The sequence below is a fragment of the Thamnophis sirtalis genome, unplaced genomic scaffold, assembly GCF_051295495.1.
Source record: "Thamnophis sirtalis isolate CommonGarterSnake01/CBP01778 unplaced genomic scaffold, rThaSir2_p1.2 scaffold_2, whole genome shotgun sequence".
NCBI lineage: Eukaryota > Metazoa > Chordata > Lepidosauria > Squamata > Natricidae > Thamnophis > Thamnophis sirtalis.
This window is the reverse complement of record NW_028261382.1, coordinates 23,032,636-23,307,695: the sequence shown is the minus strand read 5'-3', so window position 1 is coordinate 23,307,695 and position 275,060 is coordinate 23,032,636. Positions and strand designations below refer to the sequence as shown.

Sequence of the window (275,060 nt, the reverse complement as noted above, 5' to 3'; positions counted from 1 at the left end):
CGAGATATGTCTCGCCTTTCCAACAGAAGCATTGGGCATGACAGAATAGCACTTCCAGTACTTGAGGGGCTGTCACAGAGAAGGCCTTGACTTATTCTCTAAAGCACCTGAAGGCAGGACAAGAAGTAATGGATGAAAGCTTACAAAGAAAGATCCTACCTAGAAGTAAAGAGGAATTTCCTGACTGAGAGGACAATGAGCAACTGGAAGAGCTTGCCATCTGGAGTTATGGGTGTTCTATTGTAGGAGTTTTCAAGAAAAGATTGGACGATCATTTCTCCAGGATGATATAAGGACTCCTGCCTTTGACTAGAAAACCTCCAAGGTCCTTTCCAGCCCTATTGTTCTGTTCTGTTCTACTCCATTCTCATCTATTTGGTCCTTCTTAATCAGCCATGCCTTTTGATCATTCTTCTTGGTGAATAGTGAATGAAGGGAGAATCTCAGCTTTAGCTCTCCTAACAACCCTATGGATGGAGTAACCAAGCTTTCTACACACATTTCTTCAATCATTCATTATTCTGCCTATCCCACCTTCCCAGAGCCCACCTGCAAGATCCAAAGTGGATTCTTCCACTTCTCTTGTGCCTCCCAACATGCCTAGTTCTAACCAAGAACCCCAGGGTTGTGACATTTATGAAGAAGATTAATGCTGGCTGTGGGATTGACACTATGTTTAATTTCACACAAAGTCTCCAAATCCAAATCTCAGAGTCGAGAGAGCACTTTATATTAAGTGACTAATTATGAGTCATCAAGTCCTTTTCGATTCCTAACAATAGCATAAGATTTTCTCTAAGACAATCAACCCTGTTATTTCAAGTCTCCCAGTTATTGCCACCCAAACAGTCTGTCCACCTTGCATCCTCTTCTCTTTCCTCTTGGCCAAGATGAAGGTAGCAGTGTAGACTGTAGCTTACATCTCAATAAGATACAAAAATGTGGGATAGACAACATCACCACCAGATGGATTTATAACTGGCTGACCAACCACACTCAACATTTAGCCCTCAATGGAACTACATATACATGGAGGAAAGTATGCAGCAGGGTGTCCAGGTTCTGTCTTAGCTCTTCAACATCTTCATAGATGACAGATGAGGGAACAGAAGGGGAACTCATCAGATTTGCAGATGACAAAAAGATGGCGGGAACAGATTACACTCCAGAAGATTGGATCAGGATCCAGAAGGAACTTGGCAGACTTGAACACTGAGTCCTATATATAAGATGCAGTTCAATGGTGAGATACATTAAGGTCCTGTACTTAGGTAGGACAAACCAAATGCATAGGTATAGAATAGGAGGTACATTGCTCCACAATGTGTCAGAAGAATGTTAGTATCCTAATAGATCACCCCATAAATATGAGCCAGCATGGTGCTGCAGCTGCCCAAAAAGTCAATACAATACTAGGCTGTATCAACAGATAACAGATAGTCAAGATCATGAGAAGCGATAGTAGCAGTTTTATACTGCACTAGTGAGGCCACACTTGGGATACTGCGTAGTTTTCTGATCATGATACAAAAACAATGTCGAGAGTTTGGAAAGTGCATAAAGAATTAAAAGAACAAGTCCAACCCCCTGCCCAAGCAGGAGATCCTACTTCAGACAAATGGCTGTGGTCTCTTTTTTAAAACCTTCAGTGGATGGAGCCTCCCCAACTTCAGAAGATTCATTGTTCTCATTGAAAAGAAATTTCTCCTTAGTTCTAGGTTAGTTTTTTTGATTAGCTTCCATCCATTACTTCTTGTCCTGCCCTCAGGTACTTTGAAGGAGAATTTAAGGGACTGCTCCCACTTCTTTGTGGCAGTCCCTCAAATATGACAATACTGTCACCCCCAGTCCTTCTTTTCAGTACACCAGACGTACCCAATTCCTGCAACCGTTCTGTTTTAGCCTCCAGTCCCCTAATCTTTGTTGCTTTTCTCTGCACTCTAGAAAAAGTTTCAGTGTTTTTTTTAATACCATGGTGACCAACACTGAATGCAATATTCCAACTGTGGTCTTACCAAGGAAAGCAGCAAAGATGATTAGGAGGCATGAGGCTAAATCGTATGATGAACAGTCGAGGGAGCTGCGTGTGTCTAACTGATCAAAGGGAAGGAATTGGGGGGGTGTCATGATAACTGTCTTCCAGTTCTCTCCACCTGCCACAGAGAGGAGCTGATTGACTTATTCTCCAAAGCACGGGGGGGGGGGAGGACAAGGAAGTGAGAGGAAGCTGGTTAAGGAAAGATCCAACCTAAAAGTAAAAAAAATGCTGTCAGTGAGAACAATCAAGGAAATAGATTTTCAGTAGACCAGACAGCCCTTTGATCGGCATAAGGCCCCTACCTTGAACAGGGAGATGGACTAGAAGACCTCTTCCAGCCCTATGATTCTAAGTTGCTCTGCTGGGCTGGGAAAGTCAGTTTCTATGATCAATTCCTGTTTTATTGTTTCCAACTTGTTCCAAAGAACATTCAGTCCCTCACAAGCTGAAAAAGAATGGAAGAATTTAGGTTGGGATGACACTGGGGGGGGGGATGTGCTGGTGGAGGTGCTGGACACCCCCCCCCGCTGGGTGGGGACCTGGGACCATGGAACTACTTTAACCAACTGGGACATGAAGATGATTGCAGCATCTGAACCCATGAAATGGGAGGGGGCTCGCCTGGTTCCTCCTGTCCACTGATGCTCTCAGTGCCTGACCACCAGAGCCGCCTCACTGGGCAGGGTCCCAGCTGCAGCCCAGGAGGGTCCCCAGTGCTGCCTTTTGTCTACCTGCTTCATAATGTTACACCACCCAGAACACAAGAGTGCAACACCAGAACTGCGTCACTAAAAAGAAGGCAAACCTGCAGAAGCCGCTGGGAAAGGGCTGGCTGAGCAGAAGGCCCAAATGGCCATAATCTTGGGGAAGGATGAAAACTGGACTCCACCAATGGTCTCTGAAGAATGCACACACAAGGAAGACCCTGTCCTTATACAGAATATTCTCTTTGTCTAAATTTGTGGCAGATGCAGAGTTTGATCTCCTGAAGGCTCCTCTGGCTGAACTGGCCGCTATGTTTATGGTACTGTTTGAATCTTTCTTCCACACAGGCACAGCCTCTTCAGGACTCCACCTCTCCAAGCACAGACCCTGAAAGGTCACGGCATCACTTTGCCAAGAAAACGGCAGACTCGGCAGCCCCTTTGTTAAGCAAGCTCACGCAGGGCAGGGCAGGGCGATCTGGTTGCTTCTGTTGGCTCCCTCTCCAGTGCTTGGCTCAGCTGGAAGAGAAGCAGCCGCCCCAGGTGAGGAGGGGCACTCATGGCCATCCTTGGCAGAAGCAGCTGCACAACACAACCACTTCATACAACCCTTTTTCCCCTCCTGTTTTTTTAGTTAAAAAGCAATAAAAAAAAACAAGAGCAACCTTTGATCTTGAGGCACCAGAAAAACAGCCCAATGCGAGCTTTGCAAGCCAACCTCCTTTCCTCCCATGGGAGGGCCTGGAACAGGAAGGCAGGTGCCTCGGCAGGTGGCAGGTAGGCCAGCTCCAGGATTGGCTTTATCTGCTGAATCTTCTCAATGCCACCCAGGTCAAGAGGACTTCTGGGGAAGCTTTAAAGGCACGTGGTGAGCTTTGTCAGGAGGCGACATAGAAATGTAAGGGGGGTGGGGGTGGAATCCTCTATTCAGTTCTGCTTGCCCCATACAGAAAAGTTGCCGAGGAACTGGGAGGGGGGCAGGGAAGAGCAGCAACGGTGGTCAGGAGGCTGGAAGGTAGCTACGAATAGTAGTTACAGGAACACAGGGAGATAGGAGAGCAGTTTCCCAGGGATGCCCCAGGAAGAAAGTATGGATACGTTCCCCACGAGGGGACAAGAACCAAGAGGTGGAAGCTTTATAGAGGGAGGGCCAAACCTGAACTGTGGAGAAATTTCCTGGCTGTCAAAGCTACCAAGTAATGGACAACCTGCCTCCTGGTGCTGTGGGAGGTTTTTAAGAAAATACTGGGCAACCATTTCTCCAGAGTGGTAGGTGGGATTCCTGCCCTGGGACCACCTCCAAGGCACCTCCCAATTCTTATCCCAAAGGTGCTTTCTTCAAAAGGCAATTGGACCAGGTTCCTTCCTTGAAAAAAGCACTGGAGACAACGATGGCCTGGATGACCCAGAATCTCCATAGGCATCCATACCAATTCTTCTCATGCCTAGAAAGGCCAGCTCTCCACATGTGCTCAGGAACTGCAGAGGGGTCAAGGCTGCAGGAGCCGGAATGCCATAGGTGGAGAAAGCAAACGTCTTACTGGACCTCTGACCCGGCTGCCTTCGGAGTGGCATGTGCTCTTCTTCTTCCTCAGCGTCAGGTTCTTCTAGAAGGGGTTCTTTAGGTCTGAGCAGGAGTCAGAGGGGACCAAACAGCCTGGATGCTGACGGGACTTGGGAGTCAGGAGCATCCTTTGGCCCTGGCCAGGCAAGGTGCCCCCGAGCATCTCTGCCTCTCCAGCAAATGCCGTGGCCACCACGCTTCTGCAGGACAGCTGGAGGCCCTGTGGCTCCTTGTGCCAGACTCCCACTTCCACCCACAAGGCCTGAGGCTGCTCAACTGTTCACTCTTCCGGGTGTCTGGCGGGCAGTCTGGGGCTCCCACGAGGTCCAGCAGCTCTGAGGGGGAGTAAAGGGGGGGCAGAGGGAGGCAGAGTGCCAGCCTTGGTCTCGGCTGCCCAGATGGGCAGAGAGCAGTAGAGTCCGGGCCTGGCAGCCACCTTATGCAGATCCACCCGGCATCACTGGTGTGGGTGGAGGCTGCCTCTCCTCTGCAGCTGGAGGCTGAAGGGGGCCTGGCAGTGGGGGTGGGGAGAACCCAAAGCAGCCTTGTCCCACGCTGGCCAAGGAAGCTGGAAGTGTCTGATGCTGCCTCCGGCTATGGGAAGCAACCCCAAGCAGGGCTGGGCAAGGGGTCAAAGGCTCCCAGCCGAGGGTAGTGGGAAAGAGAGCCCCATTTGCAAAGGTGTGACTTTCACCACTCCGTGCCTTAATTGTCATCACTCCGGCCTTGGGAAGTGTGCAGGCAGCAATTCACACAGCACTGAGAGCTGCTAATGCTCTGGGATCAGCTTCTCTGGAGCAGCCCCTCCTGAGATGCCCCCCAGCCCCAGGCCAGGTGGACTATGATGGATTCAGCATGCCTCCCTCTCTTTCGCCCAGCAGTCAAAAATCCAATGTGGGAAACCGAAGAAAGGCCCTTCTCAATGGAGACCCTCTGGGAGGGGCCTCTCCCTGGCCCCCCGTCCTCCCGAGGCACAGGAGCCTTTGCCCCGCCAGTTGCCGGGAGGGGGGGTTCTTCATGACACTGCCTTCCCAAGCCTTTATAGTTGGATTCTCCCGCAATTCATCACCTTCACAAGCCCTTCTTTTCATTAAGTTGGGCGGGGCATCTTCGATTAGTCACAGACCCCACCAGAGACAAGAACATGAGGACTGAATGTGTTTTTTTTTTCATAATTCTTTCTCCTTTCAGCTTGTATCTTGCCTTACTTGGCGTCTCTTTTACCAAGAGTTTTCCTCTTCCATCTCTGTCCCTCATGTGACAAATGCGTCCCAGGAACTCAGTGGAAGCCCCACAAATGTTTTCCAGGGGATCCAGGGATCATGACAGCCACACACCTCCACCTGCCTCTTCCTCTGCTCCACCAGCTCTTCTCCATCCCTTCTGCCCTCTCCTGTTTGCCTGAACTCAGTTGGTGGTCCCTCGGCAGGGTCTGCAGGTGGCCTGGGTGCTTTGGCTCTTCTGGATCTCTCTCACTCGCAGCCCCCCATTGGCTCGCCTCTTTCCCCAAGAGTTTTCTGCCCCTTTCTTTGACCTGGTCAAGCTCCCTTGGCCAAACTCCCTGCTCCAATTCTTTGAGTGCTTCAGGCAGGCCTGCAATCCAGCCAGCCTCCTCCGCTGAGGGCCTGGGCCACCACTGCCAAGCCTGCCTGTTCAGAGAGGGATCCTTGCCTTTCTCTGGTGTCCCACCAGATTCACCAAGAGGAGCTGCTCCCCAGGCAGAAGAGAAGGGGCCAGGGGCCCCTCTGACTCCTGCCCCCATCATCCCACTGGGAATTCCTCTTCTCCGTTAGCTTCCTAACACAGGCAACAAGAATAACATTCCAGACCTCAGGAGTGCAAGGGGAGCCTCTCAGCCTCTGCACTCTCACCAAGGTTGCCCCCTTGCAGCCCTGCTGTCCCTGCGGTTTCAGGCCTGCAACCAGGAAGGACAGCTTCTCTGCGGTCCACCTCTTAATACCCTGAAGGGCTCCATCGGTGGAAGACCCTCAGTGGCAACTTCAGAAGCTGTGAGGAAGAGAAGAGGCTGCATTTCACTGTCCCTCCTCTCTTCCCCAAGGCTGGGAAATGTGTGGAGGGGCAGATTTCCCTGGGTCGGGTGTCAAAAAAGCCCCACCCTTGTCTAAACACTGGGCGCCTGGTGTGGAGACCTCATCTCAAGTCTGCAGTCCATGAGGCAGGCCAGGTGTGAAGAGAAGCTGGCGGGCGGCAGCAGCCTCCAGGCAGCCCATGGGGTGTTCCTGCTTCCGTGGGCTGAGGGAGCACAAGCCTTGTGCCCCTCTCCCCAGGGCAGCAAGTCCTCCTGGGATTCTCCTGCGGAGACCACCTACCCTCGCTGGAGCTCACCTCATCGTCACCCCTCAAACATGGCAGCCCCTTCAAAGCCCCAGAGCTCCCCCCATAAGCCCAACACTTCATCCCAGAGCTTTCAATGGGGTGAGGCCCCTTCAGAGTGGGGTGTCCCACACATTCAGCAGTGGGATCCCTCAGAGGACAACCAATGCCCTGCCATGGAGTTCTCTCTCAATTGACCACTAGCTCAGCTAGCTCAGAGCAGCTGGGAATGTAAGAAGGTAGTAAAAGGTTGAGGGTTCCTCTTATCTAACCCACCAAGGAAGAGACCTCCATATTTGCTATTTTTACAACATACATGTAGAAAACAGCACACCAGCTAATCCTGGGGCAAATTCCACGACAACATCAGGCATTCTCCCACAACCCCATCCAGTTTTCATCCACACCCTTTCCAGGTGGCTGGAATGGGGGGATCCCGGGGTCCCGAAGTGGGACGGGGGAGCCAAAGGCCAGGAGAGCTTCCGGCATGAGCTGAGAATTGGAGAGTGGCCTTTCCCTTGGGATCAGCAGAGCAAGGGGGCTGCCAGGGCCCTACGGGCAACGCTCCCGGCCTGGCCAAGCCACCCGCAGAGCTTCCCAGGCGACCCACCTCGGCCAGGCCAAGCGGGGGCAGCTGCCTATGCCGGGCCTCCCAAAGCAAAGACGCCCCCCCCCTCCGAGGACCCCCCGCCCGCCCGCCCGCCCGCCCGCGCTTTCCCACCGCCGCTGAAAGCGCCCGGCCCCCCTCCCCGCTCTGGAGGGCGAAGGCCCGGCCGAGGTGCCAACTTCACACCTGTCCGGCATAAAGCGCTCCCCGCGCGGCCCGACCCTCACAAGCGCCCCAGCCATGGCCCGCAGCACCCGCGCCGGCTGCCCCTCTCCGGACCTCGGCCCCGCTTTTCATCGGCCCTCCTGCTGCCTATGCCCGGCCGAGGACGGCCCAGGCTCCAGCAGCGCCTCGCCGGCCTCCTCCCCGGACTCCTGCGGCTCCTTGCCGGCCTCCCGGGCTTGGCGGGCGGGCGGGCGGGCGCGGCTGGGCGGCGGGCAGCGGCAGAGCGCCAGCCAGCGGGAGAAGCTCCGCATGCGGCGCTTGGCCCAGGCCCTGCACGCGCTGCGCCGCTACCTGCCCGCCTCGGTGGCGCCGGCCGGGCAGAGCCTGACCAAGATCGAGACGCTGCGCCTCGCCATCCGCTACATCGGCCACCTCTCCCAGCTGCTAGGCCAGGAAAGCCGCCCGCCCGCCCCGCCGGAGCCCGAGTGGTGGCGCAGCGCTCCCGCCTCCAGCTGCGAACAAGGCGGCCGAGCCGACCCCGCGCTCCTCCCGGCGGAGCTGCCCGCTGCGCCTCCGTCGCCCGCCTGTCAGGTAGGTGCCCGCCCCGCCCGGCCTTCTTCTGCCGCCGCCGCCGCCGCCGCCGCTCCTCCTGCGGGGTCCGCGAGTGGTGGCGCAGCGGGAGGCTCACCGGCTCCCGTCTCTCCCTGCAGAGTCTCCCTGACGAGCTGCTCTCCTTCCTGGAGGACTTCTTCCCGCTGGCGGCTCCCGGCCGGGACTGAGCGCCCTCGCCGCGCCTCGCAGGACCAAACCCCGCGGCCGCCGGCCGGCCCCATCGGCAGCAGCAGCAGAGCATCGCGCGCCCGCCGGACGGAGCGCCGCGCTCTCTGGGCCGACCTAGCGGCGCCCGCCAGCCGAAGGACCCCGCGGCCAAACGGCTTCCGAGCAGGCGCCGAGCGGATCACGGGTAGCGGCGGCGCCTCCCCCGGCTGCGGGCGCTGGAGACCCGTTTCGGCTCCTCCGGGTCCATCGCGCTTCGTGGAGCGGCCCGGCCCGGCCGGGCGAGGACAGAAAACGGCCGCCGGACGTTTCTCCGGCCGTTCAGCAGCCGCGCTCCCTGCCAAGGTCGGCGCCCCGAATTCGGACTTTCCGGCGCTCCGGGAGGCCGTGAGGGGCAGGCGCCCCCTGGTGGCGGTTTCTGCCCTGATTTCTCAGGCGCCGGTGGCCGCGGGGCCCTTGCGATCAGTTTGCCTCTGAAACCTCTGGACTCTTGTGACTCTTTGGCGAATTCTGATGGTATTTATTGTTATGGAGAAAAATGGGGCAGAAATGATTGGGGAAAATAAATGATTTTTAATAATTGAGAGCCTAATGTAATGGTGTTTGCTTAGAAAACCTTTGACCCTCCGAAGCAAAGTACAAGCACAGCGAAAGGAGACAAATGCTGGTGAGGAGGGGAGGGTCCCCTTCTCGGACTTTGGCCACAAACAGCCACGCAAAGGCCGGATTAGGCGTTGCAGGAGCCTCGAGGGCTACCGGTGGCTGTCGAGCTCCCTTCACCATAGCAGCCACCTAGAAGCTGCTCCAAAGGAGAAGACATGGAGCCCCAACCGGGCTGGCTCTTTTGGGGGAGGAGCTGCCCTGATGAACACAGAGAAGGGGGCACCCCAAGCCCAGTGGGGACTCTCCCTCTTTCCCCAGGCACCTCCAGGAAGAGGCTGCAGCCAGGCCATCCACCCCGCGGCCCCCAGCGACTCTCTGGGAAAGGCGCAATAATGGCTCCTTTATTGAAACGATTGGATTCCAACCTGGCTGGCTGCCTTCCAAAACATTTGCCTCTCTTTTAAGGGTGTTTCGTAGAAGAAGCCATTGGGCCCTTTTCCAGACCAAAGCCATTCCTAGCGCAACACACGGCTAAAGTGGGTTGGGTCAAGGTGTGAAAATCCTGGTTTGGAATCCCCTCCCCCACAGTCGCCCAGCAGCTGCACGAGAGCCACCTGGCTGCCTTGTCGGCTGGGGCTGAGCAGATGTGACCCTGGGCAGAATTCGAGGGATGCCCGTCCAAGGGCATCTCTCAGAGTAACCAGCCCTGACTGCCTGCAGGCCCCCTCGGGCTGCTTTCCCAGGGCTGGCGAGGCAGAGAGGCAGGCAGGCTCCGGCTCCTGGGCAGGTAGGTTGCTGAGACCCCCTGGGGGCAACAGGGGAGGGGGAGGGGGCTGCTGGGGAGTTGCCCTGGCTCCAGTGACCAGCCTTGCTTCCCTTTTCTCCCTTCCAGGGAGGCAGATTCATCCCTAACCCTAACCCATGGAGCACAACAGGAGTGGGCTGTGGGGCAGGGGATCCTCTTTCAAAGGCCTGGAGGAGTCGGTGGTGCTGCCCATCTTCTCGGTGGCTGCTCAGGTCCGGGTGGGGCTGACGCTGCTGTTGTGCGTGATCTCGGCCACCTGCAACATGGCCATGCTGTGGACCGGCTGGAGCAGGCCAGCAGCCAAGGGCTCTCACGCACGTCTGCTGCTGCTGCACCTGGCAGTGGCAGACCTGCTGGTGGCCTTGGTGGTGATGCCACTAGACGCCGCCTGGAACATCACGCTGCAGTGGCAGGCTGGGGATGTGGCCTGCCGGCTTCTCATGTTCCTCAAGCTGCTGGCCATGTATGCCTCGGCCTTTATCACCACTCTGATCAGCCTGGACTGCCAAGCGGCCATCTTGCAGCCCCTGGCCACTGCCCGGGCTTGGCGCAAGAACCAGATCCTGCTCTACGCGGCCTGGCTGATGAGCGCCAGCCTCTCCGCTCCTCAGGTACCTGAGCCGGCTCATCCTGGCAAAGTAGCTCCCCCAACCTGGGCTGGGGGTCTGTGGCCTTGGGGTGGGGTGGGGGATGAGGAGGGGCTTGCACAACATCAGGCTCTGCTCCGAAACCTTTCTCGCTCCCCCCAATTCCTGCATTGTCCCTGCAGTTGTTCCTGTTCCACACAGTCACCATCAGCTCCCCCCAGAACTTCACCCAGTGCACAACCCACGGCTCCTTTGCCCAGCACTGGCACGAGGTGGCCTACAACATGTTCGGCTTCCTAGGCCTTTTCCTGCTCCCACTGCTGGTCATGAGCGCTTGCTACACCCGAGTGCTGCTGGAGATTTCAAGGCACCTCAGCTCCTGCAACAGCTGTGAGTTTGGCGGGGTGGGGGGGGGGCACAATGGGGCAGCCAATTGCTTTCCTTCACCTGGGAGTTAAACTTGAATGATTCTTCAACGTCGCCATCTGCTGGAGATTTTGCATAGGGTTTTTTTGAACGAGACTTTGAAAACACAAGCCGTGTCCCTGACTTACGACAGTTCATTTAATGACCGTTTGAAGTTACAATAGACTGAAAAAATTGCTTTATGATCATTTTTCATGCATGACTATTGCAGCATCCGCATGGTCACGTGATCAAAATCCAGCTGTTTAGCCCGATATTGATGACGATCGCAGCATTTCATGCCATTCCCCTTTCGCAACCTTTTGACAAACAAAATCACTTGGAAAGCCAGGTTACAACCGTGTTACTAGCTTAACAACTGTGGCAAGATAGGTCGTAAGATGGGACAAAATTCATTTAACAACTGTCTTACTTGCCACAAAAATTTTAGGCTCCGTTGTGGCTGTAGGTTGAGGCCAGCTGGGCTGTTATTCATTCAGCCAGAGTTTTGTGGGAGGTTCTGGAAAAGCCGAAGTCTGAATGGGATAGGGGAAATTGATCCTCTCTTGGCCAAAGGAGCTTCATGCTTGACCCAAAGCAAAATGTGGGATATTTTTCCTTAACAAAGGAAATTAACAGAAAATGCACCTATTGGGGGAAAAAGTCTGCCCAGGAAGTTCATAGTGGACAAACACAAAACAGAAACGTTTTAGGAAAAACTAAGCAATGAATGTAGCAGAGCTCCGGGCGAAAGAGCAGCTGAAGTGGGGCTCCAAGCCCCCCCGGCTGACCGGGCTGCCCTCTTTGTTTCAGGGTCTGCACAAGAGACGCCCCTGCGCCGCTCGCGCAACCCCATCCCGAGGGCGCGTCTCCGCCTGCTGCACCTCAGCCTGGCCATCGTCGGCTCCTTCGTCCTCTGCTGGACCCCTTACTACTTGCTGGGCCTGTGGTACTGGTTCTGGCCAGTGGACATGGAAGGGACAGTGAGTCCCTCACTGGCACACATCCTCTTCCTCTTTGGTTTGCTCAACGCCTGCCTGGACCCCATCACTTACCGCCTCTTTGCTGGGGGCTGGCAGGGCGGGTGCTGCAGGGCAGCTGGGCGAGGGAAGCAGCTGCCCTCCCCCGTCACCGGCTCCTTCCAGGGCTCCGTGTCTTCTGCTCGCCCCCAGAGAGAGGGCCGGCTGCTCTTCTCTGACACAGCAGAGGTGGCCTTGGGCCCAGGCTCAAGGGCCCCTCCCCTGAGGGCTGTTGCATGCCCCACTGGCAGCCCTTCCAGCCAGTTGAGTGGGAAGGCTGCGAGGCCAAACCTCCTTCAGAACCTGGAGCTGCCAGCTGCCTTGCCTGGGCCAGAGGGGGAAGGGGCTCCGGCAGAGAAGGCCCCCACAGGGCCCCTTCCTTGCCTGGGATGGCCCTGAGTTAGGCTCCTTCTGAAGTAGCTGGGAGGGGTTGTCCATGAAAGACACGTCCAGCGGTTCCCGACTCTTGCTTAAGCCCTAAGGAGCTTCTGGCACCTTCTGTCTAGGCTTGCTTTTATGGTGCTGTGGCTTGTTCAAGAAACGGTGGCTCAAGCCTCTCAGCCTCTGGGTCTCCTTGGGTAGACTGAAGAGCTTCCCAACAGCAGTAATAAGGAGTGGGGTCTCTGCCCATCTTCTCTTCCCCAGAAAGCCCAAGCAGGGTCTCCCGAGGGGCGCTCTGGGAGGGAGGGAGGGAGGGAGGGGGCACAGGCCAAAGAGTTTGGCTGTTCTTTGGCAAGTGGGCAGCCATGCTCCCCTCTCGATCCTGGGCTTCCTGCGCATCGGCTGAGCCAGGAGGCTTCGGAGGGGTGAAACTGACTTGCGCCCTGATGGGGGATGGTTGGCTGAGCAGTTCTTGCCCCTGGGGGATTCTCCCAGTTTCCCCCACAACTAAAAGGTGAGCTTATCTGATACAGCATCTCCCAGGGGTTTCCACAGAAGAAGACAACCTGGAAAGGTGCCCAAGGAGGCAGTTTGGAGAGCAGCCCCTCCAAGCAGCCCCTCCAGGAGGCAGCTGGGGATGCTGAGTGTCAGAGTGCAGTGCTGCCCCCCGTTGCCCCCAGGAGAAAATGCTCACAGGCTCCTGGTGGTGCCCAGAGGAAGCAGGCTCTGCCCCCAAGGTCAGCCCGGGCCCCTTCCAGTGGGCGAGGCACTGCCTGGAGGCCGGACAGGAAGAGACCAGGGCCCTGTGGCTCTGGGAGAAGGAAGGGGACCCCAGCAGACCTTGCCTGGAAGCAAGAAAAGTGGCAGGGTTGCCGCCGGCCTCCACATTGGGACTGAGAGTGGCACGGGCAGTCCTGCAGAGAGGAATCGTCCCCTGCTGGGAGATCCTGGGCAAGAAAGCCGGGCGCACTGGAGCAGCCACAGGGACGGTCTCTGCACAGCTGGATGGGCTTCTGCCTCCCTCCCGCCCGCCCAGCCCAGAGATTTCCTCCAGGCACTTCCTTGAGGAAATGGGACAACACGGCCCATTCGTGCTGCTTGCCCATCCCTGCCCTGAGTTGATTGGAGCCCCGCAGGGGTGGGGCAGCAAGAAGAGGGCCTTGCCATGCAGAGGCCAATCCACTCCAAAGCAAACAGGGGAAAGGGAAAAAAAGTGCTCCTGCGATGCCAGCCAGAAAGCAAGGCACCAAAGAGCAAGATCTGGAGTGGCAGCCAAGCCCCTCCAGATGAGGCTCTGTCTTTCCTGGGGCCCAAACACTGTCTGGCTCAGGGCAACTGGGCACCCTGCTTGCCCTTGTCACGGGTGGGTAAGGAGCCAGAGCCAGGATGCACAAATCAGTTAGAATCCTAGAGAGGACGCTCCCTGGAGGCCATCACCTCGTCTGGAGGAGACAAAAATGTGCTGCTTCCATCTCTCTTGAAAACCATAAGCCCAGCATGTCATGGTCCTGTCGGAGCCCGGGTGTGAGGGGGAGGACGAGATGAAGCCAGGTCCAATGGAGGAGGATGGTGCAGCCTCACTGGCCCCAGTGGAATGCCCGGGGGAGCAGGACGAGGAGGTCCCAGGTCCCTCAGGCCTTGGGAGGGTTGCCAGCGAAGGAGAGAGGGGGCAGTGAGGGGGCAGGAGAGGGGAAGAGGAGGCCGTGGAGCAGAGGAGTGAGGGAGCTCCCGAGAAGAACAATTGCCTCCCCCACCCGACTCTCCAGAGTGGAGAATGGAGAGAAGGTGGGATCAGCACAGGGCAAAAAACAGGGGCTCACCTGGGGAATAAGATTTAAAGAGATGCGGGGGGAGGGGGCTTGTCAGGAACAAGCATTGCCTTTTTCCAGCCACACTTGCAGTTACCAACAGCTGGCCACTCTGCCTAGCCTTCTTTTGCCTGGGTTGCCAACCTGGTCATGGGCAAGGAGTCAGCAACACAGCTCTGCTTCGGGTTGTGCTGCAGCCCCAGCGACCCCTCCGTGCCACAAAGACACTCTGGAACCCAGTTCCCTGAATTCTTGTCTGCTCCTCTGGACTCACAGCAGCTTGTGGAGGGGTGTGTGTGTGTTTGGAGCATTGCTCTTGGATTTACAGTCAACTGTGGGAACTTTGGAGGTGAAATTTGGAGCAATAAAAGGGAGTTAAGCCTTCACTCTGGCTGTGTTGCTTTTGTGCCTAGCCCTGGATCGTCACACAGCATGACATGGACCTCACCATGGTTCCTTCTTCTTGTGTTGTCGTCCTGCCATTTAATTAATTGAAGCTGGATTAAATTGGAGGGGAGCAGAGAGTTGGCTCTTGCCTAAGGGGTCAGGAGAGTTTGGCACCCGCCAAGAACTGGGAAAGGTCATTAGATAAGTGAGAACGTGAGATAAATGTGCCTCTTGCTGGCATCGTCAAGAAAGGCCCAATCCAGATGTGGGCAGAGAATGTAGTAGGAGGAAAAGCAACACTGCTTTTGGTGTTAAGTTAAGGCACTAGGGGTAGAAACCAGGAAACTGAATTCTAGTCCTGCCTTAGGCATGAAAGGTGACTGGGTGACTTTGTACCATTCCTTATCTCTCCGTCAGCCCACCTCTCAGGACTGTTGTTGTGGGAAAAATAGGAAGAGGGAAGAAGAATCTTTGCTGCCTTGAGTTACTTATAAAGTAAAAGAGGTGGGATACAAATCAAATCAATAAATATAAATACAGGCATCAAATAACAGGGTTTAACACAACAGCAAGAGACAAAATACTCAAGAATTCATTCTTTGACAGAGAATAAGGAGGATTTGTTTTAGAATAATTACAGAGCTGAAAAGATGTGACAGCAGATGGAAAAAATATAATTGTTTTGGTTAGGAAAAATTGCATTCCTTAAAACAAACACTTTTTCAATACTTATTTTTTTCTTCTAAAGAAGTGTGATATATATTAAATAGGGGTATAAACACATAAAGTATCTAGGGTGGCCTCAGGCATTTTTTTTGGGGGGGGATTACAGAGCAGTGGCTGGGCGGTACAACTGAGTAGCTCCACCAAGCATGCCCCCAAAAGAGAGGGCTTGGTTATAGGAGCCCTTGGAACAATACCCATGTCAGCGTTCCAAATACCATGCAGAATTAAATCAGAGTCGAAGGCAAAACTATGCTTAAAGTTCCAATTTAATAAGACAGGCATGTTGGCATCGTGCTGTGGGATTCCAACTCTGGAAGTTACATCAGAATCCCACCCAGTTAAAAGTTCATGATCTTGTCCCCACACCCACAATCCTTCTCCTCAGAAGAAAAACGTTTCCTAAAAAGAGAATAACATAAAAGTTAACATATCAAAATTTAACCACCTACTTCCCCCTCTAGGGAACCTTTTGGCTTATTGGGAAACTTCTCGTGGAATTGTTCTAGTAACTTTTCCACTTTTAAGTTCCAACTTTTCACCGAAGTGGCTTCAGACAAAGGGTAGCCCTTCCATTGCACTAAATACTGTAAGTGACCCCTATTCAACCTAGAGTCTACAATCTTTTCCACCTCAGATTGTGTTTCCCCTTCTATCACTATAGGAGGAGAGAAAGTTTGGGTGGATGCTCTTATGCTAGACCCATTTACTGGTTTCAACAAGCTACAATGAAATTCCAGGCCAAATTTCCCTAGACTTCTGGGTAGACTGAGCTGAACTGTAAATGGGTTAACTATCTTCACTATAGGGAATGAACCTAGAAATTTTGGACCAAATTCCTTGCTAGGCATTCCTAATCTTAAGTATTTGGTAGACACAAAAGCTTTGTCCCCCACAAGGAAGGGGTTCTGGAGCGAGCAGTGTTTATCAGCTTGCTTCTGGTAGGCTTCTGCTGCATCTGCTAGAGCCTTCTTCGTATTCTCCCATCCTTTCTTTAGCATGTCCATCAATTCATTCAAAGACATGGAGGAGGGAGCTTGTCTAGGCAGCTCAGGCATGGGAACAAATTCCATGCCACTGGTAATTCGGAAAGGAGTAAATCCAGTGCTGCTGTGAACTGCATTGTTGTATGCCACTTCGGCGAAGGGTAGCAAGTCTGACCAGTTGTCTTGCTGATAGTCCACAAAACACCGAATGTATTGTTGCACTACTGCATTGTCTCTCTCTGCTGCACGATTCATGCTGGGATGAACCTCTGAGCTCAGTTCTTGTGTGGACCCGATAGATCTCAGGACCTGGCTCCAGAACTTGGCTGTGAACTGGACTCCGTGATCTGAAATGATCCTCTTGGGCAATCCATGCAGGTGATAAATGTATTTCACAAACATTTTCGCTAATTTCTTTGCGGGGGGCAACTCTGAGCAAGCGATGAAGTGTGTCTCCTTAGAAACCAAGTCCATAACTGTCCAGATTACTCTGTTTCCACTGCTGTCTGGGAGTTGCACGATGAAGTCCATTGCGACTTCTTCCCATGGCCTGTTAGGGCTGGCCACTCATTGTAGCAGTCCAGACTGGTCTGTTGGGAGCACCAATTTCATAGCTGTCATCAGCTTATCCTGGCTTCCATTACTGTCATGCTGCGGTTTTCTCGACAAAACATTCCCCAACAAGTTTTTTGATTCTTGTTGGACAGCTGGGATTTTTGTCTCTGCTGCAGGTTCTGGGCTCTTGGATTCAATCATCCCTGGCTGGCCCTTTTTCTCCATCGGTGGTATTGGCTCATCCACAATAATCAATTTCCTACCACCATCTTCCCACTTTATCATAGGTTTCCACTTGTCAAGCCATGCAAGCCCCAAGATTATTTTCTCCGGCATCTCCAGAGCCACAATGAATCTGAGAAGCTCGCAGTGGCGGCCCACTTGCAACTTCACCAGGTCAGTTACTAGAATGGTTTGGACCCCTCCAATTAGCGTTCCATCTACCTGCTCACCCCGAATGGGACAGGCTAGAGGTCTTGTGCTTATGCCTAGTTGCTTGACAATCGATGTGCTGATTAAGCATAGAGCGCAACTGATGCTCGCAACTGCTTCAACTTCCCCCTCCAACCCCGTCTTAGGCACTTGGAGGTTGACTTGGAAGGAGAAGGGGTGGATGGGTGCATTCACCATTGGGTCATCTTCAGCATTTTCCTCCTCCGAGGCCTCCCCCTTGGCAGGACTCTTCATCACCTTAAGTGGGGGATCCTCTTCCAGAGGTTGGTTGCCCTTTTCCTCCTCTGAGGCCCCCCCTTGGTAGGACTCTTCATCACCTTAAGTTGGGGATCCTCTTCTAGAGGTCGTTGGCCCAGATGACTCTTTTGTGGTGGCATCTGGGGCCTTCAGTTTTCTGCTGTGGCGGTTGGTGTGCATGTTTGTGGCAATGGGGTTGGAGCCAAGCACTCTGACGCTTTGTGGCCAAGTTGACAGCAAAGGTGGCATTTTAATTGCCCCCATGAGGAAAGGGACCTAGTTACATCTCTAAACTTAGGAACCACCTCATCACATTTTTCCACCATCCATTCTGTAGTTTGCCCCTTGGTAATCCCTTCTTCCATTGTTGAGAACCTTTCTCTGTAGGAAGATTGCAGGGGAGACTGGAACCAGTGGGGAGGTCAATCCCTCTGTTGGCCACTGCCCAGTTGTGTGCCAGGGTGCAATCTGCTGAGGAAGGCCAGGTATCAACTGGAAACCCTTCCATCCATGACTTGGGATTAAGACCCATCCCGAGGGTGCCTGATTCACAGGTTGCAGTTCACCCAATGATGGCTGGTTAGTGGGGGTTTATGTGCCAAGGGCCGCTCTGCTGGCTTGGAAGATTTCTGGCCCAAGAGCCCCTCTGCTGGCTTGGAGGATTTCTGGCCCAAGGGCCCCTCTGCTGGCTTGGGGGACTTTCTCATGTTGATGGTCCAGGAGGTGCCCACTGGAATCTTAACCATCCATACTCTGGGAAGAAAGCCCAATTTAGTGGTGCTTCATCCACTAGCTGCAGCCCAATTTCTGGTGGCTGGTAAGTGGAAGATGCTTGCCAAATCCCTTCTTGCTGGCTGGGTTGAAATCCCATCTTGCTAGGGATTCTGTCTCCAACTCAGTTGCAGGGCATTGGCTCATTTCAAATATCCCCGTTTGGAAGGAGTCAAAATCTCTACTCCAGGGTTTTTTCCAAGCCTTGGCTGGGGGGAAGGAGGGGGAGCATGCACTCACGTTTAGTTGTCCGAAATGGTCTGGGATCTCCATTCATCAGATCTTCTGGCCATCTCCTAGACGCATTGAGATTAAGCTCCTTCATTCCTTTGCCTTCCATCCCCCACAGGCTGGGCTTCTTGTCAGAGGCCATAAATTTTAAAAGTGAAACTGCTTCACCTTTGAAGATTTGTAGAGAGACATCTCATCTCAGCTTATCTCAAAAGGCATTCTCATAATTGTTTGCTGATATTTTACGCGGACCGGTGTGGCGAAGCATTGGAGAAACAGCAACCCTCACCAGCCCGCCCTCGCGAGGGAGGGGTGCTGGTGATTTATTTTGAAGGGAGAGTTGGAATTATGTCAGCGTTCCAAATACCATGCAGAATTAAATCAGAGTCGAAGGCAAAACTATGCTTAAAGTTCCAATTTAATAAGACAGGCATGTTGGCATCATGCTGTGGGATTCCAACTCTGGAAGTTACATCAGAATCCCACCCAGTTAAAAGTTCATGATCTTGTCCCCACACCCACAATCCATCACATGGTCCAATCTTCTTCTTCCACGCTGGCGTCTACGCCCAACTGCTTCCGGTCAGGTGTACTGGTGCGGAGACAAAGGATGACCTTGCTTCTAGTAAAGAATGAAAAACAATACATTCCACAATCCTACTCTTTCTATTCCCCCCTCCCATTGACTAGAAACAGCATAATGAAATAAGAGAAAGTGTGGCAGGCCAAAATTTTAAAAGGAATATAAACGCAGGCCTGACAATCCAAAGGGTTACATAGATACATGGAAATTCTGAACGTATCAGACCTGAATCTTCTGACTTTGCAAAAAACCACCTTATTTGGAACTGCCTATATACTCAGATGTTACTTTAATGGCACTTACGGTAAGTCCTTGAGTAGGACTTGAACTGTTCAGTTTTTTCCAGTCGCAGACTGTGAATCAAATTAAATCAACAATAATAACATCACCTCCCACACCTGCATCTCTTTTATTCCTTTGTTCTTTTCTTCTTGCCCTGAAACTTCTATTTTCTGAAACCTGAATTTCTGTAGATTCCTGTTATCTTCACATACAAGGCAACCCCTCCCCACTTTTGGTTGAGCTGATTTCTTTTTTATACATTGTCGCCTTTCATCACTGGGAGGAATCATCCAACATATTACAGTAACATTTATGGTATCATATTGATGCTCCCATGCTGGGTTTTCTAGCTTTGCTGGTTTGCTTCCTATACTTGTGCCTTGATCAATCACTGATGTCAAGATCACCTGAAGCTTTATGCTGCAGTGGGAAGACCCCACTTGGAACACCATGTCCAGTTCTGGTCACCACGATACAAAAAAAGAAGAGTGTAAGGAGCAAGAAAGATGGTAAGGGATCTGGAGGCTAAACTCTAGGACGAGCGATGGACAGGAGGCGGTCTTTCTGTCTAATCTAATGAGGAGAAGGACTACAGGGGAGATGATGAGAGTCTTTGAGAGGCTGTCACAGAGAAGAGGGAGGCAACCTGGGGGCAAGACAAGACAAGATAGTTCATGAAAGAGAGATCCATCCTAGAACTAAGGAGGACTTTTCTGCCAGGGAGAACAAAACCAATGGAACAGAAGTTGCCTTCAGAAACTGTTGTTGCTCCATTACTGGAGGCTTTCTAGAAGAGACTGGCCAGCCATTTTTTCAGAATGGTCTAGGGTCTCCTGCTTGAGCAAGAGGTTGGACCTTTAAGATCCCTTCCAAACCCCTTGTTCCATGTTCTATGATTCCCACAGGGCGTTTTCCCCTCAGTTGCCACTTGTTACTGGCCTGCCTCTTGGAGTTTTGCCCACTTCTTTGCTTATGTCTCTCCCTTTTCTTTGTGCCTATATGACCAGTTGCCCCATCCTCAAGTGTTAGCTTAATACAGAGCTCTGGTGCTTTACTACTCTTCCATCTTGACCAGCATTGCAAGGTGCTGTCAGACTTGCCCCTGTCTGATCTCCTAGGAAAGTAAAATGCCCGACTCCATTTGGTTGACGTGAAAAGGCACTTTTACAGATTGCAGTGAAGTTGAACAGAATCTAAAATTCCTGCTCGCCGATACAGAACTGAACCCCTGGCTTCCTCTAGCCCTCTACCCAGAGTCCGCCCATGTGTAGCCAATCTAGCACCACCAAGGTGTTTTGGGAAACACTGAGGTGTTTGTGCGGATGAAATTCCACTCTCAGGGTAGATGGCCTTGAAGATGCCAGCACTAGCACCAACTGGATCCCAGATGGCTTTTTTTTGTCTGCCTGTTTTTGTACGATGCAACCATCTCTTCCCAGCAGATCTTCTCATAAGTAAATCAATCCATCCATGGTCCAGGAAAGCAAATCCTTAACAACATTATCTATGTAGTGAAATGTTCACCTCAAGGATCTCATTCTCTGTTCTTAAACTATGGCCTTTCACAGTGGTGAAATTCAAATTTTTTCCCTACCAGTTCTGTGGGCGTGGCTTGGTTGGTGTAGCTTGGTGGTGTGACCATGGCCGTGGCTTAGTGATCATGTGCCTGGGTGGGCGTGGTTGCACAACTGACTCACACACAATGTAAAAGCAGCTGGCTGTCACACAAAATGTCCCCTGCAACAAGCAGGAATCTCAGTCACAGAGAGCTCAAAAGCCAAGTATCACACTTTACACAATAATAACACAAAAGCTGCACAACTGACACACACAATGTAAAGGCAGCAGGACTTCACACAAAATGTCCCCTGCAACAAGCAGGAACCTCACAGACAATCAGTCACAGCTGATTGTTGCACAGCTGATCATCAGAACTTTTAAAATTATTTTTAAAAGCATTTTTTTACAATCAGTTCTGGTGGTAGTAAATGCAGTCGGTGAACCTGGCCCTACCAGTAGCATTTCACCCCTGGCTTTTCACTGGAAGGATAGCTGAAAAACCACCTGTGCTCCCAGGCCTATCACCTTCCAGCTGATGCTAATCTTATAAATAATGGAATGCTGCAGATATAATATATCTTGATTTCAGCAAAGCAGTTAACAAAGCATCCCGTCACCTTTTGTTTAGCAAACCAGTTGAGTGTGAGGTAGATGACTTCCTCTTGGTCGCATGAGAAGTTGTATCCACCCAAGTTGTGATGACTTCCTGATGTGGTGACCCAGTCTTGTTCCCTCGATTATCTTGATGTTCTGTTTCTCCCTTTTGGGGAGAAATAATACTCGTCCAGCAGCTTCACAGTAATAGCAGTTGCTGCCAGTTTAGCCCTCCAGAAAATCCATCTGCAATTCTAGGTGCAACTGTGAAGATCACAGTTGGGCGGCCAATGGACTTAAAGAGAAAGTAATAAACTATCCAGGTTTTATGAGTAACAATGAAAGCAGGATGACGTGAAGTGCTGATGTTTGTAGAGTGTGAAAAAGCAACAAAGCGGTAGAGACAAAAGAGTGCAAGGAGACCTTCGCTTGGACAAAGCTACCCAATGGGTGTGAGGCTGGCATTGTGCAAGTGGAAATGCCAAGCAGCCTTCTTGGTCCCCGAATTTCTCCAGAAGGCTGTTTATTCAGTTTAAGAACGTGCCACCTGGGAGACGGGGCTACAAGATACGGTTTTAAAAAGTCAAGATGGCAGCCACAAGGGCATTATGGAAGCTCCACCTGTTTGCATCAGATGTGCTGACACCCCTTCAACGTGCCACATTTTGGGATGCAGAGGGGAAAGAATGCTAATGTAAAGTGATCACTGAATATTAATTGCAAGATGGAAACAAAACAGACTCTGGAAAGCTAGTTGGTAGAGAACCAGCCTCTCTAGCCGATTGCAGAGTCTAAGTATTCCTACCTGCTCTATGAAAAGATGTTCACAGCCACAGCAGAATGTTCGCTGTCGCAGCTGACTTCGTCCACGGGGCCTCCTTCTTTTCAAAGACAACTTTGGTTCCCTGGGTTTTCCACATTGCTGGGATTGTGGATGCTGTTGGAGAGCAATCTGTGCCCCATCTGGCCGGCCAGGCCAGCCAATAAACAGAAGACGTTCTTACTTGGTTTTCCTTCAGGGCATGGAGGATGACCTTGGCAGGTTCACGAGCGAAAGCTTTGTCTTCTAAAGTCTGTCATCATGCCAAGCCACAGATGCTGAGGTATTTGTGCTTGGCAACCCACAATCACATTTGGAGGGCAGATCCTGCCCCTAATTGAGCATGTGAGGATGGCGCTATGTAAGCAGGTCTTCAGTTGAGGTGAGGGTGTCATCAGGCACAGCTTTCAGGAGCAGAGGGAAACAATGCCTCCACCTTCTGTAACATTGGTAAGAACAGATACCACAGATAGAAGCAAGGTGTGGCCAGTTATTCAAATCTTGTGTCTACACAAGTGGGCAGTGGAGAGCAACTGCAGCCAAAACTCTCCTGCAGTCGCTTCCAGTTCTCAGCCTCCCATTCCAGAAAGTGACAACTGGCTCCTTGGGGCGTAGCCAAGCAGAGGTACATTGAGGAAATCAGCTTGATTTATTTATTTTTCTGGGATTAAGATTTACATATCTCTGGATAACTCAGTGATACACATTAAAGCAACAATGGAATGGAATAGGAATAGAGCTGGAAGGGACCTTGGAGGTCTTCTAGTCCAGCCCTCTGCTCAAGCAGGACAATCTATACCAGGGATGGCTAACCTTTTTGCCATCGCGTGCCAAAAGCAGGAGGAGCACGGGTTTGTGTGTGGTATGTGCACGTGTGCCCATACACATAATTCTATGCGCCCGTGACCCTCTGCTCTACCCCCCACTTTTGGCTCGCGATGGCACGGTGGACGTGTTTTTCACCCTCCCGGGCTGCTAGAAAGCCTCTGGAGGGCAAAAACGGCCTCCCCTGTCCCACCGCAGGCCCTCTGGAGGGCCAGACTGGAAGTTGGGCGGTTTGCGTGTTGGGCTGTTTTTCTCCCTCCTGAGGCTTCAGGGGAAATGGCCCAACAGGCAGATGAGAGGTTTGGGGATGGACTTCTGGTTGCCTGTAGGGCTGCTTTTCTTCTTCCCTGAAGCCTCCGGAGGGAGAAAAAAGGCCCTGCGCACACCCAGAAGTCCCTTCTCCAACTTCCAGTTTGCGCTTTGGGTTGTTTTTCGCCCTCTGGAGACTTCAGGGAAAAACAGCTGAAAATGAAGGCCGAAATCAGCTGGCCAGCATGCGCATGCACACTGCAGCTGACAGGGCAACCCCTTGTGTGCCCTAAGAAATGGCTCCGTGTGCCCCATGTGCCACCTGTGCCACGCGTGCCATAGATTCGCCATCACGGACCTATACTATTTCAGATAAATGGCTGTGTAGTTTCTTCTTAAAAACCTCCAGTGACGGAGCGCCCACGATTTCTGAAGGCAACTTTTGTTCCACTGGTTAATTGTGCTCACTGTCAGGAAGTTTCTCCTTAATTCCAGGTGGCTTCTCTCTTTGACCAGTTTCCAACCATTGCCTCTCATCCTGCTCTCTGGTGCTTTGGAGAAAAAATTGACCCCCTCTTCTCTGTGGCAGCCCCTCAAATACTGAAATGCTCCTATCAGTATTTCTTCTTTTCTTTAGACTAGCCAAACCCAAATCCTGCAGTTGTTCTTCCTAAGCTTTAGTCTCCAGGCCTTTGATCCAGGTCTATAGATTGGATTATAAAATATGCTAACACACAACATAGCCCAAAATGGTAACTAGAACATCTGACATAGAAATAATCTGTCAGGGTTGACCTCAGTCAACAGAGAAGACTTTCCATCCTTCTAGCAGTGGGAGCTGCTCCTTGTTTCAAGCAGCAGGCCAACCCACCTTGCCCTCTCTGCCTCCTCAGAGGCAACAATGCTGGCAGGGCGGCAGGAGGGCACAGGGGTGGCTGCTTCCAGCTGATGTGCTTTTGAGCCCCAATATTTTCAGCCCATTTTCCAGATGTTTCAGCGTGTGAGTGGGAAGGAAGGCTCCCCTCATCCCAACTACAATACACTTAAATCAGCAAAAGTGGCCCAAAGTGCTTGGCTGCAATTTGACCAGGGAATTTCTGCAGCACAATCAGGATGCTGGTCAGTTCCCAAGTTCTAGTACTGGGCAAAATCTGACCTCACACTGCCTTCTGCCGAAAGGACAGGTCCCTTCGCTGGCTGATGGAAGTGTATGGGGTCCAGAAATTAATTTATTGCTTCAATTTTAAGACTGTCTGACTCCACCACGATTGGATGCCTTGCAAAAAAGAAAAAGTGAAAAAGAAGCAAGGTGCCCTGTATCCCAGAGAGTCCTGAAATGCCCCCATGAAGACTGGGGAGGCAGCTGCAATTCTTGATGGGATGGCACCGGAGCAGCCCCTCCCTTTGCCCCAGCCCAGAAGACATCCCTCCAACTGGGGGAGAGGGAGGAGGAGGAGGCCAGGAAGGATGCTCGCCCTCCTGCCTCTTTCCACCCACCTGGAGATTCTGAGGAAGGGGCGTCCCCCACCCGCTCCTGCGGGCCGCCAGGCCTCCTTCTCCGGCACCTTCTGACAACCTCCTTCCTGGCCTCCGCCTTCCGGTGGCTCAGCGCGTCTCCCAGCGGGCCGAGGACCGCTTCGGAGCCCCTCCGCCCCGCCCCCCCCCCGCCAGGGCAGAGCAGGTGTCAGCCGCCTCCACGCAGCTCCTGCCGCGGAGGCTCCCCCCCCCCGCTCTTCCCCAGCGAGGGAGCGGGCGGGGCGGGGCAGGGCGGCCCCGAGGGAGACGGCCGGGCTCTCGGCCAGGGCGGCGGCGGCAGCTCCCCCCTCCCGCCGGCTCCGCGTGCCTGGCCGACTCAGCACTTTCCCGCCTTGAACTGAGCCGCCCTCGCAGGCTGACAAAACAGCCGCCGGGCACGGAGCGCTCGGCACGCAGAGGCCGGCGCCGGGCGGGGGGCAAGCGGGGAAGGGGAGACGAGCCAAAGGCCAAGGCCCCGAAAAGCCGGTCTTGCGTTGTGGGGCAGTTTGGGGCCCCGATCCACCTGGGCTGCCTCCCCGTTTCTCAGGGCCCCCCTCTCCTCCCCCTCCATTGGAGGCTGCTGGCTGGGCCTCTTCCCAGGCTGGACATGCTGCGGGGCTCTGGGCTTCACAGGGAGGGGAGGCCTCCCAGGACCCTTAGCCCTCCCCAAGTCCAATGTGGACCCCCTGGTCAGGTGGCAGATCGGTTGTTGGGTGCGGCATGGAGGTGCTTTGCTGTTAGGGTTGAGTTGCTGCTTTCCTGGTGAGCAGAAGTGGCCCTGCACCAGGCAAAGCTGCCCTGGGCCCAAGAGGTGCCAAATGACCAGGCTGCCCAGAGTGAATGATCCAGCCTCACTTTCCCCGCTGCCTTTTTTGCGCTTTGCAGAAGAAACAAAGAATTCCCAGCTCCACTGTATCCTAGGTTAATCTTGGACAATGTTGCCAAGGGCTATGGTGGAAATTATCCTGCAGGAAGGCAATCACCTCCATGCTGTCTCTAGACAGTTGTGTAGACATTTTGCAGTTGTGCAGTGTCTACCGGGAATAAGCTTTCCTTGAGAGGCTCTTTGCCTGCCCCCCCCCCCCAAGGTAGTGGGATAAACATAAAAGGAAGATGTGAGTCTCAGGAATCTCTACTTAGCAGCCCTTGAGTGCAAGGGATCTTCCAAGGTAAAGCTTCCCTTCTAGGTTGGCTGCCTGGTGGGTTTCTCCAGTGCTCATCTCCTACCCTCCAGCTGAACTTTTAAAAGGATTGGGAGAAGTTGGAACAGGTGCCGAGAGGGCAGGCATGTGATCAGGGATGAAGGAGGCGAGTCCCAGGAAGAGACAAGGCAACCAGCCCTTTCCCTCACCTCTCAAGGGGCAGCCGGGCACTGAATGACGGATTAAGGTCCAGGCAGCTGAATGTTAAGGACCCCAACCACAGCAAAAGCACGGGGGTGGTGGGGTGGGGAGGTCTTTAGAAAAGGTGCTTTCATTTGGAAATGCCTGATGGGATGGCCTCAGAACGACAGGGACTTTGATTGTTATTGGTCAATCCTGATTGTGTGCTGAGAATGTTTTGTGATTTGAAATAACACTTTCAGTTTACTTATAAACATTAGATCAAACTATTACAGGTTTCTCTTCTGGAGGTGCCAGTCATTTCAATTTTGAAATGACTAAGCAGAAACTTTCCTTGGATGAAATGCACATCCTTCCCACCCAACTCCCCCCTCCCTACTTTCCCCTACACACACATGAGGCCCCCTGAGCCTCCCACCTTCCATGTCCTTTCTCCTTATTTCCCTGTTCGTCAGAAAATGAATATTTGGGGAATATTTATTTGTTCAATTTCACAGATCAGAAATTGCACTCCTGATGTTCACTGGTCTGTGACAAATTGTTTCCATCTTTATTGAGTACTAACCAATACATTTTTTTCCTAGCCATGTTTATCTTCTGAATACTTTTTCAGTTAAAAGCCGGCATGTAAGTATTGAAATAAAGAGCCAAGTCAGCCTGGTCTTATTAACCTGATTACTGAATTAACCCACCTGCATGTTGTGGGTCTGCACATGTCATACCAATCCTTGAAGAAATGCTCTTTGGCATTCTTTCTTTCTCCAGCCTGAGGGACAAGAATGCCACTTCTTGAACAGGAGTTTCCTGCACAACACGCACTTGGGTGCAAATAAAACTCGGAGAGCTTGCAGGTATCTAACCTTTCAAAGAAGTGCAGGAATTTGAATCTTCGGCTGTGGCTGTTGTATCTTCGGCAGTGCAATCTATGCTGCCCTCACAGGTTTTCTCCATGCCCACAGCTGGTTCCTCACATCATGCACTTGCCCTAAGAGGCTCACAGTAACCCTGTGTACCCTGCAGCAAATAAAAGCCTCCATCCTTCCGGCAGCTGCTGTCACTGAGAATTATTGTGGAATTAAATGGAGGAAAGAGCATGGTGCTCGGAACATCTGGCCACACAGCAGACATTGATGCTGTTGTGGATACAATTAAAATAGAAATGAAAAGTTTTATGAACTACTAAGCCTGCTGCATGAAGTAATTGTATATTCCCTTTGGCATTTATTGCAGGGAACATTGTTTTGCAGAAGCAATGGTCACATCCTGCAGAAGACTTGTGCATGAATTCAACAGAATGGAAATCCACTTTCATTTGTCCTCCATCCAGGGATGCTTCTTTGCCGGTCAACCATCTGCAGCAGGCAAGGAATACAGTCATCATCTCGAACTGTTTTTCTACCTCTGCTACTTGGGAGATTTCTCAGTGTCTTGCCATTCTTTTCTTTTAGAGAAAAGTTAGTAAATGTTAAAATGTTTTCTTCAACTCAAATGGTGCATTTGAATTAGGATCCTGTATCAAAACCACCTGAGCCTCCTGGAAAAAATAAATAGCATCAGGAAATTGCAATGTTTATAATATAATGATTTTTTAAAATTCCTGACAGCAAATGTAGATTGTACTTGACAAAAAGGTTAGAGTCCGATTGTTGCTCAGAAGTTAGAGGACGTATTCAATAATCTCCAAAACAAGGAGTATAGTCTCACCTTTCCAACTGTGTTCAAATTCAGCGGGAAAGCTAATCAACTTGCTAAAATTGATATTTGGCTAGACTCCCTCAAAGGTTTTGTTTAAATATCTCTGGCTGCTCAGACATCCAATTTGATGAGCTACTCAAAAGAAGGCAAAGTGGGTATTTCTTCATGTGACTCCAACCCCCCATTAGTGCTGGCCTCCAGGCAGCCTCTGGAGTGGGTCCCGGTCGTGTGGGTCACCCACATTCCCTTATCAGTTCTCCGTCCAACACTTGCGAGAAGAAAGCTGGCTGGAAGAATGATAAGGAAATGTGGGGGACTTCAGGGATTCTCACGAGACCTGCAAAATAGAGCAAAGAGGAGAAGATGGAGGAAAAGGGGTTGACATCACCCATCACCTCTGGAGGCATCAGGAGGCTGTGTTCGGCAGCAGCTGCCTGCGTGTGCCTGGGTCCTCCTGGGAAGAGATCTTGTCCTCTGGGAGAGACCAGGGAAGGGCTGCCTCTGCCCATCCTGTGCCTTCAGTTGAAGAGCCCAGCCCATTCATACATTTCATAAACATCGGGTTCCCTCCTCACATTCTTGGGATTGGACCATCCACTTCCCCAAGTCTTTGTTTTCTACAAAACCTGACCTGATTGGCTATATGGAGCCACGGCTTTGCCATAATTAGGATTGCTAAAAGGTCAAGATCCCGCCCTCTTTCTAGCCCTCAGCAGCCCTTAAAACCAAACTCTGCTTCCAGCAGCTCAAATCCTGCCAGTATTCTGAGGGCTTTGCAAAACCGCTGCCTCCCCCAGGCAAGGGGAGATCAGAGCAATCCAGCACTAGAGAGTTGGGTCCCTTCTTAAGGGAGATAAGTTCAGACCCTGCCCCAAGTGCAAGGAGACAATCCTGGCAGGCCCGTCTGTCCAGCAGGCCCTTTCTTGGGGTTGGGGCTGCCTTCTCTCCTCCCCAGGCCCCTGGGCTCCCCACCAGAGCCAGGGAGGAGCAGCTGCATTCAGTTGCTGACATAATGTAGTGGGACAGAAACCAGGTGCATCCTGAGAGCTGTGCCCACCTGGCCGGTGCCTTTGAGGAATGCGAGTGGGGCTGCCATGGCTGTGGGACTGTCCTCCCTCTGCCCCCATTGTTTTCCTGAGTTGCTGAGCTAAGGAATGTTCTCTTTGCATCGTTTCATGTTTGTTTAAGCCCTTTCCAGTCCCTCCTAGGGAGGCACGGCATGACTCAGTGGCCAGCAATGGATTCCCCCCAGGGCAGATTGCAAGAGCCGCCCATTTGGCCAGGGCCTCTTGTCTTCTCTTCTCTCCTCTCCCCTCTCCCTTTCTCCCTCCCTTCCCCCTTCTCCCTCCCTTTTCTGTCATCCTCTCCTCTTCCCTTTATTCAGGTGCTGGGGGGCTTTTCGAAGTTGATTCCACATCAATTAACCAATTAACAAAGTAATCAACTATCATTTCAATCAACCTCTGGTCTGTATTTTGTTCAGATCTTGGCATTACCAAAGGCCAATCCTGCTTCTTGAGGCTCCGGGAAGGCTTAAGAAATGGACTAGAAGGTGAGATTTGGCTGGCTGGAGAGAGACAGCAGTGCCTTATGTTGTGTCCAGCCAAGTTTAATGCAGCAAGTTCCATTCACCCTCCCTGCAAAAGCCGGGGTGGGCCCAGGCCTGTTGCTTTGGCAGCTTTTCTGAACTGGTTGAAGGAGCAGCAGGAGGCCTTCTGGGGTTTGGCCCTGGGATGGATGGCGTTTCCATGTTTGGAAGCTCTCTGCAGTGCAAAACAACAAAAAGTATCAAGGGATCTTAATGTTAGCATTTTGGATAAATTTTGAACTTTCTCCTTGGACTTTTCTCATCAAACTGATCTGAAGAGTCAGTTGAATTTTGCTTATGAGACAAAAGATGGATGAGTGTGGAAGTGGCTGGGCTCCTCAACCGGCCCAGAGACCCACCACCCTTTTCCCACTCTGGAGAAGCTAGGAGAATGAGCTCCTTGTCAACCGTTTTGCAGATTCCCTCATGGCCAGTGAAGTCCTCCAGCCACGTCTCTTCCCTCTTCATGCCTTTTGGGAGCCCCACTTTCCCTCCTTGCTTGTGGCTCATTTCCCCCCTAAGGCCTCCCCCCTGCCCCCATCCAGCCCTTCCCCAAAGGCTCAGCTGGCTTCTGATCCTGGCCCCCTCCTCCGAAACGAACTCTTTTCTCTGTGAAGTCCGAGAGGTAGAAACGGGTGCCAGAGCCCTCCTGCTCCCTGGGCTTACTGGATGATCCAACACCCTCCCCCCTCACAGTCTGAGAAGAACAAGCAAGGCACACAGCTGATGGTTTCTCCAGCACAAATGAAGAATCTGGACTTACCTTCAACCCCTCCTTCTTTTGCCTGGAGGAAGCCAGAATCCTTCAGGGATCAAGAGGAAATTGCAAATATCTTCTGGGTCCTGGGCCTCCCCCAGTCTTTCCATTTCTCTTTGCAAGGGAAATTCAGAGGGTTGCAAGTGGCTGCTGCTTTGACAAAAGGAAGTGTCAATAAAAATGCATCCCTTCTGGGGTGGCATGGAGAGATTTGTTTGATGAGATGGGCCCTGGGCACATGCCCACTCATGGCTGCTGAGGCAAATCCTTTCACTTAGTTCCTGTGGGGATACAGGTGGAAACATGGTGGCAGCTGTGATTAGACACAATCACTTAATTTCATTCAATTTATTTGATTTAATGTAGCCATGGACTCTGGTCTTACAAACTGCATAAAAAGTAAACAAGTAGAACAAAGAGCAACAGCACAAGGAATAAGCGAGGAAGTAATTTCCTCCAGTTGGGCAGGACTGAAACCACCAGATGTTCCCCCAGAATCACTGCTCCCCAGGAAATCTCTGGGTCTTGAAGTGTGCAGCATTCACCCATTCATGACTGGTGTTTTGGCTGCAGATCTATTCAATCAACTTGATTAAACAAATCATTCCTTATGATACCAGGCAAACCTAAGACACACCAAAATTCACCCCTTTCACTTGAAGATTTCAGAATATCAGGTAAATAATACCTGAATTAATACTTTCTTCTCATCCGGTCTGTGTGAAATATTTTATTAAAATCATCAAGACAGGCCTTCCAAAGCAATCTAAATTAAGGGGTGACCAAGTCCAACCTTTTCAGGCCAGGTGTGCAAATCAAGGGGCTGAAGGGTTCTCTTGCATTCACCAAGAGGCTGCCTTCCTCTAACTTGAATCTTTTCTCCCAACTCTTGCACTCAGGAAAGAGCGAAAACTTCTAGGAGGCATGGAAGTTAAATCCATAGAGATAGGCCAGTGTTTGAGCATGACCGTAGAGTTGATGAGCATGATTGATAGGCAGCCTCTGGGCATTTGGCATCATAAGCTGAGCTGAGGTGCAGAACCTGTGGCAATGCAAAAAGGCATTTTGATGTCTGGCAAGAGTTATTTTAATATACAAACAAGCCTAAGTCTCTGTTAGATGCTGCACCTTATAGATGAAGGACAGCCGAGTTGCTTCTCTTCTGAAGTCTTAACTATTTTGCTGCAGCTGCATTGAGGCTTTGGAAGTTGTCCTGGCACCCAGTCGGCTCTTCTGGCCATGCTGCTTGCCCCTCCTGCTCAGGAGATCCTTGCTGAATCCAAGCAGATTTCTGGAATAGCTACAAAAAAGGTGACCTTTTGAACAACAGCGTGGAAGTCTGTGGGCAGAAAGGATGTTTGGGCCATGAAACCTTGTGCCCAATTTTCTAAAAGTGGCCCCGAAGCAGCGTCTTTGTATTTTCTTCCTTTCTATCTATAATCTTGAAGAAGCTCTTTGGATGAAAGACAGCCTGCTGCCCAGGTTGGGCAAATGCTCCCTCCTCTGGCTGCATCATTTTGGAAGAGCACAAAAAGCTACAACCCAGTGGTGGCTGCAGTGGCTGAGGCAGAATGGCTTGTCAGCCAGGTTGGTGTTTCCCCCCCCTCAAACTGCCTCTCCTCTGCCCTGGGACAAAGAACCCCACATCCAAACAAAAAGATTATTTCTGGAAGGCCGCCCTGTTGCGTTGGGGTGGAAATGCCATCTTTTCTGTCTGTTGATGTACTCAAAATAACCACTTCCACCCACACAAGCAGCACAGAAGTTGCTTTCCAGATGGGCTGGAAATTCATGAAGGTGTTTCCCTTCCTAGAAACATTGCTTTCAAAGTGGTTATTTCTGTTACAACTTCTGGAAAAATAATGGGAGGCAGAGCTAGAAATAAGCATGATCTCAGTCTTTGGTTTCATCTGGAAACTTATGACACACTAGAGGCCTCTAGAGGGTAGCACTCACCAGCCTTCCTAGGCAGAGGAGCCTCCAGCTGAAGAGCCGCAGATCAAAGGGCCGGCAGAGGAGGCTCTCTTTGCATTGGCCATTTTCTTTGGAGGCTGACCTGCCTTGGAATCCCAGGGCGGGAGCCCCACATGGGCAGAGATCTGATTTTAGGACAAGCGACTGACCTGGTGTATCCGAGCAAAAGTCTCCAGCATTCCAGCTTTTAGATAATCAAATCTGTCAATTCCCAGAAAGAATCTCCACACAACAAATATTATACAAAAGTCAGGTTCTTTATGTCTGACTTCAATAGCCTCCTGTAATGTATAAAATAACTCTTACCTTCAGAATCAACTTATTTAAGAAGCATCTTCAGGGTGAGTCAGTTATACCTATCAGATAATGAGAAATGGGTACAGTATGCTGGCTTGCAAGGTAGTCTTTAGATTGGAGATCATGGCTTGAGGAGAAGAGTGAGCAGCTTGGGCTCGGGTCTAGTAGTCAAATGGTCCAGTGTTGGCTGCATTATGAAGGAGAGGAGAATGTATTATATGTTCTTTCCATTGGCATGAAATGCTGCAGGTGTGGCTGCAACTAAGGCAGGTGACGTAGGCTTCTTTTATTCCTCTGACTGAAAAAGTATTATGTGAAAGACTTAAGGAACCAAACCTGTGATGGATGATAGGTCAGTCTGGTGATAATAGGGAAGACTGCAGCTTGGAAGGTAAGAGGTCAAGGACACGAATTAATAAATGAGATAAAAATGGATGCATTGTGTATCTTAGGAGACAAGGAGAAAAAGGAAGGATCTAATAGCTAGGACTAATGGTGAAATGGTTTGATCAAAGCGGGGTTAAGATATTTGGATGTTTGAAAGTGTAGTCTTCATTATGAATGAACAGGCTAAATTGTATGTCAGAAAGTATGAAGTGATGACATCCAGTTCATTATGAGGGGGCAGCAAGGTGGAATCCATAATTTGGTAAGAGCCCTGAATAACAGTCCACAGAATGATGATAATGGAAGAGTCAGATATGGATTCTGGGGAACATTCTGAATGAAGGAACTTGTTATTTTATCAGAGCACAGAATAGTAAATGTGGAAGGGACCTTGGAGTCTATTTCTGAAAATCTCCAGTGATGTGGAATGACTTCCCTTCTGAAGCTGTGGGTGCTCTGTCACTGAAGGTTTTTAAGAGATGGGACAACCATTTGTCTGAAATGCTATAGGGTCTCCTGCTTGAGCAGAGGGTTGGACTAGAAGACCTCCAACTCCCTTATTCTGTTAAGTACCAGAAGTCTGCTACTATATCACCTCTACTACTTCTCTTCATTAACTGGACATACGTAGTTCTCTCAGTCTACAGTTTAGCCTTCATCTAACCCATAACCTAGTATCTTTTTTTAAAAAGTTTTTTATGTTTCATTTTTTCTACAAACACATCGTTATGTGAAAAGTGAGGAACCAGAGTTACATTTTAGTACAAATAAAACTACCCTTCATATTCAACACAATTAACAATCTTATAGACTGAGTACTTGCACATATTTTGTTGAATTATAAGCTTCCCTTAATTATTCAATATTTCAATATATTAATTTTTTGCCAATCTCCATATTCTTAATATCACTCCTTTTATTACAGATAGAATACCAATAATCATATTTGTTATGCTTAATAAACATATAATTCTAATAGTAATACACTTATTTATATTGGATTATAATCTTCCATTGTTCCCCTTTCTAATTTTTAATTATGCCAGTTATATTTTTAAAAATATTCCCTTTCTAATCCCATTTTAAAACAAATAAAACAATGTTCATCTTAGATATATTTGACAAGTTATATAATTCTAATAATAGTAATAATACACATTTTGTTGAAATAATCTTTCATTATAATCTTGTTCAACAATTCAATATGTTGTTTTCATGACAATCAAATTCTACATATCATTCTTTTTACTACAAATAAAATATTGTCAGCCTCCGCTTTGCTACTGCTTCGGCTGCCATTGAAATGGGGAGGGGGGCATGGTATTTGGGAGGGGACTCATTGTTGTGCTGGAGGAAGATTCTAGATTTGACCGGACCACCTTACTGCGCATGTGGAGGAAGAGTGTTTCCCGCCAAGGCCAACGGACCAGCATTCCATCCTTGTGATGCCTTTCGAAGTTATCTCACACCTGACATTTGGGAGAATTATGATTGGACTATGCTCGGGATGCCAAGGGGAGGGGAATGAATTATGCAATATATTATTCGCTTTCGCGCCTAAATAACCAGTCTTAGCTTTGTCACGCTTCTATTCATTTATAATTAGTAAAAGTACACTTGATTTCAACAAATGGAGTCTGGTGGTTTTCTTTCCTGATTTGTGAATGAAGAAGGGCTGACAGATAGTTATATTTGTTACACTTTAACAAATGTATAAGGTTAAATTAATAATACATTTATATTAAGTTATATTCTTTAATCTTCTGCTTATTCAATATTTCTATATGTTATTTTTAAAGTCATCACCATTTTAATCAAACATATTCAAAATTGTCAGCGGTCACAGGCAGATTGTTTTGCAAGATTTAGAAAACAAATTTCAAATTTCGACTAAAAAGCCTAGAGGAAGTAAAGAATTATCTAGGTGTACAGATAAGTAAAACACAACATGGGGGATATGTAATGAGACAAACGAAGAAAATAAAACAATCACTGGAGACATACAATATGTAAGACTGCAACAGTGTGTCAACCCCCTAAGTTGTTAAGCTTTCCGAACACTCTGGTAACAGACATCGACCCAGAATGTGATAAAGAAATGAACCAGTCTGTGATAGGCTGTGATATTATATCTATCCCAGTGGTCAAGGCCTGATATCACCAATGCTGTATGTATATTAAGTCGGCACACAGCAGCACCAAGACAACATCCCTGGTTGGCAGGAACAATACATTTTGGTTTGTGGATAAAGCCATCTGATGATCTCAGCTTGAAATGCTATGTGGACAGTGACTGGGCAAATAATATGCAGGATAGAAAATCAACCACAGGATTTGTAGTGCTGTTTCGCTAATACCATAATTGGATGGAAATCCAGAAAACAACAATCAGTAGCACTCTCTATCCCTGAGGTGGAATTCATAGCTTTATCTGAAGTTTGTTCAGAGATAACATGGTATGTGCAATTGCGAAAAGATGTAAATTTTAATGTAAAAGATGCTGTACCAGTAGTTGAAGACAATGCTGCATGTACGACAATGGTGACAGGAGATGGCATCGGAAATAGACGTAAACATGTAGATATTAAATTCTGTAACGTGAGATAAGCTGTAAAGAAGAAATTGATCAGATTACAACATTGTTCTAGCAAATGTAATATAGCTGATATGTTAACAAAACCTGTATCTGTAGAAAAGTATAAAGTGTTTGGATTATCAGATGTATAGTTTTAAATGGGAGGAATGTCAGGTACTGAGGATTTAATAGCTGCCTGGTGATGTAAGGTTGTAAACTGTCATTTGTAAGCTGATGCAATGAGTTTATATGTAGGTGGCCATTAGAAGCCCCCCCCCCTCTCTCTCCTTGTGTCAGTAGCTGTGTGGTAAGGGATTTATCTTCATGTGCATGCCTGTATATATTTGTAGATGAACCACTATTAATTGTATAAAACTTCTGTGTGCTGTGTGCTCTGTTTTGCTCCTGGGTTTATCTCAGAATCCTAGTCAAACTGCCAAAACTCTGACATGTGGTATTAGCTTTTTATATAAATAGTTTCAGCATTTTAAAATGCCTATCCAATGCCCAATTTAAAAATCCAATCTTCTGTATTTTAGCAATTTTTAAAATTTTCTTCCTTTCATTCTTTTCTGTTTCAAAGTTCTAAGATTTTAATCAAACTAGCTAGGTCGCAGCTACTTTAAAAGTCATTATGAGTCTCTCTTTCCTGAATATTCTTTTGGGTTTTCACTTTCAATTAAAAAGGATTCCTCTCACCCAGTTCCAAACATTGTTCACTAAATCCACCACAGCATTCTTCTTGGATGTTAAGCTATCTCCAGCCATCTTAGCTGTCACTTCTCTCCACTTGGCATAGAAGAAAAATACCCCAAAAGAGAAGGAGAGAGGATAGGAAGGGGAAGAGAGAGGGTAAGAGTAGGGGGAGAGGTAAGGGAAGAAAGAAGGGGAAGGAGAGGAGGAAGGAAGGAAGTAGAGAAGGAAGGGAGAGAGAAAAGAAAAGAAAGAGAAAATAAGGTGGTGTCATAACAGATGCTTGGGATGGTAAACAATACAATCCAAACTGTACTCTATAATCTCTTAAATGGAATAACAATAGTATAAGATTGGCAAAGAAAAAGAATAACCATGTGATTGTATACCTAGAATTGTATGTAAGAGAATAAATGATACTAAGAATATATAGCACATTATAGATAAACAATATTTGGTTATAAATAGCTAAGTATAAATATATAATTATACATAAAAATGGATAACGAATAAAGAGACCATGAATGTAAGATAGAAAGGTGTTGTGACTCAGTAGCAGTCTTCTGTGAGTCTTTTCGGGATGCAAGATTAACTATGCAGCTGGGGCTTGTTAGGGGCATCTTCTGGGGATAAAAGGACGGATGGTGCCACGCCCTGGTTGCAGGAGTCAACGCTTCGTTTGTTCAACATTCATTGATCATCGTGGTTTATTTGAGAGCCCTTGGAGAAGTGATTTGCTTTCTGTAATCCTGATTCAAGGAGGCACTTGGAGAAGTGCATTGCTTTGTGAGAGTTTTTGTTTTGTATTCTGTTATCTTCTTGAAAGAGACTTTATTTCTGTTTATTTTTGGGCTCGCAGCCAGTCTGAGCCGAGAACTGAAAAGAGCAGCTAAGCAAAGCAAGGTCTGAGGCAAAAGCGCACGAAATCATAGATATCAATATGTGTCCAACCCCCCCCCCCCGTAACCCCCATCCCATTGTCCAATCTGCACATCCCTCAGGTGTCGTGGGTTTCATCTCCAATGAGAATCATCAGGTTGGTATGCAGGACAGTTGGCCTTGAGCAACTCTAAACACCAGTCTTCAGCATGCGCAGTAGATGGTGAGAACAAAAGTCCCTTTTAACAATCTCAGAAACTACCAAGAGACTATTGTAATCTCATGGCATCAGCATAGCGTACAAACCAATTAAAATCCTTCGAAACATCCTAAGTAAACCAAACGATCAAGCAGCCCAAGAAACAGGAGTAATCTACAACATAGAGTGTAATGTCTGCAACAACCACTACTAGGACAAACAGGCCAAACATTAGCAGAACATGCACAAACACCAATTAGTAGTCAAAAGACAGGATGATTTCACAACTAGCAATAGTTTCAACTGGGAAACTGACCATTTTAGACCAAAGTCCAAAAATGCTAGACAATTTCTAGAAGCTGGCAACTCTGACAAATCAACCATCAATAGACACATCAGTCATAAACAATTTCTGCATATTGTGCAAAAGAGATAATCAACAAGCCAAAGAGGGAACAAAAAGAAAAACACCTCCCCACCATCAATGAACTCCTAGATGAGCATAGATTAACACCAAGATTAATATCAGACTAACAATCAAGAAATAAACAATACCCCAACCAAGGAACTGCCAAACAAGCAAAGAGTAAACAGCCCAACCAAAGAACCACCAAAACCACTATCACCAACACTGACAGAAGCCACCAGAATATAAACTGAGGGCAGTTTAGTGTCATCTGCAAATTTAATAAGTTCCTCCTCTATTCCCTGATCTAAATCATTTATGAAGTTATTGTACTGGGCCTACCACACTGCTTACTTCTCTCCATATGGATGTAGTACCATTAAGGATTACTCATTGAGTACAGTTTGTCAGCCAGTTACAAATGATGTTAACTGTTCCACATTTTTCTAGCTTGCCAAGAAGTACTGTATGCTTTGGTCTACTTTGTCAAATGCCTTACTGAAATCTAAGTATACTATGTCCACAGCATTTCATTGGTAGTCTAATTTAGTCACTTTATCAAATAATGAAATAAGATTGGTTTAGCATGATCTGTTTTTAACAAATCCATGCTGGCTACTAATTATAACTATTTGTTTCTAGTTGTTCACAGAACTGTTTCTTGATTATGTTTTCCAGTATCTTCCTGGGTATTGATGTCAGGCTGATTGGTCTGTAGTTTCCTGGGTCTGTTTTTCCCCCATTTCTTGAAGATGGGAACCACATCAGCACTTTCCCAATCCTCAGGTACTTTCCCGTTGTTCCAGGATTTTTGAAAGATTTGGTACAATGGTTCTGAGATATTCAATATTCAATTGGGCAGCCAATTCAGAAACGTTGAGCTCAGGTGGAGCTTGTGCTGGGCTGCAGCTATATACATCTGATCTCCCAAGTGCTGTACAATTCCCTCTTTGGTGGAATATTTTAAGGGCAGCTCATTGAGATGTTCTTTTAACTGGGCTGATTCTGTTATCTGAGAAGTCCAGGGCACTCATTTGCTTTTTGGTGTCTACAATTATTGCAGTAACTTTGCTCTCCAGGGGCACCCCAACTGCTAACAGCTCTCCACCCATCAGGCCCACAAAGGGATCATGTACATATCCCCAGGTGTGATGAAATGTCTGGATTCCCAGGAGGGAGGGGGAGCATTCCAGAGACCTAAGAGGCAACTCAGCTTGGATACTTTGTGTGGCTGGAAGAGGAGGAAGACTGGGGATGCAGATGCTCCGTCTGCCTAGATTTTGTTTACAGGCATGGAACAATAAAGAAGCTCGGCATTTTGGCAAGCAAGTGAAAGGAGCAGTAGAGGGGCTGGGCTTTGACCAGGCAGGCCATTACACTGAATGCAGGGACCTGAGCCTGTCCTGAGCTCAGTGAAGGAGCTGGGATGCTCAGTCGGAAGAAAAGAAAGGAGGGAAGAAACGGCATCAGGTGCATGAGGGAAGGTAGTTTGGAGCCAGCTGCATCACCCTCCTGGATCACGCTCCACATGTGACCTCCTAGAACATCTGGATCCTTTCCAGGTTGACTATTGCCAAACCATCCTGATCTTATGCCTTACATTTCCAGTTTCTCCCTAAAAGACACCATCCAATTCATTTAAGCCCAGGATGCCTTTGAACCCCCTCTCAAGGATTTATGTCCCCTGCAATCTCAGTTCTGTCCCTGAAGCCATTATAATTCCCTGGAAGAGCCCACGCCTGGCAGCTCTTCCTCCCAAGCTGGAGCCCAGCTTTCCTAAGCACCCTTTGTCCCATTCAGCCCTCTCTGAGCCTCTCTATGAGATGCATCGTCAGCCCACCTTCTCTCCTTTCGGGAGGAGGAAAGCCAGAGAAATCCCGCTGTTCTGAGGATTCCCGGAGGGACTCTAAGCCCACCAAGGCAGGAGAGAAGCATTGTGTCTCCTAAGCTCTCCTCTTCCCCATGGCCGCTTATCCAGGGGCTGCCAGACACGCCCAGGACAAAATGACAGGTCCTGGGAAGAAAGGAGACCACTCGGAAAACTCCCAAGCCAGGCTTTCCTATTATGGAGAGCCCTCCGGGTTGCTCCTCGGCCGAGTTCAGGGACAGCTGCGAAGGGGAGGCGATTGTGGACAAATCCCGGGCTCCTCCTCACCTGGCCGTTTTCAGGGGCCTTTTTGGGACCGAGTGATTCGGTGTCTTTTGCGCGCGGCCTCGGGGCGGCAGTTAGGCGCCCCCTTCCCCTGCAAGAAGCAGCCAACGGAGCAGGCCGGGCGGAGGAGCAGCGAGCGGGTCCGGGAGTCCCGGCGGCTGACAGGGCCGGATTGGGGCGCCCCGCCACTCCCCCCGCCCGCCCCGGCGTCTCTGGGGCGCCTGGCGCGCGAGAGGAGGAGGCGCAGCGCCCGCCCGAGTGCTAATGAGGCATTTCCACAGTGAATCAGCGGGCCGGAATCGCGGGGCCGCTAACTCGATCAGCAGTGCCGTCTCTCCGAGGCAGCCACTCGGCTAATCCTGCCAGACAGGCAGAAAAGCCCCGGAGCGGCTAGGCGGTCGCCCCGCCTGGTTCGCCGCCCCCGCCCGGCCACAGAGCGGAGCACTCCAGGCAGGCGCCCCGCTGCCCCCACCCCGCCCGCCCGCCCGCCGGAGCCTTTGACGGGGAAAACGGTGACCCCCCCCCTTTGCCAGAGTCGCCCTGCTGTGGCGCCGGTTTTCCTCCCCCGAAGGAAATTCCCCCCCACACACCCGGCGCCCTCGGATGCCCCTCCCGCTCTGAGCCGTGTCCCCTGCCCCAAAAGAGACGCGGGCGCACCGGGCGCTCTTCCCGGAGGACCCGGTTTGTAAGCCGTGGCTTATGTATTGATTCTGGGGCTCATTTTAGGGAGCAGGCCCTTCCCACCAGTGTAACTAATAGGCTCCCAGAATCCAAGCCAACCCCCTGGAGTGGAGGGAAGAGGCAGGCTGGCTCTTCTGCAGGGTCGTTCCTTCCTGCAGCTGGGAGACTTGATGAATCTGAGCATGGTTCATCTTGCAAGTAATTTGAATCCTAAATGCCTTTTCACAACCCTCGGTTCCAAGAGAATGACCCTTCCTCTGTACCTGTGGACCCCCAGGGCTTCCGTGAGAGTCCAGAGGAAGAAACATTCCAGAGGGTGGCACTGGCCAAGCCTCTCCTGCTACCTGCCCTGTCCATGAATAAAGCAGGATGATAAAAATTAGCTAATTTTTGATGATTAATAAGTAGGGATTTTAGTATTTTGTAGACTCTTATAGATTATCATTGAATGTTTATTCGCTAACATATAATTTATCATAATTAAGGATAACCTTAATTAGAATAAATAACCAGGCCGCAAATTGCAACTGAGATTTGGTGAAATGATAAAGCTTATAAATTTGTATTTCAGACCTTGTTATGAAGCTATAAATAATTTGGATTAGAATAAGTGGCGATGTGACATAAATAGCAAACAATTATTTTCTTTTTTTCTTCTCTGTCTTTTTCTAATTACAATAATAAAAGGGAATGTTAATGCATACCTTGGAGATTATCAACTAGAAATTTTAATTTGGATTAGAAATGGCAAACAATTGTTTCCCCCCCCCCTGTTTTTTAACTATAAAAATAAAAGGGAAGGTTAACATATACTTTGGTGATTATCAACTAGAAATGTCAACATTTTTCCTTTCATCTTTAGATTGTCTTAGATTTTAAATGGTTATTTTATTAACACATATTAATAGTTTGTTGTTTAGAGATTGTTGCTTTTTGTGTCTGTGGAGAGAAGAGGAGAGAAAAATGTAAATAACCCCTAGTTAACTATAATAATAATAAAGATATATTAGAGAGAGGAAATGTTAGATGTCCTACTAATTGACTTTTTTTTCTTAGAATATATTACAAAGATATAAAGATATGGCAGATTGACTGGAACTGGGGGAAGAGGAAAAAAAAATGCCAGCAGGTGGTTGTGTTTTTGAAATCTTAACTAAATGAAAATTGTGGCATGGTGATAGTAAAATATATAAATTTTTAACATATACAATTTAAACTGAATGGAATATGTGTGATTGTGGATAGAATGCACGAAATGTACCTGTGACCAATGGATACGCCTTCTACAAGATGTAATGAAAGATGATGCTTTTCTTTTTGTGTTTTTTCTGTAATAAAACTAATAAAATTTAAAATAAAAATAAAAAAATAAAGCAGGAGTTGAGCTCATTTCCAAAGAATAACAATTGGAAAGGAACTCAGAGGACTTCTAGTGCAGGGAGCCCCAAGTCCCAGGTTGCAGCCCACTATTGGGCCTTGAGCCTTTTGGAACAAGGCCGTGGAAGTGGCAGGAGAGCACACGGATCCCCATTTGCACCAGCAGTGGGTGAGTGTGTGTGTGTGTGTGTGCGCGCGCGCACACACATGCACTTCATTTGCGCAGTGGTAGAACCATCCCCTCTTGCCTGCTGTTGGTCTGCAAAGCCACAAAGGTTAGGGGCAGGAAACCCTCTACCAGTTCAGACAAATGGTTATCCAATCTCTTCTTAAAAACTTCCAGTGTTGGGGCACCCACAACTTCTGAAGACAAGTCATTCCACTGATCAACTGTTCTCACCGACAGGAAATTTCTCTTTAGTCCCAGGTTACTTCTCTCCTTGATTAATTTCCATCCACTGCTTCTTGTCTACCTTCTGGTGCTTTGGAGAATAGGCTGACCCCCTTTTTGTGGCTTCCCCTCAAATATTGGAAGACTATCATGTCACCCCAGTTCTCCCCCCCCCCCCGCATTAGACTAGACCTACCCAATACTTCATATGTTTTATCCTCCAGTCTCCTAATCATGTTTGTTACTTTTCTCTGCACTATAGAGTCTCTACGTCTCTTTCATAGTGTTGCGACCAAAACTAGTTGCAGTATGCCAAGTGTGGTCTTACCAAGGTATTTTAAAGTGGATTAAAGGTGTGACTGGAGGGTTTATTAAAACAATTTATCCCACAGATTATTATCCCTTTCTGCTCTTTCATATGGGGGGGGCAAATGATGCAATAAAGACCCTGAAAACAATATCAAGAGACAATGAGCAGCTAGGCATGAAAGCCAAAGAGAGGGGGGCACAGGTGGTGTTTTTCTCTGCACTCCCAACGAGAGGTAAGCATCCCATAGGGGAATGCAGAACTTTTGAAATAAACCACTGTTTTAGGGGATGGTGTCGAGAACTTGGATTTTCAGACCATGGTCTACAATGCTGCATGGGGGTCTTTTGGTAAGGGATGAGCTACAAGAACTGGGAAGAGTGTCTTTGGAAACCAATTGACTCAACTTATCCAAAGAGATTTAATTAAAACTGGAGGGGAGGAAGACAAATTTTTAGGAGCTAATTCCAAACATAAATCTTAGGTCAATCAAACAAGGAGTAAGAAAGAAGAGGAATTCAGAGACAAAACAGATAATGTAGAAAGCAAACACAGTCAAAAAGGATTCAGATGGCTGGACACTTAACACTCAAATATGAGGAACAAACAGGCTGAACTTGAAATCCTAGCACATGAGGGCAGATAAGATATCATTGTCATTACCAAAACATGATGGGGCAAAACCCATGAATGGAATGTGCAACTAAAGGAATTTAAATGGTTTAAAAGAAACAGACCTAATAAGTGGAATTGCATTATATGTTAAAGAGATCACTGGATATCTGCAGAAATGTATAAGACCAAAGACGAAATCCCCCTAAAATCCATATGGGTCAATATAAATGGAAAAAAGAGTGACATTGCCATAGGTGTATACTACAGATCACCCAGCTATTCAATTAACTAAAGTATATAGGAAGCGCATATAACAATGGGGACTTTCACTACCCTGATATCAATTGGGAGACAAACGTTACAGCTAGTGGAAGATCAAACTGGTTCCCGATGAACCTGGCAGACAACCTTTTCTCCCAAAAGATAGAGAAGGGAACTAAAGGGTCAGTCATACTGGACTTAATTCTCACTAACAGGATTAAAGTTACAGGAATCTAGGGAGAGAATGACCATACACTATTGGAATTCAACATAATGCAAGCTCAAGCAATAGAACAAAGTCAAATGAGACTTTAAGAGACCTGATTTTAACTAACTTAGAGCTTGGGAAGAATTCCATGGATGGAAATGCTCAAAGGGAAAACAACTCAAGAAGCTTGAGAAACTTTGAAAAGTTAAATTATAAAAGACCAGTCTAGTACACCACTGAAGAAATAAAATAAATCCCAGAAGAAACCAACATGGCTGCACGAAGAACTCTCTCAAACTGAAAGACAAAACAGGACAAGTATTAAAAAATGGAAGGAGGGACCCATCACTAAGGCAGAATACTGGCATGTAGCCCAAACCTGCAAATATTAAGTCAGGAAGCTAAGGTTTAGAACAAACTAAGACTTGCAACAAATGTGAAAAATAATTAAAATTATTTAATTCTTTCAACATGTAAAAAACAAGAAAAACATCAAGGAAATTGTTGGTTCACTAATGGAAGAAGATGACAAGGAGGTAATGGGCAGTAGGAAGAAAGTGGAAATGCTTAATTCATTCTTTGCATCTGTCTCTGTGGAAAAGGAAAAAAACAACAGACCAACCTATCAAAAGCAGTTATATGGGAGCCAGATCAGGAAATTGTAAGAGAACATCTATCCGCTGGAGAAGAGTTCAAATCCCCAGCCCCAGATGAATTACATCCCAGATTGATCTCAGACCCATTGAATCTTTTCTTTCAAAGATCCTCCTGCTCCACCAGGGAACTACCAGAGGACTGGAAAAGAGTTGATGTGGTTCTCCTCTTCAAAAAAGGGAGAAAAGTGGATCCAGGAAACTATGGAGCAATCAGGCTGACATCAATACCTGGGAACATCCTGGAAAACACAAATAAGGAACCTGCAAACGCCTAGAAGCAAGCAAAGCTATTACTAGAAGCTGGCTTTTGAAAAACAGATCATGCCAGACAAAGCTTCATTTCATTCTTTGACAAAGGGACTAAAGTTGTGGAGTAGGGAAATGCTTCAGCCCATACTAAACTAGCTTGGTCATCCAAAGATCAGAGGACCTACTGGCTTCTCCTTCAGCATCTTCCAGATACTCCTCTTTCCCTGGATTTGCAGATTTAAGATTTTCATCAGGTGATCAAGACTTCTGGCCCTGAAGCCTTAGAGGGGCTTTCCCAACCGGCCAGAAGGAAGGAATCTCTTTGGTTTGGGTCTGCCACCTGGTGGCAGAAGGAAGAAACACTTCTGGCATGAGTTCCTTTTACTCTTTCAAGGCTGTCCCAAAGGTGCTTTTTCAAGGAGGCAACTGGACTTCCATGTTTTTTTTCTTTTGAAGACATTTCGCTTCTCATCCAAGGAGCTTCTTCAGCTCTGACAGGATAGTGAGGAATGGAAGGATTTATATTCCTTCATAAATCCTTCCGTTCCCCACTATCCTGTCAGAGCTGAAGAAGCTCCTTGGATGAGAAGTGAAACATCTTCAAAAAAACCCAAGAAATTTGCCCCTTTGGGACAACCTGGGTAACTGAGAATCTCTACAGACTCTAAGGCTGTATGACCTTGCATCCTAGCACAATGCTGGAGGAGATCTTAGAAGTCATCTAGTCCAACCTCCTGTTCAGTGCAAGGCCCCTTAAAATGCTCCAGAGATGGTTCCAGCCTTGGTCTGAGAAGTGCCAGGGCAAGGGAGTCTTGCCTGTTTCATTGGCTGGCAGGCTTTCCTTCTGATGTCTCTAATTCCATTTCCCTGCACTTTCAACCCACTGGCTCTGCTCTTCTGCCAGGTGGCAGTGGAAGTTCCCACCAAGAGAAGAGGATGGGAGAAGTGGAGGGTAAAGTGTATGTTAGTTAAGGAAACTAGCTGTGTCTAGCGTAGGTTGAGGGTGAGAGGATAGCTGTCTTCTGGTACTTGAGGGGCTGTCACAGAGAAGTGGGAATCGGTTTATTCCCCCAAGAGCTCAGAGGGAAGGCCAAGAAGTGAGAGGCAGAAGTTTGTTAAACAGAGATCCAACCTCGATCTAAGGAGAAATTTCTTGACAGTGGCAACATTTAATCCACAGAACAGCTTTCCTCCTGGAGTCGTGGGTGTTCCATCACTGGGGGTTTTCGAGAATAGAACGAACAACCATTTGACCAGGAGGGTAAAATGTTTCAGGGGGTTGGACTAGAAGACCTCAGAGGTCCCTTCCAGCTCCATGATTCTATTCAATTTCAATTCAATTTATTGAGTTTGTATGCCGCCCTATTCCCAAGAGACTCAGGGTGGCTCACAATAAAAAAGGGAGGGGATACAAAAAATAAAATAAAAACAACAATTTAAAATTCTACAACAGCCATAACCTCGGATGGGGCTGGATAGTTCAACAGCCCCAGGCCTGCCGGAACAGCCAGGTCCTAACCGCTTTGCGGAAGGCCAGAAGGGTAGTAAGGGTCCGGATCTCCACGGGGAGATCGTTCCAGAGGGCCGGAGCAGCCACAGAGAAGGCCCTCCCCCGAGGAGTTGCCAGCTGACATTGGCCGGCAGATGGAATTCGGAGGAGGCCTAATCTGTGGGATCTAATAGGTCTTTGGGAGGTAACTGGCAGGAGGCGGTTTCTCAAGTACCCAGGTCCAATACCATATAGGGCTTTAAAAGTAACGACTAGCACCTTGAAGCGTGTCCGGAGACCAATAGGCAGCCAGTACAGCCCCCGGAGGATAGGTGTAACGTGGGTGTACCGAGGTGCACCGACAATCGCTCACGCGGCTGCGTTCTGGACAAGCTGAAGTCTTCGAACACTCTTCAAGGGCAGCCCCATGTAGAGCGCGTTACAGTAATCCAGTCTTGAGGTGACGAGGGCGTGAGTGACTATCTGAAGGGCCTCCCGGTCCAGGTAGGGCTGCAATTGGTGCACCAGGCGAACCTGGGCAAAGGTCCCCCTGGTCACAGCCGACAGATGATGTTCTAGAGTCAGCTGGGGATCCAGGAGGACTCCCAAATTGCAAGCCCTCTCTGAGGGGCGTATAATTTCACCCCCCAGGCTGAGAGCTGGAAGAGCTGGACCATCTTTGGGAGGGAGCATCAATAGCCACTCGGTCTTGTCGGGATTGAGCGCAAGCTTGTTCGTTCCCATCCAGACCCTAACCGCCTCCAGGCACTGGCCCATCACATCTACCACTTCACTGAGTTGGCACGGGGCGGACAGATACAGGTGAGTATTGTCCGCATATTGATGGTATTTAATCCCATGCCGGCGTATGATCTCACCCAGCGGCTTCATGTAGATGTTAAATAGGAGGGGGGGGCAGGACCGAACCCTGTGGCACCTCATAGTTGAGGGGCCTAGGGGTCGATCTCTGTCCTCCGACCAACACTGACTGCGACCTGTCTGAGAGGTAGGAGGAGAACCACCGAAGGACGGTGCCTCCCACTCCCACCTCCCGCAACCGTCGCAGAAGGATACCATGGTCGATGGTATCGAAGGCTGCTGAGAGGTCAAGAAGCACCAGGATAGAGGAATGACCCCTATCCCTGGCTCGCCAGAGATCATCGATCAGCGCAACCAAAGCAGTTTCCGTGCTGTAGCCAGGCCTGAAACCGGACTGAAAGGGATCCAGATAATCGGTTTCATCCAAGGACCGTCCGAGTTGAAAGGCCACCACTTTCTCAACAACCTTCCCAACAAAGGGGAGGTTGGAGACTGGACGATAGTTACTCAAGATGGCTGGATCCAGAGAAGGTTTCTTCAGGAGGGGTCTCACCACCGCATCCTTTAGGAGGTGCGGGAAGGACCCCTCCCGGAGAGAGGTGTTAACTATCGTCTGGATCCAGCCACATGTCACCTCCCTGCTGGTCGAAACTAGCCAGGAAGGGCACGGGTCCAGTATACAAGTGGAGGCACTCACCGCTCCCATGGCCTTGTCCACTTCCTCAGGAGCGACAAGTTGAAACTCGCTCCATAAAATTCGCTCAAGACCTTCCCCCATTACCTCGGCTGGTACCGTGCAATTGGAGTCCAGATCTGTCCGAATCCGAGCGACTTCATCCGTTAGAAATTGAACAAATTCCTCAGCCCTACCTTGTAAAGGATCGTCCGCATCCCTCCCTTTCAAGAGGGAGCGGGCTATTCTAAACAAGGCAGCTGGGCGCGATTCAGCGGATGCAATAAGAGCGGCAAAATGTGCAGATTTCGCCGCCTGTATTGCCACGAGATAGGTCCTGATAAAGGCTCTCATCAGTGCTCAGTCTGACTCGGAGTTACTGGCCCTCCAGTGGCGCTCTAGGCGTCTCTTTTGGTGCTTCATCTCCCAGAGTTCCTCAGTAAACCAAGGAGCTCTCCTGGATCCACTACCTCGGAGAGGCCGTAAAGGCGCAATCCGGTTTAGGGCCCCTGCCGCCGCTGTATTCCAAGCAGCAACTAAGGCCTCTACCGGATTGTGGACAAGCATGTCGGGTATTTTTCCAAGCACCATCTGAAATCCCATAGGGTCCATCAGGCGCCTGGGGCGGAACCACCTAATCGGTTCCTCCTCCCTACAGTGGGGGATTGGTCTCCGAAAGTCAAGCCTCAGTAGGAAGTGATCAGACCATGACAAGGGCAACGTCTTAATGCCCCTCAACTCTAGATCACGTCTCCACTGCTCCGAGAGGAATACGAGGTTGAGTGTGTGCCCCGCCGAGTGAGTCAGACCCCGGATTACTTGGGTCAAGTCCATGGTGTATGTGGATTCCTCCAAGGGACCCACCTGCCCAAGGTGAGGATGATCTCTGGGAGGCTCCTGGTTCTTCTGCTAGGCCTTTGGGAAAGATTGCAGAGCCTCTGATACTGGGATTATTTATTAGTTATTGCACTATATTTTGTTATTTTTAGACTGATATCGTTGCATTTTTATTATACACATTTACAGACTGCTTAACATCTGAGACGTAACTAGATTCCAATAGGTGAATAAAATCTCTCTTCTGTCAGCTGAAGACACCCCAACACTTTAGACTTGTTTTCCAGATCCCTTCCATTGTGGCAGCTTCCTCTAATTGGCTCCACATTGTTCATCTGATTTTTAGATGGATGCCTTGAACTGAACATAGTTGCCAAGGGTGGGGGGTGGGGGAGACACCTGCCCACATCCAGGGAGAAATTACTTCCTGGCATCTGAACACAGTCAACAGCCTCCCAAATAGCATTTGCCCTTTTAGCGTTTGCTCATTTTCGTATGATTTTCTACATCATCAGCCAGTCTCACATATTTATGTCTCTCATTTTTCCTCCACAGTTGCAAATTTTTCCTTTCTCTATTAAATTCTACCCTGTTCATGTCACCTCAATGCTCAACACTGTCAAGTCTCTCCCTTTCCTCCTAAAGTATGACCCATACTGGATCCAGGAGAGAATCATGTGGTGCTCCCCTTATTTTTACATGCATCTTCAACATCTTCATGCATGATGTAGACAAGGGATGGAAAAGGAACTCACAGATGGCACCAAGCTGGGGGGATTAGCCAACACTTTAGAAGATAGGCTCAAGATCCAGAAGGATCTCTACAGACTTGAATGCTGGGTCCTGTGCAACAAAATGAAATTCAGCAAGTTCAGCAAGAAGAAGCTAAGGTCAATGTAGAATGTTATTAATTTCTTTATTTCTTTTTTTCTCAATAGATTTTAGACTGTGTTTGTTAGAAATCCATACCGTGTACGGGTTCTGGGAAGTCGGGGTGGGGGGAAGGTGGAGGGGGGTTGGGGGAGAGGGTGGAGGGAGGGAGGGGTATATATTAGACTAGACAAGAATTTGGTGATAAACTAGAATTATTTTGACATACAAAAAATTGTACTTTGATGTCTTACTGATTGAGGAATGATGAAATGTTTGTCTTAAAAGAAATAAAACTTTTGAATCACAAAAAAAGAAAAGAAATTCAGTGGTGAAAAAAGTAAAGTTTAACACTTAGCAAGAAAAGCGAATACGTTAACTGATATGTTAAGTATCTATTAAATTAAAATAAAACATGATTTATATTTATTTGGATTTTTATGCTGAGTAAGCAGTTGGACTGGGTGTCCTAAAGCTGTGATGGTGAACCTATGGCACACATGCCACAGGTGGCACACAGAGCCATTTGTTAGGGCACAAGAGGCGTTGCCCTGTCAGGTCCAGCGTGCATGTGTGTGCTGGCCAGCTGACTTCGGTTTTCTCTTTAGTCCGTTTTTCACCCTCCGGAGGCTTCCCTGAGGGCAAAAAACCACCCAAAGCGCAAATCGGAAGTTCGGGAATGGACTTCCAGTTTGTCCATGGGGTCGTTTTTCGCCCTCCAGAGCCTTGAGGGAAGCCTCCTGAAGGCTCCAGAGAGTGAAAAACGGCCCTATGGAGAAACTGGAAGTCACAATTCCTGAACTTCCGGTTTGGCTATACGGCTGTTTTTTGTCCTCTGGAGCCTTCAGGGAAGCCTCCTGAAACCTCCAGAGGGCTTCCGGGGTGGGGGTGGGGAAGGATTTTTTTCTCCCTCCCCAGACTCCTAGAAAACCTCTGGAGCCTATGGATGGTAAAAATGGGTCCATATCGGGCCAAAAGCAGGGTGGGGGTCACATGTACATGCACATGGGAGGTCGCACACATAGCATTATGGGTGTGGGCATGCCCACGTACAACCCCCATGCGCTCCCCCCGCTTTTGGCACGAGGTTCGAAAAAGGTTAGCCATCACTGTCCTAAAGGGTCTTGTTCAATTCTAGGATTCTATTAACTCTGTTCATTGCTAGATGCTCCCAGGATCTTGAGCTCACCAGTTTTAGACTCTTCCTGGCATGTTCTGCTGTGGGTGGCCTGAGCATGGCATTCGTCAAGGACTCCCCTGCTCCCCTCCCCCACTGGAGGATCGTCTTCTGCTCCTGCTGCTGGGGAGGTTGCCAGAAATAGCAGCCAATCACTGGCAGCCTGAAAGCGATCACAGAAGACCTGCGAGGAAGCTATGCAAAATTATTCCAGCAGCCCTTTGAACTGCTAAAGTACTTTTGGGGAGTGTCAGCACTTGGGCTGACAAGGTGACAATTTATGCCAAGGAGGCGCTTCTGCCTGCTCTGCTCCAAGTGAATAACTGAATTACGACCACAAGTGAGCTCAAGCTTTCTATTGCAAAGCAAATGGCTGTTAAGTGAACCATGCCTCACTTTGTGTCCTTTTTGCCATAGTTGTTAACTGATCCACTGCAGTTGTTAAGTGAGTTATGTGGTTGTTAAGCAAATCCAGCTTTCCTCATCGACTTGCTTGTTGGAAGCCAGCTGGGAAAGTCACCACTGGTGATCACATGACCCTGGGAGGCTGCAGCCATCATAAATACATGCCAGTTGCCAAGCATCCAAATGTGGAGCATGTAAGTGTGAAAAACAGTCCTAAGGCACTTTTTTCAATACTGTTGTAAGTTCAAATGGTCACTAAACAAATATTGTAAATCAAGGACCACCTGTAAAAATTGTGGAGCTGGAAGGGCCAAGAACATCTAGTCCAATATTCTGATTGTACAAAAACCACATTAAACTAGAGAATGTCTGTGCGGTATACATGAGAGGACCGGGAGTGCGGCCTGGAGCTCCCTCCACTGAGTGAAGAAGCAGAAGTGGATGGGGGCCCAGATCCGCCTCTCGTCCTAGAATGAATGGTACAAATGGCCTGTCGGGAAGAATGGGGGCCGTGGGAGGAGAGGAGGGGTCTATGGGGATGGGGGCGGGCCGGAGCATCTCGGTTACGACTGGGAGGGGCAGGTATGATGGGAGCTACAGGGCTAGCCATTACCGGGGAAGGAGGGTTCGCTACATCACAGCGATCCCTTGTTCTGGCCGTGTAAGCTCAACTCAAGGACCTGGTGACAAGAGTAGTCAGGGCCCTGGTCTCAGGTTGCTGCTGCTAAATGCCAGGTCTGTGATTCATAAAGCTCCCCTCGTCCGGGACTTAATATTAGACGAGGGGGCAGACCTGGCATGTATTACTTAAACCTGGCTGAGCCATGAGGGAGGAGTCCCCCTCTCGGAAATGTGCCCAGAAGGGTTTCAGGTGCTCCACCAACCACAACATCAGAGAAGGGGTGGGGGAGTGGCAGCTATTATCCGAGGGTCATTAGTTCCTCGCAGGATCCCTGCTCCAGCGACTGTCAGGTGTGAGTCTCTTCTCTTGAAGTTGGACCTAGGGGTTCAAGTGGGCTTGTTTTTGACGTACCTACCTCCCAGCTGCGTCACAACAGCCCTGCCTGCGCTCCTAGAGTCAGTAGCCGGATTGGCGGTTGAGTTCCCCAGTACTGGGGGACTTCAACCTGCCATCTCTAGGCGAACGCTCTGATGGGGCTCAGGAGTTCATGGCTTCCATGACAACCATGGACTTGACCCAGGTAATTCAGGGTCCGACTCATAGAGTGGGACACACGCTCGACCTCGTATTTCTCTCAGGGCAGTGGAGACGTGATCTTGAACTAAGAAGAATAGAGATCTCGCCCTTGTCATGGTCATATCACTCCCTGCTGAGGCTTGACTTTCAGAAGCTAGTCCCCCACCGCAGGGAGGTGGAACCGATTAAATGGTTCCACCCCAGGTGCCTGATGGACCCGCTGGGATTTCAGAAGGAGCTTGGAGAGATACCTGACTTCCTTGCCCACAATCCGACAGAATCCTTGGTCGCTGCCTGGAATATAGCGGCGACTGAGGCACTGGATCGGATTGCGCCTTTGCGGCCTCTCCGCGGCAGTGGATCCAGGAGGGCACCTTGGTTTACTGAGGAACTCCAGGAGATGAAGCGCCAAAAGAGCCACCTAGAGCGACGTTGGAGGGCTAGCAACTCCGAATCCGACCGAACACTATTAAGAGCCTTCATTAGGAGTTATTTAGTGGCAATACAGGGGGCAAAATGTGCACATTTTCCCGCTCTTATTGCATCCGCAGAATCCCTCCCAGCCGCCCTGTTTAGGATAACCCGCTGCCTCCTGAAAGGGAGGATGCGGGGGAACCCTTACAGGGAAGGGTTTCTGTCGGACAAAATCACTCAGATTCGGACAGACCTTGACTCCACTTGGACAGTACCAGCGGAGATGCCGAGGGTGGGTCTTGATCAGATTTCCTGGAATGAGTTCCAGCTTGTCACCCCTGAGGAAGTGGACAAGGCCATGGGAGCGATGAGTGCCTCCACCTGTTTACTGGACCCATGTCCCTCCTGGTTGGTCTCGACCAGCAGGGAGGTAACACGAGGCTTGCTCCAGTTGATTACAAACACGTCTTTGCAGGAGGGATCTTTCCTGCAACCTTTGAAGGAAGCGGTGGTAAGACCCCTCCTCAAGAAGCCTTCTCTGGACCCAGCTATCCTTAAAAACTATCGTCCGGTCTCCAACCTCCCTTTTTTTGGGAAGGTTGTTGAGAAGGTGGTGGCCCTTCAACTCCGACGGACCTTGGATGAAGCAGATTATCTAGACTCCTTTCAGTCTAGTTTCAGGCCTGGATACTGCACCGAAACCGCCTTGGTCGCGCTGACCCATGATCTCTGGCAGGCCAGGGATAGAGGACATTCCTCTATCCTGGTGCTCCTTGACCTCTCAGCGGCCTTCAATACCATCGACATGGTATCCTTCTGCGATGGCTGGAAGAGGTGGGAGTGGGAGGCACTGTTTTACGGTGGTTCTCCTCTTACCTCTCCGGCAGGTCGCAGTCGATGTTGGTTGGAGGGCAAAGGTCAACCCCCAGGCCCCTTAATATGGGGTGCCGCATCGCTCGGTCTTGTCCTCCCTCCTATTCAATATCTACGTGAAGCCACTGGATGAGATCATTCGTTGGCACGGGATTAAATACCATCAATACACAGATGATACACAGCTATATCTCTCCACCCCATGCCAGCTCAGCGTAGCGGTGGAAGTGATGTGCCAGTGCCTGGAAGCTGTCAGGGTCTGGATGGGAGTGAACAAACTTGCACTCAATCCTGACAAGACCGAGTGGCTGTGGATGTTGCCCCCCAAGGACAGCCCAGATAGTCCATCCCTAAGCCTGGGGGGTGAAAATTTACACCCCTCAGAGAGGGTCCGCAACTTGGGGGTCCTCCTGGATCCACAGCTGACATTAGAACATCACTTGTCAGCAGTGACCAGGGGGGCCTTTGCCCAGGTTCGCCTGGTGCCCCAGTTGCGGCCCTATTTGGATCGGGAGGCACTTCAAATGGTCACGCACGCCCTTGTCACCTCAAGACTTGACTACTGTAACGTGCTCTACATGAGGCTGCCCCTGAAAAGTGTTCGAAGACTACAACTGGTCCAGAATGCAGCCGCGTGAGCGATACTGGGTGTACCAAGATACACCCATGTTACACCTATCCTCCGTGAGCTGCACTGGCTTCCTATCGGTCTCCGAACGCGATTCAAGGTGCTGGTTATTACCTTTAAAGCCCTACATGGCCTAGGACCCGGATATCTGTGAGACCGTCTTCTGCCGCATACCTCCCAACGGCCGATAAGATCACACAGGGTGGGCCTTCTCCAGGTGCCGTCAGCCAGACAATGTCGGCTGGCGGCTCCCCGGGGGAGGGCCTTCTCTGTAGCCGCTCCGACCCTATGGAATGAACTACTCCCAGAGATCCGGACCCTCCCCACCCTCATGGCCTTCCGAAAGGCCATCAAAACCTGGCTATTCTGGCAGACCTGGGGCTGTTGTCCTCATGACTGAGGTCCAGCCCCGACCAGATTGAGTGCATGATGTGGTTTTTAATCTGTTTTTCTCTGTCTTCTTAATTCTTTATTTTTAAAAAAAATGTATTTTCTGTAAGCCGCCCGGAGTCCTTCGGGATTGGGCGGCCTATAAATTTATTAAATACTAATACTAATACTATCTCCAAGTACTGGCTATCCAACCTCTTCTTAGAAATCTCCACAGCATGACCTCCGGAGGTCAAGAGTTCCATGGTTCTCACTGTTGGGAAGTTTTTCTTGATGTTCAATTGATATTAAGGGAGCTGCAATTTTTCCTCATAGGACCTGCCTCAAGTCCCTATCATCATCTTTGCACCCTTCTCCAAACTCTGTCCAACGTGTCAGTCACCTTCTGGAAATGGGGCACCCAGGAATTGCACAGGTGTATATTCTCACTAGTGTGGAGTGAAAGGAGAGCCAGGAGTTCGCCCACCTTGCATACTCCATCAGAAGATGGGTAGAGTCCACTTTCCCTTTGGCTTTCAGAGAAAAGAGACACAACAACAAAGACCCATTGGTGGTTATAGAGTGAGAGAAGAGTCTACATAGTGTGTGGTGCTGCTTATTAAAAGTAACCAAAATAATGAAAACAAAAGGGGAAAACTAGTTAATAAAAATAAAATGTTCCTTATTCTCTTTGTGTCATAACAATGTAGAATTAATTCTTTTTAATAAGCTTTTTATTCAATCCGGACCATATGGAAGCTTATTGCCTCCTCTTCTCATTTTTAGAATAGAAAGATGTTTTGTAAAACGGGTGACAGACTCGGCTGCTCTTGATCGCCTTCCGTTTCCCTCTTCCGTTTCCCTTCTGGCACCTTCACTGACTGCTCCGTCCACAGCAGCTTTTTCACTGGGCCTGAGTTTTCTTCCTGGTTGGAAACTCTACGACGTTTTCAAGGAGGCCCAGCCGATTCGAGGCTTTTCCCCTGCAGGACTTTTCTGTCTCTTTGCTATTTCTTTTAGCTATTTAAAATTGGCCGTTCAATTTATGAAAATATTTGATTGGACTTGTTTGTTTTTAACCAAGAGTTTTGTAAAAATTAAGAATTATAAGAATTTATGTTCTTTTGCACCAACGTTTCCACTTTTTAAAAATATGGATGGATCTTGACAGACTTGAACCCTGGGACCTATCTAACAAAATGAAATTCAATGTAGAGAAAAGTAAAGTTCTGCACTTAGGCAAGAAAAACCAAAGGACACATATAGACTGGGTGAAACCAGGCTTAATAGCAGGAACTGTGAGAGGGGTCTTGGCGTCTTAGTGGACAACCAGCTAAATATGATCTAGCAGTGTGTGGTGGCAGCCAAAAAAGCCAACATTGCCTTAAAAAAGCAAACATTGCATTAACAGAGGCATACAATCAAGATCAAGTGTGATACTAATACCATTCTTTAAAGCCTTAGTAAGACCACACCTAGAGTTCTGCATCCAGTTTTGGTTACCACACTATAAAGAAGATGTTGAGACTCTAGAAAGAGTGCAGAGAAGAAGAACAAATATGATGAGGGGACTGGAGGTTAAAACATACGATGAATGGTTACAGGAACTGGGCCTGGCTAGTCTAGGGAAGAGAAGGATCAGGAGAGACATGATAGCAGGGTTCCAATATTTTAGGGGTTGTCACAGAGAGGAGAGGGTCAAGCTATTTTCCAAAGCATCATTGAAGGCCAGACAAGGAATAATGGATGGAAACTGATCAAGGAGAGATTCAACCTGGAAATAAGGAGGGATTTTCTGACAGTGAGAACAATCAACTAATGGAACAGAAGCTGCCTTCGGAAGTTGTGGGAGCTTCATCACTGGAGGCTTTCAAGAAGAAATTGGACTGCCAATTGTCAGAAATGGTGTAGGGTCTCCTGCTTGGGTGGTGGGTTGGATTAGATGACCTACAAGGTCCCTTCCAACTCTGTTAATTTGTAATCTAATATCTGGAATTAGTTTTCCCATTGAGTAAGGACCAGATTCAAAGCGGCAGATCCTGTGATGCCCCTATCAACCTTTTGAAAGAAACTCATAACCAGTAGTAGGTCATGCAAAATTTTTCAACTTTCAATTTCCAAACATTAGGGGTGCTCAAACGTTGTGACATGCCTTGGGGATTGTAAAGATACTTTGGTTATTTTAATATAACTTAGATGTGCTTAGTAAGTAACTACATAAATATCATAACTGTTAAACATTTTGTTTGTTTCATACATAGCAATTTGATATTTGGCAGGAAATATCTTTCAAGAGATGTCTGGAAGATTAACATCTCCCATCCTGATGACTTCATGTTTTTTGAGACTTTGGAAATGTAACCTGCCTCTCTGGTGATCTGCAGCGGATTTCCCAGCAACGTATCTTTTGCAAGGTGGCGGAGTGGTTAGAGTGCAGCACTGCAGGCTACTTCAGCTGACTGTTAGCTGCAGTTCGGCGGTTCAAATCTCACCGGCTCAAGGTTGACTCAGCCTTTCATCCTTCCGAGGTGGGTAAAATGAGGACCCAGATTGTTGGGGGCAATATGCTGACTCTGTAAACTGCTTAGAAAGGGCTGAAAGCCCTATGAAGCGGTATATAAGTCTAACTGCTATTGCTATTGCTATTGCTATTGCTATTGCATTGGCTTGCCCGCTTGGACTTAGACTTCCACACACCTGTTATTGTCAATCCAGGGGATCTCTGTACAGGTATCCCCATTCCTGGTATTCAACACTGCGCCACTTCTCTCCTGCATGGCCTGTTTCCCTGAAACCAGTATCCCCACCGCTGGAAGCTCCACTGTTTCTGTAGTCCCTTTTATATTACACCTGCATTTCTGCTTCCTGCCCTCCATCTGCCCAGCTTATTGTCTGACCATAGACACTAATGTGCATCAGCATTGACGATAATGGAAGGAACTCTCTGTACCTGCCTCCCAACAGTGTTGCAGCAGTCCTCCCCTCGCTCCTCGAGTTGGTAGCCGAGCTGGCAATTGAGTTCCCCAGGCTTATGGTTCTGGGGGATTTCAATTTGCCTTCGCTCGGTGAACACTCTGATGGAGCGCAGGAGTTCATGGCTTCCATGACAGCCATGGGCTTGACCCAAGTAATCCGGGGCCCAACTCACTCGGCGGGTCACATGCTCGACCTCGTATTTCTCTCGGAGCAGTGGAGTTGTGACCTTGGTCTGAGGGGTAGTGAGATCTTACCCCTGTCATGGTCGGACCACTACCTACTGAGGCTTGACTTTCGGAGACCAAACCCCCACTGTAGGGAGGAGGAACCAACCAGGTGGTTCTGCCCCAGGCGACTTATGGACCCTTCGGGTTTTCAGACGGAGCTTGGGGTTATTCCTGATACTCTCGCCCGCAGTCCGGCGGAGACTCTGGCTGCTGCTTGGAATTCAGCAGCGACAGAGGCTCTTAACCGGATTGCGCCTTTACGGCCGCTCCGAGGCAGTGAATCCAGGAGGGCCCCTTGGTTTACTGAGGAACTCCGGGAGATGAAGCGCCGAAAGAGACGCCTAGAGCACCGATGGAGATCCAGTAAGTCTGAGTCGGACCGAGCACTTTTAACATCCAGCATCAGAGTCTACATCCGGGCAATGAGGACGTCAAAAAGAACACACATTGCCTCTCTGATTGCTTCCGCTGAGTCGTGCCCAGCCGCCTTGTTCAGGATAACCCGTTCCCTCCTAAATAGGAGGGATACGAGCGATCCTTTGCAGGGCAGAGCTGAGGACTACGTCCAATTCCTCGCGGATAAAGTTGCTCGGTTTCGGGTGGACCTGGACTCCAATTCCGCAGAACCAGCCGAGGCACCAAGGGATAATCTGGTAGGACATCACTGGATTGATTTTCAAGCTGTTACCCCTGAGGACGTGGACAAGGCCATGAGAGCTGTAAGTGCCTCCACATGTGTACTGGACCCGTGCCCCTCCTGGCTGGTTGTTAACAGCAAGGAGGTGACACGGGGCTGGATCCAGGCGGTTGTTACCGCCTCCCTTCGGGAGGGGGTCTTTCCCCCCGCATTAAAGGCGGTGGTGGTGAGACCCCTCCTGAAGAAACCATCTTTGGATCCAGCCGTCCTAAACAACTATCATCCAGTCTCCAACCTCCCCTTTGTGGGGAAAGTTGTTGAGAAGGTGGTGGCCTTTCAGCTCCAGCGGTCCTTGGAGGAAACCAGCTATCTAGATCCCTTCCAGTCGGGTTTCAGGCCTGGCTACAGCACGGAAACCGCTTTGGTCGCATTGATCGATGATCTCTGGAGAGCCAGGGATGGAGGTCATGCCTCCATCCTAGTACTCCTTGACCTCTCTGCGGCTTTCGATACCATCGACCATGGTATCCTTCTGCGACGACTGCGGGAGGTGGGGGTGGGAGGCACTGTCTTACAGTGGTTCTCCTCTTACCTCTCGGACAGGTCGCAGTCGGTGTTGGTCGGAGGGCAGAGATCGACCCCTAGGCCCCTAACGTATGGGGTGCCGCAGGGTTCGGTCCTGTCCCCCCTCCTCTTTAATATCTACATGAAACCGCTGGATGAGATCATTCGACGGCACGGGATAAAATACCACCAGTATGCAGACGATACACAGCTGTATCTGTCCGCCCCGTGCCAACTCAATGAAGCGATGGACGTGATGTGCCAAGGCCTCAAGGCTGTTAGGGACTGGATGGCGGTTAACAAGCTTGTACTCAATCCAGATAAGACCGAGTGGCTGCTGTGCTTCCCTCCTACTAATTGGCCAAGTGTTCCACCTCTCAGGCTGGGGGGTCAAACAGTACACCCCTCAGATAGGGTCCGCAACTTGGGAGTCCTCCTGGACCCACAGCTGACTTTTGAACACCATTTGTCGGCTGTGACCAGGGGGGCATTTGCCCAGGTTCGCCTGGTGCACCAGTTGCGTCCCTACCTGAACCGGGAGGCTCTCACAACAGTCACTCGTGCCCTTGTGACCTCTAGGCTGGATTACTGCAACGTGCTCTACATGGGGCTGCCCTTGAAGAGTATTCGGCAACTTCAGCTTGTCCAGAATGCAGCCACGCGAGCGATCGTGGGTGCGCCTCGGTTCACCCACGTAACACCTATCCTCCACGAGCTGCACTGGCTGCCTGTTGATCTCCGGGTACGCTTCAAGGTGCTAGTCGTCACCTACAAAGCCCTTCATGGTATTGGATCTGGGTACTTGAGAGACCGCCTACTGCCAATTACCTCCACTAGACCAATTAGATCCCACAGACTAGGCCTCCTCCGAATTCCATCAGCCGGCCAGTGTCCACTGGGGACTACCCGGAGGAGGGCCTTCTCTGTGGCTGCTCTGACCCTCTGGAACGAACTCCCCGTGGGGATTCGTACCCTCACCACCCTCCAGGCCTTCCGCATAGCCCTTAAAACCTGGCTGTTCCGACAGGCCTGGGGCTAAAGACTCGCTGCCCCACTTCGAATGGTATGATTGTTGTGTTTTTTTAACTCTGTATGGTTTTATGTTTTGTAACTTTGTTTGTTTTCCCCTCCCTTTGAGTTGTGAGCCGCCCTGAGTCCCTTCGGGGAAAAGGGCGGCATACAAATAAATTAAAATGAAATGAAATGAAATGAAAGGTTCACATCACCCTTTCCCATTATTTCATTTCTTTCTTTGTTCAATAATGATTTCCATACGTGTACTTTTTCTTCTGAGAGATGAATTTCATCTTCACCAAGCACACCTTTTCCTTTTCCTTGCTCAGTGTTTGCTTCTATTGCTAAGACCTTCTGGGGCCCCAAGTTCTTCAGGCTCTTCCCAAAACCCAAAAAATACTTCTTGACATACTGAAGGACACCAAGGCAATGTGAACATGGACAAAGAGAATGGATTTAGGCACTGGGGTACAACATAGAGCCTGAGATGAATGACCTGGACAATAAATGTGAGTTTCTGTGATCCTCAGGAGGGAGGTTGCCTACAATCACAACCTTCCTTTTCTTCTTAGTGATTTGGGATGTATCACTTCCACTTGGATCAATGAGAGAGCTACAAGTCTGAGGTCTTCTGGAGTTGACCCTTGTTGGTGGCATCTTCCTCAAAAGCTAGAATTGGTTGGGGAGGGTGGTTTATTTTGTGATGATTTTGTTGCTGATGACAAGGTGTTGCCACCATCTTTATTCTCATTCTCTGGAGAAATTGTAAAGTTCACATTGTTCTGATGCCTACAGAGAATAACAGCATCCAAACTACTGTTCAAGAAGATTTCATATTAACTAATGAGATGTAGTTAGATGCTCTGGTCTCTAGTTTATCAACCTTTGACTTAAGACCTCCTCACTAAATAGTAGTTTTCACAGATGTCCACTTTTTTTCTGGAAAAAGCTGATCTACAACTATGATATGTATTGCAGTTGCACTTGATACCCAGGAGGCAAACCAAGCTGAGGTTAGACATTTGGAGGCAAGATATGTGAATACTTCCAGCAAAAACAGTGAAATTGGTCCATCTAGTGACCAGCTCTCCCCACTGGGCCACAGGCGCAAGAAGACAAGCCCTGCAGCTGAGGGAGAAAGGAAAAGAGATGTTCCCGCCTGGGAAGACTCTTGCGTGCCTGGCCTCTCTACCCACAGTTGTTCAGTGGCAACAATACATGCCAATACATGTGGCATGTATTGTGCAGGACTGGCAATGAAACCGCAGTGTAGCAAACCTCAAGGTCAGATGAGAGGAAACATCTATCAGCAGAAACCGTTTGACAGTTTGGCAGAAGGATGGAAAGAGGGAAGATCAATCATCAGCAATCCTGCAAACGCAGATCATGCACTTAGCCAGGTGTGGACTAATTTGATGCCCCAGGCCAGTCTATCGAGAAGTCCACAGTAGCACCTCTCATAATCTAAAGGCAGGGACATTTCCTTCACCTGCTCCAACATTATACTAGCAATCTGCCATCCCCTTTCTGGTCTCTCAATTTTGGCCCAGAAGAGAATCGTGGGCAGGAAGCTTCTTGGTGTGACACAACACGAAGTCTCTTATTCAGGGAGAAATGGAGCCTCTTCGTGCCAAGACGCCTTTATGGTGCAGTCTACTGAGCTCCATAAATATGGTCTGTGCAAGGACAGAATAAGGATCTTGGCTTCTACTTTGTTTGTGATTTGCACAACAGAATAGGTAACAATGGACTTTATCATCCTGACTGTTAACCATACTTGTCAAGGAGAAACCTCTTACCTGCCCTCATTCCTAACAAGGCCCCTTTTGAACTATCAACATGAGGAATGTACAGACACCATTTCCATCTCTGAATAAAAGTAATCTTCATGTTTTAGTATATAAAACAGGTCCATCAACTTAACTAGAAAAGCTACAGAATACACAGGAACGGCACACAGGAAGTTGGCATTAGCAGCAAATCATAGTGGGAGAATATTTATAGCAGTTTTGCATATGCAAGAGAAAGTCAAGCTGCTCTCCTCCCAAAATCACATTATCCTCCCAAAATCACATTATCTAAGTTTAAATATAACATCTCTACTCCAGAGCCTGCTATGCAGCACTTTTGAAAGGAAGAGCAACGAAGGAAAGGAGGCTAGAGGAAAGCCCCCCTCTTTCCTATGTTGAAGTGTGCAGCAAACATATTCAAAGGATAATTAGACTGAAAGAAATGACAGCTGGAATCAAAATTAGAGCCCAGATCGTTAACAATTTGCCACATGGAGACAACCCTACGTTGTTAGCATAAATTAAAGGAGACCTGGAATCACTCATTGAAAAATGGAAAGTGGACTATTAAATACTAAAAGGCAAAGATGTTAACTGGCCTGGCCCATGAATATATTGAGGTGGGTGGAGAAGTAAGAAGATTGGTCTTAAAGAGGAAGGCAATGACAGGCTCGATCCTGAAGAAGGTTTCAACCAGAACAATAATTGGAATAGCTTAAACCATGGTCCATCCAGTAAAACCTATGGCTCTGAAAAGTGGAGGCTGAGGGGAAAATGATAAAAAGAAGACAGAATTATGAGCTTTGGAGAAGGTTATTCTGAGTGCAGCACAACCCAATACTGTAAATCATTCCTGGACCAAATGGAGGTTGATCAGTGCTTCCTTGATTAACAAGCAGAAGATAAACTGCTATAGGCATGTGATGGAAGAGAGGGACAGTGATGTTTGGCAAGAGTGCAGAGAGTTCAATAAAGGGGAAGACAACAAGTATCTGAATGGACATATCAGGGATTATGGTCCTTGGCCAATTGAGACGGCTTTTGGCTGTATAATCACCATCCAGGAGCCAAGCCCAATTTGTTAACATTAATTAACTGACTAAACACAAAGACAAAAGTCACACAATGGATAAACCTCTGGCACAGCCACAAAAAATATTCAACTTCTGGAAATCCTTTCTATGCTATATTCAGGCAACTCCGTATAAAGCAGATTTGCAGCAGTACCGGACCTTTCTGATCTCATGATAGGAGCAAGATTCAGGAGCTGTCAGCTTATTTCTGGTTCCATGATTTGAAACTGGGGCAATGCCTGTTTGGGAACTCTGGCCTCATGACCACGACGATGTGGCTCCTAAAACAAGATTGCTAGTGTTGCAATTCATTTTACTTTGCCTCTGTACAAATTGTAAATGAGAAAATTGCCTTGGATCTGCAGTAGCTGGGGGCTGGACACTGATTGGATGACATTTTCTAGCACTCCTATTGGTCAACTAGAGGGGAGAATTGATTGGCTCATGGTGTTCCTGGGCATTCTCATTGTTTCTAAGTCTTTAGAAGTGAAGATGATTACAAATCAGAATAACAAATAACAGAGTTGGAAGGGGCATTGGAGGTCTTTTATTGAAGTCCAATGCCCTGCACAAGCAGGAAACCTGCACCATTCCAGACAAATAGTTGTCCATCTCTGCTTAAAACCCTCCAGTGATGGAGCATCCACAAATTCTGAAGGCAAACCATTCCTATTTCTCCCTAGAGCCTTGCGAACGTGGTCAGGCAAGGTCCTGCTTCGGTCTTCATGTGTCCCAAAGCCCCCCTTTCCCTCTGAATCTTCCTCTTGAGAATCGTCTTCTCTGTGGCTGCTCTGACCCTCTGGAACGAACTCCCCGTGGAGATTCGTACCCTCACCACCCTCCAGGCCTTCCGCATAGCCCTTAAAACCTGGCTGCTCCGACAGGCCTGGGGCTAAAGACTCGCTGCCCCACTTCGAATGGTATGATTGTTGTGTTTTTTTTAACTATGTATGGTTTTTATGGTTTTTATAATTTTATTTGTTTTTCCCCTCCCTTTGAGTTGTGAGCTGCCCTGAGTCCCTTTCAGGGAAAAGGGCGGCATACAAATAAATTAAAATGAAATGAAATGAAATGAAATGAGTTTTTGCTTTAAGGCAACCTTAGCTTGATTATAATCCAGATTGCTCAAAACACTGAAGAAAATTCCCATTTTCGTTTTGATCACATACACTAAGTGGTTGCAAAAGCCTCACTTAAGTACTTGATCTTGTGGCAAGCAGATAATCTTCCTCCAAAAATTGAATATAGTGATTCAGATTGTAATCAGACAGCTACATGGGGGAAGCTCCTGGGTGCCTGAACTGAGCTTCTCAAAGAATTTGACTCAGTCAGTCAGTCATAAACCTGGGAGGTCTCAGCTGGCCCAGAAGCAACGTTTGGGCAGCAACCCCATGGCTCCGTGAGCTGCTCTGGCTGCCGGTGGGATTCAAGGGGCTGCTTATCTCCCCTAAAGCCAGCCAGGCTGTTGCAGGACTGCCCCTCCCATCACTTCTGCTCTGCCCCCCCAGAGCTGCTGGGAGGGCATACTGTGGGTCCCTTTCAGCAGACAATTTGTTGCCATGCTTTCCCTCTGCCTGTGCCTGCCCCATCTGTGTGGTCCTGATGCTGGCATCCTCCCATAAGGCACCAAAGGCCTGCCTGTGCCTCTATTCAAGGCCTCAGGGGAAGCGTGCTGGCTAAATGTTGCTCTCCCAGTTTGGGACTACTGTTTTAACCTGGGATTTTGGGGGTTGGAGTATGAAATTGTTGGTTCTTCAATCCGCCCAGAGTTGCTGGAGTGGGACTGGCTGTCATAGAACGATGTTTGTGCAGTGCAGTGGCGCATGGCTGCAGAGGTAAAAGAAGCTCTTCTAATGCACAAACATTGCCTGAACACGACAATATTCTTTGGGGTTAGTGGTCTGGAGTACACCTCATTTGCTCCCCTGGCTGCCTGTTTCACAGTTATTTCTAGGAGAGAAGGACAAGGGAGAGGGTTCTAGTCAGGTTTTCGGATTTATTCATGATATATGTATTCAAACTTGTTCTGTTTTAATCATTATTTATTTTTGTTTAATGAAGTAGGAAACATTAGTGATTAGCTGCTCTGACAGATATATTAAAGAGTTGTTCTGTAATCATTAGCTGATATTTTTTATCATATTGTTTATTTATTTGCTAATCTTATTGTTCATTCATATTTATCACTGCATACTATATACCAGTGTTTTTCAACCTTTTTTGTGCAAAGGCACACTTTTTTCATGAAAAAAATCACGAGGCACACCACCATTAGAAAATGTTAAAAAAATTTAACTCTGTGCCTATATTGACTATATATAAAGTGTTTTTCCCACGGCACACCTTACACTATGTCACGGCTATATACAATGCTTATTTATGTATTTTCAGGAATTTCATTTATTTATGTAGCAATTTTCCAGAGTTCAATTTTTTTTACTGTTTTCTGTATCATGGTTTACTAAATATTCAATTTTAGAAAGATTATCAAGAGTTCTTCACTGTTTAACGATGAGAATTAGGAGGAAAGAAACTATTTAAAAAAAAAAATGTTATTTCATACTGTAAGCCTGGAATAGCAGAGTGAGAAAACCTGAAAGCTTCTGATCAGTTCTGGATCTTTTCCCTACAAGGGTGTTTGAGAGATCTGTTGGGTCCAGAGAAGTCCTTTCTTTTCCAGGCCTTCTGTGATCATGGTCCTTCCACTCCTCCTGCTAACATGCTTCCAGTTCCAGCAACCTTCCTGGTTTCTAGACAATTCCTGGATGTTACCATGGTGATTCATGACCTAATTTAAAGTCACTGGAGTGGTACCCACATTTTCCCATCAAATTCACATCATCTCTCCAACATTCTTCCAGTCTATTTAAAGAAGTCACAATCTGGGTCAATGGTAAGAAATGGGAGGCGCGCGCGCACACACACGCACACACACACACACCAAATAGACCAAGGGCTAAGAGGTCACAACTCAGTTTGATATTCAGTTATCTTGCTTAGATAGTTTACTATCAAGACATCAATATAAAGTGGAATTCCATCCCCATTTTCGATCTGGCTGCCTTACCATTCCCAAGAATGCCCTCATGACCTCTGGGGTTCTTTTGAGGTAATTCTTCACTGCACAGTTCCACAGTACCAAGACGCCTAAAACAGGGATACATTGTCTGTGTAGCCTTGTTAAAACCATGTTTCATTCCTCCATGAAATCTAAACAGTGTATTTAATGGTGCACAGGAGCTTTCTAGTCCTTGGACATTATTCTCTATGCAGAACAGAAATAAAGGATTGTGTTGTGTGTAGGATAATGTACCATAGAGATGAGCGGATCTGGCAATTTTGTTAAGATGTTTAATTTAATACCTGGAACAGTAAAGTGGATAATTGGCCAGAATACAGACTGGCAGTTGATTGTTTGGAGAGTGCAGACTCCTGCATGACGCAATCTAAGTTATGATTGGATGCTGGGTGTGAAGGGGGAGTTTCCCTTTTTCCCACCTTTTTCTTCTTCTGTGTATGCTCTGAATGCTGTTCTGTGATTTACCTCATGATTTACCTCATGATGTAGCCATGTGCCTGACTATCTTATCTAATGTAAATAGAGAGGTTAAATATATCTATTTATGTAAAACTAAAAGTTTGTGTCAGTGTCTCTGACTTCATTTGGACACCTGCTGTGCAATTCCCTGACAAATTTTTATGTAGTCCTGCTGAGCTGATGCGCCTTTTCCTTGGTGCCTAGCAGGACAGGCTGCCTCAAGAGACGACGGGCTCTTTTTTGCTGGAGGTGTTTCCAATGAATCTAATGGCTCTTTCTCGGGGTTAACAATATTGTGGATTTCTGTACTGCGTAGAGAGGTAGGACTAGATGGTCTCCAAGGTCCCATCCGACACTTACATTCTGTGTTTTATTTTCAAAAATCACCTCATCCCAACTCTTGGATGGTCAGAAAGCATCTGTGGTGAATCCTTTTGCAATTTCATTCAACAAGTTAAATCTGTTTTCTACAGTAAAGCCCCCATTAAGAAACAAACTGCAATTGAAGCCCCCTCTGTATTATTGTTTAGGAATTAGCCAAAACATACTAGCCTTTTAATGTGTTCATGGTTTAATGGTAGATGTGCAGGTGCTAAGATTGCATATAATTTTGAAATGATGTTATAATGATGTTATAATTGTATTTTTATAATCCAGACAACCTATTAATGGACTGGGAATACACAATTCTCCTGGGCTTCTCCAGAGCAGCTGCTGTGATTATTTTCATGGTCTCTATGATGTCTGAAGAGGGTCTCACAATCTACCCAACTTGGCTCTTGAATTAATCCTTCTGAAGTCTGGGACAATGCAAATAAACTGGCCAGGCTGAATTTCTCAAACTCCCATAACTCTCCTTTCCCATTTGCACCCAATTTTGCCAGCATCACACAAACCAAGTTGAGCACATTGTCCAAAGGTAACCACCTGGATCTTTAAGAGATCTAGAGAAGCCGATCCTGTTGGGGGAACCTGGCTAGTGTTCTGGGTAGAGAATTTACTGCTTCCACGTCCTCTTGCCCAACTGGGCATCCCATCCGACTCAGATCCCCTTGCTGCAAGAAGGGCCAAAAGCGAAGGCAGCCCTCTTTATGATCAGAGGTGGAAGAAAGGAGTCGATTGGGGAAAGAGACGCCTCTCTCGGACAGGACATTCGGCGTTTCCCAGGTTCTGCCAATGGGTCAGTCGTGAGGCTGCCTGCCTTCTGCTTTGTCAGTGGCCATGCTAGAAAGTGGGGGCCCTAAAGCGGCTGCCTAGGAGGCCATGGAGACTTTCTAAAAGAGGTTGGAGGGAGCCTGCATAGTTGAGTCAGATGTGAGTCTGGGAATTTGGCTGACTAAAATGGGAGTCGGGGATGGACTTTAGGAATGCAACTTCCTCAGAAGTGGCCTTGATGCCGGCGGGAAGGAAAGGACGCCGCTTTTCCCGTCCTGGGAGGCTGAACTGGAATGAGCTTAGCGGCTCTTCCTGCGGATCTTGTCTGACCCTTGGATAAGAGATCCGGACTCTTAGCCGCCCCGGCCCGGCATATGCACGGCTCTTTACTCCCCGGACCCTTCCTTTGACGCACGGGGCGCCCGCTGGGCTGGGACGGCCTGCCGGCCACGAGATGACCCAGGGCTTCGGGGGACCGAGGCGAGGATGGCGAACTTCCCCTGCTGGGGGCATCGGCATTCCCGGCAGCCGCGGCTGATCGAAAAGTCCCGCCCCGCAAAAGGCGCGGGGAAGGGCAGGGTCCTCCCGACCGGCTCCTTGGCTTTGGGAGGCGCCAGAGGGAAGCTAAAAATAAACCTCGGCTCAGGCGCGCCGCCGCGGTTGCCAGGACGGGCTTCGTGCGCCGGCCCCGGTCGGGAGAGCGCCGGTCTCCGGTCTCCGGTCTGCTCGGCTGCCACCATCCCGCTCCGCCCGGGACCGCCGAGCCCCTCTGGCGGCGGCGCAGGCCGGGAGTCGGGAGGGCAGCGGCGGCGCTCCTTCTCCGCCGGGCTGGCCGGCGGGGCACGCGCAGCCTCCCGGCGCTGCGGCGCTGCCGCAGTTTGCCGCTGTCCGCGGTGCTGAGGGCTGGTCGGAGCGCGGCGGCGGTGCTGGCCGCGGTGCTGTCCGTCCAACCTGCCGCTCAGGTGCCCGCGCTGAGCCTGGCGGCGGCGGGCATGCAAGAGGCGGGCCGACGGCGCGAGGGGCTCCGGCCTGCTGGGGCTCCGCTGAGCCGAACGACGTTGCAGTTGCTGCGGCTGTGAGCTCCCCTGTGCCCACACTATGCAGAAAGCACTGCGCCTGAACGACGGGCACGCCGTCTACCTGGGGCTGCTGGCCAAGAAGGACGGGGCCCGACGGGGCTATCTCAGCAAGAGGAGCTCTGACAACACCAAATGGCACCCCAAGTGGTTCGCCCTCCTCCAGAACATGCTTTTCTACTTCGAGAACGACTCCAGTTCGCGGCCGGCTGGCCTCTACCTGTTGGAAGGGTGCCTGTGCGACAGAGCACCTTCACCCAAGCCCAAGGATGCACTGGAGAAGCAGGTGGGATGGGATCATCTTGGGGGGGAGGGGGGCACACGGATGGAGAAGCAGAGAGAGGCTGGGAAACTCTGAGCCCAGGCAGCCTCTTTGGGGTCCTCCTCTGCATAGGGGCGATCATGTTGGAGAGTCTCTCAGCAGCTGCCAGGTGCATTTGCCCCTCCCCCACCTCCCTCTGCCTAATAAGCAGCATCAGAAGCTGGTCCTCCCCCCCTTCAGCACCGCAGACTCCATGGGCGGGAGCTTCCCTTTCCACCCAGAAAATAAATTACTGTAAATGAAACTGCATGTTCCTTTATAAAATTAAGTATCAACCTATCCAGTTAATTAGTCAGCATACTAAAATACAAGGCTCCAAGTGGAGGGTGTTGCAGGAGGAGAGCTCAGCTAGTCTTTGTGATATAAAAATTAATGAAAGAAAGAGTCTAGTAACATCTTTTCAGATTAAAAGCTTCAATGAAAGCTTATGACTTTTAATAAAATTGGTTAACTGGAGAAAGTGCACCAAACTCCTCTTGATTTTCTGGAGGGAGGAAAGGGGGAAATTGTGCTCATCTGCAGCCATTCACACTCACCTTCCTTCACATCAGCCTCCCTTGGGCCAGTTTCTGGCCCAAGTGGCCAGTTGCCAAACCACAGGGCAGGAGATGTCTAGGCCAGTGAGGTTCTCAAGAAAGCTCAGTGCTTTCTTGGCACCTTCTTTCTCAGGGGTACTTTGAGTAAACCAACTCAACTGTGAAGTCCTAGATCATCCTTTGCTGCAGATTATTACAATGGACTACCTGTTACTCAGGATTTTTATGGACACAATAGTGTTCCACATCTTGGTTATTTAAAGCACTTTTCCTGTCTCAGTTCAATACCAAAATTTACTGTTACAGGATCTTATTCCAATCAGCCTTATTTCTGTTCCATGTATATGCACATGTTCTGGGGGACCATTTCTGAGTTTTCATGATGGGTCATCATCTCAGTTCTGCTTAAGTGAATAGGAAAGCATTGTTTTTTAAAAAATGGAAGTTTTAAAGAAAATATTGGACAACCCATTTTTCTGAAATGGTATAGGGTCTCCTGGCTTGATAGGTAGGTTTGACTAGAAGACCTCTGAGGTCCCTTCCAACTTTGTTATTCTGTTAAAAGCCAAAGAGCTCCTGCCAGCTGAATAGGCAGGAAGGACTCAGCAACCCCTGCCCCTCCGTTTTCTTGCTGCAGAGGCAAACCAGATGCAGAGAAAAACACTCCAGGTGACTTCTAATTCCCTGAAAATGCATTACAGTTTCTTTCTATCTCTTATTCTTCAAAAAACCTCCCTCTCACCTCATTTTGGCTCTTCTGATGTGGGTACCCTATCCATACATGCAGCCATGCATTTGTGTGCATGTCTCTGCCAATCTATTAGGTGGTAGCACCAGAGGGAGGGGCTGGGGGGCTGGGAGGGAGCTCTGTTCAATTGCCAGACACCCTGAGCTGTGTAGTCGTGCACCAAGAAGAAGGCTGGGAAGCTTGAAATAGCCTCATGGCTTGTCCAGTCTACATGATGGACTCATGAGACATTCCTGGAGTCAGAGCTTTGTTTTCCACTGTTTTCATTCCAGAAGCAGGAACACATTCAGATATTTCATTGTATTTATTTTGTACAATGACAATAAAGGCTATATATAGCACACATTTTGCCTCACAGTAGCCACCAACCAAATGGGGTTTCTGCAGCACCACAAATTCAATCATTTCACTTCCACTCCCAGTTTGAAAGCAAAACCTCCAAACAGAAAAGGGGCTTTGCTTTCTCTTGGTGGGAAGAATTGCAGGCTTTCAAAGGATCAGGAACACCAGGCAATCCACTGGCTGCTCAGAGCAGGGATTCCGCCTGAAGCCTCCTGGATGAAAAGCCACCCAGCTTGCTGGGTTATGCCTGCCACTTTCAAATGTCTTCGAGGTGATTGTGGCTAACATCCCTTGGAATTTGCCTTAAATCCCAGACCCTGGAACAGGAGTGGGCAGGCTTTGGCCTATCTGACCTCCTCAGGTGCTTCTGACCTTTCTCCCCTAGGCTGGACAGTCCTTGTGGCTCCACTTAGTTTCCAGCTCCACTCTACCTTGCTGCCCTCCCCTTTCTTTGCCTGCCAGCTATTTGCCCCTCTCGTCAGAGGAGGAGGAGGGCCCTCTGAAATCCATACAATCAAGTGGGGCGGGGGGTGTTCACCTGTCTATAGTGGTCTTTTTATTTGCAGAAGATTGGAAATTATATTTTTGTTGATGCAGATTAACATTTTATTTTTGCCAGCCATGTCATTATGATCAGTATAATTACATCTTTTTTATGTGAACAATATTTGTCTATCCTATTCCTGCACCTTTGATCTCTGTCTTCATCCATCAAGCTATTTGCAAATTTCCCAATAAACATTCTACAGTAGTCTACAACTTATAATCATTCATTTGGTGACCATTTAAAGTTACAACATCAATTTAAAAAATAACTTACCATTTTTTTTACATTTATGACTGTTGCAGCATCCCCATGATCATATGATCAAAAGTTGGATGCTTGGCAACTGGCATGCATTCTCTAAAATTCTGGATCTTTCTGCTGTACTTGTGATTGTTTCTCCAGAACATGTCCTTTTCTATTCTGCTCCTTTGGCTGCCTTCCCTTTGTTCTCATTTGGATAGTCTGTACTTTTAGCATCTCCTTTTTAAATAATTTCTGTCCACCTTGTGCTCATCTTCTCATTTACATCTCATTGTTCCATATGGATGAAAACGCACTTTCTTGGTAGATATACTTTCAAGATGAGTTTGATTTCCTTGGTTCCACACCCCACTATTACTGCTGCATCCATTGGGCTTAGTAAGATTTCCTGATTGATCCATTAAACAAGGGTAGTTGAAGTTCGTGTGCTTTCTTCTACCTTCTGAAAGAGAAAAGTGCCAGAAAAATAGTAAATTGGGGATTTCCTCAAAGGGCCATACTTGGCAGAGTTTGCCTGCTAACATACAGTATGTCAGGGCAGTTAAAGTCTCCCATCATTACCACTTCGTGTCTGGAAAGATCTTTGCTTTGGTAATCACTTCCAACTTTTTCCATAGTTGAATTGTCAGCAAGAGGTAACATTTATAAGCACTGATTTTATTCACCATTCTGCATACTTTAAACAATGTACTCTCAACAGCACCAGCAAATGCTTTTCCTTGAAATGTACTGTAGATTTTATAGTTCAACTCCTCCTCCTCTCTTTCTAAAACTTCTTTTGAAGTTTCATCTTCCTTCTCAGTCATGAGAGCCATCCTACCAGCTCTCCAAATATGATCTCATTTGATCATATTTCCTATATGGTGTTGGATAATGCCATGAGTTGAGCAAATATTCTTGATTTTCATTGTGTAATACGAAGATATAGTTATATAATTATTCTGTCTCCTTTATTTCTGCAGGATACAAATCCTTATTTCAAATTCTTCTGCCGTTTTATCTCCAATCTTAATAGGACAACCTTGGAAGTTTTGGATACTCCATCACTGGAAGTTTTCAAAAAGAGGCTGGACAGACATTTGTCCAAAATGATATAGGGTCTCCTGCTTGAGTAGGGGGTTGTACTAGAAGATTTCCAAGGTCCCTCCCAGGCGTATGTTCTAGGATTCAGTATAAAAGCTTCTTTATTGCCATGCTTTGGTGGAAAAGCTTCTTTGTTCCTTTGCCTTATCCTTTCTCCCCAGCCCTCCACTCCTCCTCTTCTTCCTCTTTCTACAGCCCATAAGTATTTATCCAAGGTTTTTAGTTGGAGTTGTATCTCAAAAGATGCAATTGAAAGTTATCCTGATTAGGATAGCCACACTTCACCACACATTTTAACTACTCTTTGTGCCATGCAGCCTATCATTCAGGACAGTGGCTCCTGAAAACCAATCTCTCCATGTCCATAGCATTTGTCTAAGTGGTCGGTTTAACTGGCAGTTACCCTTGTCCTTTCCAGGCCTTGATGAATGAATGAGAAACCACCTGAAACTCCAGAATATTGATTTCCTTCCAGAATCCACAATGGATTCTGCACAATGATGCAGTTATAGCTCTTATTGCAGTATCATCTGTCCCCATACAGAATAGCAGAAAGAGAAAATTGACAGTTTGATAAATCTTGGAAATTGTTCTGTCACAATGCTAATCTGGGCTCCTGAGAGACAAACTTGTTTCATGAGATGTTGGATTTATTGTCATCTCTCATTTTTATTCCACATTGAAGGGAATCAGTGACTTCCAAGTCTGTCTTTTTGCAGGATGAAGCTGGACTCCCTCTGCCCTTCAGAGGCCCACTCACCTGACTCCCTTTCTGGGGTCTCTTTCCTCAACTGAAGATTGAGAGCCTCTTTTTTGGGGGGTGAGAGTTGGAATTTGATTCTGAATTCCAAGGTACAAAATACTTTCCCCCTTTCTCATTTCTGGCTGTCCTTCTTGTCTCTTTCTTACAGGCACTCTCACACACACATCCCAGATACGCGCATACAGACACACATATCAGTTCCTGTTATTATACCTCTTTTCGTTCTTCCAGCATGCCTTTGCTCTCTATTATGACCTGACAGATGGTCACTCATTGTTCCCAGCTGTCCTCCTTCAGACACCAGAGCCTGCATTTGCTGCAAAAGTCTCCTTAGTTGTACTTAGTGGTTGGATATGCACACCATCAGTCTTGCAAGTCTCCATGGAGAGTGTCCTCCCTCTATTTTCTCTTGGGCTGAAGAAATAAGGTTTTCTCAAGGCTATTCCTTCTCTAGGAATGCAAGAGGAACATCATTTCCTCCCTCTGGCTCTAGCTCATGCTTCCCACAGCCCACCCACCCCCAAGGATCTATGCAGTATCCTGATGTATCCTCCAGTACAGGAACGACTGCTGGGCTGAAGTTTTACCAAGTAGGTTAAGGTGCTAGTCCTGTGGATCCTTGCTTGAGAAGTGGTCCCCTATGCAAGCATGGAGATATTTGGAAGTGAGCAGAAACACGCAGTCCTTTGTAATGATCCACATTCCATCATTTTGGAAATCAGTTCTGATTTAAGATCAGAAAGAAGGGCAGATCTTTTGCAGGATAAGGCTCTGCACACATTGGCATAGATGCATGCTGTGATTTGCTTCCCTTCACATAATCAGCAGTACCAGTGAGAAGAGCTATATTTAGATGAGAAAACCTTCATTTGCTTGGCCTCATCCGCAATGTTTCCAGGGTGCTGCTGAAACTGTATCCAGCAGGATGCCCTTGAAGAAGGCAAGACAGGTGGGGGAGGGGAATAGAGGGGATTAGAAACTCCCCAGTGCAAAAGCCTGGCCAGAATCAGGCTGGCTGATCAGCTTCATGAGAGCCATTGCCATGACTTGGCACACTTTCAGATAGTTCTGCCATCCTTTGGCATAGCTCTACCCCTTGGTTACCCCCAAACTGCTCAGTGCTGTCTGATAGCAGGCAGGGTCGGTGAAAACAGGCCACCTAAAGCTTTGGCCTCCCTTGGGTTGATCTAGGCAGCACTTCTAGGCTCAGCAAAGGGAGCCACGACCTGCTCTTCCCTTTCTCTCTTGCACCTCCTTCCTCAGCACAGAACACAAAGACCTGGGAGGGGAAAAGCAGAGACATATCAGGACCTGTAGGGGATCCAAGCATTATGGAAAAGGAAAGTGGTCTCAAGCCATTAATCAGGCAGAGCAAAGCCCAGGTAAATTGGGTGGAAATCCCACTCTGGGATGCCTCTGTGATGTCAGCAAGGCAAGAGCTGTGGGCTGTGCTCAGTTAGAACGCGGCCATCATCCTTCCAAGCAGCCCCCTGACCTCTTTTGGCAAAGATGCCAAAACCCCTATTCTGTGTATATAGGAGCTCAGGAACATGGGGTGAACAGTGCCAGGTGAGCAATTGCCCAGAGCAGCCACAGCATGGCAAGAGAGGCCCTTGTGCTCAACACCCAGCAGCCTTGACCACCGTGGGAGTCCGGGGTCAATCTCTGCCTGTCAAGATCTCCTCCCAGGTTACATTTTGGGGTCTCCTCTGATTAGAGCAGTGGAAGCAGAAGGGGGCAGCTAAGTGCTTCCTTACTTGTTTCCCCACTTAATCGATTGGATCTGTGGCCATGCAGAATATTCCGTTTCCTAGGAGACTGCAGAAAGGAGAGCAAATGAACTGCAAGAACTCTTTTGCTGGGCTAGAAGCTTCCCTGATGAAAATTAACACAACAAGAATAAATGCCAAAGAAAGCTAAAAATAGCCTGTCCTGAGTCTGCTCAGCTCTTCAACACGGCAGCCTGAAACAAACTGGGGCCTCCCCCTCCGTTTGGCTGAGACCGAACACTGGGGCTTATTCAACAGGCTGACACGTCCATGAAGTCTAGAATTAAAACAGTAATTAATATCCAATCAAAGCTATTTATTCAAAACTATCAAAGGCTCAGAGCATGCAGTAGAATCTCGTAATCATTTGGTATTCCATGGCAGAACAGGGCAATAGCTCTTCAACTGCATTTTAGTGGCACTGGGCATTACCCAGTCATACATGGAAGGCTAAAAGGCGTCCCGGAGATCCAAAGCAGCCACCACTAAGTTCCCTTCCAGACCTTCCATTCTGTGTTCCCTGATGCCCAGGCAGGAACCCTCTGTGCACCGCAGAGACTCCACGCCTCTCAGGGCAGCCTCTTCCGTGGTGCAAAAGCTCTTTAACATCAGGATATTCTGGCTTGGGCCACCACAATCTCTTTCCTTGTATTTTCTGGTCCTCTCACTGGGAACAGCTTTTGTGCTCCATCTGGGGTCCTTCGCATCAGATCCCTTCAGATACATCTCTGCCCGAAGTCCTCCATCCTGCAAGCGAGCCCTTCAGCCATTCCGCCTTCCAAATCCCTGCTCATCTTGGTTGCTTTAACTCAACCTGTGTCAGTTTTTCAGTAAAAATTCTCTATGACCAATGTAGCCTGTGGAGAAAAATTATGACATTCTCTTGATTGGCATGCCCTGCTTTTGTTGATGCAGCTCCGGATTGCTTTTGGCGGTTGGTTGTGCCGTTTTCCCAACTACATCAAACTGTTAGCTCATATTCAGCTTAGGATTCAGCAAGGCACAAGATCTTTTCTTTATATATTGTTGCCTACTGTGATTTCCCCTAACCTATCCCCAGAGCCCCACTTTTTTTCCATTTCCTGATGAGGGCTCTGAGCTAAAGGTGAGGGTGGGGATACGATTAGGAAGGCTTAGAAAATCATAAAAGCCACCTGGCACCTCAGGCTGAAAGCCTTCAGGATCCAAGGGATGGTATTGGAGGCTGCTTCGGGTTCAGAAGACCTGGCAGAGTGACAAACACTCCCAGCGCCTTCCTCGGGTACCCCTCTCCGCCTCAGAGCCAGGCAAAGGGCATGTTGCTGCTGGAAGAAACCCCGTCAGACTTTCTACCCTTTAGACTTCCAGGTGTTCACTGCCAGGCCTGGGCCCCAAAATGAGATCCAATGGAGCCTGATCCTTTCTTCGCTTACACCTAATGGACAGATCCTTCCACATCAAAGCTATAACCCTCTGTCCTGGTGGAGATATCCTGAGAGATTCTAAGGGATGGTTTCCTGAGCCTCCTCCTCCTCCCTACCCCATCTAGCTTGAGACTGTGCAATGTTTTGCCTCTGGTCTGGGAAGCTGCAGCCGAGAGTCCCCACTCTTTTCCCAGGGGCAGATGCCATCGCCTTCAGTGGTGATTGTTTTCTCACCTCCAACGGCCACACGACTCCTCCTTAAGAGGAAAAGCAATTTGGTAGAAGCCATCATAATTTCAGAAGAGGCCTGGCTTCCTTTACCCCCAAAGCCAGAGAAGCTAGAGAAGAGAAGGACCAGGGGAGACCAGATAGCGGGTTCCTAGATTTGAGGGGCTGCCGCAGAGACGAGGGGCTCAAGCTGTTCTCCAAAGCTCCTGAAGATGTTTTTCTAGCTTTATCCATTAATCTTAAAATAAAAAAATCTAGCCTCAATTGAATTTTTATTTTTAAAATCCTCTGTATCAAAATATGTATTTGAATTCAAATCTTTTTAGTTTTTTTACATGGCATGATAAAAATGTCCCTTCGTGTTTGCATTCCAAAACCTACATTTGAAGCCCCTTTATACATTCTACATCATTTCCTTGGCATTGTGTACTTACGATACATTATTTTATTAAAAAATAAATTTAAATCCTTTTAATTACATATTTTCCTATTCATCCGGCTGTATCTTTCAGATAATAATAATAATAAATGGGGATATCACTGCCAATAGCTCCCTTGGCAGACCAAAGATGACCTCGGGATGCCTGGTGGCTCCAGTTGAGGGAGCTGGTGGGCCTGAGACCAAAGGCCAGTCTTGTATATTCCATTGAAACATTTTGAGTATGTTGATTTTAATGTTATGTTCTATACATTTTATTATTTTAAGCCATCTTGAGTTTTTATGAAGAAAAAGATGGGGCAGTATAAACGTAATAATAGAGCTGCAGTGGCACAGTGGTTAGAATGCACTACAGGAGGCGATCTCTGCTAACTGATGGCTGCCAGCAGTTTGGCAGTTCAATTTTCACCAGCTCAAGCTTGACTCAGCCTTTCATATTTCTGAGGTTGGTAAAATGAGGACCCAGATTGTTGGGTACAATACGCTGACTCTGTATACTGCTTAGAGAGGGCTGTAAAAAGCATTGTGAAGTAGTATGTAAGTCTAAGTGCTATTGCTACTGCTAATAAATAAATAAGAATAAGACTGTTTCTCTTTATTTTTATAGCATTATTTTACGGTTAACTTCAATCATGAGAACCAGAAAACTCTGGAGCTGAGAACCGAGGATGCCAAGGACTGTGACGAATGGGTAGCAGCTATCAGTCATGCCAGGTAAGGTCCTCTGGAAGAAATGCCCCCCCAGGTTGAGCCTGAGGGAGGGAGAATAGCTGGAGGGAAAGGCTGCCTTGCTGTTTCCCGTTATCTGAGGGCTCCTGAATGGTCCGCAACTCAGTACCAGGCCTCGGCCAGGCCTTGGGTACCCCTGACTTAGAGTGTCTTTCTTGGGTTTTGGAGCTGGACTCTTGAGAAGGCCAGGCAGGCTTCCCTTGGGAAGGGGAAGCAGGAGCTACCCTTGCCTTCTTCAGATACTGGAGTGACCCGGGCACAATCGGGAGATCTCCTCCAACTTCTCAAAGGGCAGACATCTGAATGGTGGGCAGCTTATTGGCAAGGAGAAGCTGGATACAAATGCTTTAATCTTTTGTCAGGACTAGGCGGTTGCACTCAGCCTGTAAATGGCTGCTAAACTCTGGGATCCTGTGGGGAGCCTCTGCCTGCCCATTATGCCTGTGCGCTTCCACTTCAAAAATGCACAACAAAAGTGCAGAAGATTATTTTCAGAGACTTCCACATTTGTTCCTGTTTCCAAAAGCCATATTCATGGCTACAAATGCAGTGTTTAAAATTTCTTCCTCCATTGCTTCTTTGTATACCCTTTTAGCTGATGAAGAATTGGGAAACTTAAAAGCTTTGTGGCATGCATCTCACTTGATGTAAATGAGGGTCCTGGAAGTTGAAAAGAGACAGTCAAACCGATTTAGAAACAATTTAAAGAATTCAGGAAGGAAGATTCCATTTCTATACAAAGATTTCCCACTTTACCATCAGAAATAAAAACAACATAAAAACATTGGTGCATTTTTCTTTGTCACAGGAGCTGTATGCTGCCTGGAATTGGTGCAGGGTGTGGAGCAGTGGTGGGGTTCAGCCAGTTCTCACCACTTTGGGAGAACTGGTTGTTAACTTTCTGAGCAGTTTGGTGAACTGGTTGTTGGGAGAAATCATTAGGGCAGAGAAGCAGTTGTTAAATTATTTGAATCCCACCACTGATGTGGAGTTATTTTTTGTAGCTAATTCCCAGAAGTTTCCAAATTTGCAGGGGGGGGGGTTGGACTGCTGTTTGGTCCTGATTGGAACTGATGTTTCCCCTCTGTCCTTGTATTGTGACCTTGGGCAGCTGTGAGTTGCTGCAATCAAAGATAAAATCTCATCTTTGACATTTGCATATTGATTTTATTGTCTTCCCTTAAATATGCTGTTTGTTTTCCTGGACTTTTAATTAACAATTAAAATAGAGAGAGAATAATGCCACTTCTGTCTCACAAATAAAGTTTGATGCTGTGGAATCTTTGACTATTACAATGAACAACTTGCCTCCTTCGACAAATATCCTGAAAATTCCTTTGACCTCAGATTAAAGTTGATCCTGCCCATGAAAAGTATATTCTGCCTTAATCTCTTTTAAAATGTAAGAAAAAAGAATGTTCCTCCTAAAGTTCACCTTTTTCTGGAAAATTGTAATTATAAAAAGCAGCATCAAAGAACAGGACTGAAGCCAGATAAAAATATTGTCTGGGAATAACTATTTACTTTAAATTTTGGGGCCAGTTAAATAGCTCCCCAGTGCAGCTGAAGGAGCCATCTGATGGTTTGGCTGAACACGTTTTCTTTGAAAAATCCTGGAGAGCTGAGGAGGAGCCAGGCAACTGAAGGAGACTTCAAAATGGGGAAATCAGAGGAACCAGGGAGCTACAAATCGGGAAAGCTGCCCAGCTCACCATTTATGAACCTGAACAGCATAGATCAATAAAAAGCAAAAACATTCCAAATCAAGGAAAAATAATAAGGCAATATTTGGCCTCCTCAGGCAAAATAGGGTATTAATAGTCCCTATTTTGGCCATAGATTATTTCTGGCACCAGATGGTGTGTAAGTGCCATGCTCCCACCGGAAACTGGCTGTCCAGTGGGGGAACAGAGTGAGGCAGCACCTGGATAGACCTGCCGTCAGATCAACCCTCGAGGTTCAGTTTCTTAGTTCGCTGTAATGCAGCTTTAATCACTTCACTTTCTAGTGAGCTTGTGAATTGCGCTATACTGTGGTTTCCTTGGTTATGGTTAACTGAATAAGTCACATCCTGGCTGAATGCATACAACCACACAAAGTCAAGCCATCCCTGTACTGGCTTTGTGTGATGCATAAACCAGCCTTATTTGTGTCAGATTAGCTGAGCCAATCACCTCTGGGGCACATGCCTATTACCGAGGGACATGCAGTCACTAGAGGCGGGGAGGTGTGGCCTCACCAGTCATGAGGAAAAGGAAAGAATTTTAAAGATTTTTTTAAAAAATAATTAAAGCCAAGGTAGTTGCTGCCAGATTCCAAGTCACAGTGGCTTGGAGTCTGCTTAGTGTTAACTATAGGAGGAGGCGAGAGAACTAAGGGCCTCCTTTGCATAAGGAATTTTTTGCCTTTTAAGAGTTAAGCAAGGGTTAAAAATCAAAAAAATTCATATGCAAAGGAGGCACGTGATTCTCCTGCCTCCTGATCTGGGAGCAGCGAATCATGCCTTGCACTTGAGCGACTGCACAATCTAGCAGCAGGAGCCTTGCTTGTAAAACGCGCCTGTATTGGAAAAGTTCCTGCTCCGAGCAAGTTCAACTCTCCACTTTGCATCGCGGGAGCCGCCAAGAGCAGAATCATCAGAAGACTTAGAGGTCTCTTATTTCAAAATCTCTCCCTTAAGAATGATTAAGTCTGCATTAAGGCCTTATTGTTATTATCTTCCCCGACATGGGAAATTAATCTGCATATGGAAGCCACTTGGGAATTTATGGCCAACAAACATGGTAAGCGAATATGGGGCTACTGAGAAGTAAAGCCTACAGACTTAACTGCTGGGCTAGCTGGAGGCCGGGGCAGCGGGCGGGCGGCGGCCTCGGCGGCGGCGGGGCATTTTGCATTGCGGGAGCCGCCAAGCGCCTTTGCTGCAGATCCAGCAGCAATCGTGGGAACTTCATCGGCCGCTGCTGCTGCTTCCTCCGCTGCTGCCGCTTTCCCCTCTGCCCTGGCCACGGCTTATGCCGCGTTCGGAGTGCTGCCCTTTTGGAAAGCCCTGCCGAAGCCCCAGCACTGTGTCCGCTATAGAGCGGGATGCATCCTGCCTGTATGACAGACACAGCGCCGGGGCTTTAAAGCCCTGCCGCTGTGTCCACCATACAGGCGGGACGCATCCTGTCTGTATGGCGGACACAGCGGCGGGGCTTCAGTGGGGCTTTTGGAAAGCTGCACCAAGTCTTTGGCGGGGCTTTCCGAAAGCCCCGGCGAAGCCCCGGTGCTGGCAGACATAGGGCGGTAGACATATGGTGGCTTTTGCACGCTTGCCTCACCAGCCATAAAGCTCACCGCACGTCACTGCTATTACCCCACAATAGTCCTGTGCTTTGCTGAGCCCTCAGCGTCCTCAGTGACAGGAATTCAGTGCCAAAATACCAAATAAAATTAATGTGACTTTGAATATTTAAATCAGTAACAAGCATAATTAACATCCAGTTTGAAAATGATGAAATACAGATACACCAAAGAGGGAACTAGGCCAGAATCTATTCTGCATCCCCTTCTGTGATGTTGCTGCACAGTAGCCATGGAGGCAGAAGAAAAGAATCAAAAGGCATCACACAATGCAGCTCTGCATGCAGGAGGGCCAAGGTCCCAGCAGATGGAACCAAAGCGAAAAGTCCGATCAAGTAGATCAACCTCGGTGAAAGAAGTTGCCATCTGGACCTCGTCCCAATCTTTGTTTCTTGAGGTTTCACAGAACTTCCTGTTTGTTTTGTTCACCAGAAGGTTGAGCCTTGACATCAAAACCGCCAAAGAAGAGAGAAAATGGGAGAGAACCACAAGTTCCCCTGCAAGGCAACTAACCGGTTCCTCCTTCTTGAAGCCAAATCAATGATTTATTTCAATCAAACTAGACCTGGGAAAGACCTTGGAGGGCCTCTAGTCCAACCTCCTGCTCAAGCAGGAGACCTTACCACTTCAGATAGATGGCTATCCAGTCTCTTCTTAAAAACCTCCAGTGATGAAGCACCCACAATTTCTGAAGGCAACTTCTGTTCCACTGGTTGATTGTCCTCACTGTTAGGAAGTTTCTCCTTAATTCCAGGTTGCTTCTCTCTCTGGTTAGTTTCCATCCATTGTCTCTTGTCCTGCCCTCTGGTGCTTTGGAAAATAAATTGCTCCCCTCTTCTTTGAGGCAGCCCCTCAGATACCCTGGAATACTGCTATCATGTCACCCCATCATCCTTCTTTTCTCTAGACTGGCCGTACCCAATTCCTACAACTATTCTTCATATGTTTTTGTCTCCAGGCTCTTCATTATTTTAGTTGCTCTTCTTTGCACTTTTCCCAAATTCTCAACATCTGGATGCAGTATTCCAGGTGTGGTCTTATTAAGGCTTTATAAAGCAGTACTTGTTCTCACCAAGGCTTCCCAAGAGTATGAAGCAAATTCCTGGTCCCGGCAAAAAACCCTTTTATTAATTGACTGTGAATTCTGCTCATTCATATACAACAAAATCTTTCAAGGAAGGATTTATAGTCACAGACCTTATCTGGCGTAGAGAGCTGCCAGGCCGATATCTGCAAAACTTGGCAAGGAGTTTTGCAGAGTCATAGGCCAATTGTCTCCTGCAAACTCCACTCCCCTTTCGCTCCTCTTTTACTTCCTCTGGGAGGGACCATTCATCATCCACCTCTGGCCTTACTCCCAAGTTGACCCCTGTTCTTTAGCTGTTCCCTTCTTCTAGCAAATCTGCACATGAGCACACTGGGAACAGGCTCCAGCTGTTCATCTGCCTCACTGACGTCTGACTCTGAAAGCAGCTGATAACTGTCAGATGGACAGCTCTGGCCTCCTGTCTACCTCTGACACAGAGCCCTCATCCGAGCCTTCCCCAGACTCCAGGACTGGCCCATGTTCCTCCCCAAACTCCTCACTGTCCAAATCTGCTGCCAGCTCTACTGGCTGCTGGTGGGCCACAACAGTACTAATGCTTCACATGATTTTGATTCTATGCCTCTATTTATACAACCCAGGATTGTATTAGCTTTTTGGGCTGCCGCCGCACACTGATAACTCATGTTTAAGTGATCATCCACCAGGACTCAAAGGTCTCTTTCACAGTTACAGTTTCTGAGCCAGGTTTCGCCCAATCTGTACTTGTACCTTTGGTTTTTCTGGCTAGGTGTAAAACCTTGATTTTCTCCACATTAAATTTCATGTTGTTGGATAGAGCCCATTGTTTACGTCCAGTGGTGGGTTTCAAAAATTGTTCGAACCTACTCTGTGGGTGTGGCCTCCTTTGTGTGAGTGGCTTGCCGCCCATGTGACCAGATGGTAGTGGCTTGCCGCCCATGTGACCGGATAGGAAGATGCCGACGACACTTGTCAGAACCACCTTAAATTACCTCACACACAGCACTGGCATGCATAAGAATATGATGTAAACTTGTTTTTTAAAAGGCATCTTTGGTTTGCGTTAAAACAACTTCAACACACACAATGTTCTGATTGCACCACAAACGCAGTAGTCATCCTTACCTTTCACAGAGGCACTGCGTTTTATAAATATGAGCATGATAGTGTAGAATAATCATATCAAAGGACCAGTGGTGGGTTTCAAAAAAATTTGGAACCTCTTCTGTAGGTGTGGCCTGCTTTCCGGGTCCACTGGTGGAACCTCTTCTAACCGGTTCGGTAGATTTGATGAACCGGTTCTACCGAATAGGTACGAACTGGTAGGAACCCACCTCTGTTTACATCTGTCAAGACTTTTTTGGATCTCGAGCTTGTCTTCTGGGGTGTTGGCTATTCCTGCAGTGTCATCTGCAAATTTGATGTGTTTCCCTTCTATTCCCTCATCCAAATGATTTATGAAGAATATTGGGCCTAAGACAGAACCTTGTGGTACCCTACTGCTTACTTCCCTCCATGTAGTTGTAGTACCATTAAGGATACTCATTGAGTACAGTGTGTCAGCCAATTACAAATCCATCTGGTGGTGATGCTGTCTATCCCACATTTTTCTAGCTTACCAAGAAGTAGGTTATGGTCTACTTTGTCGAATGCTTTGTGCAAGTCTAAGTATACTATGTCCACAGCATTTTGTTAAGTCACTTTGTCAAAAAATGAAATAAGATTGGTTTGGCATGATCTGTTTTTAACAAACCTATGCTGGCTATTAGTTATAACTTTATTTGTTTCTAGATGTTTATAGATTTGTTTTTTAATGGGTTTTTCCAGTATCTTCTCAGGTATTGATGTCAGACTGATATGTCTGTAGTTTCCTGAGTCTGTTTTTCCCCCCTTTTGATTTCTTAGCCAGGGGAGCCAGCATTGTCTGAAGACCCTTCTGTGGTCATGTGGCTGGCATGTGGCTGGGGCCCATGGAATGCTGTTACCGTCCCACAGAAGTGGTACCTATTTATCTACTTGTATTTGCATGCTTTTGAACTGCTAGGTGGGCAGGAGTTGGGACAAAGAACAGGAGCTCACCCCATCTCACAGTACTCGGGTCTCGAACCCTGGCTGTCAGTTGACAAGCTCAGCTTCGTTAATCGCTGAGCCATCACACCTTGGATAGGAGTAAAGTATTTCTCCGTTTCCCCTTACCTGCTATCATTTTTCTATCATATAGTTCTTGTCAGCCTCTGCTTTGTTGCTGCTTCGGCTGCCATTGAAATGGGGAGGGGGACATGGTATTTGGGAGGGGAATCATTGATGTGCTGGAGGAAGTTTCTAGATGCTGAACTGACCACCTTACTGAGCATGTGGAGGAGGGGTGTTTCCTGCCAAGGCCAACGGTCCAGCATTCCATCCTGGTGATGCCTTTCGAAGTTATCTCACACCTGACATTTGGGGGAATATATGATTGGACTGTGCACAGGGATGCCAAGGGGAGGGGAATGAATTATACATTATATTATTAGCTTTCGCGCCTAATTAACCAGACTCAGCTTAGCTTTGCAACTGTTCATTTATAATTAGTAAAAGTACACTTGATTTCAATACAAATGGAGTCCAGTGGTTTTCTTTCCTGATTACTGAATGAAGTGATGCTGACAGTTCTTTCTTCTGATTATATCTTAAAAAGAACTTTTCCCATCATTTCATTCTGAGCTTTCACAATCTCTCCACTTTTCGACTGTCTGAATTTTCTGTTCCTTGGCAATTTCTGGAAAGCCTGATATGCTAATAGATTTGGTCTGCCTCTGTTTGTCTCTATTCCAAGTCGTAGCAATGGTCCAGCAAGCATCAGGCTCTTGTCTCCTGGCAGGGCAAAGCTACTTCCTTTCTGTCCTTCAGGGATCCATTCTTTGCTCTCTTGTTTAGCAGTTCAATGCCTATTTCCTCCATTCTTTCATCTAATAAATCTTCTGCTCTGAGCTTAAGGATGATCGCCCATTGCTCCAATCCCCCATTTTTCTTCAACTACTGCCATCAGCAAGGCTCCCAAATCAGATGCCTCAAAGGAGCAGAGCTTGTGGCCAATAGCAGAACAGTGTGTACAATGGTACAACAATTTTTGTAGAATGATAAGTTATTGTTCACGCTGTCGATACTGCTACAATTTTATACATGCTTCAAAATATGCCAGAATATGCCTAGATTAACTAAGAATATATTATCACTTGAAAGTAGTGGGTTAGGGGTCCATCATGGAAACCTGCCAGTTAATTGCATGGGTCTCTCAGTTTTCCTCCGTTTCTGCTTGCTGGATTATCATGGTTTGCAGCGGCATCTGCTTATTTACTGTGCCATTCTGCTCTTAGGACACATTTTGCAAACAGCATCTACTTTAGAATGACTTGTTCACCTCATCTAGCTGAGCAATGGCTCAAAATATTCAGCTTTTCTGGTTGTTCCTCTCTTCCTCCGCTTGTTGCTCTCCCCATCAGAGCTTTCTGACTGTAATAATCTATAAGCAGCCCACAGGCAGATTGTCTTGGACAACTGGAACGTAGCTGGACCACACCTGTGCTCAGCCTCTAGGTGTTATGAAAGAGAAATGTAGTAGAGCACAAAGGGTCACCTGCACCTTCAGATCCCTGTGGGGCTTCAGTAATGACTGCAATTCTTGAATGATAATTAACATATAAAGCTGCCTTATACTGAGGCTCACCGCTATCCCCCCTCCCTCTCTTTCCCTGATCTCTGAGATCCTTTTAACAAGGCTTTCCCCTTCCTTGTGATGAGGTTGAGAAAATAGTTGTATATTGGATGAGAAATTCCAGAGGAACACTGGCTGGTGGCAGCAAGTTCTCGGCCACAGCAGAAGCCGCTCCTGATGTGTATCCCAGATGGGCCAGACCAGCTGGCCTCCCTTAGCCCAAAGGCCTTTGAAACAAAACACCAGAAATGTCATTATTCCAGACCAGCCCTTCCCTCCTGAGCCCAGCATTGCTGACCCAAGCAGGTCTCAGGCTTGTCTAGACAGACTTGCAGGAGAAAAATGGGACCCCAACAGAGGACCTTCACTCTGGGGGTGGTTGATGGATCAGAAGTGGACTCCATATAAATGTATTGCTTTTAACCTTGTAAGATGCCCCAACTAACTTTGAGGTGAGATGGGCAGCAATGAAATGTAATAAATTAATATACATAAATAAACAAATAAATAAATAAATTATGTTCCTGCTTGATAGTTACCTCTAAGAATCACGTATCGAAGACTGTGCCAAAGAAAGGCTAAAGAGCCATTCAGCAGAGTTACTTTCATTTGGATTCCTGCAGAAAACAGGGGTCTGCATACGATGGCCTCAAAAGCTGCTTTCAATCCAATTGTCCCAACATTCTATGATTCCATAAAACTTCTTAGTGGCAGCAGTTCATCAGTAAAGATGCTGGAAGTGAACTAGCACATTGAAAATAATTTGCTTTGCAGGAACAAGCTGACCCCAGGAGCCCACTGTTGCTGTGCAGTGAGGCTGGGGGCATCATGAATGCCAGGCCTGAAGGGGTTTCAGAGCTGGCAGGAAGGAGAGCAACTTTTAATAGCTCCTCTATCTCTGCTGTCTCTGTTACAGTTATGGGACTCTTGCCACAGAGCACGAAGGCTTAATGCAGAAGTACCTCCATTTACTTCAGATTGTGGAGACCGAAAAAACAGTTGCCAAGCAACTCAGGCAACAAATTGAAGATGGAGAAATAGAGACAGAGCGCCTGAAATCAGAGGTATGGAGCCCAGCTTCAAAATGTGCGACCAGCCGTTTGAAGTGCCAGGGAATTGGGTACTTTGCTATTTTGGGCACCATTCCGTCATCCCTCCTGCTTCACGTGCAGGGAGGAGCCTTGGCCAAACTCCTGCCATCACGTGGGTTCCTGATGCAGATGATGCAAATGGAGAGCAGATTCTGAACAGGCACCTCGGGAGGCATTTAGAGGATCACTGGACTCCATGACGTGGGCATGCAGGTCACTTCCTGGGTTTAAAGCCATTGTGGCCCAATTGGCTTTGATTAAAAAGACCCTCTCGCTGGAGCTCCTGAGTGGTACTGTGGATAGCAAAAACACTGCAGTATTTGTCTAGAAGAGAATAGAGTAAACTCTGGCAGAAGGACAAAAATTGTGCATCAAGGTATTTTGGAAAAATCTGGCTCCATAATATCTGGAAATGTCCTTTGCCTTAGCTTTGATTGTAAAGCCACTTTAAACCCAGAAGTCCATAGTAGGAGACTCTAGGAAAATGTGACAGTTATTTAAAAAGGCCAAGCAAACCATAATCTCAACCTTCTTGGTTGATTAGGGAGCTTTGCATTCAAATGTTTGTTGAGCTTCCCTTTGTGCTCTTTGAAGAACAGATCAAATGGCCCTTTGTATGCATATGCAAATACTGATGATTGCATTGATTGCATAAGGAGTTGGGATGTTTTGTTCCCAAGACTATTTGTTAAGACAGCTCTAAATAGACTGCCCTGTGTGCTCCCCAAAAGGCCCCTCTTGCTCTTTCCTGAGGCTGAGCAGAAGGCCAGGCGAGGGGGCATTCCAGGGGCCAAGCTGGGAAGCTCTGGGCAAGGTTGGCCTGGGCAGTCTGTCTCATCCCTGGGATGGGGGCATTGTGGGCAATCAGAGGCACCCAAGACAAAATGGAGGCGACCTCTGCAGGTTTAGCTGTTTAAGCTCTCTCTCTGTCTGTGTGTCTGTGTCTGTGTCTCTGTGTGTGAGTGTGAGTGTGAGTGTGAGTGTGTGTGTGTGTGTGTGTGTGTGTGTGTGTGTGTGTGTGTGTGAGCAAGGGAGTGAGCCCATATCCCAACTGGAACACCAGGCCATGGAGAGGTTTATGGAAGCTATTCTGTGCACTTGGGTTTTTCCTTCTTCAGCAGCAGATCTGAGCATTTGCTGCTGGGCAGAAGAAGCAGGGAAGTCAAAGCACAGAATTGCCTCAGTCCTGAGGGTCGGTGGCAGCACTAGATCAACTTCCTTACCCCATTACTTCCTGCTACTGATTTTATTCAGTTTGTTTGAGTGCTGGGCTGCTTTCACGTTTTCAGATTTTGTGTCTAGGTTTACTTTTTACATTTAACTTTCTGGGTAGCCTTTCTAGGAGAACCAGAACTGTTAACAGTAAATAAATTCTACGCAGATGCTCTGTTTCCTTTCCCTGCCCAGTCCAGGTTACAAGAGCAATAAGGAGCCTCTTCCCGTCATGAAAGTCCCTTAGCTCAACTTGTGCAACTTTGTGCTGCACCCTAGGAGAAGCCACGGTTTCTTGCAACCTTCCCCAGACTGGTTTTTCGGCCTGGCCACTGACTACCCAGTGAAGACCGGGATTGGGAATCTAATCCTGATGACCCTTATTTCCTCTCCCAGAATTCATGAGCTGAATGGCAGCAGCTGAACTAGCAGTTCCTCTGCTTTGCTCTGGCTCTAATTTTGCCCTGAACCAATATTTCCCTCGCTGCTTCAAGGATTCTAACTCTTTGGTATCTGATGCACAGAGAAATGGAACCTTTGGCATCTTGTAAGCAGCACTCTTTATTGCTATAGTAGTTATTAGTTATTTGAGTTAGTAGTTATTGAAAGGTGATGCAGTGATTGGGATGCAGTATAGCAGGCTAATTCTGCTGACTGGCAGGAGTTTGAATCTCACCTGCTCAAGGTTGACTCAGCCTTCCATCCTTCCGAGGTGGGTAAAATGAGGACTCAGATTGTTGGGGGCAAGAGGCTGACTCTAAACAGCTTAGGGAGGGCTGCAAAGCACTGTGAAGCAATATATAAGTCTAAGGCAGTGTTTCTCAACCTTGTCAACTTGACAATGTCTGGACTTCAACTCCCAGAATTCCCCAGCCAGAGAATGTTAGCTGGGGAATTCTGGGAGTTGAAGTCCAGACATTGTGAAGTTGACATGGTAGAGAAACACTGGTCTAAGGGCTAGTGCTAATTATCCCTCCCCCCTTTCTGGTTTGGGGCTAACAATTCCTCATGTACTGTATCATTAAATCACCCCCACCCCTATGTTACTAATACCCCTTTTAATAGGTGATTGGAGGGAAACCATTCTTTCAAAACTATTTTATAAATTAAAATATAAAGCCTGTTTCTGCTTTTCTCTGTCTTGCCAGATTGCTGCCTTACTTAAGGACCACGAGCGCATCCAGTCCAACCAGGCCAACGTGCCAAATGATGATGACATTGATATCAAGAAGATCAAGAAGGTGAGGAGCCACCACAAAATGATGAGGGTGGTGGTGGAGGAAAAGCCCATGTTCAGACCTGTGAGAAGAAATCTCCTTGCCCACTCCAAAAGGCCTATTTCCTCCTCAGGGCTGGAGGGAACCCCCAGCAAATTACTAGAAGACTCGAGTGCTCATTGAGTAAGACATGAGCTCCTCCCCCACCAGCCTCTTCTGGTCAATCACACTATTTTCCAAGTCACATCTTCAGTCCAGGGACTGAGCCACCAGGCACACAGCCCCCCAATGAACCTCAAGAGCATTTGTTGGCTTCAGCAGTTCACATTGTTCTGCATCCATTCACCAGCAGTCCACCTTTAGCCATCTTCTCTACTAGAATATCATCTTTGAGGAATGTTTTCCCCCAGCCCTTTCAAGACATGGTCCTCCGGTACAACTCTTGATTGGGCTGGCCTGCTTCAGACCGTTATCCCTCTCGTTATCGGAACCTTGTGAGCTGTGGCCATCAGCATTTCCCCTGGGTGAGCACCAGATTTACTGTGCCACCTGCTGTGCTACTTAAGGCCTTTCTATTAAGTAAACAGAAACTGGCCTGCTGTGCAGCCAAACTAAGTGCTGGCCTCTGATATTATTTTGATTTGCAAAAATGTTTCATATCATATCAACCAAACAGGTTATTTTCTAGAGAAGAATGTAAGAGGAACATTAAGGACAGCAGCAGGTTTGTAATTAATACAGCAGATTATTAATTAATATTAATATTAATTAATATCATAGTAATATTAGCAAGTAATAGTACTATTAACAACAACAACAACAACAACAACAAAGACAGCACAAATTTTCTTAGATAAAGAAAAAGCTTTTGATAACCTGCAGTGGCCCTTTTTACTGTCGTATCCAAGAAAATAAATCCTGGGCAGTTCATAGCCTGGATTGAAAGTCTGTCTCAATGGCAAATGGCAAAAATTCTGGTTAGTAACAGAATCTTTTCCACAGACTTTCCAATAAGGAAAGGTGTCAGGCAAGGGGTCCCACTCTCTCTCTTATTATTGATCATTGCCTTAGAAATATTGGCAGAAAAAAATTGGAGGCAACAAATTCTATGGAGAGGAATACAGGTAATCCTTGACTTACCACCACAATTGAGCTCAAAAATTCTGTTGCTAAGTGAGACCTTTGTTAGGTGTGTTTTGCCCCATTTTACAATTTTTGTTGACACAGTTGTTAAGAGTCACTGCAGTTGTTAAATTAGTAACAAGGTTGTTAAGTGAATCTGGCTTCCCCACTGACTTATCAGAAGATTGTAAAGGGGGATCACGTGAGTGTCATAAATATGAGCCAGTTGCCACGCATCTGAATTTTGATCATGTGACCATGGGGATGCAGCAGTGATTGTAAGTGTGAAAAATGGTCATAAATCACTTTTTTTCAGTGCCCTTGTCATCTTGAATGATCACTAAATGAATTGTTGAGGACTCCCTGTATAAGCTTAATTGTGCTTCAGATGATGGAGCATTAACCATCACAGAAACATAAACTGCATTAAGACAGTTGATGAAAATAATGCAAGGCTTGGGAGAATCAATGTCCAAAAGCCAAAAATAATTTCAAGACACTGAACACGAGAAGATTTTCCAGTGGAAGGATCTGTCTGCCACACGATAGATTCAGGGAAGGATCTGGATTGCACTTGACAGGCAATAACCTGGACTCCCCTCTCTGGAAACAGGTCCAGAGTTTTCTCCGGGGATGGCTGTGCAGAAGGAAGTGGAAGACCATCATCCAGGATTACATCCGCTCCCCTCACGCGGACAGCATGCGGAAGAGGAACCAGGTGGTCTTCAGCATGTTGGAAGCCGAAGCTGAGTATGTGCAGCAGCTGCACATCCTCGTCAACAACTTCCTGCGCCCACTGAGGATGGCGGCCAGTTCTAAAAAGCCCCCCATCACCCATGATGATGTCAGCAGCATCTTCCTGAACAGGTGAGTCGGAAGGAATCTGGCTAAAGAAAGCCACCACTTTCACTGTGGCTTATAAAAGTCACCAGACCATTGGGTGCCTGCCTTCCGGTCATGCCCTGCCTTGTGATGTGACCTTCAAGGCATGTAAGGGAACCTGGGGAATGGGAGGGCTTGGCCAGATATGAACCACTCCTGTGTAGCTGCGGTCAGGGATTAAGGGAAACAGTGTCTTTCTTAGGAATCTGGGAGCAGGGAATCAAGATTGAGCAGAAAAGGGGTGGAATACAACTGGTGTCTTCCAAGTTCCTTTAGAGACCACAGCAGAGCTTTTGGGGGAGACAAAGAGGGAGGGAGGGAGGGAGAAGTAGCCACACAATTCCCTTCTGAGGATCTCCAAGGAATTCTCTCTTAAGAAGGTCTGGGCTTCTACTGTCTCATTCCCAAGGTGAAAGTATGTGAAATCATGGATTTGGGTTCAGGAAAGGCAGATTCCAGTTGTGCTTCCTAAACAAACAAGCAATTTGATAGTGGAATCCATGATGGAGGGGGTGTACTTAAAGCGAGCATTGGCTACTTCTGAAATTGATCATTTATCTGGATTCCTGCACAAAGTTGGACCAATGGCTTTGATTGTTCCTTCCAAACTACAATTCTGTGATCCTATGGGGGATTGTAATTGGGGTGGAAAAGGATCAGCTAACTCTCCCAAATCACATGTGGGAGGTGCTCCCCCATGATTGGCTGCCCTCCTAAACTTAAAGATTTGGGAGACAATGCACAGAGTGAGGAAAACACGCATCTTATCCTCCTCTGCTATGCATAGCAGCCTGGAGGCAAGTAACATTTTCTTCCCAGCAAAATGAGTTTCCATAGGTGATAAGCCAACCACCAATCCCCCCTCCAGTGCCAGGTTTTTAGTTCCTAACTTCTGCCCCACATTTCTTTCTTTTTTTTAGTGAAACCATCATGTTTTTACACCAGATCTTTTACCAGGGCTTAAAAGCACGGATCTCTAGCTGGCCAACCTTGGTGCTTGGTGAGTGTAAAGAAATATGCTTTTTACCCTGTTTGAGATTAAACCAAATGTGTAGGACCGTTAGCAAAGTGCAAGGGGTCTGGTTTCCAGGCATCCGGAGGGATGGGTGGGATTCACCATCCCATTTTGTCTCCCTACCTCATGGCCAGGCTGCCAATCCAGGCAAACTGAGTATTCTAAGTATCCTCTGATTTGGGAAGGGAGATTCTTCTGCAGCCAAGATCTGCTGTACTTTTCAGTTTTTGGATTTCCCCCCAAATGTGGGGCTTCCTGCCCCTGTTATGAAGATGGTGCCACTTGGACTATAAGAATCTACACACAAACACACATTTTGCACTACCGAGTTGAGTCCATCCACCCTGGCATGTTCACTGCTCTTCTGGCTGAGCTCCATGGCTCTGCCTGGACTGTGCCTGAGCTGGCCCCTGCCAAACGGCACATCCAGATTTTGAATAGGTTGCACGTGATAAGCGAAGTGGCTGCCCCCTCCTCACAATTTTCCTGCCCATCACACTATTTCAGCAGGAGTGTATGTGTGGGGGCAGGGGAGCCCAGGGGAGTGCCACAAGGCTCCTTTGCAGGTCTCCCCCCCCACCCCCACCTGCTGTAACAGGGCTCAAAAAAGGCTTCAGAAAGAGATGGGATTCCTATTCCCAGGACCCCTTTTCTTTCAGACTTCTCTCCCTCCCTTTCCATCCTTCGCTGCTTCCAAATTCAGCGTGGCTGGCTGGGAAAGGAGCATTATTCAGTGGTCCATTATTGGTGCCAAAATAGGAAGGGGCACCGTGGTTGCCCCAAGAAAGAGGGATCTGGATTGGGACATGTCTGGAGTGGAGCTTCACTTTCTGCACCCAAATTCTGATCCCCGGGAAAACCAGCCCAGAGGGCAGCTGGGAGGGGATGAGACCTTTGATTGACACCCCCACCCCATTTGACATTTAAAATATGTGAAAGGATGCAAATGGGATGTGGCATCACCCAGCACTCTCAGTCAGAGTCTGCCCCTACCCCACCCCGAAATGTAACCTCTGCCCTGCCAAGGGGTTTCCCCCAGGAGGGAGAGACTCTTCTGGCCAGCCTGGCCTGCCTCCCCCCATTCCTCCCGCAGCCGCTCACTGCCTGCCTGCCTTTGCCCGCAGCGGACCTCTTCGACATCCTCCTGCCGATGCTCAACATCTACCAGGAGTTTGTTCGGAACCACCAGTACAGCCTGCAGATCTTGGCCCACTGCAAACAGAACCGGGATTTCGATAAGCTCTTGAAGCATTACGAGGCCAAGCCTGACTGTGAGGAGCGGACGCTGGAGACTTTCCTGACCTACCCCATGTTTCAGGTGAGGCTGTGGAGCACCAGGTGAGCTTGGGCACTGACATGATGCAACCCTGGAGAAAGCCCCATTCGGGGTCCTTGTATGGTGTCCCTGAAATGCCACACTGAAGGAAGGATACAGGTGCCTCAGCAGAGTCTGCTGAAGCCTGGGGGGTGGGGTGAATTCCCTGGGAAAGCCAAAGCACCAACCCAGTCCCTGGTTCTCTTCTCTCTTGTGCCTTCACCAGATCCCCAGGTACATCCTGACCCTGCATGAGCTGCTGGCCCACACACCCCATGAGCATGTCGAGAGGAACAGCCTGGACTATGCCAAGTCCAAGTTGGAGGAACTCTCCAGGTCAGAGGGGCTGAGGGCTGCCTTGCGGGGAGGGGGCAATGGAATGTGGGCAGCCGACTCCCTTGCACCCAGGCCCCCCTTGATACCCACCACTGAGGGCCCTTTGCAGAGAAAGTCCTCTCATCCATCTCCATCGGCCTCCCTCTTCTCAGCTGCACAAGGAAACTCTTGAGAGATTCTGCTTGAGGCTTTTACAGCATGAACATCCATTTGAGTTTCCAGTTGGTGTTCTGAGTCCTGCCCTCCGACTCCGAAACAGTTCACCCTGCCCAGAGTTTTGGTGCTGATCTTCATGAGGGAGTTGTGTGTTTTATGCACACCAATGCAACAACAATCGTTCAAGAGCCGTCTCCTGACAGGTTCTCTCCAGATGGGTTGGACTACAGTGCCCATCATTGACAGGCATTGGTCTTCCGGCAGCAAAGGGTCAGTGTAGCTGGGGTGGGGGTACAAGGCTGGTGAAGCTGACCCAAGAAATGGTCTCACAATGCAAAGATCTCCATCACCTTTAAAGAATTCTGAATTTCTCACATTTTTGTATAATTATCACTTTGGGAAAAATAAGCAGCCATCTGCACTTAAGCAGAAACATGGAGTACAGGATGTGTGAAGCAGATAATGACAAGGCAACATATGTTATTTCAGAAATGCAGAGATGTTTCTTCCAAAATGCCTTTCAGGGAGAAAAAAATGCTCTCTGGAGAACTTCAGAGGTGCTTCTTTTTATCAAGCCGCCATCCTCAAAGCGGAAGTGGAAGCTCAGTTCCCTCCAGCAGCCCTGCTGCCTGCCCTTCATCCCCGGTGTCCCCAGAGTGGGCCCTGCGGCTCCCAGGTTTCCCTTTGAGGCGAGGGCCCAGATGAGCTTTGCCCCGAGGAAGCCTGGGCTGGGGGCATCTCTGGTCCTCCTCCTTCCAGCCCTCCGCTCTCTCAGCTAGGGATCATTACATTTTATTAAATATTTATTAAAGATGAATCATTTTTATTGAATATTTTATTAAATATTTTTGGTCACTAAAAACAATACAGTTTTAAAGAAAAAAGCAAACTCAAAAATGAAAAGTAAATAGGAAAAAAGAAAGGAAAAAAGAAAGAGGAAAAAAAGATACAAAGAGGTTTCTGATCTTCTTTACAGCAATTACAAATACATTTATATTTTGTCCTCTCACTCTAAAATTATCCCTCCTTTCCATTTTCTACCCTTCCTGATTATCAAATCCCCAAATCACAGGTTCATTCTTTCTGCTTTCAGCAAAAAGTGTTCCATAAAAGCTTTCCAACCTTTGGCAAATGTCATTGTTGTCTTTTCCCTGATCAAACACGTCAATTTTGCCATCTCTGCCATTCTGCCATCTTTGCCAACCTCCATCCCTTAGGGGCATTTCAAAGTCTTTCAATCTTTGGCACAAAATAATCTCGCTGCAGCTGCCATGTATGAAGCCGCCTTTTCGAGTTGACCATCCAGCAAGAAACATCCTGGTTTCAGGCTGACTGATCTCTTCCCATGCAGGATAATGCACGATGAAGTCAGTGAGACAGAAAACATTCGGAAGAACTTGGCGATCGAGCGGATGATTACGGAAGGCTGTGAAATCCTCCTGGACACCAGCCAGACCTTCGTGAGACAAGGTAGCCCACGAGTCTTCTGGCCACCAGAACTCCAGAAAGAGCTGGAGATGCCCAGAGGGAGCCCTAAGGGGGCTCGGCAGTTCCTCTTCCTCAGAAAGCCCAGTAGCTTCTCTGGAGAAGTTCAAGGCTGGGAGGCTCAGGACAAGAGTTATTTAAGCAAAAAAGCTGCCTCCATAGGAAGGCCTGACGTCCATCGCGGAATGGCCCAATTCCTTTCATAGGCTGCCTGTAGCCATGCCCCTGGATGAATCCACTAGGAAAGGGCTCCCAAGGCTATCTTAGGGGTTCCATAGCTTTCCTCTGAGGGAAGCCAGCCTGCTGCTGGTCCTGCAAAGTGTCAGTGGCTGGGAAGGGCAGCACGCTTGACTGGTGAGACCATTTCAGGAAGTTTTCAGTCCCGTTCTTCTCAGACTCCTCCTCCGTCCATGCAGACCTGCTCTGAAATCCCTGGGCAAAGGTTTGGGCTGCACAGGGTCCCCACCACAGACGGCCACCTGACCTGCTGTAGGTGCTGCTGGAGAGGAGCCAGTGTCCCCGGGGCCAAGGGCTGTGACGGCAGGGCCTCTTCTCCCGCAGGGTCCCTCATCCAAGTGCCGATGTCTGAGAAGGGGAAGGTGACGCGTGGACGACTAGGCTCCCTGTCCCTGAGGAAGGAAGGGGAGAGGCAGTGCTTCCTCTTCTCCAAGCACCTGATCATTTGCACCCGGGGCTCTGGAGGGAAGCTGCACTTGACGAAGGTGAGAGAGGCAGAGTATCAAGCAACAGGTTTCTCTAGGATATATGGGGGGTGGCCATTGATCTCCACCCTCCCCTGCTGAAGGCCACACAATCCTTACAGAAGCTACTGCACAGTGAGGGAGATACACCCCCCCCTGTCATGACTGGAGGCGGCACATGGCAGCGGGATGCCAAGTGCGCCTGACAGAGAGTGACTGAGCATTTCTCGTAGCATGGAGGAGACGTAGGAGGAGGGTCAGGGAGCAGTGGGGATACGAGAGGCTCTCACATAAGGCCTCTCCTGTGCTTTCTCCAGAATGGCGGAGTGATTTCACTCATTGACTGCACGCTGGTGGAAGATACGGAAAGCACGGATGAGGACCGTATGTATCCCAGAGCAAGCCCATTCTCCCACCCGCCCAGCCTGGCACACAGCTCTTCCGCCCAGCCCAGCTTGCATTTGACCTTAATCCCCCCCTTAATCCCCCCTTAAACTCTTTCCTGGTTTCCTGCTGCCCTCTGCAGCCTCAGCAGCATTGGGGCTCCCTGTCTCCCCATAAGCTCTATGCACTTATACAGCCTCTCCTCATTCGTTGATGCTTGAGATGAGCATACCTGGGAGTCCTGAGAAAGTCTGCCTCAGGAAAGGGCTGCCTGGCCACCACTCCCCCCTGTCTATAAAGCAGGAAGCCAGGGCGAGTGCAGCAGGCAGCTCTGGGAGAAAATCAACAACCTTCACTGGCATTTCCCACTGCTAAATGAAGGCTTTTCATTTCTCTGGGGTTTCTCACTTCAAAGAATGCCTCAGTTCATGACACTGGGAGCTGATCACACAAGCACAGCACAAGCCTGGGGCTGCTGTGCGGAGGACGGGATCGTTTCTCCCCTGCTCCCTTCTTCCAAGATCCCCTCAGTTACTGCTATCACACTCTTGCACTCTTGCATCAGCAGTGAAAGGGTGGCTGCTGCACATTAAAGGAGATGGCCTTTCAATCCCTAAGGTGAAAAGGCATTTGCACCAAAACGAACGTCCTGCCACTCAAGCTGAAAGCTAAAGGCCCAGCCCAGCTTATTCCCTTCCTTTCACTTACCCCATTAATGCTCTCTCTTCCCATGATCATCTTCTTAAATGGTTTCTCTCCTTCCTCAAATAAAAACGAAAAGGATCTGGGCAAGATTCGGAGCACCTTGACTTCAAGATCGTGGTGGAACCTAAAGACACTGCACCTTACACCATTATCCTGGTGGCCTCCTCCAGGCAAGAAAAGGCTGCATGGACCAGCGACATCAGCCAGGTGAGGAAAGAACCGTTACCATAGCCATGAAGAACCAAGACTTTCTGTCCAGGCAGGGTTAGGGTTGTTAGGACCTGGGGCTGTAGAAAAATTCTTAACTGTTTTTCAATATGCAAGGCATCCTCTGGACTAAATCAAAGATGGAAGAATCACATTTGGAAGAGGAAGTAGTTGCCAAATGAATCAACACCGGCAGGAGACACACACGTCTCCCAAAGATCCATTGGGAAAACCAGCAGAGCACAACTGCTTCCCATCCCATCCTTACTGCTTCCTGAAATCTCTTTTCCCTGTTTTAGTGTGTAGACAACATCCGATGTAATGGCCTCATGATGAATGCCTTTGAAGAAAATTCAAAAGTTTCTGTTCCGCAGATGATCAAGTAAGGAATGCAGTTGTGTTCATCTAGAATTGTTGGGGGTATTTTTTGTGCAACTCCTAATTTATAAAGGCTTCCTGCCAACAAAGCCATTGATAACACAGGGAGTTGGTACCACAACTACTTCTGGGTTAATTGCTCTGTTTTGAAGAGCAGGGTGTAGACTGTGCTCCAGAATTATGTGAGGACAGGGCAAAAACTGTGGCACGTGTGTGTGTTTTCAGACAACAGAGATGCTCACCAGTGTCTCACTGGCCTGAACCTCAGAGAGATGGAGAGAAAACTGGATGGGATGTTTTGGCTGGAGCTCAAAGTCTTTTAGAAAAACAGAATAACGGAGCTGGAAGTTACTTGAAATTATATCAATTTCACTAGCAAGTAAATGCAATTTAAAAGGAAGAAATTAATTAACTATACCTGGATCGTTATCTGTTATTTAATAATGTTGTAAACCATTTTGGGATTTTCTGTAATAAGTAGCATGGACTCATTTCAAAATGGTGGTTCTGCAACTCAGACTGCAAGCCCCAGCATCCCAGTCAGCTTCTTCTCCAACCCTCGAAGGTTCAGGCCAGTGAGCATCTCATGGGAAAGCTACAGTCACCACAGGTGAGGCCGATTGGCTGTGCTTCCTCTCTCCGTCCCTTCTCTCTTCTCCAGATCAGACACCAGCCTGTACTGTGACGATGTCGACATTCGATTCAGCAAGACCATGAACTCCTGCAAAGTCCTCCAGATCCGCTATGCCAGTGTGGGGCGGCTCCTGGAAAGACTGACAGACCTGAGATTCCTCAGCATTGACTTTCTCAACACCTTCCTGCACTCGTACCGGGTCTTCACCACGGCTATGACTGTGTTGGACAAGCTGATCACCATCTACAAGAAACCAATCAGTGCAATTCCTGCTAGGTGAGTCTTTGGGTGAAGCTCAAAATAGGCAAATGAGGCTGAGAGGAGAAGGAGAGGGGGGGAAGAGAAAGAGAGAAAGAGAGGGGAGAGGGGAGGAGAGAGGGGAAGATTGAAAGATTGAGATCAGCTTTGTTCAGGTCTGAGGGACCTTTAATAGGATATCTGGGGCTTCTTGCTTTAGTGAGATGAGAGCTACCAAGAAGCCTCCTGCCTAATTGTGATTCTTGAAACATATCAAGCTGGGGCATGACCATCTGAAATGCTGGGTAAGATAATTTCCCAAAGAAAGGCAGGTCAAATCCCATATGAAACAGGATCCCAAAAGTGATGAAAAGCAGCTCACATTAGTTTGAGAAATGGAAGCGGCGATGCTTGATTCCCTCCCATTGAGGATCGGGGCTGCTGTGACAGAGCTGCAATTGAAATCGTCCCCACTTCAGATGGGGCAGAGATACAGAGGGGGGCCTCACCACGCCCATCCTTTGGAAGCTCTCTTTCCTTCCGGGCCCAGGAGTTCTCCAAAAACTTTGCCCAAAACTCCTGTGGGCAGAAATACAGCTGGAGCCACCCAGGCCTTTTCAGACACTTTTTTGTTGTACTGATTTGATTGTGCTTACAACAGCTTGCATGCTTAATAGAAAGACAGAAGCAATAAGTAAGACAATATTCAGAAATCAAGAGAACCTTAGGCAGAAAAATTCCTCCCAAACCTGAGAGCAGCAGCCCAGGCCCATAGTCCCCAACTCTGTTTGGCAGGAGAGTTAGAGTTCAGCTTGGGAGCTTCTTCGTGGACCAATCCCACTTTTTGAACAGTGTCTAGCATTACAGCCCCCGTTTGCTTGTGAAGCTTTTCATTGTGTGGCTGGCAGTTGCCGGCTCCTCCTGGCTTGGGGAAACATGGAACCTGCCTGCCTCATAAAAGCTACAAGTAGTTCTCCATTTACAACTGGAGTGGAATTTCTATCACCAAGCAATGCAGTCATAAAGCCAGACACCGTCTAGTGGGGGCAATCCTGGGACCGAATTCTTCCTGGTCTTGGACCCCCCCCTTGGTATCCTGGCCTTGGTCCTCCCCAGCCTGAGCTTCCGGAAGGCAGGGGCTTCCTCAGCTTTCTCCAGCCGCCAGGCCTGCTTGGTCAGCAGCAGGAGCACCAAGATGGCAAAGGTCAACTGGACCAGCAGGGACTGTGGTGTGCGGGGGACTGAAAGGGCATAGATGGGGGGGAGGCTGGTGGAAGGAGCTGAAGCGCCTTAAATTGCAGGTGGGCTGCCAACTGCCTGAATTTTGATCATGTGACCACAGAGGGTGTTTGCAGCAGCCATAACTTTGGGGACTAGTTGTGAATCCCTCCATTCAGTTCTTCTATAACTTTGACTGGTCACTGAACAAATGGACCACCTGCACTTGGCTGATGAATCCTCCAAGGGTCAGTGCTGCATCCAGTTGCAGATCTCTGGGGGGTCTTGGCCTGATTGAGTCTCACCATCCGGAGAGGGGAGGGATGAACCGCTGCTCCTCAGCTCCTGATCTTCTCCATCCATTCTGTTGATTCACCTGCATCAACGGTAAAAGAAGAGGCGTGGGGAAAGGGGGCCCTTGACCTCACCTTTTTGAACTAACTCCTACTAGTTGAATTTTCTTCTACTGGGATTTGGGGCTGATGTTCTTCTCTTGGGAGATGATGTAAAGTCATGCGGTGTTTGAGGAATTCAGGCAGTTGTGTCATTAAGGGATGCAACGTAGAGGAGGAAGGAGACGCCCTGGTGAAAGCTTTGTCCCTGGATGTCTTCCGCCAGGTCCCTGGAGCTTTTGTTTGCCAGCAGCCAGAACACCAAGCTCCTCTACGGAGAGCCCCCCAAGTCTCCACGTGCCAACCGGAAGTTCTCTTCCCCTCCCCCTCTGTCCATCACCAAGTCATCCTCACCAAGCCGGAGGAGGAAGCTGTCCTTGAACATTCCCATCATCACAGGAGGGAAGGCCCTGGAGCTGGCCGCCCTGAGCTGCTCTTCCAACGGTTATGCAAGCATGTATTCCTCTGCCATGTCGCCCTTCAGCAAAACCACCCTGGACATCAACAAGCTTTACGTCTCCAGCAGCTACTCCAATAAGATCTCCGACGAGGGAGAAGGGAGCACTGAAAAGGCAGAGGAAGCGCTTCTGAGCAAGACAGGTGAGCCCTTCTGGGAGGTCAGGAGGAGCCCCAAAGGAACGATCTCAGCTTCTGCCCTCTGGCCGTCCAGGAGCCCGAGAGCAACTCCAGGGATGGAGCTCTCCCTTTTCTCACGCCACAGGCTTAGTGGAAAGGTGCCAGGTGGGCGGGTAGATGTGGCAGTGAGAATTCATCCCCGACCAAATCTCAGGAGACAGGTGAGCCAGGGAAGAGGTTTGGGTCCACCTTCTCCAGTGCAGGCCAGGGCACCACAGGACTTTGGATTCCTGGTGCTGCTTCCTGCATTGGGTTAATTTCAGATGAAGAGATTGGACAGACCCAAGTGAATGGCTCCCAAATCCCTGGGTGAATCTGCTGAAAGCAGAGAGGGGCTGACAAGTATGGAACCTTCAGCCACCTTGCCTTCAAAGTTGTCTCCTGATCCTCTTCATTCTTCTCCGTTCCTTCTTCTTCCTCCTCCTCCTTGCTCCCCCTCCTCCCACAACTTGCCCGTCAGGAACGTTTGGGAGAAATGTCTAAAGCTGTTGCTGCTTCTTCTGCCAGGCTCTGAAGAGTCACCCCGAGAAGATTCTGCCTTTGAGGCAGCCCAGAGTGAGGAAGCAGAACCAGAGGTATCCCCCACCAAGTCTCCAACAACCCCTAAACTGGTCAGAGGAAAGAACTCTTCAGGTAAGCTGGCTGTGGGGGAGGGGGAGGGGCCCCAGAGAAGCCATCTTCACTCCTGGCAGGAGGCTACTCTGGGCTGTTCTAATGGGGAGCTTCTGTGGTTGAGGCTGATCCTGGCCCCCATGGAAGTGCAAAGGGTTAGGGTCAGCCCTCGGAGGCTTCTGATCCTCCCAGGGAAGCCCACTGGAGAGACTTGGTAGATGGGATCTGAATTGCCTCCCCCACACCATCCTGTGCAGAGTTTCCTTTGTTCTCCTATAACAATGGGGTGGTGATGACTTCTTGCCGAGAGTTGGAGAACAGCCGCAGCAGCGCTCTCTCAGCCGCCTCCGCGTTCGCCATTGCCACTGCCGGAGCCAATGAGGGGACCCCAACCAAAGAGAAGTACCGCAGAATGTCGTTGGCCAGCGCAGGTGGGAGAAGAGGAAGGGTCTTCTGGGCCGGGTGGTTCCTCCTTTTCTTGGGCCCGCAAACCTCCCAGGAAGCCTTGCTGCCTGTGGGAGGAGGCCAGGGAATGGCTGGAGCCATCATCCAGGGCAGGGTCAGGGCAGGCCAGCAAGTGTCCTGCAGGCTGCTTGCTGGTACTGCCTGGGCCCCATAGAGCCCAACTCCTAGGTGGGTTTCCAGGCTGACTCTCTCTCGCCCTGCAGGCTTCCCTCCCGACCAAAGGAACAGCGACAAAGAGTTTGTGATCAGGAGGGCAGCGACCAACCGGGTGCTCAACGTCCTGAGGCACTGGGTCTCTAAGCATGCCCAGGTATGGCTCGACCTCCCTTTGTGATCAGAGCCCCTGGGCTGAAGAGGGCTGGGCTTGCCTGACCGGCTGGGCCTCACTGGGGCTTGTGGCAAATATCCCTTTGACAGGACTTTGAAACCAAGGAGGAACTGAAGTATAAAGTGATCAGCTTTCTGGAGGAAGTGATGCACGACCCGGAACTCCTGACTCAAGAGAGAAAAGCCGCCAGCAACATCATAAGGCAGGTCATGCGGGTCACAAAGGGAAGAGTTGCCATCTTACTCTCGCCACAGATGGGGGTCCTAATGCAAGGCAGGGAGGGGACTGTGTGATACCCGGCCTGGCCCCTGAGTGCTGGTGGCCCCAAATGCTACACTTCATTGGACCATCGGCTCAGGCCAAGCAGCCTGACTTTCTGATGGAAGGGAGAGGGTTTTTTCAGCCGGCTTCATCTTCCTTTGCTTTGAGGGAGCAGACTCCCACGATCTCCGTCCCGGAGGCTCCGGATGGAGAAGCTCAGAGCCAGAGAAACCCTCGGCTTCCACACAGGCCCTCCCCAGAAAAAGCTGAAGCCTCCCAGTTTCTGTCACAGGAAACTCACTGCTGCAATTCTCCATTTTTACTTGCCTGCCAGGACCCTGACCCAGGATGACCCCGGAGACAACCAGATCACCCTGGAAGAGATTTTGCAAATGGTAATGTCTTCTGGGGTCCCCAAGTGGGTCACAAAGCAGCCTGTGCTAGTTTGGTTCGTTTCCTAAACTAGGAGCCTGTTGTGTTTTGGAGCCAACACTGGGCTCGATAGTCCACAAAGTGAGTCCAGTATTACCTGTGTAACAATGCAGTTGTTAAGATTGGCATTAAGTTGACGAGTTATGGATTTTTGGGGTGTTGTTGTCTTCTAGTCGTCTCAAAAGGGAAGGAAGGATGTGAGGCCAAGGTGAAGTCAGAATGTCAGCAACAGAGGCCTTGGTGTGGGCTGAGCCCGCCCGAGGCCTCAAGAAGCTGACGAGATCTGCACGATCTTCCCTTCTTGGTGCCCTTTGAGTTAGGGTTAGACCAGGGGAAATGCTACTGCTTCAGGCTGGTTCGGCCAAACCGTTAGTAAAAACATGCTTTAAAAAGTAAAGAAAAGTTACCACGATCAGCTGTGCGACAATAAGCTGTGCCCTGTGATTTTGGAACTTTTGTAAAACTTTTTTAAAACCATTTTTTGCTACCATCAGCTGCGTGAAAATCACAGCCTGATTGTCTGTGAGGTTCCTGCATGTTGCAGGGGCCATTTTGTGTGAAGTCCAGCTGCTTTTACATTGTGTGTGTCTTTTTGTGCAGCCCACCGGGTAGTCACATGACCACCAAGCCACGCCCGCCCAGTCACATGACCACCAAGCCACGCCCGCCCAGTCACATGACCACCAAGCCTTGCCCACCCAGTCACATGACCACCAAGTCATGCCCACCTAGTCACATGATCACCAAGCCATGCCCATCCAGTCACATGACCACCAAGCCACGCCCACCAACCCACGCCCACAGAATCAGTAGGGAAAAAATTTGAATTTCACCACTGGGTTAGACCAATCGGCAACCTCTTGAGCTTCAGCTTGAGGCTCTTTGTGATAGCAATCAAGTAAGCAGATTTGAGCAGAAGCACATCTGAGCAGGAATTTAAACTCAACTCAGTGTAAACTGGGAAGCACCTCCTGGCTCTTGTTTCTAATCCTAAATTCAGCTGACGGCTATTTATTTATTTATTTAGTTTGTTAGTTAGTTTGTTTATTTATGTCCTGCCTTTATTATTTTTGCAAGTTACTCAAGGCAAATCCACTATACCAGGGGTGTCAAACTCATGTTGTCATGGTGGCATCACATGACTTATTGGGACTTTTTTCCCCTTCACTAAACTGGGCCTGGGCAGCATGTGATGCATCCACCCTGTGCTACACTTTCATCCTCTTTTCCACACAACAACAACCCTGTGAGGTGGGTTGGGCTGGGAGAGAATGATTGGCCTATGGTCACCCTGCTGGCTTGTATGCCTAAGTCAGGACTAGAACTTATGGTCCCCCCCTTATTAGCCTGGCGCCTTAAGCACTAGACTGGTGATGGGAGGGACAGAGGTGTTTTGGGGAAGATCTCAGGTCCACAAGGGAGGCATTTGTTTATGACCCCCAACTTGATGGGGCACCTAATTTGATCCATTCCTATGGAAGGATGGAGTTGGGAAGATTAAGGAGCATAATGAGTACCTTAAGGCTTCTCTGCGTGGCCCCCAAGTGAGGCTGTGTCAGCCTATGTTGGAGATGTTCCTAAGGAGAGAGCCAGCTTCTGCATGCCTGCCTGTGAGCCAGGATAAGAAGCAGAGACTCATTGCCATGCATGTGCTCTTCTTGCCCACCCTATGAGTCCTGTCTGCCAAGCGCTGGAGGAAGAGCGCCAGAGAGCCTGGCATCTCTCCTGGGCTGAGCAGCATTTGCCTCTTTGGAGTAACCTCCTCTCCCTCCAAAGAATGCCATGTGTGCAATATCTCTGTGTTGATGGGTTGAGTTAATGGGAGCAAGAATCCATCCAGGCTCAGGAGGGTTTTAAACCTTTCTGACTTCCTGGATTTGTCCTGTGTAGGACAGCCAGGTTCCATCATGGAAAACAGGAATCTCAAGCAAGGTGTGTCTCTTTTCTGGAGCTCAGTGGTTTTGTTGATCTCCTGGCCTTCTTCAGAAGACGAGGAACTGGAAGTGACTTTGTCCTGCCTTGCTTGGGCCTGATGGAGCAGGAGTGGGGTTCGCAGACTAAGGTGTTGTAGAAAATGACAGGCTTTAGTCTTCTCAGGATACAGGGAAAGTTTATTTGGCAGCCAGTTCAGAAAGCTAGCCCATGGCTTAGCATTGCAAGTTCTGAACAACCTTAATTATCGAAGCACGTATTCTTATACATTCTCAAAAGCATTGCAACACGGAAATACTTAACACATTTCTTAGTGGTTACCTTGAGGAGAAAGCCTTATAAGGAGATGGGGTCTTATTTCTCCTTTTGTTTATGGAGTACGTGTCATTAACGAACTTTAATTGAACCTTGGACTTTTGACATAGGCTTTTGACATAGGCTTTTGACATAGGGGCATCTTGTGGTTAGGCACTGGCTTCCTGTTTCTTTCGCAAGTTCCAATGCTGTCTATGTGGCTTTAAAGGGGTTCTAAGAGGCTGTCCAGCCTGACCCAGTAGGTTTCACACTTAATGTCCAAATCTTACTTTACGTCTGCTTTATCGGCCTTGCTCTGAATCAGAAGCTTCTGGGACTCAAATGCAAGGGAAGGGCCTGGATTCCCTCCTCCACTTCGCCAAGCCCAGCCAAAACTCACTGCCAGGCTCTTGGTGTGGCCTCCCTCCAAGGCTCCCTGAGTGGGTCTCAGTGGTCAGGAGATCAAGGGGCAGGTCAGATGGCACTTCCCTCCCCCTTCCTCCTGCCCCCATATGTCCCTGCTAGTCTGCCAGATTCTAGGCTGCTGGGGAGGGGTCTTTCTCCTGGCCTCAGCATTCCCCCATTCCCCCATTTTTGCCTCCATTGTCTATTTGGTGCTGCTTCCTTCATATGTGCACTGTTCTGGGAGATGCAGAATTGTGGTTGGAGTTGCTGCCTGTGGACTGGAGTGTCCTACCACAAAGTCCCAGCCCTTTGGGGTTCCTGGCCTAGTCATGACCACCTTCCCTCCCCAAGAACGGGAAGAGGCTGAGTCTGTCAGGATCCAGCTCACTTTGGCCGGGGTATTTGAGCAGGTTCTTTTGCTTCTTCTTCATTTGGGGACCCCATCCAAGCAGCCCCTTCTTTTCCCATTTCAGGCTATGGGGGTCAAAGCAGAACCCTTTGAAAATCACTCGGCTTTAGAAATAGCTGAGCAGCTCACCTTATTGGATCACCTGGTTTTCAAGACGATACCCTACGAGTGAGTACGGAGCCCTCATTTTGGAGGGCAGCCAAAAAGGATGCAAAATTGCATTCAGCTGGGGTGGGTGAGCGTCCTGTCGGTGATTTTGCAAATACAGGTCCAAATAAAGATGAAGATGAATGTGTCATAGACATCTGTCCCCCACATCACATCCATGGGGCTTGTGGGAATACGTCTGCCTCCCCCCATCCACTTGCAAAGACCTTAGGAGGAGACACATTTCCTCAAGAACTTCCTGTGCAGGACAAGGTGGGTCGGGCAGGAGAGAAATTCTGGAGTGGGTTCAGCTCATCCCGAGACCTCTTGTTTGCAGAGAATTCTTTGGACAAGGATGGATGAAGGTGGAAAAGAATGAGCGAACACCCTATATCCTGATGAACACCAAGCACTTCAATGATGTGAGTGCCACTGCTGCGGGTCCAAGTCTCTGTGGGGTTTTGCAGGGGCAGCTCAGAATTCGGGACCCAGACTTTGCCTGTTTGCAGAATATGCGGCAACGGGGACTCTTCTTCCTCTTGCTTGTACAGATCAACCTTCTCCTAATGGGTAGCATTGTGCTCCTTTTCCAGGGGAAAATATTCCAGCCTGCTTGAGTGAGAGTTGAAAGGATTCCCATGTTTTTTTTTGAGAAAGGTTTTTATTGTTTTAGTTAAACAAAAAAAAAAAAATCATCTTTCGTTACATCTTGTTGAAAGCGTATCGATTGGTTACAAATATATTCTGTGCGTTTCTTCCACAATCCTTACATATGCTTCATTCAAATCAGGTTGTACATTTTAAGTCAAAAAAGAAAAGTTATGTATTTTACTATCCCTGTACATAATTCTCATTTAGTTACCATTGTTTAAACATGTTTTTATCTAGAATCATTTATATTAGAAGACACAACCATCTACTGGCATTCATTTGCAATTTCAATAGATCTCCAATACCCTTACACCTTTACAACATATTCTAAAATTAATTCGGTTAAGTAAGATATCTAAGAAATGGCGTCTTCCTTCTGCTGTGGGTAGGGACGATGAGGGGCAGCCTTGCCTACCAGCTTCCCTCCGCCTCCGCCTCCCCCCTTCTCTTTGGAGGCAAGGGCCTTTTCGGGCCTCACACAAACCCTTCTAGGGGCTGTAACGTCCACCCACCCCTCCCTGATGACCCCTGCAGATCAGCAACCTGATTGCCTCCGAGATCCTCCGCAATGAGGACATGGCTGCCCGGGTGAGCACGATTGAGAAATGGGTGGCCGTGGCTGACATTTGCCGGTGTCTGCACAACTACAATGCTGTTCTGGAGATCACCTCGGCCTTCAACCGCAGTGCCATCTTCCGCCTGAAGAAGACTTGGATGAAGGTGTCAAAGCCGGTGAGTGCCCCAGGAGCCCCACCTCCAAAGCTCTGCAGTTGGGACGGGGGTGTTGGGAAGGGCTTTCTGTGCACGCTTGTTCTCCTGTTTTTCTGGAAATGAGATCCTAATCTTGTGTGTTTACACACTTCAGAAAGCCGAGTTGGCTGGATTCTGAGACCCTTTGCAGCTTGGAGTTATTGTGTCCTTCTTGACAGAGCAGCACCATTTACCCCACTGGACATGTTTTTAAGGATGCTGTTTATCAGCCGGGGTGACTTCCTGACTTCAAAATTGTGGTCCCAAAGAGAGAGATTGCAAGCAGGAAGCAATTGTGTACACAGGGATGGCTTTATTTCTTCAGCTATCCAGAAAAATATGCCAAGATCCATCTTCCTCAGCCTGCCTTGAATTGCCCTGTCCCAGGGAGTTGTAAAATTTATTTATTTATTATTAAAATTTATATGTCGCCCAATCCCGAAGGACTCCGGGCGGCTTACAAAAAAGAAGAGGAAGAAAAAATAATAATAAAAAAAGACAGATTTAAAATCACAACACATGCATTCATTCTAATCGGGGCTGGACCTCAACAGTGAGGTCAACAGCCCCAGGCCTGCCGGAATATCCAGGTTTTAACAGCTTTCCTGAAGGCCATGAGAGTGAGTAAGGTCCGGATCTCTGGGGGTAGCTCATTCCAAAGGGTCGGAGCAGCCACAGAGAAGGCTCTCCTCTGGGGAGCCGCCAGCCGACATTGTCTGGCTGACAGAATCCAAAGGAGGCCCAATCTGTGGGATTTTACCGACTGCTGGGAGGTATGTGGCAGTAGGCAGTCTTGCAGGTACGCTGGCCCTAAGCCATGTAGGGCTTTAAAGGTAATAACCAACACCTTGAATTGCACCCGGAGACCAATTGGTAGCCAGTGCAGCTCGCGGAGGACAGGTGTAATGTGGGTGTACCTCGGTACACCCAATATCGCTCGGGCGGCCGCATTCTGGACTAGCTGCAGTTTCCAAACCCTTTTCAAGGGTAGCCCCATGTAGAGCGCGTTGCAATAATCCAGCCTTGAGGTGACAAGGGCATGAGTAACCGTTTGAAGTGCCTCCCGATCCAAATAGGGCCGCAATTGGTGCACCAGACGAACCTGGGCAAAGGCCCCCCCTAGTCACAGCCGACAGATGGTGTTCCAGTGTCAGCTGCGAATCCAGGAGGACCCCCAAATTGCGGGCCCTCTCTGAGGGGTGTAAATTTTCACCCCCCCCAGGATTAAGGATGGACTGTCTAGGCTGTCCTTCGGGGGCAGCATCCAAAGCCACTCGGTCTTATCGGGATTGAGCACAAGTTTGTTCACCCCCATCCAGATCATGACAGCTTCGGGCCACACGCACCATTCACTCTAGGGCGGGAGGCGGGTCTGGGCCCCCATCCACTTCTGCTTCTGCACTCAGTGGGGGGGGGCTCCAGGTCGCACTCCCGGTCCTCATATACACTAATCAAATATTCTCCTCAGACACCCCACAGTAATCATTAAAATACAATACAGTAATACAATAATTAATTAAATTAAAAAGTGGGCGCATTCTCTCTCACATTCATAACATTCATACACTCAGCAAACCAGCTAAAAAACGCAGTTCTTAAGTCTGCAAAGAAGGCGGTCAGTGCAAGTCCGAGGCGGCTGGGCCGGTAGTACTTTGGGAGGGAGGGGTTCCTTGCTCTTCTCCCCTGCGGGGCCTGGGAATAATGTAGAAAGTCTGAGGTGGCTGGAGGAGTTGGTGTTAGTCGGGGGGGGGGGTAGGGTCCCCGTCCTCCTCATCCTTGTCCTCTCTCTCTTCGTGGGCCGTGTGTCACCAAGCAGCATGTAAGGCAGTTGGTATGGCAAAAGTTCCCCATGGCCTGGCATGCTTGATTGGTCCTATATACCCTCTTTCCACCCTCAATACAAGTAACGTAATACTCCTTGCACACGTGGAAATCAAAAGCCTCACGTGGCTCATGCCAGCAGCTTCTGTGCGGCTCAATGGCTTCTCCAGCTCTTGCCAGGGTTCCCACGCTTTTGGATGGTGCAAAGTGCCTGATGGTCCTTGTGTGGTGCGATTCTTATGAGGACTATAGGCTTCATTGGGGGCCTGTGAGTGTTTCTCTGTCTCTTCCTTGTCCCGTCTGGGTTGTCCTCTCCCCACCTTCCAGGACTTCTCCTCTCTCCTGGGAGCAGAATCCACCAGCCACCTGCCCGTTTCACTTTTTCTTCTCTTGATGATAATGATGCTGAGAACAACCAGAGCCTCTGGCAGCACTCAACTCATTGGGCAAATCCTCTTCTTGCCAAGCTGCTTCAGGCTCCTCATGGTGCCAGGAGAAGCTCCCACCCGCAGGGCCCTTGTCAGCTTTCTGCCCACAAAGCCATACCCAAAAGGAGGGGACTGTTTCTTAGCCACTGCATTTCCCCCCTGAATTCTTCCACTTCCTGAACTTATTATTTGATTGTGGGTCCTTGGTGCTGCCTGAGCTGGGTTGGTTGCTTTCAGACATTTCCTTACCTGACTAGGTAACCTCATGAGTGCACATCAATGCTAGGTAGCATCGGATGTTGTTTGATCATCAGGCCTCATGGGCTCAAAGGCATAGTCCCCCAGAGAGTCATCGGCATGTCCATCTAGCAGTTCTGAGTCCTTCTGGGAAAGCCCCTTTGGCCCAGGCTCCCTTCCCCTTTGGCTCCCCCTTTTTGGCACTCTTTCCTTTCTTCCCAGACCAAAGCTGTGATTGATAAGCTACAACGGCTGGTGTCTTCAGAAGGACGGTTTAAAAACTTGAGGGAAGCTCTAAAAAAGTAAGTTGCCTCTGCTGCTCACATGTGTGGGTCAGCCCAGCCTGGGCAGCTGGTGCCTGCCAGAACTGTCAGGCAGACTCCAGGAAAGGAGAGCAAAGGGGCAGGCTGCAACCAGCCCTGCCCACAGAGATGGTGCCATGGCAAGAGCCGGGCACGTGTCCAGAAGGAGGCTGAGGGGTGGCAGTTAGGGAACAACCGCCTGCATCATCAGGTCCCCCTTGGCAGGGTGGGGGAGTTGGGGGGTTGTCAGGTCTTGGGATGCCTCTGACCAAGCAGGGCCCAGTCCTGCTGTGGCTGAGGCAGAGCAGGCCACCTGGGTGGTCCAGCTCCATCCCAAACAGCAGAGGAAGGGGAGAGATGTGGAGGGGGGATTTCTCATAGCTTTGGGTGGGAGCCAAAGTTCACTTGCCTCATTTCCAGAGGGAGGTTTGAGAGAGAGACTTTGTCGGGGAAAAGCTTGTGAAATCTAGGTTAGGGTTTTAAACAACAGAGTTTCTGATTTCAAAAGGTGGGGGAGGCCTACATGCCTTTGGCTTTTTGCAGCAATGCTTGGAGAGGGTTTGGGGGGATGGCCAGGGATGTGGGGGTAGCTGGAGGGTCTGCATGGACCTCATCATTGTGCTGAAGGCAGCAGCAGCCGCCTGGAGATTCCAGAACTCCTAAAGATCATTTCAGTCTCAGTGACTAAAGCAAAATTCTACAGACAAGCAACCCCTGTGACTTGATTTGCAGCTTAGATGTGACCAAAAGGATGAGGTAAGGCAAAGGCCTCTTCCTGGTCCAATTCTCATGACTCAGAGAAAATGGGAAAGGGGAACAGCAGGTGAAAGGGACCAAGGAGAGCATTTTTCAGGAGATGGAGTCGGTTGATCATTGGAAGCAGCCCTGTTACCTTGGTCTTGCCAGCTGAGCTTCTCTTTTCTGCCTCTCTCAGTTGTGATCCGCCCTGCGTCCCTTACCTGGGCATGTACCTCACAGATCTGGCGTTCATTGAAGAGGGAACTCCCAATTACACTGAGGACGGCCTGGTGAACTTCTCTAAAATGAGGATGGTGAGCTCCCTGGCAGGGGCACTGAGTCGCCCTCCCCCCTCAGCCAGCTGCCTGCCTGACTTTGCCATAACACCCCCGCCATGTTGCCGATGCTCCCCCGACCGGGCCCTTCTCCCTGGGACCATCGCCCGCTTTTTGGCAACCTTTGGGCACAGCAGCCTCTTTCCTCTCTCCCTGTAGATCTCCCACATCATCCGAGAGATCCGGCAGTTTCAGCAGACGGCCTATAAGATCGAGCATCAGGCCAAGGTAGGAACCTGCGGCTGCTCAGCTCTCTCAAGGAGAGGGTCTGGGTGGGGGAGACAGAACCGCCATTTAGGGGGAACCACCTGTCCACGGGGAAGAGGCAGGCCTTGGTGTTACTGGGCCACAGCCTCTCCCTGAACTCTCAGGGGAGCATGTCCTGGAAGAGAAAACTCGGGGGGGGGGGGGGCAGAGTCCTCGACTTGGTTCCTTCAGTGACCTACAGCAGACAAGTCCCCAGCCAGCTGCCAGCGAAGTCTCAACTTCCCTCCTTCAGTCTCTTTCCTGAAACGAGTGGGGTGAACGATGTTGCCTCCCCAGTGGGGTTAGTTCTCCCCTCCCAACATGCCCAAGGGACCCTTTCTCAGGCCTCTGTTTCCTGCCGCTCAGCTCCTGAAGAGCTGCTGCCAGCTGGCACCTTGGACAGATGCTCTGGGAGAGACCCTCTTGGCCCAGCCTTGTCCTCTGCCCCCACCGACTGGCACTGGGGCAGATGCTCCCTGGAGTCCCCGGCCTCTTCTGCCCCTGCTCTTCTCTCTCTTCCAGGTCACCCAGTACCTCCTGGATCAGTCCTTTGTGATGGATGAAGAGGGTCTCTATGATGCCTCTCTGAAGATAGAGCCAAAGCTCCCCACCTAAGAACAGAGCAGCTGCACCCATCAGCCCAGGGCACAGGGACGTGTCTCGCCTCTCCTCTCTGTTCCTTGACTTCCTCCCACGGCCTTTCCTCCCCCTCCCCACTACTCAGTCCTTGGTTTTGATCCAAGCCTCTTTTCTCCTTTGTTGACTCTTGGCAGCAACTGGGCTGGAGGGATTCAGGACTGGGGCACTGAGTTGCCCCACTTGCCCTGGAGCCCCAGTTTCATGGCCCCTCCTGTAGTTGGGAAAACTCAGCCCCCCAACTGAGCTACTCTGGACGTTCTTCAGCTTTTCCAGAGCAGCTTTGATGGTATCCATTTTGCCAGGATTGTTGGGTTCTCTTCACCACCCAAGACAGGCAGGGAGGCCAGCCAGCCCAACAGAAGGCGCCTGTGGTTGGCTTGGAAGGAACAGCTCATCCATGTCTCCCGTCTGCATTCGGAAGACATCTATCTCTTTGGGAGCCCCTCCAAAGTTCCTGGAGCTGGTGGGGACATCCCAATGGGGCTCTGGGCCTCATATGGCAGGCCTGGGGTGTGGCAGGGAAGGGGGGTAAAGGCCATTTGGACTTCCTGCCTGAGGCCCTGGAAGGGAGAGGCCCTCTGTCCCTTTGAGCAATTCTGCTGCATCCCCCACTTTGGCGCTTCTGTCTGTATGCTTTGTTGTAGACATAGTGACATGTCTTAGTAACATGATGTACAATTAGAGGGGGAAATGGCCAGGTGTTTTTATTACATATACTGTAATCCTGTCTAACCACTTGCTAGCAGGAATATAGTAATGTAGTGCTTACTCTGTGAATATTATCATGTATTTTTTACAGTGTACAGTGTATAAACCCAAGTGATTTTTTGACTAGCAGGCATGCTCTATGGGAACTGAATTCAGAAACCTTTTGCTGTAAGCAATACCCTCTGGTATGAGAATTGTCTTTCAAGACCTGAAATATTTCAACCTGCAGCTTATTTGGAAAAGAAAATTTCCATTTTTTTTGTAAAAATATATGTTTCCTGATTACCTCTTGCTAATAAATTTATTCTATCTCAGGGTGAACTATGGCTTTGGACATGTGTACAGACCAGCCAGCAGGGCTACAGAGGCATGTTTAAAAGGAAAAACAGAAAGTGGGAGGGAAGGGGGAGAATTTTTGCATACCCAGCACAGCTCATTTCAATTGGGAACCTGGTGGAGAGTTCCAGATTACCCATAAAGAGGTGGACACCTCACCATCTGGATGTGAAGCTCTGGGAGAGCCACAGAAGAGCAAACACAGCCCTAGTTTTCAGAAAGGTGGAAATCATCTCTTTCTGGGAAACTGCAAATACTTAGCTTAAGAGACCTACTCAGGACCCTGACCAGGTTTTCAAGTGCAGCCTCCACTTCCACCTCACTCCCAGCCACAGCGATTTCTCCAAATGGAATTTATTTGATTCTCCAGGAGGACAGAGCAAATTGGCAACTGATCCACCAGCATGGTAGCCTGTTGGGCAGCTCTTCTCACAACCAAGAGAAAAACATTCCAACATAGTCTAGGATTGGACCAAAAATCCCCTATTCTGCAGCCATAACACTTCAAAGCCCTCTCAAACCAGATTCCATAAGGATGAAAATATGGCAGAATCAATCAATCAGATTAGAGATGGAAGACCCTGCAGGTCTTCTAGTCCACCCTGTGCCATTTCACAGAAGTGACTGTCCAATGGCAGTTTCTTCTTTAAAACCTGCAGTGATGAAGCACCCACGACTTCTGAAGACAAACTGTTCCACTGGTTAATTGTCCTCAATGTTAGGAAGTTTCTCCTTAATTCTAGTTGCTTCTCTCCTTGATTAGTTTCCATCCACTGTTTCTTGCCTTGCCCTTTGGTGCTTTGGGGAATAGCTTGACCCCCCTCTTCTTTGTGGCCGCCTCTCAAATACTGGAATACTGCTGTCATGTCCCTCCTAGCCCTTCTAGGCCTGCAACCATTCTTCAGATATTTTAGTCTCCGAGCTTTTATTCATCTTAGTTGCTCTTCTTTGCATTTTTTCCAAAGTCCCAACATCTTTTTTGTAATGTGGTAACTAAAAATGGATGCAGTATTCCAGGTGTGGTTTTACTAAGGCTTTTATAAAGTGGTGGTACTAATGCTTCACGTAATTTTGATTCTATGCCTCTGTCTATACAAGCCAGGATTGTATGAGCTTTTTTTGACACTGCCGCATACTGTTGACTCATGTTTAAGTGATCGTCCACTAGGACTCCAAGGTCCCTTTCACAATTACTGTTTTTGAGCCAGGTTTCGCCTAATCTGTCCTTGTACCTTTGTTTTTCCAGCCACATGTAAAACATTGCTTTTCTCCACATTAAATTTCATGTTGTTGGATAGAGCCCATTGTTTAAGTCTGTCAAGACCTCTTTGGATCCCCATCTTGTCTTCTGGAGTGTTGGCTATTCCTGCCAGCTTAGTATCATCTGCAAATTTGATGCATTCCCCTTCTATTCCCGCATCTAAGTCATTTGTGAAGATATTGAAGAGTCCTGGGCCTAAGAGGGAACCTTCTGGTACCCCATTGCTTACTTCCCTCCATGTAGATGTAGTACCATGAGGGACTGCTCGTTGAGAACAGTTTGTCAAATCTCTCTGGAGGTGATGCTGTCTACCTCACATTTTTCTAGCTTTTTCAACCTACCAGAAATAGGTTGTGGTCTATTTTGTCGAATGCCTTGCTGAAGTCTAAATATACTGTATTCACAGCATTTCACTGGTTTACTAATTTAGTCACTATATCAAAATATGAAATAAGATTGGTTTGGCATGATCTCTTTTTAACATGCTGGCAACTAGTTATAACTATTCATTTCTGTTTTTTGATGGTTTTTTCCAGTATCTTCCCAGGTATTGATATTAGGCCAATTGGTCTGTAGTTTCCCGGGTTTGTTTTTTCTCCTTTTTTGAAGATGGAAAGCACATCAGCTCTTTTCTAATCTTCAGGTAATTCCCTGTTATTCCAGGATTTTTGAAAGATATGGGACAATGGTTTGAGATAACATCTGCCAGTTGTGTATAGGCATTCGAGTTCTTTATAGGTCTTGAGTATATTTCTTATTTCTCCTACTTTGTAACTGGGATTTCCATCCTCTCCATCACTCTCTACTTCATTATGTTTTCCTTTTTATTTCTTTTTTATCTTTCCTCCTTATGTGATTAGTTATCTAGTGGTTTTTGCTTGGAATTAGGTTGTAAAGATCATGAAGATTGGTTAAGATTAAACAGGTGAAAAAGACAAAGCAATTTTGGTGAAGATTTAAGGATAAAAGTGGGAAAGGAGCGCTTTCAGGGCTCAGCTTGGGAACGCAGGAAGGCGCCACCAGCAAGGAGGGAAGCGCAGCGGAGCCTGGAAGGAGAGCCGGGGCAGCACCACTTTGGCCTTCACTGATTACGGCGATTTTTAAAAAAAAGGTTGGAGTTTTGCTGGCCTGACGGAAAAGACAAAACTGCAGAGTTGTCTGAGAGGTGCCATTTGTCTGTGTGTTCAAGGGATCTGGTGTGTCCCCTCCTTCATGGCAACCCCCCCCTCTTCCTCCCAATGGAAAGTTATTGTGTCATTTTGGAGGGATCGGGTGGGGGGCAGAATTGCTCTCCCCAGCCGGACCCACCATTACGAATATAAATTTCTCTGAATGTCTGGCAAACGAAGGTGAGGAAGGAGCCTGTTCTAGCTGGGAGAACTGCAGAGTCAATGACTGAGGAGAGTCAGGCTTCAAATAACTAACAGGTTTAGTTCTAACAAGGTTGCCAAAAGCGGCAGCTCACACGCACATCTCTCAGTTAATGACAACAGCTGAGACTCTGTTTGCAAGCTCTTTATATATATACCGGCTGTCCAACAGGTGACCAATCAGAGGCGAGTATAGCGCCCCCTAGTCAAACTGACCAGAGGGAGAACTTCGTACACAACACTCCTTCTCATCTAGAGAGTGCATGCATAGTCTGCTAAGTAGGCTGGGTGGCGCTGAACCCGCTCAGATCCCCTCAGTGTGCCTTGGCTGGCAAAGAGGAAGGCTGGGTCTCCATGGCTCTTGGGTTTAATGGGAACTTTGTCACTACCACTGTTGGACGGACCATCGCTGGAACCTGGTCAGAATCTGCAGGTAAGTCATCAGCTTGCTCATCATTGTCCTCATCATTGGTTGGAGGCTCTGTATTTGATTGGGCCGTTGGCGTTGAGTTTGTGCGGCTCCTGCCTTGGGCCTATTCTGGTGGTTGCAAATCTAAAGTGTTTTTCTGTCCCCGTTAATTAGTTAATATGTCTTCTCCATATTTTGCCATCCTCTAATTCTACTTTGCATGAGCAAGGCCCGGTTATTCTCACTATTGTCCCAGGTAACCACAAGGGACTGCCCGCATTTCTTGCAAAGACCAAGGCCTCTACTATGAACCTTCTGAGCTCCCTGGTTGACTCTATGGGCTTCTCTGGTGCTCTGGGTGCAATCGGTCTAGGGTGGTTCCTAACCTCCGGCCCATCAATAGTTCGGCTGGGCTCATGTTAGTCAACGGGCATGGTGTGGCATGCTGCACAAGGAGGTACTCATCAATCTTCAACGACCAATCTCTGAGGCTCATTTCCCCCAATGATTCTTTTGTGGAGCGGACCATCCTTTCTGCCAGGCCATTCCCTGCTGGGTGAAAAGGAGCCACCAGGGCGTGGCAGATTCCAAGGCCTGCTAAGAATGCTGCAAAAGGGGTTGCTGTCAACTGAGGCCTGTTATCCGAGACTAGAGGGTCTGGCAACCCATGGGTTGCAAATAGCCATCGAAGAGTCCTAATTACTACTTCAGAGGTTGTCGAGGACATCAGTATAGCTTCCACCCACTTGGAGAAGGCATCGACAGCTATTAAGATAGTCTGTCCCTTGAATAGGCCAGCGAAATTGATGTGGATTCTCGACCATGGTGACCTTGGTGTTCCCCAATTTTGAACTGGGGTATTTGGTGGCAGAGGCCTCGACTCCTGGCATTGCTGGCATCTGGATACCCAGTGGGTGACATCCAAGTCCATGTTGACCACTGCGGCCCAACGCCTTCATCTACACTATGCCAGGGTGACCTTCATGCAATGTGGACAACATGGCTTTTGGAGTGGGGCCGGAATGACTACTCTGGTACCCCAGAGGAGACAGCTCCTGTTGCCAAATTTTGTAGGGGCGGTATTCTGGTTCCATTGTTCCCTGTGGCCAACCCCTCCTAACCCAGTCCAATACTCTAGTGCAGCGGTTCTCATCCTGTGGGTCGTGACCCCTTTGGGGGTTGAACAACCTTTTCACAGGGGTCACTAAGACCATTGGAACGCTAAACTTTAGACCCACCCTCATGTTCCACGAAATCACCCGCGGATAGGCTCCGGAGTCATCGCTGGCCACGCAGAACATTGCCATGGCTCCACGCCTTAGAAAACATAGGTGCATGCGCACACCCCATACAATTACAGCCTCGGAGACTTTGTAATGGTGGGAACTTGTTCTCACTCGACCGGGCTTCTGCAGAAGCTGCCCTCTGAAGCCCTCCGAGGGTATTGCCAGGTACTTTTAAGAGTGAGTATATATAATGGGTGAGTCAGACAGACAGACCAGGGGTGGGTTGCTCCCTCTTCTCTGGTTTGAATGCGAGCGGGCGGTTTAGTGGCCCACCTTCTTTGCTAGTTTGGGCAGGTGGAGAAAGGAGGCATGCAATAGTTGAGGGCGAAGGTGCTCCCCTTCGCTCTTGGTAGCAGGGGTGCTTTATCACAAGCTTCCTTTCTGACAAAACTGAAACCTGATAATGATGTTATCCATTCAATCAATTGACTCCCTTTGGTCATCTGCGGTGGCCCTCTGGCCAAACCCCACTGGCCTTCCCGAGTTCATTCAGCACCTGCTTGGTGGAAGGTTCCCCGTCATGTTTTATACACAATAGGGTTTCCCAACATTGGTTCAAACACTTCCAACAAACAATATTGTTGGCATCTGCACTTTGACAAAACAATGTCTGCCCCATGTTGATAGCAGGTCAATGATTGAACCTGCTATCATGATACATGTCATTGGCAAATAGACTTGGTGACATTTTATAACAGCTTATATTGTGGATATCTGACTTAGAGATGCAGTTATGAAGAAATAAGCTCTTAGATCCTTCTCAAGGCAAACATTGCTGGACATACCCCAAATTGTAAAATGCTAAATTGTACAAACTTATTTACATGGCAGGGAAGCCCTGCCTCAAAAGCGAGAGAAGGCGGGGCTTAGCAGTGAGAAGATGGACTTTCAGGCACTTCCTGAATGACCATCTATACCGGAGTCTTTTTTGGAGGATTCTTTTGAATCTAAGCTGTCCCGAAGAGACAGTGACGTGGAAGGAACTCCATGGTCCCAGAGGTGCCCGCAAAATCTCTGGGAACCTAAGGAAAGCCTTCCTAATCCAGTGGCTTCCGGATCGGCTAAACAATGCCGACTGTAACTGCGAAGACCCAGAGAGAGAGCAGAATATGAGCAGGTCGTTTGATGTGAGTTTTAAATCCTTTTTTTTTGGAAAGAGAGCACCCTAAATTTGGAAACTTAGTTTAAAATAAGGCTGAGAAGTGAGAAAAGCGGCAGAGATAAATGTTTGCCATTTGGAAGTTTATTTTTCTGTTCCTTTTTTCTAATTCCTAAGCCGGGCTGGACTTTCCTGTAATTTGAATCGGCTTTTTGCATTCCTTCTCTTTGTTGTCGACACCTTTAACTTTGAATTTATTGGGGCACTAAATCTTAAACTTAAAGTGCTTTGAAGATTGGTTTTTTTTTCTTTGGCTTGCTTTTCTTCGTTGCCTTTTAGCCCTTTTGAGGTTTGTCTTTTTTTTTTACAATTAGTAATTAACAAACGGAATGGACTAAAACAAGCTGTAAATTACAAACTACAAGCCAACACTGCCATCTTGTGGACTTGAACTTTGTTATTAAAATCCCCCCTGTAATGTACTTGATTTACGTGTTTACGCAGCTGGCAAACTGAGATAAAACAGCAAAGCTGACCGTGACCTTGAAGAGACTCTTATCTTAGGGGGGGAAAAAAGAGTCCGGGAAAAATCATTTGTTTTAGCTTGTTGGCATCCTTTCATCTCCCAACACCATTCTCATATTACCGGCTGTGGAGATATCGACACCAAGTTTTTCTTTTTTGATCATCACCATCGACCTTTTGATCTTTTACATATTTTTTTTCTTTTTCTCTTCTCTGTTTTGATTTTTTTTTTAACCTCTGGATCACCTCTTGACTATCTACATTTTTTCTGCTTCTTTCTTTTTTCACTTGTAACTGAAGCACCCCTTCTCCCCTTTTTGGAGGGGGGGTATCTTCCTTTTTTTTAAATTACTATTTCATACTCTCTTACTTATATATATATACTTTACTGCACTCTACTGCATTTCATCCTTGAAACATGCACTCTACTGCATTTCATCCTTGAAACAAAAAAAAAAAACCTTCCTCTTCTTTCCTTCCTTTTCTTTCCCTTCTCTCTTTTCCTTCCTTTTTTCCCTCCCCCCTTTTCTTATCTCCCCCCCCTCTCCTCTGTGTACTTTACGTACTTAATCCACCATACTTATAACCCCCCACCCTCTAATACTAATTGGCTATGAGTAGAAAAGCAGCTGCCTCTGGCTTTACATCAACCCCTGCCCCCTCACCTGCGGGAGGCCAGAGGACAACACAGATGACGTCTCATCAGGAAAAGGAGAAGGAAGCCAACTTTGAAACACTTATACAAATGATGCAGAAAATGCAAGCAGGAAACGATACCCTTGTAAAAAAAATGGAGGCAATGGAACAACAAAATCTAAGTATTGTTCAAAAGGTTGATAATATGGAAGGAAAAGTAGAAAGTATACACAACTGGATGCTGAAATATGAAAATAGGATTCAAAAAATTGAAAATAAGATTCAAGAAGGAGAGAAGAAAACTGAAAAGCTAGAGATTAGACTAAGTGATGTAGAAAGAGAGAGCAGTGGAATATTAAGATGGGAGATGGACAGGTCTGAATTTTTTTTAAGATTCCAAAACATAGAAGAAGAAAAAGGAGAGGATTTAGTCCAGATAATTTCAAATATTTTGATAGATGTTCTGGGGATGTCCCAGAACCAAATAAAAGAAACAATTGATGAGACTTTTAGAGTATACACAAGATATGCAATGAGAAATGCTCTTCCAAGGGAAGTGCATGTAAGATTTACTAAGAAAACAATTAAATCACAAATCCTACAGAAAATGAGAGACAGAAAATTAGAATATAAAGGAAAGGAGATTGTAGTACTTAAACAAATCCCAAGAGAGGTGAGAGAGAGGAGAAGAGAATATCAATTTCTGACCAAAGTATTGATAAAAAAAGGTGTTAACTACAGATGGCTCATACCGGAAGGTTTATTATGTACTTGGCAAGGACAAAGACACAGGATAGATACAATTGAGAAGGCAGAAGCTTTCTACGAAGAATACTTCAGAGAAACGGCGGAGAAAGCTGGGAAAAACGATGCAGTGATACAAATACTGGAACCACCTGTAACCGCGACCGAAAAAATAGAAGGAGCAGTAGGTGGAAGTGAGAAAGAAGGGGAGATAGGGAATGGGAGCTGCAAAGAAAAACGAGAACCTAGATCCACTAGAGCAATAAACCCTGTATATAAAGTATAAACATGGAAGAAAGAAAAATGATTACAATTAACATTAATGGACTCAATTCGGTAGCTAAAAGGAAGAAAGTATTTCATAAATTAGAGAAGTTACAACTTGACATAATTTGTCTGCAAGAAGTACATATCCAAAAGAAATATGAACATTTATTAACTCAACCAAAGCTTGGGAAAATGTTTTCATCATTGGCAAATTGTAAGAAAAGAGGAGTGGTCTTCTATATTAAAGGCAACATCCCAACAAAAGTAGTATACGCAGAGGAAGAGGGAAGAATTTTGATGGTGGAAATTATGGACACCAAAAAGACACTCCTAATTGGAATCTACGCCCCTAATGAAAAACAAGATGAATTCTACAAAAAACTACACAAAAAAGTTTTGGAACTAGACTATGCTGATATTTGTATGATGGGAGACTTTAATGGCATTGTGAATCCAAATATGGACTATAAAACACATAAAACAAAAAAATTAAACAGGAAGCCTCTGCCAAAATCTTTTTTTAGGATGACAGATGAACTAAATTTAAAAGATATATGGAGAGAAAGAAACGTTAAAAAAGAACAATATACCTTCTACTCAAATAGACATTCTTCACTCTCCAGAATAGATATGATATGGGTTTCAGCGGACCTGAGCTCCAACATAAAAGAAATTGAGATCGAAGCTAGCACCTGGGCGGACCATAATCCAATTTTAATTAAATGGAAAGGACAAAGGGTAAGATCTAGATGGACACTAAATAACACTATATTGAAAGAAAAAGAGTTTGTACAAAAAATGGAAAAAGAGTTAGTCCTTTTTTTTAAAGAAAATAGGAAAGAAGATACGTCGTTGCAGAATCTCTGGGACACAATGAAGGCTGTTATTAGAGGTTTGACAATAGACTACACAAGGAAGAGAAACTCCAAAAAAAGACAAATGCATAAAGCTTTAGACAATGACTATAAAATACTTGAAAGAGACCTACAGAGAGCACCACAAAAAAAAGATGTTAAAATAAAGATGGACATAATTAAACACAAAATGGACTTATTAGAAAAGGAAGAACTGGCACAAAAAATTAGAGGTGCCAAACAGAATTATTTTGAAAATGCGAACAAACCAGGCAGGTGGTTAGCATATAAGATGAAAAAAGAGAGAGAAACAAAGAAAATACTACAACTAAGAGACAAACAAGGAGAAATTCAATATGGAAATACCGAAAAGAAAAAAATTATACATGATTACTACGTTAAACTTTATGAACAAGAGAAGGTGGAGGAGGGATGAGTCAAAAAGTATCTACAAGATGCCAATCTCCCCCAGGTACCAGATGAAACTAGAACAATGTTAGAAAGTAAAATAACAATGATGGAGCTAACAGAGGCACTTAAAAAACAAAATAATGGGAGAGCCCCAGGACCAGATGGTCTACCCGTGGAATTCTACAGAACATTTGAAGAAATATTGACCCTCCCACTCCTACAAGTCATGAATGAAGTGATGACTGAGAACCAAATACCGAAGTCATGGTCAGAAGCGTATATCACATTACTACCCAAGGAAGAGACTGATTTAACACAAATCAAGAATTATAGACCAATCTCTTTATTAAACTCAGACTACAAGCTATTTGCATCTATACTAGCTGAGAGACTTAAAAAATACTTAAATGGCTTCATCCATTCAGATCAAAATGGCTTTTTACCTAAAAGACAAATCAAAGACAATATGAGAATAATTTTGAATACCTTGGAATACTATGAGGCCCATCCAGAAAAACAATTGGCACTGATGTTCCTTGATGCGCAGAAGGCCTTTGATAATGTGAATTGGCAGTTTATGTTTTTGCAACTGGAGCAGATGAACTTTGGCAAGAAATTCACTCAAAGTATACGAACGATATACCAGAAACAAGCAGCAAAGATAATGGTAAATGGAGAACTAACAGAACCGATTGAAATAAAGAGAGGTACAAGACAAGGCTGCCCACTATCTTCGCTACTTTTTGTCCTAACACTAGAGGTCTTAAACAGAAAGATTAGAGAAGAAGAAGAAATAAGAGGAATGAAAATTAAGAGAGAAGAGTATAAACTGCAAGCGTTCGCAGACGACTTAGTTTTCATTCTTGAAGACCCATTAGAAACTGCACCCAAATTGTTAGAAAGAATAGAGGAATATGGAGAAGTAGCAGGCTTGAAAATAAACAAAGATAAAACAAAGATCACGACAAAGAATATCCCAGCTACACAAAAGGTTCAGTTGTCAGAAATGTTGCAGATTCAAAACACAAGTAAAATTAAATATTTGGGGATACATTTATCGCCTAGATGTAGCACTCTTAAAGAGGATAATTATACCAGATTAAAACGACAAATAGCAATCGATTTGGAGAAATGGGGAAACTTGCATTTATCAATGATGGGAAGAATTTCTACAATTAAAATGAACATTCTACCTAGAATTTTATATCTGTTTCAGACAATCCCAATTAGACTGGGTAAGGATTTTTTTCTAGACTTAAATAAAATAGTTTTGAAATTTATTTGGCAAGGGAAAAAAGCTAGAATAAAGCTTAAATTACTACAAGATGTTAGATCAAGAGGAGGTTTTGGTTTACCCGATTGGGAGCTATACTATTAGGCAGCAAACCTGATGTGGATTAAGGAGTGGATATCATTAAAAAACTCTAGATTATTGAACGTAGAAGGTCATGATTTGCTGTTGGGATGGCATGCCTTCTTATGGTATAAGGGAACTAAACCACATGGTTACTTTAGAAGACATTATATAAGGGAGGCACTGTTGTTAAATTGGGAAAAGATTAAAAAATTACATTATTTAAAAATTCCAGTCTGGACATCAACAATTGAAGCATTCTCGTATCCGATAATACATAAAAAGGAACAAACAGTTAGATATATAGAATTATTGAATGCAGAGGGTGAGCTCAAATCTAGTCAAGAGTTGAAGCAAGAAGGGATGGAAATGAACTGGTATTCATATGTACAGATACAATCTAGATATAATGAAGATAGAAAAACTAAAGGTCTATATAATAAAATGACTGAGCTAGATAAAATTCTAACAGGTACCGATGAAAAAGTAATTAAAAAACTATATGGATATTTATTGGAGTTTAAATTGCATGAAGAACAAGTTAAAGAAACTATGATTGCTTGGGGGAAAAATTTTAAGTATGGGATTGATTTAGAGAATTGGCAGAAATTGTGGTCTCAAAATTACAAAATGACAATGTCTACTGCATATAGAGAAAACTTGTATAAGATGTTTTATAGGTGGCATCTACCCCCGACCAGAATCGCAAGAATGTTTAAGAATAAATCAGAAAAGTGTTGGAAATGTCACCAGATACCTGGCTCATACTACCACATGTGGTGGACTTGCACTGAAGCCAAAAGATACTGGACTAAAATCCACATGTGGTTGGAGAAAATGATACATAAACAAATAGACTTTAAACCAGAGATCTTTTTATTGGGAATTTTACCAGAAACCTACAACAAAGACTTAAAATATTTGATTGTAAATGTTGTAACAGCAGCCAGAATTGTATTTGCAAAAAACTGGAAAAATGAAACAATACCAAAAGAGGAAGAAATCATTCGAAAAATAATGGACTGTGCCGAAATGAGTAAATTGACATTTGAAATTAGAGAGCAAGAGGATGAACAATTTTATAAGATATGGGACCTGTTTTATCAATGGCTAAGGGAAAAAGAACAAAATTTTGGAAATGAAAAATGATATACTTATGCTTTAATTGGAAAAAGTAAATGATGATATAATTATGCTGTGAAATAATTCAACAATGATATAAGGAAGTACTAATATAAGGTCTGGTGATATAATGTATAAGGTTAAGAATTTATTATAATGATATTTCGCTGCTGATAAGGTAATTCTAGTAGGGGAACAAATGAAAACTGGTATATATAGGCAGCGATGCCTTGTTGAACAATGAAGGAATAAGATCTCTGTTTGAAGGTATGAAATGCAAGGTTAACAATGAATAGAAGTATATTCTCTGGGGGAAAACAATGCTAATGTTAACTGAATATATATGGTAGAAGGAAAATGAGACCTTTAGTTACATTAGAGGAAATATCTGAGATGGTAAACATTATTTGAAGATGTAGATGTTAAAACAACCGTAATCAAACGACATGCTGCATGTGATGATGGTTTTTTTTCTTTTTCTTTTTTTGTTTTTGGTTTTTTTTTTTGTTTTTTTTTGTCTTTTTTTTCCCCCTTCCTTTTTGGACCTTTTTTGTCCTTTTTGGCCTTCCCCCCTCCCCCCACCCTTTTTTTTTCTCTTTTCCCCTTCTCTTTTTGAACTTTTTTTTTTCTTTTTTTTGTCCTTTTTGGCCTCCCCCCCCTTCCCCCACCCTTTTTTTTTTCTTTTTTCTTCCTCTCTCCCTTGTTTTACTTTGTTGTTTTTTGTTTTTTAAACCCTAGCTTATTGTGGTGCTTATTAAATATACAATAGAGAGATACGGGATGTATAAACTTAGTAGGGATGCACCTGTGATTAAACGACATATTGTATGTGAAGATGGGTTTTCCCTCCCCCCCTTTTTTTTTCTCTCCATCCTCTCCCTTTCCTATTGTTGTCTATGTAACCAAAAAATAAAAATAATTAAAAAAAAAAAAAAAAAAGCAGCCTTTTGATCTGATAAGATGATATGCTGGTAACTTTTCCCTAAGCTAAGAAGATTTGTCCCAACTTGAAAAGAATTTTCTTCCAGTTTCCAACTTGGAAGGTCACAGTTGCCTTCCAACCCTGAACAGTGGCTCAATTATATTTTAAGTGTACAGGTAATCCTTGAGTTACATATGTAATGGAACCTGCCAATTACATTCCTAATCCGGATTCATTGGAGTGAATCATGTCAAATGAACATGATCACTCTCTGTTTTCTCCCACACATTCACTAATTGAATGTGCAGGTTGTTAAGTGTGTCACATTCCAGCAGTCACATTGAAGAAACCAATAGAGAGACAAGTTTGTTTGACTTGTTTGTTTTTATCTCTCTCTAGCAATCAAGTGTAACATACTGTAGTGCAAGATCATGCAAAATCAATAGCATGAGAACTCGCGCTACTAATGTCACATTATCTTGCATTAGCTTAGACCTCTGTTCTTCACCAATGCACTGAAGCAGGCAAAGGAACCAATGGCTCGCTAGATCATCGCAAGGTAAGTGAGTCTCCACAGGCCCAGTTCCTGTTGAGACTTGGCTGGGAGTGAGGGTGGGGAGGGAATACAAATGTTGCAGTGCCTCTGTGGGCGTTCGTAAGTGTGAATGACTTCCATGATGCTGCAACATTTGTAAATTCAGGGACTGTCATAAGTACTTTGAGCAGTTATGTCATAATTTCAAACAGTCGCTAAGTGAACTGTTGTAACTCAAGGATTACCTGTATTTTGAAAAAAAATATGGCGTCCACTACATTTTCTAAGCCTTTGGACCTGAAAACAATTGGATTTATAATCTCCACTTAGCTGGAACGCTTTTAAATCTTATCACATCTATTGCAGGCGTATTTGTCTTCACACTAGGCAGCTTACAAGCTAAAGCTATGTTATCTTGCACTCACCATCTCAGTCCGGCACTACTGAGCCTAGGCTCATCATTCTATGAGTGCTTTAGCTGAACCTGATGACTGCCCACCATCTCACCCAAACTAATTTGTTTGTGCTGTGCTGTTCAAGAAGGAGCCATGTATATATAGACTCCAAAGCACCATCGGTCTTGCCTTGTGCTACATTTTGTGCAGCTCCTTGAGGGGCCACAAGTTACCAGGTCTGCCTCAGAGCTTCCTTGGGGGAGTCCAGGGATTACAAGATGGTGGGGATCTGAAACTGTTTTCATTTGTAATATTTATGCAGAGGTTGTGGTTCTGTTTCTTGTTTCCTCTAACAATTCTGATATTCTTTGTGAAGTTACTTCCTGAGATTGTTTTATTACTTGGCATCGAACTCTCTTTTTCTTGGCAATTTCCACCATTTGTTCTGACATCCAGTTTGTTTTCTTCTGTTTCTTCATCTTTCAACTCTCAACCTTTACAAATGCTTTGATTTCATTCACACATCCTCTGGTTCTCTGTGAGTAAAACAATTCCTAAGGTTCTCCTTGAAAACCTTATAAACACATGCTCTTCACCTGCCCCCCTCACTTCATTCCATCTGCTCTCTTACACCGGGCCTTCTTTTAGGGCTTATGGGTTTTATTGTTAATTCCTTGACTGCATTGTCAGGCAGCACACAAGTTTAACAAACCACTAGTTATTATCATCACATTGTGGAACTAATTGGCTTTCTTCTGCAGCTTTAGCTTGATTTGGAACTTGTACATGAGCAGCTTGTGATGTGTTTCAGTCAGCAACTGGCTGGGTCTTTGCTGTTACACCTGAGCTCTTCTACTTCCTTTGGGCCAATAATATAATCAATGTGTTCACTATGTGGTGTCAGCAGGGCTTGACGTGCAATGATAGTTTCAACAAACATGCAGTGGCAAATTTGATGGCATATCTGACTAATGGAGCTTCTTTTCAGGTTAACTTTCCCAAGTCATCAAGCCAGATCAATTTCTATCCTTGTTTCTTGTCTTGCCTTCTGGTGCTTTGGAAAATAAGTTGAGCCCCTCGTCTTTGTGGCAGCCCCATGTGTCCAATGGGATAGGTTCTGAGCAGGGGCTTGGACTAGAACAGCGGTCATCAACCAGTGGTCTCTAGACCACTGGTAGTCCATGAGAAAATTTTGGTGGTCCGCAGAAAAAAATGTTTGCATTTTTATATTGCACTAAATGCTATTTATCATTTTTTAAAAATCGTATTAGTGATCCACAGATTTAAAATTACGAATTTAGGGGTCCCTGAAGTCCAAAAGGTTGGCGACCTCTGGACTAGATGATCTCCAAGGTCCCTTCCATCTATATTCACAAGTGCCTTTTAATAAAATTTGTCAAGTTTTCAAAACACTTTCTTGCTTTCCTCCCACTCTGAGTAGTCTGACAGAAAGTAACCTCCCATCTCATTTCCCTGATGCTTATTATGGCAATTTTCAGTAGTTTCATTTCATCTTTCTGTGGGTTGAACTTCTCCATGTCCCTGCTTCTTATGTTTCATTGTAATTCTGTCTTTGCAATTTCAGATCTTTTTCTCTAAGGCATCATCAGCACCTAGTCACCCCAAAGGCTTTCACTGAGCCATGTTGCAAACACCCTTAGCACCCTGAAAAATCCTCGACCGGAAGGCCATATCACTTGAGAAGCCCTCAACTGTTTTATATTTTCCATCTGGTTTCCTTGATCAAGATCCAGGAATGGCTTACCGTGGCCTTCTCCCATGCAATATGGATGGACACTTTGCCACAAAAGGGACCTTCTGCCCCCACCATCTGTTTCTATCACTCCTTAGTTCAAAGGTGTCCCTTTGAAGATAGGCTCAAGATCCAGATGCATCTTGACAGACTTGAACACTGGGCCCTATCGAACAAAATGAAATTCAATGTAGTGTAAAGTCTTACACTTAGTCAAGAAAAACCCAAAGGACACATATAGACTGGTTGAAACCAGGCTTAATAGTAGTAACTGTGAAAGGGATATTGCAATCTTAATGGACAACCAATTAAATAGGAGTTAACAGTGCCAACAATGCCAATGCAATCCTAAAGTGCATTAACAGAGGGATTCAATCAAGATCAAGGGAGGTACTAATACCACTCTATAAAGCCTTAGTAAGACCACACATAGAATACTGCATCGTTTTTAAAAGATATTGAGATTCTAGAAAGAGTGCAGAGAAGAGCAACCAGGATGATTAGGGGACTGGAGGCTAAAACATACGATGAACGGTTGTAGGAAATGGGAAGAGAAGGACCAGGGGAGACATGATAGCAGGTTTCTAATATTTGAGGGGTTGCCCCAGAGAGTGATCAAGAAGAGATTCAACCTGGAAATGAGGAGTAATTTTCTGACAGTGAGAGCAATCAACTCATGGAACAGAAGTTGCCTTTGGAAGTTGTGGGAGCTTCATCCCTGGAGGCTTTCAAAAGGAGACTGGACTGCCATTTGTGAGATATGGTGTAGGATCTCCTGCTTGGGCTGGAGGTTGGACTAGATGACCTACAAGGTCCCTTCCCACTCTGTTAATCTGTAAAAAGGCAACTGGGCTCTTGGTTTTTTCTTTGAAAACCTTTTGCTTCTCATCCCAGAAGCTTCTTCAGTTCAAGAGAGTCTAGCTGCTTTTTGGAAAAGCACCTTTGGGGCCACCACAGCGGAGACTCCATAGTTCTTTCTGAGAACCGGTACATCCTTTTGCCAGGAGTTCAGGAGACTCCTGCCCGGCCTGCAGCCCTCCAGCCTCCTTGGGGGCAACATGCCCCCTTCGTCGGGTCCTGCCCAGCCCCGCAAGGCTTTCGCTCTCCGGCCAGGAGCCCCCGCGAAGGTGACTCAGCGCAGCTCCCCGGCTCCATTGCCCCCCCCCCCGCCGGTACCGCTCCAGGCCGGTGGGAGAGCAGCCTCCGAGGCAGGAAGGGGCGGAGGCAGCGGCCGGGCTCGGTTGCCCAAGTAGCCGCCCAGCCTATCCGCCACTTCCGAGGAGCGCCGCTCCAGCGCTCAGCACCCCGCTCGCAGCCATCCCGTCCTTGCCCAGCATGGCCCCGCGGGCGCTGCCGCTCTTGGTGCTCTACTCCGGACTGGCACTCGGCCTCTGCGCCGCCAGCGACTCCGCCTCAGGTGCGCGGCGGAGACGGCGGGAGTAATTGGCCCGCTTGGCCCCTCCGGCAGGGCAGGGCAGGGGTTCGGGGAGGCAGCGCGGTCCCGCGGGCGGAGAAGGCCGGCCCGATACCGGTCGCTCCGCGGGAACCGCGGCTTCCCAGAAGGGGCGGCGGGGAAGGCGCACGCCCGGCCCACTCCCGACCTGCGCTTTTCCTTCCCGCAGGCGAGCAACTCTTCAAGGCGTGGACCTCGCAGGTAAAGCGCCTCTGCCAGGAGCCCCGGCGGGACCGGCCGCCGCCCAGCGCAACAGCCCCTCCAGGCGGGCGAGCGGGGCGGACGGGGGTGGAGGAGGCGAGTCTGGCAAGGGGCCCGGAGGGCCGCCCGCCCCCCCCCCCGGCCTTCCTAGCCGGGCCTAGGCACGGGGGGGCGGCCGGGGGAATTCCAGGCTGGAGGCGCGTCCGGGAACTCCCTTCCTGCTCGCGGCCGCCGAAGCCTCGCCTCGCTTTCTCTTTGGCGCTGCAGCACCGGCGGGAGTACCGCTCCCAGGAGGAGTTCCGGCACCGGCTGCGGATCTTCCTGGACAACAAGCAGAAGATCGACAAGCACAATGCAGGCAACTCCAGCTTCCGAAGTAGGGGCGCTGCTGCCCCCCCCCCCGCTTCCCTTTGGCGGCTGAGAAAAATGGGAGTGAGAGCCCCTCCTGACCGCCCCCCCCCTCCGTTTCTCTCCTCAGTGGGCTTGAACCAGTTCTCAGATATGACCTTCCCTGAATTCAGGAAGCAGTATCTCTGGCACGAACCTCAGGTAAAGCCACCTGGGCGTCTAAGATCAGGAGGGGCACAAAACTCCGGTTGCAAGCCAGCCAGCCACCCCCCCACCCCCTGCTAGAGGGGAGACTCTGGACCTTGGAAACCTTTAAGACATGCAGGCTTCAACTCCCAGAATTCCCCAGCCGGTATGGTTAGCAGCTGCATTCTGGGACCTGGAGTCCAGGCAGCTTAACGTTGCCATGGTTGAGAAAGGAGGAGCTGGAGGTCAGCATCTCACCATCCCCAAAGCTACAATTGGCCTAAGCATTAAAAGGGAAGGGGGGGGGGGCAAAGCACTTGAATGTCAGAGCAACAGGAAAGGCTTCTCACCAGAATCAGAGCCCTGCCAGCCCCTTTTCAGTGCCCTTCCTCTTCCTCTGTCTCAAATGCAGGTCCTGCACGAGGGAAGCCAGTCCTTTAGTTTCTCTCCTTCAGATATAGATGTGCCTCACAAAACACCAAAGCCTCAGCTGGCCCACATCACGGGTGGTGGTGGTGATTACAGCACGGAGGGCTGTTGTGAGGGAATGAGTCCCCGACCCTTTCTTTGGCCCCACCCATGAGAAGCAGGCTGGCTGTGGTGGCCAGGGACCCCTCCAGAGCTTCCCCAGAGTGTGCCCCCTCCTTCATGGTCTTCTAAGACACAGGGAGAACAAGATGGGCTGGCCAGTGACCACTTCCCACTTCCCTCCAGAACTGCTCTGCTACCACGGGCAACTTCCCTAGGAGCTCTGGGCCCTACCCGAGGTCCATCGACTGGCGGAAGAAAGGAAAGTTTGTCAGCCCTGTGAAGGACCAGGTAATTCGGTCACTCCTACACAATCTGTACAGGGCTTCAAGAATGGGGGGGGGGAAGCTTCCCTCTGCCCTTTGGGAGCCTTGCCCAAAAGCTGGGCGAGGGGGGTCTTCTCACACCTCTCCTCTCCTTCTGTTCCCCCCTCCCCACCAGGGCCCCTGTGGTAGCTGCTGGACCTTTTCCACCACTGGCTGCTTGGAGTCTGCCATTGCCATAAAAACAGGGAAGCTACTGAATTTGGTGAGGAGGTTTGTTTGCACTCCATCTTTTTTTTAAAGACCTTGGCAAAGGATAACTGAGGGCCAGTTGGTAGGAGGCCTGCTCTATTGGAGAAAGCCAGGACCACTCTCGTCAGCACAAGCAGAGAGGATTTCCACGGCTGAAGCCCACAGCCCCCCTTGCAAGTCCTCCTGGGGTCCTTCCAGTCTCACCTGCAGCTCAGCAAGACACACTTCTTGCTACCCTCTTGGCGATGATGCTCCTGACCCAAACTCCTCAGCGTCCCCCTTCTTCTGGACAGGAGGCGGCTTGTACAGGGGCAGCTCATGGGGGTCCAAAGCCCTGGCTGAGAAACCCCAGCCTTCTCCTGCCAAGGCCAGAGAAGGCTTTCATGCCGGGCATTTGTGGCAGAGAGAGAAAAGCAGCCCCGCCTGAGCCCCAGTTCAGCAGGTTTGTTCATATGCTGCCTTCATGATGTTTACAGACAACTCAAGGCAACAGGCCTTCCTCCCCTTATTTTCCCCTCAGCCACCCAGTGATGTTTGATGGACTGGGAGAGTGACCGGTCCAAAGTAACATAGCCACCTTTCATGGTTATGGTGGGACTAGAACTCTGTCTCCCACTGTCTAACCTGGTGCATTCACCACTTGACTTCCACTGCCTCCACCCCAGTGGGTCTGCCGAGGAGCAAGGGGAATGCAGCCTGGCTTTTATCCTAGGCTTCACTTTGGTCGGTGGGCACAGGACACTCTGGCTCCTCTGCCCAGGCTCCTGTGGGCAGCCTCAGGCCCTACAGGGCAAGCTTGCTTGGTGCCAAACACAGTGGCAAAGAGCTGGGAGCAGCCTCGGCTGCAAAAACCCACAGCCTCTAGGAAAGAAACTGGCACTAGGTAAGGGAGGTGGCTGCTGAAGACAGACAGGAAGGCTGCCTGGGCCTGAAACAGTTTCCCAGGCTGGCAGTCTTGATTCAACCTGTCTCCTCTCTCAGGCAGAGCAGCAGCTGATTGACTGTGCTCAAAACTTCAACAACTTTGGCTGCAGTGGGTAAGAGAGGCCCCCAGGGAGCCCCCCCCATCACCCCAGTTCCTCTCTCCCCACCCCAGGGAGCTTTGGCCTCTGGGGTCTTTGTAAAGGGTCCGCATGGTGAGGCCGTTCCTTCCCTCCACAGGGGGCTCCCCAGCCAGGCTTTTGAATACATCCTGTACAACAAAGGACTCATGGAAGAAGAGGGGTACCCTTATCAGGCTCAGGTATGGGGGGGGGGTTCTGATCCAAGGTGAGGGAGGCAAGTTGCCTCTTCTCCGAAACCCCGTCTGAAAAGGCTCCTTTGGTGATGTGCAGAATGGCACCTGCAAGTTCCAGCCTCAGAAGGCCGTGGCGTTCATCAAAGACGTGGTCAACATTTCACTGGTGAGTGACTGGCAGAGGCCAAGCAGCAGCCAACAGCCCTTTGCTCTTTGGGGGACCCACCTTCACCTCCTGCCCCACAAAGCAGCCCTTCCTGGAGTGCCCTTTGGAAAGCGATTAAGAGGCTTGAAAATGGCCTCCTCCTCACTTGGGTCTCCTCTGGCAATCTGGTGGGAAGCCCTGTCCCCTTTCTGCACATGCTCAGAGGCCCTTGCCCAGTAATGCTGGGCCCCTTTCTTTCCAGTATGATGAGCAAGGCCTGGTGCAAGCGGTGGGCACATACAACCCAGTGAGCATTGCCTTTGAAGTGAAGGAGGACTTTGTACACTATCAGGAGGGGGTTTACACCAGGTGAGTCCCTGTTGGCGCACCCTGCTTTGCTTCATGCCAAGAGGATTGCTGCTCAAAAGCCCCATAATCGGCCTCTTCCCAGCAACGGCCCTCTGGCAACCCCCTGCAAGAACGGCCCTTCTTCCGTGGCCCCTCAGGTTCCCAGCAGAACTCCCAGGCACCCAGTACAGTTCAACAGGCCCATGCTGTATTGGGAGATGGCAAGCAAATTGGCCAGCTGGGCAGGGGCATTAGAAATAGGTCCACATGAAAGGGAAGTGCCCCTTTCGGGCTCCACACTTACTTCTTTGAGGCATTGGGCAGCCTTAGATTCTGGCTACTTGCTAAAGGAACCACTTCCAGGATTACTTTATTCCTCCTGTTGCTTCACTTTCTTTGATCAGCCTGTAACTTCTCAGTCACATGCAAACGAACTGATCCTCTCAAGCCCTTTAGCTGGAAGAGCCCTGCTAAGTACCTCTGACCTGTGGCCACCTGGCCTCTGTTCCCACCCAGCCAGCGATGCCGAAGGTCCTGCTTGTTTTTCCTTTGCAACCCCCCCCCCCATCCACAATCTGCCCTGTGATGCAATTGCCCTTTGGGATAGGAGGAACAAGGCTTGACATCTCCAGATACTTGAAGATGATATTCCCCCCTCCCATCACTTCTTTTTCAAACTCACCCTGTATACTTCATTTTTTCCTCATAATTTTTGTTCCCAGGCTCCTACGCAACTTGCTGTCGTGTAAACTGTTCCCTAAAAATGCGGTGCCCCAACCCTTAAGTTCCTGTGCAGAAACCCGTTGATTAACGTTGATTCATCTTAAAATTGTATTTGCCCTTTTTGCATGCATATCGCGCTGCTGGCACATAGTTTGCAATCGGCCACTATTCCAACCAGTTTTGCCCCAGCCAAATAGCTGCCATTCAGAGACTTTGTTTCCCTTTCTGCCTTTGCATCTAATAAACGATCCAGGTAAGCAGCGAAAGGAGAACAAGGGCGCTTCTCGCTTCTGCTTCGAGACTCCCTTGAGGGCATCTGGATCGGATTCTGCGCGCTTCTCTCTGAAATGCCCGAGGGGCCGCTAGGGTCCTTTCCCGCTTTGACTCAGCCTGACTCGCTCTCCAACCGCTGCTCCGTCTCTCTCCTCACAGCACGGAGTGCGACCGAACCCCGGACAAAGTGAACCACGCCGTCCTGGCCGTGGGCTACGGGGAAGCGGACGGCGAGCCCTTCTGGATCGTGAAGAACTCCTGGGGGCCCCAGTGGGGCATGGACGGGTAATGCAGGCAGCGCCCCCCGGGGACTCCCCGCACCAGCCCCGGCTCTTGTCAGCGGGCAGGGCGCTCAGGGGGGCTCATGAGGCTCTTCTTTGCCCCGGCAGCTACTTCAACATCGAGCGCGGGAAGAACATGTGCGGCCTGGCCGACTGCGCCTCCTTTCCGGTCCCCCTGCTCTGAGGCGAGACGGAGCCCCGGCAGAGCTCGACGGCTAGGCAGCGGCGCAGGCGCATTGCGCGCACAGCGGTTAATAAAGGCTTCAAACCCAGAATACGGGCGTGGTCTCCGGAAGGCGTGCTACGTCACTTCCGCGGGCAGGGCGGGCGGGCTCCAATCGGGCGCCGCCGGGCCGGGAAGGCGCGACATCCGAAGCCTCCGCCGCCATGGCGGACCTTCCGCGCAACAACCTGCGGGAGCAGCTGCAGCGCCACTGGGCCAGGAGCGCCCTCGGCCCGCCCGCCGCGGCCAGGCCCGCGTGAGTCGAGGGGGGGCTCGCCAAGGAGGAGGCGCGCGGGAAGAAGGGAGGCGGCCGAGAGCCCTGCGCGTCGCTCCGGGCGGGGCGGTGGCCGCTTGCGAGGCAGGCTGGCAAGCCGCCCAGTGGCCTCCACAGCCAGCCTGCCCTGCGGTTGCTGGCCTCCCGTGGAGCCTTTTGCGGAGGCCGCCGGGGAAGCGGGGGCCCGGCGGGACAGGGGCTCTCCGGTTCCGTGGCGGGAGGGGTGGGAGAAGCGGGGGAGGGGGCCGGTCCCCCAGCCGCCCCAGCCCTTCCGCAGGACGCCCATTACGGCCGGGGCTGCTGCCCTCCAGGCGGCCACAGCAGCTTCCAGGCGCACCGTGACCCCCTCGGGAGGCTGACGGTGGGCAGCGCTTCCCAGTCCAGGAAGAGAAGAGCCTCTCGCCCTCCTTCGCTCCGTGGCTGCTGCGCCGCGCCCGTTTCCTTTCTCTGGGAAAGTCCCGTTGGGCCCAAAAGGTGGGAACCCTGGTGGGACCCCCAAGCCCAGAACCCCTCAGTCTTGCGAGGGTTAAGCTGAAGCCTCTTCTTCCCCATCCGGACCTTCACAGAAGCCCAGGCCGTTTCTCCTCCTCCTGGCCGCTCCAGGTCAGAGAGGTAAAACGGAGGGTCACTAGCGCCAGGTAGTAGGTATGAGGGGAAGGGGAGGAGAGCATCCGACCCTGAGATGCCCCCCAGAAAACAGGCTCCAGCCAGATCCTTCCTCCCCCTTCACACCACCTGGTCCCCCATTCCTAAACCTGGAACCAGGCCAGAAGGATACACTGAGAGGTTAAAGCATTCGTCCTTTGAAGTCTGGACCAGCAGCTCATCCCCATATCTTTATTGTAAGGTTTCCGCAAAGACCTTTTCTTTCATTCCCCAGAAAAGGGACCCAGTGGGTTCCTTCTGGGATGCTTCCCACACCCCTTTTCTTTTGGTGATCTAAGAAAACATTGACCTGCCAGTTGTCGGGTCTGCCGTTCTGCCTCCCGCCTCCCAAGGTCATTACCACTCATTACATAAAGAGATTCAGGAGGGACACTACCTCCATCTGACTCTTGCTAGAATCACCCACAAATGTAATTGATCTCATTTCAGTCATCTGAAACCTGACAGAAAAGGATCCAGACTATCCATTTCTATCAGCACAGCCAGGAATGGTTGGAGATCCAGTAAAAGTTATTCAAAATTGTCAGATCTAGCCATGATTTTTGAGGAAGGTGAACAAATAGCAGCAGGACCATCATCCCGGCTTAAGGATGAATCCCTTTCCTTGATCCAGAAAGCATAGGCAGCTGGGCTAACAATTCTAGGTACCCTGCCGGTTTCCTTAATGGTACCATCTTTGCTGAGATGTGGAGCAAGGAGGAAAAGGGAAGCAGTGAAAGAGAGACACCAGCAGGGAGCAGACATAACTAGCCAAGCTGACTGATTAGTTCAAGACACTGTGAGTTTAGCTACATTAAATGGTATGAAATCTGCCGAGTTTAAGAACAGACTTGGAATCCTTTTTCTCGGGGATTGCTACCATGAGGTCAGTGACGGAGTAGCCGGGGGGAGGGGGGATCATTCTGCCAGTAGTTTGAGTGTGTTGCCACCTTTACATCAGAAATGTGTTTCTTTTGTATAGAGACTGACTGGCTTGCCTAATGTAAAACATAACGGTGTTGCTCTCAGCCTTGCCAGGTAGATCAGCCAAGAAAGATGATCAGATAAATCAATACTTCTACTTAATTGTAAAGCTACATTAACAGAACCTTGCAAATCTGAAAATACATTTGTCCCACTGAAAGTCTATAGATTGTCCCACCGTCACCTTTTACAGCCTGACTTGGGGTGGGTTGGTCCCTTCTGAGCCATTTGTTCTGACCGCTATGCAGCTGTGGGCTACGCTGTCCCTCATCTGACAGTTCCCTAGGCAGCGTTCCCCCACCCCCCGCCCCACAAGTACCATTACAACTCCTTACAACTTGCTATATTGGAGGATTAGCTTTGAGAGGGAACTGAAAAGGACAAGTGACATTCTGTTGTTGTTTTTTCCTCTTCCAGATCTATCTTGTAATCTCATTTAAACTCTTGTGCTTTGGTTGAAAGGTTTTCAATTGGGGGATAGTTTTATTGTAATTTTTAAAAATGCCTACTTTAAATCTATCATGTTCAGTTATGGCAGCTCTGAAAAAAATGGACATTTGAGAAGTCCTCAAGGTTCCAGCCATCACAGCAACCCTGTGGTCGTGTGATCAGGCACTCTGTAACCAATCACAATTTGATACCATTTTTGACCATCCTTGCCAGCTTTCCATAGGCTAAATCAATGGGGAAGACAGCAGAGAACGTCATCAGTGGTTGCCACTTTTCCCTGCCTGCAGCACCTCTCACCTATGCTTTGCCCTCCCAGTTCCTCCTGCAATTCATGCCTGGCCTGTGCAAGCCTCCCAAGGCCTCACCTTCACACACACACACACACACACATACACACACACACCGGTTATCCTGGAAGTCCTGCCTCTTCCCGTTTAACAACTTGGGCCTCTCGGGTTTATGACGGCAACTGGGACTGCCAGGATTGCCATTAAGTGATGTGATCATGTATCATCATGCTTTACAACCGCATCACTTAGTGGTGGCAACCCCAACCCCAATTTCTTTGTAACCTGAGAACTACCTGTTCATCCTTTTGAAATATCTGTTTATGACATGTATAGTGTGTCACAATTTATCAGAACACTGGAAGCATACAAAATAACATGCTACATAGATTGGACAGTGGATGTAATCAGGGCCTGTTTTGGGGGGGATTGTAGAACATTTAAAGGATTGTAGGACATTTAAAGAACAGAATGAGTATCTGCAATGTTCTAACAACCAAACGTTTAAACACTTCAGATGTCTGACATAGGAGTTGGTTATTTGCGGGGCCACCTTCTCCCAAGAACATCTGCTCGCCCCACATGCTGTCCAGGGAGGAGATGCCCCAGCTCCTTCTGCTTAGCCTTGTCATATTTTAGGACCCAGGAACTGTGCTGATAAGGGGCCAGTTAATTGGAGCCCTCCAGTGGTGGTTTTGTTGTCATTTTATCATTTGTGTTTATATATTTGCATTTAAATGGGTTTTTCTTCTTCTTCTTGATTTATTGTGTATTTGTATTATACATTACCTACACTATTTGAAGTAGTCAGCCTTAAAAAAAAATAAAAGAAATGTCTACTTTTATCATGATGGCATCCAGGAGGGCACAAAGGCAAAATGTATTCCATGAACCTACAAGAGTTATTTAATCATAGTTTAGGTGCAGGATGTTAGTAGAGCCTCCCTAGAATTATTCCAGAGTTTATTGACCATGAATCCAGGTCAATAAATGTATTTTATTTAATAAAAATGTATTTAATAATAAACATTTAAAACCATAAATATGCTGCCAATGAATCTAGAGAAGAGGTTTCTGGACATTAGAAATGGCGTTCTGATTTTTGCCATAAAATGCTGGCATATAGTAGTAGCAATTGAATAACATCTGGTATTGTACATTTTTCTCAGAGCTGAAGTAGCTGTGGAATAAGTACATAATAGCATAGCTTCTTAGAATATTCAAACACATGTAAAATAGTGGCAAAAGGGACACCTTGTTGGAGTCTACCTTGTGCTGGATCTGACTGGCTTCTAAGGGTTCTATCATTTATGACTGGCTAAAATCTAAACTTACCCATTTTTGCAGGGAATTTATATTCAGAAAGATGAGTTGCCTTGATGACTGCTCACCAGGATATCTGGGTGAAAGAAAACCTTTGGCCTTGAAGAACAAGAATATCAATTCTTCTTTGGAAAAACAAAGCAGTATTAAAAATAAGCAAACAAAAATTAATGTGCTGTTTGAAACAACACTGAAAGTTCAAGAAGGAAAACGAGACCATTCAAATGATCAAGAGGTCAAGAATTTAGATGGTCTTATCTCTTCCGTGAAGGAAAGTGATAAGGACTGCAAGGTGGGGAGATCTGAGATCCCCACCCAAGACCATAATTGTTCAAACAATTCATGTATTGACCTTACTGATATTTGGGAAGACATGGAGGACTTTGAAACAACTGGACCACAGAAAATATGTCCACGACAGTCTGTACCATTTCGAGAGAAGCCTTCTGCCAACGATAGAAAGACTGTAAAAAGCCCCTCTATCAGCAAGCCAAAGATATCTAACACGGGAAGAGAGAATGAAAAATGTAATGATGTTTATATATTTGTACAAATAGGAAAATACAAATGCCTCATAAGCAACAAGAGGGAGGGAGGCAGCCTGCCTGTTCCCCGTCTTGACCCTTTTAATTCCAGTCAAAGAGATTGTTTCAAATGGAGAATGTGAAGAGGAGAAATCATTGGAAAGTCATTTTCCAACTTCCAGGTCTAACATACAACCTTGAAATTCCTCATCAGGTCCCAAACTAAGAGCTAAGCAGCCCCAATGCTGCTTATTTTCCAGGGCTAGTCAAGGTGATGGTGTTTGTGCAGGTATGGTGCTCCTTCCCAAGGGGGTCACCTCAAATGCCATATGGCTTCACATCAACTGCATTAGGGAAACCAATCAGCCCCCGCCCCCTTCAGCCTGGGGTCATACCAAGTAACTTGTAGCTCTATTGCTGTTTGGACCTGGTTCTCCATAGTCCCTGTCTGACCTTGTTCCTTATCACATAATTTGACTATGTTAAAAAGAGTTGGGTCCCCACTAATCAACACATCTAATCACAGAATATCATTAGATGTACTTAATGCTTTTCCTTATTTGATTAGCAACAGCAATAGCACTTAGACTTATATACTGCTTCACTGTGCTTTATAGCCCTCTCTAAGCATTTACAGAGTCAGCCTCTTGCCCCCAATCATCTGAGTCCTCATTTTACTAACCTCAGAAGGACGGAAGGCTGAGTCAACCTTTAGCCATCCAGAATCAAATTCCTGGAGTGAGCAGTGAGTTAGCCTGCAGTACTGCATTCTAACCCCTTACTGTTGTAATTTAATGTTATATTTTTAATGATTAAACATGTTCATTATTTTCCAGTGGTCTTTTGTTTAATATATACTCTTTTTAGTTAAAGGGCAAAATGATTCTGGCCTCCCCTTAAGTGGGAATGAAGAACCTGATGATGGAAGGGATGATCCTCAAGTATTCAGTGAGACTGAAGACTATGTGGACTTCATTCCCCCATCCCCAGAAGAGGAGATGCTGCCTGCTTCGTTCGGGCTGAAGACCACTAGGTACACTAGAATTTGTCTTAAGGGTTAGTATGAATAAGCAAAGACAGCATTTTTCTAGAACGGCCCCTTGGGGAAATAGCTGGTATGTTTATATCTGAATGCTCTGCATGAGTGAATGAGCAGAAGTCTCCCTAAAGATAAAACAATGAAGGTAAAAACAATCAAATTGTTCTAAAAGGGCAGGTGGTGGTTTTAGGTGGGTGAGCTTGGGCTCTCAACATCCCCAGAGGAAATGGAGATGTTTACCAATAGCTGCCAGCATAGGATCAAGCTCTTCTGTAGTTTTATTTGCAACCCCCTCCCCAAAATCACAATGGGGCAGGTAGGGGATGAATCCAGAAGGCTTCCCCCTTTCTCCTCTTGACAGGTAGTCTTCACCACCACAATTGTCCCCAAATTTCTGCTGTTAAGCAAGCAATAGCACTTAGACTTATATACTGTTTCCTGATGCTTTTACAGCCCTCTCTAAGCAGTTTACAGAGTCAGCCTCTTGCCCCCAACACTCTGGGTCCCCATTTTATCCATCTCGGAAGGATGGAAGGCTGAATCAACCTTAAGCCTGGTGAGATTTGAACTGCCAAATTATAGGCAGTCAGCAGAAGCAGCCTGCAGTACTGAACTCTAACCACTGCACAAGACATTTATTAAGTGAGGTTTGCTCCATTTTATGACCTTTCTTGCCATAGGTAAGTGAATTACTGCAGTTCAGTTAATATATCAGGCTTCCAAATAGCCTCCAAAATTAAATCAGAGTCTGAGGCAAAGGATTCCTCAAAGTTCCAATTTATTAAGAGAACCATGTTGGTACATTTGGGAAAACCCAAATCTGAAAGCTTCCAGATTTCCCCACCCAGTTGAAAGTTCAAGATCCTGCCCCCACATCCCATGGTCCAATCTCCCACTGCCACAAAGGCAGATTCCTCCCATCCAGTTCCAGCCAGGTGCAGAGACAAAGGTGACCTTGGCTTTCTACGAAGAATGTTGTTATGGCTACATCTCACCCAACTCTATCTAATCCCCCCTCCCATTTTCCCACAATAGAAAATAGACAGTAGAAAGTGTGGCAGGCTTGAAGTCTAAAAGAAAAGATGGCTTGCAGGCATGACATAATAAAGCAGAGAAGTGAATCTGGCTTCCTCATTGACTTTGCTTGCCAGAAGGGTGCAAAAGGGAATCAGTTGACTGCGGGACACTGCAACGTCATAAATATGAGCCAGTTGCCAGGCAGCCAACTTTTGATCACATGACCATTGGGATGCTGCAACGGTCGTAAGTGTAGAAATTGATCATAAGTCATGTTTTTCAATGCTGTTGTAACTTTGAATGGTCACTAAATGAATGGTTGTAAGTTAAGGGCTACCTGTAGCTCCAGGAGTGCTCTGGTATGTTTTCCTGTGACCTCTCACCTGCCTTTGCAGTGACTGGCCTTCCTGTGAATCAACCTGACTGCCTTCATGAGTCTTTGTGGGGATGGACGCTTCCCCAGGGAGTGGCAGATCATGGAAATACAGCCATTAAGAGCTGACTTTGCAAATACTTCCTAGAGCAGACTTCCCCGGCCTTTCTGGGTTGGGGGCTGGGAAGGTTCCCCTCCAGCTGGCTCAAAGGATACTTTGATCAGTGCTGAGAGATCATGGAGAGCCAGGATCACTATCCGCTCAATGCTATATTCAGGCCTGAAACTGACTAGCGGTTCAGATAATCTGCAATAATGGAAACAATTCTCAACAACGTGTAGTGATTAATTCTATCAATGATTTATTATTTGTATTTATAAAGATTTGTTAATCGACTTAACCCAATAAATCAATACATCTTTTAGTGACAGGTGCATTATTGCAAAATCTGGAAAATCAAATAATTTCTCTGGCTGGTCGTATTTAAACAAAAGAGAAGAAGCACTCATTGAAAAATGAACACCTTCAAACTTCAATACAGTTGTTTTACTCAAATTTAATTTCCATTACATCCTTACTTTCCTAATCGTCATTGATTATAGAAATACATGCAATTTTTGTTGACAGGAATACTGTGGATGTGTGCATAAAATCACTGTCTCGTTAAAATTCTATTTGGTATAAAGTGTATCTACTTCATGCTATATGTCTGCATTTCTTAATGATTCTTAACATTGTTAGGCATTTTCCCCAAAGAGCAGCTGATGAGACAACATTGAATCCTGAACTCTCAGTGAAACAACTTCCAGAGTTTGGAGGAACGACCAAAAGAAGCGAACGAAGGAAGGAAGGTAAAACATTGTGACGTATTCCACAATCTTTTGATGATAGTCAGCCAGTTTTGCACTGCTGCTGCCTTGCAAAATATGTGACTGGACCCTGTTACATTTCAGGCCAGTCCCTCCACTGTGTAATGGAAGAGATCTGTCAACTGGTGAATGCCATTCCAGAAAGAGAACTGAAGTCTCTGCTATGTGGCCAAGAGCTGCTTCGGCTTAGAGATTGCAGGTCTGTTCGGGGTTTGGAATGCGATGAGGGCCTTTGCTTCTTTACCTGAAGAAATGAAGATGGGATGGGTTTGTCCAAGTTGCAAAGTGTTCAGTCCCCTGAGATTCTCTTAATGCAGTCCAGGTTTTTTATGTATGCACGATAACTTCTAGAGAGTTCTTTGTCACAGGTTATTGCTACATGGAATCCTGCCCATATTTATTTCAGAAGCAGAATTATGCAAATAATTTCCCTTTTTTCATCGGGATTCAGTATCTTATAATTTCAGTGCTACTCAGTTCAGGGCTGTAAAACCTCCACAGGAGTCCAACCTTGGAAAATATGCCTAGTCCATAAGAGGGGAAATTGTTCCTTACTAATCTTAGAGAAACAGGAATGTTGTAGAACAAGAGAGTTCTTAATGATCAGGTAATACCACAGTATCATAGTTCTGCAGGAAACTCATGGGTGAATAATAATTAAACATACTTTTAAAATGGGGCAACGTTTTATTATTCATGGCCGTTGAGGGTCAGGAGTATTGATTGAATTGTTGAAATTATTCAATTTCAGTATTGACTGAAAATGTTTCTGTCAGGAAAGATTCTATAGGACAATACATTGCTATTAAGGATAGATATATTGTATGTACTGTATATGTATATTTATACACTCAAAGGGATGTTTTAATGTCAATTACGTTTTATAGACAGGGATCTAAATTGGGTTGGGAGTTGTAAGTAAGGCAAAAGATTAAGAAGAGGAGTTTCTGGGACAGTAACAACAAATTTATTTGGGAATATTTAAAAGAATAAGTTATATTTTTTTGTATACAGAAGAAAACTGTTGAACAATTCTAGAAATGGAAACAGAACCGGTACTGATAAATTTCTAAATATAAACTACAAATGTAATTTTGACTATGATGACTCCCACGATGGAAGTTACTCTTCTCAGCTGGGAAAAACGTCTTCCCCGCTTCCTCAAGAGGCTGCCTCTACTTCTGGACCATTTTCTGGCAAGTGGCTTGATGACGTTCCCCGCCTGTCTGGCCTTCATCCGCCACCCTCTCAACGATGGGCCAGTGCCAATCCATCCATTTTCATGAAAGATTCTACCTGGGGCACGTCCTCTTCTGCCATGGAAAGTTCAGGCATATCTTGTCCCAAGTGGGAAGCCGGTGGAATAACGGGACTCCAAAATCCAGATTTGGAAGCCGAGACACATTGGTGGCCTTCAACACTGAATGGAGCAAATTCAGAGAACCGAAGGAAAAGTGTTCCACTTATAAGCAATGTGGGAAGTAAGAGTCCTTTGGCAACTGGAGGGCAGAAGCTTCATAAAGATGATTTTGATATTGATGACCTGGATGACTTGGATGATGCAATAAGTGCTTCAATAGCCGAAGGCACTTCTCAGGACCTGGCTCAGCCGGCTGCAGACGCCTCCCCTGCAGCAAATCTATTTTTGGGGAAAAACTCGGTCACGTCCAAGGCAGGCGCTGATCTTCTGCATAGCGATTTTTCTTTCACAGACCATTCTGTAAGGGGTGAGAGTTTCCCTGGTAAGTTACCCTGTTTCTTCTTTCAGTGCATTCTGGGAAATAAGCTGCAGTAAGAAATTACAGTGAGGAGTACAGTTAACTCATTTTACAAACAATCTTGCATCAGAGACTCTTCTCCACATATTAACTCAACCTTTTTGAGCAGATTTGGATTTTTAGAAACATGTGGGCACTCACCACATAGTTGCCAGGGGTATTTCCCAGTTCACAAATTGGCCAGCTGTAGATATGTTTGAATGTGATTGCACAGAAAAGGGATTTGAAAGTTAGCTAACTCCTGTTAGGCCTGCTAACCTTTGTCCCTTTTTTGGACTGGGATGCATATTTCCAAAAAGAGTTCTGGGTTGCATCTGACCATCATTTTTATTCGATAAAGAAACTTGTATGGATCCCAATCATCATTTTTTATAATAATAAAATAACAGAATTGGAAGGGACCTTGGAGTCTTCTAGTCCAACCCTCTGCTCAGGGCAAATAACGTACATATATAATACATAAAATAACAACATATCCTTGGGAAGGACTTGACCTCTTCTCTTTTCTCTATATAAAATAGGATGTATGTATGTATGTTCCAGCATAACTCTGGAATGCCTTGAGCAATTTCATCCAAACTTAGTATACAGGCGACTTACTCTTAGGAGAAAAATACTGTGGGGGTAAGACACCCCTAACGCCCCTTGGAGTGTGTGTTCTGTTAAGATGCACCCTCTTGTGACTTTAAATGGCTTCTACTGTACTGCTGTAAAATGGCTTCTACTGTACAGCGCATTGGAGTTGCCATGTAAACAGCTTCACAGTATTCAACAAGGGGGCTCCCTCTGGTAAGGGGGTTGGACAAAAGGTAAATATTTAGTGATCTTGGGATGGATTGCAAAAGTAAGTTGCATGAGTATATGTTAATAGTCTCTGTGTGTGTGTATGTGTACATCTCTATATATATATATTTGTGTGTGTCTGTATACACACACACACACACACATGCTGGTCTTGTTGTATTCGAGTCTTTTCCCGTGTAAGATTGAGATTGTTTTGGCAATGTTTCAGTGAGGTCTCCCTCACCATCTTCAGGCTGGTGTTTTGAAGATGGTGAAAAACATCAACATAAACACACACACACACACACACACACACACACACACACACACACACAGAGTAGCAGCTGATAACTTGATGTTGCCCGGGTATTTATAAACGTCAAAGCATTTGTCTGACAGGGAGCCATTGAGAGGGGCCTTTCTTCCTCCTCCTCCTATGCCCATCATCCCTGGCCTCTCTCTTTCCCCTCCCATGTGCTCTTCTTTCCCACCCTGTCTACAATCCTGGCACTTTGCCCCAAATCCATCAGGTGCTTCCACATTGGTCCACTGGAGGGCGAACTTCACGGCTGGCTTTCCAGAGGAAACTGCAAAGGAAGTGACATCACAAACAATTGCCCCTCTAGGACACCACACTCGCTCTCCTTAATGGGCCAGGCATTCCAGAGTTATGCTGGAACACACACACACACACCAGGGGTATCTTACTCCCACAATATGTTTCTCCAGAGAGTAAGTCATCTGTGTATCATGTTTGGTTGACATTACAGATGACTTACCATCTGGAAACAAATACTATGCCAAAATGGGGGCATTTTTGCCTTACCCCAGACCTGCTGAAGCCTGCAAAGTGCTCAGCAGGTCTGGGGTAAGGCAAAAATGCCCCCATTTTGGCATAGTATTTGTTTCCAGATGGTAAGTCACACCTCCATTTTTGCCTTCCCCCAGAGAGTCCTAGGCTGGAGAAGGACGCATTCTCACGTTGCACTTAATAATAAGTTTACTACCACCACCACAAACTCCCCCCCCCCTTTTCCCTCCTGTCTTTTGCAGCGTTTTCGGCATTGGTTGCTCCCACTGACGGTGGGTAGTTTGCAGGCACTCCCTTAGCTCCTTGTTTGCAAAGCGGCTCTCAAAGAGAACAAAGTGGGCGTAGCACACCCAGAGCTGCTGCTTCTTCGCAACAGCTGAGGACCTCTTCTGCTTGGAGCTGCAAGCTGCAGGGAGTGGGGGGCTGCAATGTTGGCAGCTTCGGGGGGCTCCTTCCCTCAGTGGTTCATTTTCTTACCTCTAGGCAACTATGCCGGCTTTGTCCTTAAAGGCTGCTGCTCTGCGCCTTTTGATCTTTCTCGGGCGTGGAGAAAAGCGAAGGGAGCGAGCCTGCTGCTGAACTTGGAAGCCGAGATGCTTCTTTTCCACCCAACCGCTGGCATGGGGTGCCAAAAAGACCTCTGGTTGCTGCTACCATCTTCGTCCATGTGCAGCTTTCTTCTCACCGGCTGGAGGATGTTTTGGCACCCTGCGGTTAGCGGCTGGGTGGAAAAGAAGCCTCCGATCCTCTGGCACTCGAGGCGGCTGAGAGGCTTCTTTGCCAGCCAGCCGCTTCCCAGCTCCGGTCAGCTTGCCATGCGACGGACGTGAGCAGCGACCAGGGGACCAGTTTGGGGGCGTGGCCAGCCTGCCAGTACTACGGGTTTAGAGAGCTAGCCCCGATTTTTACTATTGGTTCTACTGAACCGGTCTGAACCAGTAGGAACCCACCTCTGCTGAGGGTGGGGGGTTAAGACATAACTCTGGGGTACGGGGGGAAGAAAGGCCCCTCTCAATGGCTCCCTGTCAGACAAATGCTTTGATGTCTATAAATACCCGGGCAACATCGGGTTACCAGCTAGTAGATGGATAAAAATGCCAAATCCAGTCTAAACATTTGGCTGTTTTGATGTAAAACGTCAGGAGGGAGCAGGGAAGGAGATGTCCTTTAAAGCAGGTAGCTGGAGGTAGAGTGGCACTCCTTGGCAGCATACCAGGAATGCAAGACCACCAATTGCTATCCATTGTCCGTATACAGGATAGCACATACATGATGCATTAATTTTAAATAGAGCAGGTGGTTTTTCCAGTAGAATTTTTTCCTTCTGCTCAATAATATTCACTTCTTGGAGATTGCCTGGGCTAGTCTTGGCAAGGTTTTTCAGCGGTGGATTGCCAATGCCTCCTTCCTGGCTTTGTGGCTAAGGCAAGATTAGAACTATTAACAAGGGTCTGTTTTTCTGGCAGCTTTTTGCATTTAGGTTTTAAGGGTAATTTTGAATCTTGCTACATTATATCCAAAGTTGCTGTTTTGAAATAAGTGGAGACTGAAAGTGTTTCACTGGCTGAGCTGTGTGTCAGGATGCAAACTGGGTCCTCTTCAAGACTTCACATTGTTTTGTACATTTATGAGTGGAAATAGAGTGGGTGAAACCTAGTGAGATTTAATCATAGCAATAGCAGCAGCACTTAGACTTACATACCGCAGTACCATGCTTCACAGCCCTCTCTAAGCGGTTTACAGAGCCAGCCCCTTGTCCCCAACAATCTGGCTCCTCCTTTTACCCATCTCAGAAGAAGGGAAGATTGAGTCAACCTTCAGCCTGGTGGGATTGGAGCTGCCAAATTGCAGTCAGCCGGCAGTCAGCAGAAGTAGCCTGCAGTACTGCACTCTAACCACTGAGCCACCGCTGCTCATCATTGACATGGTTTAGTAAGACACTTCATCCATCCCTCCTCCCACCCCTGAAACATTTTGGGATATTTTCCTGTTTATGAAATTAATGAAGTTTCAGCACCTAATTGGTTGGCTATACATTCTGGAAACAGCAAATGTATATTGTCTTCAGTCTCGTAACAAAAGTTTGTTTTCTTCCAAGTTCCTCCACTAATTAAGGATACGCCTTCCAGAAATGCCACGCTGGAACCATTCAGAGGTTTAGCATTTGCACATTCTAATGAGATGATGAAGATATTCCATAAAAAGTTTGGTCTCCATCATTTTCGGACCAATCAACTTGAAGCCATCAATGCTGCTTTGCTGGGTCAGGACTGCTTCATCCTGATGCCCACAGGTGAGTCTTCAAGTGAAGCCCATCTCTGAATGGTCATTACCTTCTGCCCTCCAAAGAAAGGGGGAAGGGAGAATCAAGGCTGACAAACTACATTTTAAAACTGGGATTGAAATAATCAAGAGAAAAAAAGCAGTTGTAATAATTGGTTTTAAATCAAATTGCTGATATTTTGCTTATGTTCTAATTGGGATATGCTGATAAGCTGAACAATTGGGATGAAATGATTCAGGTGGTGCTCCAACTTTCAGCTCTGAAACCCTGCAAAGTAAGCTATTTCAAACATGCTTACCGACCGCAGGGCATCAGTTTATGACTGCAGTGGCTTTTGACTGAAATGTCAAAAGTCTTAAGTCAAGGACTACCTGTAGGTATCACTGAGTAGGCTTGACTCATGGCAACAAATGCATATCTTTCCAACTGCTTCAATAATAACTGGACGCTTTTCCGGCAGAGTCCTACACTTTTCTGGATCCTGCCCATTCCGGGATCCATTGCCTTCCTTTTCTACTTTCCTCGCTCCTGCCAAGGATAGCTAAAAGATCTCGCCTATTATCCTCTCACATCACCTGCCAAAATTATATCCGTGTATTTGCTTATCTGGGCGTTGATTGCTGGTGATGGTCTCTTTGTTTACTTTTTATTGTCTTCTTCTAATGCTTTGAATTTCTCTCTCTATGTCTGTTAACGGCTGATTTATCTGAGCGCTTCCGGGAATTCCCCAGCATTTTTGGATTTAACTTGGTCTAGGATGTTCCAAGTTGAGCTCTGGTTGAATTTGCCCACATGTTGTGTGATTAAGAGTTTGTGACTAGTCTGCCTGTGTTCTACCTACAGGAAGTCCTTGACTGACAACCACAATTGAGCCCCAAAATTCCATTGCTAAGCAAGGCATTAAGTGAATTTTGCCCCATTTGGGGACCTTTCTCAACACCGTTGTTAAGTGAATAACTGCAGTTTTTAAGTGAGTAGTGTGATTGCTAATCGAATCTGACTTCCCCATTGACTTTGCTTGTCAGACGGTTGCCAAAGGGGATGGCGTGGCCCTGGGACCCTGCAACCGTCATCAGCACATGCCAGTTGCCAAGCGTCCAAATTTTGATCCCACGACTGTGTGGATGCTGCAATGGTCACAAGTGTGGAAAAAAGATCACAAGTGACTTTTTTCAGTGTCCTTCAACAGTCATGGAACCTGAAAGTCCAGGGCCGCCTCTCGTGGCTACTGCAGCCCTTCTATGTGGTAGGTGGTTTCTTCTTCGTTTAGAGATTTTGAAAAGCTTTAGACGATGATGCCATGTGGTTGTAATAATACATTGGCTTTTTCTGAGATGTTCCTATTTTTAATTCTTGTTTTATTTTAAATACAAATAATACAAACATAGTACACATACATCTAAATACAAAAAAAGGAAAAAATACAAATATTACAGTGCACGCACACAGACACACACACACACCTCGAGACCATTTTTTCTTCACATTTCTTCTATAACAACTAAAGGTTTTACAATATATTCCAATTGTGCTTTTATCCCCTTCAAAACAACATATATTCTTGAGTAGGTTTATTCCCTTTGCCTTCTGCCAACATTGTTTTTTATAAAATCCCCCCCATATTTCATTATAATTTGCTTTAATCATCCCTTTTTAAAATTTAATTTCCATTGTTAATTTCCATTTGTTGCCATACTCCAAATTTCATTATACCACTCATTTCTTTGATTATCCCAATTTCGTCCCCAATATTTAGCTATCACTAATCTAGCTGCCATTATCAAATTTATAATCAATTCCTTTTTTGTTTCATTTATATCCCGTTTTTCCACCAGCAACAATAATGCAATCCTCGGTGACATCTCTAGTTTTACATTCAACAGTGCTCTAATTTCTCTAAACACCATGTCCCATATTTTTTGTGCACTAGCACAATCCCACTACATAATGTTTATATGTTCCAACCTCTTTCTTGCACTTCCAACCAATATTTGTTTATTCATCATCTATTTGATTTAATTTACGTGGTGTTAGGTACTACCTCCATATCATTTTATATCCATTTCCCTTAACTGTTTGTCTGGATGTTGTCATTAGCATCCATACAGACAGAATAGTTGTTCATTGGTGGAGTCTTGCTTTGTCCCTCCTCCTTGTATCTTACAGTCCTGCCAGAACCTGCTAAAGTGAATGAGGTCGCCCAACATGTCACCCGGGGAAGGGGGGGGGAGGGAAAGTTAAGTAAAATTTTGTAACTTTATAACAAGTAATAATACTCTAAATCAATTTTAAACTTTACTCGGAATAAAAGAAACTATTAGATTTCTTACTTGGTTGAATTACACTTTTACAACCTAGACTGAGCACTCTTCTGTCCATTATAAAGCTAGTTTCTGTTTTGATTTTAATGTATGATTTGCTGTTCATTGTGATTAGAAGTCATTTTCAGGATTTCAGTCAATATGCGTAATAATCTGAACTCATATGCAATCTAATCTTTGACTCTGCTTTAATAAAAACCCAAAGAATGATCTCCTAAAATAAATTTCATAAATCCTTGTATTTTGCTTGAACAAATATTAAGGACCTTCTGGGGATGCTTCACTCCTGTACCAACCAGGAGGTTGAACTTAGTAGTTCTTTGCATCTCAGTTCTCGGGCCAGATTTTAAACTTCATGGTAGCAGGGGTGTTGGAGAAAGTGTGAGTGGAAGCACTGGGCCTCTTCGCGTGGTTATGTGTATAGAACTAGTAGCAGAGTAGAGCATGAGTAGAGTTTTCATCTTGTGCTTTTGCTCCATTCAGGAGGTGGCAAGAGTTTGTGCTATCAGCTACCAGCCTGTGTTTCGGTGGGAGTCACCATCGTCATTTCTCCGTTGAGGTCCCTGATAGTGGATCAAGTCCAAAAGCTGACCTCAATAGACGTGAGTTCAAGATGGCTTCCTGCTCGATTGTAAATCTCATGAAATGCAAAAGTGTGTTAAGATCATTGTATCTATCACGGGCATGTTGATTTCTGCTCTTTACAGTGTGACTGTGCAAATAGAAAACTCTTAAATTCTTGTAGAATCTGTGTTCGTACAAAATTTAGCCAGTTAGACCTGTTAAAAATCTAGGAAGATAATCTGGTGTACAACTGCTTTCATCGAGGGAACAACGTAGCCTTGGCTTCCCCAGAGTTACTGGTCCAGCTAGAATTGGGTGGTTTTTTTTACATATAATTGTTATTGAAACTTTTAAATGAAAAGATGGAAACTAAAACAAAGAAAAGGCAAAAAGTGCAAGAAAAGAAAATGGAAGAAAAATAGAAAAGTAAGAAACACAATAGACAAAAGTGGCTTCCAAAATTATTCACAGCAGTTAAAAGGTCCATCTAGAATTGTGTGATGCTTCTTACAATTTGGTTCTGTGGCTGAAGGGACAAGCAGTGGCCAACAGCAGAGCACCGGTCTGGCCTTCCCCACTTCGAGCACAAGCATCGGCCTTATTATTGACCAGTTTGCGGTCAGCAGCAACCAAGATTAGCCACAAATTAGAGCCGCTGTCTTCTCTGTCTAGATTCCAGCAACGTACCTCACAGGCGATAAGACTGATGCCGAAGCATCCCGAATTTACATGCAGCTCTCAAAGAAAGATCCCATCATAAAACTCCTCTATGTTACTCCAGAGAAGGTTTGTATGGGAGCCTGAGCTGCTGAGCGGTGGTCCAGCTGAGTCCAAGGGCCTGGATGGAGCTGGGCTCTGCCTGGGTCCCTCTGCATGTGAGGAGCCTTTGGATATCGTTGCCTGCCTGATGGGGGCTGGGGAGGAGGAGACGAGAAGAGCCATGGGGTTGTGGCATCTGGGCTGCTCTCGCTTTCCCCAGGTTTGCTTGAGTGGTCAGCTGATGTCAGCGCTGGAGAATCTGTACCAGCGGCAGCTCTTGGCTCGCTTCGTGATCGACGAGGCCCATTGCGTCAGTCAGGTGATCTGTTTTCATTGAATCAGGCACAGACGGCCACGACGGGTGTCTCTCTCTCTCACTAGCGGTCAAGGCACCAGGCCGGAAAGTGCAACTTCCACCTTTGGCATGAAAGCCAGCTGGGTGACTTTGAGCTAGTCCCCTTCTTTCAGCCCAGCCCACCTCACAGGGTGGTTGTTGTGGGGTTAATAGGAGGAGGAATGGGTATGTTTGTGGCCTTGAGTTATTTGTAAAAATAGTAGAGGCAGAATGCAGTCGTGTGATCAGGAAAGTGGCACCCTGCTGGAATACTGTGGTTTTACATATCAGGGCCTGTACCTGGTTCATCTGAGCCGTGTTTACCACCTTTTAAAAACTGGTAAGGATCAGGTGGTTTTTACTATGTCTTGATGCATCAAACTATAGAACACAAAGAGGCTGTGCTTTTCTCATAGGACTATATAAATGTAACTGTTAGAAATCTTTTTATTAGTGGGGTCATGATTTTCGCCAAGATTATAAGCGGCTTAACATGCTCCGAAAGAAGTTCTCCTTGGTTCCCATGATGGCTCTTACTGCCACCGCCAACCCCAGAGTGCAGAAGGACATCCTGAATCAACTGGAGATGCACCGGCCCCAGGTGTAAGTTGGGCTGGGAGGCAGAGGAGAGATTTCCTTCTTGGAGACGAAACAGCTTTACTGGGATTGCTGTATAGATGAGCTCTATAGTCATTCAATAATGCTTTTATCCAACTAAATCGCTAATGTCCTTCTAGGTTTACTATGAGCTTTAACAGGCACAACTTGAAATACGACGTGTTACCCAAGAAACCCAAAACTGTTGCTTTAGATTGCTTACAATGGATCAGAAAATACCACCCTGGTAAGTTAATCACCCGTTCTTCCTTGGCCAATGTCTACCTGTGTGGGATTACTTTAAACCCAAAGTTTATTGGATTATAGAGAAATTCTGGTATTTGATATCTTGGTGTTCCTTGGTGTTATGTTCTTTGGGCTAAGAGATGGGAAAGGATCTCATCATCTGTTACGATCTTTAAAGGGCAGGGAAGCCATGGAGATAAAGGAGCAACATCAAGTTTGACGGTTGGATTTGTTTCTGTCCAATGGTGAATTGTTACAAGCTGCAATTAAGCAAAGCCTACAGATGGAATTCCAAACTGTGTCGCCCTCTTGAACAGACCAGCGATTCTCAAGCTCAGCAACTTTAGGATGGGTGGCGCTCAACTCCCAGAATTCCCCAGCCAACTTAGAGTTGTTGAGGTTGAGAAACACTGGAAGAAATCTGAGACCCCCGAACCTTTTCCTGTGTGTTGCAGGTGACTCGGGAATTATTTATTGTCTCTCACGGTATGAATGTGACTCCGTGGCCAATGCTTTGCAAGGGGGCGGCCTCTCAGCCCTGGCGTACCACGCTGGCCTCCCAGATGGCACCAGAGACCTTGTGCAGCAGAAATGGATCAACCAGGATGGATGCCAGGTAGAAAGAAGACCCTGCGAGGAAGGGAGATCCAGTCAAACGGGAGCCATGTCAGCAGTTAAAGCCAAAGGAGGGGGAGGGGGGCAACAGACCCGCCCTTTGCAAAGGGAAGTGCAGGGAACGCCAGATTTCAAGAGCTCAGAGCGGCATGGATTCTGCAGAGGCAACAGCAGAATAGGGCTTTCCGTTCTTTGACCAATACTGTGGCTTGAACAGGATGATTTGGAAGACAAGAAGCCTTAAGAACACTTAGAATACTGAATCCAGTTTTGGTCTCCATATTACAGGTAGTCCTCCACTTACAATCGTTCCTTTAGTGACTGTTCAAAGTTTCAGTGGCACTGAAAAAAGTGGTTTATCGCCGTTTTCACACTTAGCACCGTTGCAGCTTTCTCCTAGTCCTGTGATCAAACTTCTGAGCCTTGGCAGCTGACTCAGACCATACTTGAGACGGTTGCCGTGTCCCGGGGTCACAAGACCTCCAAGGTGTCTTCCACCTCTGTTATTCTAGTATCAAATGGGACAAAATGTTCCAGTTCAAAAGACATTGGCTCAAATAGTATGCCATCATTTTGTGGCACTGTCCAATGGAGCAATAGGGCTGCCTCCTCTGATTGGATCCCTCACCCTCGATAAAGCCGTCTGTGTACTTGTCTTTCCCCTCCTTGGAAAGGGTTTGAAGAAGAGCAGAAGAGAGAGAGGGATTGCCTGCAGTCCTGGCAGCATCTCTGTGGGCTAGCAATGAGGGATAGGCCAGAGGGGATGAACCAGTGACCGGCTCTGCCAGTCAGCTGGCTGGACTCTCGCTTTGTTTCTTCCCTAGCAAAGCCCTGGACTCACCTCGATCCCCGGCCATACTGGCACAAGCAAAATAGGGAGCAGTCTGGTAGAAGAGGCAGCCAGGGGCAGGGAATAGGCCGAGGATGGCAAGCGCTCTGCCCAGCCTGACTTTGGGCAAAGAGAAAGAGGGAAGGAGTCAGTGTTAATCCAGAGTGATAACAGGCACATCCGAGCCCATCGGAGGCAGCTTCCTGGTGGTCGGACCCCCAACGTCCAGGGTGCTCTTGCTTCCCCCGATGAAGTGGCTTGTTCTGTTGCCTTCCAGGTGATCTGTGCCACCATTGCGTTTGGAATGGGGATCGACAAGCCCGACGTGCGCTTTGTGATCCATGCCTCCCTCCCTAAATCTATTGAGGGCTACTATCAGGAATCCGGCCGAAGCGGGCGGGATGGTGAAGTCTCCCACTGCCTTCTTTTCTACAGCTACAGCGACGTGACCCGGCTGAGGAGGCTCATCCTGAGTAAGTGTCATTTCAAGGCCGGGGCCGTTATTCCCTTGCCCACTTATGGTGCTGCTCTCTGCCAAAGGGTCCAGTCGGCTAACGGTGAACAGAAAACCCTAAACCTAAGGCAAATCAAGGGAAAGTCCAGCCGAGGATCTTCTTTCCCGTGCGTCTCTGTGCAAGCAGCCCTTCCCGGAGCAACACTCCCTGCTTGCCACTCCAACAATATTCAGAGCCAAAATAAGACTGACTTTATCTTGCTTGGAGCATTACGTGAGAGGCCACCACATTCCAGCGTTTCATAATTTGGCTTTCACTTGTTCCCTAGAAAGTCAGCCGGAATCAGTCTAGCTGATCTTAAGGCTGCCCGGCTGATTTCTTTTGTTTCCTGTTGGTCAAGGGATCTGTGTCTACAGGGTGAGAATGGGGGGATTGGGAACAGTTTGGGCTTTAACAGCTAGGATTAATTTTTCCAAAATGGAAAATGCATTGGCAGCTGCTTTTCCTAGCAAGCTTTGGGACGGTGCTTGTCACAACCTAACCTGATCCATCAAGGCCGCCTGGTGGCTGAGGGATCTCCTTGCTCCAGGAAAATGGGCCCAAAGGGGGTTCCGAGGTCTGTGGGGTGATTCCATCCTCACCAGGTTTGCAACTCAGTAGCTTTGTGAAAGTCTAGCCGCCTGTCCCAGGTCTTGCTCCTCTGGGCCCTTTCCTCACCAGGGCCCCCCTGCTTGCCTTTCAGTGGAAAGGGAAGGCAACAGCCACACCAGGCAGACACACTTCAACAACCTCTACAGCATGGTCCATTACTGCGAGAACATCATGGAATGCCGGAGGATACAGTTGCTGGCCTACTTTGGAGAAACGGACTTTAATCCTAGATTTTGTAAGGAGCATCCAGAAGTAAGTTGCGACAACTGCACCAAACAGCAGGTAAGCAGCAGCTGTGCCTCAAAGTTTGCCTCTAAACATTTGGATCGGCCCCTCTCTGAAGAGAGTGAGCAGTTTAGAAATATGAAATGTAAATGCCAAACATAAATCTTCCTGGGAAGGTCTGGAAGCAGCCAGCTGAAGAAGTTTGTTTTCCAAATGATAGCATTACAGTTTTTTTCTCAGATAATTGCTGTTCTTCATCCCCAAAAAGCTATTATGTGATATTCCTATTATAAGTTATTAATTACAGTTACATCACATTTAAATGATATTAAGTGTTGCTGTGTACTGGCTCATATGAGGTACAAAATTAATAAAACTACATTTATTAGGTATACAAGTTGAAGAATGTGACCGAAGAAGTAAAAAACATTGTGAGGTTTGTAAAGGAATATTGTGGTGAAAAAGGAACTAGAAATATCAAGAGAAATGCAGGAAGATATACCCTCAATATGATGATTGACATTTTCTTGGGTAAGTTCTACATTATACGTAATTGTATATACATGTATAAATCCTGTATATTTTTTTCAACATTGGGTGCCGGATGGGTGATAAAAACATTTTTTTTCTCCCCAGCCCATCCCCTTTTGCCAAGGAAGGAACCCAGGCTCCCTTTATCACCCTCCTTGTTTTCTGTTGGGGCTCAGGTGTGACCACCTCGGTCACATGACCGAGGTGGCAGGGCGGAATTTGTGCCCCAGCAACGGCCATCCCTGCTGCCAAATTTGCCTGTGGGACAGAGCAGGAATGTCTTCTCTCTTTTTCAGCCACAAAGAAGCCAAGTGAATTGCCTGAGGAGGGACTGGACAGTCCTTTTGGCTGCCCTGGCTACCTGTGTAGGAAGCAGGGAGGACTGAGAGGAGGGATCTGGGCTCTTCCCCCTTTTATGAGAAACTCAGAGAGAGGTGCATATTCCAGGCTGCCCAATCAGCGCGCTCTGGCTCATACCTTCCCAGCAGGTTATATCCGGATGTGGATCCTACTCTTTCTTGTTCAGGGCCAGAGGTTTCCAATCCTGGGATCTCTTCTTTCTAAAGAGGAGCCGATAACTTTCAAAATGATAAGTTGGCCATGAAAATAAGCTATACTCTCCTCCTTTTCCTAGGTTCAAAAGCTGCAAAGATTCAGTGTGGTCTCTTTGGCAAGGGAGCAGCCTACTCCCGCCATAACTCCGAGCGACTTTTTAGGAAGCTGGTGCTGGACAAGATTCTGGATGAAGACTTGTACATCACAGCCAACGATCAAGCGATAGCGTACATCCAGCTGGGGGAAAAAGCTGGTGCTGTGCTGAATGGCTGCTTGCAGGTATGTGACTGCAGACCCAGCAGCCCAGCTCCCAGACTGGAGCTGCTGCGGATTGGTTCAGAAAAACAGAATAGCGATGGAGGCTGATGAAAAGGAAAGCCCCCTTTCAGCTGTCAGCCATCAGTTGTGCTGGACTGTTCCCTCGTCTTTCTTCTCTTGTAAACAATGTCTCAGAAGTGTTCTTCTTTTTGTCATACACCAACATGCCTCTTCATGCCCTTCAGGTGGAGTTCTGTGAAACAGAAAGTGCCAGCAATATCCGGAAGCAGAGGGCTTTGGAGACCAAGATGTCCCTACGGGAAGAGATGGTTAAGAAGTGTCTCTCTGAACTCACAGATGTCTGTAAAAACCTTGGGAAAGTGTTTAATATCCACTATTTTAATATTTTTAACACTGCCACATTAAAAAGAATAGCAGGTAATATATTCATGGAAAATGTGTATGATATTGTTGAGGATAAATCCTATTTGTTGCCATAAAAATAACAAGCCTGTTATAATAACTATCATGTCACTGACATGTCAAATGTACAATTTCCAAAACTTCAATACAACGCTTAGGTTATTTATAGTAAATGCTCAAATAGCAATCGTTGCCATTTTATTTCCTTATTTGCCATTTCATCCGCCTGTTTTCTCACTTGCATTCTCTGCATAAGTTTGAATTATGCAAGAAAAGATACCTGACAGCATTTAAGAAATCTGTTTTGGTAGGATGCTGTAAGAGTTGTAAAATTTGTCTGTCTTCAGATTTTCTAGCTTTCAAAAGTGCCTTGTTTCTATAGCTATGGCTCCATTTCATGCATATTTCTTCATCTCTGTCTGATGACCTTCAGGCAATATCAGGCTCATAATGCTCTTTTTTTTTAATATATTTTTTATTATGTTTACATTTAAAACAATGCAGTACCGCGAAGTCGAAGTGACCATACATTCACATTATTTACTAGTCTCAACCATTAACTATTAGCCAACTTAATACATTGTCTATCCTTCTGTCCAATCACAATATATACAGTCTGTTCCAGTCTTGTCACCTTGTCTTATACCAATCATAAAATCTGTTCCAGACTTCAAAATAGTCTGATTCCCCTTTATTTTTAAGTTCAAGAGTGAGCCTATCCGCTTCCGCACAGGCCAACACTTTTCTGATTATATCTACTTCTGTTGGTGTAGTTTCTTTTTTCCAATATTGTGCATAAGTTATGCGCGCCACAATTACTACATGTCTAATTAGATAAAGTGTATCTTTCTTAAACTCCTCCGGTATTATATCTTAGAGAAACATTTATGGTTTAAACAAGATTTGGTCCACCATTTGTTCTTACCATGATTGAATCATTTTCCAATTTTTTTTTTTTGCCTCATTGTATGTCCACCACATATGATAAAAAGTGCCTGGGGTTTTTTTTACACTTCCAACAATTTGGGGCCAGATTTTTAAACATTTTGGAGAGCTGTGCTGGGGGGGAGATGCCATCCGTAGAACATCTTATAAAGATTTTCTTTATACGCCGAAGCCATTGTTAGTTTCTGATTAAGTATCCAAAGTTTTTGCCACTTAGCCAATTCCACATTATAACTGAAATTTTTTGCCCAGGCGACCATAGTTTCTTTGACATGTTCCTCCTCTAGCTTATGTTCCAACAAAAATCTATACAACACTTTGATCAGCCTGTTTTCTGTCTGTATCAAAAGTTTATCTAATATTGTGTAATCTTTGGCAATACTTTCCTTCCTCCTATCCTGTGCAAACCTTGATTGTATCTGTAAGTAGGACTGCCATTCTACTTGTACCCCTTGTGATGCCAAGTCTAATCTAGTTTTAATATCCCTCTGTCTGTTCAATAACTCTTTATATGTAACTATATTTTCCATATTAATTAAATTTGGGTGTATGTATGCTTCCATCGTAGATAGCCAAATGGGTGTTTTGGTACAGTGGTTGTGTTTAATTTTATTCCATATTAATAACAGGGACTGTCTGATGTAGTGTCTATTGAAATATTTGTGTGCAGATCCTTTTTCATACCAAAGGAAGACATGCCATCCTGCTTGGAGGTCATGACCTTCCAATTTGAGAAATCTTTTATTTCTCAACATAATCCATTCTTTTAACCATGATAGAGTGGCCACAGTATAATAAAGTTCCCAATCTGGTACGCCAAATCCTCCTTTTTCCTTAGTGTCTTGCACAGCTTTGCGTTTTATTCTTGGCTTTCTTCCCTGCCAAATAAATTTCGAAACCAATTGATTCAAATCCTTAAAAAAACATTTTTCTAATTTAATGGGAATATTCTGAAATAGGAAAAAGTTGTTGGTAGTACATTCATTTTTATGACTGCGATCTTACCCACTAGGGACAATTGTAGGTTTTTCCACCTTTCTAAGTCTTTCTTAGTTTTATTGATCAAATTAGTATAGTTGTCTTCTTTGATGGACACACACCTCACAGATAAATGTATACCTAGATATTTGACTTTTTCGACAGTTTGGATACCCAATTTCTTTGTTAACTCCTCATAATGCTCTTAATGAAAAATCAGTCAATGTCACCGAGTCCTGACAGGGTGTTGGAAAGTCAAATCACATGCCTGAAGGCAGAGATGGCAAGGTTTTTCTGCATTGTAGCAGAGTAACAAGGATGTTCCATGATGTCAACAGGGAGCCATTTACAGCAGGTGGCCAACATCTAGCAGGTCTTGGCTGATCTCAGAAAAGCTAAGCAGGATTGGTTGGTTGGTTGGTTGGTTAGACTTGAAATTGAGATCTCCATGCTGTAGCCTAAACTGGGAAGTTAAAAATAATTTCTTGGAAGACAAGAATGAGAAGACAGTTTGGTGTTGTTGATGCCAAGAAAGTTGTATTGAGATTTTTTTTTCCAGAGACTTTGTCTTCAGATCCAGCAGTTTTGCTTCAGATTGATGGTGTCACAGAAGACAAATTAGAGAAGTACGGAGCAGAAATAATAGGCGTGATGCAGAAGTATTGTACAAAGATACTAACAGGTATTTAAATCACTTCATTCACTTAATGCACAGGCTGGCCACACTGCAACAGAACCTTGCTAAAATGTTAACTTCGGTCCTGTTCACTCTTTTCCTTTTCACTGACACAGCTCAGTTGTTTTGGTCTCAACAACACTGTTCCCTCTAAGGTGCGCGGCCGCGCATGTGGCAAGAAAACACCCCGCAGCCGTTTCTAACTGCGCGCAGTGATTTCTGTCATAGGCTCCGGAAGCTGAGGGGCCTCAGAAAATCTAGGGTTAGCACGGGCGCGGGGACAGCAGCAGGAGCTTACACAGCACAGCCGGTCTCCTAGGATCTCCTAGGCGCCGGCTGTGCCACTCATTACTGTCAGTCGCCCCGTGTTCAGCAAAGCAAGTGCAGAGAAGTCCTTTGCAGGCGGCTAGAACTGGCCGCCCGCAAAGGACCTCCCCAGACTTGTTTTGATGAGCACGGAGCGACTGACGGTAGTTTGCGCCGGCCGCGGCCACTCAAACTAGCATCAGTCACCCCGTGTTCAGCAAAGCAAGCCCGGGGAGGTCCTTTGTGGGTGGCCAATCCTAGCCACTTGCGCCCGGCTCTGCGGCTGAAGTGAACCCCCAAAGCCCCCACCGCCACCAGATATCTGCTGCCGCCTCCTCCTCCAACAGCACTGCCGGATTTGCCGCCCAACGCTGTGGCTGAGATGAAGCCGCCAAAGCTCCTGCCAAGGTGGCGCAGTGGTTAAATGCAGCACTGCAGGCTACTGCTAGATCAGCAGGTCAGCGGTTCAAATCTCACCGGCTCAGGGTTGACTCAGCCTTCCATCCTTCCGAGGTGGGTAAAATGAGGACCCAGATTGTTGGGGGCAATATGCTGACTCTCTGTAAACCGCTTAGAGAGGCCTGAAAGGCCTATGAAGCGGTATATAAGTCTACTGCTATTGCTATATTGCTATTGCCAGCACCCCCGCCCATGGCAGTGGTGCCTCTCCCTCCACGCAGAGCACCTGAGCTGGCCCCCGCGTTATCCCTCCCCCTTCCTCCTCTGCCATGCTTTTGAGGAGCCATGAGGCCGCGGGAGCTAGTAGGAAGGCGGCAGAGGGGGGCGGGAGCAGGAAAAAAAGGCCTCATGGCTTCTCAAAAGCACGGCGGAGGTGGAAGCGGCGGCAGGGGTAACGCAGAGCCCAGCTGAGGTGCTCTGAGCGGAGGGGGAGGCACCGCTGCCGTGGGCGGGGGCGCCAGCGGGAGCTTTGCCGACTTCACCTCAGTTGCAGCGCTGGGCAGCAAATGTGGTGCTGTTGGAGGAGGAGGAGGCAGTGGCAGCAGCTATTCTAGTGGCAGCGGGGACTTGTTGGCATCTTCAGCGGCAGCCCTGCCCCCTTGAAAAAAACCGAAGATGGAGCTGATCCACGCAGATGACGTCGCCACAACATGACTGGAGGAGGAATTCTGGGAGTTGAAGTCCACAAGTCTTAAAGCTGTCAGGTTTGAAGACCCCTGGGATTTTTTTTTCTAAAGGGTTAGGGGTGCAAGGATTTTGTAACAACAGCTTTAAGTCTTGCGTGCTTTAAATGCCAGACTTTCTGAGCCAACATTATGGTTGCTAAGCAGGAGCGTTGTTAAGTGATACTGATATTATATAACACTTTTAATTAAGCGGGTACCCTTGAATAAACATAACTTTGAGTTTCAAATAATACTGATTTCGTTGTTGTCTTAGGTGACATCTGTGAAAAAAATTCAGGTGCTCAGGCATGAAAATATGCCGCTCAAACACTATACTTTGCTGCTCACACTGAAAAAAAATTGGAGGGAACATTGCTCAACAAGTATTTCAGTGGCAGTCATGGGGCCAAGGGGACTCCTAAGGCAAAAACTCTGTCTGAAGTAAGAAAGAGGAATGGGGTTAAGGAAGTTGGGTTTCTCCCCACAGCGGAAAACAAGTCTCTCGCAGCTACAGAGACTGATGTTAGCAGATGTGACATTGAAAGTGAGGAAGGAGAAGCAACATGTACAACGTCCAGCTATTTCCAAACCAAAAATGGCAAGGGAAGGAAGAGGAAGAAGTCTCATTTTTTTAGAGAATCGAAGAAAAAAAAAGGATCTGGGAGACAGCAGGCTTATTCTAAGAGGTATGTTTTCCAATTCTTCATACAGGTTGAATAAAACTGTGAGATGGTGCTAATGAAGCACCTTTTAACTATTTCATCCTTGGAGATATCCACTATCCACTAGCGGGTTGAATTCCGACATCGACAGTAACTTTGGAATTTTTTAGCATGGCCTGTGACTGGCAGTCCCTCTTTCCCCCCCCCCCCCCTTGTAACAGCCACACAAATATAAATACCACCTGAGCACTTAAGCTTCAGCAAAGGTTATGAGAATGAAACTTTGACTTTCCATACTCAGGAAGTGTCTCTGCTGGTGTCACTATGTTTCCTTTCTCCATGTGCAAATGGCCTTTTGAACTCTGTGGCAGAAGCCCATGTGGTTTCTTGAAATAAAAGAGTGTCTAATAATAGTTCTTCTCTCTTCCTAGGAGCTACAAAGCCTGCAAAAGCACATCTGCCAATTCTAGAAGTTCTACTTCCTGTGTTTTTCCTGGACAACCAGGAGCTGGCAAGAGGCCAGGAATCATGGCGCCACCACAGCCGCAGAGCAGACAATACCTTAAACCTTCTTACGTGCTTTTGTGACGCCCTTAGAAGTTATTTTCATTTTTATAAATGTTATTCAGCATAAAAGTAATACATTTTTCATTGACTTTTATATTAAGTACTCATGTTTCATTACTTGCTTGTACATAAATAAAGCATTTCAATTAAGTTACTTCTTGTGAGCTGCTGCATAAGAAAGCTTTTGAGTTGTGGATACGAATTCGCTAAATATGAGATGAATGCCAGGGAGACGGGAGACATTTAATTGGTGGAGATTAACATCTGTTAAGTTGTATTGGCAGCCATCAGCAGCAGCCCTGTGAGCGAGGGAGCTTGCCGCTGGTCACCAGTCTTGGGGGGAGGGGCTGGAGGCAGCGGATGGTCAGGGAAAGGGTCCAGTGGAAGGAGCAGGGTGGGGGGACCTGTTGGAGGCTGACAACAGCCTGGGGAAGGGTTCTGCCTTCCCCCCCCCTGCAGCCCCTGCTCCTCTTCCACCTTCTCAGGAAACAGCAGGGGTCTCTGGCAGAGGAGGGGGGCGGGGTCCCAGGGTCGCCTAGGAAACTCAGGGGGGAGGGGCGGGGCTGGGTGGCCCAATTGAGGACAGAAGCGTTTTTGCAAGGTGCCCTTTCTGTGCCCCCCCTCCCCCAAATCCCAGGCGTTTAAGGAGAAGCAAAAGTCCTTTATTAAGGCGAGGGACAGAGGCGAACGGCGCCTCCGCTCGCTAAGGGGCGCGAGGAGGCCTCGGGGAGTCACCGCGTAGAGGGGCGGCCGGCGAGAGCCGAAGAGGCCGCGGGGTTCCCCCTCCCCCCCTCCAATCGCCAGGCGGTGCAGCCACCAGCAGCCCCACCCGGGCGGGGCCTCTGCGCATGAGCGCGCCTGTGGCGGGAAGCCGGCTGGGCAGCGAGGGCGGGAGAGCCATGGCGGGGCCTGCGGGAGCTTCCTGGGGCCTCCGGGCGGCCGGAGCGGAGCGGGACGAGGCGCCCGAAGGCCGCCTTTCCTTCCGGCGGGCCGGGCCGGCAACGCAACTGTCGGCCTACGAGCGGAAGCGGTTGAGGAACATCTCGGAGAACGCCCGCTTCTTCGCCTCGCTGCAGCCCTTCGAGGTCGGTGCGGAGCCTCCCCCGGGCGGACCGGGAGCCGCTCCCTGAAGGGGCTGGAAAGAGGCGAAACGCCTCGGGGGATTCGGATCTAAAAGAGCCGTTTTGGGCTCAGGCGCGGCTGCCTCGAGGGAAGAAGAGGCGCTGCTGGTTCACGTGTACAAATCGCCTCAGAATATCCACACTTTGGCAACTTGGGTGGCCACATTTCAGCTGCCCAGCGCTGCCGGTGCCTGGCAGAACCCTTAAGGCGCCGGCCTTGAAGCCGGGAGAGTCGAGTTCTACTTCTGGGCAGCTTCGGGTCTTCCCGTCAGGAGACCTGAGTTCTAATCCTGCCTTAGGCTGAAAGCCGGCTGAGCGACCTGGCCGGACCCTCCTCCCATTCAGCACAACACATGACTGGGTGATGGTTGTAGGGAAAAGAAGAGGAAGGATTAGGCCTTGGGTTATTTATAAAAATAATGAAGATGGGATAAAAATATAATTTAAAATAAGTGTGTTGAAACATTGAGAGACCATGCTTTTCTCTGTTCTTTTTCTCCTTCAAGTCAGCTACCAGACTTCATAAAATTCCCTTGAAAAGGAAGACACAAGGAGTAAAGAGGTAAAACTATATTGTGTGTACATTAACTCAGTGTTTTTCAACCACTGTGCCGCGGCACACTAGTGTGCCGTGACATAGTGTAAGGTGTGCCGTGGGAGAATTACTTTATATATAGTCAGTATAGGCACAGAGTTAAATTTTTTTAACATTTTCTAATGGTGGTGTGCCTTGTGATTTTTTTTCATGAAAAAAGTGTGCCTTTGCACAAAAAAGGTTGAAAAACACTGCATTAACTGATGGCAGAGTTCAGATATCTGGCAATCCCACCTGAAAATTAATCCAGACTCATCTGTCATGGGAAATGTTCTTGGCCTGTGACTGGCCCTTCCGGTGGTATCTGTAGAACCCAACATTAAGTAAAACTTAAATTTTAAAGGTTACACTTTATACAATCCTTAAATCGCACAAGTTAAATATATAAACAGTTTATGATTGGGGTAAGGACCAGTCTGAATACAAAAGTGAATAATCACTGCAGATTAGGTTGAAATGGCGTAGTTGCCTAAGGAGAATTGTAAAATATGAAGGAAGAGAAAATAGGTTTGAGAAGAAGGGAAAGCAAGGTTCATTACATGAAGTTACTGAGATCCTCAAAAAGGAAGAGGTAAGGACAGTGGAAGTAAGGAAGAACTGGGTAAGATGGAGTGAACAAATACATCATGGGTGGAAATGAGATAGAGCCATGTTTCTCTGCCCCCCCTCCCCCACTGCCATTGTAAAGTAAGCATAATGATGCTTACCTTACAAGAGAATGATGTAAATCACATGAATGTACTAAACTGAATGTACTCAAATATGTATCCTGGATTTCAAAAAATGAAAGCATCCCACAGTAGGACAAATGACTGGAAAGCAGCACTCATGATGTTTCTTAAGGGGGGGGGAGTTGGGAGGACAGAAAAAAGGCCAAAAGTGGCTTAATTAAGCTCAAAAAGGACAGGGAGGGCAGTCACAAAGAGAAAACTATCAGTAGACTGGAAACGTATTGGTGATGTTAGGAAACCCAGGAAAAGAATTGGGGTGTTACTTGCCTAAAGAGGCAGCAAAATGTTCTCTGGTAACAGAGAACTTACTCTGCCTTACAGACATTTTAGCAAATATTGGAACTCCTGGTTTGGCTTTAGTAACTGTTACATCTCACGGTACTGCACGTTATGAATTGTTCTAAAAGGCCCACAAACTCTCCTTCACCTAAGTAAACGGCTTTCTTCAAACAGGTGAATGACTGAAGAGGAAGGCCAAGCCTTGTTCTCTGCCAGGATTCTGGAGTGAAAGATACAGAATATCAGATATTATAAGGAGGCAGATATGAATTGAATGTTAGGAAAGTATCCAAACAATAAGAGGAATCCTACTTCAGAGAGGGGTTGGGTTCCTTTCATTGGATGTATTCAAGGTGGGTAGCCATCTGTGGGATCCCGAGTTCTGCTTACCAAGGGACAGAACCTGGTGACTTCCCTGGGCACTTGCAACTCCATGCTCTTTTAATACTGTCCTGCCCCCTGCAGATCACAGTTGAAAAATGCTTATAGACTAGCCAGGAAAAAATGTTATTTAGAGAGAAGCACAAAAGTATGGATCTGTCCAAGAATCTTTTGAGTGCATATTTTTACTGCAGATCTCACTTCTTTCAGAATTGTGAATGAATATTCTGAGCAGCAGCATTAAGGCTGTTTTCCTCTTTATGGTTCTGGGTATTGGCCTGAGGAGAGCATTCTTTTTTGGGAGGACCACATCCTTGGAGAAAACTAGTAGCCCGCTCCATATCGTAGCCCAATGGAAACAATCCACGCACGCATCTGCTTAGCCGGTTGGGGAATAGCTGCAGGGCTCATGGTCCCCAGCCTCATCTAGCCAAGTTCATACATCTTCAGATTGTAGCACAAGGCAGCCGGAGTGATGTCAAAGGGAGGAAATGATAGAAAATACAAAGAGAATTAAAACAGCAAGAACTCAAGTAATTGAAAATACCAACAAGGCATAAGCAAATGTTTTCATGACATGAATGTATTCTTGAAGAACAGGATTTTAGAGGTGCACTTGTATTGTCTTGGTAGAGTTAAGTCTCCAAAGGCAGAAACTAAGACAACTTGTCGAAGATCCATGCGTTTGCAGAGAATAGATCCACTGGGCATTCCCCTCCCGGAGCCAGAAGCAAAGGTGGATTCACCTGTGGAAGAGGAGCATGTAAGAGGACCACAGGGGAGAGGGCAGATTAAGATGCGCTTGTGCTTGGCCCTCTGGGTGACACATTAGGGGCTTCTGCCCTTGGCTGGCAAAGCTTTTCTGATTGAAAGTTACCCTTTGTAGGGACTTCCAATCCTAATGGTTGGTCTTGGATATCCATTGCCACAACGCTACTAATGCGCATGCATTTGCTTTGTGACTTAAATTTAGCCTTGCTCAAGTGACTTGGATTGTGCAAACAAAGCAAAATAATTTGATTAAGAATCTGTTTTTCTGCTTGCTTCTTTTTCTGTGAACTGCACTGATAATATACAACGCAGTCCACTGCTTTATACATCTTTTCCTTTTTTGAAAGGCCCCATTGCCTCCTGGACCTCATCCAATGGTTGCTACCGTTCAGGAGCCAGAAACTGACACATTTCTCAGCATGTGGGCAAAAATAAACCAGGTATTTTTAGAATTCACTAGTAAGTTTGAAAGAGACTGAACACTTAATGTAAATAATTTCTGCATTGTTTTTCAACCATTAACTAGGTGGAAGGAAAGAAGAGTGAGAAGAGCTCGTCTAACTTAGAAAGGTAACTCTGAAATTAATTCTAACTTGGTTCTTTTAAATGTGTTTGCTTTGTGTTTAAATTAACGTATTCATTATTTTGGCCCAGTTACAAAACTCGCCTCCGTGGGATGGTCCTCAGAGAAGAACATGTTGCAAAAGTGGTGAAAAGCCGGATTTATTCTGTGGCTGTCCATCCATCAGAAAGCAGAACTCTGGTGGCAGCTGGGGACAAGTGGGGGCAGATTGGCCTCTGGGATTTGGTAAGTACTTCATTGCCTTTGTAGCAATGTTTTATTATGCTCTCAAGGTGGCTTCCATATAAGTTATGTTAGGTAGAAATATTTGACTGTTTAGAGAAAAAAGAAACATTTTTGGCTGGGCAAGTGAATATTGTCAGGCAAAAAATGAAAGTCAGATGTGGCCCTCCTGCTATTCAGATGAGTCAAGCTGCTCCGTTTCCCTCTCACTTGACAAGATTTGGATAGCCGAGCAAAGAGGTTAGAACTTTGTTCCAAGACAGTGTTTCTCAACCGTGGCAACTTTATGATGCTGCGGTATATTGGCTGGGGAATTCTGAGAGTTGAAGTCCAGACATCTTAAAGCTGCAAAGGTTCCAAGAAATGTAGGTTCTGTGATTTGAAAAGAAATGGAGAAGTTTAAGAAAGGCTTGTGCACTTTCTGATTTCTTTTTGCTTCTGACAAGCAAAGTTGATGGGAAGCCAGATTCACTTAACTGTGTTACTAACTTAATAATTGTAGTGATTCACTTAGCAATTGTGTCAAGAAAGATCATAAAATAGGGGCAAAACTCACTTAACAAATGTCTCACTTAGCAATAGAAATTTTGGGCTCAATTATGGTCATAAGTTGAGGACTATCTATTATGTTGGAAAAATCCAGGAAGACTGGGAAGTGACAAATTCTTGAAAGAGAGCAAACACCCTTACAGTATCTTTAAAAAGACCACTAGGAAGATAGAAGAACTGCCGAAGCCTGTCTCTGCCATCTTTCTCTGCCTTCATTAAATCAGAACCCTGGGAATATCAATACAAGAGGCTTTTGTGTTTTAGTTCCTGCAAGTTGCAACATCCTCACTTTTTGAGAGTACCTGCTTTGGGCCCGGGTGGGGCCCTCTAGCTGGAGCGCAGCATTTGTGTCCCTGAGTGAGAAAGTATTCCACTTCTTCCCCTTGCTGTGAGTTCCATTGCTCATTGTGAAAAGCAGGACGGTAACTGTGGTGTTGCTCTGGTTTGTGTTTTTCAGGACTCCAGCTTAGAAAATAGAGCCTACGTCTTCATACCGCACAGCCAGGCAGTCAGCTGTTTGCACTTTTCTCCTGTTAATCCTGCTCATCTTTTATCTCTCAGTCACGATGGCACATTACGATCTGGGGATGTAACTCGAAGAATTTTTGAGGAGGTGAATATTTCAGCCATTAAATAATACTAGGAATCCTATAATGCCACGCTTGGCAGAGACCTTGTGGACTCCAAGTCCTCTGTCTGCTCTTACAGTAAACTTATACTTACCTATTTTTTAGGGAAAGGCTGCAAAGTCTTGACAGTGCTTAGCAAGAGGAGCATAGCTTGAGTCGATCAGGTACAGTGGAGTTTGGGATGGAGTCTCCCATTCCTGCCCTTCTTCCCTGTCCCTGGAGGCAGGTGGAATGGAAAAGAAGCAATGCTCTCTCCCATCTGCCTTTGCCGCTACCGGAAGGAGAGCACCACAAGTCGAGGCCTGGGGCTCTAGAGAGAATATCACAGGCTCCTTTGGGTGGTTGTGTTCTAAGTGACGACTCCCAGCTGTGCTTATTTTTTTCTGAGTTAGAGAGTGGATATTATTATGTGTTTGGGAAACTCAACTGTCTTCAGGAAAGGCTGCTTTTCTTAGTCTTCTTTTGACTGCTATAAGTGAGTCTTGAAAATAGAGGAAGTTTAATTTCCAGCTGTTATGAAATGCAGGCATCGAGTCAGCAGCTCAGGCTGAATAATGCCTCAGGCCTAGTCTTAATGGAAACCTCTTTCTCATACACAGATATACCGAAATGAGAGCCACAGCCTTTCTTCATTTGACTTCTTGGCAAGCGATGCCTCTACTTTGGTGGTAGGAATGTGGGATGGAAAGGTAGCCATAGTGGATCGGAGAACACCAATCCCATCCCCCGAGATCTCGGTTGATCTTCATTCAAAGACGAGGACAGTCCACGTTCACCCCGTCCGTAGAGAGTACTTTGTTGCTGCTGGGGAAAGGTGAGTTCCCGCAAAGGTGTGCTAAGCTGGTAGCAACAAGAAGCAGCAGCCACCATTTGAGTTAGAATAGAATCTAAAGAAAAAAATATTTTGTGTAAGGAATAAAGAATTGGTTGAAAAGAGTCCTCTAGGCCTATTGGCTCCCCAGAGCCACATTAGCTTGGGGTCTTAGTGCAAGTGGAATTCCTTTGTTATCTCTCAATACAGAGCAGAGTAAAAGAGGAAGGAGCTTGCTACTAATGCTCATGAGTACCCCCAAGGATGAATATTGGTTGACTGTCTTTTTGCTCTTTCCCCCTGAAGCACATTTTCTGAATAGTGAACAAGCATTTCCAGACAATGTATACACTGATTTGTAAGAAGTGAATGATCTAGATGGGTGGGATTCAGCATGATTGAAATGATAGCAATAGTACTTAGACTTCTATACTGCTTTACAGTGCTTCGCAGCCCTCTCCAAGCAGTTTACAGAGTCAGCCTCTTGCCCCCGACAATCTGGGTCCTCATTTTACCCACCTCGGAAGGATGGAAGGCTTTGAGCCTCTCAGAATTGAATTCCTGGAGTGAGCAATGAGTTAGCTCTGCATTCTAACCACTCCGCCACTATGGCTGATAATGTGGACTTCTTTCTCTACATATCTTACATTTCACCTTTGTATAGAAAAAACGATTCTAACACTTTCTTAAATCCAAATTTTTAAAACATGCTGTGAGCCCTAAGAAAGAAATTTCAGCATTTGCCGTGTTTCTGTTGCTTCCCATTCATCTGAAAAACTTTCTTGATGTCATTCCAAATGAAGTGCCAAGTCAAATACATTTGCAGTAAAATAGAAGGGAGAACAGCCTCTTGAACGGCTTGCCTCCAGAAGTTGTGAATGCCCCAATACTAGAAGTCTTTAAGAAGATGTTGGATAGCCATTAGCCTGAAACGGTTTAGGGTTTCCTGCCTAGGCAGGGGGTTGGACTAGAAGACCTCCAAGGTCCCTTCCAATTCTGCTATTGTATTATTGGACTCCTTTAGGACACAGTTGGAGAAAGGTTTTGGTGTGGGAAGATGCAGGATCCCCATCAGAATGGAAAAGGTGTGAGTTTTAAGAGGGGAGCTGGCAATTCCTCTGTGATGCCAGCAGGCTACCTGGGCTGTGCTTTGCAACAGGGCACCTGTCTTACTAAATAGGCCATCTTATCTATTGTTTTGTCCCTTACCTGGGGCATGATTGTTGCATCAAGAGTTTTATCTGCTGATGAGATTAATAGTGCCAAGTTTCTAAAGCAAGGCCCTCACAAGATTCTGTCCTCCCTCCCAGTTCAAGGCCTGTAGAAGAAGACAAAATGAGATGCAGAGACAAAATTACTGCTCCTCTGCTCTGTTACAAATTTTTTTAAAAACAACTCTGTAACATTCTCCTGTGCGCTGCTTGGGGAATCCAAGCATGGGTTAACTTTGTCCATTAGCCTAGACATTGAGTTATGTAAATGTTGACCACACCTCCTCTGACTGGATGGGTCCATTTTTTAACTCAGTCCAGCCGAAAGAGACGTATTTCCATTTTCTCTAGACTAATCGACAAAATTTACTCTATTTTACTGGATTCTGAGATCGTTAGAGGCGTTTAAATTTGATTATTGCGGAACGGAAGGCAAAGGCGACAGTTCGCTGTCAGCCAAACCCTTCGGCGTTGGGCTATTCGCCTGAGATCGGCAGCTGCGAGGTTTACTGGAGCTTTTGAATTCTAGTGCAGCAGTCGCTTATTCTGAGCGTGGGATTGGTTCGCCGCTTCCCCTTTATTGCCGATAACGCACGCCCTGGGTCGTTTCGCCACCCTGCGCCATCTCGCATCAGGAACGGCCTGCCTGAGCGGCATGGTCTATTCCCCGGTCTTCCTTTACCGCTGGTGTTGTCCTTATCTGTTGGAGCTGCCGCAGGCTCGCTGGGGTGATCACGCTGCCAAGAGCCATCGCCGGTTAGATTCTAAATTTGAATTTTGCGCCTCTGTTGCGGTAGCCATTTTGGGGCCGTTTTTTTCCCCACGCACGCTCAGTAACGGCCAAAGGGGGCGTGTTGGACAGTTCGCGCCCAGGCTGTAGCGCTGTGCCAATGGCTCCTCCTCTTTCCCTCACTTGCAGCTTGCTGGCTTAGTGAGGAGGTCGATTCATCGCAGCTCGTCCGTTCACGTGCAGTGGTGCAAATTCGTGGCGATTTGCTATACTTGTGTGAGGTTGAGCCTTTTAAATTGCCTTATATTGCAATGGCTGATCAGACCATCTGCGGAGGTACTGTAGAGTCCACAAGTGACTCCCGCTCCCCTGGTGAGGGGGGGACTAGCCCAAGGCCTGGCAGGGCCGCTACCAGGGCCTCCAGCCAGAAACCCTGGGCCTCATCCACGGCTCCAGATAAATCCCACAAACGTAGGGATAAGTCTAAGGCGACTAAGGCTCATTGGGGGGGGGGGGGGGGCTAGCATTTCGCCTCCGGCGCTAATTCCGCAACGGGTTTCTCCCGTGCGTTCTGCAGAGCACCAAGGTTGGTCCCCTGACATTCAATTTCCCCGTGCATCTACATCTGTGGAGGGGGTTTTGGGGCCCCAATTCCCCCCCCCCGGTTCTCTCGGAAGTGAGTATGGCCTCGGCTCACACAGCTCCACCTGCTGGGCCCTCTGCCACCTCTCCTCCTACCACTGCAGGCCTCAGACCTTTGGAAGGCCAGGATTTGGGCATTCCCCCTGATCTTTACCAAATGATATCTGCAGCTATTTCTAGGGGTGTGGATGCAGAGCTGCATCATAGAGCCCAGGTGCCTAGGGCCACTGGTGCCCAGATGGGCCCTGATCCCCAGGCCATGCAAGTAGATTTATCAATCCCTCAGACTGATCCTCCCTCGCCTCTACCCTCAGTTTATAGCGAGGAGTCGGCCTTGGTGGAGGAAGGTGAAGTGATAGATAGGGATCTGATGATGAAGGATTGGTGCTGGATCAGCCTAATTCTTCTGGATTATTTTGCCCCACTTTGTTTAAATCTTTATTGTATAAGGCGAAGACTACCACCCACATGGCGGGGGCAGCCTCTCAGGCTAGCACTGCGGTTGGCCTGGATGCAACTGAACGCCCATTTGCTGAACAGGTTTCCCAGCAGGAGGTTATACCCTCTCCTAAGCTGTCTCTCGATCTTGTTCAAAAGCAGTGGGAACAACCAACCGCAGTTACCCCACCCAGCAATGGGGATAGGAAATTGTACACTTCCACTCCAGAATTAGAATCCATCCAATCCATCAGCCTCCGGCTACTGACGCTCTTGCTTATGACAGCCATTCCCGACTGGTTCCTATATGCATTACTCTTCATTCTACCAGGGGTGCGGCTACCTCGGTGGCCTGGGCTATGCAAGCCTCAGTGGAAGAAATTTGCAGGGCGGCTACCTGGTCGTCGCCATCGCCATTTATTAGACATTACAAGATTGACATGTATGCCTCGGCTGACGCCTCCTTTGGGCGGCAAATGTTGCAAAGGGTTCTTTCTTCCCCGGAGGACCCTGTCCAGCCTAGCTCCCGCCCTGGAACTTAATTGCTTTGGCATGTCCCATGCCTGGATTCCCCAAGCAGCGCACAGGAGAACGACCGTTGACTTACCTGAACGGTCCTTCTATGTGCGCTGCGAGGGGAATCCAAACCCGCCCGCAGTTTCGGCTGTCCAGGGCTACCTCGGGACTCTAATTCCATGACTGACTTGTTCGGTTTAATGACTTGACTTCTCTGGACGTGACTGTTCTTACCTTGTTTGGCTACGGCCATGAGTGACATTGCCATACATCTTTCAACGGCTGACTTCGTACAAAACTGACCTATCCAGTCAGAGGAGGCGTGGTCAACATTTATATAACTCAGTCTCTAGGCTAATGGACAAAGTTAACCCATGCTTGGATTCCCCTCGCAGCGCACATGGTAAGTCAACGGTCGATCCATTCAGTCCCATCTCCCAGGAAAACCCTCTTTTGCACAATGTGTTTCCCTTTCCAGATGAAGGTTCCCACAGTTGGAGAGGGAGATGTGAACCTATTACAAACAGAATTAGGAGCATAACTGAGCAACTGATGGAATCATGGAATGGGAAAGGATCTTTGAGATCTTTGTCCTGTCCCTGCCAGAGCAGGAATCCCCAAGGCATCGCTTGCAAATGGTGGTCCAACCTTTGTGTGAAAGCATTCAATGACGGGGCCTCCTTGACTTCAGGAAACAGACTGTTCCATTGTTTAATAGTTCTTGCTATCAGGAAATTTCTCTGTTTTTAAGTCTGGATCTTCCTCTATAAAGTTTACATCAGTAAGTGTTTGGCCTGTTTTTGGAGCTGAAGAATAAATTCACTCCATCCTCCCTGTGGTAGACCTTCAAGGAGGAGACACTGCTAACCTGTCTCCTCTTCTCTTCTGTAGTCTAAATTCCTTAATCCCTCCTGGCAGAAGCCTCCGAGCCACCTGCAGACTAAAGTCCAGTATATCACGCTAAAAAACACTGTGCAGCAGTTGGAAACTGCTGCATGGCGTTTTTTTGTCACGTGCGTGGCCATGCAGCTTAGAGAGAACATTAGTCCCCAGATCCTTCTCACTGCTCAGCCAGCTGCTGCCTTATCTTGACCATGTCCATCTGATTTTCCTACTTGAATTTCCTTACATTTAGACTGAGTTCAGTGTTCAAGTCTGTCAAGATACTTTGAACCTTGAGGTTTTTTGTCATCTGCAAATTTGCTGAGTATCTCTTATCTCTCATCTGAGTCATGTTATAAAAAGGAGTATGTCTCTCTCTATGTGGTTGTGGATCCATACGTTGGGTACAATTGATCTATGAACACCTAAAAACAAGCAAAGGTGTTACTAGAAGCCAACATGGGATTGTCAAAAACAGATCACGTCAGACGGATCTTACTGCATTCTTTAACAAAGTGACTAAATTAGTGAACCAGCGAAATACTATGGACACTATATATATATATATATATAGACAGACTTCAGTAAGGCATCTGTTAGTGTAGACCACAGCATTCTTCTTGGTAGAAATATGTTGAATAGGCATCATCATCACCCAGTGAATTTGTAACTGGCTGACCAACCACACTCATGTAGTCCTCCATGGAACTATATCTACATGGAGGGAAGGATGCAGTGGGATACCCTAAAGTTCTGTCTGAGGCCCAGTACCATTCAACATCTTCATAAACAATTTAGATGAGCAGATAAAAGGGGACATCATCAAAGTTACAACACTGGTCCCTGTCCAACCAAATGTAATTAATTGGTGACAAATAGAAGGTTTTACACTAGGCAAGAAAAAACCAAATGCATATGGGGTTCCCAGCTCAATAGCAATATTTATGAGATGGATCTCGGAGTCCTAGTGGACAACCACTTAACTGTGAGCCAGCAGTATCCTGCAGCTACCAAAAATGCCAACATAGTCCTAAGCTGCATTAATAGAGACAATATCAAGATCACATGAACTTTAGTACTGCTTTATAATGCCTTGGAAAGACTAAAGTAGGTCTATTGTATCCAGTTTTGGTTGCCATGATATAAAAAAAGATGTTGGGACTCTAGAAAGAGTGCAGAGAAGAACAACAAAGATGATTAGATGACTGGAGGCTAAAACATGAAGAATCATTAAGGAATTGGGAATGTCTAGTCAAATAAAAAGAAGGACTAGGGATGACGTGATAGCAGTCTCCCAAATATTTGAGGGGCTGTCACAATATTTGATAGGAGAATAGGGTCGACCTATTCTCTAAAGCATCTTAGGGCAGGACAAGAAGTAATGGATGGAAACTTGTTAACAAAGATCTAACTTAGAATTAAGGAGAAATGTCTTGTCAGTGAGAGCAATTAATCAGTGGAATGGCATGCCTCCAGGAGTTGTGGGTTTTGTAGTTTTGTAGTTTTAGTTTGTAGTTTGTAGTTTTATTAGAATTTGTAGGCCGCCCTTTTCCCTGAGGGGACTCAGGGCGGCTCACATAAAACTGGGAAGGGGGGAATACAAACATCAAGATAGAGACATATAATAAAATGGTAGGCAACACACATTCATCATTCGGGAGGGGTAACTATCCTTATCCCCAGGCCTGACGGGTGAGCCAGTTCTTCAAGGCTATGCGGAAGGCTTGGACGGTGGAGAGGGTACGAATCTCCACGGGGAGCTCGTTCCAAGCACTTCACGTGGGTGCTCTTACCCCTGAGATTTTTAAAATAATTGGACAGCCAGTTGTCTAAAATGGTGTGGGGTCTCCTGCTTGAGCAGTGAGTTGGACTAGAAGACTTCCAAGACCCCTTCCGACTCTGTTGTTCAACTAGGTGAAAATCCATCTGATTACGGGGCAATCCATCTCATATTGTTCCCTTATACTTAACCAGTTTATCAAAGGCTTATTGAAGTCTAGACATCTGGGTCTACTAATCTAGTCTCTTTGTCAAAACAGAAATGAGTCTGGCATGACCTGTTTCTAACAAACCCATGCTGGCTTCTGGTAATCATTTTGTTTCTTGCTTAGGGCTTACATGCTGCTGCTTGATGCTCTTTTCTAGGTTTTTCCTAGTTCCTAATGGGTGGATCTACTTTGTTCTCTTTCTTAAAGATTGGAACAATCTTTGGTCTTCTCCAATCTACTGTTACTTCCTCTTTACTATTAGTCAAAAAGTCACTGATTCCAGTCTAGACTGCATGAAATTTTCCATTGACTCAAACTGTCACTTCTTCAGTTTACTGTCAGGCTAATGTTCTATTGCTTTATTGGCCAAGACAAACATCTGTTTATAGATACTCCGTAACCCTTTTGTTTCTACTAAAACAGCATTTTTGCATAGGATCGTAATGAAATAGTCATTAATCTCTGTTGAGAAAATGGGACCACAAAAATTTCTTCTCACATCAGCTGGAACATAGACATTGCATTTTTAAAAAATATACAGAAGGTAGAGTATAAATTAAGGAAATCTACTAGGCCTATCCATATTACTTATTCAAAATATTGATTTAAATATTACATGATACTGCTTCATAAAATGATGCATTATTTAATTATTAGTTTCAAATGCTTCCATTATAACGCATGTTATAAACACTTACAATTTACATTCTAAAAGAGAAGCCAACAGATGTGCATGACATTGTTTTCCCCATAGAATTCTTGGTTGTGTTTGAAGGGCTAGAAAATGGAACAGTTCTCAAGCTGTCAACCTTTATTTTTTTCTCCTTTCTCCAAGTGAAGGGCACTCACAGTTAATCAAAATTTAGTTAATTTGCAATGGAATTTGCAACTGCGACATCTCAAAGGCTATCATCCAATTTCTGCTTACTTGATTCCAGGGAAGGATATCCTCAATAAAGATTTTGCTTCTTGAATACTTTTAGGCGTATCTTATAAATTATTGGCTTTTAATTGTGAAAGTAACCTATAATTCAAGATACCATTTTATAGACATCTTCTGTTTTTACACAATGGCAATGTACTCCCTTCAGTACTTGTTGGTTGTGCTGCACACATGAAAGAAACATGAAAACATGGAACTGTTGTTGAAGCACGTCTAGTACACCATGCAACTGGAATATCTGGAAATCTCAAAGTAGTGGCTCTGCTGCTTGAAAGGCAGCTTTTGCCTACCACGTACTGCTGTTACACCTCCAGTTATGATGCTGGATTTATCCTTATATTATGGAAATAATGTTAAGTTCTCCTGAGCTATGTATGGATTTAGTCAAAATTCCTTTGGTATACAAAATCTCTGGCTCTGGCAATGCAAGAGGAACATCAGTATTATACTTAGTACATAATTATATATTAAAATATAACAATTATATATTATTAGTTCAATCTTCCAAGCAATGTTCCAATTTTTTTTCAGTGTGGGCGGAAAAGTATAGTGTTTGAGCGGCACATTTTCATGCCTGAGCACCTGAATTTTTTTCACATATGTCACCCAAGACAACAACGAAATAGATGTTATATCAAATCAAACTAATAAAATTTTAAAATGAATAAAATTATAAAGAAATAAATTTAGAAATATTTGTTCAAAAGCAAACTCACTACAATTATCTTTTCAAATTCATTTTGAATTAAATAAAAAAGTGCTTTGAAATGAATATATAAATGGCACTTAATACAGGTAATATTAAAATAGTAAATGTTTGATATATTTCATTTTAATGTATTATATACAATTTGCTATTTTAAATGAGTAGAATGATTAAAATCCCAATGCATAAAGTCTCATTCACATCTAACAGTTTTCTTCCATCATCAATTTGTAAACTCAAGGATTTATTGCCTGTCTGTTCAACAATGCTTGCTGATTGTTTAAAAAATTGTGGCAATTTGTTCCTCTGTATACAGGTGGTTTCAGTAACCTATTAGTACTGAGCTCTGGGAAACAATTCTGCATATAACTAGTGATAGTAACTAGTGACCCAAAATATCCAACAAAATTGCACAGATAAACTGACAGATAGGAAGTGTAATTAGCTTAAAAGCAAAACTATTCTCAATGACTTTGAAAATCCCAATGAGTTATCAAATATCATGTGATGTCACTTGGTTAGCGGGAGACTCAAAGATAGCTGAGATTGCAGGCAGGAGAGGTAGAACAAGGAAGGCTTTCTTTGAAAGAGAGATACGCGAGGAAACAGACTCTGCTTCTTGCATTTGGATTCTGTGGCACAGTTGCTCTAGGTGGGAGTTTAGGATCGCTGCCGCACCGCCCTGGATTTGCCAATGCGAGCCTCAGGTGGGTAGCCTCGAGCAACCCACACACAGCTTAGTTAGCTCGTTCTTGGTTCGCTACTAGCCCCCACCCCTTGTGGGCTTTTATGTGTTAATCGAGGCACGGATGATGGAGAGGAAGGGAAGCCAGCTGCTTTCACACCATACGTTTATCTCAGAGGCTGAATTAATCACGGGTGAGAAAGACATGGAACTTTTTTTCAGCGAGTTTCGGCCAATCACTCCCTCCCCCCCCCCCCCAACGAGGCAAATTTAGCCCTCTTAAACTTGTGCGAAGGCAGCTATGGGCAATGTTCCCTCTAAATAGTTGCTCCAGGAAGCCCAAGCCACCACAAGCCCTCAATCTAGTCACTTTGCTGCCCTGCTGCACCTCAAGACTCCTGTTTAGCTGGAGGGGATTTCAATTGCGATTGTGCAGCTGCTCTGCAGACTGCAGTCCGTGTCCAGCAAACGACACTGCACGGCAGTTGGAAACTGCTGCGCGGTGTTTACTTTCCACGTGTGCGGCTGTGCACCTTAGAGGGAACAGTGCTTCCAAGCACTCAAGATCCAAAGGCCTTCTGAAGAGCCAGTGTTTACAGGCTTCTGGAAGGTTCACAGACTGATCCCCTGCACATGGGAGCCTTTGCATCCTGCCGCTCAGCAGGATTCTTCCTTGCTCCCTGATTGGGCAGGCAAAATCTAAACAGAATAGATAGTCTCAAGATTCCCAGACTCTGGGCTATACGCACAGTCCTCCACTTAAGACTGTAATGGAACCTGGAACTTGTGCCATAAGTAATGAGAGTTGTAAGTCAAGGCACTGAACTGGATCTGATTTTACATCTTTTGCAGCAGTTATTAGGTAAACGCCATGGGCATCAAGCAAAGCCATGAATTCCTGTGGGCAATTTTATTACCAGCTAAAAAAGGCTGGAAACTGTCAAAAACCTCAAATTGTGTTCAGGTGACCATGAAATGCTGCAGTCGGTCCTAATGTGAGCTGGTTGCCAAGTGCCTGAAGTGCAGTTACGACTGCAGGCGTGTGTGCTGCATCAAAGCTCTGGAACTGGGTCGTAAGAAGCTTTGGGGGGGGGCATTGTAAAGTTGAAAAGTCGCTAGGCAACTGGCCACTTAACAAGGACCACCTGCAGCTTTATAGAGGCCCCGGTCTAGCTCCCATCCAGAGGTGAGTTGTACTCAGAAGAGTGGCCCCACCCCGGAGCTCCTCCCAGCAGCCGTGTTTGGTGAGGGTCTTCTGAGTGATCTTCCAAGGCAACTCCACGTGAAGCCAATTGCAAAAATCCACAGAGAAAATGCCACTTGTTCTGGGTGTGGGTTGTTTGATTGCTGTTTGTTTTGATGCCCTTCCAAAAGTTTGTTTTGCCTCATTCCTCATAAGCTTTCTCCCTGCTTTTGCTTTCTGTATGCATGGCACAAACCTGCAACAACTGGCTTTATGGTGCTAGGTTGCCTGTTCTCGAATACGTTGTCATTGTCACCAAGTTCCCCCTGTCATTACACCTTTGTCCCCAGGCTACAGGACCCTTTCTGCCCACTTCCAGTTCTGAGCATCCAGCCCTGTGGCTTTATCCAAAAGCCCTCAGCCCAGCTGGGAGCTCCATCACATATCTCAGTGCTTGTGCCACAAGACTGGGATGGGGGATGCATCACACCAGAGAAAGCACAGTCCTCATGTAGGCTAAGCAGGTGAGGCACAGGAAAGTAGGAAGGAAGCAGTAATGAGGACACCCCCATTAAGTTCTAAAACTGGGTTCAAGAATCCTCTTGGCCATTATTGCCTCTGAAAACGTGTTTCTTCACTCCCAGAACTCAGAGACACTTCCTGAAAAGCTTCTTTGCTTAGATTCCCCACAACTCTGAAATTCTCTTTTGTGCGCACTCTTTTGCCTTAGTCCCGCTTATTCGGGAGTGATGGAAGGTGACTCCTTACGCAGAGTTTCCTGATCTTTGAAGACAGTGTACAATCCTGGTAAACAACCCATTTCCCCTTTCCTCTTACAGAAACGTCAGTATTTATGATGCTCGGCACCTGAAGAGCAGAAGCCAGGCAGTCGTTGCTCTCAGCGGACACACCAAGAGTGTTGCTTCAGCTTATTTTTCACCTGTGACTGGAAACAGAGTAGTGACAACTTGTGCTGACGATAGTCTGAGGTATGCGTGAGTTGGTCTTCTATTAGATTTTGCTTTGGAGAGTCTGCCTTCTAATTTTCTTCTGCAGCAGCTAAAATACCTTATTTAGCAGGACAAAAGGTCCAGGGAAATTGCCTAAGTAGCCTTCAAAGCAGTTTCTCTTTTTTCTTTGCGATATGTGCAGAACAAAGGGAGGTTGCTGGTTTCTGTGTAAAAATGGGGATGAGATCAAAGAACCTTGTTGAGAGGAGGGGCTGGGGAAAGGCTAGAGGACTCCACAGACACACCTCTATACCCTTATTGCAAATGTTGTGAGGAATCGAGCAATTTTGGTTCTACTATTGACCATTGGATTCCACAAACTGGAAAGTCCGAAGATGAGTTCACAGAGCAAGAGGAGCTGCAGTTCAGTTGGCATCTGCCCCAAGGGAAGAGAAGAAAGACAAACGGCCTCGAGCAGCAGCTGCCTCCTTCTCCAGCCTCTCTGGAAGGACTTGCATAGAATCTGCAGCTGGAGGAGAAGGACCAGGTGCCACGGAGGGGCCGCACATGTGGGCACATGCTCCTACAAGGTTGGGGTGGTGGTGGTCCTGTTTTTCACCAGGATCATTTTGCTCTCATCAGCTGCTCCAAGAAGCCTGGAGCCAGCTGGGATTGACAGCTTAGAAACTATTTTGACATCAATCAGGAGGGAAACTGAACCATCAGGGAATTCCCAAATGCCCAGAAAACTCAACCAGTGGGGTGGACCATCTTCTTAAGGGGATCCTCAGCTACATAGAGACCAAGGGTGGTCTGCAGTCTGGGCTCATAGGGGATCGGAGCAGGGCAAGGGACAGATGGCAACCACCCTTCTATCCAAGCCAGGTTTCATCTGCTTGGGAGGGGAAACTAGACTGCTGACCCGACAGCATGAAACCCCAAGGCATAGTGCCCAGCCAGGTCACGGTTGAAATTTGGGTGGACAGCCTTTATCAGCCTCGGGAAATTGGGCCATCCAGGAGTCAGCCTTTCTGGGAGGTTTCCCATCTCCATGCAGTGCAGGGATCTTTGCTGCTCACTGTTGCAACTAGCGCTCAGTTTAAGCTACAGGGATGGTGTAACACCCCGCCCCCCATGCTCCACTGCCCTGATTTCCCCCTCATCATCCAGGGTCTGTTCACATTCCCTGTCAGGGACTTGGTCCCCAACCCTGGAATAGCAATAGCACATATATCACAGTGTTTTACAGCCCTCTCTAAGCAGTTTACAGCATCAGCCTCTTGCCCTCAACACTCTGGGTCCTCATTTTACCCACCACGGAAGGCTAAGTCAACCTTGAGCCTGGTGAGATTCGAATTGCTAAACTGCAGGCAGCCGGCAGGCAGCAGAAGTAGCCTGTGGTACTGCATTCTAACCATTGCGCCACATCAGCTCTTTGTGTTCTCTCTGAAAGTTTGAGGAATTTAAGGCCTTTTTGTTGGACGAGTAGACTGGATAGGTAAGTGGGAAGAATGCTGGAATAGTAATAACTCCAGCTCTCCAACACACACACACAGACAGTTGCATGGTGGAAAGTAGGAGGTAAGTGGAGGGATGGTTACCTGTGGGCGTGGGGGAAATAGGGTCTAGAAAGAGGCAGGAAGAAGGAAGTAGCCTCTGGCCTGAAATTGGCCAACATGATTTAAAACCATCATGGCTTCTTCCCTTCACAAAGGTCTGGTGTGCAAAGTCAGGAAGTTTTAAAATGAGAGATGAGGAAGCAGCGTTATTTCTTCTGTATCTGAGCTGCTGAACGGAGGAGAAGAGCAAGGCCCCAGCTCTACCTATCTGCTGCTGGTATCACATAGGTCGTCATTACGGCCATTTTACTTTCCGGAGGTGGTTCTTCTGTTCTTGAATCAACCTGTGGACTAGGTTGTCAAGAACCTGTTCCCTGAGCAAAGATAGTAGAATAGCGAATACGGGGGGGGGGGGGGGGGTAGTGGAATGTGAACCAACTGATGCTACGCCTGGCTATATTGATTCCTTGTTGGGGAGGCTGCAGGAGGGGTGAAATATTTGCTCCTCAAGGAAGTTTTGATACAATCTTTGTGCAAAATGAGATGGGTCATTAGAGTGCCCCAGCACAAACCTTCATATGAGAAGGATTGATGAGAGTTGATTGCATGTTTCTCGCAATTACTGATAATGGCCAGGCCCATGCTGGGGAGATGCCCAGTTGCTGTTCCCTGGATCATGCTGGAAGGCTGTATAGAGAGATGCATGGACTGCCCTGCTCCATAAGACTAGGCCTGGAGGCAGCCTGAATTATGTCAGCAAGTTTCCTCCCAGCTCAGGGAGGGGAGCAAAGGTAAGCAACTTTGAGGATAAGCCATAAGTGGCACTTAAAGCAATCAATTTGTTTATTACAGCCATAAGGCTAGATACAGTGGAATATCCAATTGTAGAACTGTCACATACACCCCATATATCTACAACAGAAAAACAGAAAGTCCTGTATCATAAAAATGATAATGGGGGCATGTAAACAGCAGTTTGAGGGTTTGGGTCCTACTCTCTTAAAACCTAATCCGAAGGTTGGGACTTCTTTGACTAAACCCTCATTTTTGCCTTACAGGATCTTTGGAACTCAGTGTTTATCATCTCTAGCTCCCATTCTCACAACTATTCGGTGAGTTGATACAAGGAGATTGACTGGATACAGGTAGCCCTTGACTTATGACCAAAAAAATTCCATTGCTAAGCAAGACAGTTGTTAAATGAGTTTTACCCATTTTACGAACTTTCTTTCCACAGCTAAGTGAATCACTGCAGTTGTTAAGTTAGTAACATGACTGTTAAGTGAATCTGGCTTCCCCATTGACAAGGTTACAAAAGGTGATCACATGACCCTGGGACAACATAAATACACGCCAGTTGCCAAGCATCTGAATTTTCATCACGGGATTCCAGGGCTGCCTCAGTGGTTCTAAGTGTGAAAAATGGCTATAAGTCATTTTTTTCAGTGCCAATGTAAGTCACTAAATGAATGGCTATAAAAGTTGAGGACTACCTGTACTGATGAGAAAGAAATTGCCTAAATGAAGACAATTTTCCACATAGGTCCTGGCATCCAAGTGTCATTCAGGAATTTAAAGGCCAAGTGAGCCAACCCCGCATCTCTCTCTTCCCTTTTCTGAACAGGCACAACAACAACACAGGTCGATGGTTGACCAGGTTCCGGGCAATTTGGGACCCCAAAAGGGACGACTGCTTTGTAGTGGGGAGCATGGCACGGCCAAGGCAGATCCAGGCCTTTCACACCAGCGGAGAGCTGCTCCACTCCTTTCTGAGTGAGGATTATCTTAACTCCGTTTGTTCCATCAATTCCTGGCACCCCACTAGGTACCTGGTTGTGGGTGGAAATTCCAGTGGCCGCCTGCATGTCTTTAAAGAGTGACAAGTATGCTGAAAACAAATCAGAGTTAAGTGTTTAGTTTAGTTACGCCTGATTTTGCTTCAGGGCAAAGGCAGCTACAGACCAGTAAGTGCGTTGGGTCACACATCTGAAGAGATCCCCCATTGCGACTAAGAAATTAATAAGGCTCAGGTTTGCCATTATGGGATTGTAACTTTTTGAACAGACTGAGAAACTATTGGTGTCAATTTAATCACAGAGGCTTATTAATCACAGAGCTTATAAACTGTGCAATAGATAAAACTTCATTTAAAAGTTAAATGCTAGTACTTTTGTGATAAGAAATTTAAATGTGTGTTCAAGAATCAATAAAAAGCATATTTTGATATTTTTAATTCAAACATCATGTTTATATTGTTTATTCCTAATATCGATTGGAAATTATGAGTGCTCTGATCAGAAAAATGGCTCTTACAAATTAGGGGAGTGGGGATGGCCCCTGTGTTCGTAAACATCTTTAACGTATAAACAATCATATAACACACACACACACACCATGTTAGTTCTCTTCAAGCTTCTCTTATTATGCCCCTTAAACATACTTTAATGATTTTAGTAATCATTGTAAACAATTGTTCCCCAATTAAATTGCTCAAAAGGATTTTTTTTTCATCATAATTAAGGATTTATTTAAATTTGAAAATACTTTTATATGGAATCAATGGTTCTGCACTAACTACAGGCTGAGTGTAGAAAAAATTACATCTTTGAAGGAAAAACATGACATATAGTATTTGGCACATGAATTAACAACATCTATATTATGAAAACGGAAAATTCACATTTTCAGGTAATCAACCTTTTCCTGCTTCAGCCTGCGGCACCTTAGTCCTTATTCAGAGTCTGTTTCCTCTGATACAGCAACTTGTGGAAATCCCCCCCCCCCAAAAGTCATACAGTTGTGATTTGGAACAAATGAACAATGAACCATGAAACAGAATGCCAAAGGGTTGAATTGGCAGAAACAGAGCTCAGTGCCCCAACGCATTCTGAAGTGCACAAGAGAAAGTGTCCTTAACTGGGTCCAGGATTTAGGGTCAACAGCTATCTAAGAATGACTCCCCCTCCCCCAACATTTGCATCTTGTCTTTAAAAAATGTATTGCATGAAATAGTTACAGGTAGAATTGGACAGGTTTGAGGCATGAGAAACACCACCAACAATTAACGTGAAGGTTTATATCTTTCTCTGGAATGGAGAATACGACATGAAAACTTTTCCTTCACTGCATAGAAGCATCATTTACTACAGACTGAGGTAGGCACACCACACTAGAAGTTTTTGTTGCTTTGTTGCATAAAACATCATAAATCCTTGGATATGTCCCTCCATCTTCTCCTAGATGATACAAAGTGTAATGCATCTGTTCCTCTTGCGAAAGCCACGATTGCTTCTGGCTCCTGAGAGACCGGCCATGCGATTTTGCCACTTGACTCTGAGGGGAGTCTCCATTGACCGGCATCTTCGCTAACCAATGTGCATGCTCCCCGTCTAAGTGCAGCAGAGTCTTGCCCATTCCTATGTATTGCTAATGCTGTTAATTGTGCTCTTTTTTGAATGGCGAATGACCAGCTGGGGAGGAAAAGTCATTGCGCAAAGTCCCCCCCTCCGTAGCCTCCTTCCCATTGGTTCTGGCAGTGCTTCGGTTCTGCTGAATGTGGAGGGCCTCTGCGCATACACAGGGCTGCCCCGGCAGAGTCAAGATCATGAAGCCGGCCTCTTGGAATATTTCTGATTAGATCCCCAAATGACTTGAAATCTCTCCCTGAGATGAAATAGAACCCTTGCCAGTCAGATTTCGTGCTCTTGCTCTCTTCCCATGTTTTATTGCTCCCTGTACAAGTGAGCTGCTGCTTTTAGAGAATGTTCTCTGAATCACAAAACAAAATACAAAGAAGTCTGGGTTCCCTTTGCTTTGGAGACATTGTGGGTCTGATTGTTTTCTTCTCAGTGGTTACTTGTCATTTCTCCTAATTTTCATTTTAAAATAGCACAAAACAGCTCACTTTTTAGAAACGATTGATGGTTGATGCCATGTTAACACATTGTTCTAAAATACTTGTAACCTTGTGAGTATCTCCGTCACTTGATACCGAACACTACATTTATCCAATTTATAAAGTAAAAAAAGGTTTGGTTCATTAACAAAATATATATTTTTCTTAAAATATAGGTTGAAATAAGTTCTTTCATAATACAAAAAAATTTACAGTTTACTGTGGCAGAATCTCATTCAAAGAATCCAGACCTGATGATTACTTCTACAGCAAGATTTCAAAAACAACAATCAGGTGCACAGATTGACTCTTCCCATCTTCACCAGCTCCTGCTTCCTTTGGCACCCACCTATTCTAAGAAAAGGTCTCTGGGATTGAAAAGGCCAAGGATAGAAATTCACCAAAGACAGGTACTTAATGGCCGTTGCACTCCATGCTAAGGGAAGAAATAAATATAATGCCGACTGACTTCCTCTCGTAACAACCTATTGCTTGAAAAGAATTAATGCTAGATGATCTCACAATATTGGCATTGGTCCTATCATTCCCCGCCCCCCGCCGTCACACCCCCACATAAAGCCTGGCGATCGGTAAGAAAATAAAACTGCCCTGTTTTCAGTGTCCATGTCCAAGATGGTAATGCTATGCACAGTGACAGTTTTAATAAAATAATACTATATTATTAAACTTACAACTCAGTAGCACCATTACAAAAGCTCCTGCATAAAGTAACAGCTGTTTTCGTGAACTGGTCTCCCAGCTGAAGGCTGGCATTTAGTCCGACGCTAGTAATAATAAAAATAAGCTCTCTCTACTTGAAATTTCTGCAGTTAACACCTCTACGGAAGCAAAACTAAATTTGAAGAGTGCAGAGTAATTTGAATGTCGGAAAGCAGGACTTTGAAGGAGCTTCCCCCAAGAGGACCTGCAAAGAAATTGATTACGTGGTGGGTTTGATCTGGTGTGAGTCTGTCCTTCGGCTGGGAAACTGCCCTCCTGGGCCGCAGCGTGCTTTGAGTCATGAGAGGAGGAGGAGGACTTAGTTTATGTGCTGATGGCACCACGATGAGCTCCGTTTTCTGGGCATGGGCAGCAGGGATCTTCCACAGTCCACCCGGCTAGTTACTAGGAGGACAACTGCCTTCAGGTATCATTGAGCAGGCTGAGTACGGAGCGGATTTTGCAGGCAAACCATCGCCTGAGGGGACAAAAGTATTGGTAATGGAATTGTTCAAACTCGGGGGTCTGGCGAATATCACGGAAAAAGGCAACGTCAAGGTCAGACTCTGTAAGGATGATCAGGAGAAGGAGCAAAACCAAGAGGAGTCCGACCGTCACAAGGAGCAGACGGAGGACACTTAAAACAAACTTATTCACCTGTTCTGCTTGGGCTCCTCCACTGCTGCACAAGGCCCGGAGGTCCCTTCCCAGCTCCTCTGCCTCCCCCGCTAGAGCGCCGGCTTCTGACTCCTCCTCTATGCTGCAAGGGTTGCCATTAATCGGCCGGGACAGCAGCATCAGCTCGAGACTCTCTTCGGCCACCGGAGTGGGCAGCACGCTGTCCGATGGACTGTAGATCTCATCTGAGATGATCGCCACACGCTCGTTGCTCTCCGCCCTGCCACTCCGCGAGTGGAGCAAGAAGGTGTCGCTGTGGGAGGTTGACCTGACCGGGGTGGAGTGAGCGCTGTCTCGCAAAGACTCGAGGCCTGAAGGGACAGAAAGACGGGGCACATTGCAGAGCCATAAAAACGGCTTCCACCATTCAAAGGCCAACAGCCCCCCCCCCCCTAAAGTTTGCATGGCAGGGCAGCGTTCTTCTTTGCTCTCTTTAAATCAGTCAAAGTGCCATTTCCAGATAACTCCTTTTGCGATAGTGCTGCTTTATACTGCACCACGTCCTGTTCTAGTTGCCATGATAAAGAGTCCCGGGCCTCAGACAGGACCTTCAGATACCCCATGGCTTACTTCCCTCCATGTAGATGCAGCTCCATTAAGGCCTACACGTTGAGTGCGGTTGATCAGCCAATTACTAATCCATCTGGTAGTGACGATGCCTAGCTAACGTTTTTCTATCTTATAAAGCAGTAGGTTGTGGTCTACTTTGCCAAATGCCTTACTGAATCCAAGTAAATTATGCCCACTGCATTTTGCTGGTCACTATCAAATAATATAAAAAGGTTTGTCTGGAAAGATTTGTTTTTGACAAAGCCATGTTGGCTTCTAGTAATAGCTTTGCTTGTTTCTAAGTGTTTGCAGACCCATTGCTTATCTTTTCTTAGACCATAGGAGATCTGATTTCAACAAAGCTTGGGAAGGATTTCATGGGTGAAAACCTTAAAGGGAGAAACTCTCAAGAAGCTTGGAAAACTCTGAAAAATGAGATTATAAAAGCACAGTTCACCACAGATCCAAGAAGAGGAAACCATCGTGGTTACATAAAGAACTGTCCAGATAAACTGAAAGACAAAAAGGACAAGTATGAAAACGGAAAGAGGGATGCATAACTAAGGCAGAATACCGCATATAGCCCAGATCTTCAAATATGAAGCCAGGAGAGGTAAGGCTCAGAATGAATGAAGGCTTGCTGCAAATGTAAAAAAATAATAAAATTTTCTTTTAACATGTAGGAAACAAGAAAAAAGTCAAGTAAACAATTGATCCAGTAATGGGAGGCGATGGCAAGGAGGCATCAGGGAGAAAGTGGAGCTGCTTAATTCATTCTGTGCATCTGTCTTTATAGAAAAGGAAAAAATAGTCCTACCTAACGAAAATTTTACTGTAAACGACAGAGAAGTCAAAATAGGCAAGAAAACGATAAGAGCACAACACCCATCAACTCTATATAAGTACAAATTGCCAGGACCAGATGGATTCCATCCCAGGGGTCTGAAGGAGCTGGCAGACATAATCTTGGGAGCACTGAACCGTATCTTTCAAAGATCCTGGAGCATCAGGAAAGTACTAGAGGACTGGATAGAGCTTATATGGTTTCTACAAAAGGAAAAAAATGGATCCAGGAAACTCTAGATATATAGGTTTGATATCAATACCTAGGAAAATCCTGGAAAAGATAAGCATTGGATCTGCAAATGGAAGCAAGCAGAGCTATTACTAGAAGCTGGCATGGCTTTGTCCTGTTGGATTTTGTTCTACTGCTTGTGCCTGCATTTTATTGAATTCCAATCCAGTCTCCCCTACAACTTCAATCCCCTTTATTTTTTCTTTATTTTTTCATCTCCATTAGTAAGAATTAAGTCCACTTTTTGGATGACAAAGTTATCAGCTAGGCTTGTCAGGAACCTATTTCTTCCAGTTGATGTCAGGATAGTTAAAGTCCCCATTACTACAGTGGTGTGTTTCCTGCATGTATCAGTTAACTGATAAGCAAAAAGTTTGTCTGTTTCTTCTGCTTGGTTGGGTGGCCTATACCATATGCCTATGGCCATGTCGTTCTTTTTTCCTTTTACATTAACCCATGTGCAATCAAGGAGGCTTTCATCCTTGGTCTTAATGTATTTCTGTAGAGATGCAGTAATTTTTTACCTATAATGCAACTCCACCTCCTTTTTTCTTAGCTCTGTTTTTTTTTTTTTAACATTTTATATCCTTCCATCAGAACATTCCAGTCATGAATTTCATCCCACCAAGTTTTGGTAATGGCAACTATAATATACTTGCCCTCATGTGCTAATACTTCAAGCTTACCCTGTTTGTTCCCCAAACATTGAGCATTAGTATATAGTCCTTTATAGTTGACCCTGGGTTTGTTTCCTACATCTTGTGTTTTCATATTGGAGTTTTCCTTCCTTCCCAGCACTCCCTACCTCCATGTGTGATTGATGGTCTTCTGGCTGATGCTTGGGATGAGGCCCTAAAGGCTGGTCACCCTCCCCCCCTCGGATTTAGTTAAAAGCCCTTTGGATAAGCTGAGCCAGAGTTTTCCAAAAATATGTTTTTCAGTTCTTGTGCAGCCCCATCTCCTGCCAGACCATTTGTCTCCGCATGGAAGAGAAGAAAGGGATAACATTGTGGGCTTGGTTATTTTTAAGGCTCTCAGTCACATCTTTGATTTTGTTCCTAGATTGATTGTTGGTCTACAAATTGCTGATTCTGTTCCTCTGAGAATCAATGTAAGCTTTGGGGGAGAGGGGTTGAAGTCTGAGCTACTGGAAAATGTGATGATGTCCCTTCTACAGCTGTCTGCATGCTTTCTTCCCAGGAAGGATATGAAATCAGTTGCTCAGCTCCAGCAAGACTAGGCTGAGCTGTTCCAGGCAGCAGGGACATTGTTCTTGGTGGTTGTTTCCCTCTCTGAATGACATGTTGCTATCGGTCTGCCTCTAAAGGTTTAGAAACGGGTTCATTTCTTCTGGTAAATGGCAAAATATTCAGCAAATGCATGAAAAGAAGACTCTGCTGCCACAATTTTGGAAAATGCTGAGCCTTCTTATAAAGCTACTGAAACAACAATCCATGAATTGCTTTGGATCTACTGTCTCTCTTCGGCATACACTTCCCTCTTCCAACTAGGAAAGAAGGATGAAGTTCACGCAGAGGCTTTGGTCATTGCAATTTTCTACTGGGAAACTGAAGCCTCGACTCCTGAGCGATTTTTCCAATACCTAGTTCCAAAACATTAAAATCTATAAGAAAGACACCTGAGCAATCTAACAAAATGAACTCCAATGAACCAAATGCAGCGTCCAACACAAACAATGGAAAAGTAACTTGATGGCCAATCCTCACATTTCCAACCTTTCTATGTCTGCAAAGCAAAGCTGAAGAAAGATTGTAAATACAGTCATAGTTTCAATGGTTCGCAACTGTCTCTTAAGCGATTACTGACTTAAATGTGGTTGCTAAATGAGGACTATCACCTGCAGGGGCAGCCAACTCACCTTCCATGATGGAGATGTGGACAGCCCTCCGCCTGGTCCTGGGAACACTGCTGAGCCGGGGTCCGTGGGGGATGGAGGGGCAGCTACGGCTGGGAACCAGTCCAGCCCTGCGAAAGAAAGGAAGGGCAGAGGCAGCAATCTCTTCCCATCACAAGGGGGGCAGGCTCTGGCAAAAGGTCCAGCTACTGCCACCACCCTTGTCTTCGCCCTTCCTTTGACCCTTTCGCTCCTCCAGAGCTGCCTTACCTGTGTATTTCCGGAGGCTCCCTCTTAATTTTGGCACTAGACTCCATTACTTCTTTGGCAACTCGGCCACTGAAAGACATTGGAGAGCAGAGCAGGTGACAAGCGTGGCAAATGCCCAGCCCAAGATTCTGCTGGCAAACTCCCCCCACCCTGAAAGTTGGGAGCATGGCAGTGCTCAATCCTGCAGCATCGCTCAAGGCTATTGCTTAATCCCTGGCAATAACCAGATTGGATACCTGGAAAGGTTTTGACTGGGTGCCTAGTTTGGTCAGAGTACCTGGGCAGCCTTCCTGTTCTGGAAGAGCCAAGTGGGGGTGGCTCTGTGTGGTGTTGGGAAGGGGGACCCCAGAAATGCCAGGACTGAATGGGTCCAGCTCAACTCAGAGGAGACTTTCTTTTGTACTGTCGCCTCCCTTAATCGGTTCTCAGGCTTCACACAACCAGGTGTGTGTCAAAACAGATCCAGCGACAGCCGCTTACAGTCGTCATTTACCTGTACCGGAATCGGCTCCCTTTGAAAAATAAGTTGCTGCTGGAGACGGTGCGAACTTGACTGGACTTCTCCAACCTGAAGCAAGAAGCAGAGGTGGGAACAGGGATCGAATAACAGCACTCCATCCACAGCTTCTTGGCTTTGGGAAGGGCTGCGATGGGAGGAGCGTTTTGGAAGCTTATCATTTCCATGTGCTGAAAATGAACCAAAGGCTCCAAGATCTGGTACAAGAGACGCCCCTGGGGGAGAGACCAGCTTGGGTGCTGCTAATGGCCACCAAGCACCAAGTTTTCCTTCTGTTCTGCGGCAGCTGGCACACCTGTACATCGGCGCAGCTCAGAAGCGCATGGGAAAGCGTGGCCAGCTTTGAGGCTTTCACAATGCCCATTCTGGACCTATGGCTGCTTTGCCCTGAAAGGGATGTGCCTTCTCTTCAGATCTGCCCTGGGGAGCCTTTCCCAGCCACAGCTGAATGCCATCCGACCTGGCCAGGTTTCATGGCCCTTCTCCCTGCCTTCATTGCTGGTTCAAATGGCTTCATGCAGAAGTGGTGGCAAAAGAGCAGCCAGCCAGACTCCTGCAAGGCCCCCACTCTAAAGTGGGGGGGGGGTGTTTCCACCTGCCATGGGGAGCCCAATGGAGGCCTTTCCAAAGATGACCCTTTGCTGGGCATATGGGTGCAGGGTGCAGAACATGCAGGGGGATGTCGCACACGCATTGCATTATGGGTATGGGCACACGCACACATGCTGTCACACGCATTTCAGCATACAAGGGCAAAAAGATTAGCCATCCCTGTCCTATCGCGTTCCTCCTCCAGCCTTCTCTGCCCCACAGCTGAGCAATCCTTCAAAAACCATCTCTGCCTGAGCTTCAGCCTCGCTTGGCTAGATGCGAGCTTACGATAGACTTTGGGGGGAAGGAGCTACTGAGAAGGGGGTGACTGGAACTATTCATCGTGCCTTCCCAAGATATCGGCTCATCATCCCAAAGCCAGAGGGGAATGCAAGGGCTCACCATCTAGCTAGCCTACCCATGCAAGGAGTGATCCCAAGAAAACTCCTTTGAACATGGCTGGACAATAGGGAGATAATGGGAAAATTAACTGGGCAGCCTTTGCATCAACCCTTTAGCTCTGATTTACTGTAATTCATTTGGCTTCTCATAATTTTTTTTCCTCTTGCAACAAATGGAACCGTTTCTTTGTTTCTACTTGGGTGTCCATCTCCTCACCAGGCAAAGCAGAGAATGCCAAGGGTCAGCACCTTGGTTAGTGGGGTTCCCAGAGTTCCCAGATCCTTTGAGCTACTTTGAGGGGAATCCATTTCACAGCTGAATTTAGGTAGCACTGATCAGACTGAGATTTATTTGATTTAACAGAATCAGAGACTATCGACCATGGTATCCTTCTGCGGCAGTTGCGAGAGGTGGGGGTGGGAGGCACCGTTTTTCGGTGGTTCTCCTACCTCTCGGGCAGGTCACAGTCGGTGTTGGTTGGAGGACAGAGGTCGACCCCTAGGCCCCTTAACTATGGGGTGCCGCAGGGGTTGGTCCTGTCCCCCCCTCCTGTTTAACATTTACATGAAGCCGCTGGGAGAGATCATCCGACGGCACGGGATAAAATACCACCAGTATGCGGACGATACTCAATTGTATCTGTCCGCCCCGTGCCAGCTCGGTGAAGCAGTTGACGTGATGTGTCAGTGCCCGGAGGATGTGAGGGTCTGGATGGGGGTTAACAAGCTGGCTCTCAATCCTGACAAGGCCGAGTGGCTTGTGTTTTTTCCTCCCACAAATTGGCAAGGTATTCCATCTCTCAGGCTGGGGGGTGAAATTATACACCCCTCAGACAGGGTTCGCAATTTGGGAGTCCTCCTGGACCCACAGCTGACCTTAGATTACCATTTGTCGGCTGTGACCAGGGGGGCATTTGCCCAGGTTCGCCTGGTGCACCAATTGCGTCCCTACCTGAGCCGGGAGGATCTTACAACAGTCACTCATGTCCTTGTGACCTCAAGAACTGGACTACTGCAATGCGCTCTACATGGGGCAGCCCTTGAAGAGTGTTCGGAGACTTCAGCTGGTCCAGAAGGCAGCCGCGCGAGCGATTGTGGGTGCGCCACGGTACACCCACGTCACATCTATCCTCCGCGAGCTGCACTGGTTGCCTATTGGTCTCCGGATACGCTTCAAGGTGCTAGTTATTACTTATAAAGCCCTACATGGTATTGGACCTGGGTACTTGAGAGACCGCCTTCTGCCAATTACCTCCCATAGACCCATTAGATCCCACGGATTAGGCCTCCTCCGAATTCCATCTGCCGGCCAATGCCGGCTGCCGACCACCCAGAGGAAGGCCTTCTCTGTGGCTGCTCCGTCCCTTTGGAACGAGCTCCCCGTGGAGATTCGGACCCTCGCCACCCTTCAGGCCTTCCGGACAGCCGTTAAGGCCTAGCTGTCCCAGCAAGCCTGGGGTTGAGTCCCCCCCCCCCCACTACTCGAATTTGCTGTGCTTGCTGTGCTTTTTTAAATTGTTGTATCACTGTCCTGTTTGTCTTACTTTTTGTATTTGTTTTTCCCCTTCCCCTGGTTTTTGTTCAGCCGCCCTGAGTCCCTTCGGGGAATAGGGCAGCTTACAAATCGAATAAATACCAATACCAATATCCAACTTGGGGAACTACAGCAATATCTGGAAAAGGTGCTCATTAAATGCAATGTTAACATGTTATTTTGGCAAGCATGCAAGACTACTCAGGATTTGGTTGGTCCATATGTATAATCTGTGCAAATTGATTTAGAAAAATGAAAAGCTGTACTTTGGTATGTGGCTCTTAAAATTAAACAGAAATACCCATCTATCGCCTCTCTGAGGACGTGCATCAATCCCAGGCCATTATGGTGGTCACTTTTCAGCCCTTGCCTAGCAAGCCCCAAGGACCTGTCTAAGCAATGCAGTGCCTGCTTTCCTCTTGGCCTGAGGAAAAGGGAAGCTCCCCGAACAGAAGATTCCCAAAGAGACACAGCGGAGGGAACTCCTGTGATACAAAAGACCAGATGACTTGGAAGATGGACACAAGATGCTCATAGACAGCAGAGGCTCTTCGTGAGGAATTCTTTCTCACAGACGCTTTGATTTCTCAGGCTTCTGAGCCTCGTCTGGGAGATGGGAAGGATTCCCAGGCAGAAGCCCAACCTGGTTAGGGCAAGATGGGGCTGCAGCAGAGAAATCAATCCTGGACCAGGTTTCTGCAGGAAACATCACCGCCACTTTGGGCTGAGCAGGCAGGCTCTACATTGGCAACAGCTGCTTCCCAAGGGTAGAAAGCAATCCTGAAAAATGCATCTTCTACTCACTTATAAAAGGCTTGATTTTCAATCCCACATTTCCAGAGATGCTTGCAGGCTTCAGGAGTCGGAGCAAAATAGGTCAGAACAATTTTCTTTTCCTGTCAAAATCCCAGAAAAATCCTTAGGGTTAATTTACAGGTGGTCTTGATGTTGTTTGAAAGAAAGCATGCAAAATATAATGAAACGAAAGAAAACATGGATGGTTTCGATCCAGCTCAGTCATAGGCCAGAACAGGAAACCAACTCTACCCTCACAGGTGGGTCTAAAACAGCTTTTATTAAGGTGAGCTCTCAGAACAGAATTTTGCCACTCTAGTTGTAAGGTGGTTGTTCCTCCTGCTCCAGTGAATTAGGGAGGAGCCTGAGCCATTTCCAAATGTTATCTGGGCATTAACAATTGCTTTAGTCCCTTTGGCCTGGGGCTCAGGGTTAGGGTATCCTGCGTAGCATCCTTCATCTTCACCATCCCTATTCTCTGCCATCAAAGTCCCACCCTGTTTTTTTATGTGTTGCGATGCCTATTAAACAGGGCAGGTGGTCGCCATCTTGGCTTTTTGGCAAAGCAGAGGCCTTTGCTCTACTGGACACCAAGAGCTCCCAACCAGAGTCTGGAAAAGCAGCAGCATCTGAGTAACTGGGCAGCCTGTCCTAGACCCCAACGTTTGTTTATCTCCCCACCCAGCATTGCCCTGAACTACCCCTTATTCCTCTGTCCCCCTCCCCACCTTTGGGGAAATGAAGTGGGAGGTTCAGAGTGTCTCTGTGTGTGTGTGTGTGTAATCTCAAGATGTGGTGGAGAAGAGGATGCGCTATTCCCTCTATCTGACAATAAGTGCAGCCCAAAGATCAAACATTTTCCAGTCTGGATTCCAGCCTCAGCCTCCCCCCTCCCCCCACACACACACATGAAGCTGGGGGGACAGAACCCTCTCCACAAAAGGGACCAACAATTGGGAAGGGCCTGGTATTTGTTCAGGGGGAGGCCTGGAAGTCTGAGTGCTTTTTCTCCAGCCAGAGAGGGTGCTCAGCATTCAACACCCCCAAGGGGAATGGTCCATCCACACTGGCTCCATCCCTTTTGACCAGCTTTGGTCCTTGATCAAGTCGGGTCTGTCTGGGCTGGATTCTTCTGGGATTCAATGGAGCCTAGAACCAAGGAAGCTCTGCTAGTCCATTTGGAAACATCCCAGTTTCTCGGCCTGACGGTTGCTTTAATAAAGTAATACAGTGTTTAACCTGAATCCAGACAAGTTCTTGAGATCTCTTGGGTGAACTGCAGGCAGAGATCCTACCGGATTTGTTTGGTCTCATTACGCAGATCCCTTTGGAAGGCACTCACCTCTTTCTGACTTACGTATAAATAGAACGTCTTGCCTTCAAATTTCATTTTGGCTACTTCGTTCCTGCAAGCGAAAGAGAAGCACTTCCATGAAAGAGGAAGCTGTCTCGAACCCTAACCCTGCGTCGCATGACAAGGGCACGCCCACACGCCACATGGAAGAGGCTCTGGCAAAATGCAGAGATTTTAAATCAAACTGCATAAAACAGAAAGTTAAAGGAAATTTCTTTTGGAGGAGAGCAGAAGATGGGTGGCTGAGGGCAGGGACCTCCGGCTGAAAACAGCGCTGGGGGTGAAAGGCATCTCGGCCTCAGGAGGGGCAGCAGCAGCGGGCAGCCAGGCAGATTTGAAGGAGCAGGTTGAATGGAAAGAGCCACCCTTGGCTGATGTGGGCAGAGGAGGAATTACCCGGCCAGCAGTCCAGTGAGGGGCTTTTCAGGAGGCTGTGCCGAGAACATGGACAATGCAGACAAATGGACCAAAGGGTATATCTTTGGGGGGGAGGCACAAACTGAATATTGAGGGCACAGATTACATGGAACAGCCATGCAGAGTACTGACCAGGAAAGGGGTTTAGGGGATATTGTAGAAAAATCCATGAAGCTCAGGATGGAGCTGCAGTAAAAAGGGCAAACAGGATACTGGGGCATATCAACAATGCGCTACAAGACAAAGCAAGATAAATGACACTAACTAGGCATCACATGGACCCGTTCACCGCCAGATGGTTCCCAGGAGAAGAGGTGGCCCTTAGCCGGTCCTGCCAAAGGAGGGGCCTACAGCAGCAGCACAAGACCCCCTCCCCCCGGGCCCCCGTCTGTCCTCAGCAGCCCCGACCCAGGAGAGCCCTTCCCCAGCGGCTCAGATCTGTTTCCCTCCCAGATCAGACTTCGGTTGAAAATCTTTAATTCCTCCTTTCAGAAAGTCTGTGGCCAACCTTGGATCTCTCTTGGGGCCATGATGCCCGCTGGTGGCAGCAATGGGCAGTCCAGCCGCCCCTTCTTAGCCTGCCAGGCCTTTCAGGTCTTGTGGGGCAGCTGTTCAAGCGCAGGGATGCCAGCTTTTTCCCACAGCAGCCTCTGCACAGACTGAAGAGGGCAGCTTCTCCTGTCTATTTTTCCTGCACCTGGGAAAATTAGGCCTCCTTTTTGTGGCCTTTTTCTCTGGCTAAAAAGACATTGTAGCAGGAGGCCACAGATTTCAAACTCTCTACTGCCTGCTAGGCTTGTAGTCCAGGGCCGACTCTTGTCTACACACACAGGGACTTGTTGGGTGTCACAATCTCTCAATCTGGGTTTGCACCTGCACAAAGAATTCTCCAGAACTTATCCCTGTCCAGAAGGGACACTTGCTGGGCTTCACAGCCTGCCAGCTCTCTTCCTGGACCCAGAGCAAGGCAGAGGCTTGAGACACCACTTGAGTCAGGAGGGAAGACACAAAATCCCTTCGGTATCACAAGGCACTTTTTTTCCCCTCCTAAAATTGGGAGGCTGGATGGAAATGACATCCTGAAGGATTCCAGGCTGACCTGGGAGACAGAAACCTTCCACATTGGATACCAAGGGAGGTTAGCTTTCTGTCCTGTTATCAATTTAAGGGCCAGCTTTTGATCCCGGAAGCAGAGGCTGCCCTGGCAAAGGCTGGTGCCAGTCTGCCCTTTCTTTTTCCAGGAAAGTGCTCTACACTGTCTGAGGAGCAGGTGAAGGCCAATGGGGATGGGTCTTAGTGGGCTCAGTTGCAAAGAAGATCCTCAAAGAAGCAAAGAAGATTAAAGCACATTGCTCTTAAGGAGTCCAAAGCAAAAATGCTCACGTGATTTGGTGTGCAACGGAGTTGATGGCATTCTGAAAGGAGCATTTTAAGAGATTTGTATGGCCATGTTAGTGATATGCAGAACATGTCACTGTAATGTTAACACTGTAATGCTAATACAGATAGTCCTCACTTACAACAGTTCACTTAGTGACCGTTTAAAGTTACAACAGTCCTGAAAAAAGTGACATGACCATTTTTCACACTTATGACCATTGCAGCATCCCCAGGGTCACATGACTTACATTTGGATGCTTGACAATTGACTCATATTTATGACGGTTTGCAGTGTCCTGAGGTCACGTGGTCACCTTTTGTGACCGCCTGACAAGCAAAGTCCATGGGGAAGCCAGGTTCACTTAACAACAGTGTTGCTAATTTAACAACTGTGGTGATTCACTTAACAACTGTGGCAAGAAAAGTCATAAAATGGGGCAAAACTCACTTAACAAATTTCTCACTTAGCAACATAAGCTTTGGGCTCAATTGTGGTCATAGGTTGAGGACTACCTGTACCAATATTCAAGAAACATTATGAACAAGAAGCAGGAAATAGTAGAATGTGGATAAATGGAAAGGCTATGTGTGCAGATGACTAACTAGGGGAAACTTAAAATGTTGGTGTGGTTTAACCACAGGGGGCTGAATTTGTGCAAAGGGAAAGGGGGCTGACGGAATGCGGAGAAAAGGGCATCAATGAGCAAAACCTATAAAGTGCAATGCAGATTCACCACCACCTATTGGCTGCTGAAAGTATTTATGGATGCGTGTATAAGGAATAGTTGGGAGGAGATTACAGCATGTGGGTTGGAAGTGTGAAATGTTTGTAGAGGTTTCTTTGCAGATGAGGCTGTTTTGCTGGTTGAGGATCTGAATTATTCACAGCAGACATTGAGCTAAGGATTGTGGATCTGAAAATTAATATATTGAAGTCTAAGGCAGTTTCAGAGAGGAGATTTGGAAAGTTATATATAAATGGCAGAAATGCTTCACTGATGATGAGGAAATACAGACATTTGAAGATACGAAATGCCTATTGTAAAATGGTAGGAAGTGTGTGGTTGCTACAAGGGATGCTCTCAAGAAAGGTGGAAAGGTCTGTGTATATAAGGAAGCGTTTCTAGGAAAGGGATAGTTGGCTAAATTAAATGCAGAAAGAACGGAGAGAGCAGAGGCAAAACCAGAAGCGTTAAAGGAATACAAAAGTGAATAATCCATACCAAGGAAGAAAAGGGAGGTGGGGAATTGGTGGAGCAGAGGTAATGGATGATCGTTTTCTTAGCTTTTTTATCAACTCTTCTATGGTGCAAAAAATACAGTTTATTTCTCTGGGCCTCTTGACAGCCGATTTCTCTGAATGCCAGGCTGTCAGGAACTGGCAGCTTTTGGATTTAACTTGGATTGAGCTGTGAGTTAGGATGGTTACAGTTTCCCAATTGCAACTATGGTTGAATCGGTCCCTGTGTTGCCACACGAGGGAGTTTTTATCAACACCAACTAGCAGTCAGAAAACTCCTTCCTCTCTAGGCAACCAGAGATGACAACTAAGATTTGACATGGAATGTCAATGGACTGAATTCTCCACAGAAGAGAAAGAAAATATTCCACTATCTTAAACAGTTCAAGAATGATATAATTTGTCTGCAAGAAACTCATATCAAATCAACTGATCAAAAATATTTGTTTAACCCCAAACTTGGTCAACATTTTGTGACCTCTGCTACGGAAAAGAAAAATGGTATAGTTGTATACTTAAGAAAAGACATTAAGGCTGAACTAATTGAAGCAGATCCCTTTGGAAGATATATCGCTAGACCTAATCTTAGAAGGGAAAAAGACATTACTTTTGGGAATTTATGCTCCTAATCAACAGCAAGACGGATTCTATAGAAATCTTCATGCTAAATTACTACAGTGGGACTATAAGTCTTGTATACTATTGGGTGACTGGAACGGTGATTGACACTAAAAGAGATAAGAAGACCTCTCGCCCAAATACTAAAATGCGAGCTAAGTTACCCAATCCTTTTTTTGACATGATGGACGACTTTGAATTGAGAGACATTTGGCGAGAAAGAAACGCAGAGAAATATGATTTCACCTTCTTTTCCGATAGACATCAATCCTTTTCGAGGATTGACTTTATATTAATCACTAATGATTTACTTTCTAGGGTGAAGAAGACAAAGATTGCGGCGAGGATCCTTTCGGATCATAACCCAGTTTGGATGGAATTGGGAAGGACAGTGCAGGCAAGAAGGTTTTGGAGGCTGAATGAAAACTTATTCAGATATGAAAAGCACATTAATGATTGTAAAAAATTGTTATCTGAATACTTTGTTTTGAATATGAATAAGGGTACACCTATGGAATTTGTATGGGATGCAAGCAAAGCATATATGAGAGGAGTACTGATGAATATAAACAAAATGCATAGACATAAACAAGGGCTAAAATGAAAAGAATTGGAAGAGGAAATTAAAGGGAAAGAGTTGGAGTTAACATTGAATCCAGGCGATACAAAGGTTAAGGAAGCAATTACCATATTAAAATCCCAATTTGATATGCTGATCTCTGACCAGGTGGCCACTAGTTTATTATATGCAAAACACAACACTTTTTGTAACGCAAATAAACCGGGCAGATGGTTAGCTTATCAGATTAGAAAAAAAGGAAAATTCAAAATGTAACCAAATTGATTTATAGAGGGAAGGAGGTGTTTCAACAGGAGGAGATTCAAAAGGCATTTCGGGAATTTTTTACAGAATTGTATAAAGGGGATAAAATTAAGGGTTTAGATATAGACAAATACTTAGATAAAGAGAAAATACCCCTAGTTAGAGAAGAGTACAGGCAAAAGTTGAACCAACCAATAACCTTGGGGGAAATTTTGCAGGTAATTAAGCAACTAAAGTTAGGGAAAGTGCCAGGCACAGATGGCTTGACAGCGGTTTACTATAAAAATTTACAGTTAGAAATGGTAGAACCTCTTAGAGAACTATTTAATAAAATTCAAACGGAAGGTAAAGTGCCCCCATCTTGGAAGACAGCGTTTATATCTTTGATACCCAAAGAAGATCAAGATACTACCCAACCAAAAAATTATAGACCTATCTCATTACTTAATGTAGATTATAAAATTTTTACTAAAATACTAGCAAATAGGTTAATGGTGGTTATTCAACAATTGATACATACCGACCAAACAGGTTTTATACAGGGGAGACAGATGAAGAGTAATGTTAGACTAATTATCAATGTATTAGAATATTTGGGAAAGAACAACCAAATTCCTGCTGCGTTCATATTTCTGGATGCTGAGAAGGCCTTTGATCGAGTTAACTGGCAATTTCTGTTGAAAATATTGCAAAAAATGCAGATAGGAGATAGCTTTTTACAGTCAATCAAAGCAATATACCAACAGCAAACAGCTCAAATCATCATCAACGGAAGTTTAACAGACCCTTTTCAAATCGGAAAAGGTACAAGACAGGGCTGTCCTTTGTCCCCACTATTGTTCATTATAACTTTGGAAATATTGTTGAATAAAATACGGGGCTTGGATGGTCTAAAAGGGATCAAGATTAGGCAGCAAGAATACAGAGTCCGCGCTTTTGCGGATGATTTGGTCATAATATTGGAACAACCGCAGGAATCTAGTATGGTTTTAATGAATACGATTAATCAATATGGTCAAGTGTCTGGTTTTAAAATAAATTTAGGAAAAACCAAAATACTAGCTATAAATATGAATACTAAACAAAAGGAAGAACTAGGAGGGATGCTAGGATGTGAGGTAGTCAAAAAAGTCAAATATCTTGGGGTTAATATTTTAGCCTCAAACGGGAAATTATATAAGCACAATTATGAACCACTTTGGCGGAGTATACAGACAGAGATGAAAAAATGGGAGAAATTGCACTTATCCTTGCTGGGTAGGATAGCGGCAGTGAAAATGAACATCTTGCCAAAAATTTTATTCCTTTTTCAAATGCTACCTATACTTTAAAAAGATGCGAATCTTTTAGAATGGCAGAAGGGTATCAACAAATTTGTATGGGCAGGAAAGAAGCCGAGGGTAAAGATGAAAATAATGCAAGATGTACGCGAGAGAGGATGCTTGAAATTACCTAACCTAAAATTATATTATGATGCAGTGGTGCTATCCGCAATTAGTGATTGGACCCATTTAACCAACGATAGAATACTGAATATCGAGGGACACGATCTGGTATATGGTTGGCATGCTTACTTGTTATTCAACAAAAAACTGGATAAGAATTTTAAAAGTCATATCTTAAGAAATGCTTTACTGCGGGTTTGGAAAAAATATCAATATAAACTAAATGACAAATTACCCATGTGGGCAATTCCTAGACATGCAATTGAAAATATGAATATAGCACAAAAGCAGGATAGAACCACCTACAGACAACTTCTCACTTTGGAAAGGGGGGTTTTACAACTAAAATCTTTAGAGGTATTGAAAGAGGAGAAGGTAGTTCAAACATGGTTCCAGTATGGCCAATTACAGGCCAGGTGGAAAATAGACCAAAAAACTGGTTTTATCCAAGTTGAGGATAATTTGTTTAAACAAATAAGAGATCAAAGTTTAATGCATATAAAGAGGATATATAATGTACTAATACAGATGGATTCGGAAACAGAATTAGTTAAAGATTGTATGATAAAATGGGCTCAAAATATTGAGGAACCAATAATGTTGGATACATGGGAAAGAATTTGGGTAAGAAATGTGAAATTTACACAAGCTCAAAATCTGAGAGAAAATTTTTACAAGATGTTCTATAGATGGCATTTAGATCCTAAAAAGTTGGCTTCTATGTATCCGAATGTACAGCCTAAATGTTGGAGGTGTGGTTCTCTCGATGCTACATATTATCATATATGGTGGACCTGCCAAAAGGTTAAGGCATTTTGGATAAAAATATGGTGGGTCATGCAAAATGTTTTTAAAAGAAGGATAAAGTTTAGTCCTCAGTTATTTTTACTAGGTATATGTACTGACTTTACAGTGGTAGAGACCAATTTGATTCTGCACCTGATAACTGCAGCAAGACTGTTGGTGGCGCAATATTGGAAGAAGGAAGACTTGCCTACAATCCAAGAATGGACATTGAAAGTAACAAACTTAGCTGAAATGGCTAAAATATCGGCATATCTCAAAGATCATTCAAATGAGAGATATAAACGAGACTGGAAAAAATGGATTGACTATATACAAAATAAATACGGGACTAAGAAATTCCAGTTAGCCTATGCTTAAGATCAGAAATGATTTAAACTGTTAAAAGTCAGTTCAGTAAGAAGAAGCTAAGGTCAATCTAGAATGTCATTAATTTCTTTATTTCTTTTTTCTCAATAGATTTTAGACTGTGTTAGTTAAAAATCCATACCGGGTACGGGTTCTGGGAAGTCGGGGGGGGGGGAAGGAGGAAGGGGGGTGGGGGGTGGAGGGAGGGAGGGGTACACACAACAAAAAAAAAATTGTACTTCAATGTCTTAATGATTGACAAATGATGACATATTTGTGTTTTTTTTTAAAGAAAAAATAAAAATAAAAAAGTTCTAAAAAAAAAAAAATTGCGCAGACTGATTATAAACTGCGGCACAATTCAGTAGCAAAAATGATCCATTGGAATTTGTGCAAAAATTTTAATATTAAAACAGCAACAAACTGGTGGGAACATCAGCCTGAAAAAGTCACCGAAAATCAGATGGTCAAGATCTTGTGGGATTTCCGTATACAAACCGACAAAATACTGGCGCATAATACACCAGACATCACCCTGGTTGAGAAAAGTACGGTTACAATCATAGACATCGCAATACCAGGTGATAGCAGGGTCAACGAGAAGGAATATGAAAAAATCATGAAATACCAGGACTTAAAAATCGAAATGCAACAATTATGGCACAAACCAGCAGTGGTAATTCCAGTGGTAATTGGCATACTGGGTGCTATTCCAAAAGCACTGGAATTACATTTAAAACAGTTAAAAATTGACAAAATCACTATCAGCCAAATGCAAAAAGCTGCACTGCTTGGATCTGCACGCATATTACGAAAATACATTACGATGTCCTAGGCCCCTGGGTGGGGCCCGACTAGTAATGAATGCGAAATCCGGTGAAACAACTGGCCGCTGTGATACAATGTTAAAATAATAATAATACTGGATGCAAATACAAAATGCAGACAATTAGTGGAAACCCAAATTTTCCTCATTGGGACTGATAGACAGTCAATTAGAAAGACTCGGGGAAGATTAGCTGCAATAAGGCTTTTATGTGCACCAAGATGGGAAAAGGCAGAATAAAAGGGAGAGATGGAGAAATGCCAAAATAGCTAAATTGACTTCTTTGGTTAGGGAAGGAGTCAGAGATACTTCTACCAAAGGCTGGAAACCCTTCATGGACTTTTCACTAAAAAGGTAGGAAAATGGTCATTAAGATGGGTTTTATATGGGAAGAAGAAGGGAACTGGGTCACATAATTTGAGAGGGCATCCAGACACGACCATTTCTCTCCATAACTGCTGCAAGGACAATCAAAAGTTAATTCTTTAAATCTTCCTTCCTTCCTTCCTTCCTTCCTTCCTTCCTTCCTTCCTTCCTTCCTTCCTTCCTCTTCCTTCCTTTTTGAATCTATAGTGTTCACTTTTTTTCTGTGTTTCTTATATTTTTATATCTTTTCCACTTTTCTATATTCTTTTTCTGTACTGTTTAACTTTGTAAACTACTAATTCTTTTTTTTAAAAAGGCAAGGAAATAATGAAGTCTGCTCCGGAGGGTGAGGCCAAGCCAAGGGACAGGGTGAGGGGTCAGGCACCAAAGCTCTTGCTTTCCAATACAGGCAGGGTGTTGGTGGGGGGGAGGCTGCCACTGTGGCAGAGGCCGCAGACAGACAAGGGGGAACTGATGATGTCACTTTATTTGGCAAGGCTTCCCTTCCTCCTGGGTAACTGTAGGAAGAGGTTTTAGGTGCAGAACTCACCACTTGATGAAGTGAACTCGCTTGTTTCCCTGCAGGACCACAAATCCAAACGGGGTGAAGGCCAGGAAAGCAGCATTTCCAGAGACGTCCTGAAACACACCAGCAACTGCTCACCGATGGTTGAAGGCAAACTCGGCCCCCCGTGGTGGAGCTGGCCAGAGGGCAGCCTCTTGGGTCACCAGGAGCTGGATGCCTGCGTTGAAGCTCCCGGAGCCTGGACATCATTTCCCTCCCCTTTGGGGAGGCAGCTGCCCAGAGCTTCCGGGAGCCATGACCCAAAGGCGCCTCTTGCATGCCCTGCCTGGAGGCATCACGGCCCTCTTCTTCAAGCCACCTGGGCTGCTTTATTTCTGGGTAGGGCCAGCATGTGTGTGCAGGTATACAGCCACATGTCGTCCCAGAAGAAAGGACTGACTGCAACCCTTCAAGGTAGAACAGACGGGGAGACCAAAGTCACACATGCAAACGTTGCTCTTCTGTAAGGTTACAGTAACAGAATCCCCCAAGCCTTGTTATGTGCCCCCCCCCTACCTGTTGAAATGCTTTCTCACATTCCCTTTCTGCCTTGGACCCAAATTTCTTTTCTCTGAGCATCACTTTGGCTGCTGCCCTTCCTCTGTTTCTCAAGGTTGCTTCTATTGCCCAACATGGGGCCCTTTTGTACCACCTGTGCTGGCAGAGGAAGCACACTACGGCCCTCCCTGGTCAAGGAATTCTGGCTGGTGGGGCCCACGAGAGCCTTTCCTGCCGTGGCTTTTGCCCTTTGGAGCTTTTGCCCCCCCACACACCCCTTCGGGGCAGATCTGCTCCCACCTCCTGACCTTCCATAAAGGCTTGGAAACCTGGCTTTCCCAGTTGGCCTGGGGCCTCCATGCGGGGAGTATCACGCTGGAGGTGGTTGGTGGACTAATGGTAGATCCCACCTCCCTCCCTATCCTTTTACCAGAATTTATAATGTCATTGTTACTGGGTGTGTGTGCGGGCGTGCATAGTTTTATTGCTTTTGACCTTGTAAGCTCACTTTGTGACAGATAGATTTAATAAAAAGTAAATAAATAAACTTTATCCTTGATTTGAAGCACAAACCACAAGGCAGCAGACTGAGAACTTGCCCTTGGTACTGCTGAGGGCTCTGCCATAGTTGGTCCCCTGCTAGCTGCTGGATGGAAGGCAAAGTAGGGAGAGAAGGTGAAAGAGAGAGAGAGGGGGAAAGAAAGAAAGAAAATTTAGCCCCCTCAGGGAGGGCCCGCAATTTGGGCGTCCTTCTGAATACACGGCTTAGTTTAGAAGGACACCTGACGGCCGTGACCATGGGGGCCTTTTACCAGGTTCGCCTGGTACGTCAGTTGCGCCCCTTCCTGGATCGGGATACTCTGTGCACAGTCACCCATGCCCTCGTCCTTTCTCGCCTGGACTACTGCAACGCTCTCTACATGGGGCTGCCCTTGAAGAGCTCCTGGAGGCTTCAGCTGGTCCAGAATGAACCCGCGTGGGTTATCATGGGGGTACCTAGGTGCTCCCATGTTACGCCCATTTTAGGTGGCCTGCACTGATTGCCGGTTGTCTTCCGGGTGCGATTCAAGGTACTAATTATGACCTTTAAAGCGCTCCATGGCTTAGGCCCAGGGTACCTGCGAGACCACCTACTGCCACCGGTAGCCTCCCAGCGTCCAGTGCGATCCCACAGAGTTGGCCTCCTCAGGGTGCTGTTGGCCAGACAATGTCGGCTAGCGACGCACAGTGGGAGAGCCTTCTCTCTGGCAGCGCCTTCCCTCTGGAATGAGCTGCCTCCGGAGCTTCGCATAATCCCCGACCTCCGGTCCTTCTGATACACCCTAAAAAGTTGGCTTTTCCAGCAAGCCGGTCTGGCCTGAACAAAATAAAATAAATGATTGATTTAATTGGTAATTTTAATCTAATTTTTAAAATGTTATTGTTAATATTAATTGGGTTTGTTTTTGGATACTCTATCTAATTTCCTTTTTAACTTTTGTAATATGTGGTTTTTTTAAATGTTGTACGCTACCCTGAATCCTTGGGAGAAGGGCGGCATATAAATCCAATAAACAAACAAACAAACAAACAGACAAAGAGCTGCCCAGCATCTTCGCAGTTGGATCCTGCCCAAGTCTGAGTTTCAAGTAATCAGTGCTCACCAGCCTTAAATTATGGTTGTGTTGCTTAAATTATATGTTTAAGTAAGTGGTTTGAAAATTGGAGCGAATGAAGACGATGCCAAAGACGGCAACACTTAAGGCCGAGAATGAGGCCTGATTGTAGTAGAAGGGTCTGCCCCTCATCATCCCTGCCCTCCATTTTGGGAAGGAAGGCTTTTGCCACACACACACACACACACACACCCAATCCCTTTCTCATCACAGAGCTCTTAACCTCGTATTTCATTCCTAAGGGAGGTCTGGCTTACTCCATGCAAGGGAACTGCCACTTGCCATGCAAAGCCCAGCAGGCAGGAATCGCACTGGGAGAGCCGGCCTCTACATGGGCCACACTCTGAGCAGGCGACATAGGGAGCTGCCTGAGGCGGGAGACGCCAGGGGGGTGGGGCACGCAAGGAAGCCTCACATCCCCAAGAGGCAGGTTGTCCTTCTTGACATTGACTTAAACATTAAAGACATGGCAAAAGTCGATCCAGCTGATCTGACAAATCTCTTTCGGCTGCAGATCCTTCGTAAACTGCTGTTGCTGCAGAATTTCCTTTCCAATGTTTTGATTTGCTGTTAGCATTTAAATGCAGCTGTGTCCATTTCGCTCTACTCATTTCTGACAAAGGGGCAGGTAGCAGTGCTGCTTCCAGACCCCAGCAGATTGCTGCCAATCAGCAATTTAAATCTGGCTCCACAGGGGAGCCCTACAAAACCTGTGAGAAAGCAGGGAAGGGTGAAGGTGTGCTGGGGGGGGAGGGCACACAGGACTCGGGAGACGGGTCAGGGGCTGCCTGTCTTCCACAGCTATTTAATAACCCTTTCGGGGGGGGATTGGGCCTCTCCCAGGAGGAGGATTTTGTGGCCTATGCCACGGCTGGCAAGGGCAGCCAGTGCTCCATTAATTGCTGCCCATGTGGGGTGTGAATGCCCAGGTCCTCGGTGCAGAAGGAGGAAGGCGGCTGCAGTCAGGGAGAGGATGTACCTTGCAGGGATGTGGATCCACTCCATACGTCTCCAAGGTCTGCGCTTTCCTGAGAAAGTTCAGCTCTGCCGTGGCGGGGGTCTGCCCACTGGAAGAGAAGAGGGGGGAAGGGCAGTCATCCCATGGCATCAGATGCTCTCAGTCCCGCCTGAGGAGGGCAGAGGGGCAGCAAGCACAGCCACCGCAGCCTGGTTGCCTTCAAACGCCACAGCTGCACAAGGGACTCTGCCATCCAGGGCCCAGGGAAGCAGCCCAGTGGCACTTCAGCAACTCTGTGGGGGCAGGAGGAGGCAGCTAGTTTTATGCCGATGCCAACTTTTCGCACCTAATTTAATATTATAGATGGCTTTCATTTTCCATTATTAATTGGTCCCGCTTTCCTAGCCCAGGCAGAGAGCTGTCAGGATGAAAGGCGACTTTAAATATTGTGACAAAATACTAATACAGTAAATAGCTAGAAGTGCTTAAATATGTGATTTCTTAAATGCCTCTTGAATCATGTGAAATGCAACCTTCTTGCACAGTAATATAACACAACAGATAACAACCCAGCAGGGAGGATGGGGGGGGAGACATCCCAATCCTCTCGCATCTGCTTGAGCAAACTGGGGGAGCAATTTTCCCCAGCAGGGAGGGGCCCGGAAGTCAGAAGGTCACCTGCCAAATGGGGTAAAACTTCAGAGGTCTTCAGGCCCACCTTGGCTGAATCGTTGCAAACTAATTCTTAAATTTTCAGTCCCAACTGCAATGGAATATTGGGATTATATGGGATTAAATTGCCATCTGGCTAAATTTGCACCTGTTGGTACTTCAAAGGGCCCATTTCCCCTGCACACAAGCCAGGTGTTCTTCTCAGCCGGCTTCTGCCCACCCCAGAGATGCTTCCACCCATTCACCAGTCTTGCCCTGTTCCGTGTTCTCCTTGCCCGGATCAAGCGATGCCCTGAAGTGATTCATAGAGGCCCTGCCTTTTATTAGTTAGAGGCTCTTCTGGCCAGATGTGTTACAAGGCTAAAGAAAGCCTTGGTTTTTAGCTGCTCCTTGTTCCAGGAAGGCCTAAAGTCAGGAGAAATAGCTGGGACTACTAAATCATGTTTGTTTTGGGAGGCATCTACCAGTCTGCCTTCCAGTCCTCTGAGGAGCCAAAAGGAAACGGGGCCACGTCTCTTGGGTGCCGCTTAAAGCCAACTATCCCTCTTGCTGGGAACAGCAGAATCCTCCATTTGCAGGGCAGCTTCACCCTTGTGGTCAAGTACCGGGCAATCAGGGTCTCATCTCTGCTCTGCCAAAGGAGGAAGGCCATCGTGAAAAGGGCAAAAGCCGAGATCAGGAAAGCTCTCCCTGAGCAGCTCCAGGCACACATTTCCCCTGCCTTTAATGACAGCCGTTGTTCTAACCTTTTCGGCACTGAATGATGGGAGCGTGTGTGCAGGGAAGGGCCAGAAATAGGAAAAGCAGTTCCCCGGTGCACATGTGCGCACTGGAAAACTGGTTTCCCGATTTCCGGCATGCATGTGTGCATGAAGACCAGCTGAGCAGTGCACATGTGCACGCTGGAAACTGGAAGCTCAGCTTCCCGCCACACACATGCATGCCAGGGAGCTGCTCTTCCTGTTTCCGGTTCTCCCACACGAGCAAAGACCAGCTGGAACTAGCTGGAACCCAGAAGAGCAACGGGTGATGGCTGGCGTGCCTGGAGAGATGGCTCTGTGTGCTACTTCCGGCACGTGTGCCATAGGTTCGCCATCACGGTTCTAAGGTCACCCATTCCCCCCCCCCCCCCCCAGCAGTGCTGAGCTGGACTGCTTGATTGCAGAGATCGCCACTCCCGACTCAGCACGGGACTTGCTGCAGGAGACTTCGGGAACCGCTTTTGCACAATCTAGGAGACCAATGAACACGCAGAGCAGCTACCAAGAGAGTCACCTGAGCTCAATTTTATGGATCTCAGCAATTTTCCTCTCCAATTTTTCAGAGTGTTTGGGGAAAAACTGGAACTTGGAACTGTATCCTTCTGGGTGTTTTCCAGGATCATAGTCACCAATTTCGGCTGCAGGAAAGAACAGAAATCACCTGTAATTATTGACTTTGGCAAATGTCAACAAAGGGGATCCTTGGTGGGGAACAACCCATTCAGGGCAGTTGTTTTAGAAATATCCCCTTCACCAAATACATTCACCGGGAAGCTGATTGACGGCAATGCTGGATGTTTATTTGCAGGATCCTTTTCAGCCCCCGAGGAATAGTCAGAAAAAGGCAAACATGCCTTCTTTTCCTCCAGGGAAGGAGGATGGGGGGAGCGATAGAAAAAATGGGTTGAGGTGCAAGTAGAAGCCGGCTGCAGAGCTCCTTCCACCCAACCGAGGAGGCAGCCCAGCTTAGCTCGGCTGCTGGGGGGCAGCTTGCAAGGAAGCCTTGGTGCACCCCATCCACCCTCCCAACGGTCTCTGCTGAAGTCCTCCCTACCTTGGAGGATGTAGGCGGCCAGCAGAGCAGCGTCAGAGGTCTTGCACAGGAGACGCCCGTGATACAGATCTCGTTTGATCTGCAAGAAGACGAGATACCTGTCAGGGGAACCAGAGCGAGAGGGATGAGTGCCTTCCTTCCTTCCTTTCCTTCCTTCCTTCCTTCCTTCCTTCCTTCCTTCACCTTCTGCAGAAGCCACTCGGGGCCTCCCTAAATCCTCTCTGGGCCTCTTCCGGTGGCCGGTCCTGGCCCAGCTTCTCCCTCCCAGATGGATGCGAAGAGGGCTCTGTTCCACAATGCTCGGGCAAGGAAGGCCATTTCTGATCCCTGTCAGGGAGCCAATCCGGAGGAGAGCTTTTCCATGCCTCATCCAGCCCTTTCACATGGACAGCCAAACGCTGCTCTTCGTAACCGCTGGGCTGGGAGAGTTGGGCTGAAGACAGCAGAAGACCACCCAAGTCATGATCCGAGGGGGGATAAGAAGCAGGGAGTGGGGACCCTGGAAGGGGCACATTATCTAGGGATGCCACCAAGGAATGGACTAGGTACAGCTAGATGACAGCTGCAAAAATGGAAGCTCCACTACTTCTGCATTTGACTCCCTCTCAGCAGCCCTGGAGAAGGCAGCCCTGCCTGAAACCCCCACAATATCTAGTGTAAAGGGGAGCTGGACCCCCCCAACCTGCTCCAAAGTTCTAATGGATCTCCTTTCTCCTTGTAGACAAGCCAGCAGGAGGCTCAGAAGCATATCCTGACCCTCCCTGGAAGGGGTTGATAGCAAGGCAGCCCTGCTGGAAGTAACACCCAGTTCCTTTTCCTTTTAGGCATCCTGGCTGTCATCTCTTCCTCCTTCCTCTCATTCTCCATGGAGGTTTCAGAGCAACAGGCAAAGCCAAACACCTCCAGTGCTCTCAGGCTGCCCACCCCCCCAGCAGCTTTCCCTACGGCCAGCCCAAAGTGGGACAAGCCCCCACCCGTCTTACCTGGTGATCTCCTCTTTCAGGGCAGCTGGGTCGGTGGGGTAGAACTTCACTCGGAAGCACATGGTGAATGGGGGCTGAGCTGCAGGAGAGAAAAAGATCTCAAATGAAATGGGCTGGGGGTCTACAGGAAGCCATCAGCCCCAGGGGAGCCTTCACCCTCCTGGGGCATCTCCGGTCTGGTTTAGCAAAAGTCAACTTCATCCAGAACAAAAAGAGGATTTGTGTCTTGGAAAGGGAAACATGAAAACTGCTCATCAAAAACTGGAGAATATCACATGAGAAGAGGAAGGAACAGACATGGGTCTTATTTGTAGCTCAGCTACAAATCCAGCTAGGATCCATTTGGAAAAGTCAGCACTTCTCTCAGTGGATCCCATCAAGTCAAGAACAATGAGAGAAACCAGATCCCTCTAGTTAAGCACAAGACCACTAACACACCACGTTCACAGAGGTTCAGAGGGCAGCATGGAAGCTTAGATTCCAGATGTGTGAGTGGGACATCCTTCATAACCAGCACAGACCCCCACCCCCACCTGCAGAGTAGAAGCAAGAAGGTGTCACATCTCCCGTTGTGTGATGCAGTACAGTGAAGTTTCCAAATCTTGCCACTGGCTGTGATCCTCTGAATGGGATGACCGAAATGGCCTCTAAATAGCAATAGCAGTTAGATTTATATACCGCTTCATAGGGCTTTCAGCCCTCTCTAAGCGGTTTACAGAGTCAGCATATTGCCCCCAACAATCCGGGTCCTCATTTTACCCACCTTGGAAGGATGGAAGGCTGAGTCAACCTTGAGCCGGTGAGATTTGAACAGCTGAACTGCAGAACTGCAGTCAGCTGAAGTAGCCTGCAGTGCTGCACTCTAACCACTGCGCCACCTCGGCTCTCCTGAGGAAATCTCCTGAGGAAGTTCTGATATGTGCCAGTCAATGCCTTCCATCAATGGAGTAGCCCATTTTGCTGCTAACCTCTTCAACAAGCTTAATAAAAAGCTCATCCTGGCCTGGTCAGTTGGCTCTCCTGTCTGTGAGCATCTCTCACTGAGTAAGGATGGTTAATTGGTCCATGTCCTCTCCACACTCCTTCAGCCAGCTGCCCTGGGAGCATACAAGGACTACTGGCTGTGCTGCTGTTGTCAGTCTGGCTACAGCTACTGGACATTTTTCCTGACTTGCTGCAACAACTGCATCGTTGTGGCTTATGAAGTATTGACCTGTACGTCCATGTGCTGCTGGCACTGGAGTAAGACCTCTGCTAGCCGCTACGGAGTTATCAGTGTTCTTTGTGGATCTGTGGCCATGCTTGAGTTCTCCTCTCTTTTGGGGAGAGTAAGAGTCTGGCAAGATTGATGTCAAGTGTGGCCCAAGAACAACGTAACACAATCCAGCCAAAGTTTATTTGCTTCCACTATATAGACAGAATCTTGCCAGACTAAAGCTAGAATACTCCAACCCTAATGAATATTCTCTGGGAGATTTTTAGGGAATCCTAATTCTCTTCCTCTGCCTCCTATCCAGCTCCGGGCTGCCTCTTGTCTCCCCACTCCCTTTCAGCATGTACTTCCTCCCCCTTTGGAAACTGCTGCTTCACTGTAGTCCATCCCACCCCCTCCCCAACCGGAGGCCCAGACCCCCACACATTGCCAAGGAAGAGGCATGCCAGCTCACTGAATAGAACACGAAGATAAATACTTACATCGCATTTGCTTCACAATAGACTTTGTGAATTCCAGCCAGTGCTGAAGTGAAGAAAAGAGAGAGATTCAACAGCTAGCAAAGAGAGGGTGGCTGCACTGTTTTTCTGCTTCCACCCCCCACAAAACCTGACTTCAGTTATAAAATTGTACTAGCTACAAAGCGGTTGGGGCTGAGCAGGAGCCGTGTAGAGTCTTGTGGTGATATTTGGGGCAGATTGTTTGGGATGTTTTTTCCCACACATGCCTATTTTGCCCCAGAAGCTCCGCATAGGACAGTCCCTTTCTCAGACCCCAAGGGGGTGTTTTTTTCTGGCCAGCCTGCAGCGTCCCAAGGCTGGGCCCTTTTGCAGATAATGCAGCTCCCAAATGGGTCCTGCCCAACTTCCTACCAATGGCACTCCGGGCTCCCTGCCGGGTCCCCTTGGAGCAGGTGCCCCAGGAGGGCAAGGCTGGCTCTGCGCTCACAGCCTCCGGATGAGATTCCCCTCTGCATGGAATGCAGCCATCTGGGTGGTGCAATTGGCCTCCTTGGGGACTTCTCCCTCCTCGTCTCGTTGGGCAGACAGTTCTACCCCAGCAGCCACTGCTGGGCCCAGAGTGGCAGGAGGGCCCCACAGCTCCCTTTGATTGGCTCTTTGGGGCCTTTCATAAACCTTTGAAATGGGGATTTCTTCAGAGGGGTTTGGAGGACAAAGCAGGGCCACGAGGGTTTCTGCTCTTTGACAGCTTCCCCATGTTAATTCTTCTCTACGGAGGCTGCCTTGCACCCGTTTCCTATCACGATGTTAAGGGCCCCCAAGAGCCTTGAATCGCACGGCTGCAAATCTCGTCAATACTGCAAGTGCTCTCCTGTGGAGGGTCTCCATTGGCAGCAGAGCTTCCATCACAAGCAGTTTCAGAGAGAGAGAAAGTCCACACACATACCCTTCTCTGCCCTTGGAGCATCGCTTAGCAGGCCTACCGAGCATCTGCCTTGGACAGAGATGTCGCAAAGGCTCTTAATTCCCCATTATTCCCACGCTGTCCCTCTTACTCTAAGACCAGACACTCCTCTTAATTTAGGAAGGTGCAGAATATCCTAAGGCCGTGGATCAGGTAAGGACCATTCCTGTTGACCGAGTCCCTGTCATCTAAGCTGGTCCTTCAGGTCTTCCCACAATGCACCCGCAGTTGCTGTAACTGAGCCAGCCCCCCCCCCCCTCAGATGCTTCCCCCCTTCTCTTTCCTTCTATTTTCCCAGCATTAGAGATTTCCCCAGAGGACTGGATCTTTGCGTGATGCATCCAGAGTAGAATTTATAAACTATCATTATTTTGTTCTATGATTTTATCTATATCCTACACTTTATTTACCTAATCATTTTTATAATTTTACTATTAATAGTCACCAGAATTTGTGTGTATGTTATGTATGTATATGGCTCTTGCCATGCTATATAGCTTTGGGGTAATTATGATAGCTCTCAGATGTCTGTTCCATCTTCACTCTTCTTACTTATTGGAGGAGCTGTGACTGTCCATTCAGGCAGCGCAATGTCTCCGCACCCACACCCAGGATGGAGGCAGGGCCTCCGGCCTTGTGGAAATCAGGAGGAAAAAACTGGGCAGGGCAGGGAGTTTGCCTCTATCCAGGAAGGGGCAATGAGGGACCCCCAGGGCACCTGATCAAAGCAGCTCCTGCCAGGGAAAGGCAGGCTCAGGCTCTGCCTGGCTCCCTTCTTTTGGCGCCCAGATCTTTAGCAGAAAAAAACAGGGAGGGGGATGTGCCCTGTGTCTATTGCTCTGGCTCCCAGAAGAACGGGGGGAGGGGGGGTTGTTTCAATTTTTCCAGTGCTTCAAAAAGCATTGAGAAGAGATAGAATTTCATTTAATTTGCAATTAAGTCAGATTAATTTAAAATATAGATGCACATATAACCATGCAATATCTACTCACTTGGGGCTCAGTGGTGCAGTGGTTAGAATGCAGTACCGCAGGCTACTTCAGCTGATTGCCCACTGACTGCAATTTGGCAGTTCGAATCTCACCTCTTTGCTGGCTTGGAGGCCGGACACAGGGAAGGAAGGGGCTCACCTGACCAAAAGCACCAAGCCAGGACTCACCCTCTGCTTGTCAGGGTCAACAAAGCGGATCCCAAAGTAATCCTTCTCCAGGAGGTTTAAGTGATGGCACAGCAGGTCGAAGAGGAACTGGCCTTTGGCATCTCTCTGCAAAAGAAGGGCCGGAGTCAGGCAGGGCAGCAGCCAGGAGCAGGAGGGATCTCCTGTTAGGGATCAGGGACCCAGGCAACGCAGCAGCCACAACAGCAGCAGACACAACTTTCCCAGAGGTGACACGCCTCCACCCACATGACATGGCAAGGCATCAGGGATGGGAGAGGGAGTCCAGAGATCCAGCCAGAGAGCCCCTCCCGAGGCAGATGCAGCCCTTCCCTCCTCCCATTCCAGAGGGTGGGGGTCTTCTAGCAAAGTAGATTCTCCACCAATCATGGCAGAAGCAACATTGGCCAGAAGCACCTCATGAATCATGAGAACCTCTGCAGAAACCAAAGGATGAGAAAGGCAACCGCTGGACTGATGTGTCCTCCCCCATTCCTCCCCTCCTCTTGACTCCCTCAACCTTTGGGACCATAATGACCCGGATGACTGAGACTCTCCACAGACGTGTCTGAAGTGAAGATTTCTGACCCACCGTTCTCTCTGGGAAGACTCTGAACCCTCCTGGGAGACTGGATGAGGCTCAAACCTGCCCCTGCTTTTTCCCCAGGGCAGAGTTGTCCCTGTCTTCCTGCACCTTCCCCTCCCGGCAAGTAGGCAACTCGCCTGGCCCAACTCAGCCCCAGAGCCTCCCTCCTGCAGGTCCTTGCCTCCCCAACAGCCGCTCTGAGGGGCTGAGACGGAGGGGCACTTGGGGGCCACTCAAATCACCCAAAACTGCTGCTAGGAGCAACCAGCAACAAGAAGCTTTTCAGTTACATTCAAATTCAAGATCACATGATTTGCGGCTGAGGATCTGCTAACATCTCCCCACATCGACGAAGGGTAATAAGAGCAACTGAATCCTGCAGACAGCCTCTCACTACCTCACCCTGGCTTAACAACTGCTCTAAAAACAGTAGAAAAATCAGATCTGGTCACATGGGTGCCTCAACTTGTGACTATTCTGAATTACAACTGAAATTCCAGTCCCAAGTGAGGTCGTACATTCAGGACTACCTGTACCTTTTTAGCATTCCCTGAAAGTCCCTGCCAGGCTCCAAAGCCAAAGATACACTGAGTTCCTTTTATGCCCCTCACCTACATTTTGCCAAACTGAAGCAGACTCCTTGCCCCATTAAACACAATCTCTGGGAACGATTAGGGAGGAGCTCTCTTCATCCTTTCTCTCCCACATGAACTATCTAAGCTGCTCTGTCTCTTGGTCCTCTGGAAGACAGCCCCTCCCTCCCGGGAATCCAGACTGCTTTCCACCACAATCTCTCTTCCTGCCTTGGGACTGAAAGCTGTAAACTTCCTCCCTGGGAATCAGCCACCCCTGGTTGTCAGTTGAAGAAAGATTAATGAGCCGACAAATGCTGCTAGGCCCCGTATGGCATTCACCACCCTCCAGCCTCTCTGGTTGGCTTCACTGCTGTGTAGCAGGAGGGATGGACAGGTCCCTCCTGCTTGCATTGGGACAATCCCACCATGAACCCTGCTGGGCAGCCGGCCAAGGGCACTTGATGAGCCAACCAGAGCTAGAAAAGAAAGGGAGGCAGACAGTGGCCCTGCTTCCGACTCTGCGGCTCTGGAGAACGGGGCCAGCCTCCCTCACCCCTCCCTCGAGAGCCCAGCTGCCCTCGCCTCCCCACCGCCCACAACAGCCTTGCTTGCAAACAGAAGTTTTGTGAGAAGGACCCCCACAGCCATGCCAAGAATATGGAGAACATGGAGGTTTCTTCTTTCTGAAATCTCCACATTGGGATGTCTGAAGAGCAGCTCTCAACTGAGACCCCGGATTCAGCTGAGAAGGGCAGGCAGAAGCCCCCTCATGGAAGGTGCAGCTCAGCCTTTGCAGAGTCTCCCCACAGCAGTTGGGGTCTCGCTCACTGGACCTCGCCCTCCCCAAGAGCCTGAAATACAGCGGCATCCTTCTCTCCACTTTTCCAGGACTCCTTTGTGAGCAGAAAATCTCTGGACTGCCCAATGGCTTAATCTGCATCCCCGCCCTCCTCCTCCTCCTCCTCCTCCTCCTCCTCCCGGAGCCAGGATCCACGGAAACTCCTGGGCTTCAGGGCAGAAACAGGTGGCTGGGGGGCTTTTCCCTTTAGTTTAAGTAAAGGTCCTGGGTAGGGGGACCGGAGGCTGCCAAACTGCTCCTCAGACCTGGCTGAGAGGCTCGTTTCAGCTCAGAGTGGCAAGTGGGGCAGGCCCAGAGCCGGGACCTCCATGGGAATCATTTACAAACCAGCGGTGGGGAAGAAAGCCATGGCCAATATCGAAACCACTGGGAAGATCAAAACATTAATGAATTTCAGTGCAGACAAATGCAAATAAATGCTGCTCTAGGATCGTAATAAAGCTTAGCTTTGATTTGACCTGATTTGACCTGATCTGAAATGCCAGGGCTTTTGGGCATCTAGAATTAGAGATTGTCAGCAAAAGATCTGTCTCAATACAGGTCCAGAAATCTAGCAGAATCTGAAGGCAGCCACAGCAGCAGAAAGTGAATGCCAAACAAGTCCCATTATGGCTGCCACCCCTCCCCACAATCAAGAAAGGGGGGGTGTTCCTGGGAGGCACAGAGAAGGCAGAAGAGATGGTGGGGAAGAATAACCATCCTCAAAGGAAATGGACAATGGAGGAAGTGTATTTTCTGCTGCTCCAAAAACAGGCTTCAAAGGAAAGGATCCAGATTTTAAAAGGCAAACGAAAGACTAGGACAGAATTGTTTTGTTTACTATTAACTAAAAATCGGGGGGGAAACAACCATCAAGATCATTCTGAGTGGTTCCTAGGAAAACAAAAACAAAAAATCCTAAAACAACGATAGCAAATAATTAGGTGCTTCTGTTTGTGACAGCAAACCATTAAACACAAAGAGGCTTTAGGGGGGCTCCCCCAAGGCAGACCCTCTGCAGTTTTTCAAAGGCAGAGGGAGCTCCCTAGAAGGGGGCCTAACCCCCCTCCCAAGGAGAGGGTCCCCAGCACAGGCCAAGCAGAGACCAGTGGGAACCTGAAGGTCCTGGGAGGCCTGTAGAGGCTGGGACTGGACTTGGAAAGCTTTGGGTGGCCAAAGTCCTCCCCAGAGAAGCAAAGTCCCCTGTGTGTGTCATGGCTCTCGCTCACCCCTTGGTGGGCAGCTCCACTTTATAGCAGTTCCAGTTTCTAAGTCTGCTTCAAAGGAGGGTTATTCATTTTGATTACATTTATTTGGCTGCCTGTCTCACGAAAAGCGATTCTGGGCAGTGTGGAACAATCCAGTAAAACGATAACAATATAAAACAGTCATTATCTAACCCCCTTATGTAATAATTATTAGAAAACATTACATACTAAAAAGCACAATTAAACAAAGAAAATCATAGCTGGAGGAATATTAATAATAAGAGAGCTGCCTCCCTACTCCAGTCCAGAGTCAAAGTGGGAAAGGCCTGAACCTGCCTTGAGACAGCCTCTGACTGCAAAGAGAGTCCACCATCCTATCCTGTCCTAAGCTGGGAAAACCATCTGCTGGCTTTGGCCTTTACCTGCTGGTCAAGCAGAAAGCACCTGCCCAGGAGAAGGAGCCCTCAAGCCCTAGACTTGCAGTGGGTAAAACCCATTGAATACTGACATAGGAACCAACCAAGCGCCACATATTTTTATACAAGTAGAATTCCGCCTTCACAGAATATCAGAGCTGGAAGGGACCTTGGAGGTCTTCTGTTCCAACCCCCTGCTCAAGCAGGAGACCTCAGACCATTTTAGACAAAAGGCTGTCCAGCCCCTTCTTGAAAATTCCCCACAACTTCTGGAAGCTGCCCCACTGATTGATTGTTTTCACTGTCATAAATTTCTCCTTAGTTCTAGCTTGGATCTCACTAAGGTTCAGTTTTAACTCGACTCCTTTAGTCCTCCACAGCCTTCAGATACTTGGTTAGAGGATTTACCTGATTTCTGCCCAATTGTGGAGTACACAACTGGGTACCATCCGTGTACTGATGATGTATCACCCTGAACCTACAGACACTATCATTTCTCTCCATGGTTTCATATAAATGTTAAAGAGCCGAGGACTGTGATGGCGAACCTATGACACACATGCTGGAAGTGGCATGCAAAGCCATCTCTCCGGACACATGAGCCGTCGCCTGTTGCTCTTCCAGGTTCTGGTCTTCGTGCGCACAGGAGCACCGGAAACCAGAAGAGCAGCCGTCCGGTGTGCATGTGTCTGCTGGAAACTGGAAGATCATCTTCCCAGCACACACATGCACACCGGACGACTGCCCTTCTGGTTTCTGGAACATGTATGCCTGTGCATCTGTTTTGGCCCTCAGTGCTGAAAAGGTTTGCCAACACTGGCCTAGGAGAAAGAATGGGGCAGTCCACCTATTGACGTCCTAAGACAGTCCCACCAATTCCAATCCACGCAGGCAGCCCTAAAGCCCATGGAGAAGAGGACTGGATGCTGCTGAGAGGCATCAGAGGGCCTCAAAGGCTGCCCTTCCCCCATTCAGTGCCCATTGCAGTTTCCTAGGAGGGGCAATTTCTGTCCCATTCCCAGGCTTGAACTTTGACCTGAAGGGGCCTGGTGCCCCAAACAAGAGTGCTGGGGACCAATCATATCCACAGCCCTTTTATCATCTCTGTCCAGAGATCCCAGATTCTCAGCCTGTTCACTGACAAAATCTCCAACTGCCTCCTGGAAACCAACCGGATCCATTAATCACAAGGGTGGAGCATCCTAATTGGCCCTGGCAGGTAGAGGTGACAACCTGAAGACAGCAAAGAACTTAATGTTCAATCAGATAAGCCACCAAGTGAAGGTGAGATGGGATCCATGACCGCCTGAATGAGTGGGGCAGGTGAGGCAGAGCCAAGGTCCCCACAGAGGTCTTGCATTTCTGAGCTTGCCCAGAGCCTTTTCCCCTGGAGACGCTGACGCCCTCTGGCATGAAAGCCTGGGAGGCTCTAACAACCTCAGGACCCAGGAAGAATCCCTGCTGCAGAAGGGAAGAACAGAGCCTGGGATTGTCTCGCTTTCCTTTTTCATAGAGACTGAATAAAATGTTGCTTGAGGCCTTCATTGGCAAGGGGAATTGCATTAATATTTTTGAGTACAACTGAACTCTGTAAAAATGAAAGCATGAAATAACGAGGTGCTGGTTGGTGTCTCTGTGGAATGTCATGCCCTTCCGCCAACCAAGACAGCAGGGGGAGGAATCTCCTCGTGTGGAAGCCGCTCTCCCTGCCTCCCACCCAGGTCTGCCAGACCCACCTCCTGACCCAACGGTGGCAACCTTGCCAGGCATTCAGCTCCCCACTGAGCCCCAAAGAGAGCCAGGTGGGCTGAGAGCAAAGCCAGCTTTGCAGAGATTTCAGCAGCTGATGGGAGCCCTGCCAGATCCAGAAGGCCTTAAACAGGGGAGGGGGAGGTCTCCAAAACTGCAACCTCGTGTCTTGTCTGCCTTTTAAATACTCTCAGGACATCCCACAATATTTGCAGCTCCAAAGTTAACAAGCCAAGCCAAGCCTTGATTTCTAGGGAATTCAAACCAATAATGCTGGGTTTCCCCTTCTGTTGTGCATATGAGCAGCTCCTGCTTAATCCAAGTGAGTCTCTAAGAGCAACGATAGTAACTTAAAAGAAAAAGGTTATGAGAAAAAGAAAAACCAATCTGAAAAGCTGAGACTAAAAGTTCTCTGTCATTTGTAGGTAATGGGCCCACCTTGTGTGTTTGTGTGGTTTTTAATTTCATTCCACACCCAATCAGCAATCCAAAGGAAAAGGGGATGAGGCTGCTTCTTGACTGTAATCACAGGCTGAAGTCTCACCCAACACCTGCAGGGCGGATCTGCTTTAGCCTCTGCTGAAAGTGACATTTTAATCTCCTCCATTAGGGAATCTTCAGCCACATATTTATATACTCCTTCTGGAAGAGGATTTATGGAGGAGAAATACACCTTCCTTAAGTCCTGAGTTAGACTCAGCTCTTTAAAACTGAACTCGGGCCCTGGTGGTTAGGAGTTGACTCTGCAACCATCACCTGCAGCTAAACCAGCAGTGCAGAAGCCAAAATTCCCCTCTTCTCCTACACTTCTGGGCAAACCTCACTTGGGCAAAAGCCCAACCTGTCACTCTCTGCTTGCATCCTCCTTAAAAGTGAGCAACTGAAGCCCAGTGAAGTAGGACTAGTATCAACAGGCAGCACGGGATATCTTAATAACAAACGAGCGATGGAAGAATGCAATCTAAAAAGGTTAGAGGGAGGGAAGGGGAAGAGGAAGGGAAGAAGACATTCCAGCCAGCTGAAGCCACTGGAGAGGATCTGTCTTCTGTGCTTCCACCCAGGCCTCTGCAAGGGGAACCATCTGTTTTCTCCTCTTCACATCAAACATGCCTTAACGAGCCACAATTAAGAACAAGTATGAGACATGCTTGTGTCAGAACAAACCACTTAACACCATTCAAATATTCACAATGAACTGAACACACAGGAATTCTCCACCATGCATTTTTGAAAGAAAAGAGCCCTCAACACACACACAACTGCAGCCCCCCCCCTCATGGCCAGAGTTGCTGAGGGGCTTTGGGGGACGTAGCAGCACCCATCAAGCTCAGCTCTATGAAAAGCGGGAGTGGGAAGCATCTGCTCTGCTCCCCGCCTGGGCGCTGAAGCTCTTTATGACAAAGGCGGCTTTCCTTCTGGACCCCCACTCTTGCTTACTGAAAGCTCCTTGTCAACCAGGCAGCAAGGAGAATTCTTCAGCAGGCTAGTCCCTGGGAGGGTCCCACCACCCAGCTGCCCACGAAGCTCTTCCCTTCTGGCAACTGGCAGCTATAATCAGCTCCTCCCCTCATCCCTCAGCTTCAGTTCTCCCATGAGGAAAAGACAAGATAATAGCACCAAAGATGAAGTCCCAAGAGAATAAAATATCTGGCAACAAAGGGAAGCCTTACCTGCAACAAGGATGCAGCAGTGACACAAACACAAGCCTGGGGGGAGAGCAGCACGGACGCGCACGCGCACACGCACACACATGCACACACACACGATACTGTTGCTGAAACCTCAGAAAAGGTCTGGCTGCTTCCCCTGGAGCCCGTTGGGTGAGGGTCCGAAGCACTCCCCCCCTGCAGCTCCACGCAGGGCTTCTCCTGGACAGAGGAGGCCTTGATGTTGAGTTGGTTAAACGAAATGCAATGAGATAAGCTGCCGACACAAGAACCTTTCTAAAAGCTGGGTGGTTCCATAAAAGACAAAATGCCTGCAGACCTCTCCTCCTCTTCCTCCTCCTCCTCCTCCTCCTCCTCGTCACACTGTCTAAGGAAGCCACCATGGCTGGCAGCCTCCGCAACCAAGTAGGTTGATGAAATTGTGAGCTGCCTTTTGTGCAGAGTTTGGTGATCTCCCCATCCTAACCACCAGGGCAATTGAAATACCCACCCAGGCTGAGTCCTTCGGAGTCTCTGCACGGATTTAAAACTGTCACTGAAACCCTCTTTAAGCTGTTCTTTGTCTGGCAAAGGGAAGCTCAGTTATGCGGCTACGGGCACTTCTGTGGCTGAGTGCCATTCGCCCGCCCAGGAATTGACCCTCTCAAGCCTGACTCTGAGCAGAGCCTGCTTTCCTCTCTGCTCTCCTAGAACCCCCAAACCCTCCTTCTGGCTGCTCAGGTCCATCCAGGAAAGGGCCGGTTTAACATTTTTTCCCCTTGAGGTGAGCAGTTAAAATGCTCCTCTATTCTGAATGGTTTTCCCCACATTGCTCCTCACCCTAATCAGGCTGGAGGTTTCACCTTCCCAGTCAATGGTGTCCCTGCCAGATCCTTCACCACAGTGGTGGGTTTCAAAAAATTTTGGAACCTCTTCTGTAGGTGTGGCCTGCTTTCCGGGTCCACTGGTAGAACCTCTTCTAACCGGTTCAGTAGATTTGACGAACCGGTTCTACCGAACTGGTGCGAACTGGTAGGAACCCACCTCTGCTTCACCAGCTCCAGATGATGGAGGAAGGGAGGGAGGGAGGGAGGGAGGGAGGGAGGGAGGAAGGAAGGAAGGAAGGAAGGAAGGAAGGAAGGAAGGAAGGAAGGAAGGAAGGAAGGAAGGAAGGAAGGAAGGAAGGAAGGAGCTCCATTCTGTGGTGCTAAACCCATTCTTTTCAAAAGAGCCCAACATGGTGAAAGGGGGAGGGAGTTAACAGTCCAATAATCTGTGGACACAGGGAAGAAATTCTCACCTCAAATCACTTCCTTCAATCCTTTGTGAATGTTCCAGAATGTGCATTTTTAGCAAGAATCCTTGAGATATGATAGGCAGGAAAGGACAGGGAGAAAGGAACAAATAGGTAATGGGCGATGCTGAAAGGGCAAAACTTCTCAACTTCAATTTTATGTCTTTCTTGTAGGGAAACGGAGCCCCCACCCCACCCACGAAGGTCTTTATTCACCCCTGGGGGAAGGAGGGATCTCAGCTCAGGACAAATCAACCAAGGAAAAAAGAACTTAGCTAATTGAAAGCAATTTAAGTCTCCATTGCCAGGTGGACTCTACCCAAGTGTACTGAAGGGAGGGAGGGGAGGGGAAGGAAGGAAGGAGAGGGAGGAGGGAAGGAAGGAAGGAAGGAAGGAAGGAAGGAAGGAAGGAAGGAAGGAAGGAAAAAAGAGGGAGGGAGGGAGGGAGAGAGGGAGAGGGAGGGAGGGAGGAAGAAAAGAAGGAAGGGGAAGGGAGGGAGGGAAAGGAAAGATGGAAGGAAGGAAAAAAGAGGGAGGGAGGGAAGAAGGGAGGGAGGGAGGAAGGAGAAGGAAGGAAGGAACCCAGCCAGCCCAGAAAGAGTGTCTCATCCAATAATTCAAGTCTTAGCAAACCCTCCAATTGCCTCAACTTTTCTCTTCCAGGAGAAGTGCTGCATTGAGCAATTAGAAGAGATTAGAAGGTCTATTTGTGAGAGGGAAATGCCATTTTCTCCTTTGCTCCAGAGGCCGATGTCTGACTCAATTACATCTGCCTAGGATAAAGTGACATCGTTTTCTCTAATACAGTCAGAAGGGGCAGGCCTGTCTTTGCTGCAGGGCAGTGGCTCTGGCATTGTTGGTGGCATGAGCAGCTTCCTGAGAGCCATTGTGCCACTGTCTCCCAGGCTGGCACTCTGGCTGGGAGGCACCTTCCTCCTTCATGGAAGGCTTGGCACGAGGTCTCAAGCAGTTTGACTTCCCAACTCAAAGCCTGTTCTTGGCCGATTCGGGTTCTTGGAAAGAACAGAGGTGGCAGAGCCCCAGCCCAACGCAGCGGGGGATCGGTTAGCCATGGAAGCCAGTTGGCTGAGCTCAAAAGGAAAATGGCGTAACTGGAGAAAAAAGCCAGAAAGCTCCCACATCCGGCTTTCCTTGCTCGAATCTCCGGCAAGAAAGAAGAAGCCACAAACTCATCTCAACAATCACTTACCTGAAGAGGGAACCAATGGGCAAGTGCCCAAGAGAAGGGCCCGGTTCTGCTCCAGGCTTCCTCCGGAGTCAGCCAGGGGGTGTGAAGTGATATTGGACAAAACGGAGATGCCTCTGGGCTCCGTGGCTCCCTTGATGTGGGGGCTTCAGAGGTTGCTCAGGCCACACTGGGGCCCAGGGGAGACACACACTGCAACAGTGTTTTTGGTTCCAGGAACTGAACTTTCCTGGAGAAATGCCTGGACACCATGACTCCTCAGAAGCTGGGACAATCCCCCCTTCCTCTCTAATCCTTTTGTCTCCTCGTAAGTAACAGTTGCCCCTGTTCTTCCCTGCCTTTGCTCTTCAGGCTTGGCTCAAAAGCATTTAGGAATAAAAACTGCTTAAAAGACAGTTTCCCAACTCTAATGCAAAAGGGCACCATGCCAGGAAGTGCATTATATTCTTAGGATGGTAGAAATCATGATTTGTGCTGCCTGATCAGGATATTCGCATTTCCTACCACCTCTTCCCCTGTCATGCCACCCCACGGCTCCTTTCACCGATAATGGCATGTGGGCAAACCAAAGGCCCCCTGTGAACTCAGGTCAATGGGTCACTTCCCATCCTTGAGAAGGGAAAAAGTTTTGCTGTTATAAATACTGCTAAGAATATTTAATTTATTATCTATCAGATAATAATAAATACAGCCACAGTCCCTGTGCCTTAGCCACACACCCTGATGGGCTGATGTCCCTTATGAGGACATTCTTAAGGGTCCCACGGCCACAACCCCCCCCCCTTCCTCTCATGCCCAGCCATTCCCCACATACTCTCCCCCAGCACAGATCCCTGGCTAAGCATCTTGTCCAGAATATCTTTAATTGGTTCAAACATTTATACAGCAGCCCATCTTGCACCAAACTCTGGACAGCTCACAACCAAGAATGGCCCAGATCAGAGAAAGGTGGGGAGCTCTTGAAAGGAGCAGGTAGACAATTCCTTGCTAACTTTGTGTGCAAGAGGGGAGGAGAGCTGCCAAATGAATCCTGGAGGTCCTTCCTTTTATGGTTCCAAAGGGATCACTGTTTCCTTGGGAGATCTGCACCTACGTTCCCCATTCAGAACCTCCCAAAACAAGAAGACATCTGATTCTGCTGTGGTTGGATCTCCCTGGCAGACTCAGCAGAAAAGTGGACCACGGAGGCCAAAGCCCACTCCTGGGCTGCTGAATCACCTGGAGGTTGCTCCTGCATGAACCCAGGCTCCCTGCATGGGAGAAGTCCTGTGCTTCAGCACTCTTTCCTACCTGAAGACCTGAACTTTGGCTGGCCTCAGCAGTGGCCCAGCGACACATCTGTGAAGACCTGCCCTTGGCAATGGGATGTCCTTACTTTGCAGCAATCAGGACGAGCCCTTTGCCAGCCTCCTGCCATCTATCTTTCCAAGAAGAGAGCGCACGGTGGGCATCACCTTCACTCCCGGCCAGTCCATGAAACTGCACTTTGCTGTGTTTTCAAGCACACACAGTCACAGGCCTCTGAGAAGAAGGATATTCAAGAAGGTTGAACTACACTGATAGATGGGATGAGTGATATGTGATTTATTGTACACAGGCCTGCCAGAGAAAAGCCATTTGCCAGGGCCAAGCTCAGCTCTGAATTAGGCTTGGTGTGCTCACACACACGTGAAACGGTGGTTTAGTGAGTTTATTAATATTCCCCAGCTATTCCCTTCACCAAATACCCAGAACTGTCCTAATTATGTCTGGCCACAAGCAGACCAATGCTAGTTCACAGAGTCCACAAAGCAACTTGAAAATTTCCTAATCAAAATAAACCCACCAGACCAAATAAAATCCACAACACAAGAGAGTTCACAAGGCAAGAAAAGTCCAGAGTCCACAAGGCACAATCCAAGTCAAGGCAGGGTGTCAATCCAAAGCAAGGCAAGAATCATAATGACCAGAAAACACAGTTAGGAAATGAACACCTGTTCCCAGCATCCCTTCCCTCTCTCTGCTGTGCTAAATAGCCAGTTTCTGGTGCAGCCCATCAAGCAGGGCGAGGCTTTCTCCTTGCAAGTCATCTGGCTGGCCTTCTCTGCTCTCGTCTTTCCTCTGCCCTACGTGTTCTCGGATGAGGACAGCAGGCAGTTCCTCTCGCTCCTCACTGACTGGCTTGTCCTGCTGCAGCTGGGTTTGAGCCAATTCATACAAAATGAGCAAAAGAGGCTAAGAACCTCTTCGGATACGGTCAAAAGGAAGGAAGCCAAGAGAGCTGGGACCCAGAACAGGCAGACTCCTAGAGTAAGTGGCTATCAAGGCAAGGAGGGTCTTTACGCAGATTTGAATGGTGCATCAGTTGACCCATTCCTAGATCAGGCACACACAGCTGCTCAGTCGCACATGCTCCGCTCACACTCCTCCCCCTCTAAGGAATGCTGCCTTTGAAGAGCACCTTGAAGCGTGCGTTGGTGCAAACTGCAGCAGCACAGGCAGTTATGGGCACAACTAAATCTGTGCCTCGTCTTCCCAAGCTGTACTGGTTACCAGTTTGCTTTCAGGTTCAATTCAGAATTCTGGTGATGCCCAATAAAGTCCTACGTGGCATGTTGCCACGTCATTTGAAGAACCTCTTCTTCCCAGTTAGAGCTATGCATCCCATCAGATGGGGCAGGAGGGCACATTGTGAGTCCCACTGACCAAGGAATGTCCTCCAATGGCACCCACTGCACCTGCCCTTTGGGATATATTCCCACCCCCACCCCAATTGAGACTGGCCTTAACCCACCTTTGCCCTCTGGCCTGGGGATCAGACAGGGCAGAGTCTATAAAACAGTCGAATCATTCCTAAATTGACTGAGTTGACCCACTGGTTGTATCGCTTTAAATTGTTTTCATGTCTTAAAGCGCGTAGCCTTGCCTTAACCCAAAGACGGCTATTCTTTCTAGGTGCCAATGAAAGGTACTTTGTGTGGCTGTTTCCAATAACTTTCATTCCCAATTCAAGGGGCCTTTTTCCCACATCAGTCCCATTTGCTACTCATCCTGGATGCTACTTAGTAATGACTAATATTTACTTCTGCTGAAGGAACAGCATTGCTTTCCTAGGAAGGATATAGTAAGGACAGTACGTGGGCACAGTGCAATCAGGGACCAAATAATATCAATTAAGCTTCATAGACAATCCTTTAACATGATGATTATACAAGCTTATGGTCAAACCACCAATGGAGAAAGAGGCGGAGGATGATTATTTTTACAATTAAGCTTAATCAGAAAGAGGCGAGCAGGACCTGCAAGGGAGGTGTGTGGTTTTTGGTGCCATAAGAGGAAAAACCCGTGCACAGCATGACTGGCCGTGGTTCCTGGGCAGGCCTGGGGCTGTTGCCCTTTGTGAGTCTCTGAGGGCCACTAAGGACCCTGCCCCACCCAGGCATTGCTGGGCCGTGGGTTTGTGAGTTTTGGCTGTGGAATTGGAGGGGCCTGTGTGTGAGTTACCTTCCTCCCTGCAGGGAAGCAGCCTCTCTGCCTGTGTTCCTGGACTCACTCTGGGCTGGCAGGGGACTCCTCAGGCCTATGATTCTGGGGAGCTTCAAACTTGCCATCATGTGGCCTGCATGAGGTCTACATGAGTCCACAGGAGACTCAAGAGCTTCTCTCTGAAAACCTCTCTGGAGAACCCACAACTCCACCGCCTGTTTTAGACATCAACAGCTTTGAGTCAAGAAGTTCCTTCTGATGTTTAGCCTAAACTTACTTCCTTGTAATTTCTTACTTCCTAGTTCTGGCCCCGTCCTCTGTGGACTGAAAGAAACAAAGTCACCCCCTCTTCTGTGGGGCTACTTCTTATTTCAGAATTCCCCAATCTTTCCAGCTTTGCGGACTGACAGGGAAGGTGGGCTGGTTCATGCATGCCCTGGCAAGCACATGGGCAGCCCCATTTGTGTGAGGGGCAGGCAAGCCCACCCACTGCTTGCACAAAAGGAGTGTGTGCTCACCCACTGTGAGGCCCGGAGGTGGTGGGACCCCTGTCTTATTTATCTCCCTTTAGTTTTTGAAGGGTAACATATGCAGATTCTTTCCTTCTCGGTTCCATGCCCTTCATTGTGTTGCTAACCCTCCTTACATCAACTTTCGTCTACCTGTCATTGTCCTTCTTGAAAACCAGTGCCCGGAAATGGACACAGAACTCCAAGAGGCCTCTAACCAAGCTAACCAAGTAAAGGAGAAGAATTAGTTTCCATGATTTGGACTCTTGCGAATGCATCCCAAGGGTGTATTTCTCTTTTGAGAGTGGAATTCCAAGACCGGCATCAAGCCCTTTGAAGTAGGAAAAATCACGAAACAAGAACTATTTGGGTTTATGGAAAGTTGGTTATTGGGAGTAAGGTACTGTAGCAGTCCCCTGAAAGCTTGCCCAAGTAATTCTCCAGCTCAGTTTTTGCCTAGCATAATTATGAGGGAGTTAGTCTGACCCTTTATTTTTCTCCTCCCCTGAACTCGGAAGTATTTTCTGTAGGCTCAGACTCCCTCTATGACATCCTCTGCATCTGCTGGGCACTCCAATATTTTCCAGCTAGTCCCAATATTTCAGGAGCTGCCACAAAAACCTTTTTTCCAGAGCACCTGAAGGCAGGACAAGAAGCAATGGATAGAAACTAATCAAGGGAAGAAGCAACCTTAGAACGAAGGAGAAATTTCCTGACAGTGACCAGTGGAATGGCTTCCCTCCAGTATGCTCCGATACTGGAGGTTTTCAAGAAGCGGCTGGGTGGCCATTTGCCTGGAATGATACAGGGTCTCCTGTGGACTAGAAGACTTTCAAGGTTCCTTCCAATCCTGCTAATCTATGTTCCATGTTCCATTCCCCTGGCTCATGTTTAAATCATGGTCAAGGAGGAAGCCCAGGTCCTGTTCATAAGGATTACTGACAAACGAGTTTGTCTCAAGAGTTTTTTGCCTTTCATTTCTCCCACCCAACTTTATATTTCTTTTTATTAGATTCCATCTTATTTGTTTCAGCTCACTGCTCAAGCTTGCCTAGCCATTTTTCAATTCTCTCTCTCATCTAGTCAGTTGAGTAGGCAGCACATAAATGGCAGTCAATAAAATCAATAAATGAAAAAGCATTAAGCAACCTTCCCAGCTTTGTGATTGTAAATTTGAGAGGTGTCACTACAATTCCCTCTGAGTTATTGTTAAAACGTTGAACTGCACAATCCAGGGTGCCATCTGTGCCATTTCCCTCTAAGGCAGAGCCACGAATGAGCAAGCTTTGAATAGGACCCCTCAGCCAATGGTGAGTTCATCTAACAGTAGTATCATCTAGCCCATATTTCACTGTTTTATAAAGAATACCACAAAGCCCCCTGTTCAAAGCACCAGTCCTCACTGAGACTGCATAACCCAACTCTGTAGCCTGGCCTTGGTCTGTGACGTTAATACTGCTATTACCTAAGAAGATAAGGTTAGTCTAGGAGACGTGCTCAAGGCTGAAGACAGGCATTCAAAAACTAAAACTATGGTATATGAACAAAATACAATTGAAAGCCCATTTGAAAGCCTGGGAAATAGAAAGATATGAATTATTTATTAAATGTGCACTCAATTTAAATTGAAACTCCACAGCCCTACATGTTAAAGGTGTTGATTGCAGAATTGTTCCTGGGAATCTCGAGAATTGGGGAGGATATATCACCCCCTCTTCAGAAAAGTGGCCCCTGTTCATTGTCAATCGAAGCCGTTTGAAGCCTTCCGCTTAATCCTCAGTTAAACAGAGGTCAGGCTGAGTTCCAAGGAGCCCTTTTTCTGCTGTTCTGAAGAGGGGGGGGGGTGATATATCCTGCCCTCCCCAATTTTCAAAGATTGCCAGAAACAATTCTGCAATCAACAACTTTAACATGTAGGGCTTTGGAGTTTCAATTTAAATTGAGTGCACATTTAATAAATACTAAATATCTTTCTATTTCCCAGGCTTTCAAATGGGCTTTAAATTGTATTTTATTCATATAGTTTTAGTTTTTGAATGCCTATCTTGCTGCTACCTAGTTTATTTTGTATCTGCTTTGATTATATTGTACATATTTTTGCTCAGATATTTTTTTACCTAAGCGCTTCAGATATTGGATAGTGTAATATTTTAATAAATAAAGTAAAAATAATGAATTAAATACATTCTCTTATACCCATTCCTTGGATGTTTATAAATCTCTTTTCTTTCTTTCCTTCCTTCCTTCCTTCCTTCCTTCCTTCCTTCCTTCCTTCCTTCCTTCCTTCCTTTTCCTGCACTGGTGACTGACTATAATAGCAATAGCAATAGCAGTTAGACTTATATACCACTTCATAGGGCTTTCAGCCCTCTCTAAGCGGTTTACAGAGTCAGCATATCGCCCCCAACAATCCGGGTCCTCATTTCACCCACCTCGGAAGGATGGAAGGCTGAGTCAACCTTGACCTGGTGAGATTAGAACCACTGAACTGCAGATAACAGTCAGCTGAAGTGGCCTGCAGTACTGTACCCTAACCACTGGGCCACCTCGGCTCTTTTCATTCACTCCTGCATACACACATGCATTCTTTCCTCCTCTGGACATCGTGAATTCAGCAGTAACTTTCCTACCAAGGAGCCAGTCCCCATCAGCCTGTGGGTGGGAATTCAGTTGAGGATAGCAACTCCTGGTGCTTTTGTCCACTGGTCATCAAGAAAGAACAGGTTCTTGTTGGACCCTTGTCTTTGGGCAGAGATGGATTCTCAGCTGGCATTGTGTACCTGCAATTCCCCATTACTACCCACCTCTTTGAAAGCCAGAACTTCGCACCCAATAAGGCCTCAGGAGGGTCTACAAGGAACTTACTCAAGGCTTTCACTTTGTTTGTCTCCTCTTCTGTTGCTCCGCAAGCTGTTTCAGCTGGATTTCTATGCTCCAGTTTCTGGATTTCTATTTATGTAAACTGCAGTGCTCCTTCCCTCTCTGTTCCTTTTAAATAAATTATAGCCTTCTGGGCTGCGTGTCCATCAGGAGTGTCTTTCCTTCAAATTTCAGTGATGTCTTTGACATCATATTTGTCTTCCTGAGTTAGGATCGCCAGTTTTCCTGCTTATTTCACTTGGTCCAGAAATAGCTGAAATTTGGAGAGCTTTATTTACTGGCTACCCTGTTGTAGCTCTTTCTAGGAGGAAAGGGTCAGCCCTCCCAGCCAAAATATTAGCCGAAAACCCAACAGGAACATATCTTTGCTAGCCATCAACTGTCTTAATCCACCTGCCCAATGCAGGCAACCTTCCAGCATTGAAAGTCATAGCCATTTTGGGGACACCCAAGTGAGCCTTCCAGAGAGCCTGAGAGACTCATTTTCAGAGGTGGGATTTAGCCGGTTCGGACTGGTTCATGTGAACTGGTTGGTAAAATTATGTGTAGTTTGGCGAACCGGTGAATCCCACCACTGGCTGCTCCCCCATCCATCTGTCCCTTACAGCCACTCCTTTTCTTGCCTCATCTGCTTTGACCCCTCACTTGCATTGCTCATTTTTCAACCTGTTTTCAGCCTGTATTCCAGGTCATTTTTCAGCCCATTTTTCTGCCTGCCTTCCTCCCAGCTGCTCTCCGGCTCCTTCCCCACTTGCCTTCCTTTGCTTGCCTTCGCCACTTGTCTGGTAAGTTGCTGTCATGTACCAGGACAAAGGGGGCAGGTGGGGGCCTTCCTTCCCTCCCTCTGGGCAGTTTTACAAAGAACCTGGGAACTTAAAGCCAGGCGTGCCTCACAGCCCCACCTCACCTAACCCACCCCTGCCAGCAGTTCCAGGCTATGCAGCGGTTCGGCTTTCCCAGCTGGCCACACCCCTGATCTCCGGCTGCCCTTCCCTTCCTGCCACAGCTGCTCATCCCCCTCCCCCAGCCCACATCTCGTCCCTGCCTGGACTCGCCTGCTGCGGATGTCAGTTTGCGCTGCCCAGATTGCCCCTGTCCTGGCTCTAATGGTCATATGTGCAGGCTAGGGAAGTAAATCTGAAAACATGTGTAGTGTTCTAATGTACAGAAGTTATAGTTAATGTATAACACAAAGTGGACTCTGGGGTGGGTGAGGTTGAATGTGCATAGTTTTAGAAGAGGGGGGTGTGTGTGTGTGTACACACATACTACTGTGTTTCCCCGAAAATAAGACAAGGTCTTATTTGGGGGGGGTTATTTAATGCATGCGCTCAAAAGCCCGATTGGGCTGATTATCCGGGAAGGTCTTATTTTCAGGAAACAGGGTATATATGTAGATAAAGTATCTTTTTGTGTGCCTATACAAACTCTGTACTATATAATGTGTATGTACACATATGGCATATATACATAGGATTAAATAGTGTATCTTGGATGGTCAGTTGTAGTAAATAGAGAGGGAAATTGAAACTTCAAATGAGCTAATGTAAAAGGAATAGTCTGATTAACTATGCCTTGTTGAATAACTCTCAATTGTAGCTATGGCATAAACCACAGCTTACTAATCAATTGGGTTCACACAGCAAAAAAACTAAAGCGGCATAAACTATGTGATTTTCAAGTGTGAAGGTTAAGGCCGATCATCTGGAGAGGTTAGAGCTCAAATCTGACCTTGATTAAGCTACCCACCGCTGATTTCACAGTACCTTGCAGCAAAGCCAGAACGCAAGCTAGTTTGGGGGATGATGTGGGGGGCGGCCTACAAAAGAACGCCAGCCATACTTCCACCAGCTGCCCCAGAGCAGCATCCTGGCTGTCCTTCACAAGGCTGAGCTGTCACGGGATGACTGTCCGCGAGTCCCTTCCACTGGCTCGCACGGATGCGCAGGCAGCCTCTGGGAGAAGGAGGAAAAGTTCTCGCTAACGTTTCCTGACAGGGTGGAAATTCACTGCCATCAGGGGGAGCCACAAGCCATGCCAGGAGGGCTCTTTGGCAGCTGCTGTGGCACAATGTTCAAACATGTCACTTTGGATCACATCGCAAAGTCCATAAATAAACTCCGCTCTCCACTTAAGGGTATGGAGCCTTCAACAAACTCTAATCTGAAGATGTTTCCCCCTAAAAGCAGACAGAAAACATCAGCCATCTTAAGGGTAACAGCCAAGACCAGACCTCCAAAAACCCAAATGGGAAAGAGGCTGCTTCCTGGTTTAATTCGGTCAGGGAGACATTGATTTTAATTACAGCAAAGGAGTTGGAGGGCTTTTGCCTGCCTTCTCCCAGCTTTATGTAACTGAAAAAAGTTCACTTTAAACAAAATCAATGAAGAGAAGAGCAACTATTAGAAGTTAATAAAGACGCACTTTCTGAGACCTTTGTAGTTTACACTTTCTTATCTTCTCAAGTTCCAGGCAAGCTGAGAGAAGACACTCAAGCCAGATGTTGCTGCCCTTTGGAAGGCATAAAAAGGGATTGGAGCTGATCTAGGAAGGGTAATTCCTTGAGGGCTTCCTCACGTCTGAAGCAATTCTCTTGGGGGGGGGGGGTGTTAGAACAGAACCTGACTGAAAGTCAAGCAGAGGATGAGGGACTGTGAGCTGCCTCAGGGAAACCCTCAAGCAAGTCCTCCTGGAGGCACGGAGGAGGCCTCTCCGGACAGACCAGAGACATGTCCAAGGGGCAGAAGGCCAAGGAAGGCTCAGAAGCATCAACCTGGCACTCTTGGCACCTGATGGGTATGCCTGTGGGGGCAGCTGGGCCTTAGGAGCCTGCAAAGGCGAGGGCTCACTTGCACAGCCAGGGCTTGTCAAGAGCAGCCAGAACCTGGAGTTGGGGACACACTGGGTGCAATCAACCCCCTCTTTCCAGGAACTGATGGATGGAGATGCTGCAGACAAACTGAAGAGCAGAGATCGAAGGACGTCCATCTTGCCAGATATCAGGCTACATTTCAAAGCAGCAGCAAGAGAACACAGCAATGTTTCTAATGCAGCTTTTAAAAATTTTAAATCACTCAGAAATAAATACAAGATCCTGATAGTCCTGCTGGGAAATAATTAATCAGATTCCCTATTCTCTAACCGTTACAAAAATCAGAGAAATGAAAAGACTCCGTTCAACTTCCAGCTCAATGCAAAAATTGCAGTGCAAGGCAGCAATGAAGCATTTCTGTCAGATAGTCAGGCAGAAATGGAGAGCTCAGCCCTTTTCTAAAGTGCTTACAATTCAGAAATTTCTTGTATTTAGCTCAAATCTGCTTCCCCGCCGTAGGCTTTGGCGTCATAGGGAAGAAGTCTCCTCCAGCTTCTGCAAAGCAAAGTCTTAGAGTGGACTTCATGTCACTCCCTACTAGCTCCCCTTCCGGGGTACCCCTTCCTTCTGCTGGCTGTCTGATTTGCAGAGGCTATCCTCACTCCCATTTGCTGGGCATCTCGAGGTTCTTCTCTAGTTGGGCCATTACAACAGGAGTTGGGAGCAGCCTGTTTGACGCAGAACTGAGCTGGAATGCCCACAGGATCTGCCCAGGCCCCAGCCAGGTAAGATGCTTCTGACATTGTTTGTTGTTCAGGAGCAGCTTGACAAGAGGAATACGACATTTGAAGTCCATGTCCAGGATCCGTCTCTGTGTGGTGGCTCTTGATGCACCGACTCCAGCTTCAGTCCACTCCTTGTGAAAGTTCCCAACACTTTTGAATGGCCTTTTCCTGACAATCCTCTCCAGGTTGCGGTCATCCCTGTGCTTTTCTTCCACACTTTTCCCTTCCACATAACTTTCTATTAATGTGCTTTGATACAGCACTTTGGGAACATCCAACTTCTTTTGCAATTACCTTTTGAGGCTTTCCCTCCTTATGGAGGGTGTCAATAATGGTTTTCTGCTCAACTGTCAGGTCAGCAGTCTTTCCCATGATTGTGATTCCTACTGAACCAGACTGAGAGACCATTTAAAGGCTCAGAAACCCTTTGCAGGTGTTATGGCTTAATTAGTTTATTAGAGTGGGACACTTTGAGCCTAGAATATTGCACCTTTTCACAATATTCTAATTTTCTGAGATTGTGGATTTGGGGTTTTCATGAATTGTAAGCCATAATCATAATCACAATTATGACAAATCACGGCTTGAACTATCTTGCTTTGCATGTAATGAGTCTATCTCATATATGAGTTTCACCATTACTGAAATAAATGAACTTTTGCACGATATTCTAATTTTTTGAGTTTCACCTGGATATTAATAAAACCTCATGATCTTTAATTGGGCAAAATGGTGTATGTCCTTAGCCTAGTAACTCTCTAATCCAACTACCCTCACTAGGTTGTTCTTGTGGGGAAAATAAGAAGAGGGAGGTATGTTGGATACATTTGCCATCTTGAGTTATTTGTGAAAGTAATAAAGGTGGAATATAAATAAATGAATAAATCCTAGGGCAACAATTTTTGAACTAGGATACCACAAACAGGCTTACAGATTGTGTCCAAAATCCAGGGTATACCCAAGAATATGAAATGTGGGAAAGCTGAGCTGCTTCAATGCTATTGGCGGCTGTGGTCATGTGATCTTCATTTTTATTTTCAACATTCTCATAGTTTCCCAGCCACTCCTGCAATCCTTTGCTTTCTCCCCCACCCAGCAGCAGCCACTTACTTGCAGGATAGGGGGGGGGGGGAAGGGGGAAGGGAGCTTTCTGACACCCCTGCCAGATTCCCATAAGAAACTCAAGGCAGAAGCTGGCAGGAATTTGCTCCTGCACTCATTTCTTCTTTGCCCAACCATGGCCATTCTGTTTGTCTGTCTAGATAAGGAAACACCTCTGAAACTATGACCCAATGGAGCACAGGTTGCCGAAATGCAATTTGGCAGTTTGAATCTCACCAGGCTCAAGGTTGACTCAGCCTCCCATCCTTCCGAGGTGGGTAAAATGAAGACTCAGATTGTTGGGGGCAAGGAGGGGGCTGACTCTGTGAACTGCTTAGAGAGGGCTGTAAAAGCACTGGGAAGCAGTATATAAGTGTTATTGCTGTTGCTATTTGTGAAAAAGATCTTGGAATAGTGGTTGCATGCAAATTGAAAAGGAGCCAGAAGAGTGAAGCAAAACATGCAGTTTTAGGCTGTATCTAAAGAAAGGCAATTAACAAATTAGTTAATTCTATAGTATAATTCTATTATACTAAGTTCAGATCCGTGAGCCACACTATCAGGAGGATTCAGAGAAACTGGCACAGGGTGAAACAAGGGCAATGAGGAACATCTGAGGATTGATACCTAAGTACTATAGAGAAAGACTGTTCATATCAGAAGCATCACAATTAAAACAAGGCATACTGTGTGCCATAACATTCAAAATGTAAAATACAAGATTAAAATATGTGCAAATTAAACAGATCGTGCCCAGAAGCCAGCATGTTCATTGCGTTTCACCGTGCTGCTCTGAGGGACAGAAGGGAAGCAAGGCAGAGAAGGTCGGGGTGGGGGGGGGGACCTGCTTGGGCTCTGCTGCTTCTGCTCTGCCATGAGCCCCCACCTTGGCAAGATGAAGGTTTCTCTGAAGAAATCAAATATGGCCACAGGGAAACATTCCCATCTGCTGTTGCTAGTCAGCAACTGAGTTTACATAGCTGAAACGTTCAATAAAGACGACAACGGCAGCCCTTTCTACGCGGCAGCCTGAAAACGGAGGCAGAGCCCGATGGAAGAGCTGGCTTGCCTTGGAGGAAGCCCTGCCTGCATTTCGCCCGGCTGCTCTTGTTCGGAGAAGGAAGGAGAACTGGAAGGTAACCAGCAGCAGATTGATCAACCTCACAGGGCTTCTCTCCTTGGGGGTCTCCTCCTCTCTCTCTGCCCAGGGTCTTCTCCCTGGAAGAGCCATCTCACCCATGCAGTTCAGCAAAGGCGCTGGGCAGATGGGCACAAGAAATCCCTCTCATTCAGCTATGATCAAGCGGAAGAATATATTCCCATCTGAGTATTAAAATGCACAAATCAGGAGTTGCTTGGGATCATGTCAGCTTAGTGGCTTCTGCAACAAAGGAGAAACTGGGATGTAGGGAGAGTTAGAAATGAGGAGGCTTCCATCGTAATTGGTTCAGAGTTCATGCTCTGGCAGTGCCCGAAGAAGGCCTCTGCTTGCTGCCATTCAAAAATGACCACCTGGTGACGATAAGATGTCCAGCAGATCTCTTTGACCAGGGAAGATTGAACAGCACTCCCAAAGGCTTATAGGGGTGTAAAGGCCTCCTTGATGCCAAAGGGGTAAAAGTCCCTCCGGCCACCCTGAGGGAGCTGCCCAGGCACTCCTGGTCCTCCAAAGGCCTCCCTCGTAGTCATGGAAACACACTCCAGTGGAAGTTCAGCTCCCAAGTGGAAAGGCGCAAATTTCATCTGAGAGTTCTGGCTTCTGCGAATGAACTCTCCTCTGGGGTCCCGGTGTTAATGGCTGAGGCCTCCTATGTATCCAGAATCATTAGTGTCTCTTTAGTGAGTTCTCTAGGTCGGGGATACCCAACCACAGCATGCCAGAAACCGGTCTGCGTAAACAAGCGAAGAAGCCCCGTCTGCAGGATGCTGGCAGTACACAAAACCACATCTCCTCCGATCCAGGGAGCAACCTCTCTCCACAGAAGGGGTCCCTGGTTCCCAAATGATTGGGGGCTGCTGCTCTAAGAAACCCTAAAGGAGACTCCAGCCGTTTTGCCAGCAATTGATTCTTTCACAGCCACACACACACTTGCAGAAACACATTGGCTTGATTAACTATTGATAACCCTGGCTTGTTCAAGCACCCGTTTGCGGTCTATTTTTGTGCTGTTTCCTTTTGTTGCAAATGTCCAACGCTTTTGTCGATACAAGATCCCTGCCAGGGCTGGGAGACTAGTGATGCATTTTAAGACGCGGAAAGCAAACCATCCAGCCCGGGGTGCTTCTAGTGCCTTCTCTCGCTCCCTGGCCTCAGACTGCATTAGATTTGAGGGAGGGGTCATCTCCCTTTGCACCCCAGGAGTTTTGGTGGCTGTACTGCCCTGGGTGAACTGTACATTCAGTTAAACTGCTAAATTTCTCTGCAATGAATGCAGATTAACCATTGAAAAACCCTTTATTACAATTGATATTTGCCAATTTAATTTTAGATGGCTTGTGCCATTAATGTGGATCATTTTTACCTTGAAATTTACCAAATGGAGTACAAAACCACCTGGAATGACACAAACGTGTGTTTTAATGCATAGATACAAGAAAGGGTGATTGTGTACTCCCTCTTTCAGCCTCAGATCAAAAAAGAACTTGCTCTTCTTAGCATGCATCCTGCACAAGTAAAGGTTGTGTTAGGTTTTGGATGGCCCTTGCCTAGTTCGCACAGCCAAGCCTTTAATTAAATGATCTGTTTTTGGCCACTCGATGCTGATTTGGAGAGGGTGGTCAGAAGCCCCCAGGCAGTTTGGGTGGCCAAAGGGGAATTAGAACCCGGCCTCCTACTTTTTCTTCTCCGCTACAGTTCCCCAATCTTTCTGCTTTTGCGGACAGGTGGGAAGGGGAGAAGGGATAGTTCTAATGTGTGGGGCTGTCAAGCACACACACGTGCACAGCTCTATTTGCATGAGTGGTGTACACATGCACCCACCTATCACGCAAATGGAGTGTGTGTGTGTGCGCGCTTGCACTTGCCCAATGCTTGTGCAAGTGGGGATGTACATATGCGCACTTGCCTGCCATTTCCACAGCCCAGTTGCAAATAGCTCACAGCCCACTAGAAGGCCGGGACCCAGAGGTTGGGGAGCCCTGTTCTATAACCCTCTGGCCCTCTCAATGGAAAAACAAACCATGGCCTCACATACCTTTAGGAATATATAACAAACTCTTCCCATCCGCATATATGAGGCTGTAGCCCATCCTTCCCCTGAGCCCCATCGCCGGCCTTCCAGGAGCCCGTTACCTCTGCTCCAGTCCCAGAGGGGCCGGGAGCCCATTCGCTGCAACCTCTTTCATGCAAACCAACCGACACGGAGCAGTTGAGCACCACAGAGCAAAGGCAGGCTCTGCCAGGCCAGTTTAGCAGAGAAGCAGCAGTGAAAAAGTTATGGTTGTGATTTACCACTTGCCTTCTAGATGATGCCGAGGGCAAGGCGAGGAAAGGCAAGACCTCGGAGCTTCGTCAAGGGGGCAGAGAAGTCCTGGTGCCTAGGGTGGCATGGAGGCTTCCTCGGTAGAGCCGCATCCCTTCAGGATGCCACCCGGAGCGCCAGAAGAAAAGTCCTTCGTTTTTGCCATGGCAACAAAAGAGGCTGTCAGAAATGCTTGACATTTTGAACAGAAATAATCACCAGTTGCTGAGATCTTACGGGCGCTTAGCAAACCAACCAGCCAACCGAGCGAGCAGTATTGGCCAGGGTGTGCTAGGAGGAGGGGAAGAGATTGATATAAGCCCCCTCTCCCGCGGTGATTATCCAAGCCTCTATTTTTTAAAAAGTTCACTTCAATCCTGCTGCTTCTTCCTCCTGGTGACCCAATGTCCCCTTTTTGGACAGCTGACCAGTTGACCCCATGCACGGTTCTTGGGGAGCCAGAATGTCCCATTGTGCCCACCACAGCGCCATCCTCTGCTGAACATTACATAGTGTAGCTGCTACTTCCAGGACAGCAGACACCTGCCATGGCTGGTCCACTCTCTGCCCCCCCACCCACAAAAAATGTTCCTCCCCATTTCCCTTCCCTGGGGTAAAATCAGTGACTCCATCATCCCTCCTCCCCCCCCCCCCCCGTAATATAATAACAGACTCCTGGAGATGTGCTTGATGCAATAGGCCAAATCCAAGAGGCTATGCAGGTTTATTTAAAAATGCCGTATTTCAGCTACAAGCCCCTGGGGCAGCAGAGTCCCATTCAGCAGGAGGATTGGCCAGATACATCCCAGCAACTGAGGCAGAGATGCCTCTGGCTCCCAGTTCCCAGTCAAAACAAAATCATGATGTCCCTCTGGAAAACTTGTCCCCTTTGTTAATTCTTCTTCCCTCCATACGACCACAATGCCGCTTTTCAGCTGTTGTGCTATGGAGCTAGCGAAGGCGCATTGTTTCTAGCCCCCAGCAGCCCCCCAGAGACTCTCATCAGGTGGGATCAAGACCCTCCTGTCTGAGGCTAGACTTTCCAAGAAAAAGCTCCAGCAGCCACTCCTCCAAGCCTTCTCGCCCCCTCTCAAGCCATCCAAGGCAAGGCAGACAACATCCAGCAATGGGAAATCCCATCTCGAACAAGGCCATTTGCTCACCCTTTCTCCACCCTCTTCCCAATGCCAGATGCCTTCTGAAGGGCAGAGACCAAAGCTGCATACAGGAATTCCCGAAGGGGAGGAGGGGGCTGCATCTGTTTGAAAGCAGCTCCAGATCACTGGGTTGGGGAACTGAGTAGATTTGTTTCTGGCCCGTGTAAGGAACCGATGCCACCCTGCAGAGCAGAAGCCATTTGGCTTTGGGTTGTGAAATGCAGGGGCCTCCTTTCCACGTTGAGCTCCAGGTCCTGCAGGAGAAGCATTGGATTGGATTTGGATTTTATTCAACTTGTATGCCGCCCTATTCCCGAGGGACTCAGGGCGGCTCACAAACCGGAAGGGAAGGGAACAATACATAAAAAAAGAAAACAAAAACAGACAACAATACAGAGCCAGTCTAAAAGGTCTCAACAAGCACACCAGTTCGAGTGGGGATGGAACTCAGCAGCCCCAGGCCTGCTGGAACAGCCAGATCTTAACAGCTTTACGGAAAGCCTGAAGGGTGGTGAGGGTTCGAATCTCCACAGGGAGATCGTTCCAGAGGGCCGGAGCAGCCACAGAGAAGGCCCTCCTCCGGGTGGTCGCCAGTCGGCATTGGCTGGTAGATGGAATTCGGAGGAGGCCTAGTCTGTGGGATCTAATAGGTCTTTGGGAGGTGATTGGCAGGAGGCGGTCTCTCAAGTACCCAGGTCCAATACCATGTAGGGCTTTATAAGTGACGACTAGCACCTTGAAGCGTATCCGGAGACCAATAGGCAGCCAGTGCAGCTCGCGGAGGATAGGTGTAACGTGGGTGTACCGAGGTGCACCCACAATCACTCGCGCGGCTGCGTTCTGGACAAGCTGAAGTCTCCGAACGCTCTTCAAGGGCTGCCTCATGTAGAGCGCATTGCAGTAGTCCAGTCTTGAGGTCACAAGGGCGTGAGTGATTGTTGTGAGAGCCTCCCGGTTCAGGTAGGGACGCAATTGGTGCACCAGGCGAACCTGGGCAAATGCCCCCCTGGTCACAGCCGACAAATGATGATCTAAAGTCAGCTGTGGATCCAGGAGGACTCCCAAATTGCGAACCCTGTCTGAGGGGCGTATAATTTCACCCCCCCCCAGCCTGAGAGTTGGAATACATGGCCAATTATTGGGAGGGAAAAACACAACCCACTCGGTCTTGTCAGGATTGAGAGCCAGTTTGTTTACCCCCATCCAGACCCTAACAGCCTCCAGGCACTGACACATCACGTCAACCGCTTCACTGAGTTGGCACGGGGCGGACAGATACAACTGTGTATTGTCCGCGTACTGGTGATATTTTATCCCGTGCCACTGAATGATCTCACCCAGCGGCTTCATGTAGATGTTAAACAGGAGGGGGGACAGGATCGAACCCTGTGACGCCCCATACTTAAGGGGCCTAGGGGTCGACCTCTGCCCTCCAACCAACACCAACTGCGACCTGTCCGAGAGGTAGGAGGAGAACCACCGAAGAATGGTGCCTCCCACCCCCACCTCTCGCAACCGTCGCAGAAAGATACCATGGTCAATGGTATCGAAGGCCGCTGAGAGGTCAAGGAGCACTAGGATGGAGGCATGGCCCCCGTCTCTGGCTCTCCAGAGATCATCAGTCAGTGCGACCAAAGCAGTTTCCGTGCTGTAGCCAGGCCTGAATCCCAACTGAAAGGAGTCTAGATAATCGGTTTCATCCAAGGACCGCCGGAGCTGAGAGGCCACCACTTTCTCAACAACCTTCCCAACAAAGGGGAGGTTGGAGACTGGACGGTAGTTATTTAAGATGGCTGGATCCAAAGACGGCCTCTTCAGGAGGGGTCTCACCACCACCGCCTTTAGAGGGGGGAAAGAACCCCTCCCGGAGGGAGGCAGTAACTATCGCCTGGATCCAGCCCCGTGTCACCTCCCTGCTGTTCGCAACCAGCCAGGAGGGGCACGGGTCCAGTACACACATGGAGGCACTCACTGCTCCAATGGCCTTGTCCACTTCCTCAGGAGTAACAAGCTGAAAGTCAATCCAAAGATGCCATTCAAGACCCTCCCCCAGTACCTCGGCTGGCTCTGCGCAATTGGAGTCCAGGTTTGTTTATCCACGAGAAATTGGACAAACTCCTCAGCTCTACCTTGTAAAGAGTTGCCCGCATCCCTCCCTTTCAGGAGGGAGCGGGTTATCCTGAACAAGGCGGCTGGGCGCAACTCAGCAGATGCAATGAGAGCGGCAATGTATGTATTTTTTGAAGTCCGAATTGCCAGAAGGTAAGCTCTGATGCAGGCTTTTAACAGTGCTCGGTCTGACTGGGACTTACTGGACCTCCAGCGGCTCTCTAGGCGTCTCTTTTGACGCTTCATCTCTCAGAGTTCCTCAGTAAACCAAGGAGCCCTCCTGGATCCACTGCCTCGGATAGGCCGTAAAGGCGCAATCTGGTTAAGAGCCTCTGCCGGACTGTGGACGAGAGTATCAGGTATAACACCAAGCGCCTTCTGAAAGCCCAAAGGGTCCATAAGGCGCCTGGGGTGGAACCACCTAATTGGTTCCTCCTCCCTACAGTGGGGGATTGGCCTCCGAAAGTCAAGCCTCAGTAGGCAGTGGTCCGACCATGACAGGGGCAAGGTCTCAATACCCCTCAGACCAAGATCACAACTCCACTGCTCCGAGAGAAATACGAGGTCGAGTGTGTGACCCGCTGAATGAGTCGAACCCCGAATTACTTGGGTCAGGCCCATGGCTGTCATGGAAGCCATGAACTCCTGCGCTCCATCAGAATGCTCGCCGAGCGAAGGCAGGTTGAAATCCCCCAGGACCATAAGCCTAGGAAACTCAACCGCCAGCTCGGCTACTGGCTCGAGGAGCGAGGGGAGAGCTGTTGCAACGTTGTTGGGAGGCAGGTACGTTAACAACAAGCCCACTTGACCCCCAAGGTCCAACTTCACCAATAAGGACTCACACCCGACAAGCTCGGGAGCAGGGATCCTACGAGGAACCAGAGACCCTCGGATAACAATGGCCACTCCCCCACCCCTTTTCTGGGGTCGCGGCTGATGAAGCACCTGAAAACCCTCTGGGCACATCTCAGTGAGGGGGACTCCTTCCTCCGGGCCCAGCCACGTTTCAGTAATACATGCCAGGTCTGCCCCCTCATCCAAAATTAGGTCCCGGACAAGGGGAGCCTTGTGAACCACAGACCTGGCATTTAGCAACAGCAGCCTGAGACCAGGGCCCTGACTACTCACACCATCTGGCCTTGGAGTGGGAATAATAGGGCCAGAAGGGGGGATCTCTGTGACATAGCGAACCCTCCTTCCCCGGTAATGGCTAGCCCTAAAGCAGACCTCAATGGCCTCATGCTCCCCCTCGGTAGCCCAGTGAAGGTCAGTGAGCAAAGCGCTCAGCTCCTTGCAAACAGCCTTTCAACTCAGCAAAGGGGAAGACTTCAAACAGCTTCAGAGGGTTTGGGGAGTGAAAGAGCTGCTCGTGCACCTACAATGAAGCATTCAGGTGCTGGCAATTCTACTTTGTAATAATCCTTCCAAAAGGAAGGCTAATACAGAAGTTTCACACCAGCCACAGACTTAATTAACATTTTCCTAAAATGTTAACATCCTATTTTTCCTTGGTTGTTTATCAAAACTCAGAGCGCTCCAAGATTCGCTGGCTCAAAAAATGGGATTCTGTATCCAGATGGGGCTGGCACGATTCCTAGTCCTTTCCTATAACATTGCCTTCTTGTGGAGGTGCCTTTTCAAGGGGGCTTCCCTTCCCCAGAAGTTCAGCATCTTTCTGAAGACCTGGCTCCCCCCCCCCCCCCGCACCCCTCATGTGGTGGACTTCTTGTGAAAGGCAATTACACCGTTTTAATAGATACAGCTAGATATTAATTCTACAAGGATGCTGTTTGAATTGCTGATTGGGAGCCACCCAAAGTTCAGTATACGATGAGTGGCCATATAAATGTTATAACAATGGTTCACTTATGTGTGTGCTGACTTTCAAGTAAGATAAAATGTGACCATCTCAGAAACAACACAGGTAGTCCTCGGCTTACAATCACAATTGAGCCAAAATTTCTGTTGTTAAGTGAGACATTTGTTACATGCGTTTTGCTTCATTTTAGACTTTTCTTGCACAGTTGTTAAATCAATCACTGTAGTTAAGTTAGTGACACAATTGTTAAGTGAATTTGGATTTCCCGTTGCCTTTGCTTTGAAGGTCACAAAAAGTGAAACACATGACTCTGGGACACTGCAACTGTCATAAATATGAGTCCTTATTTTGATCACATGACCACAGGGATGCTGCAATGGTCATAAGTGTGAAAAATGGTCAGAAGTCATTTTTTTTTCAGTTGTAACTTTCAGTACAGTTGTAACTCTTAATGGTCACTAAACAAATTATTGTCAGTCAAGGAGAACTTGTAGAAACATTGGCCAACAAAAACCTGATGGAAAGGGAATGGCTTCCCTCTGTGCCAGAGCGAACCTGGGAGAACCAGTTGGTGGGTGGTCCATGCACTGACTAATGTGCAGAGAGTGAGGGGGGGCTCCTTCGTGGCCCTTCTGCACGTTGCTCCTCCCTTCCTTCATTCCTGGCTGCTCAGGATGAAGCCTCGGCTTTCACTCAGAGGCACCTTGCAAGAGTGAGGTTGATTGGGCCGTGTCCCAGAGAAATGGACCGCGCAGATGCCCACTTCCTGCCTTCTCCAAAGCAGCCTAAACAGAGAATTGGCCGAAGGTTCCCAGAAACTTGAAACAAAAGACAGCCAGGCCAATTCTTGAGCACTTCAAAGCCCTGTAAATCTCTGGCATGCAGATAGTTTCTCAACTTCATCTTTCTTGGGCTCAGATCCAAAATCCCGCCTTTTCCTCTCTGCAAATGTGTTGCCGCCTTGTGTCCCACTGCCCACGTTCCTCCCCTGGGAATCTCCAGCTGCCTCCAGCCCCTGGCAGCTGCTGGTGTTCCCGGCTGAGCAGGGCTTTAGATGCCACTTTGCAAGCCCTTCACTGTGCTGGCTTTCATACCAGCAGCCCCCGCCACCACCAGACAGCTTTCTTCTCCCTAGGTGGGAAAGATCCTGGCCCAGCTCTCTTTTCTTCTCTCTCATGATGGTCACTAAGGTTGCCCCGAGAAAGGCGGTTCCAGCGGGGTCTTCAAGGCGCTCTTTGGCTGTCTCGCATTTCCCAGACTGACTCCGACTCTCAAAGTGGGACTAAGCTGCTGCTCCTCTCCCACTGGGTGCTGAACCCCAGCAGCCCTTGGCTCGGCCAGCAGCTTCCATTCCTCAAGGAAAGGCTGTCACAGAGTGACAGAGAGCAAGAATCATTTGGCCCACAATTTGAAATCCGCTTCCAAATAACAGAGGCAAGAATGGCCCAAAGAATGCTTTGGTTTTATGCTGTTAGAACCACATTTTAATGGAGAGCGGTCATTTGGCAGGCTGTGGAAGGAGTCCTTCCTCGTGTGCCTTCTGGCATTTGGGAAAAGAGCTTCTGCCGCAGGAGCCGGTCTTCCAGGAGTTTCCCCACTTGAGCCAATCTCCAGTCCCCACGGCCCAGGGAGAGCGGGAGGGCAGAAGCCACTGCTTTATGGCCACTCCTGGCCTGCTGTCAACAGTCAGAGTAGGCCAAGCAGGCTCTTCTTGGCCCTTACGAGTCAATGGCCCAGGCTCTTCTATCCTTGGCAGTGAAGAGTTCCGGATCTTGAGGGAGAGGAAAGAGCAAATGAGAAGCTCCTGGGAGCCTCTTTAATGTGTTTATTTCTTTAAAATAGAAGTATGTGAATAGATACCAAGAGCGAGAGTGAAAAAACCATAAGTGCCCCTGGTGTGTTTTCCTCACAAATCTCTGACTTGAGCTCCTGCAGAGGCCCAACAGGCTGCTCCCTTGGCAGACACTCCTGTTGTCTCTCTGCATTGCAGCAGGAACACAAACTGACCTAGTGGAAGAAAGTGAGGCTCTGCAGGGGCCCCCTTCATTGGCAAATGTCTCTCGCAGATTCCTGGCACAGAAGATCCCATCCAGAAGATCCCCCTGCACCATAGGAACAAATCCTCCTCTTCAAGGCGGCTGCTGGACTAAGGAATCCCACAGAGCCTTCTATGACCCCCACCTAGCACCTGGTTCCTTGTAAATTCCTTCAACAGACAGACCCGAGAGACCCTTCTGTGACCCTCAACAAAGAAGAAGAAATGTTCCTACAGCCTATGAGAAGAGGGCAGCGCAACCAGCACCTCTACACAATGTAGAAGAGGCTTCTAAGGAAGAGGTGGACCAAGCAGCTCTCCCTTTCTGAACACACCTGGACGTTGTCTTGTTTCACTGGCACCGAAATGCAGGCTGGGGTGAGAAAAGCTGAGGAAACAGGCCTAAGTCAAGCCAAGGAACAGGACCACCAATAGCCCTATGGTCACCTGCAGACTCGCATTTAGAAGGTAGAGGCCTTTAGCCCTTTAGCTGCCTGCATCTGTCTGCCCAGGTGAGATACCTGCTCTTCTTCACACAGTGATTCTCCTGTGTGGTTCATTGCTATGAGATGTAGAAGGGCCACTAAATCGGATAACGTTAAAAGAGGCTTGCATAAATTCAGGGAGAACTATAAGGCTTAAGACTCCTAATGAGGGGGAGGGTCAAGCCTTCATTTCCTCCTTGAGAGCAAACAGGGGCATCTGGGCTACCTCTGTGAGAAGCAGAATCACAGAGAGGTTGGACTGATGTATTTGGGCTCTCATGAGCATTTTCTAATCTTCTTGTAGTTGTGCGAAGATGGACATGTCCGTATTCAGACACTCTGATTTCTCTTCATATGAAAGAAGAAACAGCGCATAGGAAGATTCTGCACCAGAATCCATTTGGTGGAAGGAAGCCAGGTGAGGTCCCCTTCTGCGGCTTCTACGGGTGGATTCAGAAACCGGGCCAGGTGGAACCGGGGAACAGGAAGACGAAGGAGACCACATCAGAAGCACAAGTGGGCCCCTCAGTTACTTAAGACCAGCCCCCTGCCCAGTCTTCATCACACGACTAGCTTTCAATTGAGAATGATAATGAAAATATGTTAGGGTAACATTTAGCACGTTGTTGAAAGGGAAAGCAATCTATCTCTAAGTTTGGAGAAAGAAGGAACATCCATCTTGAGTTTATGATGTCACATCCATAAAAAGAAGAGGCTGACTTGACAGGATGCAAGGGAGATGCTTTCAGCTGTTGGAAGGACTCAGAACTATAATGGAAGGAGCAGACCATTTTATCCTCTGATAATTAAATGAATCCAAAAATGGCAATTCTTCTTCCTGCCCTGATTTTTAATTTCCTTCAGGTCTTACTGAGACGTCTGCACCTCGAGGAGACAGGAGCTCCACTCCTTCTGCTTCAGCATTGTTGGGCCATAAATCATTCTGCAGTAAACACTGCTGCAGAACAAGCCTAGCCATGATCTGAGCAGGCGCCTTCATCCAATCCATGTTCTTTCCTCAGGCCCTGCCTCCACCAGAAAAGGAGGTTTCTCCGCAGCGCCTTTTTGGTGGAAATGTGTTGAAAAAGGACCTGGTCATTTCTATAAGGGAACCTGTGGCCAACTGAGGAAGGTCACTGAATAAAACCCTGCAAAGTAGGAGAGTCCATTCTCTGATAAATTACAGGACTCTCAGGAAAGAAGACGCAAACCCAGAACTGAAGCCCTAATGTGGATTAATGTCACCAGGTCTTCTTGCTCAACCACAAGACGCCTCTGAAGGAAGGAAAAGCAGAGAGGCATTTGTGGGGTGAGGAAATAGTTAAGAAGTTCAACCACCCACAGCGAGAAGCAGAGAACAGGGCAGAGTCAGGCATCCTGCACCTTCCCTGCCAGAAAGACCCGTTGGCCAGGGGGCAGGTGGGAGCTTGGTCCAGTCTTCCTTGCTGAGGGTTCCAAAAAGTGCCAGAGGGATAAAGTTGGGCCCAGGAATTTACAGTACCTGTATCCATCCCATCAGCTATCAAGGGGGTCCACCCATCCCCACAGCACTTCCCCACTGCTCTGGGGGCCTCAGTTTCCATATCATGACTGAATATATATCAAGCACCCGGTCTAAGTTTTGTAACATACTAAAAGCAAAACTCTGAGCAGCATTTCTTGTCCTGGCTCATGACCAAGTTTCCTGCCAAACAATTTCCCAGAAGGGCAGATATAAAGGCAGAACAGCTACAAACAAAAGTCTTTCAAAACTTGGCTGGTTCTTCGGCCACCTACCATCATGAGTCTCCACTGCTGCTCCTGGCAGACCTTCAAGACCCTCTCAAGTGTTGGCTACCATTCTTGGTGAGAGAGTGGGAGAGAACGGCAGACCTGGAGGTGGAGTGAAAAGAGGACTCAGCCTAGAATCCCTGTGTAGCCAGAAGCAGTGAACCTTCTTGGAATTCTGTTCCTTTATCAAACCCCAAGCACAGGCTGACCTTAGTTAAGAAGATTCCTGTGCACAGGTTTCTTCTAGCAATAAACCAGTTGAATAAGACCTTCACATGTGGACCTGGGCTTTGGCACCCAACAAGTGCAGACCTTCCACTTCTCAGAGTACTTGCATTCTCTCCAGGAACAGAAGACACCATCATGGGTGATTGGAATGCTAAAGTAGGAAGCCAAAAGATAACCGGAATAACAGGCAAGTTTGGCCTTGGAGTACAAGATGAAGCAGGGCACGGGCTGATAGAATTTTGTCAAGAGAATATAATGGTCATAGCAAATACTCTTTTCAAACAACCCAAGAGACGACTCTACACATGGACATCACCAGATGGTCAACACAGAAATCAGGTTGACTATGTGCTCTGCAGCCAAAGATGGAGAAGCTCTATACAGTCAGTAAAAACAAGACCAGGAACTGACTGTGGCTCAGATCATGAGCTTGTTGAAAATTTAGGTTTAAACTGAAGAAAGTAGGGGAAAGCACTGGGCCACTCAGTTGTGAACTAAATCATACCCCTGGTGAATATACAGTAGAGATGACAAATAGATTTAAAGAATTAGAACTGATAGACAGAGTGCCTGAAGAACTATGGATGGAGGTTCGCAGCATTGTACAAGAGGTAGCAACTAAAACCATCCCAAAGAAAAAGAAATGCAAGAAAGCAAAATGGCTGTCTGAGGAAGCTTTGCAAATAACTGAGGAAAGAAGGGAAGTGAAAGGCAAGGGAGAAAGAGAAAGATACACCCAATTGAATGCAGAATTCCAGAGAATAGCTAGAAGAGATAAGAATGCTTTCTTAAATGAATAGTGCAAAAAATAGAAGAAAACAATAGAATTGGGGTACCAGTGATCTCTTCAAGAATAGTGGAGAAGAGAATGTTTCATGCAAAGGTGGGCATGATAAAGGACCAAAATGGCAGGGACCTAGCAGAGGCAAAAGAGATTAAGATGGCAAAATTACACAGAAGACCTATACATGAATGAGCTTAATGTCCCTGGTGATAACTGAGATGGGATGGTCACTGACCTCCAGCCAGACATCCTAGAATGTGAGGTCAAATGGGTCTTAGAAAATCTGAGCAACAACAAAGCCAGTGGAGGCAACAGTATTTCAGCTGAGCTATTCAAAATCTTAAAAGGCGATGCAGTAAAAGTACTACACTCAATTTGCCAGCAAATTTGGAAAACTCAACAGTGGCCACAGGATTGGAAAAGGTCAGTTTACATTCCAAATCAAAAGAAGGGCAATGCCAAATAATGTTCAATCGCACAATTGCACTCATTTTACATGCTAGTAAAGTTATGCTTAAAATCCTACAAGCTAGGCTCCAGCAGTCTGTGGATCGAGAACTACCAGAAGTACAGACAGGCTTTTGAAGAGGCAGAGGAACTAGAGAGCAAATTGCCAACATATGCTGGGTCATGGAGAAAGCAAGGGAGTTCCAGAAAAATATCTACTTCTGCTTCATTGACTATGCTAAAGCCTTTGATTGTGTAGCTCACAAAAAAATTGTGGCAAGTTCTTAAAGAGATGGGAGTACCATACCATCTTATTTGACTCTTGAGAATGCTATATGCAGGTCAAGAAACAACAGTGAGAACTGGACACGAAACCACTGATTGGTTCAAAATTGGGAAATGAGTCCAGCAAGACTGTATCCTGTCACCCTGCCTATTTAACTTATATGCAGAGCAGATCATGAAAAAGGTGGGGCTAGATAAGTCAAAAGTTGGAATTAAGATTGCCGGGAGAAATATCAACAACCTCAGATATGCAGATGATACCACTCCAATGGCAGAAAGTGAAGAGGAACTAAAGAGCCTCTTGATATGGGTGAAGAAGGAGAGTGCAAAAGTTGGCTTGAAACTCAACATTAAGAAAACTAAGATCATGGCATCCGTCCCTCTCAATTCCTGGCAAATAGATGGGGAAGAAATGGAGGTAGTTATATCACCACAGATGGGAACTGCAGCCAAGAAATTAAAAGACACTTGCTTCTGGGGAGGAAAGCTATGGCAAATCTAGACAGCATACTAAAAACAGAGACATCACCCTGCCAACAAAAGTGTGTATAGTTAAGGCTATGGTTTTTTCAGTTACAATGTATGGCTGTGAAAGTTGGACCATAAGGAAGGCTGAGTCCCTTGGACTGCAAGGCCATCCAACCGGTCAGTCCTAGAGAAGATCAACCCTGACTGCTCTTTAGAAGGCCAGATTCTGAAGAGGAAACTCAAGTATTTTGGTCACTTAATGCGAAGGAAGGACTCCCTGGAGAAGAGCCTGATGTTGGCAAAGACTGAGGGCAAAAGAAGAAGAAGGGGACGGCAGAGAATGAGGTGGATGGATGGAGTCACTGAAGTAGTCGGCGTGAGCTTAAATGGACTCCGGGGGATGGTAGAGGACAGGAACACTTGGAGGAACGTTGTCTATGGGGTTGCAATGAATTGGACATGACTTCACAACTAGCAACAACAGGCTAGTGAAAAGAAGGACCGAGGGTGACATGATAACAATATTCAAATATTTGAGGGGTTGTCACAGCGAAGAGGAGTCAAACTATTATTCAAAGGAGCTGAGGGCAAGACAAGAAGCAATGGATGGAAGAGAAATCCAACCTAGAACTAAGGAGAAATTTCCTGACAGTGAGAACAATCCATCAGTGGAATGGCTGGCCTCCAGAGGCTGTGGCTGCTCCATCAGGGAAATTTTCAAGAAGAGATTTGACAACCATTGGTCCAAAATCTAGCGGGTCTTCTGCTTGTGCATGGGATTGGACGAGAAGACCTCTAAGGGCCTTTTCAACTCTGATATTCTATATTGAGTAAATCCTTTTCACATTCACTGCTGCCAAGCCAGGTCTCCCTATCCTATTCTTGTACCTTTCATTTTCCATGCTCAGATGCAAAATGTTGTAATTCCCTATTAAATTCTATGCTATTAATTTCAGTCCATTACCGAAGCCTGTCTAGACTTTGTGGAACTATTTATTTCTTCTCTAAAGTAATAGACACTTTAGCAGGCAGCATAACATTGCAATAAATAAGGTTAATAAATAAGAGTATAACTTCTTTTTTTTTTGAAATTTTTTAATTAATTTTATTACAGAAAAAGAACAAAAAAAAAATCATCTTAAATTACATCTGGTAGAAAGCGTATCCATTGGTCACAAGTACATTTCGTGCGTTCCTTCCACAATCACATATATTCCATTCAGTTTGAGTATTTGAGTATTTATTAATACTTATAGGCCGCCCTTTTCCCTGAGGGGACTCAGGGTGGCTTACATAAAATGAGGGGGGGGGGTTATACAGACAATACAGTTTAAATTGTATATGTTAACATTTATATATTTTACTATCACCATACCACCATTTTCATTTAATTAAGATTTCAAGAACACAGCCACCTGCTGGTATTTTTTTTCCTTCCCCCAGTCTCAATCAATTTGCCATATCTTATATCTTTATAACATATTCTAAGAAAAAAGTCAATTAATAGGACATCTAACATTTCCTCTCCCTAACATATCTTTATTATTATTATTATTATTATTATTATTATTATTATTATTATTATTATTATAGTTAACTAAAGGTTATTTACTATTTTTCTCTCCTCTCCTCTCCACAGGCACAAAAAGAAAACAATCTCTAAACAACAATCTATTAATATGTGTTAACAAAATGACCATTTAAAATCTAAGACAATCTAAAAAATGTTGACATTTCTACTTGATAATCACCAAAGTATACATTAACATTCCCTTTTGTTATTGTAGTTAAAAGATAGCAGAAAAAAAAGAAAAATTGTTTGCTATTTATGCCACCTCTCATTCTAATCCAAATTATTTATAGCTTCATAACAAGATCTAAACACAATTTTATAAGATTTATAAGTCTTTTCACCAAATCTCAATTACAATTTGTGGACCGGTTGTTTATCCTAATTAAGGTTATCATTTCATTGTTAATATCATGGTAAGTTATATGTTAACGAATAAACATTCACTGATAATTTATAAGAGTCTACAAAATACTAAAATCCCTATTTATTAATCATCAAAGATTAGCTAATTTTTATCATCAACTGGCATTATCAACCAGTGTCTTTCCAATAGCAAAAAAGTTCTTTCTCTCTCGCCAGCAGTTGTGTCGATTCTCTTATTGGCATCTTTTCAGAGTTTAAAACTTCTCTCCACACCCTATAGCTTAAAGGATCTCTCATGTAGCTTCGTTGTTCTTTAATTGTTATTGACGTAGGCTTAGCTTTGGTTATCAAACTTATTTCTGGATATATTTGTCTTCTTAATTCCATCCTTTTCACTCTTATTTTCCCTCCTGCATCTTGAAGTTGGAGGAAAGGCTCCAAGTTGTCAAAAACACTTTTCCAGCTTCCCTTCTTTCTGCTTACACTCATATTTAGTCCATTAATAGATTCATCTGACGTCTTATCTTTGTTTTCTATATTTCCATTCTCTTCTTTGGTCTCTGGGGCTCCAACCCCCTCCTCTTTTACTGTAGCACCCCATAGACTGTTCCATTTCTTGTCAAATCTCTCAAGTCCTTCTGAAATGTTTTGAAGTCCAGCCAGGATGTTTTGAATTATTAGGTTTTCTTCCTCTGAATATTGATCCATTTTTCAAAATGTAAAGGAATATAAAGAAAGAGAAAATAGGAAAAAGGAATCTGCCACTCTAGCCTATCAAAATTTTAGGGGATGTGTCTGTATTTATTTTAAATCTTAAACACAAGTTCTTTCAAAGTTTTTAAAGTAGAAGGGTTCTTATCTCTTACTTGTCTTTTCCTTCTCTTGCCAAGATGTTTTCCAGTAGCACCAACAAAACAGGTTTCGTGCTTTTAAGTCTTTATCAGGTTTTATAAGCAAATTCCAAACCCTTCCATTGCAAGGTCAGTAAAACCAAATAAAGCAGAACAAAGAATACGTTGTGTCCAAAGAAAAACAAAGTTCAGGCTTTGGCTTCCAAGTGGCAGATTCAATAATCATTCAATTATTATTTTTTTATACTTTTTCCTTAGATATCTTTAATGTAATTTTAACCAATAGAAGGAAAAATTTGTTGAAATAAGAAGTTTAATTTAAGCCAACAGAAAATAAATTAGGGTAGTAAAAAAAATAGAGAAAAAAAGATCAGTCCATAGACTTCAAGCAGGGAAACAGGAAACGTTGCAATTACTTCAATCCACAAAACATCATTACAAACCAGAGCAGGAAATTTTCTAATAGCAGTCCAATAAGTATCAAATTCGCCACTTTATTCTTACTTTGAGGACTAGTTATTATTTATTTTTAAAAAGAAAAAAAATTTCTTAACGCAGATCTTCTGAAAGTAAAAGAAGAAGAAAAAACTTAACCAGATGGAATGCTTTCGCTTTGCCTTTTCCTTCGGGAGCCGTCTCCGACTATGCCAGCCTGGGGGCTGCCTGTTTGTCTTCGGTTGGAAGCGCTACCCTTGGGTCAATCAGGGACTTTGCGGTGTCCCTGTGACCAACAAGGTTTTGGCTTCCTTGTCACCGTCTCTTCGGGACGGTTTAGGTCCTATCAGACCATCCAAGGACAAAAGTTTCATCGGCGGACTCGGACTGTCAAGCCCGTGCGATGTGTCATCGCGACGTTGGATCCTCCTCTCCAAATAAGAGTATAACTTCTGTCTTGCTCCAGTTTTGAATGTAGGCTTGGATGGATGGATGATGAATGGATGGACAGTCATTCTTCTCAGTTCTGAAGACCTGGTAAGTGTAGCCTCAAATTGTTTGATATATTGTTGAACAACACAGAGCCCAAGACTGAGGCCTGTTGTCCTCTCCGGCAGACAGAGTAAGAATTGGAAGAGACTTTGGAGGTCTTCTGATCCAAACCCCTGCACAAGCTCAAGACCATATACCATTCCAGACAATTGGCTGTCCAGTTTCTTCTTAGAAGCCTCCAGTGATGGAGCACCCACAACTTCTGAAGGCAAGCCATTCCACCTGTTCTCACTGTTAGGAAATTTATCCTTAATTCTAGATTGGATCTCTCTTTAATAATATTCTGTTACTTCTTGTCCTGCCTTCTGGTGCTTTGGAAAACAGGTTGACCCCCCTCTTCTTTGTGGCAGCCCCTCAAATATCAGAATACTGGTATCATGTCACTCCAGTCCTTCTTTTCACTAGACTAGCCAAACCCAATTCCTGCAACCATTCTTTGTAGGTTTTAGCCTCCAGCTCCCTAAACATCTTTGTTGCTCTTCTCTGTACTCTTTCCAGAGTCTCAACATCCTTTTTATAATATGGTGACCAAAACTAGATGCAGGATTCCGGGTGTGGTCTTACTAAGGCTTTATGAAACCTTTGACTGCTCTCCTCTCCTCTTTTGGGGCACACCAATCATCCAAGGAATGTTCAAAGATTAAAGAGAGAGGTCACCTCGGCTAGTTCCTTCAGTATCCTAGGAGGGGATTCATCTGCCCCTGGAGATCTGGATTTCTTTATATTAATTCATGTCTCCTTGCCTATCCTAAGCAACAATCCCCCTACCCACCCCCACAAGGACAAAATCACAGTCATGGGAGCTCCATTTCCATTTGAAACAAAATTCAAGCAATCATAACTAGCTAATCTGCCATTTCCTTTAATTTCCATTTAGCAGAAAATTCACATGGTGCAGCCATCCCTTCCTCTTCTTTCCATACATATCAAAAACCCTTTTTTACCACATGGTACAAGCCGTTGCAGAGGAAACATCTAAGCCTCTCTCTAAAACCTTTTTCCAGCCGAGCCTTTTGCAAAGACCTAAAAGAGCCTCTGATAAAACACTGAATGTTGTAAGTGTACAAAAAGCTAGGAAGCCATCTTCAGAGCACATGACGCACAAGGTACTGATTAGACATTCTCCCGTCCTGACCTTTGTAAAAACCTCAAAGATTTTTTTCTCAGCTGAGTCAAATTCATTTGCCTGATAAGTTTATTAAATTCATTTTTCGCTGCATGATTTTCTGGTGGTTTTCGAATGTCTCTATTTTGCTTTAAAAAAAGGATGACAGACGCTGCATTCTGGGAAATGCATTATATCAATGTTCAAGATCTTGACGACAGGCAGCAAGTGGAGAGACAGACATCAGTAGGAACAACCAGAAGAGCAAAGTCAAAGGCGGAAAGATGGGATAGAGAGTCCATACTGCACGGGAGCAGCAGCAGCAGCAGATACAAAAAGAATCTGGGTATTTTGGTGGCTCACAATCTTGAGCCAAAAAGGCAATTCAAGGGAGTTTAAGATGAAATCAAGAGAGGAACTAATAATATATGGACAGAGCTGTCGTGATTTTCCCATTTACAATTATCACAAAGATTCAAAATGGATATAAAGACTTATGGGGATGGGGCAAAGCAAGATAAAATTTGAAGTATAATTGTGCATCAATGATAACATGTAATTGCTAAAAAGTATACATGCTTTGGATGGTTAGATCAGTTAGATCCGGGGTGTCAAACTCAAGGCCCGGGGGGCTGATCCGGCCTCCAGGATACTTACATCTGGCCATGAGGCCACCCTAGAAACAGCGAACGACTGGCCCACAATGCTTCTACCAGGGAAAGCATGCAGCCCTCCTGAGCTCCATTTTCACTGGCAGAGGGTTGCAGAAGGCCCTGGCACCCAAAAATGGAGCTCGGGAACCCGTTTTGCTGGCAGAGCACTCGGGCCACCACAGGCACCCCGACAGCAGTGATGTTGAGCTGGCCACACCCCCTGGCCACACCCATTCTGCCCCTCCCCCCCGGTCAAACACAAGCCTGAAATCAAGTTTGACACCCCTGAGCTAGATCATTGAAAGTATTATGATGCAACTTTAGAGAGGTGGTTTAAAATATATTGCCCTTCACTACTGCAAATAATATCAGAAGCTTCTGCTTTGCATCTTTTATCTTCCCTTTCTATTTTTAACTTTTTTTATTCTAGCACTTTTTGCTTTGCTTTTTTTTCTTTTCTCCCTTACTCAATATTAGTTTGCATTAGTTTTTATCTTATCATATATATATATATATATATACACACACACACACACATACATACATACATACATACATACATACATAGGCTATATATATATATATATAGGCTATATATATATAGGCTCCCCAAGCCATCTTCCAATGACCAGTAATATTGGCAGTTTCAGTCAATAGGAGGTGACGGCTGGGAGCGTTCCTGCTCCTTTCCGGCAGGCGCTCTGCTCCTCAGGGCCCGTTGGGGAAGAGTCTGCTGGAAGCAGCTCCTCCTGAAGCAGCCCAGAAAGGCACTGTGTTCAGGGCAAGGCTGGCACCTCACAGCTGGGCTCTGGGGTGGCTTCTGCCCTGCCTCCTCTCAGGCGTGTCCTTCCATGACCCAGAGACGTCTCCAGGCGCAGGGGAGCAGCCCAAGGCTCAGAACAGAGGCCCTTCACAAGAGGCTTAGTGCTGCCCCACAATAGCCCCTTGTTCTAGGCAAATGGCCGGGCTAAGGGCAACCTCGACACCACACAGCCCCCACAGCTTAGGCTGCAAAGGAAGCCGCCCTCTCGGCACCTGCCTGATTTCAGCCCCACGCCGGTCCTCTCCTGCTCTGCCAGTTCCCATTTTTCCCAGGCTGGGATGTCAAGCTGATTGGTGTCAACCATCCCATTTGGCACATCCCAAAAAAGAAGAAACTCCTGGCACGTAGGAACTACCAAGAATAAAACTTTATTAAAAGATCCATTTAGGCACAGCAGAAGCAAAGTCATAAAAACCCACATGGGTAAAACCCAATTTTCACCCCTGGACCGCCCACAGTTGGGAGGGCAGCATATAAATCCAATAAACCAAACAGTTCATTGCGCACCAATTGCACTCAGTACTTTTGTTTTGGGAATCACATTCTGTGATCTCCAAAGAGATCTCTTCCTAGGGCTTTATTGGATTGGCCACTGGACGAATGTGGTAATGAATTGGCAGTATAGTTCGCAAAGCCTAGGAAGCTCTGTAGGTGCCTCCTGGTTTGTGGGGGCTCCCATTCCAGTATGGCTTTCACTTTGCTAGGGTCCATTTCCACTCCCTCATATGGTACTCCAGATAGTCCAAGAGAGTTTTGTGAAACTTACACTTGGATAGCTTCATGGAGGGTTGGGTTCTCTACAGTTTTTTGAGTACTGCCCTGACTAGCTTCACAAGCTCTTCAGGGGTTTTGGGGTATATTAATATTTTGTCCAACTACACCAAGTCCCTTTTGTATATCACTGTCACTCTCGTAAAAGGTTGGACCCGCTCAGGTGGCAGTTGGTGTTCTCTCTTCCTCACTGGACTGGGGAGAGAACTTGATGGGGGGGGTCTCTTCCTTTTGGGCTGACTGGCAGGTGGAAGAGAAGGGATCCCAGTTGCTGCTGAGGCCATGGAGGCCACTTGCTGCCACATCAAGGGAGAGATGGTGGAGCCCGCTGCCACTGCTCCTTGCACCAGGGACCCAATTGTCCTGGTAGGTGCTGGCACCACCAGCTGCAGGATGGGAGGAAATGGGGCGGTTAGTGATTTCATTCCCCCGTCCCAGGTGCACAGTGCGGCTGCAGCACCAGGTGACGCGGCTCCTTTGATCTCTAGCCCGCTGAACTTTTCCCCAGTTGCTCCACTGGTGGGCTGTGGGTGGCTACTGGAAGTTCTCACTCGATCAGCTCGTACCACTTGCTCCCCAGGAACATGTTGACTTCCAAGGGGATTAGGGGGTCCTCAGCTTCTGCTGCCTTCCTACATTCACGGCCAAGCGGTCTTTAGTCTCTGGTAGGGGGCATCTCTCCGCCATTCCCTTAAGCTCATTGGCTGCAGTTGCACCTCTCGGCTGTTTGAATCGTGCACCTGCCGGCTGTGCCCCTATCCTGGTATGCAACACCACCGGGGCTTCTTGAGGTTTCTCCCAACTTCTGCTTCTCCTCCGGCTGCTTGTCTATTTCCAACATCTCAGGGATTCTGACCTCCTGGTGGGGTCCAGGTAGACACTATTGTGAGAGCTGACAATATCAAACTTCCCAAATGGCATATCCAAGAACCTGGCCTTGGAGGAGCTCCTATCCAGTGGCAGAGGCTCTCGTGCATTCCTTAGCCTCCCCCCACCCTAGGAATTTAGCAAACTCCCTCCCGTTTCTGTTTGGAAAACTGCAAGCTGGAAGTTGATGCAGGCAATGAAGAAAGCGAGTCAGCTTTGACAATTGGTTTGTAAGCTCTCCTCCTCCTCCACTTTGCCCCTTCTGGGTGCGCTATCATCATCTTGAATGCAGTGCATCCACACTTTCCCAGGCCCCAACTGTGTCCCTGCCCCCCACCCCCCGAAAGCCCCTCCAGCCATCCAATGTCTCAGTTTGAGCAGTTTTCCAGGCTCCTCTTTCCAGAAATGCTATCTCTTTGAAGACCTTGGCCCCACAGACCAAAAGAGGCAGGTGGAGGTGAGAGACAGTATCTTGCTTGGGCTGAAAGTGGCCATATGCTTCAGCTCATCCACTCATCCAGAGAGCAATGCCTTTGGCGTTGAGAGAGCACTGGAGCATTGTCGAGGAGATGCAGCGGCCATTTATCCCGTGTTTCCATAGTAATGCTCAGCCCTCTGAGCCACACAAAGGCCCCCAAATAAAGGAGCAGCCATTCCAGATGGCATGCTGAGGGAAGCCGAGAGGCAGACGCTCATGTGGCTTTTCCTTCTGGAGGTTTACAGCTCACTCTTTAGCAAAACTGTCAGGGCTCTGCACCTTTTCCCTTGCAATGGCATCCGAGGGCTTCCCTGACCCTTCGGTTGACGCCTCCTCAACCCTTTCCAGCTCCCAAGGCAGCTGCTAGATCAGCTCAAATCAAACTGGAAAGAATGGAGAGATCTGGAATATTGCATCCAATACATAAGGGTGCTGAGGAAGTGAAAAGAGTAGAGAGAAGAGCATCATAGTTGGTGAGGAAGTTGGAGCTGAACCCTATTGAAGAGATAGGGGAGGAGGGGAAAGGGAGGGAATAATCATTTGTCTTGGATGGTCTGAGGATTCCTACCCTGAGGGAGGTTTCTACTAAGCCCCCCAAGTCCCACCCATCCCTATCATTTGTGGTTCTCCAGGCTCAGAACTTCAACTGGTATTACTGGACATGGGTTCCAATCCAAGCACAAGGAGGAACTTGATGTCCCTGGGATCTGTCATCATTGTGACTAGATCCTTAACATTTATCAACTAAGATAATTCTGTATCATTTGAGTAGAGGATAAAAATATCTTTGAAGGATCAAATTTCATTCCAACCCTCTTCGAATGTGAGGATGTGGTCGGGATGCTAGCCTAGAATTCAAGATTGGGAGTTCTAGTCTTGCTATAGGCATGAAAAATCATCTGGATGCCTTTGGGCCAGTCCCTCTCTCTCCATCTCACAGCAAAAATAGGAGGAGGAAAAAGGAGTATTAGGTATGTTCGTCACCTTATTTACAAAAAATAAGAAAGGCGGGATAAAAAAAATCTAAAAATTAAAAATTAATAGTAATAAATGAAATGGCTCCCCAAACCTCTGAAATCTGGACAAGCAGCTGTGCTCTTACAACATTACTGTAGGACAATTTAAGGGCAATGACTGATGGATTCCTCTGGCACCATTTTCACTTAGAGCGGGGGTGTCCAAACTTGGGAACTTTAAGACTTGTGGATTTCAACTACCAGAATTCCCCAGCCAGCATGTTCCCCAGTTCCTAAGTTTGGACACCCCCGACTTAGAGCCAGCCTCACCAGCTGGAAGGAAAAAGACCCACAATTGTACCATTTGCTTCCTTTGTTAAGGCAGGAAAGGATTGGGGGCCTGAGGGACCTTTTTTCATCTGGCCAGGTTGCTGGGGATTAGATGCTCCTCACCACTAGATGGATCATCTCTGTTCCTCTGAAAGACCATCCCATCTCCACCCAAAAACAATCAGGTTCACTGGTTGGAGTGGGAGAGGAGGGGAGGGGGGAGTGAAGCGGGAGCAAGTTCACAAGGCCCATTGGGAGAATTTCCTTAACAAGCCCTGAAAGTTTAGAAAACTTAAGAAAACAAGGGCCTCCGTTTGTGGAAATATCTATGCTGCTGGTAAAAAATGAAACAGAAACTTGAAGATTTCTCTAAGAAATTCTCCAGATCAGTGTTTCTTGACCGTGGCCACTTTAAGATGGGTGGACTTCAATCCCCAGAATCCCCCAGCCAGCATGATTCTGTGAGTTGAAGTTCACCCATCTTAAAGTGGCCCGGTTTAGAAAGACTGCTCCGGAGAATTAATGTCTTGTGTAATCAAAGGAGATTACTCCGAGCCTCTGTTTCCCATTGCCCCCTTTCCTGACCTAAGGAAAGATTTCCGCCATACCTCATCTAGTAATGGTTTTGCTATCTGCTCCATCAGGGCCTGTTAGCCCTTCTATCACATCTCACCAGCCTCATCCCAGGCCCATCCTCCATGTCATCAATTTCTTGGCTGGTCTATTTTGGGACACAGATTTACTGCTCTTTCTGTCGCTTGGACAGATGCTAGAGTCTGGAGACTATAAGGAATTAGATGACAGCCATCAGATTTGTATTAAATCCCTGCCAGAGAGAGAAGCTGCTCCTCTGGATCCAGTCCAATTCCAGGACTTAGTGATCCACAGGCCACTTTCCTCTACCAGCATTCACCTGGGAGCTTGTGACCACTTCCGCGGAAGGGATGGAGCACCAAACAAGGCTTTTCCACCAGCGGCTCCAACATCTTGGCAAAAGGGTGAAGCTGCCTCTTCTCCAGGTAAGTCAATGCAGAGGCTGCTGCTGTTTTAGGTCTACATAAAACAGTTTTATATTGATGTTACGCTTTTTATCTTCTAAAGCATGTTTTTATTGATTATCACAATAAGCTCCCCTTTTTTTTATACGAGTAGCGTACTACAAATCGCTACAAAACAGAATAACAGAGTTGGAAAAGACCTTGGAGGTATTCTAGCCCAACCACCCCACCCCCGCTCAGGCAGGAAACCCTAAACTATTTCAGAGAAATGGTTGTCAAATCTCTTCTTAAAAACCTCCAGTTTTGGAGCACCCACAACTTCTGGAGGCAAGTCGTTCCACTGATTAACTGCCAGGAAATTTCTTCTTAGTTCTCTCCTTGGTTAGTTTCTATCTGTTGCTTCTTGTCCTGCCCTCCGGTGCTTTGGAGACTAGATCTGACCCCTTTATCTGTGGCAGCCTCTGAAATATTGGAAGACATCTATTCTGTCACTCCTAGTCCTTCTTTTCATTATACTAGACATACCCAATTCCTGTAACCGTCCTTTATATATTTTAGCCATACAACGGCTGTCAGGGCAGGATGGATGAAGCAGTCTCCCGAACAGCTCGCCTTCAGAAGTTGTGGGAGCTTCTTCACTGGAAGTTTTCAAGAAGAGACTGGACTGCCACCTCTCATAAATGATAGGTCTCCTATTTAGGAGGAGGGGTGGACTAGATGACCTACAAGTTCCCTTCCAACTCTGTTGTTCTGTTCGTTCTGGCCCTTTTATGATCTGTGAACCTCAACCCCCCAGAATTCCTAAGAGGGTGATATAAATCCACGAAAATGAAGGTCTTTGCAGTGGCCACCAAACTTGGAATAAAACGAGTCCAAGTGGGAGATGAGGAAGGAGGGGATGTGAGCCCAGCCATAGCCAATAAGGTGCCTGCGGTGCTTCACTTGGAGCCTGGATCCCACCTCTGTCAAGGTAGACCTTCTCCTCATTTGAACAAATACCTGTATCAGGAAGCAAAACGGATTCATGTCCTGAGCCGGCCTGAGTGGATGAGCTGGATGGATATGCAGGTGGCGGCAGAGGAAAGAGCCCAATTCCGCACCTCCTTTAGTTCAGAAAAGAGGGCCTTGCAAACAGCCTTTTCAAGCACAGTCCAGGAAAACACAAGTGCCCAAATTTGTCTCTTCAGCTCAACCGTTCACCTGCTTCCCCCTTTGCAAGGATTTTGTCTGGGAGCAGAGGCAGCCATTTCAAGCCCTCCCTGCAAGTTTTCAGCTTTTCTAAAATGGCTGCTCCATGCCTTCCTGTTACCAATTCATTTCTTATTCCAAGCAGAATTGCTTATGATGGAAGCAGATGGGACACAGCTTCTCTTAATTAGGCCAGTTCATGTTGCCACGTGGATCCAGATTTCCTCGGGGACAAGGCCAAAACAAATTCGTGGGTAGTGATGTATCTAATGGCCTCCGGCAGAAACCCCTGAGATTCAAGACACTTCTAATCCAAATACTACAAGTGATATGCTCCACCCCCACTGCCCCATTCTCTCCTGAGGGCTTCTACACAACCCTTCCTTCTGCTTGACATGTTGACACACTAAGAAAGAGTCTACGAGAGGTTTCAGGTACATCCATGACCTGATGGGCCATGACCTAGTTTGAGGACAACCCTTGGGCTCCGTCTTGGGAGAACTGACCAAAGAAATTGCTGCTAAGTGTACTTCCCTCCCATAAACTTTGGATTGGAGTAGAACAACAACTATTCATTGGAGTAGATGGAAGAAAGGGCACCTCAACATCAGAGGTGGGTTGTTCCCAGTCCAGCCCGGATCAGGCGAACTGGTAGTAGCAGTGGTGGGAGGCTCTGCGCACCTGCCCGGACACTTCTGCGCATGCTCAGAAACATCACGCGCACGTACAAGCGAGCACGCAAGCATGACCAAACTGGTAGTGTCGGGATTTGCAAAACACCACTGCTCAACACTTAGGCAAGTTGTGGGTCAGAAAGGTCCCCTGTGTCTTCGTCTGAGAAAAGTGAATTACCCCCATCTGTAGTGGAAAAGCCGTGAATCTTGTCATGGGAATGTCAGACTGAAAAGTGAAAGGCAGGTCAGAAAATCCCAAGAAATGATTACCTCGGAGGGCTCTCCAGCCAAGGGCCTTCTCCTCACCTGTCCTCCCCTTCCTTTGGGGAAGATATAATTAATTGACCTTCCTTCCCTTCAAAGTAGCCCAGGTGATCCAGAGCTTCCTTCTTAATACTTCTAGGCTGCCTTTGTGGGGAGGGAGGGGGGAAGCACAGATTGAGAGGAGGCATGACGTCCTAATTCATAGCCCTAACTGTAATAAAAAGCCACACGTAAACAGATTTAATTTCAAAATGTCTGCAGAAAAAAAACATGTTCCTTGTCCTTCAAGAGAGGAAGGCTCTTCAAAAGAAACCCTCTGCAGCTACAGGTGCACCCTGGCATCACTTGCTCCCAAGGAGTCTTAAGCTTCTAAAGGGACAGCTGTCAATCAGTGCAGGTCTTTTTGATGGGGGGAAATGCCAACCACAGAAAAACAGGCTGACTACCACACTTTGTGGCAATGGAAGCTTCCATCTCCCAAGAATAGCCCTACTCAGAGCAGACCAAGCTGGTGCTCCAGCTATAATTCTGCTCATGCCCGTCTTCCTTCCTTCCTCCCTCCCCAAAAGCCCTGACGCTGCAGAAGACCAAGAGGCCTTCCAAGTGCATCAGAAGCCTTTCTGGAACAGACTCTGTCCCAGTCCTCGGACCAGCCTTGGTGCCTCTGAAAAACGGTTCTCCTTCTCCAAGTTGAACCGTAACACCTGACCGCCCAAAGGCAAGAGAAGACAACGGTGGAGAAGTCAAGAGCAGATGCCAAGGTCCCGAGAGGGAGACAACCCACTAAAGGAAAGCCAACCGGCTTGGCCAGTAAAAAGACCCTCCCTTACCAGAAGAAGCAAGGCTGCTCCCTATATTCTGTGACCCCCGCCCTCACGCCCAACTCAGACCCCTTCTTTTGCCTGGAGAGGGGCACCCCTCCCATGAACAGCCTGGCACTTTCGCACTACATGCCAATGTCAAATTTGAGATTTAGATCCTATTCAATGGAATGGCAAGGGAGGGGGCAGGGAGCCAGGAGAGCCTTCCTGCCTGTGTCAGTCGGCGCAGCGCTTCTCCTGCTGACAGCGATCCGCTGCTCCTCCGAGGCCAAGGAGAAAGAGTGAGCAGGGATGAAGCAGGCAGGCACCCGCCCCAGCTCAGCCCAGACAAAAGGCCTGGGGGCGAGGGATGGAGGGGGCTGGCGTGTCTGGAGGCCCCTCATGCAGCTGGCTGAGATTCAGTCTTATTGCTAGGACACCTAGACCTAAAGACTTGGTATTTCGTCTGCAAACAGATTACACCATGCAGGAGCTGAATGGGGCCATTTAGACCACAAAGCCCCCCCTTCTCTTGTGCCAGCATCCAAAGAGCAACTTAACCTATGGCTGCCCATCCTCCGCTTGGACTCCTCCACTCACTGGAGGATCTCAAGAAGAAAAGAATGAACAACCATTTGTCTGGGATGGAATAAGGTCTCCTAGAGTTGGACTAGAAGACCTCCAAGTCCTATTCTATTCCATTCCATTCATATTCCTATTCTTCCACTTCAATCCATTCCTCTATATTCTAATTCTATCTTCTGTCCTGCCCTTATTCCTATTCCTATTCTTCAGTTTTCTTAAAAGGATTTGTCCACTGTGGCTCACAACCCCATTCCTTATTGTGCATAGTGAGAGTGGACACCTAAAATGGGGCAGGACTTCAGCTGTGCCTGCCACACTGGAGCCCTTTGGAGCATTGCAGAGGTCCCTGGGTGGGTTTTCTCTGAAGCTGTTTATCATTTAAGTGACAAGAAGGGAGTTTCTAGGTCCTCTCTTGCTAAGACCAGTTCAAAGCAGCCACTGCCAAGGACTGCATTCACACCAGCAGCTCTTTGAGGCAAAAAGGATGGGGTGCAGGGCCTGGAAGATCAAAAGGAAAGGGGCCTCTTCGTATCCTGGTCACTCAGGAATGTACAACGAAAGCCCCCACAAAGAGGCAAACTCTTCCCCATGCGGGAAGACTCATCTCAGAAAGACGAAACCTTTTCCAGACCTTTCCGAACCCCGAACGTAAGGGACCCATAATATCACCCTGAGCATGACAATCATCTGCAGAGTTTCTATATGTCTGAGTCCTGGTCCAGAACTGGCCTTTGGGTGGGGAGGGGAAGCAACACAGGCTGGCTCCTGGCTGATTCAAAGAACCATAAAAACAGCCACTCCTAAAATAGCTGCTTGATGGAGAGACAGTAAGTTTGTCTGCAACTGTTGTAAAGAAGATCAGAAGGTACATCTTTAAATAGTTTTTTTTCTTTTCCCATTTTCTATCCATCCTGCTTTTTGCTCTAGGGGGGACATGATAGCAGTATTCCAGGGTATTCGAGGGGCTGCCACAAAGAAGAGGGGGTCAAATTATTCTCCAAAGCATCAGAAGACAAGAAACAATGGATGGAAACAACTCAATGAGAGAAGCAAACCCAGAACTAAGGAGAAATTTCCTGACATAGACAATCAACCCGTGGAACGACTTGTGGGTGTTCCGTCATTGGAGGCTTTCTAGAAGAGACTAGCCAGTCACCTATCTGAAATGTTACAGGGTCTCTTGCTTAAGTAGGGGGTTGTACTAGAAGACCTCCAAGTCCCTTCCAGCTCTATTTTGATTGCTTTTTTCTTTGTCATATGTTTTTTTCATGGTTATATTTTCTTCTTGTAAAAATATTTCATAAAATTACTTTAAAAGACAGCTGTTGGATAGAAACACTGACATCGCTTAATATAATTTTGTCTACTTGTTGATGGACACCCAGAATTATTTTATATAATATGGGTGATCGTACAAATCAGTTGAATCAGTAAATGCACTGGACGCAGCTGAATTTCAACCCCCTCCACCCCTCCCAGGTGTCGAGTTGTGTTCAAAGTCTGAGTACCCATAGCCCCCTGCAGAAAAATGCTTTGTCTTTTCAATAGGAGAGACATTGACAAAGCGGGCAGGAAAGAGAAAAGGGGCCTTTTGCCCAGCAGCCTCAGAGCTCTGAGAATGAACGAGGGAGACCGTGGGAAATCAGGGAGGTCGTCACCTTTGAAAGGAAAAATAGAGAACCTTCCATGAGGAATATTGCATACAATTACTGTTAATTCAGTTGGGGGAGGGGGAGTTCAGTTTACTTTATTGTCTGTAGTGTTTTGTTTCCTGAAACTGTCCAGTAAATTAGGAGATTCTGCCCAGAGTTGCACCAGAACCAGGATCTCAGCCCGTCAAAGCTTTGTTTTCCTGCATGCTGTTTCTACCAAAAGTTCCCTGTTGCTCTTTAGATCCATAACTGAATTTATTTATTTATTTATTAAACACATACTGCCCATCTCGCCAAAGGTGACTCCTTGATTGAATGCTTTGCAGTCACTCACTGCTTAAAGGTAAAAGCCATACATCTGTGTCTCTTTTCCTTTAAATAAATAAAATCTGACAGTATTTAAACCTTGGGCTTGTATTATAATTGTCTACATGACTATGAGCAGTTTGAGAAGAATGGTTGAAAGTGGGATCTAAATTACGTTAACCAAAGGGCTGACCTTGAGTTGTGACCTTTGCTCAGTTCTCGGTGGCTGAAAACCACTCCGTTTGCCAGCATCCATGAGGCAGGAGCTCCTAAAATCTTGGAAGTCTGCTTTTCCAGACGTTGCCTTTGTTTCATCTTTCCTGCCTGCGTTTTAAGAACTGGTGCCTGGGCTGGTTCACTTGAGCACCCGGATGGGGATGGGGGGATGTTTCCATGCTTGCTACTGTCTACCCCCCTCCCCCACCCCCAGGCAGAGGAAGATGCATTCTGGACTCTTCCAATGGAGTCGGCCAATGCCAGTTTTGAATGACCCAGACTCTGCCGGTTCTGCAGAAGGGGGAAGTGAGTCACTGAACACTGAACGGGGCAAGGATGCTCTGCTTCCGCGCATGCAAATCACTCTCTGGTGCCCCCTGAAGACTCCTGGAAAAGAGGCATGGGGGGTTGCTGCCCTGAGGAAGGGGGCGGCTGAGGCTCTGAGGGGAGGGGGGTGTAGCAGCCGCAGATAGTTCAGGTTGACCCAGGCAGCCAGTGGACAGCTCCCCCTCTCCTCCCCTGTGTCAGAGCAGCAACCGATGACTCCATGGGGCTGGGGGTGGGGGGTATCCGCTGCCGCCATTGTCTGTTGTCTCTTGGCTCTCCCTGAATTGGCAAAGCTACACCAAAGAAGCTACATCAGAGAGAGAGAGGGAGGGAGGGAGGGAGGGAGGGAGGGAGGGAGAGAGAGAGAGAGAGAGAGAGAGAGAGAGAGAGAGAGAGAGAGAGAGAGAGAGAGAGAGAGAGAGAGAAAGAGAGAGGGCAGAAACTGGCTGAGATTTCTCCTCTCTTGCAGGCAGAACTGGGAAGAAATTCAAAGTAAATGCAGCCGTTTCAGAAAGAAGATCTGCTTGGAATAAATTGGGGGATTCGTTGATACAGCATTTATTGGCAGAGGTGAAGGAAAAAGAGGATTTTTGTCAACTTTGTTTTTTTGAGCGATATGAAGCTATACTGAGAGGAATCCTTCATCAATATTTATGGAACCAGAGGGAGAATTCTCAACTGCTCCAACTGAGACTCAGAGATGCCAGAAAATCTCTATTCCCAAAAGACCCCGGTGGCTTCTCCCCACTGAGCCATTATGGCCACAAGTTACAGACAGGCTTACTCTCCAGAGACCTCTCCGATGACCATCTGGTCTTAGAATCACAGGGCTGTTAATCATTCGATTGAGCCTCCAGACACTTTATCATCTTTGTTGCTCCTATGTACATTTTTTCAGATGTCCCAACATCTGCTTTGTATAATGGTGAAGTCAACATAGTATTTATTCCCAGTCTGGTCTCACCAGTGCAGTATGAAGAGGTACTAATACTTCTCATGATCTTAGCATTATCCCTCTGTTGATGCAGCCTAGGATTGCATTGGCCTTTTTGGCAGCTGCAACACCCTGCTGGCTCATACTTCAGTGATTGTCCACTAGGACCTCTAGATCTCTCTCACAGTTATTATTGTTGAGCCACAACTGTTGAGCTATTCTAAACGTGTGCATTTGGTTTTTCTTGCCTATGCATCGGACCTTACCTTTCTCTCCAATGAACTGCACTTTGCTCACAGGACCAGTGTTCAGGTCTCTAGAGATCCTTCTGAACCTTGAGTCTATCTTCTAAGGCAGGGGCATCAAGCTCACCTCATCACAGCAGCAGCATGTGACTTTCCCCCCCACCATTCGCTAAACTGGGCATGGGCGTGGCCAATGCATGACGCATCTGACATGTGGGCTGGGAGTTTTACAGCCCTGTTCTAAAGTGTTGGCTATTACCCCCCACCCACCCAAAGCTCAGTGCCATCTGCAAATTTGATGAATTCCTCTTCTATCCCCTCATCTACATCATGTCTGAAGATGTTGAAGAGTACAGATAATCCCTCATTTATGACTACAATTGAGCTCAATATTTACGTTGTTAAGTGAGACATTTGTTAAGTGAGTTTTGCCCATTTTACAACCTTCCCACTACAGTTGTTAAGTGAATCACTGCAGTTATTAAGTTAGTACCAACAGCACTTAGAGTTCAGTTTACAGTCACCATACTTGTGACTGCAAAAATTTGGGTAACAATTAACAATTTGGTTGTTAAGTGAATCTGATTTCCCAATTGACTGCTTGTCAGTAGGTCACAAAAGAGGATCATGTGACCCCGGGGTCCTACAACCGTCATAAATATGAAGCACTTGCCAAGCACCCGAATGAGAATCTTGTGACCATGGGGATGCTACAACAGTCGTAAGTCAGAAAAACGGTCATGTCATTTTTTTCCAGTGCCTTTGTAACTTCGAGCAGTCACTAAATGAACCATTTTAAGACAAGGACTCCCATACTGGGCCCAAAACAGAAGCTCATAGCATGCTTCCCTCTACACAGATGTAATACCATGGAGGACTACCCATTGAGCACAGCTGGTCAGCCAATTACGACTCCATCTGGTGGTGAAGCTGCCCATCTCACTTTGTTCTAGCTTTGTGGCTGACCTGCCCCGAAAAAAGTCCTGGCAGGCCAGGAGCTCTGCAGACACAAAGCGTCTGGGGAACAAGGTGGGGAGAAGTCCAGGAGCCCCGAGGCTGCTTTCTGTCCACCTGACTTCATGTTTCCCTTCCCTTGCCCCGGAAGTGCTGCACCAGAGGGTTGCTCAGAGCAAAGCATCTGGCACATGGTCACAAATAATGAATGGAGCAACCCAGGAAGCGCTTTGTGGTCAATGCCAGGAGCCAAAAGTCTTTTTGGGGACTGAGCAGAGGTGGGCAGCAGCTGGGGAAGGACCCAGCAGGTTCATGGCTAGGTGGAGCTCTCAGGGCCCCTGCCTTCTGCTGATCTCCATGTGAGCCTCCCCTGCTCAAGAGACTCCCTCTTGGTAACTCTGCCGGTTCAATCCCACCCAAGGCCCCCAGCCTGACTACAGAAACGTGGCCTCCTACACAGAGCAGAAGGAAAGGTGCCACTGGAGTCGCATCCCTTTCCCCTTGGAGAAGGCTAAGCGGAGCCCTTCCCCACTCAGGACCTGCTCCAAGCCAGGGCTCTGCCCACTACAAGGAATCGGGGCTTCATGGGGGATGCAGCACCATTGAATTGAAATGCCACCTGGGTCATTGGAGGGCTCTCTGTTGGGAGAGGCAGGGCAGAGCGAGTCTCTGGCAGCCAAAGAATCAGGAGGCATTTCCCAGCTGGACTGAAAGGCATCAGCTTCCATGGGCCGTCAGTTGGAAAAGGGGCTCCAGAGTCCCCCTGTTTCTTTGGGCTCAGCAGGGCTTCTTTCAGTTACTTTAGAGTTATTTCAGGTAAATGCGGAACAGATGCATGGATTTTATAGTCACGTGTTCTGATTAGAAGCCAGTTCCTCACATAATCAAGAGAATGAAAAATACTTCTAGAAAACGCACAGGTGCACCTCTTTCTTTTTAAATGGCAATGTGCAGCCTACTTTAAAACCAGCAAAATCGGAGCCTTGAGGCAAGAAAGAGTTGCGTGTTTCATCTTCTCACCCCCCAAATGACCTCCAGAATCCTCTATTTCTTCCTCTCTGCAAGTGACATTTTGGAGATGTCCTTAACTCCCAGGTGGGAAATGTTTGGGAACAAGAGAACTCTCCTCCCACCACCCAGACCCCTGGAGGAGGGCGAGACTCCAGAAAAGGCCAGAGCCTTTGCACAGACAGCTTTCCCTTCTCTTTGCCGGGAGACAATCCAAGCCACCAACCTAAGGCCAGCCTTCCAAGCTCCTGCTTGCGATTCCAGCCTCAAGAGAGCCGCACTTTGAGCACAGATCGGGGGTCCCTCCAGGCCAGCACAACAGCAGGACCAGGAGCTGAAGAATCCTGCCGCAGAGCTCCCCGGCAGGCCTGTGGCTCCCACACATTGCAGCAGGCAGAGATCTCCCCGTGCAGCTTGCAACCTAAGACTGACCCTGCCAAGGGTTACGCTGTGCTGAGTCTGGGAGCATTTGGCTGAGGGGACCAGTTGGGGCAAACTAAGTGTGGGACCAAGGCTGCTGAGAAGCCTGACCCTGGTTCAAGAGGGGCCAGAGCCAGGCCCCTTCCGCCAAACTGGAACAATGAGTGTTTCCATGCATCTCACGAAGCCCAGTGGCCCCATTAAGTCACAATGGCTAGGAGCATCCATCACCTCATGCGGTGAACCAGCTTTGGTGGGGGCAGGAAGCTGAAAGCACAAAACCAGTTCAATACTGGGGAAATCCTCCACCCGCAATGGGAAGGGGGCAGGGGTGGCTGGAGCTCTTCCAGCAGCTCCCTGGAACCCTGAAAGGAGGAGATGCCACAACTCGCCTGGACTCCGGAGCCTCCCCACTGGGGCCTCAGTCGGGCCCTGGGAGCGTTTATGGGCCCCAAGATGAACCACCTCAGCCCAGCAAACGGCTGGAGGCTTTTTCCCAGAGCCGCTTCCTTCTTTGGGGGAAACCTACTTCAAAACGGCCCCCACCCCACTTCAAACGGAACGCCCGCCATTCTCTCCGACGGGCCACCGCTCGCCCCTCATCGCCCTGCGACCAAGCCAAACTCCCCACCAGCCGTCTCCAACGCGCGCCAGCCAGCCGGGCTGCAGCCAAGGACCCGCGGCTAAGAGGCGAACTGCTGAGCCGCTCAGGAACCGCCGCTTCTCCGGGCCGGCCAGGAGGCCCCGCTCGGGCTTCGGGCACAGCGAGCAGTGGGGCGGAGGAGCAGCGGCGACCCCAGGAGGCGCCCGCCCTGGCACCGCAGCCCACCGGACAGCACCGTAACCCAACGCCGCTTCTGCCGCCGCCCCTCAGGAACCGGCCCCAAGAGCCGAGCGGCACAGCCGGCGGCGGTTCCGCGCCCAAGTCCCGGGCCGTCTGAGGCCGGGCGCAGAAAAGGCTCAGCCCCGAGACCACGGCATCCTCCCCCGCACCCCGCTCGCAGCTTCGGCGGCCAGGCCAATCTACCTTCCGACGTGCTTCGCACCAGTCGGGGGTCGCGTGGATGGCTCGGCCGACGGAGATGCCCCGTCCCGCAGCTGCGCCCTCGGCTCGGCCCGCCCCCCGCCGCGCCTCCCCGGACAGAAGTTTCTTCCCCGCCGCGTTTCGGCACCCGCCGCCGCCGGGCATGGCCGCTCCTCCGGCTACCGCCGAAGAGCCGCCGCCGCCCCCCCCCCCGAGCTCCCTGCGAGAGGCCGCCGCTCGCCAGGCCGCCACCGGCGCGGCGTTTTGCGGAGCGGCAAGCCAGGACAGCAGCCCGCCCGATGCCGAACTCCGGGCCCCGCGCCGGCTCCCCATGCATCCGGCCGCGCCGCAAGCCCACCTGGATGGTGCACGAGTACTCGTTGTCGTCGAGGAGGCGGACGGTGCAGCTGTAGTCGCGATCGAGGCTCCTGCTGCTGCCGCTCATCAGCCGGCTCAGCATCTTGGCCGGGGCGGCGGCGGACGGGGGCTCCGCGCCGGCTCCCTTCACATGGCCGGAGCAGGGGGCTCCCTGGCGGGCGAGGAGGGCTGCCGGCGCCGCCACCGCTGCCGCCGCCGCCGCCTGCCTCGGCTCGCCTCGCACAAAGCCCGGTTGGCAGGGAGTGCGCCGGGCAGGCGGCGAGCGGCGCGGCTTGCGGGGAGGGGGAGGGGGCGCTACGCCGAGCCAGGGTTGCGGGTTCGCCGCCGCCGAGGCCAATCCGGGCCCAGCGCCGCCTCTGACGAGCTCGCGCGCAAACCAATGTGCCGCTCCGTTTTTGTGGGGGGGGGGGCTCTCGGCCTCTCCAGCGGCGCCTGGGAAGCTGCCGCAGCTGCAACCGCGGTGACCCCTCCCTCCCCCGCGGCCCCTGCAGGGCCAGAACGCGCCCCCCCCCCGAGGAAGTGGCGGACGGGGAACAGCAGCTCGGCCGCGGCGACAGTCCTGATCCCGGGCAGGAGGCGGCCCCTGGGAGCCTCGGGGAGCGGTGCCCGCAGCCGGGCAAAGGGCGCGGAGGGACGCGGCGCCGGCGATGCGGAGCCGCCGCCGAGGGGCTCACAGTGAAGCCGGAGCGCTTACAGAGGGGCGGAGATGCGAGCGATGCTAGTCGCGGGTTCAGACGTGCGGGTGAAATGCTGGCAGGAGCTTCTCAGGAGCCTCAGAAACCCCGCCAGGTGCCCTCTAGAAGGGCCGCTGCCAGATGGTCCCCTCTCGGCACGGCCTCTTCCGACCCACCCGTGGCCGGAGCTCAGCCGGACACGTGAATCATCTCCCACACCTCAACTGAAGGTGTAGCGCTTTTACACCTGGCCTTACAACTTGAACAGCTTCTGGACCGGTTCCCATGTTATGTCCCTGTCCGAGTTGATGGTCGCCTGGCACTTTTAGCAGATCCAGTAAGCAGAAGATAAAAGTGGCAGGTAGAAAGGTATTCAGGCAGCTAAACAGGGGACACAAATTGTCTCCGAACCATACAATTGAGGATCCAAGTGCTCATCTAGCCCAACCTCCTGCTTAGTACAGCATTGCAGACAAAAGCCTCTCCAGCTTGTGATGCTGCTCATGTGTTTCCTCCTTGGCAGAGAGGTCAAAGGGCTTGAGGTGTTTGGCCAAGGCAGCAGCTTAGGGAAGGGGGGGAGATAAAGCTGCTGGTGAAGGGGAGGAGCAGGGGAGGGTCCAAAGAAGGCCAGTGGGAGCACAGGACAAGCAGAAGGTAGAAGAACTTTTAACTAGTTCAAATGAAAGAGCTCCAGAGCTTCGTGCCTTGTGTGCCATGCTGCAAAGGATTACTGCAGCAGCAGTGTTCCTGCTTAGCTCTGTGAATTCCTGGAAGAGTGGCAAGGTCCAAGATGACTCCAGGAGTCCAGGACTGCAAAGGTCATCCCCAACTTCAAAAAAGGGAGGGAGGAGGGAAATTGCAGAACTGTACCTCAGGCTGATACTGGGAAGGTCTGCAAAGAGATGGTCAAAAAGTGTGCTTGTGAATTCTTGGATAGGAATGCAACAATTAACAAGCAACTGCCAAGGCTTGTTACAAACAAGTCACAGCAAACCAACATCTGTCTCTTTTGGGGGGGCAGAATTATTAGCTTAATAGAGAGTGCAATGCCCTGGATATAATACACCTTGAATTCAACAAAGCTTTCAAGAGTAAAGTTTAATAATAATAATAATAATAATAATAATAATAATAATAATTATTATTATTATTATTATTATTATTATTGGTGGGGCCCGACTAGTAACCAATGCCAAATCTGGTGAAACAACTGGCCGCTGTGATACAATTGTATAATAATAATAATACTCTCCTTAATAAAATTGTGCAATATGAGTTGGATGATATGAGTATCAGATGGATTTGTAATCAGCTGAAATACTGCAGAGTACTCACAAGTGGCTCAGGGTTCGATTGGAGAGTAGACCTGAAGAGTAGATCATAAGAGTTG

The 275,060-nt window shown here is 47.4% G+C and overlaps 6 protein-coding genes across 16 annotated transcripts; 5 read left to right on the top strand and 1 right to left on the bottom strand.

Moving 5' to 3' along the window:
- The first annotated feature begins 9,713 nt into the window (after positions 1–9,713).
- LOC106539091 (gonadotropin-releasing hormone II receptor-like) lies at positions 9,714–14,233 on the top strand. Its single transcript, XM_087707604.1, has 4 exons — positions 9,714–10,208; positions 10,367–10,574; positions 11,403–11,669; positions 14,211–14,233. The coding sequence occupies exons 1-4, from the start codon at positions 9,714–9,716 to the stop codon at positions 14,231–14,233; spliced, it is 993 nt and encodes a 330-aa protein (XP_087563730.1).
- Positions 14,234–67,675: 53,442 nt separating this feature from the next.
- Positions 67,676–113,119, top strand: RASGRF1 (Ras protein specific guanine nucleotide releasing factor 1). 3 transcript variants are annotated; one of them, XM_014076082.2, is made up of 27 exons: positions 67,676–68,346; positions 77,109–77,215; positions 86,252–86,399; positions 88,787–88,879; positions 90,591–90,844; positions 91,780–91,859; positions 92,999–93,192; positions 93,416–93,525; positions 95,033–95,151; positions 95,728–95,888; positions 96,185–96,251; positions 97,033–97,163; positions 97,463–97,545; positions 98,203–98,451; positions 100,507–100,622; positions 101,166–101,291; positions 101,528–101,701; positions 101,939–102,045; positions 102,153–102,265; positions 102,659–102,719; positions 105,861–105,964; positions 106,281–106,365; positions 107,129–107,326; positions 110,053–110,132; positions 111,067–111,184; positions 111,365–111,433; positions 111,974–113,119. In XM_014076082.2, the coding sequence occupies exons 1-27, from the start codon at positions 68,083–68,085 to the stop codon at positions 112,064–112,066; spliced, it is 3,504 nt and encodes a 1,167-aa protein (XP_013931557.2). In that variant the 5' UTR covers positions 67,676–68,082; the 3' UTR covers positions 112,067–113,119. The 3 variants fall into 3 exon arrangements, with proteins under 3 accessions (XP_013931557.2, XP_013931556.2, XP_087560545.1); XM_014076081.2 differs by having other exon boundaries at positions 100,249–100,622; XM_087704419.1 differs by lacking the exon at positions 67,676–68,346 and adding an exon at positions 76,599–76,722 and having other exon boundaries at positions 100,249–100,622.
- Positions 113,120–129,331: 16,212 nt separating this feature from the next.
- CTSH (cathepsin H) lies at positions 129,332–134,590 on the top strand. Its single transcript, XM_014076080.2, has 12 exons — positions 129,332–129,494; positions 129,700–129,731; positions 129,999–130,107; positions 130,210–130,280; positions 130,980–131,084; positions 131,235–131,321; positions 132,290–132,345; positions 132,470–132,551; positions 132,643–132,711; positions 132,953–133,059; positions 134,194–134,319; positions 134,424–134,590. Exons 1-12 carry the CDS (start codon positions 129,413–129,415, stop codon positions 134,497–134,499), a joined length of 1,002 nt encoding a protein of 333 aa, XP_013931555.2. The 5' UTR covers positions 129,332–129,412; the 3' UTR covers positions 134,500–134,590.
- Positions 134,591–134,670: 80 nt separating this feature from the next.
- BLM (BLM RecQ like helicase) lies at positions 134,671–162,755 on the top strand. 4 transcript variants are annotated; one of them, XM_087704415.1, is made up of 21 exons: positions 134,671–134,794; positions 138,526–139,028; positions 139,893–140,058; positions 142,212–142,306; positions 142,409–142,523; positions 143,339–144,066; positions 147,795–147,989; positions 150,785–150,903; positions 151,538–151,651; positions 151,845–151,943; positions 152,413–152,561; positions 152,696–152,802; positions 153,257–153,417; positions 154,523–154,718; positions 155,443–155,633; positions 155,966–156,107; positions 156,742–156,941; positions 157,166–157,358; positions 159,826–159,948; positions 161,860–162,058; positions 162,466–162,755. In XM_087704415.1, exons 1-21 carry the CDS (start codon positions 134,703–134,705, stop codon positions 162,620–162,622), a joined length of 4,044 nt encoding a protein of 1,347 aa, XP_087560541.1. In that variant the 5' UTR covers positions 134,671–134,702; the 3' UTR covers positions 162,623–162,755. The 4 variants fall into 4 exon arrangements, with proteins under 4 accessions (XP_087560541.1, XP_087560540.1, XP_087560543.1 ...); XM_087704414.1 differs by having other exon boundaries at positions 142,197–142,306; XM_087704416.1 differs by lacking the exon at positions 134,671–134,794 and adding an exon at positions 135,219–135,286 and having other exon boundaries at positions 142,197–142,306.
- Positions 162,756–163,497: 742 nt separating this feature from the next.
- On the top strand, positions 163,498–184,480 carry WDR76 (WD repeat domain 76). Of its 2 annotated transcripts, XM_087704412.1 has the most exons (11): positions 163,498–163,686; positions 164,229–164,284; positions 166,342–166,471; positions 166,827–166,919; positions 167,006–167,049; positions 167,134–167,287; positions 168,291–168,446; positions 169,062–169,276; positions 180,037–180,186; positions 182,765–182,818; positions 183,331–184,480. In XM_087704412.1, the coding sequence occupies exons 1-11, from the start codon at positions 163,501–163,503 to the stop codon at positions 183,584–183,586; spliced, it is 1,494 nt and encodes a 497-aa protein (XP_087560538.1). In that variant the 5' UTR covers positions 163,498–163,500; the 3' UTR covers positions 183,587–184,480. The 2 variants fall into 2 exon arrangements, with proteins under 2 accessions (XP_087560538.1, XP_087560539.1); XM_087704413.1 differs by lacking the exon at positions 182,765–182,818.
- Positions 184,481–184,663: 183 nt separating this feature from the next.
- FRMD5 (FERM domain containing 5) lies at positions 184,664–273,264 on the bottom strand. Of its 5 annotated transcripts, none has more exons than XM_087704409.1 (15): positions 272,977–273,264; positions 215,151–215,255; positions 213,049–213,091; positions 211,354–211,432; positions 210,371–210,468; positions 209,831–209,954; positions 207,905–207,992; positions 204,758–204,846; positions 195,944–195,992; positions 194,596–194,687; positions 191,242–191,316; positions 190,749–190,817; positions 190,503–190,609; positions 186,979–187,310; positions 184,664–186,799 (listed from the first exon to the last, which is right to left on the bottom strand). In XM_087704409.1, exons 1-15 carry the CDS (start codon positions 273,076–273,078, stop codon positions 186,752–186,754), a joined length of 1,500 nt encoding a protein of 499 aa, XP_087560535.1. In that variant the 5' UTR covers positions 273,079–273,264; the 3' UTR covers positions 184,664–186,751. The 5 variants fall into 5 exon arrangements, with proteins under 5 accessions (XP_087560535.1, XP_087560534.1, XP_087560533.1 ...); XM_087704408.1 differs by having other exon boundaries at positions 195,929–195,992; positions 272,977–273,262; XM_087704407.1 differs by having other exon boundaries at positions 184,664–187,310; positions 272,977–273,263.
- Positions 273,265–275,060: the final 1,796 nt, after the last annotated feature.

Bases quoted from the DNA above. Each gene is read 5' to 3' on its own strand.
- LOC106539091 (XM_087707604.1), top strand. From the start codon at position 9,714: ATGGAGCACAACAGGAGTGGGCTGTGGGGCAGGGGATCCTCTTTCAAA. The intron at 10,209-10,366 runs GTACCTGAGCCG...TTGTCCCTGCAG, and splicing joins CCAGCCTCTCCGCTCCTCAG to TTGTTCCTGTTCCACACAGT. The intron at 11,670-14,210 runs GCGGGTGCTGCA...TTTTGTGCCTAG, and splicing joins CTTTGCTGGGGGCTGGCAGG to CCCTGGATCGTCACACAGCA.
- RASGRF1 (XM_014076081.2), top strand. From the start codon at position 68,083: ATGCAGAAAGCACTGCGCCTGAACGACGGGCACGCCGTCTACCTGGGG. The intron at 88,880-90,590 runs GTGAGGAGCCAC...CTCTGGAAACAG, and splicing joins ATATCAAGAAGATCAAGAAG to GTCCAGAGTTTTCTCCGGGG. The intron at 95,152-95,727 runs GTAGCCCACGAG...CTTCTCCCGCAG, and splicing joins CCAGACCTTCGTGAGACAAG to GGTCCCTCATCCAAGTGCCG.
- FRMD5 (XM_087704406.1), bottom strand. From the start codon at position 273,078: ATGCTGAGCCGGCTGATGAGCGGCAGCAGCAGGAGCCTCGATCGCGAC. The intron at 194,688-195,928 runs GTGAGTGCCTTC...GGATTTTGACAG, and splicing joins TATACGTAAGTCAGAAAGAG to GAAAAGAAAATTGTTCTGAC. The intron at 187,311-190,502 runs GTGAGTTGGCTG...CTGTCCCTTCAG, and splicing joins CCACATCTCCATCATGGAAG to GCCTCGAGTCTTTGCGAGAC.
- WDR76 (XM_087704412.1), top strand. From the start codon at position 163,501: ATGGCGGGGCCTGCGGGAGCTTCCTGGGGCCTCCGGGCGGCCGGAGCG. The intron at 169,277-180,036 runs GTGAGTTCCCGC...TTCCTCTTACAG, and splicing joins TTTGTTGCTGCTGGGGAAAG to AAACGTCAGTATTTATGATG. The intron at 180,187-182,764 runs GTATGCGTGAGT...TTTGCCTTACAG, and splicing joins TGTGCTGACGATAGTCTGAG to GATCTTTGGAACTCAGTGTT.
- BLM (XM_087704414.1), top strand. From the start codon at position 134,703: ATGGCGGACCTTCCGCGCAACAACCTGCGGGAGCAGCTGCAGCGCCAC. The intron at 153,418-154,522 runs GTAGAAAGAAGA...GTTGCCTTCCAG, and splicing joins TCAACCAGGATGGATGCCAG to GTGATCTGTGCCACCATTGC. The intron at 157,359-159,825 runs GTAATATATTCA...TTTTTTTTCCAG, and splicing joins CACATTAAAAAGAATAGCAG to AGACTTTGTCTTCAGATCCA.
- CTSH (XM_014076080.2), top strand. From the start codon at position 129,413: ATGGCCCCGCGGGCGCTGCCGCTCTTGGTGCTCTACTCCGGACTGGCA. The intron at 130,281-130,979 runs GTAAAGCCACCT...ACTTCCCTCCAG, and splicing joins ATCTCTGGCACGAACCTCAG to AACTGCTCTGCTACCACGGG. The intron at 132,552-132,642 runs GTATGGGGGGGG...GGTGATGTGCAG, and splicing joins GGTACCCTTATCAGGCTCAG to AATGGCACCTGCAAGTTCCA.